We start from the raw sequence: 288,358 nt of genomic DNA, 5'->3' as shown, positions 1-288,358 counted from the left end.
AGAAAGGAGAAGAAATTTCATACGATGATAAGTGGATTATAAAGGAGCACACAGTGATCGCTTTACGTAATTCACAATTTAAGCAATCGAAATGTCGAGACAGCACCTCCATGTCCCATAAAAATCGTAACGTTACCGACTCTCCTTAAACTACGGGGAGCTCGATTCACAGTTCGAAATTCGGATTCATGAGCGAGAAGAAGCAAGCATGGAGGTACGGCGGCGAAGAACCGGCGAGAAGATAGCGCACGAGTGTTAGTCACGCCCATCGATACCAATAAATCGTCGAAGCGGCTACCGGTCGAGCAGCCAGCAGACTTCGCTCTCTGGACAGCAACGGTCGAAAGCAGCTGTAGAAGCGCACAAGCGTCGATCTCCGATTCCCAACCCGATTTTCTAGCCAGCGTCGGCCCGAGGCGTCTCATTTAAATTATACACCTGAATTATTCGTGAACGCTCTTCGACCAATCGAGACGCGTTTAATCCGTTCACCCCGGTGGAACCTAACACCGACGCGACGTTTCAATCTACGAGCCGCGCGAGGAGATCAGCGCAGCGACCAGAAAAAAGAACGAGCAAGAGGAACATGGAAGATAATAATTACTCGAAGAGTGGAGCCAGTTTCCTCGTCAAACAAAAAACTAGAACACCGACTCCGCCCGTTCCTCGAACCGCCTAAATTTCCCCTTCTTCCTGCGGATCCGATGAAGCCGTCGACGACCACACGGTCAGCTGATGTTCCCGGCCGCGCCGTGCAGAGGCGAGCCGCTCCTCGCACACACGCTCGCTCTAACAGCTTACTCCTCGCGATTCGACGTGTCGTCCAAGCGGCTCGAAAGGACAGCCTCGGCGGGAAGTCGGGTACTCCATCACCGAGTTACATAAATCTTTTCATTGAATGACCCCGATAATTGGTGGAGGGGACCGAGAGGCTAGGCACGACGCGGGTTCGGGGCTGGCCCCCGGGAAAAGGGCGTGCATGATCTCCCCGGGCTGTTCTTGTTCACCGAATCATCGTACCGGGGACGATACGTATTGGAATCGCAGAATGGGAGCAGCAGTCTTTCGTATTAATTCGTTGGTGCTCTCGAATAAATGTACGCGCATAAATGGACGCGGATTACCGTGCAAGATCGGGCCCGCGATTCATCATCGGCTTCATTTGCTCTCGAAAAAAGACCGGCGCAACCGGCGATTCGCAACGACAATTACGCGTCGCAATTATTAACCGACGTAAAATATCGCGGCCGTCTTCGTCTCCGTCCGCGGCGACGTCTTGTTTCCGCTCCGAAACTATTTACACGCGATCCTCCCCACTCTCCTCTCAACGTATCGGCGAGCTTCGATATTAACCGCAGTTCACTGTGCGCCCGATGCTCGGTCGCCATACGACGTCGTAAATGCCTTGTGTATATTTCCTGTTGCGGTCACGCCACTCGGCCGACCTGCAACCAACATGGCGACGCGACGCGTCGACCGATCCGGCTAATCGAACTCCGGACGGTTGCGATTCCAAGGAATTGCCCCCTTGACCAGAACATTCCGAGATACATTTCCCTACATGTAGGTTCGTGCTAGGTTCGCGGAATAGCGCGTATCTTCGTCACTGTTTTCGTTCCATAGGCCCTCTGTTGCACGAGAATCATGTAGACTCCATTTCCAGATGGCTGGAGACGATTTTGTGCGCTGTTTCTGCGGCTGGAGGTTTGCAATCAACCTGGGCGATCCTTACAGAACCGTACAACAGACCTCCATAAACAAAGGACTCACTATTGCCCCGTCTTCCTTTTTCCAAACCACAATGTGTCTCGACACTGAACCTTTCCCCTTTCCATAGCTCAATGGGATCTAGTTGCCAAAGGGGATCCTGCGAAACGTCTTCACGGCTGTGACTCCGTACCTCTCGACGCAGTAAGAACAGTGCCTCGAAATAATGTGTTTAATATTCCGGTCATTTTCTTGAATCTGTATCAACTCGACTGTACCAACAATTTTGGCAATGTTCCTAAATGGAGTCGTACAGAGGAAAAACAGAGGAATCGATGTACTAATTAAAGGAGCGCAACCATTGCTCATCGAGGTGCTAACAATTTTAGCAATTTTCCTAAACGATTTCCTAAAATTATGAAAAAAAAGAACGGGAAAAATTGGTGAGATATTTAAAGGAGGGTAATCGGTTTTCACCAAGGTCTAAAAAATTCGAGCAATTTTTTTGAACGGGTCATCTTAGTGTCACAAAGTCTTGTGCGGGGGAACGATAGCAGTTGTAACGATTGGAGGAGGAGGACAGCGCGTGGCCAGGCTGGTGACATGGCGGCGACAAGTAACCCTCATTCCTGCGCCCCTCGATCACGGCCTCGGCGTCGCATTCAAGCGGTAATCGTGTCGCTCGGGGCAGTCAAACAGTCGGGATGTCCCGCGAGCACAAAGGCCGACGACGCGGCTCCGCCAGTCAATTCCAGCTCCATTTAGGCTCCATTTAGCTCGAATCAGTTTCACTAACCACTTTTCGGGAGGGGCGTGGGGGACGAGGTATCGTTCCGTGTCCCATTGAACCGATCCGCCGCTCCGCGCCGGTTCTTGAGCGTAGATTTTCGTCGACTGCTCTCTCGAAGCTGGCACCTTTTGTGCCGGCCACTCCGTGACGTTCCATCAATTTTCCGTTCCGGCTCGCGCCTCACGCCGCCCCTTTCCCTCATTTGACGGGGCTTTGGTCGAGGGTCGTCGATCGTGGCGACACGACGCAACGGATCTCTTCTTCTTTTCTCCCCCCCCCCCCCCCCCTCTCTCTCTCTCTCTCACCGATTCTCTTGACACTCTCGGATGTTCGCGAGGCCAAACGACATCGACGGATTCGTCACAGTCGGTCGTGGGGAGCGCGCGCGATTCGTCCTCGTCCCGGCGGCCACTGAATAGTCCTTGATGACTTGATACTTCGCGGCCAAAGAACCAGGCGCCCCCTGTGTTACCCGGCTCCCAGACGTTTTGTTCACGGACCGGGCTTTTTCAGGCCGCGGGACAACGTTTTAATGTAGATTAGAGGCGCAGCGACATCGTCCCGTCGGATCAATTTCAATTTAGCAACGTCAGCCCCTGGAACAACGCCGGAACACCGGCGACTTCCGTCCCGACCGGGGCCCGATCACCGTGTGGGGCCCGAGCACCGGCCACACGGGGCGCGAGGAAAAGGTAGACGGCGCGGGCAACCGATTTCGGAACTGGTTCCCCCGGAACATGGAACTAATCATTCTTAACTCAAACCAGCCGCTGCAAACGGTACCAATCGTTCCTTCAAACAAAACTTTTCACAGAAATCACTTCATCCAGGACCTGCACACGCGAGAAGGCTTGCCACGCATCGGATCTTTGTCGATTAACACGTCAAGTGCTGAAATCAAAATCTGTAATTCCGATAAATTCGAAGTAACTTGACCAACGAAACTGAAACTAAAAAGATAAAATTTATCATGGTAAATAATATTTTGACTCCGTGCACACTAGAACAAGTCAGAATCGTGATGTAGAATTGGTTTACCAAATGAGGGTATTATTTATTGTTTTTAGATTGTTCAGGACAAGGATACGCTGATTGGAAATATATCGTAGTGCAAGAGTTTAACTCTTTTACATTCTTAACATCTTGGTAAAATTTAGCTTGTTCAAACATGTTACATAAAAACTGTTTTGAAAACTAGTAAAAAAATAAGTGTTACCCATATTTCAGAATAAAACTTCGGACTTTCTAAAAATAATCCTCTACTTTAATTGCAATTAGAATGGAACGTGTTTTTTTCTGCGCAAAGATCATAGACTAGAAACTATTTGGATTTGTAAATATTATTACCAATTTGGTGATCTAGATCGATGAACAGTCAGAAAACCGTTTCCGTAGTGCATAATTTTCGTTCGAGGAGATTGCGAGGCTGAAGTAGCCTCGCCAGCGTCTTCAAAGGGAAATACCTGTTGGAGCGAAGATTAGCGATCGTGTTTAGAGGCACGGCACAGGGAGGTTCGTGCTGGCTTCCGGATTTCCGTGGATCAATGATGGCCGCGGCGAGCAGCAAGCTCAAAAGGTATTACACTTTAGTGGCACAGAACTTAAAGTAAGTATATAAAAGCAATTCGTGTGTGGCCCGGAGATGGCCGGTTCTTCACCTCGCGAACGAGAAGTCGGTTCCCTTTGATGTTCTGCCTACCCGCGTCTGGTGGGAGTCACTTCTCCCGTCTCTTGCCCTCACCTCTCAACCCTTCGTTGAATCCCTTTACCAGCCACGCTAACCTTCTTGTCCTTCTCCTTCTTGCACGCTGTCCGCTCGTCGAATCCGCCTCTCTTTCTCTTCATCCTCTTCTCCCTCTTCTTCCTTCACCTTACTCTTTGCTTCTCTCCCTCCCTCTGTCTTTCTCTTTCTCCCTCTTTTTCTTTTCCTTCTTCTCTCGCTGAGCATTTTCTTCATCGACGTTTTTACACCTCGAACACACGCCTCGCGATGTACAGTGGGTGTAAAAAGTATTCGAACAGCAATCAATATCAACAGAAACATTATAGAACTTTGTTTATTACAAATAAATGTTAACAAAAAAGATGTGTACATATTCTTTGATATCTTCGGATCAAATGTCATGAAAAAGAAATTGTTTATTTATAGTGTTTATAAAACTATTAGCAAAAAGCTTAAATGTAGACTGAAATATACGCGTAATAAGTATTCGTACAGTTCCTGTTCTATGACGCTTTCCGTTACCGTATACATGACAAGTATCTGATAATCCATGAAATGTCAACATAAATATCATCAGTATGTCTAGAGACCTTGTCAGAACAAATAGTGCTCTATATTTAAGTTACGTAACGTTAGTAGTCCTAAAATAGGACGAAAAGGAAAGGAAACGACTGAAAGTGAAAGAAAAATTATTATAAATCTGCATAATAAGTGTAAAACATTATGAGAGATTTCGGAAATTATGAATAGACCGAAGTCTACAATTCAAGGCATCATTGACAGATATGAAAATCGAAAAACTTTAAAGAATAAAGCAAGGTGTGGACGTAAACGATTAATAAATGAATACACCGACCGATGGATAATGCGTAAAATAAAACAAAATCCAAAGATTAGTGCGGCAAAAATTGCAGCTGAACTTGAAAGTGTCCTTAGTATCAGTGTCTGCAGCAGTACAGTACGTACTTTTCTACGGGATAGAGGATATCATGGCAGAGTAACTCGTAAGAAATATTTTGTGAACGAAACTAATAGATAGAAGCGACTGCAATTCGCAAAAGAATATGTAAACGTTCCAATGGAGTATTGGAACCGTATAATATTTACTGATGAAAGTAAATTTTACATATTCGGATCAGATGGACGATGTACGGTATGGAGGAAAAAAAATACCGAGCATGAAAAAGAAAACTTGCAGGCGACTTTAAAGCATGGCGGAGGATCGGCCACAGTTTGGGGCTGTATGAGTGCGAATGGGGTTGGATCCCTACATTTTATCGATGGTATCATAGATCATAAATTATACATCGATATTTTAAAAACACATATTCAAGCTAGTGCAAATAAAATGCAACTACAAGACAACTATATCTTTTTACAAGACAATGATCCGAAGCATAATGCTTATAATACAAGGCAATGGATCCTGTATAACGTACCAAATCAGTTAAAAATCCCTCCACAGTCTCCAGACATAAACGTCATAGAGCACTTATGCAGTCATCTCGGAGAAAAAAATCGAAATCACCATATTTCTTCAAAAAAAGATTTAAAAAATGCACTACTGCAAGAATGGAACAACATTTCTAGTACTATTACCAGAAAGTTAGTACAGTCAATGTCACGAAGGCTTACAACGATTATACAATCTAAAGGGAAGCCAACTAAATACTAGAATAACAAATAAGTTGATTTTTGTTATGTTTATGTATAAAAATTAAGAGACGTTATTGTGAAGTTGGAAGTGTACGAATACTTATTCCGCGTATATTTCCGTCCACATTTAAGCTTTTTGCTAATAGTTTTATAAACACTATAAATAAACAATTTCTTTTTCATGACATTTGCTCCGAAGATATCAAAGAATATGTACACATCTTTTTTGTTAAAATTTATTTGTAATAAACGAAGTTCTATAATGTTTTTGTTGGAATTGATTGCTGTACGAATACTTTCTACACCCACTGTACTTTATACCTTCCTACCTGAAATCGCGCCGCGATACGCACCATCAGTAAAACAAATTCCGGATCGCCAGGAGGAGAGGACACTTCGACGATTCTAACGACGGCCGCAATTAGCAGATCGCCGGTGTTCACGACGTCTTTTCAACCGCCGAATCCGGTAGGGACAGCCTTTTACCCCGCTGAGATCTTGTTCATTAACCGGTTGACAAATTGAGTTACTCGGAGTGTCGCAATTCGAGGGCCCATTTTTGTGGCAAGTTTCGGGATCTACGAAGTTTCTTCGAGTTCGGGTGATTTTAATGGTTTGGCTCGGCGGAATGTTTGTTGACTGTTCCTCGATTGTCCCCTGAACCTGTTTGCTCGCTCGATATAGGAAACTCAAACAGCTGCGACCTCTGATCAGCTTAGATATGTATTCAGTCCCTTACGAGCTGTTTGTACAGGATAAACGTTAGCTCCGGCATAACGTGAAAATTGGTATTTAAATAGAGATATTTAACGAGCAGGATTCCGACCGAATATTCATCCTTTATCCAAACAGCTTAACAAACTAGAGAAGTAAGATTACAAAGTCCGCCGGGTAACGACGTGATCTCGCTGAACCATGAGCGTTCAGCCAATCGGAAATGAATTCCGACAGGCCATCGGGGTTAATTGATGTTAATATGATTTTGTAATTGGTCGCGCAACAAATCAGACCGGTGATAAAATTGTTCGCATCAGAATATCCGTTGAGAATTTGCAAAGGGTGAATTCATTAGCTCGTATTATTGTACGAACAACAATCGCGACCGCAATTATCAGTGGATTTCAGCGTTATTACCACCCGTTGGATCGTTACACGAGCGTTTCATTAGCACTGTGACATTTAATAATACGTCGCCGACCGAAGAAAACGGGACACGTGTGTAAGCATCGGCGAAGAAGTACCGTTGTCGACGGTCTAATCGGTGCTTTATATTTAGATACAAGCCCACGCCAAATCAGCCGTGATTAATAGAAGTTTATACGACAGTTCCAAGCGTACCACGGGCGATAATTGCTGGCCACGTTGATGGTCGACCTGCCTGTCCTTAGAAGTCTCTATCAATAATTAATTCTTCGCTAGATTGACCGGCAGATTGGACCGAGCATTATCAATAATATCGATATCTGTCACGCTGGGAAATTGCCGGACACGTAATTGATACGAATTATTCCTCGGGAGCAGAGTTGGGTATTATTCCAATTGTTCCCAATTAATATTTATCTATGATTATTATCCAAATGAATTCTTTTTAGTCCATTATATGTATGACTCGAACAATGATTATTCATTATCCGTAAGAAATTGTTCCATGTATTCATTAGGATAATAACGCCGATAGTTGTTAACTGTTTCCTTTTTGCGTAACCTTGTCAGAATATATTTATACGAATACGTTCGGGATCATTTCAAATTTAACTATTACCAGAATTGCAAAATTGACTATGCCTGACTCTTCAATCGTAGAGAAATGATTTAACTATACAACGATTTATCTATTTCATCATTTCTTTGGATCAGTTCCTGTACGAACAAATTCTTATTCGGATTTTGTATTCGGATAAATTTGTTCTCAATTGGATATTTATTCGACAGCGTCTCTTATCCGACGTCGGAATAAAATGCCCAGTTCTGCTTGGCAGTGCAACGTGCTAAGCCTTTATTACCTCGTGGCTTTTCAGGTAACTCAACGGCGCCGTTCCCCCATGAAAAATAATCGGATACGAACAGAATTTTGAAAACAACCGAGTATTAAAGCTGTCCGAAAGGGATAGTTCTGGCTCGTTACATAGTTCTCACGAAAGCACACCACGCCTGTATCGACTCCCGTTTGTACAATCGCATTGAAACACCACGCTGCGTCGCCCGCCTGTGAGAAATCCCCATGAACTTTGCGAGCAACCCCATAGTTTGCATTGAAACGAGTCGGCTTCCGGTATCTGCTCGCGGAACTATTGCAAGGCGAATGGAAAACAGATGTAAACGGGCAAGGATTCTGATCATGAATAGCCACGTGACGAAATTTCGAGGATCACTGAATATGAACGGACAAGCTGGCGTCCTGCCTACCGTGCAATTAGCATGAGGCCGAAGATTGAAGCGGCCCGGCCAGGCCCGACCGGCCCGACCCGCCGCAGCGGCGCAAACTACCGAGATGAGAGGCACTGTCAGCTAACAGAACCTAGCTTGTCAGTCACCGCGGCATCGACCAATCGAAACTTTAACCCTGCGACCTTCCTCGGCTCCCTTTGCAAACTTCTGTTTGTTCTTGAATTTAAAAGAAAAAGTTACGTAGAACGCGATAGGGAGAAAAATAATCGAAAAATTGAAATTTTCAATTCCCCCTAGGTCTCGGCCGCTACTATGGTCAGCGGCAACCGCGATAGTAAACTTTGTTCCATCGGATTCATATTTACCCGACGGACGCTTGTTTTCGCGAGAACTAACACTCGGTTGAAAGTTCGAAGCATTAATTTTAGAACAGTCCGTGTACAGGCTGTTACTTACCCTGAATAAATTTAAAATGCCCCGGGGATCGCAAAGTTTCGCGTGAAACTGCATTACGTCGATATCCACGCTGTTCGGTAAATTCATTTATGAGGCAGTTAGACCCCTCGAGCGGATGTTTATAGACAGAGGTCTCGCGAAGTTAACATTGACACAATGGAAACATGCTTTTAATAACGGTCGGTGGTACTTCTTGCGAAATATTTTCGAGACAGCTGTTTCGGAACATTCAATGCTGTTAGCGTCGTTATTCGTAACTCGTCAAAAAAAGGAACCTAGTGTTTGGCACATCCGACGGACAGCACGGAAACAAATTTGTAACCGAAAATAGTTAAAAATGCGCCGATTTCAGTCAGAAAAGTCTGCAATTTTTATGTTTTTTACCATAGGTTCGCTATTTCATAAATGTCAACCCTAATCGAGAGTGACGCAAACCGCTTACATTATGTCATTTAATCGTCCACTAAGTCCAAAAAACATCTAACTTGATTTTCATCAATGTTAACGTATGGTTATTATATTAAGATAGATTCGTGCGGAAGCCGTCTCCAAAATATGGACACAATGAAAAGAGCAGATAGAGTCGAGGAATATAATATATATGCAAGCAATATAATAAAGGCTCCGATTACGTAACAGTGTGAGCCAGGATTCCAGTTGATTGAATTGAATTTGTCTATTCCTTTTAGATCCACCTTAAGCCAACATTAGTAAAGACCCTTGCTCTCTTAGTTCGCCAGATCGCACAAGCGCGAGAGATCCTCGCGATAGATCTTAGCGGCCGCGAGCTGGTCAGATAAGATCTCCGTTCTGCCGCAGCGGGAGCAGAGAACAATGATCCACGCGAAAAGAATAGCGAGCAAGAACGCGGCGCAATGAAATCAATCGAGCCGTTTAGCCCGCGTGCGGTCGCTCTATAATTTCCGTCTATCTCGGCTCGCATCTGACAAAAGAGGTCATCCAATTACGCGGACGCCTGTAAATCAGCCGGTTGTCGACGCTATGAGAGCTCGCCGACTGGGCAGACAAGCAGAATTAAAAATTATCTACGAATTAATTAGCGCGCGAGCGAGAAAGCGAGCTGGAAAGCGGGCGAGCGCAGCGCCGCGGAGCCACGTTAACGAAGCGTGTCAGCGTTTGTCTATCGGCGCGGCTGCGTGAATCGCGCGTCCGTGCATCGTGCATGGCGCAGCGTGCACCGAACATCGTGGCTCTACACGCGCGTCGCGTCGCATCGCGCGAACCAACGTGCGTGCGAGCACGAGCCGGTCACCGAGATGGAAGATACAAGCTGCGCGGAAGAGGGGCGAACGACCAGAGGGGTCAAGGAGGGGAGGCAACGCTTTCGGAATTCCAGCGTAACGTGAAATTAAGAATTACACAAGCAATTACCCTGCTCGGTTAAAAGCCTAACGCGGTGTATCATCTTCCAATTACTGCTCGCACGATAGCCCTCGCGGTAGTGCTACGCAGCACGGTTAATACCGTTATAGTTTTCGCGACCAGACGCGATCTCGGGACATTGATTTTCCAGAAAACGAACCGGGCATTGATTACGTCTAGATCCATTTCTCTCGGGGCGCGGTGTTGGGCAGCGCGTTACAGCGAGTTCGTTATCGACGCGAGAAGAATAGTCCCATTTCAATCACGCTTTGATTATCAGGATAATTGGTGGCGAAGTCAAGTGAGTGGGCGTGACAAATCAGTTTTCACCCCCGGCTGGAAAGCATCCGAGCATTTCAACAATTCCGGGAGCCATTAGGTACCGAGATTAAGCCATCCGAATGGAATGATTCGAAAGGCAGGAAATAATTCTGCGAGGGATCGCAAGATTTTTGATGGGCCGAGCGTCGGTTGGCTGTCGTAGAATGATGCCAGAGCGACTTCCGGTACTGGGCCAGCCAGTCACGAGAGAATCCGCGAGAGACCGGTAATTAAAACGATCGAGAGTAGAGAAGAGATAAAGCGGAGAGTCCGCGGCAATTCCGGCGTTGATGCACAGACGATCCGAGGTAATCAACGAAATACCGTAACGTCTCGCGCCGCCTTTTCTCCGCTTCGGCTTGTTCCCTCGGCGCGTTCTCTCTCCATTAGCGTGTCCTCGGCAGCCCTCATGTAAATTGTCCGCAGCGCGCGGTGCGGCGCGGCGGGTATAATATCATTTTAATGACGAAAAAGCCAGCGTCGGTGGCAATTAATCCCCGGAAAAAATCGGATGCGCCGGGGCTGCTGCGTTGTGTGTGCTCGAGCCCCGTCGATTATTATCCCCGCTGCCTTTCGCCTCCTGCCCCCTGCCCCCTGCCCTCTGTCTTCGTCCCGCGATCCAATCCGCTCGTCCTCCGATTGCCGGAGCGTGGGTGGACGCGGGGATGCAATCGAGATTAGAAAATGTCATTAGGCTCGCGCAAGGTTTCCGGCGCGGCGGCGGCGCGGCGACGCGAAGCGGCTGCGAGCCATACGGTTTCGTCTCTCGTCCTAGAACCGGGCTAAATTGTTGGAAATGTTCCGTGTACGAGGGCAGTCGGGTCTGATGGACAAGAGACGAGCAACGCTGCGGCGAGAACACGGGACGGCAGACCGCGAGTTATTATCCCCTGGAAACTTTTCGTGCCGGAATAATTATCGCAGCCCGTGTTTCGTCGGACACGGACGGAGAAATTTCGCTCGGCAGGACCGCGACTGTTAGGCTTCCGAGGAATTGGTGTCCACGGAATGCCATGGAATTATATCCAGCTTTTTCAAAACTGTGAACGTTTTCTAAGCGTCGACGCATGATTTCTATGCAAGAGAATTATTGCTACTACAGCAAAGTGTAAACGTCTGATGCTTTTACTATTTCCTATTTTACTTATTCATAAAATCCGTGGTCTAATAATTCAATTATGTGCATGACAAAAGACCAAGATACATCGTGTAGTTTCTCCAATATTGAAGCTTTCGATACACGATATAGTTCTCGAGGAAAGAAGTTGCTGGTGCTTTCGTAAATTTTTGTCCGCGAAGGGTCAATTTATGGTAAAATAAGAAGGACGGTGAAGCCCACATCAACATCTTTGTCAGACCGTCCGAATGATGCTAATGGCCGTGTGCCTCGGAACGAATAAATGGGTCTATCAAACATTCTTGCCGCGCAGAAAGTTTACGGTACCGGCGGATAATGGTATTCGAAACGCGACTAAAACGGAGCAAGTAATAGTTTGAAAGCTGTAATAAAGCTGTCATCGAGCGGCCTATTCCACAGATCCACGTAGAAAGAACGCCGTCGGTTCCAGAATAAGAAACAAGATCCCCTTTTGAGATCGCGATGATTTACCATCCATCGAGCGCGGCGCGGTGCGGCGCGGCGTGGGTGTTCACGTTGCCTCGAGGAACTCACCAACTCTCGAAATAAAACGACCAAGCTGGCTCGCCCGCGCGCGATCATTGAATCGAGTTCGATCATTCTGTCTCGTATCTTTGCATTACCATAATTTCACTCGCAGCAATTGCTAAAACGATTTTATGCTCTACTCCCACTGCTAAATCACTCTTAACCGAGCTTTTGCCGCAAGTTTTTAGTGATTCCGCGACATTTGTTTCGGCGAACCAAAAATTCCGCGCTCGCTTGCGAAGCAAAAGGTAAATAAAATGAGAGATTCCGATCCAGTAACTCTCGCATGTCGTAACGCAAATTCTTTTTGTACCACTTTGAATTTTCTTGCGTCCTTAACTCCTTCATTCAGGCGTAACGTAATGAAACACTTTTAATGATACATTTTCCACATTACTTCCGTGGAATGATAAATAAAGAAATGAATGAATCCACCAGGAGAATGTGGAATTCGATAGCGAAACGCATTTGTAAAGAACGATTGATTTTTTTCGAAAGTTAATCCTGGAAACTAACAGAACGGACGATGATTCCTCGTCGATTCGAGCGAAGGGTGAAACGGAGGAAGCTCGGGTTCGTGTCAGAAGCGAATTCCGCCGATGCAGATGAGTTCCAGCAGCAATCAGCCGTCTAGCATAGACCTCTTTTCGATTCGTCTCGACAACGGTAATCTAGCCGCAACCAATCTCCACCACCTACGAGCCACTATTTGCGCTTCAGATTTTACTGGATCCCGTCACGAGACCGAACGCCTTCTCATTTCCATCATTTCCATCGTTTCCACGGTGTTCGTGGAAGAACGCCTAAAACCGTGGTTTTGGGGGAAATACGACGCTATAATGTTCAGAGTCTCGCGAGAGTGAGAAACACTTCGAGAACTTAAATTCTAAAATCTAGATTGTTAATCGTGGAAGTCGTCGACACTTGTACAAATGCGTTCGCGTGTTCGAGAATTTCTCTAGAGTCTAACGATTATTTATTTATACCGACGGGAATCGGACAGTTGCAAAGAGCTTTCGTCGCGTGATAAAAATCGACCATTCGCAGAGCTATAAATTTTTTCTGCGGGCGTTCTTGCTGCTGGAACGTTGGGCTATCGAAAGAGAAAGCGGGAAGAACCGATAGCTCGAGGATACTATCGACGACATGCACGGTGCACTTCCTACGAGCGACGAATCGGTATAGCTGTAATCTCGGCGCGAGCTGAAAACCGTAATCTCATCGTAACGTGGGTGTAGCCAGGTAAATACGTTCGGGAAGTCATCGGACGGTTCGCAGCCGTGCACAATCCGCTCGGAGTAACAGCTCGGCGTTTTGCATTACACGAGCCAGCTCGGTAGTGCAACGTTTGTCGCAGTCACGAAAAACGCAGGACGGTCGCGCGGTCGCACGTGCGCAACGCGACGTGCCAGCTGTGTAAGACTATAAGGCTGCACACAGATAAAGACGCTATCAACCCTTGTTGTTCAATGGTTTGCGACACGCGAATCGAGACGACTGTCGTCGCAGGCTCATCAAATATTCAAGCACCCCTTCCGCCGCCGTCCCGTGAACGAATCGTCAGCCATGGCCGCTGGCATCCTTCAACGTTTTTAATAAAATTGGTGGTGATGTCGATCAACGATGAAAACCGCATGCATTAACAATCAGCCGCACAACCGTGTCTCGCATAATTTTTTTTTTTCTTAGTCGTCCCACCACTCTATCGAATCGATGAGCAACTTATCCCCCGAGTTTCGTAACTCGCAAAATCGGAAGCCTCAGAAATCGTTACACCTGTCAATTCTTTCATTCAAAGCGATGGATTCTGCAATGGAAGAAGACTACCGTTGTTTTTAGTAACAAATGTACTCGAGCAAGTGTTTAGACGTTGGTTGCCGAAACAAAGATCATAATTTTTCACAGACTGTATTTGAATACCTTGCATAACCACCTGATACAAATACGTGCAGTATTTCCTGACAGATGTCACGATTAGAATGGTTCTGACATAAAGCGCTAAGAATAGCTTCCTCGGTGAACTAGATTACACATCATCAAAGACTTAAATAATAGGAAAAACGAACAGCGTACGCTCCAAGCTTTTATAAATTATACGCTTGTAACTTCTGTAATGGGGTGCACGGTTGACAATGCGTCGACGTTCGTTTTCAAACGGTAGATACAGAGGATAACGTTCGATTTCCGTCGGTTGAAAAACTGAAATGCACTCGTTACACAATCGTGCGCTAACGTGAAAGCGTGTTGTGGAAAAATTGGGAAGTTCCCGATCCGTTTGCCCGTAGTCCTTTCGCGCGGAGATAGAATTCCAGATGTTGGCTGTTCACTCGCTAGCTAACAGAGTCCGTTACGAAACCGGAAATTAAGCAGCGTTGGAAACAATAAGCACGCGGTCGGTGGGGGTGCAACGTCTGTCCGCCATCTTGGTGCCGCGCGGCGTCGCTCGCAATACTGTTATTTCCATCATAATTGGCTTCCTGTTTCGTTTGTGTTCGAATCGACACTTTGTCGCTGCGGCGATGGTTGACTGACAGGGCGAACTTCGTTCGTGTAAAAATGTAAACAAAACGAACGATCGCTAAATGGTGGGCCAGTACAGGGTGTCTTTGAAGTCATTGTGTCGTCGGGAAGGGTTCGCGAAACGATAATAAATAGTGTTCCGTTACAATGGCCGTTCTTCCGTGCAGCCGCGAACGCGATATCTACATTGTGCACAGTCTCGCATGTTTGCCGCGGATCAAATGACCGGTTGAACAAGCCTGTACGCGAAAATTGCGTGTTCCCGATCTTGATGCAAGCCCCCCTCCGCCGTCCTCGGGAGGAAGACGAGTTATGCTCGCGGAGAGCTTATCGATGGATCGTGATTTCAGTGAACGCCCCGTTTCCACGAAAAGAGAATTAAGATTCTCGCGACACCGGGAGGATTTTCCTTATCTTCGTCGCTCGGCGTAAATTTCGAATTTACAACGCCGGAGAATTCTAAGGTCGTCGCCGCCGAAAGCTGAAGTATAAGCTACGGCGACCGTAAACTACGGCAGTCGTAGAAAAGATCGGGAGTTTTAGCGGCGGGGCTGGCTTGAGACATCAGTCTCGCTGCGATTTTCTTGCGCAATCGGTGCACAAAGCCGCGTTTTTTCCTCGCGGCAGACCTCTCGTTAAAACCGTAGCTGCCGCGAAACACTTCGCCCGGTTCAACGTCGGTGAACGAGCGCGTAGAATGTTTATGAGCTTACGAGTATTTCGCGTGTGCCCGGGTAATCGCTTCTAGTATCATTAACACCGGACCGTATAAGTCACGTAGATTTCTAGGGCGTCGAACATGCGCCACTTTCTATATGCACAATGATCGTCGGTGTTGCGGGCGGGTACGCCGGGTTAACTGAGCAATTTTAGGTTAATCCGCTACTCGGACGAGCTTCGAGATAAATGGCCCGTCGAGTTTCTTTTTGGCAACCCGAAACTCCGCCAGAGAAAATCGACGGACGGGAAGCGGCGAACGATAACAGCACTAGATCGCCGGAACTATGCGCAAAGTGTGCAATATCTCGGAACCGACGCAAACAGTTGCAACAGCCTAGCCGGCGATAGCATGGTGGACTATAGATACATCGTGGAAAAATTAATAAGGGAACCCTGTCGTGTCGCATCGGTGCAATCACGCACCGGTACTCGCATACAGTTTCGACAAATCGATTTCATAGGAAATCTTCGACGGTCTCGACCGAGGGCGCACGTCGAACAATTGGAAACTCGTAGTTTCGCTAACGGCGGAAACTTTTCGAATTAACGGAGACATTATTGATCGGGGAAACTGCCCCCACGGTGATGGACATACTGTCGCACGAACTAAGCCTGAACCGATTTTATTATGCACGCTGCGCACAGCCACGGAACGTCGCGATTGACATTTAAAAAGCAGTTGCTGGTACATTGTACCGTGCAACGTTACCGTGATCCTCGATCAATCCTCGATACTGCTCGGCGAGGAGGAAGTTTCCGTGTGTGGCTTTTTAATAAGTAAACGGGGGACCGATTATCGGTCGCCGGTCTCCGCAAGGCCGAGAGAGTGCAGGGAGCCAGCGATCATTTGAGTGGAATGGAGGTTCCTAATGACGTTCCCGCGTCGATTCCACGGTCTAGAATTCATAAAACCACCCCCAGAGGATTTCCCGCCATCAGTCAACTGGTGGAACGCCGCGCCGCTCGCCGCTGCGTTAAAGATGGCGCCTAATGTCCCTAAAGAGCCGTACCCGCGAGCCCTTTTGTGCCTCCGGCCTCGGCTTCGGCCCCGACCCTGGCCCTCGGACGTCTTAATACGTCCAATTTGTCCGGCTGAAATGGCATCAGGACGCTCTCGGTTTCGTGACGAGCACGACATTCCTCCTCGCAGGCGTTCAAAGAGACGAAAACAGGCGACGGAAGACGAACGCGTCCGGCTACCGGAAAGCTCTCACGACTCGCAGGTTCGAGCTCCATTTTGCCACTGCTGCGTAATCACACATGCTGCAACATTGAACAGCTCAGCTCAGCTCAGCTCGCGTTTGTGAGCCACGCGTGCATTCACACGCACGCGAATATTTTTCTGTGTCAACGAGACCTCTCGCGACATCGGACCCTCTCCTTCTCCAACGAGCGCTCGTGCACACTCGTTATCTTCGAGGAAGTACGCTCGGTACCCTCCTCTGCAATTTTAATAACCACATCCTTCGGTTCCAAGCAAGATGGCGGACTCGGAGGCGTGTGTACTGGCCGTTCCAGCGAGCTCGATATTTGCGGACAGAGACGATCCGTCGCAGCGTCGAATAACTTTCGCTCGGATAGCTTTTTCAATACTGTGCAACGTGCTCGCGGCTAAAGTTACGATCTCTGGAACCACGTTGTACTACTTTCTATGGAAAAGTTCTTCGTTTAGGCCGTATTGTACGTACCTACAACACCGCGTGCGGTTTCGGTCTGACAGGTGACTTTCCATACGGGGTATACTTTCAAGACTCTGTGAGAAACTAAGGGAAACAAAAGTATCGTAACCTAATAAAAGTTTCTCCGCCGTTGGAATCATTAACTCGTAGATACCGTCGCCTTATCGCAAATCGCAGCGGTAGAGAACACATCGTTTGGTGCGTGCATATCGGTTCGTTGAAACGTCCTGTGTCCAGCACGTTTCTCTTAACCGAAGCCGAGTATAGCGACGTTATTGCGTCAGCGGGGTGCCACAGGGTGAATCGACGGAAGTTGTCGGCTGCGAGACGATCACGAACTGGCAAACCGGTCGTCGCACGAAATCGTCCTCGGTCGCATCGTCGATGAACACACACCTTCCAAATACATAATGAACTCGTCGGCACTCCATTTGCCACCGAACTGAAAATTACCTACCGGCCTTATGTCCGCTCGAATTTCGAACGAGGCAGCCTTCTTTATTATCGTTTTGATACTTTCGTTATCGTTCCGTACGTTCTGTTCACTTTCTATAGTATTTCCAAAACGATCTCGACTTGGCAATGTCTTTAGCATTTCTGGGAATAGCGTACATAAATTACTGCTGCCTTATTTGCACTTTCTTAACGTCTAAAGTTCACCGATTTCACTATAGTCTCTCATCTTTGCATAAACTCGAAGCGAGTTCGCAGATTCTGCAATAATCTTTTATTTTTCTACAGAACCAAAGCTACATGTTGGTAAGTGGATGATAACGCCATTCTTCCAGCAATAAGCAGGAGTAATGCAGGACTCGTTTTATGGGCAGAGGCCTCGAGATCGCGCGCCACGATCAGTCGTATGGCCCATGCTAGCAGTCATGTTGAGAGAACCCGACATTACATCGTCGGCTTTCGTAACTATTATAAAACAATTATTTGCTGGCTAAACGGAACTTGGCATCGAAGAAATGCGGAAAAACCTCGAATTGGCGGGAATGCTTTATTACACGTTCCCCCCGTCGATATTGTTCATTGCTAAGGTAATTGTCCAGCGACGCCAGAATCGATTACCGAGCGTGTTCCACGTTTCCCGAGCAAAGGGTCTGTATCGCGTGTCGACCATTACACACCGATACCACCGGTTTTTCGTGCTTTCCATTTCGCTCGATATTTGCCGCGCGAGTCTCGTCTCGCATTCACTATCGTTAGCACCTTATCCTTATACAGGACTAATTACGATGGTTAATGGTAGTTAACGAGTTTATTTAACGATTTCACGTCACGGTGGACAATTCTCCTAATTAATCGCTGCGAGAGTATTTCCAGATTGATTGACGCAATTATCTTCAAAGGTACGTTAGCACTCTTAGTAGACGACGGGAAAAACCGCGAACACTGGACGCTCTAGATTCGAGATCGAAGCGTTCGATTCGATCGTAATTGGCGTTTCGAATCGCTAGCGACAGATCAATTTATGTATCGGTGAATTAACAGACCCGTGTCCTGTTTTTCGAGAAAAAGAAGAACTCGCAGCGACTACCGTCTGTCAGCTTAATAAATGAACCTGCTCGGACGGCGCGGCGTCGCGTTTTCTGTTTCGCATCCCCTCCCCGGGGCAGCTTCCAATTAAGACATCATTTCTGGCCAGAGTAATTCGCCGCGAAAGCGGACGTCAATAACCGGTAGAAAGACAGCAACAATTGCGTGCCGTCCGAGACCCGCAGTTCTACAAAGCCGTTCGAGGCGAAACGAGGAAGAAAAAGAGGAGTGGGAGAGAATTAGTTCGGCAGTCCAGTCACCTTGTCTCACCTACGACACCGAGGCCGCGTTGATGGTAGTGGCCGAGTGCCAGCCCCAGCCTCAGCAAGCACCACCACCAACACTAGGCCCTCCAGCCCGGCTGAGACCAGCGTGATTCGTCAGAAATTTGAATAGCCCGCCAAGTGGCTCGGCTTTGCGTGGCTCAACCGTGAAATGGATTATTGGCTCCGGGTAACTTGTGTTTCAAACGGACCAGAGAATGAGTGCACGGTAGACAATTAGACCCAGCCGCCGATGCGATTAATCGATTACCTCGTCAGCCCTTAAAGTCCTGACCATCGATAACTCGTTGTCAACGACTGAATCGATTGGGACACCTCCGCCAGGTTCTGCAACGTTCCTTCCCAAGGAGTGTTCGGGAAAACGCGTCCCATTCTGGTGATTTCTGCCGCATCCCTAGCTAAGGAGAGATCTGAAGAGGCAGAATGAATGCCGATCAGTCAGAGTGTCTTCGACGAGCGGGTGATGAAAGGGTACATTGAAAAGGCAGGCTGACGTTCGCAAACACGTAGCGTTGGTCCAAAGTTGGCACCGGATGGATTGTTGTCCCGTTGAAAGCGCGACGATCGCACACGCGTGTGCGGAGGGAATCATGGTGACTAAAGTTGAACGAGTCGGATATCGACAGCGTATCGGGGCGAGGAGGTTTTGCGGAGGACGAGCGTGATGGGATAGGAAGTTCCTCGTTCATCAGCGGGGTTTGTCGGATGATCAATTGGATATTGCCGGTGACCGGGCGTCCCACTCTCCTCCTCGTTGGCTCTCGGTCTCTCCGGCTCGTCCCATTAGCCCCGAGACGCGGGGATCGGATAATTAGCGAAGCATTCGCCCGATTCTTGCCTCCTTCTCTCGTCTCTTAACTCTCTTCTCTCTGCTCTCTTCTCTTGGCTCTCGGTTCTGGGCTCTGGACTCAAGCCGGGGAAGAGTCCTTAATAATTGTAACTGGACACGAAGCCAGCAGCCTCACCTCCAGCGTAGCGTGCTCCTCTTTCTCTTTTTCTCGCCGTTTCTCGTCTCTATCTCCACCACGCGAGCTTCTTCCTCCCCGTTCTCCTCTCCTTTTCCACCTTTCCCTAGATCAACCTTTCTATCTTCCCCACTCTTTCGTCCCCCTTCTTCGTCTGCTGCTTCTCCTCATCCCGGAGCTCATCCTCCTCCTCCTCCTCCTCCTCCTCCTCCTCCTCCTCCTCCTCTTCTTCTTCTTCTTCTTCTTCTTCCTCTTCTTCCTTCTCTTCGCTGACTGTCTTCTCGGGCGCGCTGCCCACTTTACAATACACTTTGTCCATCTGCCTTTTAAGGAGTGAAAAAATGAAAAATGGGGGCGTGGCCAGGGAGATCAAAGGGTGCCGCCGCTGGTACCTCCGCCAACGATAGAGCGAGACCGTCGGCTGCGGGGGAGAGAGAGCAATGCGACCAGACGAGACATACAACCACGGTGGTATGCACGCCACACGCTACGCGTTACTAAACCGCACACTGCGCGCGCTCCTCTAAACTGCAATATCCTATTCTCTATATATCCTTGCTGCATCCTCTTTGACGTCTTCTTCTCTTTTTCCGGCGTGGCGGTCTGGCCAGCGAGCAACAATACCGGCGAGATGCGGTGAGCCCGTTTCTCGTGGAACCGCGATGAGCCGGCCGAGAAACCTCGAAACAACGCGTCCGGACGTTCGTCCGCGCGGTGGATGGATTCCGCTTCCTGTTTCAACCGTTTCCGAAGGATTCACATTGTTGTGCCATGAAAAGAACTATCGTTCGATCGATTGCGACTTGTAAGTAAGCTTGCGGTAAAAAGACCTTGAGTTCGATACGAGTTCATTAACTAATCGTAACGTACTGCTAAGCCGTTCCGGTACGACGAATCCCTAATCTAGACCTACAAATCATCGGGCCGTAATGAGAGCAACAATTAAGGCGCTGCAACGAAGGTCGAAGGTCCATTAGACCAGCAATAGGATTTCCATAGGCCTCGCTGTCCAAGGCTCGCGTCCGATTTGTATGTTACACGGTTTAAGTACCAAGAAGGAATGATTAAGTTGGCACCGGTGGCCCAATGATCCGCTAATGAATTCCCGTCGCTGTTTGCCGGCTATTTATTCGGAGCATCAAATACGCCGCGGCCCGGGTAATTGGTTAATAAAACCCCGGAAGGCAGCCTCTCTTTCCGGCGTGATTAATTGCACCCTCGAGCGGATCTGCTCTTATTTTCGAACTTGGACAACCGACCCACCTACTCCGGCTCCCTCTCCCTCTATCGTTCTCGCTGTATCTTTTCCTCTTTCCCACTCTCCCGCAATTAGTCCTTGTTTATCGGGTTGCGTCATTGGCCGCGGCCAAGGGAAAGATACGACCTGAAAACGCTTATCCTTTAATAGCGTCGCCCGGGGAAATTCATAAAAAATGGCATTGGACGGGAGGCGACCGCATTAAGTCGTGTATCGAACTCGCACCGCCATTATCGAATCCTGTTTGGCTCAAAAAACAATGTTTTTAGTATACTGACTGTAGGAAATAAACGTTAACACACGGAGAGAGTTTGATCTGATCAAATATGCCAGTGATACAGCTTTCAACTAAGAACAGCGAGTGGGGTTTTAATCGAGGCACCAACTAAATCGCCAACGTTTTAAGCAAATCTCAGATACCGGAACTGCTTCCCAGGTTATTCTAATTGCAGCCGGGGCAGAGCCGAAGAGGGAAAAAGCGACGGTCGCCGCGATGAAATCGTTCGATCGGAACGACTTCGTTAAACGTTTTTGTTTCCCAGATGCCGAAGACAGCGGGGGACTCGGAGCGAGACAGGATCGATGGTAAAAAGACAGCCCCCACGAACGCAGGAAATAATTGGCGCTGTGCTACCTACACGACACTGTGTCTAATAAATAATGATGCAGCAGTTCGGCAACAAGTTCGTGTGCAGTCTCGGTCTCGGTCGCCATCTTGGTGTCGTTTAAACGCTGCCCGGCGGGAATTATTGATGGAAACGAAAAGAGAAACGAAAGTTCTGCTCCCCTTTCTACCGATTGCCCGACGAGTTTCCTCCGGCGAATCTGATTGCGTCCACTTTATGGCTCTATGAGATTTTCTCGTGATACAAAGGACTTTCGAACTACCCTACCTTAACAATATGCTGCGCTTTATTAGAAAATATAATTTGGAAGTCTTGTATTATTGACAGCATTATCAAGCATTGAGATGTAACGATACGAAGTATAAAATCCTTTGGATCAAGCGTTACTTTGTTCGCTTTAAGCGTTATTCGCAGCTGACACAAAGCAATTGTTGTTTCAAATGATTAAATGGAGAGGAAATGTCAAACGATCCGCAACAAGTATTCGCGCCGATAAAGAAGCAATTTATACAATCCTCTTCGCCACGATTTGCTTGACGAATAAAACTTAAACAAAACTTGAACGGAACCAGTAATTCTGGAGAGACAATGGAGCCATTAAGTATCATGTGGGCAACAATAATATCAAGGAATTAAAGTCACGTCGCGATATCCAAAGAGTAATCATATATACATGTATTATTCTCCAGATGTTACTAAAATGTATGGAAAAGCGATTGGTGGCAGGAATGAGCAAGGACATTCAAATCCGCGAAATCGATTCTGTGCAAGCCGGCCGCGGCGCATCAGCGGGGCGATAAAGAAGAAAAGGAATAAAAAAAGGAATGCAAGGGAGTGTAGACGATGGTGAGTTCCGTTGGTACAGCACCTGAACACTCGGTGGGCGTACGCCAAGGGCGAGGGTTGAGGTGTTATAAGCGTTCAAATTGCAAAATTGCGGCGCCATTGTGCGGCGATCGTACGGCTCCGAACTGTCTCGAAGCATTTCGACGTTTATGACGTCGGCTTGATTTACGATTTATTTATGCCACTCGGACGCCTCTTTGTAATAATAATAATAATAATAATAACAATAATAATAGTAGCAGCTACCCTCCGACACGGCACAGAAAGAACGAGGGAAGCTGCGAGAGAGAGAGGCTGATGCTGCCTCTCTTACGGACAAACGACAGTCATTTTAAGAGGCCCTTAACTCTTTAGTGTTCCCGGGAACAACGGCAATCTCCATATAAAATTCGATTCCCGCCGTTTAGTGGCTCGACAAAGAGAGAGGGGAGGGAGGGAGAGAGAGAGAGAGAGAGAGAGAGAGAGAGAAAGAGGGGCGAAGGGAGGGAGGGAGAGAGGGACGAAGGGAGGGGAAGACTGGTGTGTGCCAATGTGTGCGCATCAGGAAGCGGAGGCGTGTCCCCCACTGCGCGCCGGATGCATAAAAGTTACACTAAGTAGAGTTTTAACAATGTGTTTAAACCCTTCGTCGAGGAGACTTTTTGTTCCCGCGTGTTCCACCGTTCGCCTAGAAAAACCGAATTCTAATCCGCTGTTTTTTTTCTACGTCGTAAACAGCGCGCGGCGTCACGGTACGCGTATCTCCTTCGAAGCATGATTTCGTAATGCAGTCCCAAGGTGAACAATTATTCCATTTCATTATCGGCGATGTAAACGCTCTATCGTTTCACGGTAGCTATTTTACTATTTTGTTTCTCTGCGATTATCAGACAACTGTTCGCCGAGCTCGGTATAAATAGGAGAGCGTGCGAGATAGCCCAAGTATCGCGCTATTAAACCGGATAATAAACTAGCGTTTCGTTTTCGACTCGATAAATATTATATGGACAATGTTTGTTCCACGATCGGCGTATAAACGAATTTTTCAAGGGGAACATTCTGAAGAAAGAGCGAAGGACAGAATAGTGTTTCACGAGGTATAGTTTGCTCGGCAACTTCCGAAAGAACGTCAGTGGCGCGACGCATCAATCTTTTTACTGGCCAATAAACATGCGCATACGAATGGACGAGAAAAATAATGGACGCGTCTCGGGCCGCGTTAAACCCGCACCGCAGGACGACTCAACAAACTATAAAATGAACTGCCGTTTGTATACGATTATTACTGTTCAGGTGTCACTACCGTTCGCAGGTAATGCGCCATTCACGTACCCGCCTCGCCTCTCCACGCCATTCCGCGCCGAAGAATGACGGTGCCAGCGTGTGTCGTAGGTTTCTACGAAACCGTGGATAAACGCTAAACAATTGCAAATGAACACGTCGCCGTTGAACGCACCGCGCCACGCCGTGTCGGTTCAATTGATTTTTACCGCAAGCAATTTCTCCCGGGACATCGGCTAATGGGAAAATTGAAATTTAGCAGACCAAACGACACACAGAGTTTCAACGTCATAAGTCACGGATAAACATTAGAGTCCCCCGTTTCGAATGTAAATACGATCACTAATATTGAACGTTTATACTTACGGTTCGTAACTCTTTGAGTCTAATTTTATTTCACGGTGGCTAAATCTAGACCTTAGAAGATCGAGAGATTCGTATCCACCAAATACGTGTTTCAAATTGTCCGGTTAATGGTACGAAGTATGTACTTACTTTCTAGCATAAAGAAATCAGTCGGTGGCCATAGCTATAATGGCGGCAGTCATGCAATCTCTTTGTGCAGGAGCATTCGAAAAGAAACACGAGAGCAACAAGTTAGAACCGATGTTTAGCAGAGTTTTGGGCTGGCCTCCATTAGTTACGACACCAGCGCAGCCAAACCAAATTGAAAACCTCCGGAATTATAAGGGCTGGGAGAAATTGTGCTATGGATTCATTGGAGGAAATAAGGGCCAGTAATTGATATCCGCTCCTTTGCCGGAACACCTGACAGACGCAGCTGATCACTCTCTAATAAGAAACCCCGAAAAAGGGAGGAGACGCGTGACCGCAACATTCTGAATTTTCCTCTCGCGATAATGGCGGCTGGCCAACACGCGAGCAACGGACTTGAAATCGACTTGAAAAAAGGCAAAATTCGTACGAAAACAAAGAGAAATTGAATCATGATTTTCCATTACACGATTATTTACCGAAGTATCCGAAGGAGGTCGAATAATTCCAAAACAGCAGAAATCCATCCAGTCGACATTGAAGATAGAACTTTCATGATTCTTCCATGATTATCTTCATTGTTCCGTTATTGATATTCTTAAAATTTTCTGCGAACATTATTCCCGACAATATTTTCGTCTTATTTCAAATCGTACTAGATGAACGTAACCAAGCAGGAAACAGTAGACAACTCATGCCGTGTTAGAAAAGTGAACTTGGTATGTTATTCTGGAATTCATAGCTTGAATTCGTGCAATAAATTTCGGCCAAATTTGGAAATTTCATTGAATTGCCCAATGTCGTCATCTTAGATCCATCGACGCCCCTCGATTCGAACTTGAACCGAGTGCAGCGGCCAATTAAACACGTTCGGAACTCGCGTTCTGGGATCTCGTTGCGAAACGCAAGCCGTCCGATGTCTGGGGTAGATATCGCGAACACGCTCGCGTTTCCCTCGAATGAAGCATTTCGCATAAATTAACGAGCCTCGGACAGTCGTCGTGTGCGGCCGGCAATTTCGATCCGTTTCAAGTTTTGCGGCGTGTTGCCGGTGAGACGATTAATCCCGTTCGGCCGACAATGGCGCGGACGAATCGCGTAATGGGACGAGGAGCCCTCGGAAAGGTTCCCATAATTTTCGCGCATTCAACGGAGCCCACAGAACGGCAATTACTGGTTCCTTTAAGAACTTATCGGGACACAAAGTGCGCCGGCCATTATGTCCCCGGCAAGAATGAACGCGCCACGAGTTCCTCAAGGAGCTACGCTTCGCTGAGCCCCTTAACAGTACGCTAAATACTCTCTGCGATGATACGTAATTCTTGTTTTTGTAACTCCATCATTCTTCCAACGATGGATTCGTGCTCAACTGTTCGGATAGAGACTGAGAAAATTCGTTGCTGAATTTCGTTTTAAACCGACTATTTGCTGTTTTGGAAAGTTTAAAGCATCCATTAATTGCAATATCGATCCGTTTCAACGTTGCCGCTAGGAGACCCGTACCATTACACCAATGTACACACTACATTACTATAAAATGAACACAGGTCTCTTTTATTCATGAAACCTGTCTCGCGCTTCGTTTCAACGAAAGAACTTGATGAAATGCAGCGCTCGATGGCCATTCCCCCTTATTTCTTTTCACCGTTGTTTCTCCGTTCAATAACACATATTATTACAAATATGGTGCTGCTGTCATCCAGAGAGCAAAACCATGAACTTATAAACATCTATGTACTAATTCTCTTTCGCGTTCCTCATCGATGGCTCTTGCTACCCCCTGTTACAATGTATCTTCCCTCCGTCAGGAAACGGCTTATAATAGTTAACGAGTCTCGTTTAAGCCCGGTGAAAATTTTGCGGTTCGTTCCGCGGTTCTGCGACAGCTTTCGTGGTAATTTGCTTGAAGAAGCGTAACGCGAGACAGTTGGCGCTGCGTCAAACGCTTATTATTAACACATTATACGGGGGTTATTTCTGATGAAAAATCCCTCGACTTTTCGCAACAGCTCTACGTCTCACCGCACAAAAGACACTGTTTTATTCAATTAAGGAAACCGACAATATGTGGGTATGCTCTAGCACGCGTTCAAGACGATAGCAGTTGGCTGCCAGTGTTTTTCCTTCGTAGGGTCGATGGAAAACGAGCGAGGGTATCTGCCTTGGATGTTATCGGGGCACCTGTCGCCTCTAAATCTTGCTACTTAAGACCGCTAAGTGTCACGGTCATTTCTCACCCTTTCGTCTTCAGCATCGCACTTAATTGGCTAGCGCGTGCTCGCGTGTTTCCACTTCGGATGCGCTGCGCGTGTCTACTTCAAATTATTCTTGGCTTAAATCCGCGTCCGCTCGCGCGAGCTCGCACTCCGATCTCGCCGAATTTAATTAAATTAAATAGGAGAAAGAGCGATTCTGCGGGCCAGAGGAATCGACTCGTCTGCGATATCCAAAGGTTAGCGACTAGGAAATAGGAACGTTCGAAGGAACGCGGCAAAAAATTCATGGCCGATAAGGACGCGGCTGTTGCGCGTTCGAATCGCGCCATTTAATGCCGCGATAGGTCGCCATCGCAACTGACGGATGCGGAGGCTCTCGTGATTTGTTCATCGGCACTTAATTGGTTGGCTTGCGCTGACAACCCGCTGTTTCTCGTTTGACGGCCATTACCTCCTGCCCAGTTGCCATAGTCACGTTGATATAAACTCCGATTTTTACCGGGATAAACTTTCTCGATACCGTGAGCATATTTCAGTCTGTCAAGCAAGCGCGAACAAACGACCGGAGAATCCATACGGCTAGGCTGTCCAAATAGATCTCTCGGAGCCCTCGACGTACTTCATGCTGTAATTATCCTGGCACGGCAGTACAACGGAGCCGTCGTTCACGTTTGATCATGTCCTGAACCGAATCCGAAACTCTCGCGAATCGCTGCCAGACACGATTCCAGAGATAAGATAACTCGGTTGGGCAAGGAAGAAGATGTACAATCAGTTGGCGGAGACTGTTGAATACAAAGTAGAAATGTCAGCGATCAAAGGTTGCATATATTCTCGCTCCAAGCAGACTGCTCCGTATGGGCGTGGTTCAGTTGTCGGCTGGTCAATGACCCAAAGGGTAATCCAAGCTATGCCTGGATTAAGGAATTTCAGTATCACAAGCGTATCTATATTTCACAATGCGAGAAGTAGTAACATCCATCTTGCCCCCTCTCTGTGTATACTGGTCCGAACGGGCGTGGTTTAGTTGCTCCAGCTCCCAATTGAGCAGTGCTCTATGCTCAATTCGTTCTTATGCTTAGTGCAGAAGTAGATTCTAGAAATAGCAATATTAGGTATTTTGGGAGAAGAGTTACACCTGCCTGACCAGGATAGATCATAGAGGATCGTTCAAAATTAGCAGGTCCGGCTATTCCGGGCTTGCCGACCGGTGGCCGAGGGCAAACGGTCAGGCCCAAGACTGGGGAGGGCAAGCAACGCTCGGGCAAGAGCGGACGTCCAAACGCACATAATTTAATAAGGAACGTAGTTTATGAGGCGGCGCGGGAGCCGCGCAACCGGCAACAGTTACAGCCGAGATTTAACAGCTCTACGACGCAGCTTCTCGCCGAGTCTCGTCTCGTGTACGTCCCAAGCGCGTCGCGTTTCGGTTACTCCTTCCACCGTCGCGCAGCTTCGTCGTCTTCTCTCTGGTGTTTCGCGGTTCGTCTGTCCGCTACACGCTCGATGAAGAGCGGCGTAAGCCGGTTGGCTTAATGTTGTTTTAATTAAGTAGGCGGTTAGCCGAAAAGAACTCTGCACTTTCGGTTCTCCCTCTATTTCGAGAGGTGCGGCAGAGGCTAGACCGCATGTGTTCCTCGTATGTTCAGACGTGATGGACGATTTCGCTTGACTAATCGCCGTCTTTTTAACCATCTTCCATTACTCCCCCGTCGCTGCACCGTCGCTGCGCCGCCGCTGCATCGTCGCTACGGTCTCGTCGGGGAGGATGTCGTGATCCCCTATCTTGGCGAGAATTAACGAAGACGCATCGCGATCTCGTCATCTTTGAATTTAGAAAGCGAGCGATCACCCAGGTGACACGACATCAAGATCCGGAGACGGTAAAACCCGTATCGTGTTTCAGGCGGTCTTCGCTATAGGCCAAGCTGATCGCATGCTATCCGAGTTGCATGTCCCGAGTGAATACAGCCGCCTTCGATCTCTCCGCGAATGATAATAGCGACGCCGCCGACACCGCGGAAAGCTAATTTCACGTGCCCGAGTGTATCGGAATTGCGACCGCTAACTTAGTCTGGAATCTCTTAATAAAATGCTACCCTTTCTTCGCATCGACTCGCAATATATTATGCGAACGAGATTGAAATTCTGTGCCACAAATAAAAGAGATCGCGGTTTCAATTGACTGTTAGCGATCGGTTTCATGCTGAAACGAGTCAATCAGCGACGGTCCCGAGCAATTCGAAGCGGAGAGAAATTCACGACTGGCATTTATCGGAGCCATCGAAGTTGTATGTGGCCCAGTCTGATCTGCCTCGGGTCTTCATTACTCCTGTTCGATGTTTCGATAACGATGCTACCTAATTTTACGGTTCGTCGGAGCGACTCCGTTTAATGCGCTGGCCGATATCTACGGTTCTCTTCTCGGACCCCGCGTTTCCGTGAATTTGTGAGAAACAAGAAGACGACGCACCGAGAATGACCGTGTCCCACGACCGGAACTACGCATTTTCTCTTTTCAGGGACGATGGGAAATCGACGAAGCGTCTGGGAAAGTCAGCGTTCACGATGATCTCGAGAAACGACCGAGGTCAGATGTAAATGGTTCGATGAGCGACGAATCGATGTTGAATTGAAACATAACGAAGGATAATGTTTCGTCCGCGTTGTACCGAATTACAGTGCCGAATGACGTTCAACTTCTTCGGTACGTGATTCGCCGTATGGACGAAGAGACACGCAATCATCAGAAATTACAAATTAGCGAGTAATGAAGCGAGAAATAACGCTGTTGCGAGTCTGTCGCGTCCGACACATTCTATTTACGTATCCACCGTAAAAACTTGCGTGATTAATGTTATAGGGAAAACTACAGTTAGGACGTTGCCGCTGTTCGCGAAGCGATAGCCAGCAAAAACGAGATTGCAGCTGGATACCGTGTTGAAATATTGGTATTTTCTGTAATTAGGATATTACGTGCGTTATATCGTCGTTATAACGAGCAGGGAAATTGTTTGCGAAGCCCGGATACGTTCGATTACTTGTCTAATTGAAAAATGGTGATGACGACGTTCGATCGAGCCGAACAACCATGCGATGGCGCCATCTGGCGATGGGGGCTAGTAGATTCGTTGCCTTCATGGAAATGTGCAATGAGAAAAAGAATTTACACAATTTTGTTCAACAATAACAGAGATTCACAACAATGCTATTGCTTTTAACATTAGTTTGTATGTAAATATTGGACATTTATTTAACATTTTTACCATTGAGAGATATCGAGATTCTGAATATTTATAGTGTTTCAGGAGTACAACGATCTAAGATTGAAATAGTAAAATCGTGTTTAAATGCAAATTGAGTTAAAAAAAATTAACGTAAACTTACAGTTACCTAAAAATTATTTTGTAGACTTCTTGTCTGTTTTATCTGTGGTAAATTATATTGTGATCTACATTATCGACAGTTGCACAGTTTGATCACTGTAAAACTACACTCTATGAACATATGAAATTATAAAAATGATTTCCGGATTTCATTTATTTCCGCAGTCATATGCTATACAAAATCTTATAATTAATCTAGTATTATGTAAGAAAAGAGTGTCTTCCAGATTATTTGACGTTTCAATTTTCTTTGCGCAAGTGAAGCAGATTTGCAGTATGTGGATACTTTACTAACTTCACGAATATTTTAAAATGTTGTAAACCGGGAAAGGTATCGTTTAAATTGTTCGCACACAACTTTCCTGTATATGTCCCTGCGCAACTTTCCCGTGCATAATTGTCCGATAATTCTATGCAATCAAACTGCAGTTTTTACCTTCAATAAGAAACGCCAAACAATACCTTAACAATAATCTCGTTACGATTCTAGTGGACTGATAATATGCTAGAAAATTAAGCAACAAAGACATTCGAAATAAGAGAATATTTCGTTCGAACACTGCTACATATCATTTCAGAACTGCCGCCATGTCTTAATTTTAAAACCCTTAATAATAATCGGTATTCAACAATCTTCGACTATTTTACATTACATTTATATAAATTCAAATGACAACCAGTTGATGGATTCAACACGGCACTTTATACACAACAGGAAATAATGGTTACTAAGTTTACTTTTTAATGTATACTCACCATTTCGAATTGGCACTGCAACAGTTGATCAATTTCGTCAACACCGGCTCATCATTTCAATTTCCCACGAATTCTTATTTCTATCGTCGCTGCTTCTCACATTAAAGACCTAGTAATTTACATGAAATCATAATTACACTGCCTGGGACTCGGAAGTAATTTATTCACAAATTCAAAGAAACTCGAAGCAGTCAAAGCTCCCCGCTTCCGACTTGGAACTGTTAATGGCGGGGACCAGGGCCGTCCTGTTGGTGACCTGCATCTAACGCCATCTTCGGCGGCCACAGCAATTAATCAACCCGAAAACCTCTTAAATTAAACAAAACAAGCTATGCAAATTCTCAGGAATACTCAGTGTAACTAAAGTAGACAATGTGTATCGATAAAAGTCACAAATATGTTCGTTGTCACGAAATTCTCCGGTAAATAAGATCAGGGTAATCCGAAGAGTTGTCGCGTCAGTGAGCGGGCAGTCGCGCATGCGCGTATGGGCACTCGCTCGCCACTACAATGTCGGACGTCGAGCGTTCGGTGGTGAGAAGGTCTCTTGCGTTCCCCGTGATTTCCTAAGTGAAACCCTGCGCGCGTGCCAATTTAACTCGTGGCCAGTGCTATAATATGATCGTGTAACTCATCGTCTGCGACGAACCGTGATCGGAAAACAGCGTAGCTGGCACACGGCCGTAAAGATGGGTGAGTAAAAGGCGGAAACCGAGTAGCGAATGCCGGCTAGGTTCCCTATCTCTCTCTTTCCATCGGTGGCTTCGTTCTCCGCCACTGAGAGCGTACCGACGTGTATATGTATGCGTGTGCCCGCGCGGAGTACGTGTCGCGTGAACGCGCGCGCGCGTGCCCCGTGTGCTCTCTCATTCTCATTCTCATCATCCTTTCGTCAAAGAATCGAAAAGTACGAGAGAGCGTGTCGGTGCGACCGCTGCTGATGTGTGGGTGTGCGTGGGGTACGCCCCTGTATCGTGCGCGGTTTCCGCCCGATTTTCACGGGATGCCGTTCTCTCTTCCCTCGTGCACGCCGAATGTTTTCCGCGAAGATCGTAACCCGCTAAACCGACTCCGGGGCCTCTATAAATAGATGGATCCATCGGTTTGACGTTTCCTAGCCCCGAGAGAGCCGGACACGTTTAGTACACCTCGGCGCCGGCTGTTTTTCCTCTCGATTTTGTTTTCCCCGCTGCTCGAGCCTGACCTGCATTCTACCGAACGTTCCGCATCAACTTCGATCTCCTCCTCGCCTAGGCTCGCCACCTTTGACAAACCAACGCCAAGGAAAAACCCCTCGTTGTGCTCTGTGTGTTCGTTCTTCTACTCTACAACCTGCCCCCCTCTTTCTTTCTCTCGCTTATACCTCTCGCGCTAGGTTACATCGATTCGAAACGCGAAAACGGAAGCAAGTGCATCCTCCTCTCGGCTTTCCAGCGTGTCATACCCGATTGCGTAACTCCTACCCGCATGGCTAGAATGCGAACGCCGATTACACCTTTTTAGAGACGTTCCACCGGTGTGGAATTGTCGCTTGGTCACGAGACCTCAGCCCCTCCTCCATGTCCTATGCATAGACCTCCTTGACTCACTTTTCATTTCTGTCAAATGGCCATTGTTTTTTTTCTATCCAGTTAGTGCGTTGAAACGCTTGGAATTCTCTACCTAACAGTTGGGTCACGGGACTTTGTTTCTTTAGGTCAGAAGGTGACGGATTTTTCTAAGCAGTAAGGTTGGCCAGCGTGATGCGACAACAGTCCTACTGGAATTTTCTTTACAGTAAATCTACACCCAGTTTACACATTTTTAACTTCCATTCCGTTAAATATCCTGCTATTAATCCTCCTTCGATCATATATTGACTTGCATGATTATCCTGATGCATTTTGATTTTTCTCCTCTGGGGCCACTAGGCCTAGTTTTGTAGCATGTATGACTAGCACACGACTAATCAGCAGGAAAATTTACTTCATGGACATTATGGATATGATATGTTCTATTATATTTACGTTGAAAAATAATGGAACAATCATGATCGATCGAAAGATTCAGAAAACATAATTTGTATGTACCATTTGCGGCTGCAAGTCCACCTAATGAAAATCCGCATAAATTATTGGTTCGCGATGATGCGACACAATATTCTAATCGCCTGAAATATCGGCAATGGCCGAATGCGTCTGCTGCGTGCACCAGTAGTTACAGGACAGTATCTGCGTACGGCACGCTCGTAAATTTGTCCGTGCAATTATGCGTTCTACCCACGCAACCACCGTGCCTTGCACGATGCGTCGAGTGCGCGCTTCAATACGCACGCAGCGTTGCGAGGAGCGGCGACGTAAGCGCTGCATCCTGCCACGAAGATTATCCTACCGAACCGCACAGGATTTTCTCTCTTCCATAGGGAGACAATTGCGTCCGATTGCACCCTGAGCCAGGAGACCCGTGCTTCGATAGCGGTAGATATACGCTCGATTCATCCTCAAATACGATTAACATCGTTCGGTGAAAGCGTGTGCAAATACGGTGACACGTTTAATGAACTGTCCTTAATTTCCCGTTGCCGCCAGATGCGTCCATTAACTCGAGATATTGACTTTGCTCAAGTACGATCGGTCCGTTATCTGTGCCGCGGGAAATTGTGTCGATCCACTCGAGTTTTTCGCCTAATCGTCCGATCGATCTCGCCGGATTTTCGTAAACTATTCGCCGGTAGAACGAGGCGCAGCTGTTGCCGCCTGCAGTCCAATATGAAAGTAGAACGCGAGTGGTTTAGCACGGTGCCACTGTGCTTCCTGGAATCGCAGCGTGTTATTTCAGCGGAGCGAGGGTGCATTTCGGCTGCGCTCTAAATAATTCACCGATCGACGAATGCTATTGATTTTCTGTTTCGCGTCCCTTGTATATTGACATACATTTGGCACAAGGGTCTCGCCCTCGGAGTGTCGTCTACTACATCGCCGCCTTTCAGCGAAACTGCAACCGCTGCAGATCGATATACCACCCTCCCCCGCTCGCGTTCGATTCACGCTGCGCTGCTAACCGGAAGGGAAAATCTCGTGCGGCGAAATGCACCAGGACTCTCCGTTGCGGCCTTTCTGCGATGCTCGTTAACGAGAAGACGAACCCCGGTAGGAAATCTCGCGGCAATTAGAACGCACGCGTTGCTCTCATAACCGATGGGGTGTTCGCATCCCGAAACCGAACAAAAGCTTTTACAAAAGCATCCGAAGATTCGTTCGTGGATATATATATATATATACTTTCGCATTGGAAAACATTCCTTACCGTTTTTAGAACACGATAAAACTTTCACAATTTCCCGTAGACGTCATGGAGAGGCTAGGACATTAAAATCATAACGATTGAAAGATCGCACGCTTTGGGAGAACTTTGAAAGGACAAAGCGTTATAAAAGGCCACCGTTTTCCAGGAACGGTGGACGCGAGACTAGTGTCCTTTCGCCAGACTATCCGCGAATCGATATTTCACCTACCTACCTACTGTATTCGGGTTACTGGTCGGCGAAGGTCCTGCTAGGAAGTCTTCGTACCAGACGTAATGTGACTCCTTGGTTACGTAACTCGCGAAATACTAGGGAAGCATTGCTCATTATCTGATAAGCAGATACAATTACCTTGGAATATTCATTTGTTTTGTCGTCATAGTGCTCTGCTGCTATGAGTCCGACGGAAAGCAGTTCAAAATTTAATAAAAAGCTAAGCACCGAGATCACTGTACCGAGCAGCGAAAGTGCGGGATCAAAGAAAAAGAGAAATCTCGGGCGAACACAAAAACCGGAAGAGACGAGGGTGCACCAATCCCGAGAAGCAGCCGACTACGTGTCCAATTAGCTCCCATCAATTACGCTCGCCGCGCGTGTAACAGAATCCGGAAAACGAGCCCACGCGAATTTTCTGTGAGCAGGCTAACAAACGTGCTTATCAGTGGGACAAGTTGAAAGCGACAAAATGAGAGCGCCGCGCCGGAAGGATTGCGGCCATCGGACACCGCAGCGGCTAAACGGATTGATGTCTTATGCAATCTTCGTGTCCTCTGCCCGACAAGACGTTAAACAAGATAGGGGGCAGGGAGACGAGGTTCGCGAAACTCTCGAATCAAGTGTGGTTTTTTTTGAGTTGGAGATAAGGTATCGCCTAATGACGAATTGGGATAACCATTCGATAAAGAATACGGACGGGTATTGCAAACATTCGAGCATCGCCACTCCGATCGATCAGCGATCGGTAAAACGAACATACGACGATGTTATAGATTATGAAGACTAGAGAGATTGGAAGACGTGTTCCGTTAAATAAAAAGCTGACGAATTAAGAGGGCCTTATGGCTGAGATTGTGCGTTGTAGGAACGTAGTAGAAACGCAAGCTGTTTCTAATCGGCTATATATATTTAGTTGCACGATATCCCTCCAGGCTGTTTTCGTGCGGTCGTAGATCTTGTATCGCGTTCACCCGATTCATTCTTCTCCCCTTCTCCTCGAAATACCCTTGATAATAGGTCGAACGTAAGACTAATTATCTCTTTAGCAACGGCGGCGTTACTTAAGATCCAAGAGAAAACGAGGCAATTGAATGAGATAACCGGGAACACGAAAACACTCTTCCCGATTCTCGAGACCTCCGCAGATCGACGCTGCAAGCCATTGCGGGAACATCCACTCCGTGCGGCTCGTTATCGGTTAATTAATGCATAACGAGAAGAGACCATGGATGGGCTCGTCCGCGACCGGTCACGTTTGCGAAAGCAGTCGAGATTCCGCGCAGCCGGGGCGATGTCATCGGGTCGAGAACCAACACAGCGTCTTGGACTCGGGAGGTCATATAAATTTTGTGTCACCGGCAGACGTTCGCCTTGAGATGCGGATGCTTGTGCCGGATAGGGCGGCGGATTGCAGTCCGTTAGCTCGTTATCATCAAAGGAATTCCGGAGCTGAATCGAAAAGTTCGACTTTGACCGTAACTTTCTCGGTGGCCGGTTACTTGCGCAATGCCCCTCGGATCAAGGCTCAACAAGCCCGCGTTTAACAATGGGAAGAACGATTTTTGTCGCAAAGTTGATTACAGAGTCGCTAATTACATTGTTCGAGAGAAAGGAATTGAAAAGTCGGGGGCAGGTGATCCGGGGATGGAAGTGAGGCTAACTTCTAAAGGGTAGTTTCATCCCGACAAACCAAAGGGAACTTACCTGTTAAACTTCTCGCCGCAAAACGTTGAATTTACCTCGATTCCTTCGTAGACCGAACCTCGATGTCGTATGATGTAAACATAATCACAGCATATGGCTATAGCCGCGCTCCGCTGCATGCAGTTACGAGATCTACGTGCATCGAGAAGGGAATCCAACACCGCGCAGGCCTTATCTTCTTTCAGATAGCGTTGGTATGCGTTACAGGAGCTTGTAGACGCCGCCGAGAAATACCTAGGAATCAAAGACTTTATTTACGCAACCGAAAAGTTCTCGCGTGCTGCCACTGCGCTGGCCCGAAGGTAATCCAGGCGAAACTTTATCTTACCGATTTTTTCAGTACCGATCTTCCACTACGGTGTTCGTACTCCGTAGCGTCGAGTTTCGTGACCCCCTTAGCGCCTCGTTTCTGCCCCCGCCAGGAAGGCAACGGCGAGTCGTCGGCCAATCGACGGGCACCCGAATAGCCTCCGTCGTTCGCAACGGACTCTGCTACTTCCAAACAGCGCGACCTTATCAGATAGAATTCTACGAGCGGTCATCAAATCTGTAATGGCTCGGCAAATTGCAAAACGCATTAACGATTTATTTCGAGATTTCTCGACGATTTAAAACGAAGATTAACCTGACCTATCATCGGTACAATAAAGTAGTAAATAATCGTTCTGAGATGTTTATGGGGTCGTTGCAAAGCGGAGGTTCCGATCTTTAAATGTACGTTAAGATCTAACAAATTTTGCAATGTGTTGTAAACATTTTAATACGTAGCTTTTTCAAAAAAAGTCATGTCGTTTCCAGCTATTTGCCTGCTATATTATATGAAATACTGCGACAAAATAAGAATCGTAGAATTGAAGAAGAATTATACCGCAACTTGTTTTTACAAAGTCATAGCAATTTGAATATTGACAAAGTCTAGAGATTTCTAGGAACAATCATAACGGACGGAAGCAGGTATTTTACCGATTTTTCCTCGGAGAGGAAAACAATTGGCCACCGATCCCGATCGACAGCAGCTGTCACGAAGCTGTCGCTCTCGCAGGATCTCGACCGCGCAATCACATCGACGACGGCCGTGAAAAGTAAACGTCAGAGAAGCCGCGCGGCTTGACAATCGAGACCCGTGCCGTGGCATGAATCCCCGCGCCGCACCGGTCCGGGCCACGCCGGTCTCGATTCTCCGGCGCTCCGTCAGTCTGTGATCGGCAGTCGAGCCGATGATATCGCGTGTGCTCGGTAAACGATAGAATCGCGACTAAGTGCGCCAAATCGAACCGAACGGGAATAGCACGACTATTGGATTTTAAACCACGACGTAGCTCCTTATCCCGATAATTTCTGTTTATCTTATCGGCGAAGAGAAAGGGAAGAGGTGTAGTCAATTTTACGACGCTGGAGTGTTACGCAACGACGCGACAGCGACCAGCAGGGACAATGAAGTCGAAGACGAGCGAGAGTTTTATAGCGAGTGAAAGTAACGGGGTCAAGAGGGACCAGGAACTCAAGCAGAAAGTGCTGAAGAAGGGTAAGAGTTCGGTCGAGACCTGACTTCCTCTTGATTGACACGCATCTAATCGGGATGCATTCGATGGCCCGAGACTTCTCGTGGTGTATCGCCGGTGGAATAAGAAGGCTGGCTCGAGTTTCACGCGGCTCGTTTGCTAATGGGCTCGTCAGGCGTGTCGTAACCGATCGTTGACTGTAATTAATGCAGGAATTAATTGTTGCATGTTAGTTTCGAGTAAGAGTTGTCCAGGCGGCATGAGTCATATGTAACCAAGCATCAAGGTCGGTTTACGGTGTTTCTAGTCAAAGTGTGCATTAAAAACGTCTTTCAGAAGACGGCACTTCAAACTTCTGAAGTTAAAATATGTCAGCCTGAATCGTTTTGTTTTATCGTACGAGCTCGGTAAATTCGTCACGAGGCTTGTTGTGTCTTCGATGAAGAGCCAACACTCGATTCGAATATCGAAACATAGGTTCGGTAGCATTCGGCGCTACGATCGTGAAATTTTTGCTTCGGGATCGCATATTACAGTTACGCGGAACTATCGCCGCGCGAAAGTGGAGCTAGAGTCCATCGTTCGCGAGAACGAGTTGTATCGATAACGTGAAAATGCATGTAACGCGGCGTGACATCATCCACTCGAAGATAGAATGCATGTTTTTCTTTTTAAAGCGAGAGATACTACATTGAGTTCGAAATCGACGATGCGATAGGTCGAATCAGATGACAGAGCAGATTAGATTGAGTTATTTCCAAAAGGAAGATAGTTCGATCGAGAAGAAGATTATGGCAACTCTAGATTAGAAGAAGGGAGGCGAATTTTATGTGGACAGAAAATTGTTGACGATCGACTCCGCTCGGATGCAGCCTCTCGATTCAGGCGGTCGACGAAGCGAGTCAATTAACGGGCCATTAGGGCGATAATGAACGCTTGTTCGCAGGTTTTTCTGCATCGCGGCCTTTGCAATCGTTGCGATATTGTTTCGCTAATCGGCGACGCCTTGGCGGGACACACGGGTACACCGTGTATAGAGTAGTTACTTTGTAATTCAATTCTTCGTTCATTTCCCGTGGGCTACCGTTCGCGACGCTCGATACATTATTAAATAGTTGTAACACTATTGTAACGCGGTTAATTACAGACAGAAGCCCCGCTGTATCCTGTCGCATACGCAACGCTCGATTATGCGGCGGTCGGGCTTGCGCAAAAATAAATTACACGGAATCCGATTCGTCCTCTGCGCCGCTATTCTTCAGGTTTCTCGTTTTTCTCGCGCGTAAACTCTTCCTGGACAAGCGATGTCGATCCTCGTGCCGTATAACGAGCGAGGCGGCGCGCGGAACGGTTCTTATCGCCACGTAATAGTCCATTTATTACACTTTTCTCATGGTATACCGTTGATACTCTCAGATAGAGTCTGCAAAATTGCTGATAAGCTTGGAATGAGCTATTAGCAAACCGGAGCGTAGATAACGCCGACCTGCCAGAAACGCGCACAATTCTTTCGTGAACTCCGTTCGACGCGGATTTCGTGACAATATTTTGTTCGATCCATCGCAAGACTTCTCGCCGTCGCGATAATTGAATTTCTTGCGGTCGAAAAGATTATCGGATTCGTGTTTAGAGGATCGCTTGCCGGACGATCTACGGACGCGCTATGTACCAGCGAAATCGTTTATTATCGCGGTGACATTAGCGGTGACAAGAAGTCAACGACGGAACGCGTGCCTTGCGTCCAGACATTTCGGTAAGCAACCAACGTTTTGCGATAGCTTATCGTCGTCCGGTTGATAAATAGATATATTTGCCCGACGTAATTCAGCCAGGGCTCGCCGAATATTTGCTCCGAGGCATTTCGCGGTGCTCGAAATTAACATAAAAGAAAAAACTGACTTACAATCGTCCGCATCGGACGCATTCAATCGGTCCTCGATATTCTATGACCCAGAGTGCATCGGGAGAAAGAGCCCGGCCGCTTGGGGGTCGCCGCGTTTGACCCCACTTTGCGACATCCTATTTAGACCACTTATGAATCATATTAACATACCGAGGCGGAGAGGAACGTTATGTGGAGCGAGCGGTTCGGTGATGGATCGCTGTTACGGAGACTCGCGCGACACCCTCTCAAACCGGTTCACTTTTACGGAACGGAGGAATGCGGACGGTTTTCAGCGGTTTTCCTCTTTAAGCTTCCGCCCTGAACCGCAGCCCAGGAATTACATCCCGTCGCCGCCTCGAAACTTATTTCTGCCCACGTATTCTCGATGCCCCGTAACGTAGAATGCACTTAATCGTCAACCACTGGTATCCCAAAACGTAAAAATTATGGATTCTAAATACAGCGGCCTCTAGACAATCTTCGTACATAGAATTTCCGAGTTTCCACAAATCGTCGACATTTGAACTGTTGTAATTTTGTATAAACGAGTCGCGTTACGGCAAGCCCGGACTCACCTTGTAGCATGAATCTGCTACTTTTCTTGTGCACAGTTAATTCTCTTGCGAGACAATGGTACATAATATAACAGTTGGTAAATCGATGTCGATTCTATCGAAACCTACGCATTCTGTCGAGACACTTGTAAAAGTAATATTACAGATATCGAATGAATTTTTCTTTACCGTTTTGCAAACATAACGTTGTTTCGAGCTTCAAAGACAGTTTCAGTCCTGAGAATTAGGTAAAGATTAGATTAGACCGCTCGAAACGAGTTCAACGAGGCAAACTGTTAATAAACGATGCAAATGCCGGATCGCGCGTTCGCTGAACCGGGGAATTAATAACGAGGAATTTCAGCGGGAATTTTAGGTAACCTGGAAACACGGTTTCGCGACATCCCATTTAGACGGACTTGCGAGTCGTGTTAACGCGACGCGAGGGTACACGTAGGATGTAGGACAAACTGCGTGTGGGTGAACAACCCAGTGACGCAACAATCACTTTTTTTCTTTGCGAACCCTCCGCACAATTTCCTGGCAAATAAATCGTTGGATAGTTTGGACGGTTGAATCACGTTAGCCGGTTCGCGCGGAGGTTGTCGGGAACAAATCAAGACTCGAGACATAAGTGGTTTCGTAGGTGTTGCGGGTTACCAGATTGTCAATGTCCCCGCCTTATCATCGGTCATTAAAAATTCTGAGCGCCTCCTACGATGCCTCGTACCGGTTTACACGCGATTACCGAGGTGAATTCTGGGCCAGGAATTTCATGGAGTTTGTTAACCTCGCCCGACCCCCATTTGCATCCATATCCGATCTTCGATCTTCGATGCATGATAAAAGAGACAACTAATTACAAAGTATTTAATTAATTTGTATTATCAATTAGTTTTTCATTTATAATTCTTACGTATGGGAGTTAGAATATGGAATTTGCGATCTCTCGGAAGCAATTGTGATCGTCTCCTTGTCAGAATTTGATGCTCGGACATCTGCACGCGGCCTCTTGTCACACTCTGACGTTAACTATTTGGTCAAAGACCGCAGGAAAGTAAGGAGTACGCACACTTGAAACGTTGGCTCGCAGACACGATAAAGACGTCTAGAAATTTAACAGACAGTGTCCGCGCGAAGAGATAACTAGTGCAAGTGTTGAAAAATAGAAGTTCCACTTCGCGTGGCGACCAAAGCACAAGCGCTGCTTTGTAAGAGGAGCGCAGTGGTAATTGAGAAAATGTGTGCACTAAACAACTGCACAGGAACTGTTCGCGCATGTTACTCGCTCTGAAAATCCGCGGGCCAGTTATGAGCATTGGAAGACTGCTTGCCACGTACGCCGCGATGCTCGGCCCGATTGTGTACGCGTGTAATGTATACAATAGCAAGCCATTCACGAGAACGCGTTCGCTATAAAACGCCAGAAGAATAACAAACATGGTACGCGAAATCTGCAACCTCCGATAGCAATGCGGATGCGTACTACAATCGTCATTCATCATAGCCATGTCAGAAACGACAGGCGGCGGTTGTACGGGAGCAAATCGCGATGCAAAGCAATATGGTTAACGACACCGGAGCTGGAAGTTAAAAGTAATCGCTACGATGTTCTATGAATCCTACAACCTTTACCAACACGATCAAAAACTATTGTAGCATCGCCGTGTACGAACGGCATTCGATGCGTTAAATAAAGACTTCTGGGTACGGTCTGCCAGAATTCGATGCTGTCATCGTTCCGATTAGGATTTTAATTCCACATGTAGTAAACAATTTGTTGACACTGTCCAGCTGTGGAGCGTCTTTTTCTCTTTGTCAAGATAAAATGTTATTCGTTGATCGATGGGTTCGGCATATCGGTTTAATTTCATGGCAGGCTTTAGTGACGCACATTCGATCGAAAGCTGCTATAAATCGAGGGTGTGACGGGCAGACGAGGGTGTGTCTCTTCCCGGTTCAATTCAAACAGAACTCGTTCGCCGATACCTCGTCCCTTCTCTACTTTACCTGAAAACGTCAAGAAAAATCTCGACAAGTTCGAACGTGTCTCATTCAATGCCCTTGTAAACCTGTTTTCCGACGATCGGAGAAGTTTCACTGATTTCCCATCGGTAATTCGATTGATCAAGAACGCTGGAAACAGTCCTTGCAGACGTGTTCAGGTCGCGTGACAGCAGAGATGACGTCAAAACACACGATCTGCTCTCGGCCGAGTGATGTCATCGTATATTTTTAAAGTCCCCCGACGAATCGCGAGACTCCGTTGCCCCTATTGAACCACCGCCGTTTCTTCGCATAATCGGCGAGGATTCGTCGCCCTCAAGTTCGCCGAGAATCGTCTCGAGGGTGTCGGCGATAATCATCGAGCCTCGGCCAACGGTTTAGATTTGGAGAAATCACTGGCCACAGTCTTCTCCTCGAGCGTGACGTTTAAACGAATTAACGAGGCGGCTCGTGAAAGCTTTCCGAGAAAGTAACTAACGCCTTTTCCGTCCAACTTCCTCCATTCTCAAGACCGCGATAATTTTGCAATAGAAATTAACGATCAGAAAAATTATCGATCTATACCAAAATCATTCCGAATTTCATTTCGAAATGACAAACGATGCAACCGATGCGAAACAATTACTGTGCAGTCCTATTCTCGGACAAAATTCGGATTAGGGCAGTGCCGTGTTTCTTTCCATAGAGTCGTTTGGATAACCTTCTCGAAAGGGGAGAGAGAGTTTAATCCGATGACTTTCCCGCGAGCATTTTTGAGTCACCGACCATATTTTCGTCTCGATGATGGCATCGCCCCGAGTGTCAGTGGCAGCGCTCCCGGGCGTGCCAAAACAGCTCTAATTACTCATCGTCCATTACAAAGCGGATAGCACGATACTAATCGTGTTTTCTTCAGTTGCGGACCATTTCGAAGATACGCCGGGAATATAACGTTGTTTGCGTAATGGGAGAATCGATCGGCTCGCTCGGGAGATAACCGGCTCTCTTTCTCTTGGCTTGTTCCAATAATGAATCGCCTCTCCCGACGGCAACTGGACATCCCCTTTCTTCCGCGGCTAACACCATTGTGACCGGGCAGACGGGCTAGAGCAATTTATAGACCGGGAGAGGGACCCCGCGTTCAAAACAACAGATAACTTCATGAAACAGATGCGCTTATCTTCGGCTACCCCATTGACTTCGGGCTGAATCATTAACTTCAGAGACATAGGTTGATCCAAGTTCCAACACTGATCGGAGACTTTACGTTGGATAGTCTTTTTTTCCCTGTAAAACTTGGTCCAATTATCTCTTGGTACTCAATTGATTTCAGACTGGATTCTCGAGCTTGTGCTCTAGAGGCTGACACCCTTCTTGTAAATTGCAAACGCTGTTTAACTCTGCCGAAATCTTCGCTTCGCCGTGTTTTCAAATGTTTATTTATAACGCTTGGAATGCTTCCAAGCGAAGGAACTACCGTTCGATCGCGGATCAATTGTTCACCTCGCCAGGAAAAATCGCATTCTTTCTCGTGGCGTGCAAGGAATGCCCATTTCGCAGCGAGGAGGCTGGGAATGACTGGGAAAAAGTTCTCAGCGTGAGTCAGCCGACTGGTCAAGCAGCGTTGACGGTCATTCCCCGTTTCCTTTAACACTTTGTCCGTCCCGCGGATTGAAGGAAAGACAAATGTTCCCAGCTAATCCCATTTGTCAGCGCGCTACCAAGAATCGGATGCTAAAAAGAGCGTTTCACGGAAAAGAATCAATAGTTGCGTAGACGAACACATTAACACGATAGTGTCTCTGGGACCAACCTTTCGAGCGAGACACGCGTTTATGCCTCCGTGCTTATCGATTGGAATTTATTCGGACCGGCTGTCGGGGATTCGCAATCCGTCCTTGCAAAAAGTCTTTTGTGCTGGTGATTTCCGCCGTCATTTTATAATACCGTAGATGCGAATCTCGTGTGGTAACACAGTCGCGAGTGTTGACGTAGAATTATTCTTTTTCCCCAAGGCAAAACCGGTTGCCAGCGTCGTAAAACAATCATGTTCCTCCTTTTCTAAGTTTGTATGATTTGCATGTGAAACGGATTTTACAATTTACTTCTTTCTCTGGACTCGCTCGTGTAAAAGCTACTTCGTGTTTCAGTGGAGCAAACAGATTAACGCATTCCCTGCTAGACTAAATCGTAGCGATAAATCTTCGTTACATGCATTAATCTTTGGACGGCGGGCCATTTTCGCAACTATCGTTCAATTGTCGCTGTTCACAACCATTTTCACCTTTATTTTCCACTTTTTCAAAACATTTTTTAATATACTTCCCATAGATCCGTTCGTCTTTCCGTTGAGCAATTATTATAATTATTACAGCAATTTATTTCGCTCGGTTACCAAAGACTGAGTAATCGAATGACGACTTATATTTACGTTGAATCTTTTCGAGACTTTTTAAAGAATTTTCTACATACGTTCCAAGTTAGCACCGACATCCTAAAAGGATCGATCCAGCCAGGCTTCCTAGCTGCACTGTGACGACCAGATCGAGTCAACGATCGCCACGATGTTAAGCATAATTGCGTTTGCGTAACTGGACGTGTGTCAACTCTCGGCCGCAGCTGTTACACGTGTCGTAAAGCTTGTCGTATCGTTTCGTTCCGATTTACGAGCCGGCCTCGTTTCGCAGGCCCGTCTGCAATCGATCGGGCCCGGTTCTCTCGCGATCCTTGGCTTTTCTCCGGAAACCTGCGTGTCTGCCCACGCACAAACATTTCTGAATCGCGACACGAAATGAGCATTCAATTAACGTAAAAACCAGCTCGCGTTTTTGCTCCGTGGCTTCTGCTGGCAATGGAAACGCGGAAGGTCCCGCCGAAAGGTCCATTAAAAAGCGAACAGCTAACTGTTAAGAATCGCTGTAAGAAGCCGCGCGGCGACAATTTAATCGCGACGATGATTTGTTCGCCTCGTGCCTCCCTTTTTCAAATTGCTCGATTATTTGGAATCGCGGCGCGGTGCGACAGGTGAAGCAATATGTCAGCCGTGAATTTTTTTTCCCAGTGCGACGACGTCTGCGTGTTGAAAACGGTCGACGGGCTGCGCGAGGCTGGTTCGACCGCTTCCAGTGCGGCTGAAAGAGAAGACCTTCACCCGGATTCGATACGCGGGCTGGCCCGACCCGGCCCGCGAGCGAAGTGCACTCCGACAAGTGCTCGTGCCACCTTTTTTCTCCGTCTCCCTGACACTTTTCTTATCCGACGGCTAACCAGGCCTTTGACTCACGCTTTAGAATTTCTACAACGATTGGTTTACGCGTGCAACAGTCCATATTCCCTTGGAGCATGAAGCGACTGCTGATCAAAGTCGAACCGTCGTGCCGACAATTCTACCGATACGCAAGACGAATGCTTGATTAAATTCGTCAGCCAATTTTCGTCCCATGCAACCTGTTGGCACAATTTAGAATGGAAAACAGACCCCTGTGGCCACGTTTGATTTCACAGATCACAGATCTCGACCCATAGTTGTTGCTGTATTTGAGGCGTTTAGCACAGAAGCGGTGGAAGGTAATTTTATGGCTCTTTGGCTTCACATGTTCACTGTCCCGTGCAGCAGATGCGATGCATGGTCGCAACCAGTATTGAGTAATGTTTAGTTAGGAATGTAGAATGTATATTACGTGGTAAACTTCGTTGGATATCCAGTAGTCGATTTTCGAAACTTGCTATGCTCTCGTCAGTTCCTTTCAGTGAAACAGCTTCTTGATTGGATTCGGATTAAGCCAGCTATAATTTTTAACTACGACGAGGATCGTTCAATTTCTGCTGGTAAGAACATGCACGTAGTATACACGAGATCTTGAAGAAGATCGGAATTTTCTTCTTCCACACCAAAGTATTTAGAACTCGCTTTAGTCGAACAGTCGATTTAGAATTTACCACGTTCTTTTCTCGCGAAAGCAGTAGAATCCTGATAATCGTCTCCGTCGTATCGTTGGGCTGGTAGAAAGGCAGAGAAATCGCGGCGGATAACTGAAATTCTAGGCTGTTCCGAAAATTCCAAGCGACATGCCGAAAGGTTCGATTTTCATCGTTCCAGGCTTGCCCCTGCTAATTCGCCATTATCGCTCGTCGCGGCTTGTCGATCAGGAAGCCGTAAGTGATCGACCGCTTTTTACAGCGTGGAAAATCTGGCTCGAACCGCGTTATCTTTTCCTGGAAACTGGCTGCCTCGCTCTATTTGCTATTAATTAGCGGGGCCCGGTGGTACGTCGATGTTTTGCGAAACAATTCTCGCAGCGTTCGGCAAAGGGAGCAAGGAAGTCCTTTCTAAGCGATCGCGCGGAGAGAGCACTGGTTCCGCGCGGAACTTTTACCTTCGGCGAGTGAAAGACTCGATGATCAAAGATAAAAGATTGCCGGGAGATTTCTTCCTTTCTCCATGCGAAAACTACGCGTCCCACAAATTGGCAGAATAACGAGAACGTGGCAATCCTTGATCGAGTTCGTTGGCCAATCGTCTAATACCTTCTACCGGGGTTGACTGATAAACCGAAAGCCCTCTTGGGAGCAGTCAACGACTCATTAGTCTGTTAAACAGGATCCATTGATCGGTTTACGCGATTGATCACGTATTTACCCAGGCACGCACATATAATGCGGTTCAGATTGTTCGAACAGAGGTGGTAGAGCAGGGAAACCGGGTTCGAAGGCCAGCGGTTTCAATATTCAGAGAATTAGGGTTGGAGAGACGAATCTAGAGCAGCCGATGGCGATACTTGTTGGCTGTTCGTGATCTCTGAGCAATCACATCGTCTCCACCATCGCGATTTCCTCTCCCGTACTCCTCTTCGTTATACAATTCGAATTTGAACAACTATTTGGTGTTTCAGGTAAAACGTTCTGCCAGTCTTGCAAGAAGAAGTGCAGCGGGGAGGTGCTACGAGTGCAGGACAAGTATTTCCACATAGGGTGTTTCAAGTGTGCTCAGTGCAACGCGAGCTTGGCGCAGGGCGGCTTTTTCGCACGCGAGGGCTCTTACTACTGCACCAAGGTACTGAAACGTATAAATAAAAGACCGTCGTGGCCGATAGAAAAAATGAAGAACGTGGGGAACGCTATTATTTGGAGCGCGTAATGCACTCGCCGCTTGTATAGTCGCGTTTCCCAGTCCAGCCCTTCGTTTTTACCTGTTCCATACTTCGTCCTACATCCTACGGCGAAGGTCTGTTGAACCTAGAGAACCTCTAGTTACAGCCTTTTAAACTTTGAGTTCAATTAACGACATTTCCTTGGGGGTTCTCTGGGATTTTAGTTCTGCTTCGCGTCGACTTGCTATAGTTTTTACTGGCAGCGAACGTTAAGTTAATTATTTATGTTTCCAGGACTACAGGGAACGCTGGGGCACCAAGTGCGCCGGTTGTGGCGAGTACGTGGAGGGCGACGTGGTCACCGCTGGCGAAAAACACGCCTTCCACCCGAACTGTTTCCACTGTCAGAGATGCAGGCAGCCTCTGCTGGGTCAGGGCACTAAGGTGTCGCTCGTGCAAGGTGAGTGTGACCCCTTGATATCGAGACGCGTTCCCTCCCTGGTTGATTCGGAAGCAACAGGCTTCCAGATTCTAGGTCAGGTTTGGCCCTGAGAGCCATTGCCCTAACCTACCGAGGGCGAGAGCACCGAAGCCGCGCCTCCCAAAGTCGGCGAACATGGTAATGTAGCAAGCGTCTGCTCTCACCGCTGTGACGCGAATCTGCAGCCGTTGCCCTCGAGGGCAATCCGGAACTCTCGGACCAAAGAGAGCTGTCCGTGACAAGTCCCGAATTTGGAAGCTTGTGTTCTGCCTTCGAGAGAACTCGAACTTTAAAAGCAAAGCGTTCCTAGCCGAGAGAATTCACTTTATTAGGATCGAGAGGCCCATTATGATTCGTCGAAAGGGTCGCAGAAGTTTGAAACGTTTCGTTTAAATAAGTCGCGTTTCGATGCGACCCACGAAATTGGTATACTGACGAACCTGTTAAAGCAAATTACCACTTAGGTGTATCGTAGCGGATTAACGAGGCCATGCTCGCGTGGCCTTGTACCGGTTACACCGTTGAAGCTCGGAGATACGTCTGCATCCGAGATACTTGGAGTATGACCCCATCCCGCGAGTTGAAACCCCCTTCGATCCGATCGTTATATTGTCCGCGAACAAATATTTATGCGCATCGGCACATGCAACCTCGGCCGCTTTATCGATCGTCCCGCGAGAGAGGACCGTGTATTTTTAGAGATCAAGCTCCAGAAATGCATAGCCGGCTCTCTACTGTTCTCGCCGCGATACAATTTCCTCGATATTCTGAAACCGGTTCATTCGCTGTGCAAATCGCCATTTTTGCCCCGTCAAGTCGAACACGGGCAGACACTGCTCTTTGGAGCACTACTCCGTCGGAGTCGAGAGCATCGGAACCACGCCTACTGGGAATTGGTCGTAGTTAGAACGACAGCGTTTCCCTTGGTAACGTCTCAATTTCATCTCGGACATTCCGCGAAGCTTTCAACAAGGTTCTCATTTGCCCCCGAAGAATAGATAATGTCAGAAATCGCTGTGCCAGACAGCAATCGTTGATTAATAGATGTTTTAGCCGCAAGGTAGAATCATTTGCTCCTAAGATCTGGTCTTGAAATTGGAAAAAAAGAAACAGATCGAAGGACCCTTCTCTCGGAAGGATTTTAGCACCAAGGATGTATGCCGAATATTCGGAATCTATTGTATCTTTTTCCAAAAAGACGTTTCAACCGCGAAAAATCATTGTTCCGAAGGAGCGATGCGTTTGCGCTGATCGGAAATGCATGTTTCCAGATGTGCGACACGAGAGTCGAGTCGCCTGGCTATTTATACGCTAGGATGATTTAATCAAGAGCAAGTAAACAATCGGCGAAAGCTGGCTGGCGGCGCCGAGCGCGTACAAACGATGAATCAGTCGGCGAAGATACGCTAGCCGGGATAAAAGACAATGGTCGCGGCGCGGCGTCGAGCTGTGCGTCAGCAGATCGTCGACCGGATCCGTCCAATCCTAACTAACCGAGCATTGTCTATAGGTCAAGCTCTATGCCATCGATGCGTCGGTATCCCGGTTCGAGAGGCCTCGACGCCGGTCGGCAATAACGCGACGACCAGAGGAGCCGGAGACGGGCCCTCCGACCCCGGTGCTTGCGCCGGTTGCGGAAACCAATTACGGGAAGGTCAGGCTTTGGTAGCGCTCGATCGACAGTGGCACGTCTGGTGCTTCAAGTGCCACAGCTGCGACACCGTGCTCCACGGCGAGTACATGGGAAAGTGAGTCGAGAAAATCGCCGGTTTTTCCTCCCCTAGCTCGTTCAATCTTGGAGACCCCTGCCGCCTGCAATTTTCATTAGACCGCCAGACGAGCGAGCTCTCCGCTTTGCTCGGCCTCTATGCCCCAACAATGAAACTCCATGGTTCCGCGATTTAACATTCTATCGATTTCAAGCGTGGATTCTACGCTTGGCGCAAGCTCTTTTCACTGTGTCGCTACAGACCGAGAGCTTTTCAATTCAATCCTTTCATTGGTTAACCCTTTTAGTACCGGCGAACAGAACGTGCCTAAGCGAAGAATACCGGGCCGAATTGGCGAATTTGCAGAGGTTTGCGAAAATGCTCGTAAAAACGAAAGTAGAAGTGATATTTACAAAATATAAAAAGCAGCATATTCGGAAATAAAGGGAGAATAAAACGATATGAATTGTGTTTCATTATTTGTTGAAAATCATAAGAATAACATAAACATAAGACATAACAGAAATCGTACAAAAGTGATTACTCTTTTTCAAATGGTAATTGCACATAAAAAATGTCATCATTTGGTCATAGCTCCATATACATCATTTAGTATAATGTATAGACATTGCATTTTGCAATCATTTGCAATACAATAGCAGAAGTCGGATAACAAAACGGAAGGATAACGCTATGATGCACGGCAAGCGTCAGACAGATCTACTACACAAGTGGATCGTGCAGCTGGTAATACGTCACTAAAAAAAATATAAGTGTTATTATAGATATTTATAGTTAGTTTTCTAGCCACTAAAAATATGTAATGTCACCCACATTGAAACAAATGTTGGTGATCAAGATCAGAATGATGCTTTAGGCATTGTCGTTGTGGCGACGACATGTAATATTTCCTTACTTTTACTTACACAAGCAATTTATTAGCATTGGTGCTTACTAATGCATATACCATGCAACCCTTTATTGCAATTGGAATACTCTGATAACTATCATAAACATCGTAAAAATTGCGATTACGGTCCAGAGAAACTATCCCGTGTCGACGAATATCCGAGGGATATCCCGGGTCCCGTTTCTATCTTATCGCTCTAACATATACAGACCTGCGGCACTAATCAACATAAAATATAACAAAAAGTTAAATCTAATAACCATTTTTTCACTTGTGTTGCATCGAATATGAACCATTTTAACATTTTATAAAGTTATTTTGAAACACAGACCTCTTGTGATGAGTACAATAAGGCTCCAACGGAGGCGCGACGATATATCGTCGTTTGGTATTTTTGGCAAGTGCACCGAACGACGATATATCGTCGTTCGGTACTAAAAGGGTTAACTTGTTCGAGGCCGATCGCACACATTGTGCGCGATGTCATTCTCAGGAGAAAAGTCTGTGCAATAAATTAGATTACGAGTCCTTGCGCAAAATAAAAGATTTCTCTGCCACAATTTCAAGACTCGGGAGCTAGACATTTTAACGAGATGAAAATTGCATATCAATGTTTTTCCGTCACTCAAATTATTCTCCTGCTTTAAATTATACTTGAACTCTTGAGACAACCTCGAAAGCGAAGAGGCTCCAAGATTAAACGTACCCAGGCGTCGATAGAATAAATTGCGAAAGTAAGGACTACTATGACCATGTTCGGCAGAGACGGGGTGCCTTACTGCGAGAAAGACTACCAGAAGCAGTTCGGCGTGAAGTGCGCGTACTGCAACCGCTACATCAGCGGCAAGGTGCTGCAAGCTGGCGATAATCATCATTTTCATCCAACCTGCGCGCGATGCACCAAATGCGGGGATCCCTTTGGTGACGGGGAGGAGATGTACTTGCAGGGTGCAGCGATATGGCACCCGCGCTGCGGTCCCGGACCCAGCGGGCCGAACGGTATCGTAAATGGCCACGGGGAAGCGCATACTCCCCAGCATCGGGAGTCAGAGCGAATTTCCAGCAGCGCGTCAGAAATGCAGGTAAGCCCGGGACAGGTACCGATTCGCTCGGCAGTTGCCGAATTTCGCAGCGAACGTCAGGGAGCATCACGGTCTCGGAGAACTAGTCGACTAGGACTCGACTGCCGTTTCTCAATCCTCGTTCCTCGAAGCTTCGCGCCTATCCTAAACTCGAATTTCGGAACTGGTGTACCGATCTCTGTAACATAATCAATTGCACCGTAGAGCGTGCGGCGATCGTTGTCCTTCGTGTTCCATTTCATCGTCACGGTGACTTACGATGGCGTCACTCTCGCAGTCGATCGTTCGTTCGATCGGTTTCGACCGCGTCTCATTTTTCACTCTGTTGTCGTTCGATCGCGAATCTCTCCTAATAACGTTCATTGTTCTCGACATAACATGGTTAGTATCCTCTGTCTTGACGATATCGTTCGAGAATATGTGCACGTCGCTCTCTCATCTCGCCGAATGCATTCTTTTGTTGTTGTTGTTGTTTTCTCTGAAATTTAAGTTGCATCGTACGTTGCCGTCGAACGACCATTGTTGAAATGTTGCGGAACATGTATATCGGTCGAGACGATATCTTGTCGAACGGTCCGAGACGATCACGGAAAAAGTCAGCTTGCATCGTGCTTATTCTGGACTTGTGTTGTTACCACGTGTCTCGTGTGAAACATACTACTTGTTGCTCGGTTGGCGTTCTTGTGTTTCAGTATTATACATACTACGTATTATTATACAGTTGTCTCGACACCAGACTCTAGAGTAGATCAATCTCGTTTAGATACCACCTACAGAACCACCTATTACTACTATAATTATATTTTCAGTAACAGCTTTGTGTATAGCTTAATTTTATCACCATTCTATTGAACGATAATTATTATTGGCTTTCGATTGTGCATTTACATTCTCCTTTAACGTGACGTTGTACACTTCTTCCGCACGCTTCGATGTACGGTTTTCGGTATTATATATATTATATTATATTATATTTTACGTACGCATATATATACATATACATATATATACATACTTGAACTGAGAACTCGTCATATATTTCGTTTTCTCTATGATTTTTCTCTTCTCAATATATCTTTTTCTTTTATTTTGATTATTGCTTTCTTAATCGTTGTTTACTTTTTTTTCGCACGGTCATTGTGTATAGTTTTCATTGCGGTCACGCACGCCAAGCCTGAACGGATCACTCTGCAGCCCTTACAGCAGCCTCAGTCGCAAGGTATGCCATGTATCTCCTAGCACATACGCTCTTTCGAGAAACCCCGCGTCACGCCGCGCCATAAGTTTGAATTCCACGCCGCCGGATGCGTCCTCCGCGTCGCCGAAATTCCTCCATCCCCCGATGTGGGTGGCGGGCGAATATTAGATCTCGAGTGGTCGGATGGATCAATTGGTAAAGCGGCCAATCAGCTGATTCCTGTCCTACTTGCGCGCAGTTTCACCTACACTCGGTTCAATTGAAGACCTCACTTGAACTTCGCTCTACGTTCCTTTGGTGCAGCGTTCTACTTCTAGTCGAAATTAGTCGAAAACGTTTCCGAGCAATTATCATCGTGATTGTCAGGTAACACCGAATCTACCGACGCATTGAGGATCGTGTAGAACTCTTCGCGAAAGGGACGTTGATCTTATCGGTATTCGATGCCGTAGATTAGCGGGAAAGGTGCTTTCTCGAAAGAGCGTAACACGCATCGAGTTGTTATCTTCCTTTGCTCAGTACGAAGCTAAAGTTAGCGGTATGACAAGACGCTTACGACACACCGCGAGCCCAGCACGAGCTCAACCGCGATAATATGCGTTAATTGCCTCAGTATTACCCCGCGCGAACCGGCAGTCCTGGACTGATGTTGAGAGAATACGGACGCGGTGCATCCGAGGATGTGTCTAGGATTTACACGTACTCATACTTGACCGAGACGCCCAGCCAAGGATACTTGAGACGTCCGATACAACCGTACGACAAACCACCGACGAGCCCACACTTTCACAGACCCAGCTGTAAGTCTGATCTCCGCCTCGGCGCTATTACTTTCGGATCGGTAGGTGTGCCAAAATTTCACGATGTCTCGATTCACCACGAGCTGGAAAGCATGCTTTAAATTTTATTCAGGAAACAAAGTTGTCGACGATTCTAGCATATCTCCGCATCGTATCAAAGTGGGATAAAAAAAATACACGGCCAATAATTCTCGACGGCGATACGATGCATTGATAGGTATTCTAACACAATAGTTTCATTGCGAGAAAAAGAGGCAGAGTTCATGATTTAACAATATAGGGGTCAGTGTCTCTTAGAGCCTATTCTTGTGCGGCATGGCTGATGGTTGCACCCTTTGGCCGATCCGAAATTTTTCGCGGTGTTCAGCAGCCAAAGGAAAGTGTGAATCGTGTTCCTGTTACGACAGCGTCCCGTTCGATAAGAAGCCTCGGCGGTCGCAGCAGCCGATCAGGAATGCGAGCCTTGGTCGACGCTCTCAGCGAGCCGAGACCGAAGTCGCCGGCCAGTCAAGTAGATAATGACGAGCCAATAGAGCTGGCACATTATCCGGACGCCATGAAGCCGCCTCCTGGAGCCAAGCCGCCGATCGAGAGGGACGATTTTCCCGCTCCTCCTTATCCTTACACGGATCCAGAGAGACGCAGACGATGGTCTGACACATACAAGGTGAGCCTAACCACGAGACCGATTAATTTGTTGTTGAACCCCGTAATAACACTTGTGCTCGGCTCGTAGGGAGTACCAATATCGGATGATGAGGATGAGGTCGACAACAAGACGCATATAAAGGAAGTAGAAGAGAAGTTGAAGAAAGAGCAGGACGAGCTGAGCAAAATCGACACTGGCATAGCGAAGGTGTTCCTGCAGGATCGGGAGAAGGATCGCGAGAACCTGAGACATAAAGCTGCCAACGTAGACCCCAGGAACGCGTCGAGAACGCCGTCCGCTGCCAGAGAACCAACGCACAGACTTCGATATGAGAGCCCTGTCGGTGCCTGTGAGTGTAGAATTATTATCGCTGATGTAGATACAAAGATCGTTCGCTAGATTTCCAAAGCGATCTATCACGTGCAGTATTTACTGTCGAAGCTTTCGGGCATAAGTCCTGTCTTACTGGATTTGTTTCTCCAATGTTTCTGATAATTGTGTTCCACTGTTTAACTAATCAATTAAAAAAAAGTTGTACAATTGATAAGCAATGAGCAGTCTCCAATATACAAAATGGAATACCACCACTTGATGAAGCTAGCCGCATTGCGTTAGTGAAACGTTGGAAAAATAATTTCACGAGGACACGATTTCGGACCGTGAGAATCTAAAATCTCTGATCCATGGCTTATTTTTTAGCTCCTTCGAGAAATATAGATCACGCCAGACCTTGGGAGGACGACGACGGTCTCAGTTACAGATCCAGCGGGCCGAGTTACAACGGTAAGTTCTCCCCACAGTATTCGAGCTGACTAGTTTTGTCATTATTATCATGATCGTCTCATTAACATTAAGTGATAATCATCTCATACATGTCCACACGTTCGCACATGACACTAACATACCACTCTACCGTTTGAAGTAACATCGGACATTTAGAGATACCGACGTGATAGCTGGGTGGGGAGAGAGAGAGGGAGCATCCCACGTTCGAAAAATATCATTTTGTGACGTGCGAATACGAATCGTACGATGGGGGAAGGGTGTCGCCCGTGCTCGATTGACGAACGATAACAAGTGCGTGACTCGAGCAGCGATTGTTTTAAGTTGTATGTGGCCGTGGCATAGCACCAAATACCGCACACTACGGGCGCCCATTAACGTAACCAGGTGATGTATTATCCGCTTCTGCATGTGATCGACATCTATCATCGATGTGCTTGCCTATTCTTACATCTATCATCTTTCCCGAGGACTATACGGCGGACCTCGCGAGTCAGTGAGTTTACTCCTTTCATATGATGAAAACACTTGCAGCTTGCTCGCGGAGTCCGCTGTACTGTGCGTCGAGTAAATCATCCTGCGAAGTAGCATAAGCGATACCGAGCTCCCAGTTCTTTTCACCGAGGCAAAACCCAACCGCGGTGTCCATCCCGACCGTTAAATTACCCTAGACTACATCTTGCTAAGCTCTTCTCGCATGGTACTCTGATATTTCACCATTCGCAACTATTTCATCATACACGAACATACATCGCTCAGAAGAAAAGTATCATTCTGTCATATCTATTGAATGTTTCGTCACACTGGAAGATAGTCGCGAAACTCCTACGAATTAAATTTTGGTCTAGTTCAAAGGAACATTTAAAAGCTAGAGCTATACCATTTATGGGGAAAGCCGAATTGAATTCGTGCTTTGATACTAAACCTACCCAGCAATACTGACTGGCGTTCATTACTTCGTCGAAATGTAAAGATTAAATTCATTTCGATTATGGAACGTTATCATTATGAAGTTTATAGCGTTCGCCTCGCTGTTGCGAAAGTGCAGGCAAGTTTAAAAATTTCGCCAAATCTGCGCAACTATCTTCCAACGTCGGCTCTCATTTATATATCGATATAGTATACTGCTGTCTATCGTTAGTCGACACGCCGCTACCTGTATCATCGTGTCTCTATTTGTGTTTTTGTGTTTGTGTTGTGTTTGCGTGGGCGGCAGTTGGGAGGTCATCGGCACGTTCCCCGGCTCCCAGAAACTATCCACCCCTTGGTACTCAACGCGCCTTCACTCTTCCAAACGCCGCTAGGCACTATCATTCGGTGAGTCCGTGAACTTTCCAATTGACCTACCGTTGATCTCAAGTCAAACGATTATAGACTCGTAATCACGGGCCCGGAAAGGCGAGCTTTGGCTCGATGCGAAGGAAAAGAAGCTCGCTTTTCCGAGAACAGGCACGCCAAAAAGTAGAAAAAAAGACTACCGAAGAGCAGACGTCGTGCGACCGAGGGAAACGTATGATGATTCCGATTTGTTGACTTGTCTTCACGGGAGGCATGCTTCTTTTTGTATCGTTCTTCTTTATTCTCTATCGACCTTCTTTATTCTCTCTTGTATCTTTAGCTTTATAGAAATATTTACTATTACTTACACACAGACACACACGTACACATACAGGTGCTGGCTTATTCGTTCCGAGTACAAGTACATATTGATTGCATATGAATATCTTTTCGTTTCTCGTACACGCGCCGATTATTCTTTGCACCCTGTTTCACGAGGCACACTACGCTTCTGCACCACGAAACGAACGTTTCGCCCTCTTGCCGTGGGGATGTTCGATTAATAGTAGTGTCTCGGAGGACCTACCAACACGTAGTACTCGAAAATTTGCATTCTCTTACCTTTTTTTCTTTCGTTCTTCCTTGGCAATCTTCTTTTTTCGCTCGCCGTGCTTGCTGGAGAGCTGCACCGACAAAAGTCAACGAAACTCTGGAGAAATATCTTTCTTCGGGGTTTTTGAGGAAGCATGGCAGCGAACACGTCACAGTATCCTCTCGTTCAGAAGCAAACGCTCAATTTCTCAAATTATCATCCGGCCAATATTTCTCATCTTAAAATTCGAGCAGTCGCATCGTAGCATCGATGGAAGAAAAACAGCCCTGTCGTCCGAAGGAAATATTTGAACTGATAGGGACGCTATTGATTATATCTGGTTTAGCGACGAATAAAGTAGAACTTGTGATCTATCATGAAGCAAACGCACGTGGATACTGTGAGAAGGAGAGGTTGCAAAGTTTTTGGAAAAAAGGTGAAGCCGATGACTGTAGTCTCTCGATGCAAAAGGTAGGGTACAAAACAGTCCCCCGATTCCAGTGACACAGAGCAAAGTCGATGTAACGAAAAACCACTCCACGCAATACAAAGAACGCAATGTTTTGTTGGCGAACGTTGGGCATTCGTATGGGAATGAAACGATTCCACTGTCCGGTTGGAACTAATGAGTAATACTGTCGATTGACCATTTGAAACCAGTTGTGAGCTCCCTTCGGCACATCCCGAAGCCAGGGTACGGTCTGGCACCGCGAAGTCACACCTTCTCCTCGACCGGCGGTTCTGTATCTGCTCTCCCTGTAAGTCTTGCACAATCGCGTCACAATCGACGACCAATCTCTTGCACCTGTTGCTGTATTTTAGTTAAGAAATGCTCTAGAGACACTTTATTCTTTACTTGTTTCGACTCTTACGATTTATTCTTGTGATTATTACCATTACTTATATTTTCTCTCTATCGATGGAAATATATATATACATATTTCTCTCTCTCTATATCTATACATATATATTATACACATATGATGATATTACACGGTTTAAGGAGAATGTACCACGTGCCACTGCTAAAATGTACGCTTTTCTGTCGTCTAGGGTGATTATTCGTTCAGTGGGATGGGAGACAAGACGCACAGCACTGATTTCTCCTCTGGCAAGTCAGATAGTGAGTAACAAAGCGGAAAGGACCTATACCAATCACGTTATCTTGCCACCTTTTCTCTCGCAGTACTCTCGAATCTTCGACCTTCTTGTACATGCTTCTTTATCATTATTATTTTGTTCACATATCGAGAGTGCTCGCGGAACCACGTGCGTTGACAATCTCTCTAACGGTTCCGCGAGCACGCTTTTATGCTCTTCCTTTTTTTCTTTTTCATTTCTCTTCGTTCTATTTTGATCATTACATATCGGCTTTAATACCTGAGCATGCTTGACTAATGCATCCTCGCTGAATCGTACAAACTATACAACACGTGCTACACTCATGCTCACCCCAATACGCACACTTACATATATACACGCATATACGTACATACATAGGTACACGGATTGTCATTGTCATCGTTTCATTGTACGATCGTTTCCCCGCTGTGGGACCCGGCGTACGGTGATCATTTTAGATCACGGATTGCATAAGAATCGCAGACTGTTATGATCATTAACCGTGCCGGATGGATTTCTAGCTGTTCGTGACGGTCATCCGTAGCGCGATGAACGTCACAGTATGATACGTGCCTTGAGGATGTTTGATCGTTGAGAGCTGCCACGTATCATGTAGCTTTTTTAGTGGATTCAGGTCATATCTTGTACAAATACGATCATCCGACATTCGCTTATAGTGATTTCATCGGGCCCGATCGTCTTCCCGGTCGACAAGACAGTTCGCCAACGTCGGTCAAATCAGAAATGATGTATCGATGCTGTGTCAGAGAGGAAGACGTTCGGCTGTTGTTGGTTGGATACGGAACACGATCGATCGCCGAGCGAAACGACTGTTTCTTAACATAACGAAATGGTTTGTGCAACATGGTTTGACATGGTTTTTTTCTTTCCCATTTTCTCCCGAACTTTAGTATCGACAGGCAGCATCACGGATGTGGATCGACGGGCACTGGTATGTACCACAGCCCCATACTACTCCCGGCGAATTAGCATGGTTTGTAGCTTGTTTTTGCATTTCTGATTTATATGATTAATTGCATTCTTGCAGTCGCGTTAGATTAATTCGGTATTGAGAGAGAAGGAGTGTGCGCGTGTGTGAAAGAGAGAAAGAGAGAGAGAGAGAGGGATGAAGAAAGAGATGAAATGAGAATCGCACGAACGCGAGAGACTAGATCACGAATTCACGGAATCGTTTTCACAAAGTACAGAAATATCTATGTACATATCGATATAGTTGGACCGTCGCTGTCGCAGTGTAATATATCTACATATATTTTGTACATAGAGCGTTGTATATTGTTTTGCGCATGCCTGCTGTACATTTGCTGCGATTACAGTTCTCCATTTTTTTTTCTACTTTGCATTTGCAATATATCTATTTTGTTTTCGATTCTTGTTTTGTTTGCCTTGCGACTTGGAGTTGTTGCATATTTGACTATCGACGAATCAGTTTACCAGAGATCGATTCGATTAGAGATTGTTTATGCGCTTCGATGATTTGCAACGTTTTAGACCGAAGGTGACCAGCTTTTTGCTGTTTGTTCGACAGTGCCAGACAATAACGCAATATCTTTTCGTTGACGCAACGATAACACGATGCGAGTTTCTCGTACCGATCCCGCCCAAAATCTTTAACAAGGATTAATATAGATCGTCGCCATTGCTGCCGTCTCTCACTTTTCGTTTTTTGTCGAGTTAACCGACGCGTACTAAAACACTTCCATTAACCGCATACGAAAGCATCTTTTGTGCACTACGGAACGAAAGAAACAGAACGGAACTATGGTCTACACTGAACAATTTCTGAACAATCTGTGCATGATGCGCACGTTCACGCGTGTGTCGTGACTGCTTCATTCTTTCCCTGCCGATCGAAAAGCGACCGATCCGTGGCGAGTGTAGAGTCCGGTATCATGTAAGTCTCACAGAACACACTGCACGAAAAACGGTTCACCGACTGCGCGGGGTTCAAGAATGAATCGCAAGATTCCAGTTACCATCGCATCGCCTCGTTTCAGTCTAGCTATAGTTCTGTCTCGCGAACGGCACACCGACCACGCCAATGGTGCACGCCGTTCGCACAAAAACGCGTCGTTCAGTCAATTCGCTGATTCTCTTTTTATTTTTGCTACAACGTTCAGTCATGCTGACGGTCGAGCGATCCGCTGCAACGTGAGAACAAACATCTCGCGTGGGACCATTTACATAGTTCTTCAAAAGCCTAACCGAGATATCCTCTCAATTTTGCGTATTGGAAGCATTACGCGTCCTGCGTTCAATTTATTTGAAATACTCCAAAATCCAGAGAATTGCGGAACTACTGTGCAAAATTGAGAGAAAATCGGCAAAAATAATCTGTTTCGAATAGATTTAAAGCCTCTTAAAAATGTTGATCATTGGATAATTGAAAGATCGAAAATCGAGCAGCGAGAATGCGTTCCGAAGGACGATCATAGCGTCCGAGGAAACCGTAAAGAATTCGTTCCCGCGCGAGAGGCTTCGTTCAATTAAATGCACCGCTATTAACTCCGATGGTACGTCTCAGATTACGGGTATTAATGTACGACTCGTGCTTCAGAATGATGGTGGAATGCTACCATCGTCCACCACGTATACAGGTGGCCTAGGTTCGGTGGTCGGGAGTCATGGGGGACATCATGTGAGAAGATCACTGCCGGACATGGGTACTGCGCCATCCGAACCACCGAAACTCTATCCATATCACTTACTTGTCATCACTAACTATAGGCTGCCCGCCGACGTGGATCGCTGCAACCTTGAGGTGAGCAACTACACCGCTAATTGATATTCACGGCATTAATCTCTGCAATTACCCGCACGAACCGCATTCCCGGCAAAAAATTCTTTACACTCGTACCTTGTAATCACACGCGAGTCCACTATCCCGCGTGATTTATCTAATTCTTTAACGTGATTTCAATCGGTAACCAATTGATATTCTCTCGAGATAAATAAACCATCAATGTTTTGGTGCTTCTCTTGGCGAAATTGCTAGATTCTGGGCAGAATTTTAAACGATATTGCTCTAGCGATATAATTCTCTTTTTTGTGCTTCGTCATGTAAGAAACATTAACGGTCGGAATTGAGAAATCTAAGAATGTGTTTTTTGACTTTTCCAGCGACATCTTTCAGATGCGGAATTCGAGGCAGTCCTGCAGTGCGGCCGCACGGAATTCTACAGAATGCCGCAGTGGCGCCGCAACGAGATGAAAAGACGCGCCCGACTGTTTTAACCAGCCTTACTCGCCGTAAGCGTTCGGCATATTATCTCCGCCGTGTCACAACTGTGTCACCTTGGTATCGAGTGTACATTCCTTGGGGTCGCGGCAGCCGAATCGGGACACCGCGGATCGCCCCGGGACGATCCATCGATCGCGGACCGCGCCGCGAACGCGGGAGAACGGTCCTCGAGGAATCGTGGGATCGCGGTTCCCACGCGAATACACGCCGGTACACGTGCACACACGCCCACGCGCAGACAGAAGAAGCACTGCCATTTGTCGTCAATTTCGTTCTCTCGGCAACGAGTCCGTAGGCAGCTCCGACCAATATGCGATGAGATCATTGCCTCGTCGCACCTGTGCGATTTCGGTGCTTCTCCCGGGGGAATCCTTCTTGTCGTTGTTTCCGTTTCTGTGATTTAGCGGGCCAGCGCCGTTGAAAGTAGCCGAAAACGAGAGAGAAGCCCTTGATTACCGATCGCTGTCGACGCGGAGAATGTGTGTGTGTGAGAGAGACAGAGAGAAACCCGAGGTTAATAGAATTTGAACGAGCGACAGTAATATGTTCACAGGTGTGTCCTCTAGGAGAACAACAGAGAGACGTATCTTTTCCTGCATCTAGCTTTTAATCCGACCTTCCGCGACCATGATTTTGTTGTCGCGCCGAGGAAACGGTAAATGGGTAGAATATTTTCGGGGAGTTCGGTGAACGCGAGCGTGTCTCTTCTTCTTTCCGTTCCAATGACTCCGGATCAACGTCGAGAATCGTCGTCGCGCGCGCGCGTACGATCTACTGGAAACCCTGCCAAGAAAGTAGTAGGGAATTAGAGAACGGGACGATGCAAATATTCGCGATGCACCGTGTGCGTTCTTGTACATAAATCACCGCATTGTGGACAGAGGCGAGGGGAGGCAACGGTGTACACCGTTTTCGGAATTCGCTTGAACCACAGACACACTTACTATTTGCAAAAAAAAGGTTATTACACAAAAGCGCTACTATTATATGAACTGTCATTATTATTATTATTATTATTATTAATTTTTAACTATTATTATTATTATTATATTTTACTATAAGTAACATGAGAACTTTATCGTATAAGTAGATAGGAAGCCCAGCTTGCCGGGTGACGTGAATCATATATCGACGATTTTGCATGCTGATTCTCTATTTTATCAAATGTTAATGGATCGCGCGCTGCGTTTTCTAATTCGTAATACAAGCTAGGAAGAAATCTGGAGAGTTTTCCAGGAAGTCAACTTCGAAAACCGTTCATCTCGTTCTTCAAAGTCGATTTTCCGTTTATCAAACATCGACGCGGAATTCGATCTCCGTTTCTCGCGTTTAACTTATTTTATCTGTTTGCCAGGGCATCGTAGGTTTTTTCGATAAATGTCTACGGAATAGGGAACGCGTCGCGTAACGATGATCCTTTTATCTGTCTCTATATACGCATATTGACTACACGGAATCGCTCTGCAGTGCGGGCGACGGTTGTTCAAGAGTAATCCTAAAAGTATATCCATTCGTGGATAGATAGAATTGAAAAGAAGATAGATATTTAACGAAAAGACGTTTTATACGTCAGGCGGCAAGCTGATACAGCGAGAAAAGGCGTACGTTGAAGTAGATCGGATTTTCAAGCGATTTCAAGAAGTCGCGTAGCAAACGCGAATGCATCGACACAATCTCTTCGGGAATCCTTGATGATATAAGAGAGGGGGTGGGAAAAAAAGCGTTCGCGATTCGCTGTCAAGCGAACCGGCCCGAGAATAAGCGTATCACTGTACTACACTTCGCCTGTTACCCTAAGTCATGTGCCTATACGCGAATGTCGGCGGACATTCGACACGCGAGGAAAGTCGTCGGTCTCCCAAAATAGCGTCCGTGGAGCTCTCGCGATCCCAGTCGATCTTTCTAACCAATCACAGCTGAAAAAACCGTTAAAGCATATTTGATTTATTTTATCTTATTTTATTTTATGGAGGCGCTGCGAAAGTTTTTTCTTGTGTACTAGGTATATTTGTAGGTGCTGAATGCGTCGAGAATTTTTTTAAGAAAAAAGACATCCTTGGAAAGGAATCTGGGCCCAGGGTCAAAAGATCAGAAAGCATTGCAATTTAAGTTAGAGGACACTGGGTCACAGAAAATTAAATCTTTCGATTGGTTTCTTTAATTTCGCGTGATTTCGACCGAATTGCGGAGGCGCGAGAGCTGCGACGTTGTGAGTTTGTGCAATTCCCGGCAAGTATATCTCGTCGCTTGGTTTCATAAGGAGATTCACCGTGCTCCATGATCTTGCGTATGCGACCCTCTGCGAGCAACAAAAAGAAAGATGAGGGAGAGAGAAGAGAGAGCAAGATGCACGTCGAGGAGATTGGAAAGGGCGGTTTTCTCATTCATGATGTCCTAGTTTCCTTCTCGTATGCTTTTTTACACGCCCACGGACACAAACACACGTACACTATCAGAACTAATAGACTGCAATATTTATTTTTAATTTGCAGAGATTCTGTAATAGCGAACTGCGCTAGCCCAGACATTTTTCTAACAGACCGTATTCTATTTGCTTCCTCGTCGTGTTCTTTTTGTACTCGTTCCGTTCTCCCTCACCGGGACACATTTGTTCTCGCCTCTATCCTTTTAAGTTTTGTTGCTTTCGGTACCCTTTTTTTTTTCTTTTTCTCCATTCTGTTTCCTTATCGAATGTAAGAGTTTTATTTACGACGACCGATCGCAAGCAGATTCCAACCGTGACACTGTTAGATCATGGTGCACCGTTGCGTTCACACCGTGCAATGCGAACCAATGTATGTTTCTGTTGTATAGAGCACATTGCTTCCGCTAGTCCCTGAAGTTCAATAAACGCAAACCTACACGAAACCCATGCGTTCACGCGTCCTTCACGTTTTTTTCACTCTTTGGTTTCTCATGCTCACGTCGCTCACTCAAAGTTCTATGCTACGAGTTCTAGGCGGCAAGTTAATTGCATTTTAAGCGCGCAGGATGGTCCACCGAAATGTTTCTAGCCGTAAGATTCATTCGACTTTTAATATACATTGCAAGCACAAACTAGTTTGACTCATGATCAAGACAATTTGATGGGCGGACCACCCTGTGCTCGACGCCGTCTTTACTTTGTACACCTCGAATCAGAGATCGATATTGCCATAATCTATAGATTATTCACAGTTTTGTTCCTAGGTTGCATAATACATTTTTGTCAGACGTGTTTCTTACCATAATCGTGAAATAAAACTACCTGCCGAGCATTACCTTCTGAAACCATGCGTCCCGTCTTTTTTACTTCACCGTGGCGTTCTAGATTTAAGAGTCAAGAGGAATTAGCCTTCTTCCGAAGAATCACGAATCCCTCCATCATGCTGGAAACCGCCTCGTATTCGTCGGAAGCTAGCTCCGCCCTTTCGTTTATGTAAAGCAACGCCGGAGTAGTGTGGACGTAACCACCTGCAATGGATTTCGGGTTCCCAGCCTTGCCCACTGTGTCCACTGCCTTTCCAACCCTCACTGGTACCGGTAAACTCTAATTATCGATAGAAAAAAAGCGAATCGCTAATAACTCTCGCAGAAAATGAAAAAGATAACTTGTCATAACGCGGATTGTAAAACACACTTGCAGATCCTCGTCCAATGTGACCAGCCATCTTGGTTCCATCGCGATGGCCAGACAGTACATCAGGTAATGCGATTTCGTCAAGATTAAATTGCGACAGTCGAGGAAGGACACGAGAACAACCATCAGACCAGCAAGTGCTGTGCGATCCAAAATTTTGGAGCCACAACGCAGAGGGGATATGGACAGGGTGCCCTACAAATTAATATTGTGTTACTATCGCGGAACCTAATAAAATTTTTGGTTTCTTCTAGGTGGTCAATACTTTGCCGAGATGAACCAGACCGAGTGCTATTCTAGCAAGGAACAAATGCGTCGGACTCTTTGCGTGATAGCAAATCAACTGTCTTAACAGATTAGCGGCATGTGCATGATTGGTCCCTGCACTGACCAGACCAAGCGCAAATATCGCATTGCTCGCGACATCCGGATCATTGTCGTGACTGTATTTGTAGAGAACGCTCATCAGCGAATAGTCAGGGTTCGACAGAGAGGACAGGCCCAAAGCTAACGGCATTGCTCTCCTCGTGGCTATGGGGCCGTATCTCCCTATCTAAAAATGAGTAACAATAGTTTCGCAGGATCAAAATGTCTGGGAAAGTATAGCAGACCTGTCCAAAAATCCTTGAGTTCTCGTTGCCGTCTCCTAAGCCAACCATGGCGACACCTAAAACAGCTATGGCTTGCGTGGGCCCAATTTCTCTGGGACATTTTTATAGTAGTTAATATAGGGGTTGGAAAGAAGCTGGTCTATTATAATAACGAAGAAAAATACTTGAGATCCTCTTTCTTCTCCGTTTTCTCTGTCGACTCCGGAGACGAAGTTTTCTGCGTTGAACAACAACTACTTGCAAAACTGGTTACCGGAGTAATCGGCGTACTATCGTTGTCGACAGGTTCCGAACAAATTCGTAATAACTCTTGCACTATAAGCACGTCGCCTGTGCCAGCATACGCGCATATCTAGAGACAATAACTTATAATTTGTTGCAAATTTACAATGCCTAGTTAATTATTTCTTGGCATTGGCAATTTCTTATGAATCAGCAAGTCATATTCGGTATTATAAATATTCCTATTAGGATTATTTAGAGAACAGATATGGTGACTGTCATTTAAAAACATTAAGTACAGTAAAAATCCGATTATGCGCAGAAAATACCATGATATCTATTAATTTATGCTTGAACGAACATTTAAAGAATTCAAAAATATTCAGGAGACTTTCGAATTTACATTATGTTAATAAAGTTAATTCATTATTGTAAATATTGAAGACGGATGATTCTAGCCGCTTTTTCCATAAGAGAAAATGTCAAAATAGCGCCATTATGTGTAGTGACAAAACGCTCAAACTGTTCAACGATTTAATTTGAATTTCTTTCGCTAAGTGGCAGCGCCTGACAATTCTGTTTAAAATGTCCAAACAGCGCCACTGCAGGTAGCGGCAAAATGCTGAAACTTGTAGACAATTTACCAACGATCGAGATTTTTAGAGGAAATTATGGCGATATCATTTATCGCCGACGTTAGAAAATATTGTGTCCTAATTTGGCTAGTAATTTAAGCATTTTTCCACTATGTCCAGTGACACTACTCGAATGTTTTAAGAGAAATTGGGAAATACTATTATCTAGCGAAAGAAACTGAAACCAAATCGTTAAACTGTTTGAGCGTTTTACCACTGCAACTAATGGCGCTGTTTCGACTATTTTAGGAGTAGAAAATGCGTGTAACTTTTAATACGGTTTATTATAGGGAAAACTGTAAGAATCCTGTTTCCGACATTTACAATAAAAAAATAAACTCTTGTTGCATGATATAAATGCAGGAGAGCCTCCTGAATATTTCTGTGCTGTCTAATTTCGTTTCAATTTCGTAATTGATATATTTCATGCTATTTCCGTTGATTAATAAATTATTTTTTGGTCATTAATATATCGCTGCAACAAATACCTGCAACATAGTCTGCGAGGCCAGTTTGTAAGGATCAGGAAGCACCTCCAGGGCCACGGAGGAAAACTCTATCACATCTCGACAGCCCATGTAGATTAATCCTAGTGCCAGTGGTAGAAATCTGCAAGTATAATTTCCTTTTAATAAATTTCCGATGGAAATCGAGAATTAACGTTCGCATTGTAACATATATTTTTTAGCTTTCTTCTGACAGCCAAATACATATAACTACTAAAAATTTTCATAAAACATATTAATTACACAAATACTTGTCAGGTTTTCAGTACATACAAAGTTTTAATAGAAATGCCCCGTTGCTATTATGCTAATAACCTGGAGTAGGTGTTGGACAGATCATGCGGCTCCAGCTCCAGTAACTTCTGGAGGATTACCGAGGATACTTCGGGATCAGCCGATCCTACATTGATCAATCCTATGGATATCGCACTCAACGCTGTCACCTCCATGTTATCTGTAAATCCACGAATTCTATAGAACTGATTCAGGAATCCGTAGGAACTGTACCCACTTTCCTTGTCAGCTAAGACTTCGATCAGCAGTTGAGTGACATCGGATCTGCCGGAGCCAGCATACGCCAATCCTAGGCCCAGAACAGACCCTATTCTTAGCGTCGCGCTGTTCGAGGACACGTAATCGCTTAGGAGAGCCAGAGCCGGATCGCACTCGTTGCGAACACCGCAATTAACGAGGCCTATAGCCAGTAGAGCTCCAGATTTGATATAATCCTCGCTCGTGTAAAGGTACCTAATCATAAACAGCATATAAAACCCCATTAAAGCATTCATCGATAGCATAGGGAAATCGAAATTCACTTGTCTATGGGCACCAGGCCACCGTCCACGTCCCACATGTGAATCAGACCCAAGGAGGCGGTAGCCGACAACATCCCGTGATCCTAGAAATAAATTTTTCGTGCGTCGATCCTTAATCCTAGTCATAAGCCAGTCTCTCGCACCTTGTTCTTGTAAACCCAGCAGTCCTCGGCGTTGGTCATCAGCTTATCCTCCCCGAAGCCAGCGTGAACAAAGCCGGAGACGAAGCTGGCTGTCAGATTGGCCCTAGCAGAGTCTGGCTCGTATTTTCCGAGAACTTTTCCCTCGTAAGTCTTGTAGATGTCTTCGGGAAGCTTAGGCTCGCAGATGTCTAGCTCGCTGGCCAGCGAGTGAAAGTGGGAGATCACGTGGCTATTGCTCAGGATCATCTCAATGTCCTTTGCGTCGTCTCCTTCGTACTCCTTTTTCAGAGGGTTGTCCTGGCGATTAAGAAACTGTAAGCGATTCGGCCGAGATTATTGGACAAGATAGTCGTTACCCGTTGTCTGGCAAGTATAAACGCTAATTGTTTCCGCGTGACGCTGTCGGGACAAGTGGCCAGGCATTTATAAATCAACTCGGTATCGAACACCTGCAAAGCCACCAGCATGGCCTTGCAGTACTCCTGGAATCTCAGATACTGATCGACGACCACTTTCAATATCTGCTTTCTTTCCGTGTCCTCGCTACAAATTCCAACATAATGACCTTTCAAGACGCTGACAATGCGCCGGCAGCCGCGGTTCACTCACCTGTAGGACGCGCAGCCTTCCAAATATCGGCAGACTCTTCCGAAGTTCCTGCTGTCCAAGTAGCTACCTAGAAAGCTCAGCTGATCGATCTCCAGACACAGGTCGCAGCCGGGTATCTCCGCGTTGTGCTTCATGTCGAATTTTACGATGTGCTTGATCAACGGCGCCAATTGTGTCCTATCGTTCGACAGAGGTCAATGTTCAGTTGAGATTTTGGGTCGCGGGGTACCTTATCTGTTGCTCCTCCCTCACAGGAGCGTTCGTGATCTCATCGACGATTTCGCACTCCAACTGTCTCACATACTCGTGGCCCCACTCGCCAGGGTTCGTCACATTGCCTTGGAGGCAGTATCGCAGACACTCTTTCGACCCTGGAGCTGCTCCTGCCAGCGACAACACGCTCAGGACTTCAGCAAACTGTTGCTTCACCGCTTTCTGCTTTACCCTGCAGTGCGAATCCTTCAGAGCACAGTAACTATTTCTAAGGTACTTCAGCGGCTTTGGAACCGCCGTCATCGAGGTCGTCGCTGTCTGCATCAGCAGCCTCAGTTGGCTTAAGGACACCAGCATCGCATTTTCGTCCTGACCCTTCAGTTTCGTCGAAAAATACCAATTGTGAAAATGTCGGCGGCTCGTAGGTGGTTTCGACATTCCGAGGGTGTGAAATCAGAAACGCGGTAAATGATAGGGATGGGCGGGTACCCGACATTTTGGTTTCAGTTTTGGTCGGGCATCTTTCTCGGTTTTAGGTTCGATACTCAAAAATTTCGACGTCGAGGTCGGTTTAGGCAGTGCTTAGGTTGAATCGGTACGTTACCAACACCTCGTGCACTACCTAACCCCTTGTGCTATCATATTTTCAGATCTGCATCAATTAGTATTTTTTCGTCCTTAATAATTTCCTTGATGGAACAAGAAGATTTTTGTTTCCTAATTGTCTTCATTTACTTCCATCCCAAATTTTAACGATAGAAGATTCAAATTTTATTTTAATTTAATAAAAACGACTGACAGTTATATCTATTACATTATCTAAGAAATGTTAGTCACGAATCTGACTCGTTATTATGGTGCAAGAGGTTAACCCGACTTCGATGACGTATACCCGAGTTTTCGGGTCGCGATCGGACTCGAATATCCGAAATTTTCAAATATCTCACCTCTAATAGGTAATACTTACCAATAGTACGTCGGCTAATTGAAGCAACTCCTCCTGCAACCTCGTGTCCTCTTCGTCCTAGGAAAGGTAGGATTATCTTCAGAAGGAAAATGGATACGTTCGATTCGATACATTTCAAAAGATTGGACACATTACCATCTCCGTCTGTATATTCTGCAAACGTGTATCCGTTGCTAACATTTTGTTCTCAGCAGCAAAATCGTAGCTATTTATTAAAATTCCTTGATGCTTCCGAAGAATAATAACTGAACAGGAGTGTTGACTTTTCCTTCGACGATCGTCGCTTAGGGCAACCTCGACGCGATGCTCAACTGTTCCTTTCGAAATCGAATTCACGGTTGTGAATTTCGCCGAGATTGGCTGTATTTGGCCAGGGAAGGAATTTTGAAAACTTATTAAAGTTGTTTTAATTAGAGCACGGTTCTTGAAATGGCTCTGGATTAGTGCGCCGTCGGGACAAGGCCAGGAATGAAATACGGCAAGTGATAAGCCAAAGGAAATGCACAACATGCGGTATTTAATACTTGAAAGATATAATTTATTTAGCCGTAACAAAAGTTATTATCGTAGTAATATACTCTGCAGTAAATGTGTAGTTTTATATACAGTCGCGTCGGGCGATGCTCCCGGAATTTTTCGCGGAACGCTTTCCACGCAAGTTGCTCCCGTTTTATACTCTGACAACTTCCACATCATTACGCCTGCCTCTGCCCGCTAAAACATTTCGTCAATCTTGTAAAAAAATAAAACCCGCGCTCTGTCGCGGCGTTTCGTTACCTTAACTAAATCATCACATACACGGAGCTAGTCTCGAAGGCCATGTTTTCGCTTCACGCTCGCCGACTCGCAGATCGGACGCGTTAAACAATCTAGGCAATACGTTCGATGAGCACACCGGGTGTTAATCTATGAAATAGCCACGAACTTTCGCCATTGTTCGCGGCAGTTCCGTCCTCGAACAAATCAAAAGTCTTATTGCTCGCGAAAAGGAACATGTTCTAGGAATGATTGCGCGACGTACGGCTCAAATCTGGACAAACTTTTCGTCTGAAAATGTCGAAAGGGAAGCTCGCGTCTGTCTGTAAGGGCCGATGGCTCGATTCGCGAGACGCTGCATCAACTTTGCCTGATCTCGATCCCCAGTTCTCGAATCGGGGCGAACGACGTCTGGAGGTTGTCGCATGCGAATGCTAACGTGAATCCGCGCATTCGTTCTAAACGGTGAAGTAAAGGGGATTCCAGTTCTGGATCCGTGAATATGCATGCGATCGACCTCGATAATCGTCAAACGATATACAAGACCGAGGCAGGTAATTGATCATCGTTCGCGCGCCTCTAGGCAAAATGATTTTTTCTTCTCACACGAATCGCTATCTAGATTGCATCGAATCACCTCTTCGCTTCGCGCGTCTCCCAATCCGAACAAAATTGTTGCGCTTCGAAGGATATGTTTCACGTACGAGTAAAACGACCAATAATTGATTGATATGTACCGCTCTGCCAACAATTTTTATAACATTAAAATACGTTTGGCACATTCACGCTAATGCACACACAACCACTCTCGCTTATGCACACACGCACTCGTTTGTTCACGTTTTCTCTCTGCCTTTCGCTCTCAAACTATATAAAATTATGTAAATGCAAAGAAAATACGAATGTTGCACCGCTTGATCAATAATCGTCGACGATTTAACCGTCGGTCTCACGAAACCGCTCAAAACTGTTCCATCCTCGAATCATTATGCAGTTAAAGCGTATCGCAGCTTCTGAGAATTTTTGAGTGTCGCGGCTCCACCGACTCTCGTTCCAGACGATGATCCAGAGAAATACGATCTTTGGTATGCGACTGAATGATAAGTACAGTCCTTGCTGGATCGGTCGCTTGAATAAAATGAATACGCCTGACAACTCGTCAATCCGTCCGGAGACCGCTAAAACAACTCCGATATGTGTCGCGCTGCCAGTTAACATTATGCTCGATGATACATTAAAATACGGATGAAACATATCGGCGTAACGCACGATCGGCCGAAAATGTTGTCGCTCGAATAATAATTGTCAAAATACGCGGTTACACGGACTCAGGAAACGTTGGACGGCCAACGATCCTCGGCGCTCCATAGATAATAAAATTCCGGACAATACTATAATCTCAGGAAATTACGTCGTTCGGTGAAAACGCGTATCCTCTGAATTCCCGGCCGCCATTTCGCTTTAAATTCCGCATTCCGCCCAGGGACAACTCCTCGGAGCGTTCGCGGAGGCAACGTCCCTTGGATAACCCGATTTCTTGCATCCGCCGACTTTCGCTCCGTTCCCCGTTCTTGTTGACAGCGGCTGGAAAACTTCCCGAGGACATACTGTTTTCCACGTGTTTTCGAACGGTTGCGTTAAAAATAGGAACGTGCGCTGTCCACCGTGTTTATCTAAAATTTCCGAGTCGATAGCGGCTCCTTCGACGCGTCGACCGCCGAGTCGAAACTATTTCCGAAAGCGACGTCATTCAACGTTGTCCGTTGTATTTGAATCGTTATCGCGCCAATTTGTAGATACATTTTGAATTTGTCTCGGATACGTATGCGCCGGTCGACGCGTCGAATCCGCGATTACATCCGACCACTATCACTGTCATACTCGATCACAGACACGTCACTGCACACGTACGATGGATCGCCGCGATTCAAAAACATTCCACCTTCTACGCTGTTAACCTCTTTCTCCCGTCCTTCGCGATATGGATCGATCGTATCCGCGGAATTTCCGTTGGCCGAGATCGTTCCGCGGAGAGCGATCCAGCGATCTCTGAAACCGGAAACGATCCCGCTCTCGCTATCCTCTCCGTGCAACGGATCCACCGCCTGCATCGTTGCCATTGCAATTCCCGCGATGCACGCCCGCCTAGTCTTTCGTCTATCGATTAAAAAATTTCAGGAGTCACGCGAATTAAAAATCGGCTCGCCGCGGTCGCGAATAACAAATATTAAATATTTCAGGCCCGAGCGACGAACCGCTTCGAACCGTACGTGTACGAACATATGCGCGTGTACGTTGAACGGCTAAGACTTAAATAGGTAATAATAAATACATGCAATTGGAAACTATTATTGCGCAGAGGGGAGGACCAACCGGGACCAACAGGATTGCGAACGAGTCGCTCTGCGATCTTGCGTCCTTTAAGATTCGCGATCGTAATACGTCAACGAATTCGATCGATCGAAATATCATGAGCCGAGACTGCGGACTTTTGTAGACGCGAAACGTATAGATTATCCGTAGCACGAGAAGAAAGCGTTCGATGTAATACCGTTCCGTGATTTTTCTGTGAAATTTGTCTGAAATAACAATGTCTAATTTCGAGTTTTCTCTCGGACAGGGGAAAATGAGGGATCCATTGAACTCTTACCATACGACTAAGTATAAATCGAATCGCCTCTGTCCCGATTGGTCCTCCGTGGTTCTTATCGCTAACGGTAATAATATTGCGTCTAAGATAGGCTCCTTAACATTCTAAGCAATCGTGAGTGTTTCCGACCCGATCGTAATCGTCGATTGTTCTCGGACTCTCCCCTAGTTGGCTACTGATGTAGAGTCCCGTGGAATCACGACCTCCGTGGTCTTTGGCAGTATGAAGATGTACTTAATCGAAAGGGAACTGAAAATAGCACGGCTGAGACGACGGGTGTCGCGTAGCCGTGTTTTTAATACTGCGTTCACATTTTGTCTCCGGACTCGAAGTCGCTGTTGGAGCTTCCACCGTCCAGCTCGTTCATGATCTGCTGCGAGCTCTTGCCCTTGGTCTCCGGCAGCACCAACACCGTGAATAACACGCTCACCACGCAGAACACCGCGAACACCCAGTACAACGTATAGGCGCCGCACGCAACCTGCAGGGCGCTCGAGAACTTGGTGATGAAGAACGCGAGCAGCCAACAGGTGAACACCGCGATACTAGAGGCCTTGGACTTCACGTTCGCAGGAAGCATCTCGCCCGACACGGTCCAGGGCAGCGGGCCCCAGCCAACGCAGTACGTCGCGATGAAGATTACCAGCGATATTACCGGCAGTATGGCGATGTCGTCCACGTTCTGCTTTAGCGCGTCCTTCAGGTAGAAATACGTGCCCAGAGCGATCTGCAACAATTTAACAGTTGATTAGCCATGGAGATTTTTACGAGTTTGTTCACCCTCCGCCACGAGAAAACGAGAGAACAGGATAAGATGGCCGGAAGGTATACCGACCCTTGCTGGGACGATGGCACAGAGGAAAGTGCACGACCACCAATCTACACATGGCAACGCCTTTGTAGAAGTAGGGTAAACGCGTTTCCCTTAATGGCAAAAATGTTCCCTTCTCAATAGTCCAACTTCCAGGAAACGAGGGACTCGAGCCTGGCCGATTGTAGACAAACAACGCCTCCTGACTCCCGTCACTGTCTCACTCCCCAATGGTCATTCTAGCCTTTTCCATTCTGTTTTAATTCTAGACTTTTGATAATTGTTGACTAAGTTACGCGCTGAATAAGACACGTGATTAGGTGGGGGGGGGGGGGGGGGTGACCGTTCCCCCTTGCTTCTCACATCGATGAGTTTATTGGTCTCCTTATGTGCCAATAGAGATAGGTTTCGAGAGGTTATAGAAAAGTGGGGACTACGGGCGTGCAAGTTGGGCGGAGCGTGCATTACACCCCCTTACCCCTCGACAGAAATAGTACCATCTTTCCAGCAAGTGACAGTAATATATTTGTTGTTGCAAAATTTTCAATAACCTCGGGTGTAAAACGTTAACGCTAAATTTATTGAAAACTACGACTGACCGACTTGTGTTTTTCCATAATAACGCATAGATTGAATTTATTAAGTAGAGTCATGCATAACTTACGACGCGTCTAAGCAGAATCCTATCGTTCCCATTTATCCACTATGAATTACCGAGGACAAACGAGCTTCTGCTTTCGTTAAATAGATAAGGGTTTAAAATACATCAAATAAAAATTTTAAAAAATAAATATTTAATACTAACACGGAAGTTATTCATAATTCGATCTAATGTAAGCTGACTTTTTGACCTTCCTAACAATATCGGAGACTCGAATCTAGAAACGTATTGAATCGTTCCCTGTGAAAGAGTCTCTATAATGTCAACAATTTTTAAACAAAAAGAAAAGGAAACCGGTCATTCTGACCGGCGCGGTATTTACAACGTGAACGACTGCAGCAGGCATGCACCGTGAACTACACCGCAGTCGACGATGAAATGAACTATTTGAACAGTTTATTTTCAAAGAGACCTAAGTCCATTTATATAGAAATTGAGAGATTTCAGGGTTTGCATTGCATAAAAGAAAAGAAATAAAAAAACAATACCAGCGTGTCACACTGCATCGAAGCACATTGCATCTAAGAGACGAAAGAGTGACCAACGGATTTGGATCACTTTAAAAAAAACGGCACATTTTTAACGTTGTAGATGGGTTTAATAGCTTTCGAGTTTCGTGAATTCAATCGAATTTCAAGTTCAAACGTTCGATTCGAGCACTCGACACGTGTGTGCGAGAATAATTGAACGGCGCTTGCGAAGAGAGACGTTGTCGCGATCGAACCGATCGTGAATTACGAAATTAGCGGATGCTAATTAACCGCATTCCAGGCGTTCCCGAAGACGACGTGACCCGCCAGACAGGCTGTCAGCGTTTTTCTCATTGTGATCGTTTTCTCATGAAAATTCAGACAGCGCGGGCGCGCAGCCACGGTCGAGATCCTTCGATAAAGAGTCGGCGCGATCCTTCGGATGCGCGTAACGAGGCATTGACATTGAACGCGACCGCCGATCGGTGCAACAATCTGCGACGGACAATTAAACGCGACCTCACAATTCCAGGTGCGTGAAGTCACTGTCGGAACCGCCGCCAGTTACAGGAGAGCACGCGCGCCTGTTTACGGAAATATTTTCCTTGATTGCGACACGACCGACGTAATAGGACACCGCACGCGTTTCGTTTTCGGACCGTCATCCTGGAAAACCGCGACGTTGCCCGCAATATTAGCTGCACGAATAAAAAGTCTAATTGTTACGGGGAACCTAATTCTGCGATTACATGAAAGAATTCCGCATATCACATGTTTCCGCTTTCCAGATATTGTCGTTTCATCTTCGTATCACAGCGTCATTTTGGTCTACAACCTGGGGGACAGTTTGGGAGAATTTACACTGTAGTAAGGTATATATCCTAATTGTTGTGTCCCCGTATTAGAAACGTATAGAAAGAGAAAAATTGATAGATAAACATACCCAAAATATGTATATTATCAATTTGTATACAACACTATCTTTCTTTCATACGTTTTTAATTCTGGGACACGGAAAATGGGACGATAACTGGAACATCTACTCTAGTGTTTCTTTGAGCCTATCCTACCCTATAAAATAGTTCGTTGATCCAATATGTCAAGAATTCTCCGATCCTGACGGTAGAAGCATTGTTCGGCAGAGCCGGGGAAAAGAGACGCAGGAACAGCGCGAAAATCTACGAAGATTACGAACGAGAGGCCTCGACGTATCCGCGTGCGCACCGCGTCGGTGGAATGCGGCCGCCTTCGTTGGTGCATCAGGAGTGCATCCGCGCGCGGACGAGCACATACGAGAGGTTACATAAATCGATTTGAATAGCCGCTGCAAGGCCGCGATCGATTTGTTCCCGAGTACATATTTCGCAACACCCGCGAAACTCGCTCGACGACCAGTGGCTCGAGGTCGCGCAGACCGCGTCCGCCGGCGATTCCCAAGCAAAAACGACGAGTCCTCGAGATCGTAGGATCGTTTCGGATATCCCGCGAAATCCGTTGTAGTCGAGCGCACACGATATCTCAGGATTCCGACGTGCTCTTCGGGAGCCAATTGAAACAATTTGCGAACTACTCGGAAGCCACGATTGCGCACCAGTATGCAGAGCCGAGGAATACGGTGCCGCCTAGCAGTAGTATTCAGCGACAATCGACTAGGATCAGGACGCCGCGCTGTAACCCACTTCATCAGCTAGGAGATTGTACGTAGGATACCTATTTGCTTGCGATAAGGAACGTCAGAGAATTTGCATACGGGTATACTGTTAATTTTCCGACTGATCCAGTGTACTCTGCACCGCAGAACGGCGGTTCGATTAACTGCTAGCCGAATCCCGTAGCTGTATCGTTGATGGACGACCTCTGCACCACTGCAGTGACTTTGCGAGCCTCTATTCTCGAAACAAAATCGTTCGAAATTGCAATAGCTCGACGATCTAGCTGAGATTGCGGTGTCATTACTCGGCGCCTCGGACCGTAAAAAGTGTCTTCGCGAAGTTAGAGTTATTGCGACATTCTTGGACCGTCTAAGGAAACGTAACCGCCACGTGTTTATGCGGTTTTGTATCAACGATTCGATCCGATCTGCTTATTACCGCGAACGTGTTATAAAAGTCTTCGTCGACTTTTATCGCCGATCTCGGCTACGATTTTAGATACGATTTTCGGCTATGATCTCGAGACTTTCTAGATTTTGATCGACCGATACGAGCCCAACGAATTTAGCTGGGCAAGGGTTGGTTAGTCGGAATTCGTACTTACCAAAGTGACGATCTCTCCGATGCCGGAGAATACCAGCAGAATCTTCCTGCCCAGTCTGTCGACCACGAGAGGAGTGACAGCAGACGCGAGTACCTGAACGACACCGACGATGATAGTTGCAACATCGGTCTGGATGGGCGTTTTGGCGTCGATGAAGATCGACTCCATATAGAACAACACCAAGTTGATACCAGTGAGCTGCTGGAACCCGGCTAGAAGACTGGTGTACAGAGTGGCTCTGAAGTTCACCTTCACCTTGTACAGATCAGAAAGGCTGGCTTTGTTCCTCAGGGTCTCGTCCACTTCCGCCTAGATCGGACAAAGTCCACCATTAGTAGCTGCGGCAACTATTTCGAAAAATACGACGCTCAATGGAATTTGAACACGTTTCCGCTCCATTATCGACACGGATGAGACTTCCCGGTGGAGGAAGCAAAGTTTCGCGTTGCCGCGAATGCATAAATTTCCTTGGACATCGACAGTCCGGTCACGGGACGACGAGCGTCGGATCGGTATCGGGTTTCTCGGTATTATGTAGATTTTTGAGATTGCATTAAAGTCTTGACACAGTATCTGTCGCAGTCGCCGACCGACTGGAACTCGAAGGACGCGTCTCCGAGTGAACCGTGTCAAAGAATTCTAGTACGAGACGGAGATTTTATGCATTCATTTATTTATTATTTACACGTGAATCATGAGCGTAAAATTATATAGGAGAGAAAGAAGATTGAACTTAGCTCCTGCGTTTTACAATTGATGGGGATGATTTTTATTTTGCATATCCGAGTTATCAAATATCGACTAGTCGTTCGGAACGCGTCGGTTGTGAAGAGCGGAAGACCAAGGGACGCGTGTCGACGCGTGTCGATTGATGCCGGGGACGAGGACGGTGACACGTGACCGGCTGACTGGTCGTTTCTCGTCACTCGCACGATTCATCGCCGACTTCGAAGGCACGCTGCTGTATCGCCGCTGCCATTGGCGGATCAAGGAACGACCTTACCCCCGGCCTCGTTCGGCGAACGTGACCCGAACGCAGATAAGATCGTTGCAAAGCCAAACACAGAAAGCGGAACGGTGCGTTATCGCGACGGTCGGCGCCCCGCGTCGTTTTCGGTAAAATTCCGTCGTAGGATATTTATACGGGGAGGTCGAGGCTTATCGCACGACTCTATCACCTTTTTTCTCTCAATTGCGGAGTGTTTCAGAATGGGAAGGATATCTTCATCCCGCCCGAACCGATTCAAACCGATCTGCGTTTCCACTATCGACGCTCGCGTTAAACTTGACACGATGTTGACACCTGTAATCGTTTCTTTAGTCTCAAAATAATAATAATTATTACGAGTGAATATCGAAACCAAGATTAGAACCAGAACATTGAATTTGGACCTAAATTGAAATTCACGTTAAAAATTTTTCAAACGATATGGAAAATAAATAGTTATGACATCTCAAATTCGCGTTGCGGTCGCTCGGTTAAGTTAATGTAGAAATTTTCTTGCGGTGACCATGGTAAAGCCAAGTATGGTAAAGTTAATGCAAATTATCTAGTTTTGCTCCTATCCGACGAGACTCGTCTGGCAGCTATTCTCATTTCGAATGGATCGCGAGTTTGTTATTTTCCTTCCACAATTTCCAGTTTCCCGGATGATCGCGGCGGCGGATTCTTCGTTCCATGATCTCGTTTCGACGACGAGACGCTATACTCGACGGCGGACAGACGTCGCCGACCCGGCGACGCACGATGCCAAGGATCGCGGTGACACGTGTTGTCGAGGAGCGGTGACCTATTCCCTCGAGTGGACATTTGTATTGCAGTGTTGTACCGCGATTGTACCGAAATTACGTAGCGGTTGCGTCGTCGGAGTAGTCGCGTGAATAACGACTTGATCGGTATTAAAATATTGAAAGACCCTGCGCGATAACGAGACCGTTTTCACTTGCAAATTCGCCGGCATGCTCTACGTTCCGGTCTAACCCAGACCTAGGCCTGCCGCATTCTAGTGAGGTCAATAACGAGAATGCTTATTTCCATTGCAAATAATCATATTATATATGTATATGTACCTGTATTTCGTCAGCCTCCTTCTGCACGCTAGAAATGGACTTTCCGCGCAGCCTAGCCAACGCGGCAAGAGCAGCGTCCCTCTTGCCGGCCTTCAGGAGATAAAACGGAGACTCCGGCATTGTCACGAAAGCGGCGAAGAAGAGGATCGGCTGGAGGGCGCACAAGATCCAAAACACCGTGTAACTCACGTATGGGCCAATCGCGTACGAGTAGAGAAGGCCGATGGTGATGAACAGCTGCAGTAACGATCCCAAAGTACCTCTGACGGAGACCTAGCGCACGATAACAACGATTAATGCGACTCTATTCCCAATCGTATCGATCGGCTTCTTTGAGACACAACAACGATCTTTACCTCCGCGATTTCTCCGCAGTACATGGGAACGACCGTGAAAGTGAAAGCCATGGCGAAACCGAGGATAAACCGAGCCGCATACAACATCTCCACCACCGAGGCCGAGGCGATCAGGGCCCATCCAATCAGGAATATCACCGCGGAGGAAAGGAGCGATAGTTTTCTACCGATTCTAGATTGAAAAATCATCTGGTTAGCATACAAGTTAAGATTGGAAAAGCAACTTTCATTCGTTTTACATTTAATCTTGATTCCCTCGTGACAGAAAGCATGAACGCCTTGTCGAGGTTCACTCAGATTTTAATTGAACGCGCGGCTTTTATGGAACTGTTGGCTTTTAAAGAATTTTAAACGTTTCAAATTCTTTAATTTACGATTATTAATTTGATGATGTTAGAGATTCCTGAGGAATTTGCTCCAGACGGTTACTTCATTGAACATATATTACGATAAAAATCATTAAAAATCTGATTAGATTCATGGTTGTCATTTTTATGGCGTGATACGAAGCATCTGCTGTTAGCGCTTCGTAAACGTAACATTAAGGAGGTTCCCTTACTTGTCTGCTAAGTATCCAGCCACGAAGCAGCCAAATAACGCACCAACGGCCAACAGCGATCCAACCCACGAGCTCTGGTCTTCGCTGATTCTCGTTCCTAGAGGATTATTCTCGAGTCCTTTGGATAGCCTCGGGAGGATAGGACTCGTCCATCCCATCATTGCGCCCGCCGCTAAGCTGCACATATTTGCTGAAATCATAATGAAACGTTCGTCTGTGACATCGACCAACAACAATGCCTTCGTCTAGTCGATTGAGCGCGGAATAATTTTGCGGCACGCAATAACGAGCGCGAGAAGACGTCGCGACGGGATAAGCCGAAGCGCAGATAAACCTAATCGTCAATTTTTCCACTACGACCGAATTGCTTATCGGCCGAGACGGGTAAGACCGCACCGACCGCTTCATTGGTGCATTACATAATTAGAGACCGATAATAGCGGCAGATTCTCCACGGGCTGTCAGTCATCTTCCCGAGACAACCGAGAGGATGGTATAGTATTCTGTCCCCCGGAAAGACGAGCCGCAAACACCGGACCCGCCTGTATCGCCGCTCCTCATCTTCCGTGATTCTGCTATTATTTTTCCTCTCGCCGAGCGTGCCGACGCGACGGAACGCGACGCTCGGACGTGGTAATTGGATTGCTTAAATGTTAAATAAAGACCCCCCAGCCACGCGGTTGCGCAACAGATCGTTTGCCAGATGCGCCGATAAGGATAACGCCGGGCGCAATTTGCTGTTGATTTTACCGGGGGAGATCCGCTCGGAAAAATGACAACTGCCGGCAATTGCACGGAAAATAACGTCGCGGAATGGAAAGAGATTGCAAGGCGCGCCGCGGCTCCCTCCTCGTATCTGTCATGGACCAGCCGCAGCACGGTTTTCCAACGAGGACACCAACAGCCGCTGGGGAGCTTTAAAATCTCTTCTTCCGGCTGTCCGCCTTGATTCCAGTTATTTCATTTCCGAATTACACGCGTAAAGACAAAGCTGCCTGGGATTCTTGGCAAAACGATGGAAATTGACGATGACAAGCTGGCGAAGCCGTGGAAATGCGGAGGGAGGAGATCCCGGCAATAGTTGCGATAGATTCGGTCGCGATCTCTTTACGGGCCAACAACCAGGAAGAGATAAGAGGCGGCCGGCTCTGTCCGCGGAAGTTTAAATTGGTCCTTACTCGAGCCGTGGTCGTAAAGCGGCGGTCGTTCGTTTCGAGCGCTCAAGGATCCCGGCCGAAGGCGGCCCGCGAGATTGCCAATTGCAGAGACAAGGCTCAAGGAGGATCTCTCGTCACATCCTGAACCGATACAAAGCAGCGCGATAAAAAATCATTTAAACGGTCACTGATTTACGCGCTTCGCGAGGGTGCCCCGTTCGCGTCGACGCACGCCGATTTTCAGCAAGGTAGCTTTCAGCAGGTTTAATTATCTTATTAATACTATTAAGTATTAATTATTATCATTATTAATTTATTTATATTAATCATTAGATTATTATAATGTATAATTATACCTGTCTGTGATTCGTACTACTTTGCTTTCATAATCTCGAAAATCAAAACGAATCAACTTATGGTGCATTAAGCATTTTTTTATCAGTATGGTCACCCGAGGACCGGCGTCCTCTGGAACATTGTTCTGCCTGAAGCGACACGTGACTGAACGTGCTCGAACGTCCGTACGATGTATACTTAGTTCAGGCAAACGCCATAAACGAGACGGCTGCATGTAACGCGACGATCTCGAACAATATGGCGAAAAACTAAACTTGTTCGTCGTCCAATAACAGTGCTATGTGCCACAGATCTTTTAAAAATAAATGTGATATGTTTTCAATCGACGGGTACTCTACGAATGAATTCTTAAGACCCACGATTGCCGAACGTGGTCCGACGATACCAGTGAGTACTTTGGCTTCAAGAAGACGTGTGGATTCCTCATTTTTTATTGATATTCAGAATTGTTTTTCTTGCGAGTTTTGTAGCCCGGGACTTTCAGCAAACCTTGAGTCATAAAATCTATTCAAGGAGCTCTGCTTTTAGTGAACGACGGTCGTGAACCCACAGATGCGATTCGGGGTCGGTTCGGTCACGTTCGAAAGGGTAAAGAACCGTGATGGATGCACTTGGAATCTCGAGGTCAACATAGGATCGTCGGACGGAGAGGCGTGTTGGCCGCGTCACGTTGCATTTAACGAGTAATGCCGGGTTTACGTAATCTCGGCGAGATTGCTCTTATATCATCCGATCGCGTGCGGCACCGGAAAAAAAAAAATAAAAATAATCTGGTACGCTGAACGCGGCGAATCGAAGTGCACTACCAGGAAAATCTCGGCTAAGTCGCGTCGTTTCCGATTGGATCGACAAACAATGCATAGCGTTGCCGTGCGTCCGACCTGCATCGTCGTTCCACTCGCAGATACGGCACGCAAACCGGGAAACGTCGAGCCCCGTCGTTTGTAATTCGGTCCGAAGAAAACCAACGAGAACCGAGAAATTGGCAAGAAAAATCTGAAGCATTGCTCTTTAAATTCAAGGTAGCGTAGAGAATACTTTGGAATCGAAAGCGTAAAAATACTTTGGAATTAAAAGTGTAAAGAATATTTTTAGATTGAAAGTACAAAGAATACTTCTGAGTAGAATTTGTAAAGAATATTTTTGAGAAGAAAATACTATCGTTCATAGAAATGAAGATAATCGAATCTATTAAAAGAATAGGCTCACTGAGGGTCAAGAAATATCCAAAAAGATTTTTTTCAATCAGGATTTAAACATATATTTGGCCTTATTCGCATGAGATAAGTAACGGAATCTATGTTTTAATAACGTTTCTAGAAAGAATATAACAATAAAATACACATATTGAACGTGTACAAGTGCCAAATCAATTAACAACTCATGGACGACTAATTTAAAAATAATGTACAACAAATTGTCAATAACTGACGAACAAATTAAGAACAACTTGACATAAAATTAATGTTTCAATGTTTCACCTTGCAAATAATACTGTAATTAATAATGTCATAGTTCAGTCATTTTAAGGTATGCCTACGAGACTGAGAAAAAATTATTCGAAATACCGTGACCAAATATTCAATTAACTGTCTGTATAAACTTTTTTTTATTTCAATTTTGAGGGCACTTATAAAACGGGACATTTTACGGCTTTTGGGTGGCTCTTGACCCGCAGGGCGGATGCCGGGGAACTATTTGATGGGATCCGCAGCAAGGTGGAATTGTCTGGTCGAGGCTGAAATTTCATTTAAATTTAAAGTTTGCCTCAAAAGGGACAGAAGGGAGGTATTACCGAGAGGGGACGAGTTCTCTGCGGAAGAGTATAAACTGCATAATCGAGTTGAAATTATGCGCTGTCTATTCCAGCCTCCTCGAAAAAGAACCTCCAAACAATTTCAGACGAATTTGGACGAGTTTCGCTCGGAGAGTATTTGTTCGCCGGATACGAGCTCGCTGCGTCAAAGCAAAGGGGAATTGTTTAAACGCGAATAAAGGCAAACCATTTTAAATGAACTGCGCACATAGAAAAAAGGAAAAGATAAGCTCGCAAATATTGTGCAGAGAGAGGACGCGATATATATACAGAGAGAGTATAAAGAGAGAGAGAGAAGACAGAGAGAAGAGAGAACAAGAGAAAGAAAGAGAGAGAAACGCAGCACACGCCGCGTCGGCGCTACCGTCATTTGTTTCCTCCGACCTCGTTTTTTATTTTCGAAAACGCGCTGCGATTTACGCCAATGATTTCTGCGTTGACGCACGACCTGCTCGCAAATCATTTTCGCGGCGCGCAATAAATCTGACGCGACAGGGGCAATATCGATCCAGATTGACGGTCTCCGAGCAAACGGATCACGCCTCCGTAAACATTTAGTTTACAAACGTACTCCAGATTACGGTAAACCATGCGAGCGTCACTTGAAATGCTTATCGACGGCTACCGATAGTATTGGCAAATCGACTGGTAGCGTGACGTAAAAATGGGTCGACGTATCACGCGAGTGAAAACAACGTCTTGATCCCCCTTAACTTTTGGAGCCGGTTTGCGTCAAGAAATTCGCGAAAACAGCTTCGCTTTGTTAGCAAAATGATCGAGACACGATGGTGTAGTTGTTTCTCTTACGAGAAGTTCAGAGATTTCAAGAATTTTATGCTACGGTGATGTGAATGGACAAAAGACTCTAGTGAGCAAATATTGCATTATTAATTCTTTGTATATTAACCCTTTGCACTCGAGTGGTGAGCCCGAGGCGATGCCAAAAATGGCTAAGTCTGTATTCGATAAATCGTCAAGTAGTAGAAGTCTTTTTTAACCCTTTGCACTACGATTTATTTCACAGATACGATGACTACCCTTTATTTGTTATTAATTAATTCCTTTGTCAGACAGGAAATTCATATTTATTATATGGCAACCCTTAGTACAATATTTAAATATTAATGACGGATAGATAGAGTTTAACTTAGATTTGGAAGATGCGAACAAGGTACATACGTAGTATATCATGTTCCAAATCTTCATAACGAGTTTAATTGTAGGGCAAAGTTAAACTTTATATCGTATCATATCAAGTTAAATATACACGTTGAATTTCAAATTAAAACATCATACCTAATGGAAATACTGTAAGTTGAAACAAATGACTTCATTAATTAAATTACTGGAATTAAAATACTCTCGAGTGCAAATGGTTAATGGGTAATTACCGTAGAAAAATCAATAAACCGCTATTCGGATCAAATTACAGGTAAATCGTTTTAGCGCACGAGCTGTCCCGGATTCAGATGATTGCGCGTGAAACGTATTTGGACCAAAGAGAATTCTGTGATCTCTCCATGAAATCTCTGTTGATTTTCTCTCCGTGCTTATCGCGTTTTATTTTCTTTCCTAGGCCGAGTTTGAATTGGCTTATATGAGTTTGCGCGTCGTATCTAGTAAACAGAATAATATTTGACAGTCAAACACAACAATATTTGCCGGAATTATTAGCCGTCTTCTGAGGGAAGCGGAACGCTGTCCAAAGTGCAGGAGAGGTCTATGGAAGTCTATGAAAAGTGTGCACGCTGCGCCGTACGGGTCGGCGTTATCTGCGGCGAATGAAAAGTTTTCGCGACGACAAATCGACGAGCGCCGATACGAGATCGAAGACGAGTAGTGGGAAGTTCGGCGAACGGTTGTATGGAATCCAAGAAAAAGAAAAAATGAACTCGGGTGAAGGGAGGTGTCGATGACGAAGATGGAAAATTCCCGTACCGATAAGAATTAAAATAATGATTGTTGTGAACCAGCGACACGAGTTGCGTTCTGCGAAATTCTTTACAAATGACCATTAGCAATCGCCGATAACGATAAACGTAAAAATTAAACTATGCTTCTCTGTTTCCGCTGCAAATATATGATCTCGGCGGATATTTTTTCTGACCTCGTCACGATATTAGTTGCACAGCGACGAACGTTTTTCCATAATAATCGATTATTCTGATTATTTTCTCCGCATATCGTCAAGGATGGTCGCATTTATAGCAGGCGAATAATAACGAAAGATTAGACGGACGTGTTTGATTGGATCTAAGAGCTCTGCTGCTAGGATCCGCCTATCAACGAGCTCGAAATCCACGCATCTTCTACATCCGACAATCGCAATATACTACTGTTTACAAAATATTATAGTCGTCTGATCGAAATGTATACATGATGCGGGCAATTAGAAGATACCACGTTTCACGATTAAGAAATATTTTTCATTGCATCGAGTGAATGAGCGACTTCATGACCTCTGATGTGCGAAGCGTTTGAACGCAGCCTCGATCGACACTGAACTTGACATTTTTCTCCGCGATCGGCATCAATGTATTTCATATAAATCGAGGGTAGATAATTCAAAGAACGCGAACGTTCGGTAAAGATCAGCCTGTACCGTGGGTCCGTTATCTCAGGGGTGAGCACAGCATCGTTCCCGACGCGATTAAATCAGTGGGTGTCCGTGAACGTGTCCGAGACCGGTGATGGCCGATTGAGCCAATAAGCCGAGGGAATTCGGTTTCATTGCACCCATCGTCCTTATTACACGACAGGAAACAAAAAATAATGCGAATCCTTTCGGGCGCAACGACCGCACTTGTCGGACGCGTTGTCAGCGATTCATTCTGACCGATAGCTTCCTCCAGAGCTGCCAACGAAACTTCCCACTCGTTATAGTGTATTCTCTTCAATTATTCTTCGGCTTGTAAACAAAAGTGGATAATTTGGGAAGAGGATATACGATCGTTCGAGCTTTGCGCCACGTTCGTAAAACGAGCCGCGAGTCTCGAATAGTCCTGTCTTCTCTTCCCAAATTGTTAATTTTTGTTTAAAAACTGAAATTGAAATGGAGAGAATTTATTGTATATCCAATTCAAATAGTTTTTGGCAAACGCAATGCCGTCGCGAGGATCTATACTCGGAATGAATTCGCCGTGGCCGTAAAACATTGTCCGCGAATTCATCGCAGCGATAAGATCGCGAGATGTCGAAGAAAGTTTTATCATCACAATCGCTCTTTAATCGAGCTAATCGCTGATTGCAAAATCACATTAGCGCAGTTTATCTTATCCGAGCGTCGGGTCGCTTCGTACCGCGGCGACGCGATTTTTCAGCGCCGCGGGGTTTTTTTTTTTATGTAACGACGCCAGCTCGTTTCGTAATCGATGATCGAACGAATTTCGAGGTACGTGGCACACCGGTAAACAAAGGGTAACACGGCGACTTGAATTCCGCGGAAGGAAGAGTGTCATCGGTGTGCACTCGGTTTTGTTCGAGCACCGTTCCAGTTGGATCGATGGCACAACTAGGATGAGTCAGTTGCCAGTCTCTGGAATCGATGAATTGCCTCGAATTACAATCTGGTTGATAACGGGCACTGACAACTGTGCAGATCGGTTTCATGCGACCGCAGAGAGGTCTCCAACGGGCGGCGAAATAAATGCAGAAATCGCGAACCGCGCGACGCGAATTCCTCTTGGCCGGCAAACCTAATGTACCGTTTCCGAAGTGACGCGAAACGCCGAAGGTGGTTCCGCAACACCGACCCAGTCATCTTTTGTCACAACAATGCCGCCGTTCGACGACAAATATTTGTCGGCCATGTCGTAATGATGATTTCGAAATTTCGACCGTTGCGCGAACAGTGTTTCCATACTTGATTCGTTATTTACGTAATGCATGCAACTGCGACGAAAACTATCCACGAGTCGCGTCCACAAACTCGTGCTTTCGTATAGTTCGTTTGTTTGCGGGATATTAAAGGGACCGCGGAATCGATGGAAATCTTTGGAAACAATTCCAGCGAGAAGCAACGTCAGCGGAAATCTTTTAAACCACCATTACGTTGTAATCTATTCCCTTATCGGCAGGAATTTATCGATAAACGCGATAAATCCCTTCGTTGTCCGATCACTTTTCCATTTCTTGGATCTCCGATGTATCGGCGCAACTATCACTACGGATAACTTCGATAGGGACGATTTGTAATCGCAGTCAAGGTGTTTCTTATCGACCACGCGCTGATCCAATGTTTCGTCGATCGAGCGAATTAATTCGCGATACTCTCTTGACCGACACAATTATGTAAAACCAAAAATACAGAGTCTCTTCTAAATTCTGCGATTTGCATAGAACGTTAACCGGTTAACCGTAGAAATCTCTTTGCAAAGCGCCCACCAGCGTGTGTCGTTATAATCCAGCGACGACGAAGGAAGTTATGAAATCCAGCTCAAATTATTTATAATTTTCATTTGTTTGTTTCATTTCGTCTTGACCTCGAAACATTTTAAACATATCAAAATTTACGAACATATTGTAGCTGTCGCCAGAATTGCAATTTTAATATCAAATTGTAACAAAATTTTCCGCATGACGGATATAATCGTCATGACACAAAATTCTGCCACATCTCCATGACAGATATACATAGTCGTCAAACACACTTAGCTGGTTAAGAATCGAAAAGAAGAGTTTAGGTAAATATAAGCGCGATACCCGACACAGTGCCGGCTCTAGAACGATGCGGTCGAAGTTCAATCGAGCCGAGCACGGTTGCGTTAATTTATCATTGATTCTATACCCGGTGCTTTTTTCCAATTTTCAGTGTTCGCCGAGCGCAAATGGTTGAACGAAGTTACACAAACGACTGATTGCCGGGTCGCAAATTAATTTGCACACCTAATATTGTTCGGCGTTTCCGCCCGGGATCGATGCCGTCGTTCGGCCGATGATGCCTCGCGTATTCCAATTAACTGTCAGTCCTATCGAATCATCGTGGAAAACAAATAGTGCCATTCTACGTGCAATGTTTATAAACATCGCAGGCGGAAAGAGCCATCGACGATCCCGCACGTATACGCGGTGCGCGCGCAATCCGCGAATTCTCTGCTCGCGACGAACTCGTCTAAACCCGGAAAATAGAGGAAGAAGAATTCAGGAAATAAAATCGAGGAAGGAAAATATGGGAGGGGAACTCGGTCGAGAGGCGAGGGGCCGTCAAATCCGCCGACATAAATCCAGCTGTTGTTTACGTTTTAATCGAGCTCTCGATAAAAGAGCCTGTAACCGCCCATCGAACCAAACCTGCTTATCAGGGATCCCGATTGTCGCGACGTATTGATTATCGTCACGTTCCTGCCGAAGACGCCCCAAAAGATTATCCGGCAGCCTTGTTAGTTAATTGCTCTCGTAGATCGATTGGATCTACATGTACAAACGCGGCACGGTTCTACACCCGAAACAGTAAAACTTTTTACTTGATCAATGGACACGATTACGTTGATAGTGGATCTTCTCATCGTGTTAGTTTCGGATAGCGGTTCTTCTTTACGTTAATGTAATTGGGGAGTCGTTACATCTCACCTGGTATCGCTATACCGCGCGAAATAATAGCGTTACGAGACACGAGGCGGTAAAGCCGCTTTAACGAGCACTTCGTCTTCGTTCCATTGACGAAATTTAATGACTTCGCCGAGGTCAAGCTCCCGCGTTTTCAAGCCGATGGAGAGATAATCGGTCGATTGTTCACCAAAGTGAAACTGCCGTTCCGCGGCGAGAAAACCTCGAAAAGCCTTGATTTTTAACCTAGAGAGAACGACCTCGCGCCGCGGCCGAAAAACCTGTGCGAAAAAGAGACTCTTTTCGCGGGAGATTGCAGTGTCGCGTTTAGATTACTCCTGGAACAAATTATCCGGTGAGAATATCAGAGTTCGGATAGCTCTTTGAACTATTCGTCGTCGAGGATACGTGGAAAACCCGATGAAAATTCTGTGTAAATCTACGAGCATTGGTACAGCTGCCCCCCCAGAAGCATATTTTCGATCAGTACACGCTGGATCATTTCGAGAGAAATTTTTCTCGGACGCGTTCGGACCTTCTTACATTTTTCTATGCTAAAACTGATACGCTGGAGTCCACCGAATTCATGGATACACTTTTATGAGCGACCTATAACCGATGCGCCCGGCAAAATGTTACACCTACTTCGGAGAGTTGAAACCGCCCTAACATCTCGTTTATCACCCCGTCTACTACCACTTCTACACGCGCTCGCGAACCTTGAATCTCGAAGAAGGATAAATTCGACGATTCGAAGGATTTACACCGTGTTTTCCATTCCGAGACCGAACACGAATATTACAGCTGCGTGAAAAAATATTTGATCGATAAACTTGGCTTTTCAAAAGAAGGATCAACTTACGTTTCAAGGTCCACGAATCTATTTCTCTAATGCATTGATTAGAACCGACAAACGGAATGAATCGCGGCGAAATAAATTCTACGATCGAGAAATAGTAACGCGACAGTGATCGAGCAGTTCGCGTTATTTTATCGTTACTTTGAACGAGTATAGAAACCGATCACGTTTAATGCCCACGAAGGATCGACGGCGACCAGATCGTCCGTGATCGTCGAACGCGGCGAAACGTGCGGAGGACGTATAGATCTACGTGCGAGCAATAATCACGACGAGCTCGTAGATCCGTGTCCTCGAATACGGCGAATATTAAACGCTTCGCATCCGGCGTTCGTCCGAATTGAATCTTGGCCGACGAAGATCGCAATCGTGCTCAAACCACATCCTTATTAGCCTCGTCGTAATTATGAGAAAGAGCCGCGGAGAGAGAATATTGTTTCACTCGCGAGCTAGATGCGTCGGAAAATCTTTGCTTCTGCCTCGACTTCTGATTCGAGTTCTGATTCGAGTTCTGCCTCGAGTTCTCCCTCAAGTTCTGCCTTGAGTTTCCTGCCAAATCTTTTTTCATGCTAATCGAGAGAATGAAACAAAGACCGAAGCAAACTGGTCCACGAGCGAACCTTCCAAGACCTCCGCAAATTAGCGCCATCCGCGAATTCTCAGTAGTTTCGAGTGTCGCACAGGAAACACCCGGAATCAACCGAGGCTTGTCTAATCCTCCGTGGTTTGCAGGGCCGCGAAGATTGGGTCGCTCCGCGGGATTTGCATCTATAAAGGAGCTTCGAAATTTAATCAAAGATAACGTTCTTTCCGCCCGACGAAGATCGGACCGGCGCGGTTTCTCTCTTATCCCGAAATTGCACAGCAGCAAGTCGAACGTCTGGGATTTCGTACTACAAATTTCCATTCTAGGCGACGGCATGCTAAGGGTATCCTGCGCTGTCGGAGAACACGAGGCGCGAAGTTTACGCCACACACCCTCGAACCCATTACAGCGGCCACGAACTTCTATTTTATCCTAGACTACGGTTAATACGATTTCGCAGTTGCTAACTACGGTTTCGCGGGCGTAATTAAGCCGGAACTTCACCAGAACGTTTCGTGAATGTTTCGGCCGGATTTATCCCCGGTTGACCCGTTATCCGTGTTTTCTAATTTCGCCGGTTATCGCTGTTAAGCGGCCGGTAATCCGCTGGCAAGATAATAAACGGAATTAAGTCATCATCCGTTTACTCGAAGAAGCTAGGTGGCAACGAACGGTGGTTCAAACAGCGACGTTGTTTATTCGAATTCTGTTTGCCGGTTTAATCGAGCCACTTTCACCAGTCAGCCCGTAATCGTGCCGCACGGAATTAGAGATAAAAATATGGTGGTCCAAAACAAACTCGATGATTCTGATTATAAAAATGGAGCAGTTTCAACGGCGCTACTCCTTTCCCCCGTTCGCGTAATTTTTGCCAAACAAAGATACGAAAGCGAGCCATACGCAAACGAAGCTGCAGTTTTATTAATCCCAGGATAAATCCCGTGTTTGCACTCTCGTTACGCGATCTCGCGCGAAACCCGAGCCGGTTTCTCGAACGAAAATATAAATGTGCATTTCCTATTCCACGTCTATAATTAGAACGAAAAGGTGCGCGTCGCCTTTCAGTCAGCGGTAATAAATTTCGAATGTCGCGGCCGCCCCGATAAAAGTGCGTTCAGAGCGCGCCGCGATCAAATATTTAGCGACGGGGCAGGTGAAATTAAACATTCAACAGAATCCTCGCGTGCACGGATATTCCTCTGATTGACAGTCGATTCGATATCGCCCCTCTTTTTCGTTTTCACTCTGTTCAGTCCCGCGATTTTCACGGTTCGACGAGCATCCCAAATACCTACAACCCTTTCACATCCCGAATTATTTCACTTTACGCAGCCAAGCAACAAAAAGCTCGATTTTTCCTAAAGAGAAATCATATATTGGACGTGTCACGATCAGTATGAATCAGCAGACAACGGATTTTATAAATTTCCAAAGAAAAGAATTTAGGTATACTATTTATATTATTATTTATGTTATGTCGATACTATTCAACGAAGATATAGATTTTCTATCTACCTGATGCTTCTTCTAGTCGACACAGAAACACTTAATTTTGCATAAAAATCCGCAGCTTGCCAATTAGTTTGCCATCTCCTCCGCAACGTTTGTTCTAACAAAGATATTTGATTCCCACCAGTTAACAATACCAGTGCAACACGGTTCTTTGCGTGCAGGAAGTTTCGCATCGCTTCGAACAGTCGCTCGTGTTCTACGTTGCCATACTAATTGCGAGGCGGTGTTCGTCACAGAAGACCGTTTGTAAACCATGAAACTTCGTGGAAATGAAAATATAATTAGGGAAACTCGATGAAACCGCTGGGCTACAAAGGGTTGTTTAGAGTGCGCCAGATGCGTCAGAGTCAATCGCGAGGAAAAATACGACGGACGAAGATAGATCGCGTTATTTTCGGCGGCGCTGCGTCGAGCACGCGAAACGATTTTTGGACTTAGATCTTGTCGAGTCGATGAATCGCTTCAAACTTTTTGCAATCGCGCGTGCCGATTGCGCACCGTGCAGGTTGCAAACTAATATTTTTTGTAGATATACAAATGCCGGAAAGATGTAAGCTATCGTCCGTGATGAATGTAACGAGCGAAGGATGAGGCGGCGATAAGCCGACACGTGCGCACGTGGACTGCGCACGAAAATAGCAATCGTTTCGCAAAAACTCGAGGTATATGAATATGTTTTATAAATGCTGGTAATATGTTTATCCGCATATCAGCGAGTCGTTTTGGCAGTCCAATGGCAAGTTCACTAAGTTCATTAGACGTAGCGAGCAGCGCCGGTGCACCTCTCTGTTTCTATATATAAATGTAACCTCGGAATAGACTCGCTTGCAACGGGACGAAAGTTGATTAGTCGGGAATGTCGACGAAATCGCGGCGGTTAATCGGCGCCGTTTCCCAAAGGTGCCGAGCGCTTTTGTATTCCACGAGGAATTACGATTGAAAATCTCGATAATTTTCCGAACACATTATTCCGTAACTCGGGGAGCGGTAGTCGGATTATCGGAGAAAATGTCTGCCGCTTTCGAACAAGTTCTGGACGCAATTAAACGTACTTCGTCGACAAGTTTCAGCACGACGGTATGCCAAGTGCTGTACAATAATCAGTCATGCAAACGCAGGGCGACTCGTTGGCTTCTATTAAAATCCCGCCACCTCTACGACCCTTTTCCACCCCTCGTTACTTCGACAACTAGTTTTCGCGAACGCGGAATTCGGAGAAATAGAAAACTCGTGAAATCGCCTGCCGAACACGTAAGAGGACTAAAAGATCAATGTTCGTTTACTATCTCGGATTAGAGGTGAATGTTCTTCAATGGAAATTTGTGTCATCGGACTTAATTGAAATTTTTGCGGAGCCGCGTGCAATATCTGGAGTTGCAGGCGACGATTGCAAGTTCCGGACAGGCAAAGTGCGGGAGATATTGAAATAAGCGAGTGACTCAACTCCAAACGGGACAAAGAAGCGACCTTTTCGAGAAGAACGCGGCAGAGATTCTGTTTCAACGATGCAACTTAATCCACTCTCTAAAAAGACGAAAATTGAATCGATACCTGCAAGTCAGTCTAAGAATACATTATTAAAGCGGATAGCCTCGTTCCACAAAGGTTTTAATAAATCATCGAAGCTGTCCAGGGTAATTGAAAAATTAACGCCGAACAAAACTCAACGCCTCCAGGATAATTAACGCGTTCTTAATTGCAACTAATAGACACTACCACGTACACAATATTATAAGAACAGAATCCTATGAGCATTCAATGTATACATATATAGATTGGTTCACGCAACTTTTTCACCTCCTACAACTTCCAAAATATGCGTTGAACAACAAATTTTTCAATACAAAAGTTGTGTGATTTAAAAAGGCATAGCATGTAGTGCATTTATTTTTGTATAGGTGAAGCCATTCGGAATATCTGAAGGTCAACTTTTTTCTTCTAAACAAAACACTATATTTTTTATATAAAAATATGGAAAAATATTGAATTCTAAGTTAAAAATGATTGATCTTTATTAGCCTTAAATATAAGTTTACAAACATTTTCTTCGCGTAATATCAAGTTGGAAAATCATTCTTATCACGGATTTCTGCAGGTCAGCGAAAAGCGATGAAAATGTTTAAAAAATAATACAAAATTATTCGTTAACTTTAGGGCTAATAAAAGTTAATACTTTTTTACTTGGAATTCGATATTGTTCCATATTGTGGTGCGGAACGGCTTTATCTACAAAAAGTAAATGTATTACATACTATGCTCCTTTAAACCACACAACTTTTATATTGGAAAATTAGTTGCCCAATAAATATTTAGAAAGTTGCAGAAAGTACACAAGTTGCACAGACCGCCACATATATCCAAGCTGTAAATTTGATTAAATCCCCGACGTTGATCGGAAGTCGGGGTTCCGATCCAAACGAGTTACAGGTCAGTCGAATTACTAAACCAGCGGGGAACAAGCAAATTACCAAGTCCAACTACGGTCATTGAATACGCTTGAATCGGAAGGATGGGGTACGACGATCTGACCGCCGCCAAGGGAAGATCCGCGCGGATTAATTAGTCGAGTCTGGTTTTTGCCAAGTCGTTACGCGACCGAGTCGTGGGTCAAGTTTATTTCCTCAGACCGGCGTCCGAGCGACGTCTGTCGAGGAAAATGGATTTTCCAGCTGGAGGAAGTTCGAACGTTCTTGTTCCTCCTTGTCAATCGGTGATTTGATACTACAAATTGCTATATTTATGAAACACTTGATCGGCGTAAGTACCGCAGAAGTTCGAGCAACCTTCACCTGTGACAGAAGCTTTCGGGCCTCGAGCCAAACCCGTTTAAGAAGCGGTAGTTCGGAAAACAATGGCACAGTTCGATACGTTGCACGTTTCGCAGTATTGTTTGCGCGCGCGAACGACGAAATGTCAACAATCGTTGGTTTCTGTTTACCCGCGTTTGTTAACATTCCGAAAACTCTTTTCGTTCGATTTTGCTTACGCTGTTTGCGAAGACACAGCGAGTCGTGTGCGGTATTGGTAAGACAATACGCGACAATACGCGAACGCTTTTTAATTACATTAATCGAAGAACAACGTTGAAATTGCTCGAAACTGATCTATACGTTAAGTACGTGCAGCCGTCGCGTTGTGCGATAGGTTGCGTTTCAGTGATGCGATTCTATTATTTAACGTTTATGGGTAAGTATTTAGCGGTATTCCGAACGATTACGGTATTAGCGATAAGAGCAACCGAGCTCTTATCAGAATTTTCTCAATCTAAATATAAGCGTCCCCAAAGCTTAAACATCTGCGGTAATCGCTAGTACTACTAGTTATGAATCGCATTTGCTCAATGTTGCTGTAGAAGTGCTTATCAGCGCGACGCTCAGTTCCAAATCACCGACCAACTAATCGTACGCTGCCTACCTTGCAGCACGAACGACTAGTTTCGATCGATGCAGACATTGCAACGACGTTTTACAGTCCTTGAAGATTTAGTCTTCATTAGTCTTGTCGTGACATTATTAATTTGCACAAATCTCGAAATAATAATTTGAAAAAGACGTCGCTTGTAATTAACAACTGCTTGCAATTGACACTTGTTCAAACATAGATCGCACTTTCCACAGATACACTCGATAGATATAGCGATTAACCAACCTCCTATCAATAAAAAAAATCCAGCGTTGTTATTTCTGATGGAATCTACGAGAAACTATTTCGCTAAGAAACAACTCTAATATCTTACAAAAATTAGCAAATCTTATCTATGCGCCGCTCATTTAAAGGCAGACCAACCAGCAAAAAACTTCTAAACAAATCTGTGGATTTTTCACGGAATGGAATGTGAATATTCCGCTAATGAACATTCTCCATTATTATTACCTTTTTGCAGTTGTACAAAAACTGTTAGAAAGCGTTTCAATTTCGTTCCCCTTTTTTTTTCGGGCCCATGGAATAATTAATTTTCCCTCACTGACAGCCAGCACTGTTATCCACTCTAACCGCAATTTTATAATTCACGTTATCTAGACCTCGAATGGTCGAAGAAGACATAAATACTTTTAAAATACGATTCGTAATGAATATTCTGTTGACAATATTTTACTATGACTGGCTTCTGATAACTATTATTAACTATGACAATCATTTCCTGTATACTAAAATGTTCTAAATAAATTAAGAATTTATGGATTATGATTAGCTCTCGAGTAATCCCTTCGCAAAATTATTACCCCACTCCAATCGCTCCGAAGAATATAAAATATTTATTTTGCTGTCACTATTTTCTCCATTCTCCATATTCCAAAACGTCCCAAATAAATAAACAACTCGTGGACTTGGCTTTCAAATAATCACAAAATCATTATCATTTCTACTAATTCATTTCCAACTAGCTTGCAACCCTAATTACCCATCACAATGGCATACAGTCTGTTCCACCCCACAACTTCCAGAAAAGCAAACCCTTAAACCACGTCTCCCTTCAAATATCTTCACGCGGTGCTAGTCACCCTTTTCACGATCATTCGAGCCGATGAAATTGAATCCGTGACCGAGGGACGAGCACAACATTGTCATAGGTCTCTGCGGAGGCTGGCGTAGCCCGTCAAAGTTCGCGCCACCGATTACCGGCGCGATGGAACGCGGTGCTGCGGTCGCTGGTGTAAACCAACCCCGGCAGAGAGTGCTCGACAGTGCTGGGGGTCGGTTCGCCGAGACGTACCTGCAGCGGCAGCGATGTACTGAAGCCTCGTCGATCCTTTCTCCGTCATCTTGGCGACGATGCTGTAGCTCACAGGACACTTGTCGTGGACACCTTTTGAACGAAATAATTTGGCTTGCCCGGCACCGTTCTCGTTTATCTCTCCGTTCTGCGTCCAAAGGGTAGTTGAATCGCACACTGACGAAGAGCCGCCACTCGCTGGTACAGGGCTGTAGGCATACGCGCGCTCTTTATACGCTTTACGCTCTTTATAGCGCCCCTCTATTTCCTCGTTGCCGTCGTGGGTGGGGGCCATTTCTCCCTCTTGTTCTCTGTCGTTCGCTCGATAAAACAGCCGTCTCTGTCTCTCTTTCTATCTCTCTCTATCTCCCTTCCTCGTTCCGTTACGTTCCTCGGCCAACCGATTCACGGCTTCACGGCTGCTCCGTCGCGTCGCGAGCTAGGCTCCGCTGCCGTCGTCGCCGCCGCCGCCGCCGCCGCCGCTCCTGCTGCTGCTGCTGCTGTTCACCAGCGAAATCCAAACATCGAGCCGAATCGAATCCGTATCCTCGACCCTGCAACCAATCCGCGGGTCAAGGTCAACTGAGATACTCCGGGGCGAGAGTAGCGCGAGCGCATACCCAACGAGTCCACTGATCCCCGCAGTCAAAGGTGTTACGCGCGCCTCTGATAACAGCCACGACGGTAACACGGTCTCTGACACGGTTTTGTATTTTAGTACCCTATTAGTGGATCTTTAACACGTCCGTGCCGCTCGGATCTGGGTGACACGATTCCCCTATTCCTAGGGGCTAACAGGGCTGCAGAAGCAATCAGCGGGATTCAGCTGTGTCGCGTCGCGCGTTGCCTCGGATAGATTATTTGGACCACTCTGTATTCGATTTTCAGCGCGTTAAGGAAACTCGGCACGATGTCGAGCGATTCAAGTTCGTTTCCTGAGAATTTTAATAGGAAAATGAATTTACTATTTGCCTATTCTGTTGCGTATTTTGATGCCGCAATTGCGCGAAACCGCAGCCCAACCGTTGGTCACGGAAATTGTAGAATTGCGTATGTAGGAACGTTGTCGGTTTTCCACTGAAATCCCGATTACTAAATAATGTCGTATAGGTTCCCTGTCTATTTTGGAGAGCGAGAATCCTGACCTATGCTATCGAGCGGAATCACTGCCCACCCTGAAGGAGGGTGTCATTCCAGAATAGATTGATGGCGTTTAGGGTGCCGTCATGTAAACACACGCTTACAGACATTCGACCGAGTAGATTGTTACTCTCTCTCTCTCTCTCTCTCTCACTTTTTTTACGTCCGACCACAATGCTGTTCGTTGTGAAAAAACTGCCCAACATTTAAACTTTGACACCAGCATTCAACGACGTTTCTAAAAACGTTCGCTCTCACTTTATCTCCGCGTCACTAGCCTTTGAAAAACGAATTAGAAAATAGATAAAACAACAACGGGCAATGCTATCATCGAGCACAGATCCGGTTTTTTCAAACAAGCGATTGAAAACCGCCGTGAACACGGCTGGAAAATATAAATCAAAGATAAAAGCAAAACAAGGGTATGCCGTTGCATATTGCTCGGTGGCCCTAGGGCCGAAATCGGTTAGCCTGTAGTGGTTTAGACGAAAGTTCTGCATTCTCTGCGAGCCAACAGCGGTAAAACGGATTCCTCGATCACTGCTCGTCGAGTGATCTCGATTCCCCTCAATCGAACGTGTTTCTCATTGCTTTCTGCTGATTCGATCGTTCCCCTTGAATTTTTCAGCTGTTTCGTCGTAATTTGTTAGGAGGAAATGTTCTACAATTATTGGGTAAGGTCATCGTGGCAGTAGGGAAGTCGAATTTCGCTTTTCTTCGTAGGAGCGAACGCCATTCGATTTTATAATCCTATAAATTCACGGTCAGCTGAAACCTTTCTGTTCCTAGGGCAGAAAAATGCTTGGAACAAAGATCCAATGCCCCGGTGAAATAAATCGAAGCTGGAACCATTTTATACGGATCCGTTCGTCACGGTGCGATGCTAATCGGGATTTTCTGGATCGGATCGCTCTCATCGTATCGTTTCCAAATGGAAAACCCAGCGCTGCTTGCCACGAAACATTCGATCTAGGGTAATTCGTTTCGATGGACACTCTGCGACGTCGACCCGAATTTCGGCGGAAACGTTCGAATCATTTAAATAGGAAGATCGATCAATTCGGAGGAAGGTAGAACGAAAGTAGGCAGCCGTTGCCCTTAGACATTTTTATCGCGGAGAACGATGTCGAGGCGGGCCGAAGAGCATTTCCGATTGTTTCAAGGCTCCCTGTTCCCTTTCCTGGCGCGTTCTTACTCCCTCCACCGTAAAGCGACATCATTGTAACGTTGATAAGTTCGAGAGACCAATTTATCTCGCGATTCCGAACGATAATTTTAAATGCGAACGAAGCTTGTCGAGTAATGGAACACAGACATACAAGATGCTTTCAGCAATTTTTATCCTATTCCATCGATAATACTCGGCAACCAGATAGTTCACAAATGGCGCTTAATTAGTGGAAACGTTCCTAGAAGTTCCTAGAATTCCAACGGATTCTTCAAATCTTTATCGACGAAAAGTTATCAAATACCCACTCAGTTCACTAGTGCCCGAAACAATTTAGTAAGTGTTATTCTCAGATTTTTGGTTTTGTAAATTTTTACGTTTCATCGAGATTACTAAAATTGATTCGCACGTTTCAGCCCTTCATTTAAGTAAAATTTCTTTTATTCAGATCGAATAGCGAGAATCACTACATCGTCGAATGACTACTGTATCGTGACTGACCTTTTTTGTTGTCTACCATTAGATGTCTAAAACGAATGAAAAATCCCTTATAATCAACACACTAGTACCCGTTATTATGTTCCCTAATGGGTTTCCCTGTTTACACACAAATGGAAATAATAAATAATAATGTCATTTCGTATTCAACCACGTTTCTATGTGTCGAGGTAATAAAGCTCCGTTGTCAATGGTACGATCAAATAATAGACTACGAATGATGCTGATGATTTTAGATTTCAGCCATCGATTTTCAACCGCTTATTTCCGTCTGTTAAACTAATAGAATGACATCCGCGCATAGAAAAGGTGTGGTCGATCGATAAGTTAATCAATTAATGGACAGAGAAATATCAACATCGGCGGTATTCAATCGCGAGAAAATTTTATCCTTCGTTCGCCTTTTGATTTCGATTCCAAGCGATTTCCATCTGTTGAATTAACAGAAGTTGTCTCGCCCACGGAAATGAGGTAATCGATCGACGTGGTAATTTATTCGGACAATTAGTAGACAGAGAGGTTCGCAGACATTGCAAATACTCGACCGTCAGAAGATCCGATGCTTCCATTTGTTAAACTAATAGAAATATCGTTCGACGTAGGAAAAGAATGGCCGAGTCGATAAATCGATCAATTAAGTTGCTGCTAATGGATGTAGAAACTCGACAAGAAAACCGGCGGCGGTGCAGTTTTCCGTCCATTCCATTGCACTCCATTCCATTCCAGAAATCCCATGCCGTCCAATAACGTGACCGGGTATTTCCAACGCGCGCAATCTACTTTCTTTTCTTCCTCTATCATATCTATATCGAGAGCGCACTTTTTCGTCAACGTCCACGGCTTTTATTGTGATTGAAAGTGCGTTGCGCTGCGCGGTGTAGATTAAATCGAGCGGCCGGCGCGACGGCAACCGGTTGCGCGACCCTATTCACCCTTAGCCACCCTTATTCCGCCTTATTCTCTCGCCCCTACGCTGGCCAGAAAAATCAATACGATGGGCCACGTGCGTGACCGTTATTAGAATCGCCGGCACCGTTGGCGGAAGGGTTATGCAAAACGGGAACCGGGACCGAGACTGCAGAAGTTTCGCGAACGCCAAATTGCCGGCTCCGTTCCTCGGGAACCGCTATCTCGAATTTTACGGGACAGTCTATGGGCCAATTTCAAACTGAACTTCCACGTAACGATAATTCGTGTCGTGCAAGTTGAACTTAAACGCACAGGTATTCTGATACATAAGACCGTTGTAAATCTGATCTTTGTAGATAAATTTTGAGGCAGGATACACCCTTGGCAAAGGAGACCAGTTTCGAAATCGTTAAATTTCATACGGTTAAATTCAGATTTATGGAACTTCTACGGTTGTTTGAGTACAGCTATTGAAAACAACTTCAAACGTGTTCAGCTTGAAAAATTAATTTCCCGGGAAGACACCAGAATTGCTGCGAGCGTTCTGGTTTTTGAAATTTCTGTAGTATTCCACCGCCGAAAGAGTTTTCGCGCCTAAACAATTAAATGTAGATTTGTGAACAAATTCGCAGCTTGAATCTCTGTTGCAAGTCGACTGAAAGTCTTGTAAACGATGATCATAACTGAAGAATGCTAATAAAGAGTTTGCATCTGGAAGATATATTGTTCGCAGTTAAGTGGTTGGGAAAAAAGTGCGGCGTACGATGGGAGATCGAAATCTCAGCTTAGATTTCAACGATCGGAACGGAAGGAGCCAATTGTCGGCGAGGTATGGAATCCGGGGATTACCGACGGCAGCGTCGAAGAGCTCTCCCGCGAGAGCTAATTTCCAAAACGGAAGCCTCTTTCTAGGAAACTCGTGGCGCGTGGGTCTCGAGTACTATGGAAATCCCCGGGTCAGCTACGTGATCGATTACCTACCTAGAACTTTGGTTGGCCCGCCGAAAGCAGAACCGTCAGAAATCCTGTCGCGAGGCCACCTTTCTAAAGCAGTTCGGCAGTGAACGTGACGCGCAAAGGACTAGCGAATCGTTCTCGGCAGTTGTTATAGCTGCGGACGAGATCTGCTCGAAATTTTAATTTACGCAATCAACGAAAGAAAGGTAGAATTCATTTACCTGACGGAAAAAATTTGTCCGTTTCAAGTATAATTATAGATATGATTTATGTAGAAGGAGATTCTTGCGGTGGCGGTAATGCAGTGACACAAAAAGATGACAAATTGGAGTAAAGAAAAGTAGGTAATATAAGGTAATGGAAAACATATTTCCGGAAAAATAGGAAGAAGAATACCAAAGCAGTGATTTCGAATATTCTGAAAAATAAAGTTCAGATTTTGAATTACCCTTAACCCTTTCGCGCCGAGCTCCGCATATATGCGGCATTCGAATTATGTGTACACAAGTGGCATCCGTAGGCAAAATACAAAAATAATTTTGTACTTTTATAATTTTGTAGGTCCTTTCATATTAAAAATGTAAACATACGTGTTACATGAAAGCAATGATAGTTTTATTCAGCACAGTTATTTAAAACTAAGAAAAACGTGTATACAGAAATCACACGCAATGTGCATATTTCTGGCGCGAGCTTTCGTTCAATGACAGTACTTCGGCGGACGACACTGCCGTAGTGAAAGGATTAATAGCCAGAAAGGCGGAACGTTCGAAGGCGATTATGGAAGTAGAGAAAAAGCGTGGATAGTACAATACAGAATTCGCAAGACTGTAAATTCGAGTAATAGGGTGATATTGTGCAAGGTTTGTTCTAGGTTTTGCATTGAAATGAGCGTATGGAAGAATTGGAGAAATTTTGACCGTCGGATAGGCTAGTCTAGTTATAAAAACGTTGTAGAACAAGCATTTCTAAGTGTCACAATTATACTTGTGACCGTTATCACTATCTTGTAATAAAAGTTTCCTACTCTGAGAATGAATAGGTAGTCCGGACAATCGATAAGTTGTTTCTAACGGTGTTTTTTCTTTGAATTGTACGGTTGAGCTTGACAGCTCACGAGCAGCGCGCATTATTGCAGTAGCACTTGTAGATAATGCTCGTCTCGAATTAAAGAGAATCAGAACAAAAGAAAATCTAGCAGATAACGAATGTAGGATAACACCGTGTATCTTGCAACGAAGAATTGCATAAGGTACATTTTCCTTCGGAATTTTACATTCAGCTGCGCGCCCGTTATCGGTTTATCAGTAAATATCGTTAGAATTGTGCTACCATTGTTCACGGGATCACGTCATGGCCATTTTCTGTGCAGTGTACGAATCCTCCGTTTAGTTCATAAAAACGATTGATAAACATCGCGTAGTTCGCACTCGGCGAGGGAGATACGTTCGATTAGGATACGCGTGGCTGGAAATAATATCATACGTAATTGTGGACTGCTACGATTACATAGTCGATGTCGAGCGGTCTAACGTATATTCAAATAGACCCCAAATGAAAATCACATTCGAATTCAAATTCGGACGACCGAAGATGCAAATTTTAATTTAAATTCGAACACTGGATGATTTGAATTTAAATACGAACACAGAAAGATTCAAATTTAAATTCAAATTCGATCAACGGAGGATTCGAACGTCGAGGGAAGTTCCCCCTCTCCCCCCACCCCTCCCAAACAACGTAAAGAATAGCCGAGATAGCGATCAAAGCCCGAATCGCAATCGGTCAAACACGGGCGATCAATTCCGGAGATTTAAACGAACGTCGAACGAAGGAATTTTACCGAACGATTACTCTCGATTAAGTCGCAGCCGACAATTGAATGTCTGTCACCTGTCTCCGTGGATTAGATAATCGGTGCGAAATCATAGGAATATGTCACGGGTCTATTTGCTTTATGTAGTTCTAGACCGGCGAAACGATTTTATCGGCGAATACCACGAAAACAATGTCGCTCGCAAAGGGGAGTTAGAGAGAAGATTCGTGGGCGAAGTATTTGGTCAACCATGATGAAATTCGTTCTGTCGTTGCTCGATAAGGTTAGGGAGGATAAGGTAGCAAGGATCGATCGGCGCGACGCAGGTCGTCGACGATCTCGACGGATTTTAGACGTAATTCCAGAGGTTCCGGTCGTTGACCGGCAGGCCGACTGACCACGCGATAACAGCAACAAAAATAACAATAACACAACGGCCGTATCGTGAACTTGTCCATCCCGGGGCGAGGCTTTCAACAAAACAATCGCTGTCTGTATTTTTCGAAAGATATCGTCAATTCGCGTTGAAAAAATTCCACTGTGATGCACGAAATGTCGGTGTAGCAGTATGGGAACGCTAGTGTAGCATAGATCGGCATAGATCTCGATGAAAGATATTTGAACGGACTGCAGGTAGTCGTCTCCAAGGCGACTGTTGAAGAGGTGCTGCTTAACGACGTTACAGCGTTAACTTTGTTATCGATGGATAATTTCGAATCGCAGCGATTCATCGAGCAATTATCTTGCTCGTTAAATAAAACTGCGACAACGTAAGCTGCTGCTTCAATAACTACAGTTTCAATTAAGGTGAGAAGATAGATCGAAGAATAGGAGGATGACGCGACAGATGAAGAACGTCGATCCTGCATCCTATTCCTTTGGAGATCGTCACGCTACCGGGAACTACCTGCACAGGCGACAATTAGTTGCAGATTGTAAGAAGGAAAATTTTCCGGCAATTATCTGTTATTTTGAAACCGCCGGGAAATTTGCTGTCGTTTATTATCGAATATCGTGGACTCAAACTATTCTTAGATCAGCGAACGTCGTGTGCGAAGTTGAGGCGAGAAATAATAACGATCCTTCCGAGGCTGTCGCGGCGACGACTGACTCGAAAACTTTGTATCAAAGAGAGCCGAGAAGCAGCTGTTCGATCGTGGAACAATCACCATTGGAATTCTCGAAATTTCGTCGTGCTATTCAACGAATATTTTCCTTGCGGCCGCATCTGCGCTCTTACGAACTCGAGACGCCCGGAGACGAACAATCGAGCACTCAGGTCCGCGTGTCTTTTGTCACTCCAACCGTGCATTCACACAATGGAAATCATTTCGAAGTAATTACGCGTTCATTAATTTCTTCATTTGCGGCGTTGCTAACGGCTCCTAGCCTCGCAGCTGCGAATTCCAAGTTCACGGGCCACGCGACTTCTGTTTCAAATATCAAAAATTCTCGCGACCACTCTGCTTGCGGAGTTATCGGTTATTGTCAATTTTCCGGTGACTGCCGAGGTCTCTTCGAGTTCTACAGGAATCAATAAAAATATTCCTATCTATCGCGCAACCTTCGATCGGAGGAATTCAATGCTCCGCTGATTGTCACGATCGTAATTGTCGATAGCAGCACCGTGATCCGCTTGATAATCGATTCACTTGTCGCGTAAGGGAGCGAGGGGGCCGCGGCCGAAGACAATAGGGTAGCGAAATGCGCCCGGGACGAACACCAGGGAGACGTTCCGGAGACGCAGAAAATGAAGATAGAACGATGCACTTACCGTCGAGGAGCGCGCACTTTGTCAAAATGGTTTTTTTCTCGAAGGAGCATCCGTATTATAGGTCCCTGGATAATTCGTTACGCAATGGAAAGAGGAATAGTCTCAGATTGGGTATTGGAGCGTGTGGGTGCAGGTTCCCCCTTCTACGGCAGAATTGTTCTGCGAAATATCTTCGTCTCACCAATGCGGTCCTTGATAACGCGACGATCGATCGGCTCCGATTCGACCAACAGTCGGAAATTGTATCGCGACTTCAAACACGATCTACTGGCCTCGTTCGACGGTGAAACGATTTGCTCGGCAAAAAACGCACGGATTTTAGCACGATTTCTCTGCCAACAGTTTGTATCGCCCTATTCCAAAATAATTGCAATTATGCAGCTTTTTAACGGTGTGAGAGCATTTGCCTGCAAGCTGTATGCTCGAGAGAATTCCACTAAATTTGAATAGAAATTATCGCCCGTCCCACACATTACAGAGATAAAAGTCAGGATGGTGAGAAGAGAGAAAGAGAGAGAGAGAGAGAGAATCTGATATCTGGCATTCGCAAAATAATACTGCTCGAATGCAGTTTATTCCTTCTATGAAAAATGTTAATACAGACCTAACAATTGGAATCAGTCCCTCAATTTTTAATCATTTTTCCAACGTTTTAAAATCACTTCCTTCGACTAGAATAAAAATGTTAACCAGATTCTTCAGAGCATAATGCAAACTTCATCGTGAATGGCTGCCATTAGAGAGCAGCTCACTTCTAGGACTTCGATGAAGGAAGCTAAACGAGATGGAGTTGGAAAGTTCTTCGGCGCTGTACATAATTTCAGGATCCACGATGGTTTCTTGAAATCAAGTCGTAAAAATAATTCCGGAGAAGACGAGAAGGGATGATCGATAGAAATCGACGCCGATACAAATATTGGTGGAATCATTCGGGCGGGTGCAAACAAAAAATCATCACTCAAAAAGCCCGAACGATCAATCATGGTATCGTGTGTACTCAAGTAAGTCTTACTCGAACCGCGCACTCGAGTGCTCGGCTTAATTCGTATTTAATCGAGGCTCTGAGTGAAATACGGTCGGAACCGGCATTGTTTGTCCATTTTCGAAACTTCCGCGGCTCGATCGCTGGTAGAACAATCTGTGAGCACCACTCGTCGCGATTCCGCCGTTTGCGCAAGGTGAACAAACGAAAAGTTTATCTGATGAGAAAAATAGCCGCGGGAAAACAGGTCAGATATCGAGGACCGCATTACGAGTGTTATCGTACCCGTATTGTGACGGTTTGTTAACGGTAAACGTCGTCTCTACGTAAAAGTCCATTTTATTTATGACCCGGTCGATCCACGGTAACCATTTCTGCAGGGTGCATCGATCAGGGCGAGATCGCGAAAGAATTTACTGCCGTTTCGGAGCACTTGAGGAAACATCTTACCAAGCAACTTATGTATGTAGATGCTGAGCGGTTACTTCTTGTGGCCTCCGAAGGTAGACGTTCAGTTCGAAAGACCTGGGGACATTCGAATTACAAAATTAGTTCATTTGTTTTATTGCATCACGATTCAGACATTCTATTCTTAAGTAAGATCTTGAGAATATTTTGTGATGGGTAACTCGATAGAATCGAATCTCATTCCCGTTATCCAGCCGGTATAGCAAACACGCGTCATCCGCAAATTACATTTCTGATAATCAAATAAAGAGCGCCAATAAATTTCATTCAGTTCTCTCGTTGATCACCGTATAGACTCAGGTGTTTCGTTTCGTCGAGGAACAACAGATATGTAACGTCAACCGATTGCGACATTTTTGACAGTTCGCGACGTTCTTGCAATCACTGATCTACATTAACAGTTCCTGCCATGGTCAGACGGTGGTAATCTCAACAACCCTATTCTGTTTGATTGGTCACATCTCATCCGGAGGAACGCGATAACACTGATTAACTTATTTGTCCATTAAAACGGTATTTGCAAGTGTTTGAGACGAGGTCAGAATTAAATAGGTTATTCCGATTAAATTAGATTCGAGCAGATGTACAGCTCGTAATTCGTTGTTAATCTGATCGGCGATGACGTACGTACAATGAAAACGGTATTAAAACGACAGTATTTGCCGCTTTTAAATCATTTCGAATACATCGATCAGCTGATGCGGACAAAATTATGATTTCGGCTGGCACAACGTTTTCACAGTGTTTAAGAATTGTTCGTTATCTAGAGATGCTGGCAACAAACAAAGATAAAAGTGTTCGTGTCGCGCATTCGTTTTTGAAGGAGGGCTCGAGAGCCACCGCTGAGATTCGCCAAGCACACGCGAGGAAACGATCGCGGTGCAAAAACAGGTGACAAAGTCGAATCGCGGAAAACCGATGAATCGAACACCGGAAATTTCAACGGTAATTCCTGGGAACACCAGACGATTAGGTTTGCTTTCCACGACAATTGCGACGGGCCGTATTTGATTATGGCGGCACCTACGGTGGAAATTTCTTGCGCGATGTTCTTGGGTCGAGGTCGGAGAACAGACTAGCCCTCAAAAATCGTCGGAACGCGGAAGAACAAAGGGAGGACAAAGGTGTTTTCGGGCTATTGTCCCAATCGGCGGACTAATTAGCCGCTGGTGGCCGAGACGGACTAGAGTTTGTTGGCTTACTGTCGGTGTGTCTCCAAGTAAACACGAGCGAACCTGTGTGCAAGGGCAAACGAAGGTGTGAGGCTTACAGCACGATCAAAATGTTGCACAACACCATAGCCGTAATCGTCTCTTGACCAATTATTTCCTGTAATCGTACCGCGGGTGACTCTTTCGTTATCGTATTTTTATTTTAACGCTAAACCTACTGATCTCTAAAAGTGACTAACGTTGATTGCTTTACGTTTTAACGATTCTTATTATTTGATTCGTGTCTTACTGTCATTATGTGTTATTATGTACTTGCTATTACTGCACTTTCTGTTTACATAACAAATAAATTAGAATAAAAATTTTTATTCTTAAAACTTGAGTTAAATAAACTTGAGTCCAAAAGTTCATTCGATCGTTTCCTACGAAAGAGACTATAATTGCAGTCATTCTCAAATAAAAAATATGGAACCAGACATTTCGGCCGACACGGTAGGTTCCACGTTAAATCCTTCGTTTCCGGACAATTTCATTGTGAAAGTACATTTGGGCATAATTGATCGTTGAGCCATAAAATCACTGGCATGCTTCTCTTATTTAAACAGGGGTGGCGGTAATGCTCCGATTGTATGCACGCTCATGTACCTAAGGAGTTTCCCGGATAATCTTCGCGAACTCGTCGAACTTCCAGTTTTTAAACCTCCGTAACTGTTTACCGAGATAACGAGAGCAACGCCGGGTTCAGTGCTTTCGGATTTGCATAAGCATCTCCGTCGCAACAGAACTGGTTCGCTGACGACATTTTCTTCTTTGTGACGGGCGGAAATCGGATTTCTCGCAACCGTTCCATTTAATATTTAGTATACTTTACGCACGAGCGAGAAAGCAATTTCTTTTTCCAATTTTCATGGATCTTGAGGGAGCCCTCTGCGACAGTAAGATATCAACGTCGGCGTACACGAGTCTATTTTGTAGGTTTTTGATCAGCTGTTTTTGCAGCGACAAGTTCGAGGACACGGTTGCCGGCAACAACTATTTACTACCTGCAGCCTATTTTCGTGATTTGTAGCTGTACGTATAACACGATGTATGACAACTCGCATTACTGTATGAATATTCGTCGGGCACGGACATGCGATAAGTGGAAGGAAACGTTGCATCAGCGATCAACTCGAACAAACGATAACCCAGAATCAATTGATTCTTATTACGCACCCGTTGCTCGGTTTTTTCAGCCGCAATTATCCTTCTCGACGGCAATTACTCCATTAAGACGCGCCACGCAGGAGCAGACGAGAACGCCGATGCGATTCGCACGAGGTAAAGGATACCGCGGACAAATCGATTCAGACATCAATTTGCCAACAATTTCTGCTGATCGAGCACCTTGTTTGTGCAACGATCAATGAGGCATTTCATGCATTTATTGGGTGTTTTGATTTTGTAATGCCGGATATTTTGACTCGTGCAGCGCGATCCGGATCGCCTCCAAATGATTGTAAACCTTGAAGCGCATTGCATCTTTTTTCTGCTGGGGAACGATGCAATCGTTCCAGACACTTTAACTCTCTGCACTGCAATATCGTTTCCACGAATTCCTTTTAAACCGAAATAACAATCTATTTCTAGGTGATCGATATCAGATGTACGATGAATATATTCTTTTCCTGCTAGGAAGGCTGGTTGTTTAAACGTGTAGAAAAAACACTGATGTCACAGATTTCACCGATGGATTGTAAGCAGGGTTTACGGTTACAGTCAGCAGGGAATTCCGGGAATCGTAGAGAGCGAATGCGAAGGCGCGTGCGAGGTGACCGAAACCGAAACTCGCGGGCCGGTGATTCCCCTGGACTTCAACACGTGGACACGTAATGCGTCACGACACCGACGCCGACGCCGGCGTCCAACATTCTCGTCACGAAATTTGCAGGTGGCCCGAGGCAGTGAGATTCGATTGTACCCGTCGACTCACGGCCACGGACGACATAGAACCTGTCAGGAGTGACCGGGGTCACGCGATTGGATGCGATTTGAATGAGAAGATCGCCGTTCAATTGGATGACCTTGTTTACATTGTCGGCGTCGTGACAATGGTCGAACAGCATCTCGATCCCGGAACCGATATTCCTATACCCAGCTACACATTGAACAATATTAGGCGATGGTTCGGAGCGTTGAACTTTACGCATCAGTCGATCTCGTCAGTTGCGCTTACTTTTCAGCTGACTCTTGATATAGAAACATACTGATACAAGTTATACTTCTTTCATATTACAAATTTTTACAATAGCTGCATTATACACTTACCTATGAATGTCCTGCGGATACTATTTTGTATTTAATTATAATTTATTTTACAAACTATTTGTTTAATTCCGAGGTAAGTACTACTATTTGAAAGCTATAATCTGTATTTTAAACAGTGTACAATGAAAGTGTGATGTACAGTATCGTTCTCTGTTATATTTGCTGTTAATTCATTAGAAATTGTTGTTTATTCTTTGATCGTTTCTGATATATTTTCACAAAATCTTACTACACTTTTAAAAATGCTATAACTATAAAAAATAATAAAATTTTGTTTAGGAGAGTATGAACTTTGCAGAATGAAAGCTCTCTGCCAAAAATATCATCCAGCAGGTTAAATAGCGATTTCTGAATAATTATTTTAATGCACACACACGCGCTGGGCGTTCATTTCCTGTGCAGGTCACCCTGTCAGCTATGTCTTTGGGAAATTTTTCTGAATTTCATAACCGAATTCCTTGTTACGTCTATGACCGTATTAGGCAATGGTTTAAAACATTGACGTTTATCTACCATGTCTCTTCTGCGTCCGTCTCCGCCGCTACTTGACATGCAAACTCGAAACATGTCGTCACATACTCTTCGGGGATTTTTCGTCGAAGCTCTTAGCCAAATTCGTCGACCGACGAGTTAATGGAGCCATCATCGTCGGCTAGACGTCGAGGCTGAATAAATGGATGCAGCGTCGCGCAGCAATTCCGTACCCGGACGAGGCAGAAAGCTAAGAGTACCGGAACTTTGCGTTCCAATTACCGGTTCGATCGAAACCCCTCCCCGCCCCACGATAATAATTTCGACCGAAGTTATCTTTCAATAATGCTCCGGCGGCAGGGGATACGCCGGCGTATGATCCAGGAAGCGTATCGTCTTCGGCGTTGCGTAACTCGCCACAAGACGGCAATTTGACGAATAGCATCGCGTAACTTTCACATCGCCGGATGCAAAATTATCGCGATGATAAAGAGATTCTCCAAGTGGCCGGCATAGTTCGCGGTACATCGAGCGGAAAGTTTCATGGTTTTGCGGCGACTTTCAGATGGATCTTCCGCTTTATCCTCGACGGAGCTCGTAAAACACCGCCAATCGCTCTTCGAGTAACCCCGGCGCCCCCGATAATACACGGTTGCGAGAGATTTAGTCGACTTCGATTATAGTAGTCGGAGCATGGTTCCCCAACCTCTTATCGTACCAATAAAAAATTTAATTTTATTGCACGCCTATATTTACTAGAACGCTGAAATATTGACAATACAGAAACGGAACTCGGACTTAAAAAGTTTCCACAACATCGAAGTCATTTTATTAATGAAACTGTAAATAAAAAGTTGAAGTTTACCATAGAAATCATTAGTTTAAGTCTTTTATATTCTAAAAACCTAGTAACGTTCATTATAAAAATATAATGTATGTATTATATTTATATATATACGTTTATTATAAAAATATAATATGTATGTATAATATATTTTAAATATATTATAAATATAGTACACAATGAAAATGTATTTCAGAATCTAAAATATTTTATTGTCATAACTTTGGTGTTTTCTACGTCACGCATAGCTTACCTAAATAATGACAGAAGAACAAGAATTTTGCACATAGAGCTACGGTAGTAAAATGGCTGCGAAACTGCATGAGGGATGATGGGCGTGTCTGATCAACGACCGCCGTTTCCACTTACAGACCTACGCGATAGAAAGAGCGTTCGAAGTCGATTATCGTCGAATAGAAAGTACGTATGACTAATTTTTTCACGCCGAATCGCTATAGATGTCCGCAAGCTCGGCGTAATGTCGAGAAACAAGAGATACCTCAGCGAAAGTGATTTCATGGTCCGTCTCGGAGTAGGGAAAGTTTTGTCTAAGATTAGTACTCTTAATATCGACGTATACCCTACTGCTGCGACTTTGTTTTTCTAGGTTTCCGTGAAATGTACGTGCTAGTCACGATGAGTTGGTGATTAGGATCGACAAAATCTGTAATGTTATCGCGAGACGTCAGCAAAGATTAAGGAAATACGAACGATTCTACCGAATCGGTTGCACCAACGTTGTAACGTAGGTAGAGTAGAGAGTGACGTAATTGATTATCAGGCACTTGTAATTCATTATTTTCGAATCGTTGTGATGTGAAGGAACGATATTGGATGCGCAAACAGAAACACCAATATAAAAATCAGTCGTTTTCTCATAAAAATATAGATAAAAATTGTACTGTGAAAAAATAAAGTCTTCCGAGGCAACGTCGCGTTGAAAATGACCTTAAGTAGGAGTTCTTTTATTTGCTAAAGAAACTAGCTATCGCTCTTTTTTTTTAATTATTTTATCCGAAGGGAATGTGCGGCGCTCCGAACGCGACAAAATGGCGTCGCCGCATCAGCGCGTTGACAGGGTAGATGTTGGAAAATTCACCGCGATAACCTGATTGGTTATCTTTGCTCTCGTTGCGTTAGTAATCGGAGCAAAGAGAAACGGGGAAAATCGTTGGTGCGATAATGCAGTCGCGATCGGAACACGGTGATAGGCCAATCACTCGTTGATGCATCGTAAATCTTTCCATCGCGATACCGCTCCACTTACCACAATATCGCGAGAACGAAATTGTCGTAGAATCGTGATTCTGAGATGGAAAGTCCTTGAGATAATGCTGCGGGTCACGTACGCCAACGTAATTAATAGCCTGTTGTAGAATCATCGACCAACCACCGTCACCGCAAACATACGATTCGACGAACTTCTTTTCTTTTATTTCGTGATAGGATTTTTAAATAACTTTAGACAGTACATAGTCGGACGTTCCACGGACGTCTTGAAATGGTTTTGGTATAAATTGCTTATGGTCCGTAGGACGAATCTTTTGATTTACATTAACTTAGAATTACCGATGAGAGAATGACTTACAATTTGAAGCGCGTGCGGTGGAAATTACGATTCGGTATGGTAGATAGAAAATTTGCACTGATTTCAGCAATCTAATAAATAATGGATGTAAAAGGGGGAAGGAAGAAACGCATTTCCAAGTTCAGAAAACAACAGAGCCATTTGTCAGTGCCACCGTAATCGGCACGATGGCCAATCGGATCCTCGATGTCACGATACGTTGAATGTTCTCTGAATTACACGTGGCGCGACGATTTCATTTCCTGATTTTCAGGAAAGCCGATTAACCGACTAGATCCTGACTTCGTTCCCCACGATTTCTGGCCTCTTCTAAAGTTAACGGGTGCACTGACAATAATTTATTTACCACCGAGACTGACATGCAGTAGAGACCTAACGAGAGCGAACCGATCATTAATCGCGATAGCTCCTCGTACCCTCAAACATGGGTGTCTTTGTGTCGCGAGGCAGATCGATTGTTAGACTAATTAAATAAATTGAATTCGTTGGATGGACAAGAGTTTAGCGAGGTTCTTCGATGAACTAATAGGATGAGTTGCGAGTCAAGAGCCCTCTCAAATCGTCGGATGATCGATTAATTTAGGAGTAGGATTGAGAGCGCGAGGATTAAGTCAAAACCGAATGGACGATATTCGATGATGAGGTGGTTTAGGGAAGGGTTTTAATCGGCTTGCTCTGGCCCTGCAATATAACCAGAATCTCGTTGTAGGTTTTCCCCTTGGTCTCCGGGACCAGGAACTGCGTGAACGCTGTCGCACCAGCCATAATCCCGGCGAAGATCCAAAACGTTACGCCTATGCCCAGATGATCGTTCATGGTGGGGAACATCTTTGTCACTACGAATACCATGAACCAGTTCAAGGTCACGGCCACGCTCGATGCCACAGCTTTAGTCTCCGCCGAGAAAAGCTCGCCCATCAACATCCATGGTACCGGTCCAAGTCTGAAATAATAATCATTCTCAGATCCAGCTAGCTGGTCGATTCTCGGCGCTCGTAAATGTATTGTTGCTACAAGAATCTTCAAGTGAAAAATCTGAAACTATTCACTGATGCGTGCTCGGTTCCTTGTACGCTGCCAGACTTATTTCAGAATTATCAAACGCGATTCAACCGAGAAAAAGGACTTGCTATACGAACCCTACTGAGAAGGCGACCATGAAGACGATCAAGGACGTTAGCGGCAGCCATCCTAACGAGCTGACATCACTTCCGCTGTCTTTCTGCCTGAAGTAGTAACCCAGAGCGATCAGGCTGACTGACATAACACTTGTGGAAATCATGAGCAGCGGCTTCCTTCCGGCTCGATCCACAATCAACGCCGCGACACCTGACATTACCAACTGCGACACAGAAACAAGCGTAAACATCGTTTGCAGCTTGCGACCGTCCTGTTAATTTTCCCCTGGTCGACGACGTGATTAAAATCGAACAATGGCAAGCATTTTCGTTGACGAAATCACGTCATTTTGTCGGTTAAATTATCATTTTCCTTCGCGCGCGCGCAATACGACGAACTGCAATTTTATGTCTTTAAAACGAATCTACTCGCGAACGCTGATTGGTTGCGAAAAAGAATGCAAATATTTGCATTGCCAGTAACGCTGACACGCTTCCTTCCTGTTAAACCGAATAACTACTTCGTTAGAAAACAAAGCATTTTCTTGAAGCTAAAACACATTTCATTCGCGTCTCCAGTATTACCTCAGCGAATGTGACGAAGTTGCAAAAATACTAAACAGCAAACAAGCTGTCATCTCTCGGCTAAATCATTGTCTAGTAGATTTTACTTCCTTGACAGTTTCTATTAAGTAGAAGAGCCTACCGGCCGCGTATTCTTCGATTAAAACTTTGATGGAGCACCTCGGAGTTATCTATCTGCGAATCAGTTCTGAATGCATTATCCAACAGGAAGTCCGTTAATAGACTTTTTAATACTTTCTAGGTCTTAAAGATTGTTAGAGATTCCGTCCATTCTGATAATTCTAATCCGTGAAAGCAGCTAACGATCTCATTATTACAGTACTACTATTTTTCCGTTGCCTATCCTTGTTGTCGAAGTGTTACTCTGTGAAATATTAGTGCCATTTAACAGTCTACCGCTATGCAATGTATGACACGTTAACGTGCGTAAAGTTAATGTGACTATTATCACGTGTAAGAGGTCGTAAATTTCACGTTACGCACGACGCTGGTAGCAAAGGTGTTAATAATGCGTCGTTTACCAAGCAGATTGGAATCTTAATTGTTTTGCTCGCCAAGCTTTCCGTCAAATTGTCGACAGGGGATGAATCAAGTTGGGGAAACAAGAGAGAGAGAGAGAGAGAGAGAGAGCAGTGAATTCGCAATTCAAATCGAGGAGAGAACGGAAACGAACCTGGACCAGGGCCACGAGAATGGAGGAGAGTTCCGACGGCATGGAGCTGCCGGCCGCCTGGAAGATCATCACCGTGTAGAAGATGACAGCGTTCACGCCGGACGCCTGTTGGAAGAACATCATCCCGAAGGAAGCTAGCATCGCCTTCCTGTCGACTGGGGACTTCAACATGTCGAGGAACGACGTGTCCCTGCCGATGCTGTCGTCGACAGCCTTCTGCATCTCATTCAACTCGTCTCCGCAATTGTAGTCGTCGCCTCTGAGCACGTTCATCGCCATGATGGCCTCCTGTTTCCTCATCTTGCCCTGGGAACAACATTAATCAAATCGGCTCAGTAGCTCGGTCGTTGTCTGAAATTAATTCCCAGCAATTAATTCCAAGACTGTCCGATGGGAGACTGTGCTTGCTACAGAACGGAGGATTCTATCGACCGTCTCCAGCTAGACCGGACTCCGTTTTTAGACGCGTAACTGCTGCAATTAATCCTGGTAACCCACTTCGTACTTTAATATTACTCTATAAATATCTGAGCGAGATGGAAACTTCTGAAAATCATCTCAACATGTTTAAGCGTTTCCAGTGTTGTTGGAAAGTATATCACCGTTCACGGGAGAGGAAATTTTTACTTTGAAATTAAGTCCTCCGAGTACCGAGATTGTCCTAATGGAAATTAACTGGAGAATGTTGAACGGTTTAGCTACAAGGGGACACTCACCATCAGCCACACTGGAGATTCAGGCATGAAGTAGAAGGTGGCACCAAAGGCGACAATTACGAGGGCGCAGATGACGGCGAACCAGGTATAGCTGAGGTAGCTACCGAGGACAAAGGCGAGGAATATCCCAACGGTAAGGAATAACTGGAACATGGCGCCGAGGATTCCTCTGATCGAGACCTCAGAGATTTCGGAGATGTAGGTTGGCCCGAGGACGCAGCCAGCGCCCACGCCGAGGCCAACTATGAATCTGGCGATGTAAAGCAGCCAAACCGAGCTGCTCACCAGGATTAGGAACCAAGACAAGAGAAATGGCGCGGCCAGCAGGAGCAGGGACTTCTTCCGGCCCAATCTGTCCGCCATCGATCCCGAAGGCAGGGCTCCGGCGATAGCACCCAGGGCTAGTAAGGAACTGACCCACGAACCTTCATCCTTGCTCACCACCATGAACGAGGTCTCTTTCTCGAGCTGAGGGAGCACCGGGGACGTCCATGCCAAGGCTGTGCCGATTCCAACGACAAGAAGACAAGCTGAAAAAGATCAAAAAGTTACTACTCTTCGAGTTCTTATAATATTAAATCGAATCGTAAATAACTTTCGATGTAGCTAGGTAGAATCTATTTGTTCGCATCTATCCGCTATGTGTCGACCGGACGAACGACTTTTTACTTTCCGTAAATAAATGAAATTGAAAACGTATATAAAAAAAGAAGAGATGTTAATAAAGAAAGATAAAGAACGGAAGTTAGTTTTATGATACGACCTAATAGAAATAGTGGAGGTATAGCGGTGTCTACGAGAAACCAGCTACTATAAATTAAGATTGGTTAGCTTAGAGTAGATTAGGACAAACTTTGCGGAAGGATGAGTGATTACGAAGGAAGGAGTAGTATTAGGACAGATTTCGAAATATAAGTTGAACCCATTTCTGAGTCAGCAGGCCAAAATTAAATAAATAGAGTAATATCTAGGAACTTTTTAACTATTTCTGTTAAGAAGCAACGTTCGGGCACTTCTTTCTATGCGGACCGATAGAAATTTGATCTGCAGCAAGTGCAAGTGGAAGATTATTGAATGCCATCTTTTCGATAAAGTTACGATTTCGTTATTCTCTAACCCGAACAAGCGTGGTTTATTATTGGAACTGAAACGATATTGTATCTGCTTCGTAGAAAAGTGTATGGAGTGAGTGTCACGGCGTCTATTATCGCCTTGAATATCTCTGATACAGCGGTAGTGAAAGAAAGATTTGTTTAACCAGAGCCGGTAAAAAAAATGCTCAACGAGGTGAGATAATGATTGCCGCACAGGTGGAGCCGTTTCCGAGATACGAACGCCCTCCTACTTCTTTTTTTAAACATTTACCGTCCCATTAACGCATAGTCACGGATCTGATTAATGACGCGATTGGCCGTGTACGTAAAAATGTCTGATTTTCAAGTTGAAACGAAATGTTAAAGCTATATCTTGCAGTCGTTCGATTCCCTCTCCTTTTCAGTTCTCTTTCGATCGAAAAATACTCGTGGGAACTCAGAACATTTCTGTCTTACGTAACAAATCGATTATCTACCGATAACGTAGCTCTTTACCAGCGAGCGTATCTGTTACACATTCACTTAATTTATAAATTAACTGATTTTCTGCCGGGCATATGCGCAACCGCGATAGCATAACACGAGTTTGCCAGAATATATATTTCTTTTCTTCGAGGAATCCTTTTTCTTCGATTCTTCTTATAGACAATTCGTCGATAGAATTTGAATAATTCCAATCTTCCTGAAACCTTGAAAACATTAGTATCGATCGAAGAAAGTCCTTAAAATACTTCGGAACCTCCGGTGTGGAACCGTTATTATAAAAATTCCTGTCACTGACATGAAATTAATAGCCCTTCAAAGCTAGCGACGTGCACGGTTATTGGAAATTTCAAATCCGAATTTCACGCTATTCACGCGTTCCCGGGGAGAATTAAGGTACATATCAAATGCATAGAAATTTACAATTTAACGCGTTTTCCACGTTAAATTGCTGATGGAACGCCACGCTCTCTTATTCTATACATGAATAAAAATCCTGTTCCACCTGAACATTTATTAACTACCAGCGCGTTCGTGCCCTTTAATGATCCGGCTGAGCGTTAAAGTAACAATGTCGCGTCGCCGAAATGAGGTAGAAATACTTGTAGGTAATCTAAACGAAACACTGTCCTGAACCGCGCGACCTAAGCGACTCGAAAAGCACCAGATGTCACGAGGGTCATCACTTCGGTGGATCAATGGAGGATCCTGGGAGAGAATCTAGAGGACGAGGTTAGTTGGTGACGCGGTTAAATACCGGAAATCGAAGAGAGGTACTGCCACAGCTTCCTGCTCTCCTGGCGGACGGGTGTCCCATTAATCATCCCTGTGTCTTCCATTTCCTCGAGACGATCCTTGAGCGGTTCGGCTGGTCGTTGAGCGGGACCGTCGGCGTGGGTTCTCAGCGAGCAATCGATGGCCCTCCGATACGTTTAACAAGATCGATAACGAAAATTTCGATCTGGGATTTACGGACACCTTGACCAGTTCCTTTTACACTTTCTGATAGCACTCTGCCGGATCAAGTGCACGGCATCTCGGATTAGGCAAAGCCAATCGAAGGAAACCGAATGATCGCCGATACTTGGAGGGTCATCATATATCACGCTCGCCACTATCTACTCATCATTATCACTCTCCACCACTATCGCTTAAGATCGAGGCGAAAAACTTCGAGCGATGGCGCTTCCGCGTCCCCCGATCCATCGAGGTCCGGAATCATCGGCGTTATATCTATAGGCCAAGGTGTCGATAATTGAACAGTGCTGGAAACGCCTATCGACGACCTGTCCCGAATTCTAGTTAATCGGCCGTGAGTCATTCTCAAGAGGTGGATAAGTCTCGGTATTTCAACGTGCAGGTCCAGTCTAGTAACGTTACTTTCGAATAGTCGGACCATTCTTTTACTCATGCCTTTTCGGTGATGTAACCACCACTTTCGCCAAATGATTGCACTAGCGACTGGGCTACCCGGGGAATCCCGGAATACGAGTTAATTTCGTGCACTTCTTTCCCTTTTTGATATTAATTTTTGCTATTCTTAAAAACAGCAAAAAGATTCGTTGTTACAGCGAATACTTCTCTTTATACTAAGCAACTTCTCTTCGAAACATATTTGGAAAACTTATAGATCAAACGAGAACATTAACGCAAAGAAGTTAAGTGAATACCCGTATATCTCGCGCCACGCCTTTTTAAAGGTCCAACCCTGCGACACTCCGTTTTCGATAAAAAATTAACTCCCCATTAAAAATCGAAGCCTTCGCGAAACTCTGACTCATTTCGAGACTCCTCGTACCTGTTGGATCGAATATTTCCGAACAAAAGTATCCGTCCATCTTTCTCGGCGAAGATGGATTATTACGTCCCCCATTGAATTGGAACAGAGTTCCCCCACAAGACAATTTCATCCCTATCCCGTCGAGTCCCCGCAGTTTCCGATGGCAGCGGAGCACGTCAAAGCTTTCCGAGACTTCTGCGACCAGGCCAATAGCGAGGGAAAAAACAACAAAAAGTTGCCGGTGAATTTTTAATTAAACGGAACCGTCGTCTTTCGGAAGTAGGGTGGGGGTAGACTTGGGTTGAAACTGGGATTGAAACTCGGTGGAAAAAATAGACCGAGCGAAAAGCGAGCATCATTCGAAAATAGTAGAACGTTGAAGGAAAAGATATTGATACGCCGAGCGTGACGTGTTGCATTTTATTTTTTACGATAGCGCCGGCGATATGTTGATGATCGATTTCCATTGGTCATCGTGTTTTCGATCCCGCAGCCTTCGGTATTCGCACTTCCGTCAAGTGCCATTTCCATTGAAAACAAAAACACATTCTTTTTCCTCATTTTTATCTTCAAGGCTGGGTCCGAATTTCTCTTACGTAAATAGCCTCGCTTGTCTTGATCTCGAAATTACCGGTATTACAGTATCGTTCGATTTTAAAATTCCCCTCGTTTATATAATTGTTTTGAGTGGGGCCGATCATTCACGTCCGAGTGGCCCTCTTCAAGCAGTTAATTCCACCTCCCCAAAACGGCGTTATCCCACCATCGAATCTCTGAAGAAGTTGTAAACAACGATTGACATGTCGACGACATTTATATGTCTTTAGATACTGTTATCTGATGTCCGAAAACCGGCGTGGAAACCGGCGCGATTGATCTCTCGGAATTATCGCCTGACATCTCGCCGAACAGTCTGGTGTTATAGTTTAGTTCTTCGCAGCGTTAGAAACGGCAAGTGTCAATAGAAGCAACGCAAATTGTACGCTCGCTATTTTCAGTTAGCACGTGAAATGGGACAAACGACACGTGGGCCATCGTTTTGATACGTTATCAGCGATAATCGGGCAAATCGGTGAGCAGAATCTGCCGCGACGCCGCAGAAATCTAATTATTTCAGGGTACGCTCGCCGTTCCTCGCTAAAACGTTAATCCTCCGCAATTTAAGGGAAAATTCAATTACTCCGTAGAGAATATTCACAAATTAAGGCCGAAAGGTGCGCCTATTATCACGCGCCAGCCGTTTCGTACACAAGACTTCGAGTTTCAGCATGAATTCGAATTTCTAGAAGGAAAATTGAATTGAAAGAAGCGAATTAGAGATTCCCCGTGGGACAGATTTTTACAAGGAAACAAAATTAGTTGAAAGGCGGGAAAACGGCAGGGTCGGCCGCGGGACGGGCAGTCACTTCGCCGGCTGTCAAAGTGAAACGAAAATTCAATTAAATTTCGCGCGGACGGCTGCTGCAAATTAGTCGTTTGTACGCGTCGATCCAGCGAAAATCCGGTCAACAATGGGTGCCGCCATACAGAGATCTCGTTTTAATTTAACTAAATTTATCAGGCAATTGAGACAATTCATGGCGTTCAATCAACAAAATTGGATAAGTAAACTCCCTCTTATCTCAGAAATTATAAATGACGACCTACTGACAACGATCAAATTTTGAAATTCCATACATAAAAGAATGATTGCTGGTATCGTGTAGATCGAAAAAATGAAACTGTCTGTAAGCTAATGAGAGAAGCTTTTTATGCAAACAATTATCGGAACGTGAACGCTCGGTTCCGAATTTAGCTGAAGTTTAAATCGCGAAAAATCCAGGAGTCGGTTCGTTAATATCCTTGTTTGAGAAGCCTACACACAGTTTATGGCCGGATTATGATCACATCGACGAAAGGATTTTCTCGAGTGTTTGATGCGCGAATGCACACATTGCCTGCCGATAAATCAGTTGGCAACGGAACTTATCTTAATCGCCGCAATGTTTGGCGAGTAATGGCAATGAAACGGTGTCAGTAAATCAATGGCGACCACCTTTAATTCTCGGCGATACCGAGACAGTGCAATCCTTATCTAGCCTAGGATCCTTATCGAGCTCGTAGGAACTGTTGCTCGGCCGAGGAAAATGTTGCTCGACATTGACGTGCATTAATCGTGGAAAATTTGAAGCTCTAACTGTACCAGGCGATTCTGTTCAAACAAATATAATGTTTGCTAAAACTTTCGAACAGAGATAGCAGTCTTGAATGAATATTAAAATATGGACTGTTGATATGTAAAAGGAACGTAGGTAAAACTTCTCAAAAGTTCCTAACGGCAGACAGGAATGAGCGGAGTTTGAAGAAGTTTAATACAGGCACGTGCTTTAAATAAAAACAAACACAGATAGAACTGAATTTAAATTGCAATTTCAGTGCAAAAATGTGCAGTGTGATTTTTATCGTGTACTCATCGCGTTCGGTAACTTTATAACGACAGTGTGTTGGCGAAGTTACGTCCTAGGAAGCCACGGAGCGTTATCAGAGATTGATTTCTTCGGCAGATTAGATCCCGAGCCACGATCTTACCTAATCCCGCAGAAATTACATCAGAGTACGAACGCTACACGGCGAGGAAAGTTTGAACACCGGTTTATTGCTTTCAATATCGCTAGAAATTCTGAGTTTGAGAAGTTGGAGAAAATGGCAGCAGGGTAACACCGTATCTAGTCGCTCCGACGGCAATTTGGGCCATTTATGTCGTTCGTTCTATCGAGCGCAGTGTGCTGATTGAAAATGCGGGCTTTCATTTCTAAATCAGTTGTTTGGACCACGCTCAACGATTAGAAATATCCATGAAAGAAATGCGAGCTGGTTCCGCAACAAATAAGCTACAAAATATCCGCGACGCGGCGAGGTCATTTTCCATTACCGAAAGCAATTTTCCGGAGAATTTTGAGCCGGAATGTACAATATATATGCTTGCTGTACTTTTACATAATCTATCGATGTAACGAGTATCTATTTCAACTGAATGATACGATGTTAATTTATCGTCGAGATAAATTCAACAGTAATTCTATGGCTTGTAAAATTGTGGGTTAAAATATTTTACAAATGTATATATTCGATTTTAGTTAGAGAAAACGTTTCCACGGTCATTTTCATATATGCAGCACAATGTGCTCGATACTATATTTGCGATATTTATCGTCGCTGTTTCAGATTAATTCTACAGTCGACCGGCAAATAAGGATAACATTGTTTACAAAACCAGAACGGGAGACTACTGATAATGCGATGTATTTAGACGATAGATATCAATTTTTCTAAGACCGATGAATCACGGATCGAACGATTCCAAGTGCGCAATAGTTTCTAGGACATCCTTGTTAATCGCGTTCTCTTTTGGGTCACCTGTTCCGAAACCGAGAAAGAAGAATCGATTGGGAAGAGATTCGTATATAACGTGCGCGAAATTCATCGGGAACAAATAGCCGACAGCACGCTTTCACGAAAAATTGGCATTATTTGTAGATCGACCCAATTCTCGGCGATTGATCGGTATCGCGAGTAGATAGGAACCGCGAGGATTCGTCGCTGATCCCTTTGTCAAGTCAATTAATTTTTCGAATCGGGAATGAGGGCCGCACTGGACGTCGGAATCAACGAAACTCAATTTCCGGCGGATGAGAGAATTTTTTGTCGGATTACGCGACTCTCACTCACCCTCAAACGCACACGCTCTTTCCGGCGGCTACTCTTTAATAGGTCTCACCATTTTATAAAACAGCGACGGCTTTTCATCTTCTCGCTAGAATTACCGAGAAACATCCTTCTCTTTGAAGACCACACCGTCGCGAATTCCGAATCGAATAAACTAATTAAACGCATTGTCCCTCAGAGCGAACATTACGTCCTCCATCCCCATAAAGAGCATCAAGGGTTGGTCTCGTTTTAATCGCGTCGCGAGAAAACAGCAACCCGGTTTCTAAATTAATTTGACGCTGCTCGTTTCACTTACATGCGAAAGCTAGGGAAATTGTACAACTTTGAGATATGTGCAACATGCACGGGCTGTATCGAATTATCTATCACTGCTCGTTCACTGTATCTGTTGACGTCAAGTATACATTTACTGTGCATAAAAATTCTACACTTACTACAATGATATTATTGAAGGAGAAATTTTAACGAATGCTTTTACCATTTTCTTCTTGCGTGGTTTTATCGCAATGTCTCTGTACGAATTGTTTTACAATTATCTACTGACATAACTTTGCGTCCATTGTCTGTCACTTTCAGACTTTTTTTCAACCGGAATGCGCTCTCCGCATAATATCGGCGAACGCGCCTTTAATAAGAGAAAATACTGTTTCTGTACCGGTTTCCAGTTGCGGGAATTTTGTACTTTCAGAAAATATTGCAACGGCGGCTATGTTTCGTGTTTGCATGTTTCTGCAAATCGCGAGGGTGAATCTGTGAAGCCCGTGGAACCGTGAATGAAAATGGCGCTTGTCCCACCAACAACAATTTCCAGAACACTTTATTGGGGGATCGGAATTCTGGCCAACGTGACCTTTGAGTGTCGGAACGCTTCTGATTATAACATTTTTTTCTGCTGCGGCTTTTTCTCCAGCGCGTCGAATCGTGATTTCTAAAAAAAATGCTACGAACAGTGAAAAACTGTTATCGGCAAACGTTCTCCTCTCCCTCTCTACTTTACCCTTTTTGCTCCGGTTTCTAGGATCTTTTCGCCGCCGGTATCCCTCGCAAAAATGAAAAATTCCAGCTCGTAAAAGCGCGCAACATCCGAGCGTGAAAGTCTGTTTCGAAAGTGCAGGTTCGCGTGATACGCTAATAATTCTTCGTCCGCTGGAAAAATGTGCAACACCGGGGGATTCCGGAAGAGGGCTAATATATTTTATCCATGATTCATGACGTGGTTTTAATTTATGTCCGAATCTAGTCCCGGCATGGAAGACTCGATGCATCAGAGGCTGACGGAGACGCCATGGGAGAAGGTAGAAGAACAAGAAAAATAAAGGGTAAAACAAAGACGTAAGGGATCGCCGGTAAGTTGGGGCGTCATTCTTGAGGAAAGATAACCGAGAAAAACACCGTGAAAAAGTGGAAACATCAGCATGGCGGACAGGCAACAAAGAGAACACAATGACGGGTTCTAAGAAATAGCACAGAATCTTTCAAAGTTTGTTTCTTTATTGTTTTCTTAACACGCAACTGCAACAATTTCTGCTAAGAGGGGTTAAATAGCCTAACTTTTGGGAAGAATTCGAACAATCAGTTACAAGAAAGATGCTGTGAAAGACTTCCTTTGAGGAAACTTTAATACTCTATTGTTCTCCAAGAGAATTACCTCATCTTGCTCTGTATTATCAAAGTCAATTATACGAGAAACCAATCAACCGACCAGACTTTCGGCTTCCCGGAACTTTGACTAAAAAGGGCAAGTTTAAAGAAATTAATGTTGCCTTTAATTAAGAGGTAATGCGAGCTCTCTTTCCTTTAACCGTGCTACTTTCGTCATTATTTTCTCTAGTATAGCATGAATATTGGAATAATGAAATTGTAGAGATACGTACCTGTGAGTAATGTTCAATAATCCAGGTTCTTCTCACAATGTGGCAGAAACAGAAAATCAATGGAAAGATGTTGAAATAATGTTATACTTCGATGATGAGGCGTAAGTCTTCCAAAATATCTACCTTTTATTATTCTCCAAAAGAATCAGTTCTTTCGGAATGAATCGTACAAACGTCACAAGGCGAATAGAAAGGAAAAACATCACGCGCAATCGAAGAGGATGTACAATGATCCTCCGTTATATCAACGGCCCTAAAGAAGAATGACACAAGTCACGTTCAAATGAAAATGCCAGTTTTATCGTGGAAAAAAATACGACTTTTGTCTATATAAATTCTGCTTTAAGACTGTGAGTTAGTTTCGTGACTCTTGCCGTAGGAGATAGTGAATCATGTCATAAGGAGTATTATAAATCATATTCGACGGCCGTTTATCTATCTGACTCCCGTGTGCGATAGAGCTCTGTCGAAATAGAATCGAACGTTTTATCTCTCCGTACATACAATTCTCAGTCCGATTGACGAAATACTAAAGACCGCTAATAAACTCTTTGAACTTCATCCCCGGGAGAGCATCATTAATAGACCGCGGATCTTCGAGCAAAATAAAAATGTTCCCTGTCGTTTCCAGGAATCCTAATCTCTCAATAATTCGTATAAATCGAAACTGAAAGAACGGCGTTTTACTTCATTCCCGTCATGAACGAACGGAACCCGCAGTCTAATCATTAAGTATCGCGCTGGAACGTGATTCGTGAACCGAGTAGGGGTTACTTTGTCAATACAAACTATCTTCGATCCACATCGAGACGTTTTGGGATCGTGGCAGGGAAAGGATGTCCTCTCAAGCGGATGGACACAATAGAATAGAACTTAAATCATTTGTCATAACGCAGATTAGGGAATGTGTCGACTTTGGCAACCAAGTGAAATGAATCGATGATCTTTGAACTGAACTGAGCGACTCTGTGCAGCTACTACTACTACTACTATTGAACGAAAAATCAAAAGGAAATTAACAAGAGGATTGTCATGTGATGAAAAACAGTAAAACCAGATAAATTAACGATTGCTTCGAATTGGACAACTGAACGTAAAACGACTTTGTGATCTTGGGATCAAGAAATCTGTAGGAAATCAACAGGATTATCGTCATTTGTAAGATCGACTAAAATAAATAAAAGACGCAGAAACGACGCAATACTCGATCATCGTCGTAAAAGCAAGCTTGTGGCTGCACCACGAACTCGATGGAGCAAAGTAACCCCTGTTAAGCCGCGTTCCCACTTGGACAACTCCCGGAGCGTGTCTCTTGGAAGTTCTGAATCTGTTCTTTAAGTTATCCAAGTGGAGATGCGACTCAACCCTCTCAAGTATAGTAGCTGCACCTAAGACTGATTCAATTTATCATTTCCTTCAGGTTAAAGAAGGCAGACGATGCGGTGAAGCCACCTGAACCTGAAGAGATCCGGTCGGTTCACATTGTTCTACACATTAGCTTAGCTAAGTATCGACTTACGTGCTAATAAGGCCCGTGGTGTAGGTAATCAGAGTAATCGGTTATCACTGCGACAGCCCATTCGCTAGAATGTCTCGGTGGATGCTGTTCGGGCTGTCGCCGACGAAACGTTTGGAATAAAAATCTAAGTCCGTAAAAATATTCCGGTGTCTAGACTGGCTGAACATCAGATTAAAAACGAACCTACTCTAAAATACGAGCACGAAAACGCCTCTCTCTCTCTTTCTCATGATTTGGTGTAAGGCAACGTACACGCGCGTTCGAGGGGCAGAGGAATTCGATATGTCGGTTTCTGTCGTTGAAACCGAAGGAAACCTCGCCCTATCTACGAAAGAATCTACCCGTTCTACGATCCGCGAAAGAAACACGTTTTTACGTCGGGAAACGGAAGATTCGTTCGACATGAACAAACCAACGGTCAAAACGTGATTAACCTAATCGCGTTTGATTAATGGACGAGCTTAGACGATCGAACGATCTTCGATCACCCGGTAGAACTGTTTCCTTGATCGCGAGGAACGTAGAAGCGGCCCAGCCAGAGTCGTCAGTGTTCAAATCTTAAGCAACGCGTTGTACATGAAGATCAGCTTCCCATTGTCGGTAGTGTACATCAGTTTGTACCTCCGGCTAGTCATCTTGTCAATCAGAGTCTTTGTCTCCATTTCGCTGTGCTGCGAGCTCCACCGGATCGAGAGAACCGATATCCTCGTCGTCTCCCAAGGGATCGTGTCGAGCACCTGCGCAGAAACAATAGGGGATCGTACATTGTTTGGGAACCGTCTGGCGGAGATTTTAGACAATCACCTGGCCGTCCTGCGCGTCGGGGCTGTCTAGGCTCAGGTAGTCCAAGGTAGTTGCGCTGTACGCCAACAGAACGCTGTACAGAGGGAAGCACTTCAACCTCGTCGTCGGTAGACCTTCGTCCGAGGACACCAGACTGTTCGGGCCCTCCCCTAGTTTGGTAACTTGCACCTCAGACTCCTGGTGGTAAGTAATCTGTAATCAAGATGCAACTATGAATGTCAGAATAAGACATGTTTAAAAGTTTAAGGGATTTAATTCCAATAATTTGCGGCTCTTGCCTCTTTGGTATCCTTGTCGGTGCTAAGGCAAGCGTGCAAGACCCTAGTCTTGGGGTTCCTGGTACTCCTGTGAGCCTCGAAAAAACTTCTGGGATCCGTGAGCACGAGGACGCCCCTCCAGCTGAGGTTTCTCTCGAGCCAGCCCGTCCCGGAGACAGCTCCTATCTGCGGAACGCGAGAATCCTAATAAAAAAACGAACGCCGCCTAAATAGCCGAGAAATTTCGCGGAGGAAAGCTATTTCCTAGGAGGGGCGGGAAGCAATCTCCCGTGGAGAATATTACGGCGTTGGAAGGAATCAGTCGGAGGTCTCGGTTAATTTTCTAGCAATTAGACGGATTAAAAGGTCGCCGCTCACCCTGCTAATGTACTCGACGTAGACGCCCTCACGTTTTCCTTCTGTTAAGCCCGACACATACTTCTCCTCCGTGGTCTGCGTGGCGTTCAGAGGGTCCTGTTGGGTGGTCGGCTTCAATTGAACCTCCCTGATGTACGCCACCAGCTCCGGATTGTCCATCGAGACGCTGTTCAACACGTAGTCCCTGGTCATGTTCGCGTCGAACGCCTGCCTCCTGCAACCGGCATGTCGGCTTCAATGCACACGCGATGCACGGGAACACACAAGCGGACGCGCATGATGCACACGCATAACCACGAACACAGGCTCACGCACATGCATATCCGCACCCTCATTAAGTCCGACGCGTAATCACGTAACGCATCTGCCGATAAGCTGCTCGTTCCGAGTTGGCCGCTGAATTTCGCGATGCATTCGGAACTGTGTGGAGCACCGAAAACCGTCAAAGTCTGTATCCGAGCAGACGTTGGCGGTTTCACCGCAACCGTTACCAACCACCCACACTTTTCCAACTGTTTCATCCAAAACAAAGCGCAACGGTTTTCCGAAAACTTGCGGATTAATTGGGTCAAGACTGAGCATAGCTTCGGAGACGTTAATTAACAAGCTCGGTAGCATCATCGCGCAGGTCATAATCATCCTGCAGTTAATATAAAGCCAGCAAATTTTATAATATATGTGCAAATTTTTCCGTTTCATTGTTTTAATGATCCATCAAGGAGATACGTTGTGTTTATCCCTATAATTTTGATTATACGAATATAATAATTTCTTAGAAAAGGATATGAAATATAAATATTTTATATTTATCGTGTGCCTATATTTACATTTATAGAATCTTAGTCGGACTTCAAGGAACGAAATAAAATCCATACTTATTAGATTATTACTGGAAATATGAAGTTAATAACAAAGGACTATGAAGATCAGCAGCAGCGTAGCTAATGCTGGTGTTAAGTATTTTTCTAATTTCGATAAACTCGTTAAACGTTTTCTTTCGAATAAGCATCGCTACTGCAGGCCGCAATGGAAATGGTAGACAGACCGTTTCAAGAAGATTAATATTTTAAACAGCAGTGTCGTTGGTTTCGTAATGTTGGAGGCACGGTGTTAACAGTAATCGTCTTAGACGCTAACAAGCATCGTTGAACGGAGTTTTTCTCGTAAGCGCATTGTCGAGCAACGTTAATAGTCTTCGGCGCAACCGCCGCGAAGGGAAAGGATGATAATCATCGAGTGACCTAGTAATTAGCTCCGTCTAACAATCGCGTTCTCCCGGCTAACGTCTCCGCGGACCGGCGTCGATCTCTCGAGGGGAGAAAGACAATGGCGCCGCTTCTTGCTTGGCAAACGCGATTTTGCGGACAGCAATTTGTTCCGGTAAATTGACTGAGATTGTAAATTGTCCGCCGACCGATGCTGTTAATCTAAGCTCGATCTTCCTAGATGAGAATGATGTACAACGTTGGTTCTTAACGATCCCTATTCTGTCACCTTTTTTTCGAGGAACCGAGGCTCGGACAAAAGTTCGTGGAATTTCATTTTTTATTCTGTCGGTTCGGACAGATTCCTATACAGCGAAAATGCATAAAATTGGCAGCCCACTCGGAAATGTTTTATTCATGGACTGGAACTTTGTCGAGTGACAGCGAATAGCGCGACTTTGCATCTTTTTGATCAGATGCAGAGATGCGTCGCCGAACAATCGATCCGCAGTCTTCTATTGTACTTCGGACAAAACCAATTAAATATTCGGTGCAATTCGTCTGCGACGCATTTGTTACCGAGTAGGGACCGTGCGGTCACTCGTGCACAGAACAAACAGCTTCGAGCGGAGTTTCGCTCCAACAATACCAAAATATAATGAAATACAGAAGTATGCGGGAATTGAGATTTCTCTGATTAATACCGTGATAGAGGAGGGAATAAAAGTTTTTCTCACTGCAGCACCTTAATTGGATCACATTCCACTTTCAGTCGGAAACGCGGGAAATCCTTAACGATAGTTAATCCTATAATTCTCTACGAAAACGAAAGAGAGAATGAACGTGGAGATAAAAGTAACCTGAACCAATAGAAACAATCTACGCTGCTCGGCATTCTCGCCAATTAGCTAACACTGCATACTCTATCGAGCACACGAGATGCCTGGATTATGCTAGATTGCGTTTGTCAACACTCTCTTGCGAAATAACTTCGGAATCTCGTGTTTCCATTATCTAAAGTTACACACGTCCCTTGCACGCTAGACCGCGAAAACAATTAATTCGAAAGTGTCTAAGTTAATTTCTGTTTTATTTTCCGCGTTAAATTGTCTATTACTTGTAATCGAGTAGAAAAGAATATAATGTTTGTTTTAAAAAATGATTCAATTAGGTATGCACAAAATGTTGGTAGGTTTTTGCAATAATCGCAGGATAAAGCCAACGAACAGCAAGAACAAGAAGATGCTGCGAATACCATTTACTCTCCGAGTTATCCTAATCGTAAGATGAAGACCGGGTTATTTAAAATCTAATGGACCGTCCGTCGGTTGGGCTCTAATCAGATTCTAATATAACTCAATCTCGAGGAGTTCTCCGGGATTACATGAATCTCGAGCAAAGTAACTGTCCCACGGTTCTATTATTCCGGCGATTAAGGTTTACGATGGCTCAAACCTTCCTTGAGCGAGTCTTTTTTCTTTTCTCTCCCTCTCTCCCTCTCTCTCTCTCTCTCTCTCTCTCTCTCTCTCTCTCTCTCTCTCTCTCTCTCTCTCTCTCTTTGAAAGAAAGGCTCTTCTGCCAGTTTTACGGGTACCCGTTCTGTCAGGGAATCCCACGGTTTCGTAATTTCTTAACGCACCAGAGAACGTAAAGATTTTTGTTGCCCCGTAAACTGGACTTCCCGAGTGCACCGATATTATTGCACTCTCTTTCTCGCTGCTCCCGGCCTGTTCCCCATCGAACGAGCGAAAACGCACCGAATTAAGTCTGCTGCTCAATTAACGTCCCCGTCATTCCCGGTTTTTTCTACCGTCGATTGGTCTCGCGAAAACCCGCTGATGAACGAGCTTCGACCGAGCAGATTAACGTCGACTTCGTGCGGGCTCCGTTTAATTTGACGTCGCTAATAAACCTTTTTTTCAGTAAGCCGGTTTACCGACGTGAAAAAGTCGATCGTTTTTTGCCGTAATCCTCGCAGCGTGCACGCAGATTATGATAGTAATACAATTAAAACTTTGAAGAGTTACGGCAGAATTTAGGTGTGAACGTTTGGATACTTGAACAGCTGCTTTGTTAAAGTACCGGACGTGAATGTCGTCGATTTATACAGCAAATCGTTTCGGATATGTGTATGATACTTGTCTCATTATATGTGAAATGCATTCGGATAGTACAACAGAATTATGGCGACCAATCAAAATTTAGAAAATTGACAAGACTCGGATCATGTTCACAACCGTAAAATCGACGATGTTTACGATTATCGTCAGTTTTATTGAATAATTTTTCAAAACACATTTTTTAACAGACTTCCTGTACGCAGCCATTTGTACCATTTAATTGCCGACAATTAAGCAATTAGATTAAAATATACTGAGTCGAAATGAGCTGACAACCGCAACTCCGTTGGTTATATAGACATTGCAAACATGGCTGTCACGACAAAGGAAGAGAAATTTGTCGTTGCGGGGGTTAATGGAGGGAAAATGGAAGAACTCACCTCAAAGCCGCTGCCTCGCTCCAAACGAGCAGCAAGGCCATGGCAGTGGAAAAAGCGGCGAGAAACGCCAGGCAAGGTGCTACTTTCCTCCACCAGCTTTTCTTATGGCTGGACATGGTGGAGCCGGCCAGCGTGGAGCCCGCCGGAGGCTGCAGGACACCGGTGACCGGCGGCATCCCTGCGGGCGCCATCCTGCAAAACGGAAAAACGCCTCTCGTTGTAGAAACGTGCTTAGACCTGATAAAAAGATAGCGTGGCGACGAGAGGCGACGCGACGAAGGGAAAGTCGAGAGGAAAACAAAGAAAACAGACCGTTACGAGAGAGAATGGTTCGGCTGAACCCCTCGGATCGTTTTATTCCGGCCGTTCCACACGACCGTCTGCGTGTGTATGTCGCGCACGCATACAGTACACCACGTTTATAGCAGCAAAGTAGGAAAAATAATGGTGTCGGAGATGGAAGAGGCGCGGGCACATTGTGTGGGATGCTGACCCAACCTTCGCAACTCCGTTGCTCTGCAAACTCATGGATGCTACACTGAAAGCTACCTTAAACAGTATTTGCTGCCTTGAGAGCTTCGGCTCACGGCTCCCGATTCCCGGAGCCACGCAATGCTCTTTGTTAAAAATGAATAGGTTCAACTTTATGACGCGAATATTCTCTCAACATACCCTCCGCGGGATTATTCTACAATTATTTCTTCAATCAACATGGTCCCGACTTTATGCAACAAACGCGTTACCACGCAAAGCCTCTTTCGCGAATGCTATGCAACTTTGTCAAATGAATATTCTAGCACGAGGCAAGAGGCTCCTGGCAAGAGACGCTGTAATGGTTTCTTCCATCTCCATATTCGCGATTTTGCGTAACAACGACGCTGTACAGAGCTTTGGGCAACAGTGTTCACACGAAATGAGCAGCGAAATGGAACGATATGCAACAGGGAATCTCTTACAGCGGATAGTAAACAGAATGAAGGAAGGAGAAAGATGCCGGAAGGTCCAACAAGATCCAATGCCTTTAATGCAGGTTTAATGTCGGACGCAAAGTGGTGGCGCCCGTACGCGCAGAAGAGGCACTTAACATATTAAAACCGTGAGGGACGATAAGCAGTCTAAATGGAACAATAAAGCTCGTACGGACTTGGTCCGCGCGATACTCTTTACCACTCTTTAACCTTTCGCTGGCTAAAAAAAGCCTCTGCTCCCGGTCGCGTTCAGAGGTTGATTATCGCCGAGCAATTTCGTCTTAGTCCTGCACGATACGATCGTCGCGTGTGCAGGTCCTTCAAGGCGATTCGAGAGTTAATGCCGCGTTTAAATTCAGCGGGACGGCTCTCGAGCCTAGATGCATATTGCATCGGCGCATACGACGAAGGAATAACACGAGACCTCTCATGATTCGGAAGGGAATTTCGCTCGATAGTCGGATAAGGTGGTGGGAAATTCAACTTCTTCAAGTCGCGATATATATGCCGTTAATCATAATATTCTCCGCCTTTATATCTCTTATGTATTCACGTTTGGGTCAAAAGACTCCTTGTTCATGAATAAAATAATATAAAATAAAATATGTACACTCCGCAATCTGGCAACTTCTGGAGCAAGTTTCCTTCCACTTTTCTTCCTTTAGCCGTTTGGACGGTATCGTTTCATCATTTTCGGATAAATTAAGCGGTGAATAAAGTTACCACAACCGAGTTAATACACTATCTTCGGGCTGGGATCACCAAATTTACGAGCCGTCCACACTCGCCCCACAATTTTACATAGGCTGACAAGCACTTTTTCCACTATAAATCTCCTGAAAAAATGGTCCGGGCAGGAAATTGCTTCCACTGCAGCACGAGCCTCCTCCACAATAGCGCAACTTTGTCCCCAAAAAGCTTTTCCGCGCGGCTATAAACAACCGGAAGATGTTTTCACTTTCTTTGACGGCCGACTACCGCGAGTTTTCCTACGACGAAAAGTGAAAATATCACCGTTGTTTACGGTCGTACAACTTCCCGAGATGAAGTTGCGACGACGGTGCAAGCAATTTTCTCCCGAGGTCACTTCTTCGCGGGACTTCAAGGCCGTCGATGTACTTTCGCAACTGGTACGTCGAAGCAAATAGGGAGATGCATTCAGCCGTGTGTAGCAAGCGATTCCAGAAGGGACAATGCAGGGCCGTTTCCACTTTTCGGGGGTACTATTTGGACACCCTGTGCAACGACTGTTTGCACTCGGATGACAGAGATACCTCCAGGCACCGTGAGGTGGTTTATTTAAACAAGAGCAAACCGGAATTCGAAGTCGAATATTTGCAGGAAGTGACAGAGGGCTGGGCAGACTTAACTTTCGCGCGATGCTGCAACGTAATGGCATCCGAAACATTCTGCTGCCGCTGCTGCTGCTACTGCGAGATTCAGGTTGCAACACGGACCTCTCGTCCGCGATCGACTCCGCGTAATATTCGCTCGGTAACGACGTTTAATGCTCCGCCGCGGCAAAATGCGGGGAAAAATGGTAAGCAGCGTTTTCCGAGCGCCAGCGGCTTGCGAAAAGTCATTGACTGTAGTAACAACGGAAAATCGGAACAATGGGAACGACGTCTGCAACCGCAAACCGCAAGTTTACGATACTCCTCCGCGAGCGCTTTTTCCTCGGACTTCTCGTGAAAATATTTTGAAGCAGGGAGAGAGAATGCGCCGGTTTCTTACAGCCACGAGCAATTAGATGGGAAAGAGAGGAACGGAGACCGAGGGTGACGTTAATGAAAAGACGACTATAGTACGCAGGACGTGAAACATAATTGAACTCGTTTCGTTTGGATTTTTCAACGTTCACGGCTTTTTGTTCCGACATTAAGGAAATCGCGCAGATTCTCCAGGCAAATTGTTGTTATACTTGCAAGTACACGTGAGAAATCTCGCAAAAATTCCATGAATGCGATTACGATGGCGTGCCAGCCGCAATTTCTGAGCAAACTTGCTCCAGAGATCTGCGGTCTTCTGAAACATTTCGTTGTCGAGACGTTCAGAGAAAACATAATTTGGACTATTACTATTCATTTGTAACGTACGTAGAGTCCCTCGAATCTAACAAAGATGATGCTGACATTACTTTTCTTTTCCAAGTTTTAAATGACCTAATACAACGACTACATTGTTATTATTGATATTTTCAACGTGTCTATAGTTAAATGTCCTAATCAAAAGAAAAATCTTTTATAATTGCCGCATCGGCACCTCTATTACGTATTCGAATACGTTCTGCCGGTTATAATAAACAAATAAATAAATAAAATGAAAACAACGAAGGAACAACGTTTTCTTCGAGTATTTGCGATACAGCCGAGCGTTCTGCATGCTCGTAAAGCAGAAAGGTGTGCACGCGAGCCGGCGCGGCGCGCACTTTCTAAGCGGTTTTTTCGATCGCGCCCACACAGTGAGAAACGAGAAGGCGGAATCTAGACACCGATGCCGCCCGCTTGGATTTCCGCGTCCTCGTCCAAAGCGAATCGTAAGCTGCGAGGCGAACAAACTGGATGCTTTCTGCCAAAGCAAGAAGCAATTGTTTCCGGGAGAGGAGCGAGACAATGGAAGCCAGGTACGCGCCCGTGAGCATGGCTCGTTGTGTTGCGAAATACATAATAAAGAAATCCTTTTGTATCCTGCATACGCGAAATCGCGTTTCGAGGCAACCGAGTCAACAAGACTAGAATTATCAAAACATCTATTTCGATGTTCTGTTATTATTATTCTATTATTCGCACGATAGTATACAGTCTTCAACTATGTTTCTTCGATTTTCTAAATCCATCGTTAATTACGTCGTTTAAGGGAACGATATGAAAAGAATTTTCGGCGAGAGAAACAGGACCAGTTTGAAATGACGGATTTCATCATAAGCAAAACGAGAGATGCCAGGAATTCCTTTTTCCCCCGCCCGATTCCGTCAGTCGGCTTCCAATTGAGTTTGTCATACGCGCGACATAACCGAGCAAATACTATTTTTCGAGCGAGTTCCAGGCATCGGTGGAATTTTTAGGGATCAATCGGCATGGTAAATGTAAACCGTTGCGATGGGCATGCGCATTCTCCGCGGAAATGTTTACGAATCCTGGTATGTCGAACGCGACCGTAAAGGCGACGACGGCACTTCTTGCTGAATTGTTGCCGTTCAGCCGAAACTATTGGTAAACCGGGCTCCATTCATCGCGTTTCACGGTCCCGCGGCTACGAAACGGTAACATTGTAGGTATCTAAGTGTCGGTAAAAACTGCTCCAAGAATCGGTGACTTATTTCTGAAAACCCGCCACGATCGAAAGAAAAACCTTCGGCCGAGATTATAAATCACGAGTTTTCGTTTCAAGGATGGTTCGAGTCGCCAAAATGGGCGTTCTCTTGAATAATTAACGATGAGTTATGGCGCCGCAGAACCGGTCGAAGCTGTCGGAAAAAATATGAAAAATCGCTGGGTTTTTTTTACCTGGGAACTTCGTTGAATCGACGGGGAAGAAAGTAATTGGAGGGGAGGAACGAAGTCGCGGATGGTGGAGAATTAAATATAAAACCCACAGAAACACTCGCGTCCGCGAAGCTGCTGTCCGTTTCTTCTTGAAATAGCGTTCCTCGAAGGACAGGTAGACCGCACGAAGTTGTTCTTTTAATCGTGTGTTCTCGAGAAACTTTTTCGATTGCTTTGAACGCGACGCGGACGCGTTTCAAACGTAACGTTCGGAATACACGAGGGAAGTCTATGACGAACGAATTTCCCTCGAACAAATTCTTCACGGGTTTCTGCAAAAGTATTTCCTGCGTCCGTTGACACGTTACTTCGGGAACCGTGTAAGACGAATCGCGAGGAAACACACGGGTCATGAGAAAAGCTCGTGTGCAGCTAGACCTGAACAAAGGTGACACAAATTCGTTTTCTGCTAGCCTTCGAACGTTCGACTGACGTGGAATACTTTCGAGCAATGTGCAAACAATCAAGGTCTTGCGTTAAAGGCGTAGCTCTAAAATAAAAGGATCAATGTTGGTCTGGTTGTTTCAAAGTTTTCTTAGCTTACTTGAGACTACTGACACACATTGTGTGTCACGTTCTAAGTGGAAAGACCAGTGACACACAGTGCGTAACGATGAAACTACGGATTTCACGCAGTTGTAGCAAAAATGTGCGAATAAAACACAAAACCGTGAAGAAATCAGTATAATTTAAATTTTATTATAAGAAAAAAGACACGAAACCTAATGAGCCGTTCAAAATGATCGATTTTGAACTTTCTCTGTTAAAGTTACTGGAGCTGAAACTATAAAGACTCTTTCGAAGGAAATGATTGAATTTTTTGTCGTTAAAAAGCAATACACGTTAGTTACTTTTAAAACTCAGTAGGTTTAATGTTAAATCCTATTTGATAGAATCGTCCCAGAAAGAAATTGTAGAAAAACGCACAGTTTGGTCACGATAACAAAGGAAAAAAAAATATCGGCACCTGACGACAGACTTTGGAGAAGTCACCAGGTTGAGTCAGCAAAGGAAATGAAACGAGTATTTTGATCGTCGAAAGGGAAAACTTAGGGAAATGAGAACCAGAGTAGACAAGAGTTCGGCTGTTCGAAGGGGGCAAAGATGATCGAATGAGGGTACGTACTTGGCTTTGACGGGCTCCATTCCGGTCCAGAACAATTCGCCCGGTGGGAAGGTAGGTTCCGTTGAGTGCGGCATTCACGTGGCTCCGTTTCGCAGCCGGTCGTAACGACACCGTCGCCCGGAAGACATCGGCCAGGCCGCTTCACCAGGCCAAACACATCCTCTATCTCGCCGAGCACGGCGCGGCACAGCGGCCACTGCACTTTGGCTTTACTTTATTCCTTCCGCAGACGCAGACGTCGACCCGGTTAATTCTCTGGTCGGCCGAGAGACAAGAGAGAGCCTCGGGTCTTCTCCGACTTGTAATCCGGCCGAGAGAACAGACGAGGTCTTCCCGCGCGAACCGATCCTAGAAACACTTTATCACCGGCACGCTGACTCCGCTGGCACGCTACACCTCGCCAGGGTTGCGTACCCTTCTCCACCTATCCACCGACTAACAAGAACCCGGCAAGCCAATCGCCGGTCCTTGGGTCTCTTTTGTTTCCCCCCCGATGAAAGAGAACCTCAAACCTTTCACCGATAGAATTGCTGCAGAACTGTTTCTCCGCTCACCGATCTGTCGTTAGACCTCTTCGAATCGGGGGATGATTCACTCTGTATTCAAGGCTCAAGGACTTCCACTAATTTGCTATTCCTTATAAGTATTTCTAGAATTCTTTTACCCACGCGTTCGTAGAACTGTCGAGACAGTATCAGAGACGAAGGATTCTCTCGATTTCTTGTTCCTTCTACCAGTAAGTATCCCACACAGACTCTTCTGCCAGGAGGAAAATCACTGTCAAAACAAAAACTTTATCCGTAGTTGAACAAGGATAATTCTTCTGTTCCTTGTAAATCTTGATTCTCCTGTCGAAAAATGATCACTGTCAAGGCACAACCGTTCCTCTATTTGCAGGTGAACCTCGTGGCTTTCGATGGAGTCGCTTCTTCGAATCTTGTGATCGTAGTAGGCGTTGTTTCTAGCCACCCTTGCAGCAGCCTGCGTAGAATAGAAAACACTTTGTCAAGACAAAGCTGTCCACGGATTCGTAACCACCGATGGAATCAGTTTTCCAGTGGTCGTGGGTGGTTTCGCGGTAACATCCGCAGCTGAGATAAAAGAACACTGTCGCGCACGTGAACTCGAATGGGATCCTGTATCCTGTGTCGCGGTGGACAATCGACGCGCGACAAGCGTGTACAGCGGTAGCTCGCTCGCGTGAAACGATCGACGAGCGTTCTCGCCGATCGACTGGCCTGGCGAGCGGTTCTGTGTTTGCGACTCGGCCGAGGTCGAAGGAATCGAGGGAACAAAGAGAGCGCCGCGTCGCGACGTCCGACCGCGTGTACCGTCGCTGCCGTCGTTGTCGTTGTCGTGGTCGTGATCGTGGTCGTGGTCGGAGAGACCGTACGAAAGTTTATTAGCAGTGCACGTCGGATAGGGACGGGAGGAAGTCGTGCGAGCGTGTGTTGTCGTCGTCGAATGTCGCACTGCAGACCGACACCACGGTATACAGGCCCGGTCTGCTTCCCTGTGTCGCTTCTTCTCGCTTTCTCTCGCACGGTCTCACACATACACACACAGATGCATACACATTCTCTCTCTTTCTCCCTTCCCGTCTCTCCTTCGCTCTCTCGTCTCGTTCTTTCTCGCACGAATCGGCTCTCTCCCACTTGGCCGCGTACCGCCGGCTGTCTCGATGCAGACGTCCACCACGACACGACGGCCAACGATCGGGCTAGAAATGCCAGAAGGCGCCGCTGATGTTCAACCGTTCGACCGAACGTCGCGTTGGCCGCCAACTATACCTCCCATACACGAGCCTATCTCGTCGAGCGGGCCGGCTGTCCCGGCGCAGATGTCTCACCACCACGTCCAAATGCCGAAGAACAGCGAATTCAACCGCTCCCGGTACTTAACGAACAGCGAGGTTGGTATTTGGCTTGGTATTTACTAGCCAAGAATTACTTTGTTCATCAAAAAACGGGATTATCTCGGGACTGTGCCGATGTAAATGTTCGCCGAAACCGTGTGCAACGAGCTACAGACCCTGGAATCGATTCTTCCTCGAATGACTTGCTACCAACTGAAACGATCAAAGACTCACGAAAGTGTCCATGGAGACTCAAAAGTTTGAGGGCGACGAGGCACCTAGAGGAAACGGAGACTTCCGGTTGTTTCTAAACTATTCAAGGACTCTAGAAACTGTCGACGTTCGCAAGTTCGAAAGAACTTTACATCGGTGCGAAAATCCTCGCTTTCTACAAACTGTCTGTTCATGTTCTCAATTGTAACTTTACTTTGGACTAGAAAGAAAGAAGAAGAGCCTCTTGAAGCGGGGGTCAAGGACTATGAGAAACGTTCATAGATGTTCACAGGACGGAACATTGGAGAAGCAAATGGAGGACATTGAACAAAGAAAAAGAGTCGAGGAGCCATCAATCGTTCCTAAGCTATCTGCAACCTCCAAAAAAAACGCAGGTGTTTTCTGGAGCCGAGTGCGCCGGAGGCACTAATAAATGTCCCTTTCATCGAAGCAGAAGAATCCAAGAACAATCGGAGTCGATTCGACGTCTTAATACCTACATTTCTCAATGCAAATCTAAAGAAACAGTTTATCGAAGTCGAGAAGCATTGCATCGCCTAGACAAGCGTGCTATGACGTTAGAAGGATTATCAGGAACAATTGTCCCAAGCAATTTCAACAAAGCTTAGAGATTCGAAAAAATGTCGAAGTACGCGTCTACAAAGGAGCCTTGGATCAAACAAGAATTCCGTACCAGTGTCTACAGCGTTAAAGGGCTAACAAGAACTTGCTAAGTCTACAGGCTATCGAGGAGACTGATACTAAAGTTGGCAAAGTTCATCGGTCAAACAAGAACGCTATAGCTGTGTCTAGCATGTCGGAGGATTACCAAGAGTTGGCGAGTTCACGATCGTCTAGAGCTGGTCGATGGCCATTCCCCGAGGACTCCGTGCGTGGATTACAGCAGGTGTCGAGATTCGGATGTCCAGCGGGAGGACCGGGGGTCACGGCACCGGAGACATTTGGCGGCCGTGCGTATTTCGGCGTTCACGCGAACGTAAAGCCGCCGAGTTTGCGGAGAAGGAAATGCAGCCAGTATATGCTCGTCCCGAGGCGAGAGCCGACTGCCCTCCAGCACCTGGAACGGCACACGGTAGAACTGGGTACAATGCCTCCTGTATCGAGTGTCCTTCTTTAAACATCGGCCTCCATCAGCGTGCTCCTGCTCTATCCCCTTCAATCTAGCCGTCCCTCTCGCTCTCGCTTTTACGAGGACATTCCACGCTCTCCGCTCTCCTATTAAACAGCCAGGTAGAGGACAGCGGTTCTCAACCGGCCAGGTGTGCGCCGCGATCCCCTTCTCTTTCTCACCTGGATCGTCGGTCTCCCTTTCGCTTCCTCGCCTCTCGCGCTCCTCTCTCCCTCACTCTCTCTCTCTCTCTCTCTCCCTCTCTTTCTGTCAGGCTCCCTTCCTACTACTTCAGCGTTTCCCGCCGAGGGACACGCTCTTTGGTCATCGAGCCAGCACACGCTTCTATACCGTGATACACGTCCGGTAGCGTGGCGAAGGCGTTATCGATCCTGCGACTCGTGGCCGCCTTTGTGTTTCACGTTTACAACCGGGAACACAACCACCGTTCGCTTTTCTTGATTGATCGGACCAGCGCCGAGCCGAGCAGAGCCGAGCCGCCGAGTATACCATCGCGATCTTCGAATCGGGGCACCCGGTAGATCAACTCCTGTCGCGCCCTGCCACCCCTATTTTCTGATCCCGATCCTCCGAACTTCCCTTTCTGTCCATCGCGAAAACCATTCACGCCCTTTTGTGCCTTTGATTGTGGATGGTAATCCTAATTTGCAAATATAGAGTGTCTCTCGAAAGTCCAACATGATTTTAGTCCTTTTGAACATAGCCAAACACTCCTTCGAAACTTCTCCTCTTCAAAGATTATACTCAGGCCGAGATGCAACATTATAGTGCAAGCAAAGAGTTTCTGAATTTAAAACTTTGGAGCACGGTCGAACAGTCTCACAAATCCTTCTCCTAAAGGCGGCTAATTATTTATAAAGAACACTCGGATTAACATGCAATGATTTAATATAAGAGTTTTACGTCGCGACGAAAGGATCGAGAAAATGGTGGTCTTCCGGTCCCCAAGAAACCCCAGTGGCCCAATTGGAATCGCGAATATCCATTTCGGTTTACAGCGAAGCGAATGAAAAAACCATGTCTTTCATTAGCCGTGAAAAGAGCGGTTTAATACGTACGGTCGACAAAGTATTGAAATCGAGGTAGACACCGTGCGAAGTGGCCCTTTGAAGGGCGAAACGAGGAACGTTCGTTTTGGAACGTATAATCGCGAGTCTTCAGCAACATGGAAAAGTAAAGAGGTCCACGGCGCGGCGAGGCGAGAGCGAGCAGCGTACTCGCCAGAGGGAAGCAAATATTTTCATGTCGTAATCGGAGAGTGTTAATTACGAGTCAAAGGATGGCCGGAGCAGCAAGGTCCCGGGTTGCGAGGCAACTTCTCGGAACGAAATTCGCTTTTTCCTGGGAAAATGCGGGGCATCGTCTCTTTTAGAACGCTTGCCGCGCGAGGCGGAAAGATGAATTTCGTTTCAACGCGTCGTCGCACTTAGCTACACGTTCGTCGACTAGATTAGGCTGTGAAAGGAGACGAACGAGCGAGCATGTATCGCACGGTGAGCTCTTTATATGCTCAAAAGAACATTCTTCACCGAAATTGAAACTCGGAGGGCGAGTCCGACAACGAGGAGCGCCGTGTCCTTTCGAAGGAGAGATAGACAAACTTGTAAAACACACTTTCCGCTATTCCCGCGTGGAAGTTTCAGGTCTGGCAGTAGTTACACGGTGCCAATAGCGAGTTGCATTTTTACAGGAGTTCGTGGAATCCCGCTGCATTCACGTTTTATAAGTGGATTCGCTGCAGCGGAATACAAAAATCAGCGGGATGGAAGTTTTGACGAGCATTTAAACACTGAACTTTTAAAAGCCGCGGTGAGATTCAAATAAAACCTGTCGAACTTCAAAGCCGACGTTCGACTTGTTAGCAAAGTAATGTAATTCTTACGACGCAATCGTACATTTTCTCAGAGCGTGATTTTATTGTGAAGATGTATCGCAGTCTGTCGATCGCAGATTAGATCGGAATTATTATTATTAGACATTTATTAACGGGCATGTTGCTCTCGTACATTATCAGTAATAGGACTGCGATATGCATATAAGAATCGACACGATCGGCAAGGCGGTTAGATAATACGGTCGATAGAACTGTGCAAGTCATTCGACTGGATGAAAGCAAGATCTTGGCCTGATAGTGTCTGTAAAAATTGCTGCAGGTTTGAGCAAGTGGAAGATCATCGAAATGGGTAAGCTGTTGGCAATGCGAATGCATTTCATGGAGCAGAACAACTACACCTGGGAAATGGAAAGTCAAGGAAACGCATCCATTTTCGTGCTCGTATTACCGAAACGTTTCTTCGGAAAACTGCTACTTCTCGGCCATAAAAGGCTGGCGAAAAGCCGGAGACGTGCTGCAACATGGACGGCCGTGCCACGGAATACGTTAACGATCGTACGTCTCGTGGTATTTCGATGAAATCCATTTTTCACAAGGCCGACGATGCTAAATTGACCGATCGGAACAGTGGGAACACCGTCGATGATCCACTCGACGCGAAACTGCAAAAATAAATGGAACGCGCCGTAAATAATTTCTCGCTGGCGGACTTCTTTAAAATAGAATCCTCCGTGGGATCCTTGCAAACAGCGACGTCTGGGCGCGGCGATACAATCCAAGTCTGTACTGAAAGAACGCGATAAATCAAACATACAATATTCAGCATTCTATTTGCTCAATAAATGTCAGACAAGCGAAATTCATATTTAATGTAATTAACAGTGGCACGCCATCGAGACGACAGATTTGTCGTATACAAATTTCAAGCGACGACGTTTAATTGAAAATGTAAACAATTTGTCGAATAAATTGTTCTCCTGATTAAAAGTATACACGAGCGGGCTAATTGTTCAAACGCAACCGTTTTCAAAAGCTTTCAACGACCGTGCGGATGGCGCTATTTAGATTCACTGAGACAATAGTACGATAATTTTTGCAAACCGATTTAAACAGCCACCGAGGATTATACTACTCTAGCTTAAGTCGCTTTATGTATTCTCGAGGTTCCTGAATTAATAGCACTAAATCACTTAAGGTATTATTCAGACTAACGCCGTAACAACAGTGTCTCGAGGGAGAGTTTATTTTCACTAGTTAATTGATGTAAATTTTATTAATATACGGTGCCAACGCAGCAGAGTTTGCCGAAGGCGGGGACGGTCTTTAGACGCTCAATTAAAATTCTTGATAAAGCGATGCGCCAGCTCCCTTCCGGCGTTCAATCACCAGCCTAACCTGCTTATACCTTGAAATGCGAAAACCAAAACCTGCGACCTAAACGAATACATAAACGGCTATAACAAAATTATTGGAAATTCTGTCGATAGAAAATCGGAAATTTAGTGTACCGAGACTTTCTAGGGTCACTGTAAATATTGGGTCGGCTCATAAGTTCGTGCAGTTTTAATTTCGATTTCAATTTCTCGCGTAACAATTGGCTAACAGTTACACATCTCTCGTGCGCTATTCGATAGCTGTGGCCGACTGTGTGTTAACCTATTATATCGAACCGGCAAGTTCCGCGAGATAACTAAGCAAACAGACCACAGCTAAACAAAAGAATGATTCAATATCGCAGCGGATCCTGGGAGGTTCGAGGCTCTGTAAAAGAGAGCAACGAGAGGTATCTGATCTCGTCAGGGGTGGTCGAACCGCCGCGCCACGTTGCTCCGTGCCGCGCTGGTAAAAGCAAAGTCAATTAGCAGCGATAATTCGGTCCCGAAGGGAAGAGGGTAGAGGGTAGAGGAAAGAGGGAAGAGGCATCGCAACCGAAGCGTGCTGATCGGGCTCGACGAGGCGTGACCCGGGGTTCAGGCTCGGTCAGCGGATGCCGTCAACGTCGAAGAGGAGAAGTCGCGATGGGAAAACAACGCCGGATCTCGGCTGAAAGCCGGGGCAGGACAGAGGTGTAGGCGAGCGTGGGCGGATGAAAAAACAGCGATTGGTCTGTTGTTCGGATACGAAACTGCTCGCTTGCGCGCGCGCGCGCAAGCGCGGAAGGGAGACGGGACAGCGGCAGCTGGGGCTGCCAAACAAAAGGGAACTTTGTCGAGCGGCAGCTTTGTTTGTTTATCGCGTCTGTCATAACTTCGCTTAATGAAAGCTGCGGAGTTGTTTCGCCGATCTGCAATCGCGGCAGCCATTTTGCTCACAATTTCGTTGCCCCGTGCAACCCGATTCGCAATCGCATTCGTTCGAATCCAGGAAATCCACGGCAAATTCAAGCACTGGCGATAATTTCGAAGCATCCCGGAGTACAGTTGCTTCCTGCAGAAAAAAGTCGCATTTCAAATGGCGTTCTTATTGACGAGTGGATAGGAAAATACGCCTGCGAACCCTCCATGGAATTGGGTTATTCGAGAACGCCGTCTGCGGCTGCGACGCGACGGGTCTAATTGTTTCAGTCTCGTGATCGTTCCACTCGCAGCATAGGGTGCACTACATGGTCTCCGGAGATCCGAGACCTTCTGCCACTTTGTCTCCATTAGCTTCCATACTTTGTCTTTGGAATGGGCTGATGATCGGCATAGTGGTTGGACTGAAGAAAATACGTCGCTACAAGAAGCCAAGAATGCCTCGAACGACTTCTACATAAAGATCCACGATCCAATTACTGTACATACGAGTATTAGATTTTTACCAGACATCGAAGAATGTAGATCGTTTAGAGCACAACGAACCGCGGTTCAAAAATATTCAAGGTTCCTGGAGCATTTCATTGACCTTAACAAGATTGGAATAATAAGGATGAAAAATGTCTGTGATTAAAGATTCATGAAACAGGATTGATATTTTCAATTTTAGTAAAAATATTCTTCGATATTTCATCTAGGTAAGGATGGAACGCTCATGCTAATCATCCGAAGTGAGACGATGTAAATTCGGCTTACGGAAAGGCGATAATTGAACCCACGGAAGATTGATGTATGTTCGAGCTTAACTATCGGGAGGTGTGTGCAGGTTGGATCAGGGCCTAGAGAAAATAGGTGGGAACCAGCGAACGATGATCGATGAGAGGGATCCGGTTCTTCGCGGGGAAGACCACGGTTCTTGGAAGGCAGGTGGTAGATTCCGCGAATCGATCGTGTCACCTGTCGTTAGACGACCGTTCGCAGGACAGTGAACCTCGCGTGCGTCTTCGTTCGAGCTGTCTAGACTGCGTAGAAGACTGCGGTGAATCGATAATCTTCAAGCCGAAGATTTCGGATCGTGCATCAATTTTCCCAGTTCGTTATAAGGCACGCGATATTTTTCTCCGCGAAACCTTGAACTCGATACTCCGTTGAGAAGTGCGGAGGCGTTCCATCACGAGCAAGATACAGCGGGACATTAATTTGATGCGTTTACGACGCCGAGAAAAGTGCAACGGCTAATTATTTACACCCCCGCGCCGTTGTTCAAATGAAATACGAAAGAAATGCAGGTGTCCCTGCGGATCCAGGAATCCGGCAGCGGTGGTGCTCAAATGAATTCGATTGTCGATCGCGACTCGATTACCTTCCGTTCGATCTCACAATCGGATTCGAAACGTGCCTGGGAAGAAGAAAGTCTCTTTAAAGCTCTTTAGCACAGAAGGCAATCGAGAATCCAGTCCAAGAATTTCGAAATAAATGTTTCAGTTCCCGAGCGTTTCCATCGCCGAGGGCTCTCGAGCTGCGCGTTCGTTAAGCCGAAAATCGAAGAACGTTTCAATTTATTTTTGTAGCGCGGCCGATTTGAATCGTATGGTGATTTCCTGGAACGACCATTCAATTGAGCTTAATCGATGGCACGTCCTTCGATTAGATTCCCCCCGGAGTAACTCGCACACTGATTTCAACACCCCCCCGCATACATACATATCCGATTTGAATAAACATCACCGTCTTGAATTAACAGAGCCGCCGTGAACGAGCCGTCATGAAGGGAGGCCGATCAAATTATCAAATACGGAATAACCTTTTCTGTTAATATCCTCCGTCGACCTTGCGCCCCTAGGCCCTTGGGCCCTCAGACCACCCATTTGTCATATCTGCCAGAGGAAAAAAATCCTATCGGGCGATTTAAAATAAGGATAAAGGAAAAGGTCGTGGGCGATCGTCCCTATAAAGCCCCGTATAATCTCCTCTACACGGAGGCGCTGTCCTAGCAAACCGTATCTTCTCACGATCCAGAGAGGAAAAACCCAGGACCCTAAACCGAAGATGAGAAAAGTTTCGTTCGCAGAAGCCGAGCAATAGGTTCACGATGGCATGCCGATGATCCGAATACCGATTATGCGAACTCGAACGACGTTCGAGCTACTACTCAAGAGTTACGTCGTCTGCCTTCGCTTAGTATATAATAGACTACGAATGTGTTTAAGAATGAAGTGTATTCAATGTAATTTCATTGCGACTTCCAGAATGATGGCTTCTACATGTACTTTCTAACGAAGCACGATGTATCCTCCCACGCAAACTATCCGCATGGAACTAACGAACTTAGAGATAACGCAATTTCCAAACCGCAATCACGATGCTACCCGAGAAGAATTACAAACGGATGAAGACCAAAGACACCCCAAGCCTTTTGAAGTTTTCCCAATCTGTATCGAAGTATTGGATCAATCAATAAGTCCGTGCGATTTTAATTACGATTTTCTCATAATAATTGCCTGACGATTATATTTTGTACGTCATTCGATCGCTTTGGCAATCGTCCTTTAGCAGTGTTGTTCAATCAGAAGGAATTGTAATTGACTGACAGCTACTAAGCTCTAATAATACTCTGTTTGGAATCAGCGATCGCAATTAGGCGCGTTCGAGATCCAGAGGACACGAGGATCCAGACAGAGGCGGCACGCGTCGAAAGCGAGCACTGGGCACCGACGCCCGACGTCCCGGCGTCACGGCGAGGCGCAGACGCCGAGCGGAATATCGCATACTCGAGAGCACGAGCGTTGTCGTTCCGTTGAACCGAGGAACGAGAACGACGCCAACACTCGTGCGGCGTCCGCGACCGCTGCAACACGCGAACATCCGTGCGCGATCGGAACATCCAGCGAACATCCGCTGTCATCCGTCCGCGTCGCGACGCGCCACGCCGGCTCGTGTCATGCTCGATCGCGCCAGGATCCACGGGGCCACGAGCGATCCAACGAAACGTTGAATGGATCGTGCAGATCCTGATCATTGCGCCGCCGTCTCGTCGATCTCGTCCCTTTGCTTGGAGAACGATCGACCGGTGAAAGTGGGCTCATGGTAGGTGCATCGTGTAACATTTATCGATCACGATCGGTCGTCGAATCAGCCTAACAAGCTCGTTGAATTTGCATAAATTCGATTAGCGAAAAGTAGATGTATAGTGTTGTGGGAAATTTGCTTCGCGAGAATTTTCTCGATGCACGTTTCTTGACAATATTAACCAATTGCCATACAATCTTTTTCATAATTAACAAGTAAAAGCTTCTCGATTGTAACCATATTTTTAAGATAAAGAATTGTGTATTTATTGTGTACCTACATTAACTGGAATATCGATCTGAATTCCGCTTTAAAAGAACAGAATAACATCCGTATCTAACAGGTTATTAGTAAAAAATCTTCTTCACGCATCAGACTCGACGAAATATGGCAACGAGTTAAATCTGTGTTGCAAGTGTCAAACAATATAACGGATTGAAATATGTAATCAAATAGATACGTTAAAACTACAATTAACTCGCATTGCAATATTTTACCAAGCAAATTCTCGCGGGCTTTTACGGCTTTACGGGCTGCGAAACCACAAGTCTGAAATGGGTCAGTTGTAGCTGCCGGCAGTTTCGGTTTTAATACTATAAACAATCATAATCGCGGGTACTCATTTCATACATGTGGAATCCATGAAAAATTCTGTACAAATTTACCAAAGTACTGTCGAGTGAAAAACTCGTAGTTACAGCATTTTAATTCTACTACGAGCGATATTACTAAAGTTTGATAACTGCGATTACATGTGCCGGGATGCGTCAACGTGGAGGTTTCAGTGAATACATGTGTTTGTTGCGATTGTTTGATCCGAATTGCCAAGAACAGGAATAACCACTGCTCTCTTCGCGTTAGTTGGGTATGGAGTCGCTGTGTCAACGAACTCGCTGGTTTATTGGAATCGCCGTCGATCCAGAAAAAGCTATCTTGATATTTGTCCGATAACGTACACTGCAAAAAGAATTTTCATTTTGATGTTAGCCTCGATTACTCTATCATTTCAAGCAGAATTTCAAACTTCGCTCCGTAGGTCCCACGAAGCGAACTATATCGCTTACACCGACTATAAAGTTGACTTTGGGCGAACTTTCCGATCTTAAAGTTGTTACTTGAGGAAAGAGCATATTCGCCGTTTAGAACCGTTGAAAATTGACGTGTTTGGAACATGGTGAACTCCTCGATTTTCTTATCGATTATTAAATGAACAATATTACATTCACATACTCGACAGACAATCGATCTTTCGTAAATCGTTAAATTAGAGATCCTCTGAAAAGAGTGTGGAGATCATTCGAACTCGATGATATAAATCAAAGTTAAAGTGATCCGTTTCCGTTCTATAAATTCAATCAACTTCGCCAAATAATAAAACTTCCGGCTCGACGAGCTCAATACAAGACCTACGCGTTGGAAATTATGTATAACGCTGTAAAGCCCGTCGCTGGGCTTTGAGCATAACTCGATTCACACTGTGCGCGCAATTCGCGCGTAGTTCGTTTCTTGATCGATGTAAACTCTCTTTGGAAATGCCTTCGTTGCACAATGGACGTCTATTTTCGCGCTGGCGTGCTAAAATTCTCTAGCGTTAGATATTTCGCGATCGAAAACGATTCTTCTATTAACTCGAGGTGATATAGATCCTTTTGTTTCTTGAGTCGACGAATAACGAGGTGTAAACCAGAAACAACAAGCCATTACTCATACTTCTGCGAACCGATGGTGTTCAAAGAGTAGCACTGATTTAATCCAGAATATGATTACTGCGCGTAGCAAAGAAAATCCGGGGAGCAAACTATATGAATCGGAAATCATAAATCACAGCGTTAAAGAAGCGGTAAAATGTGCAGTTCCTTCGGTTCGACGTATTACGTTTCTTTCTTATCCCGCAGAAACTTTGGGTATAAAAAATTTTATTTCTTCGATATTTAATAAGACTGTCGAATCGTTTAAATTCGGAACAGCTCTCTCTCTCTCTCTCTCTCTCTCTTTCTCTCTCTCTCTTCCTCTGGCTTCTTTTAATTTCAAGTTTCATACTGCAAACAAACAGAGAGCCTTATTGGAACACTCCCGGCTATTTCCACCTGCCTGAGTTTACAGAAAGCTCTCGAAGAATTTCTGCAGCGACTACAAGTCATAAAATACGTAACAACGTTTCTCGATCTTTTCGTTATTGTTACTTATTATATACGACAGATGAAATCCATTAGTACCAACGAAGGTACAAATAAAATGGAATAAAGATAGTATGAGGAAAACACAAAGCAGACCCTCTCAACAGCAGATCTATTGTTTATGTTATAATCTCATTAATCAACTGATCACGTCTTCCGAGGTTCTACGATTGCTAATGCTTTTTTTGTTCCGCCAATTCGTAGGACAATAATAGTAATAATAGTAATAACGAAGAAAGGAAAATGAAATGTTGCATCGTTGTAAAATCGCAAATAATTCGCCATATTTTGGACAAGTTTCGCCAATCGAATAGCGAGACGGATAACAAATGATGTATTGGGAAGATAAATCGAGTAGCTTCGGTCGCTTTAAAAATTAATATGAAAGTAACGGACTAATTTATGGCTCGGCTTAATATTGCAGTACACAACGCGGCGAATAAAATTCACGGAACAAGTAATGGCCGACCATTTGTCGCCCGCAGAGCTAATAATATATTTTATTCCGTCGCGTCGGGTTCTGGCGTGCTCGCACGAACACCGCAGTCGCGCCAGTTTACTGACGGTGTGTGTTCGTCGTACTGTTCATGGTTCATTTCACGTCAAGCTAGTTGGACCGCGACAGTATACCATCGATTTTCCCTACTTTTTTTTCCTTCTGCCCGCGGACCGCGATATCACGCTAAAGAAAAATGTCTATACGTATTCGAATCCGCCCGTAGCGTCGGATCTTCCTTATCTGTCTCTCTTTGTCCCGCTGGCCGTCATCTTCCTTTCCGCCTCGGCATCGTCGTTAAATACTGTTCAACATTTTACGGCCGCGGCTGTAATGCACCGCGACGCAAAGATATTGCACTTATAACATCTCTCTTATATTACTCTTATAACATAACACCCGCGCTTTTCCGCGCGAAGATATAGACCGAAATGGGATTTCCACCACGAATAGGACGTATTATACATTTATCGGCGTCAAACAGCCGTCGCGTTACATCTCGCAGGAGCCGCGATGTAAACCCCCTGTAAATACCGGCTTCACTACCGTGCTACCAACCAGAGAAACTTTCGACCTACCAAAATTACCGTGAGAAAATCATCGAGCTTCCTCAGTGTAAACACTAAAAGACCGTGACTGCACGATCGTTTCGTATTCTCCTATTTGGAGGTCTACGCTGTTAAATCGACGTAACCACCAACGACGATTCCGTGTTCTTTTCTTTAATAATACCCATAGAGCAGAAATTCACGCCCTGTCGGTATAGGGTCCATTTTTATACTGAAATGCTTCCTGAACGCAGCTTACAAAACGCTGGTGAAACGTTGCTATTCATGTAACAACGAATACAACGCGGTGTACAAAACGCGGTTGTATAGAACGCCTGTAAACGTATTTGTATAGAACGCCTGCAAACGAGTGCAATTTACCGAGCGTTTTGTATACGGCGTACCAAACGTGGCGTGCGAAAAGCTGTAAGAATTGACCGTATTGTCGGCTTAAACCGACCGAGCTTGAAAAGTAACTAACGTTAATTGCGACATTGGAATGGCGATACTGTTTCATCATTTCGGAGCAATTTGTAAAAACACTTCACAGAAAAAAAATTTGAAAACAAAAATAGGGGAGATCGGTCGTCCTGTCCCGCGCTATGGATTTAGTGTTAAGTAGCCTCTGTATAGTCTTTTCAATGTTCTAGTAAGTTTGGTACCAGCGAAGAACATGAAGTGAAGGTCGACGTAAACCAGTGGCTTGTTATTGGCATTCCTTTGTAACCAAGGAGTTTGTTTATAGCGATCCGAGGCTCCTGTTCTCCGCAACAGAGCACTGTTTCATGTTGGCTTTTCGCGGGAGAAAGGAGGCACAAACTGATCCGACCACGATGAAAGACATGAAACGAAGGAAAAGCGGAAACGAGCCGAATCTTGATAGAGAATCCACCCCTGTCTTTATCGATCATCGATACATCGACCGCGAACCCCGTGTAAATGTAACATTGTGCACATCCAGTCCACGAATTTGAATTTTATTCGCGAGAATTTCGCGATATTCCCAGGTATACCGGTTTCCAATAACAAAGTGATCTATTATTATCGTTAAATAAAATGGAAACGTAGCTTTGTTTAAAATCTCGTTCGGCATCCACGGTCGCGGAAATGAATAACGAAAATATTAACGGTTTCAATATAGATCTATTTTAACCGGTCAGCTATTGCGACCTCTTTGAAAAGTGTGTACTTAAAAACGTTTCACAAAGGAAGGAACAACTATTTGATCAAACTGCATACAGCTTTTTCATAATAATTATTTATATCTTTTTAATCGTTCGTTATATTTCGCCTTGACCTAAAAATATTCGAAAATTTTTCAAATTTACGTACACACGTTGGTTTCCACTAAAATTGTAATTTTAACAATAAATTGTAAATATTTTTTACGTATAACGAGAATATTCGACGCAACGAAAGCCATTACCATTTCTTTGTGTCAAATAGACTCGTCGGAAACAACTAACTGGTTAAAGGTTAAACATGTTATGTTTTCACCGTGTGTATTTTACCTGGATGCAGAATTTCCAAAAACGAATTTAGGATATTGGATTTCTTGCTAGAGAGATAACAAGCTTGCAACAAGGTAATCAAAATACGTTCCGACGCTAACGCGTGTTCAACGCGTTTACCAAAAATTCCTAAAAAATCCGGCAGCGAGCCGAAATTTATTATCGTGCGTGAAATACAAATATCGTTCGTTGCTGCGAAAACGACGTAGGATATTCGAAACCCGGGACGACTAACAAAAGAGAACCGCAAAAATTGGTTTTAAGTAACACGTTCTACGTGGAGTGATAAACGGCCGGGTCCCTTTAAACTAGTCCACTGGAAATTGAACTTCGTCGCTCGCGGGACGGTGAATTAATATCGCTGTGATTAAATGTTTAATTAGGAATTAATGGACCATGAATTTGCCGGCGGTCCCGGTGAGGAAATTTATAATGATATTGACCGACAATAAGAGCGCATGCAGCGTCGAAAAACACCATGAAGCTGGACGACAGCGATAACCGCGGGGTAGCCGAAGAATAATGGTCGCAATTAATAACTGGCCGGAATGAAGACAGGCTCATAATAACGATAAATATTAATGCGGAAAAACAATGATTCGCCAGAACGCAACAACGCGGTCGGGTCGAAGCCGGAAGTGTAACAGCGACGAATGATTATTACGCCGGTTTGTAACGACGTTAACGACGAATACTAATTCCGCGCCGCAACCAACACGGCATAGAGGAAAGAACGGTGTCGAGAAACGACAATGAGCTCTCACGAGCGAATATCGATTCCAAGAAAACCGGAAGTGCGCGCTGCGGTGTGCACTGGGCACCTTCTCGCGATGAAACAACTTGTGATGCCACTTGACTCTGTTTTTGTTAGAGCTTTGTCTTTCACCGAGTGTTGCCTTACTTTTGAAGGTGCCCCATTCACCCTCCTTCGAAGATTTATTGTTCTTCAATTACGCCAATCGGATTACTTTTCATTCTTAATTACTCTAAGAAATCGTTCGACTCATTAGCAACCTTTTTTGTTTATTTATTACTAGGCTGTTGAACTAGCTACGGAGGTATTAGCAATGTAAATCACCAACAACTTACGAATAAGATACGGAGAGAAAGAAGGAGAAAGAAGAAAATATGAGTGAAGAAGAAATAAAATCAAGAAAAAGAACGTGATAAAATCTACAGTTACATTGGTCAATCTCTGAAGTTTAAACATTAAAGAAGTACAAAAGATACTAGGATTACTATACCGATGGTTTAGGGGTGTCAAACCGATCACCGCGACCCAGTCACGACATTTCCCGAAGGGTGAAGCGTTCCAGAATCGAGGAGTGGAAACAATTTTCTGGTAGAACCGACGCGATAAACGAAGTTCAATAGTAGTTTTTATTGGACCATCTACGCGCATGTATCGAAGCATCTCGATCAAAGGCCACTGGAAATTTAGTGGAGCACCCTCTCCGTCCCGGAAGCAGCCTCTCGCACTTGACCCGTCAGCTGCAGTCACAATTCCGCTGTCATAACATTCCCGAATCGACGCAGTTTCTTTTGAACCACCGCTCCCCCACGCTAATATTTAATCGAACTGCCTACGTGTCACGTACGTCCGCGTTCATTGTACCGATAAACAAGAATTTATCGACTGACTTGTACCATAACTACCGTCGGCCACCTCTATCGCGCCCGACGCTTTTGTTTTTCCCCAGGGGCGAAATGTTTCGGCTGCAGTGAGCTACTGTTTCGCCCGGCCGTGACAGATGGGACAAGCAACGAGACCTGACGGATTATGATTTCTTCTCAGGAATCCCCCTGTCGGCAGGTGTCCCGCCTTGTCACCTGGCGCGATATCCGAGAAACGCGATTACTACCTTTATTTCTGTCTATCTTCTCTCGGGATTAGAGAAATGGGCCACTCCTCTAGAAACCATCGCTCATGTCAGAGATCAAAGTTTCCAGCGGCGATCATTGATTTTGTATCGAGGAGAAAAATTCTATTGAGCAAAACTCGCGTTGAGTAATTCTGAATGTAAGTTACTTGTTTCGCTATTATTTATTGTTTCTATAGAGAAACAGGTTCTAAATTGTATTTTACCACTAAGAAAATTATTAGTGATAAAGACGTTTAACACTTTAATTGTCCGCGACAAATAATTGTCACAAATTTAAAATATGAAGTAGGTTGAATCAGATTAAAATTAAAATTCCCACACATGGCGACGGAACAGTCAAAGCGTGGAAATAATATGGGAGTTATTAGTAAATGCTAGACATAAAATCCAAAGTACATCAATAGAAAGAACTGCACGACACTTTTTTCTCGTTATCCGCAATTATTTGTGGAAAGCGCTGGAAAGTTACTGCGTGGAAAAGTTTATGATTGAAACGGATTAACGTTGAACAGAGGAAAAGAACAAAATCAGCTCGGAAAGCAGAAGACCAGATACTTACTCTTCGCTGTCGGAACTTCTGCTCGCAGCAAGTCGTTGAATCAAAGGGAAGGAGACAGAGCACCAGCCTGTTCAGGTGAAATTCTCGCAGACGGTGATAATGACATCCAACGTGGCCAAAGTTCTGCCGTCGCGTTTACGTCGATGCCACTGACTCGTGCCGAACGGGTTCGCGGTACCGCGAAGCGAACAAAGGAAGCATCTTGCACAGAAAAACTGAAAGGGCCGAGGCGTTTCCTAATTTTCCGAATGATCTGGGGCTCGGTTCCAATTACCTGGAGTGCCGGAGGCGCTGAGAAAGTAATGGAAAGAGGGGGAAAGGAATCGAGACAAGGTACTAGAAGGGAATCACGCGAGCGGACCAGCGATTAGCCGGAAGATTTATGAATCCGACGGCTTTACGGCTCCTCGCCGAAGTTAACGAGGGGGGGGGGGGTAAAGTTTGCTGCTCGCGGTCGAGGAGAATTCGAGGAGGATTCAAGGTGGATTCCAGGTGGATCCGAGGTGGATTCAAGGAGTATTCGCAGAGGATCGCGTGCACCCGGCACGAAAAAGGAAGCCCCTTACAGTACCTTTTTCAGTGTTGCACCCTCGGCTTCGTCGGAAAAGCCGGTTATCCGAAGCGAGTGCAGAACGCGGAAGCAGTCTTTCAAGCGGATACAAAAGTTTCCAGCGAATGCGTTTCTCGCGATGCAAATACACCCGGACTACTAGCGTAGTTTTACGGGGACTTCTCGTCTGCGACCGAACGAGCATAAACATAAGCTCCATTTACGGTAGAACGTCGGTTATCCGAATGTTGGTTTCAGTAGTTGAGAAATTGGAGACTGTGAAACGAGGCGTCGGAATAGAAACAGACATTGCCATGCAAGGTTCACGCCGTTGCGTAGCTAAAATTTTCTTTCAGCCTGTATTTTACAAAATAAATTGAAGTGTCCAGGCGAAGCGGTGCGGTAACTGGTATCACGCTAGAACGTTGTTTGGACACGTTCACGTGTGTATAACGTTGTAACAGGATATTGTGTTTACGAAGGCGGTGTTTACGTAGCGTCTCCCGTTAGGCTAGTGAAAGTTTTTGCGATTTTTCTATCTGGATCGAATTTCTCGTGAAATTCAAGGTGTTGGAGGAGAAATTGTGACGAAACTATAACAATCGTTATATCGGTGAATAATATCATGCATCCCAAAACACTGCGGTATGAATAATTCACAACTAACGTCTGTTTACAGATCGTAGCCGCTGTCCCCGCCTGAGAACATCGCGTCGAACAATTTCAATTGGTTGGACCGATCGCTTGAATGTTCCCAATCAGCCGATTAATTAACAGCAGACGATCCGCGCGACAGCCACGTTGCTGCTCGGCCAACAGGCCGGTGAACGGATCGGCGATAGCGTTGCGACACTTACGACGTCAACGAGGAACGACCGGGCGGTTCGGTTTGCCGTCATCCCGCGAATTAGCGCCACGCACTGGGATTAATTAATTCGAGAATCGGCGTGACGATAATTAACGCGACAGCTGGAACCGGCCGGGATCGATTGGGGACCGAATCAATGCTGTTTCTCAACTATTACTCAGCCGTCGGAAACATCGGTGACGTGGGCGAGGTAAAAACGGATCTTCAAACTTGCTGAAAAAGGGGGAAACACCCATTTGTAAGGGTTTCTAAAGGGAACGGTATCCGTAGTATAACAAACTTGGGCGGAGAAGTCAGCACAGATCGTGTTGAAGAAAAAGCGGTATGAGGATGTTCCCTGGCAGGTGAAATATTAACGAGAGCAGAGGTCCAGCGGCGGATGGAAAAGGTCGAGGGTTTGCTAGGCCCTGTGGCGAGATCTCGCGAACTGTCTGAAAGTTTCTCGCGAGAGAAGTCGGCCTAATACAGAAGCGAAGGGCTCCGGGAGCGCAGTGATCGATCCGAGGACAAGGGGGAAAGGTAAACAGCCGGAAGGGCCGAGAAGGAGGGAAGTCTTCGCGAGGAAAAATCCGGTAGCCTTCGGATAGAGATCTCTTAACGGTGGTGGCGGCACAGGCGGGAAGAGCATGGTCAGATAGATAAAGATTAAGTAGCCGGGGCACGGAACGGTACAAACAAGGGCAAGCCTCGAAGCCTCGCTCGGATGAGAGAGGCACTCGCTCACGCTCTCTTCGATGAGTATCCGCGCCGCGAAGTGGTGGAAGCATGAGATTTCCGAGTGGCTGTCTATCCCCGGCTCGACAAAAGTACTGCTCGGCTACGCGTTACATCGGCCACCACCGGCTCTCTCGTCACGTATCCGGATCCATTGAGTGGCAAAAATGGGTGCCATCCAGTCAACTCGGAACCTGCCTACCCCTGGTGAAGAAGGTGAGTAGCTTAGTTTCTGCCAACGACGACGAAAAATTCTGGGTGAATGGGATTGTTCTCGATCTCCACGGTTCTCCTTGAAAAGAAGACACTCCCTAACCTTTAGAGGCCAGCGGCCGTGAAGTTAGATTCGTTCCGGGACTTCGTTCCTAGATAATCTAAATTGACCCGACTTCGTCGCTCACGGTTTACACGTTCGTTCGGCATTGTCTGCTAAAAGTTGAATTCTGGAGGCGCTGAGTCCCTTGAGAGTGTCGCAATCTTTGCGCAGACCCCTCAGATGCGTGTGGTATCTTTGCTCGCGATTTCCACGCTATAAGAGAAGAGCCTAATTTCTGTTTTCCCGGATCATAGTAGCTCTTTACTCCTTTTTTTCTAAGTCTTGCAATGGAATTCTAACCTGTGGTGAAAAGTACCTAATCAGTATCCAACGATTCGATACCAAAGAGATAAAAAGACGAAGACATCTCTTTGTGCGAATTATTTATTAGACGTAGTATCGTGGCTTGAACTATCATGTTCGAGCAATGTACGTGCTCGTTATCGAATTTCGGGAAACGATCGTAGATGCTTTTGTGCCTCGTACACGTGGTTACAGTCGCAGAAATTGTTGCTCACCGCATGTAGCGCGCTAATTATGTCCTCCGCGCGTCAAGTGTTTGCGATCGGTACGAGCGATCGTTCGTGAACACATGTCTCCGATGCTTGGAAGTGCTCCAAGTTCTCGGCGTCTCGGCGACGTCGGCCAAAGATTAGTCTTTGAATATCGGTTGACAGACTACGTAGAACCGATTTTACGGGCAGGCACATTGCATCCGCGTCGACCCGACTGCGACGGCGATAAACTTCCGCGGTCCTGGTTCCGTCACGAGTTTACCGATCCGACGAGTTTACGGGAGCTCGCGTAAACGCGCGCGTCGCTACCGCGTTTCATCTGCCAGCTTCCCATTAATTGATCCTTTGTGAGAGACAATCGAGAGACCGCGCGCCATCCGTCATCCCCTTTCAAATCATTCCATTGTTTCTACCGCGGGAAATTGAATACTGTCTGGTCGATCGTTTAATTGATTCCATCGAAGCTCGCTAGTTATTAGTTTCGCATGAATATTTTACGCAAAGGCCCGTCCCAGTTTTGGAATCTCTAGTTCGTTCACAACATGAGGTAACCCTCCGCTGGCAAATTATACTTTTACTAATGAGACCGGTAACCTATATCTTCCAAGACTTTTGTTTTATGTATTTCTCTAGGTTTTCAAAAAATTTGACAAAATTCTAGAGTACTCTTTAGGTGGAGGAACAGATGGTTCGGATACTTCGCTTAGATACTTGAACCTTCATGTGATGGCACAAGTCAATTAGACGTCTTGTCAGTCTGCAAAAAAAGTATAAAAATTTTGGTGACCGCTTGAAGACCGAGATTGCTGGTGGAGGATTAATCTCCGCGTACAATAAAAGCCATTCTTTATTGCTGCTGTTGGTGGTAAACATAAATGAATGTAACAGATGTAACGACGATATTTTATGTTGCAGTGAACTTCGATCACTTTCAAATCCTGCGTGCTATCGGAAAGGGAAGCTTCGGCAAGGTACGAGAGATAAACTGTTAATTATACTCCCTTTAATCAAGCACGCCGCATTCTTTTGGGACTATAATATCATTGTACTCATCCGGTTTAATTACTGGCTTGCGATATACCCATTTAACGTTAATGGAACCGATCCTCCTTAAAATCGGTAAATAAGAGATTGACTAATTTGTTTTACTATTGCTTTACTATCACCTCGAAATTAGGTTACCCCGAACACCAGTGCCGAGCACGGTGCGCGAATAATGACCCGGGAAACTGTTCTCGACGCTGTGTTAAGTAATAATATTAATTTAATTAATTGGTAACACGTTGGTCGTCGACGACGATCGGCGGTGTGGCCGTAATGTTATCAGGAAAGTTGATTACCATCCAGTCGCATTTATTAAATGTACGAATGTCCAGCTGTGCCCACGAAATTTCACGTAATTAATTTCATATGCATAACGATGTCCCGCATTTGTATTTAAATATGCATATTGTAGAATTTAAATTTTTCCAAATTATGCATCAGTTTTTCGACGTTTAATTACCGTTATTTACAAAGTTTAATTAAATCCTGGGTGCGCGAAGCCCCTTTCCCCAACGAGAAAGCTAATTACTCTCGTGGAACAATTTCGTAATTAACCCACGATCAACTGCGCCAAAAAATTTGAACTAGTTTTACAACACTGCAAAATGTAATGGAATGTTCGTTCGCATTGGTTAAGTTGCGTCGGATATAAATAAATTCGTCAAAATACGAAACGAGTTCAGGAGTTCCCGTTGCCTACGAAACGTATATTGTTCAGCTTCGATCCACGGATAGCGGGTTGCTTCTACCTTGGAAAGCAACCCTCCCGGCGAACTTTCTGCCATAACTCGTTCCCCGGCCATTAACTGAGTGTGCATCTAAAAACTACTATCTTTCATTATCTCCAAGTTACACCGCGTTCTTTTCAAGCGTGCGCGGAAAGTATATCTCGCTGCTGAAAAATAGTCCGCCACCCACTTGCCTGCAGCCTTCCCCATTATTCACCCTCCACCCATTAACGTCCCACACGCGAGTCAGAAAATCTCCAGCTTTTGTTTCCAAGTTGCGCCTCGGTCTACTCTTAAACCATGCAAACATGTCCGACACTTGAGGGATGGCCAATTTGACTCTTGGAATCTCTATTTCCTTGCTCAGACGCGCAGAATACAAATCAGAAAAATTCTACCTTTCGTTCCGCCATTTCAAACTGCGAACGAGCGTACCGCATTTCGCGGGAAACAGTCAACTACATTTCCGTCTGCTACTTGTCTCCTAACTCAGCCCCCATCTGTCCGCGTCCCAAATACGAATCTGAAAATTCGCAGCTCTTATCTTCGACCGGCGCCGTATTTCAACCCGTGTGTCGCGGAATTTGACGTTCGAAAAATATTCGTGCCCTCCCGGCTTTCCCATAACTCACCCCCGATCGTTAATGACCCGAATGCTGGGGAAAAAAGCCTTTCCCCGTCGCACCCTAGTTGCATTGAACCGCGGTCCCGTTCATAATTCACCGACGAGGCGCGGCGAGGCGTTCGTTACCGGCCGGAATTCGACCGTCCCGGGACTCGCATCTTGCAACATTCGCGTGCACTTCGTTTCCGAACCGAACAACGGCTAATTACCCCTGGTGCGCCGCGGTGGCCACTCATCATTCATCTCCCATTCGCCGGCTAACGAGCTATTCATTATTTCTTAATAGGTGTGCATAGTGCAGAAGCGAGATCGCGCCGGGAACATGTACGCGATGAAGTACGTCCACAAGGGCGAGTGCGCGGAGAGGGGCGCTTTGAAGAACGTCGCTAGGGAAGTCGAGATCCTCTCGCAGCTCGAACACCCCTGTCTCGTTAACCTGTGGTTCAGCTTCCAAGGTGAGACTTTTTCATTCGGCTTGTTATGAAATTCGCGCAGGGCCGGCATCCATCTCGCTGAATGCATGATTATTCGAAGCTGAATTTTTAACAGACTTTGACAATCTCCAGCCTGTGACGTTGACCGAAATGTAACAGAGCCGGGAAGATTAATCAAATGTTAACGAGTTCGGCTGATTGCTGGAACAGCCACAGCTGAATTAATTCCGTGGATTTGGATCTAATATGCATGATATCGCGGTTTACTTGATTTGGTAGCCGTTTAATAATCGAAAACTATTTCGCAGCACGTTACCCCACAGCTTTCATCCCCACTATCAGCTGCGAATTTCAGCGAGTCGAAGAATTCCAACTCGAAATATTCTCCGCGATTACAATGGAACAATTGCGAATACCGAGTCATTTGAACTTCCGCCGTGAAAATTGTGCTTTTCAGCTTCGGAGTGGATACACTCGAGAGAGAGAGAGAGAGAGAGAGAGAGAGAGTGTTTTAGGAATTGTTCGCAGAATTTGTGGACGACTCCCAGGATGCCGGCACGCGGAATAGAGCACTTTCCTGAGATTACAGAAAAATGGCTGGAGTATCTGTCTCGCTGTTAATTGGACGAGTTCCCTGTTGCTATTTGGTCGAGGAAGAATCCTTCGCCGAACCCTGCGAAGGGGGATGAAATTAATGGCGGCATTATCGATCTTTCACCTCGGCGAGAACATAAGACGACTGAGATCCTCGCGGCGCGCTGATTTTCGGCTCGTTTCGCCGACTTGATTAACCGCGAAATCTCTGTCCATTAAAAGCACGGATGCCCCTTTCATTCAACTGTGAATATTTAAACGTTCACCTTCTAATGAGGCTCGCAGTTCCTCGGCGGTAGTCTGTCCGGAGTTTCTTCGCTTTCCGAAGACAGGCGAAAATTGATGCCCGGTAGCCTTCTCTTTCGGCTCTCAACTGGCAAGAAGTGTACGAAGCTCGATCCCCCGTTAAAGCCGGCTAGACGCGACGCTTGAATAACGATCGAGCGAGAATTTGCGCGATCGTGAACGCACGTTCACCTCATCCCCTTTCCTCTTTAACCGCTCTTTTCAACGCTTTACAATTCATTTCACAGCACGTTGCTCCATCCCGCATATTAACCACACGAGATTACACTGTGAAAATTAACTATCGGTGGTAACATTAATTGCCCCCGTACGCTCTGATCGAATGCCTTTATTTTCTTGGTTTTGCAACTATGAATCTGTTGGATGTACAAATCAATTTTAATCGTTCAATTTCTATTTTTTGAAACGCACAAATGGCTTTAATCATTCGATGATCATCAAGGATACATCAAGGATACATCAAGGATATTCGTAGTGAAAATAACATTTATGATAGATTAAAGCTAGAGGACTAAAACTTGTTTGTACACCTAATGCATTATCACATTCTCTAGGTAATGACTGCATAGAAAACGTTTTGAATGGATTCTCTCTACCGGCGCCGCCACAGTGTCCGGAGGAATAATTAATCTGCATAGGATGTGTGAAAGTTATTTTTGATGTTGGGTTGTTCTAGACGAGGAGGACTTGTTTATGGTGTCGGACCTACTGCTCGGCGGCGACCTGCGCTACCACATCCAGCAGGAAGTGGTTTTCACGGAGGAAAGCGTGGTGCTGTACGTGGCGGAAATCGCGTTGGCCCTCGACTACCTGCAGACCAACAAAATCGTCCATCGCGACATCAAGCCAGACAATATACTTCTGGACGAGGAAGGTCAGTTAAAAATTTCTAGACTGCGAATTTCATGCATTTACGACAAAAATGTATCGATGAAACATGAAATAGTAAAAAAGTTGAAAGGACAACTTGTTAAAATGATTGAAAAGAGAAATAAGATTACACTTGGCTTCTATGCATTGCAATTGACGCAAATAATGTGTATCTTGTATAAAAATCCGCAGTCGAAATCATTTTATTCGCTACTACTTTTAAATTTCTGTCTACCCTCCATGATATGATTTCTCCAACCATTTCGGGCGCGAGGGTAGGACAAGGTTCAAAAATCGGCAGTCTAACGTATTTACGAGCACCACAATTTCCGCTCGAAAAGCCGCAAAGAAAAACTTGTAACGAGACTCTTCGGCTTTCTCTTCTTGCCTGGTAATCGTAAGCCGTACGTGCTTCCCGGAAACGCCGGTAAAACTCGCGGAAAATTCGCGGGAGATTCGTTCACCCGGAATAAAACGATTGATTTATCCGATCGCGGGGATATAATGCATCCGTCGAGAACCATTGTTGTCCTTACCGAGGAAAATTTCGGAGGTTCGAATCGACGTAGCTTCCGGTCACCGAACCGTGTAATCCGCGCCATTCGTTCCCGCGAATTCTTCGGTCGGAAGACTGGCCGATGAATCACGATTCGTGACTCGTTCGAAGACAATTCCGTCGACGGCATACATCACGTTCGTTTCAAGAGTCATCCCTTTTTCACGAATTTCACCGATAAATTCGGATCCCAGGAGACTTCGAAATGAACCCTCTGAATATGCTATTTGCTTCATTTAAATAAGAATTGAAATTTTCACGTTTCAAGAGAATTTGAAAAATATACGACGAGGTTTTGAAACGATTAAAATTTCTCTACTTCGATAACAAGAAATCGGAACCAGAGAAGAATATTCTTTACTTCCTCTAATCATATTGAACATGTTACAAATTTTTCAATAGTAATAATTTCTCTCGTTGAATGTGTGTGGTCGATAGAGAAAGTGCAGTGGAACGAAAACACGTTTGTCGTTACACCGCGAAACGATGTGGGCAGAACAAACGTTCCAGTTTTTCGAATCTCGTTTTCAGGGATCGGTTCGTCCGTGCGGATCATAACGACCGTCGATCGGTGCACGAAAATACCCGGGATTGAACATCGATGCATGGCAACGAACAAGACCTCGAAAGTTGACGGTCGTTAACAGTTTAACGAGCTCGAAACGGTAGACGATCGTGCATCGGGCTTCTGTCCGGCCAATAATCGGGCCGAGTCGTTGGAAATTTTGCGAGATACCGTAACTATTGCGATACTCCGGCACGATGTTTGCTGGTATATCGTTAAAACACGGCCGCAAAGGCAGCTGAAGTAAGGGGTAGATTCTGTAAATTACACAAATTACGACCGCACCAATTTTGGGTCGCCCAAATACGTTACGTCGCCCGTAAAATCTCGGTTTTATATAGAAATCGTCGGATAATCCTTCTGGGCAATTTCCGGGCTGCCGCACGCCATTAAACGCGGAGTAATCGCGTCGAAGTCCGATCGAAAATAAAAAGAATCGCTTCGAATTCCGTGCACGAATTCCTGCTCTTCCAGGGACACCCCGAACCACCACCATTTTCGAAAACCTTCGTCTTTGATTAATCCCTTAGCATTATCTTCACATTTGCAATGATTCGAATTTTTTAAATTATAATCATTTAATAGGAGAAAAAGTTTGACTAAATTTTTGGCCATGATTCAGTACCTGTAGTGAAATAAGGATTTTCTCCAATTGTCCCTCAGATTATATATAAAAATTAACAATTTGGGAAGAGGTGATATGATTATTCGAGCCCTGCAGCTGGTTTTATCAGTTGTTGAAGTTTGGTTACTATTAAAACGAACCGAAATTGTTCATTTTTTTAACAAGTTGGTGGAAAATTGGAGAAAATTTAGTTTGATTCAATATTTTTGCGGATGACATAAAACCGCGATAGGGAAATAAAACGACGAGACGCGATGAATTCCGCTGCGACAACGTTCACTGGAATGCCAGTGTCTGCAATGCTTGGAAATCAATAATATTTACCTGTAGCACAGACTGGAGTAATATTCGCACTTCGCCCCAGTTGAACTACTTTATCGCTCGTCGTTTCTCTCTGTATAATTCAACGAGCGATCGTTCGCGATCCTGGTGAAAACAGGTTGATGTTTCGAATCGTCGATGTGTAAAGTTGTTCCAGAAAATTTATAGTCGGCGATCTTCCCACGAATTAAGTGAAATGTTAATAAACACGCGCGTCGCTGGCCGATTCGAATAAAAATAGCGTTTTTATGGGTTTGCGACGAGCGACAGTAAAATTCAGCGCTGGAGATGAGAAGCAGTTGTCGCGTACCCCGGAAGCGATGCCGATTGTTTCGCAGAAACGAAACGGCGGATCAAATAAGCTTTTTCTGGATCGCAATAAAATGAGAGCGATCGCGTGCCGTTTGCACTACAGTGCAGAGACACGAGTATGAGTTTACGGTCGACCAGCGCGATCAAACGGAATTTATTTCGTAAAAAAATAATCGGAATCCGCAATTGTACTTCGTCATCGATGGTTTTGCTTCGCGACACGAGTACCATCTCGACGCAACGTGGAAATATGTGAAGTACTTGCAGATATTGATTAAAATAAAATATTAATGCTTCGCGACAGGAACCCCCATGTTTTGAAAGAATATCAAGAAGCTGGCTGATTTTTGACAATAGGTTGCTTTCTCTGAGCACGAAGGGGTTGACAACAAGATTCTTTCACGCGGCAGCCTGAAATTCCGGCGATACACTGTTGTGAAAGGTTCCGACGGCGAACACACGCTACTAACTTTCAGTCCCGGTGTGTTGACGTCTTGACACTCTCCACCCTTTCTCTCGCCTTTCATTCTGTCGTTGTCGACGCGGGCCCCTTGAAACTTTCATAATGCTTCGTTGTTCAGGGATGAAACGCAAACAGCCCTGCTTCGACTCGAGCCGAGGGAACGAGGCAGGACGAGGAATGATAAGGGGAGTAAGACAGTTTAATGAGATGGACGGAGCACGAAAATTGGAATCTGCGAGTGGCACGACAAGGCACGGTACAATCCTCATAAAACCTCGAAAATCTCTACGGCGCCGTTATTCGGAAGCGGGGCGGTGTTCTTGACACGTATAGCAATAAGAGTTCGAGATTGTCGGCTTAAAATTCTATTCGATTAACGATACTCCGCTGCATCGCGTCGGCGCCCATCCTTACCGCGGAGTTCCGGAAGCAATTAAAATTATTCGAATACGAATTCTTTGCGGATATTTGCACAAATTTCCAATCTACTCGCAGGAATTTTTGCGAGATCCAATTACCAAGATCAGCGGCTTCGTTTTCGGAATCGCGCGGTCGGATAAACTCCTCCGATTCCTATCCCGTCGGTTAATTAATTTGTTTGTTTGCTTTGCGAAAGGATACTTGCAGTTCGAATAAATTCTCGTTTCTCGTTTTCACTTCATGTTCCATCGACGGAAATTACGCGCGACCGATTAGGATTAATGCACACAAACGGCCACAGGGGGTGCAGCACTTTGAAAATGTTAATGGTATTTTATATGGGTCTCGCGAGAAGGAGAAACATTTCGTTTGCTACTGCAGATGATGTTTAAGCAGTGACTGCATGTTATTTGCGATCTATCTTCCCTGCATTTGCGCTCGTAAATTCTCTCTGAATATATGTTACGGTAGAACTCCATTTATGCGAATGAAATTTTCGTTAATGCCCAGTTTTATAAATCCTATATAAGCTCCTATTATCTGAATTAGCGATGTACGTCGCTCCAATTATACGAAAGCCAATTACATGATAGGCTCTGAGCTACTGCTGTGATCCGTGGAGTAACAAGCAAGTTCACTTATTTAATCGCTAAGTTGCGAGTGGTGGAGACAGTTGGTCGACTACCGCTACAGTAAATTCTCCCTAATTGTCCTTCAATTTTTAAACTGAAACAAATAACTTGAAAAGAGGGGATATGATTATTCAAACCTCATAGCTCGTTTTTATAGCTGTTGATAATCGGCAACTATAAAAACCAGCTGCTAGGCTCGAATAATTGTATCTACTCTTCCGAAGTTGTTCATTTTTGTTTAAAAACTGAAGAACAATTGAGGAGAATTCAACTACCTAGTCATGCGAACTGTTTGTTTCCCGACGAGTTCACATAAATGGAGTTTTACTGCAGTTGCATTAATTCCCCTTTACCTTCGTTTCCCGTAATCGGTGCAAACGATCTCTGTCCAGCCTCAAAATCCGCAAGGCAATTATCACTGGCGGTTGTAAACGCAAATATGGTTTACATTTACACCGACACGCGTTGCAGATTGCGTGATAAACGGGGTAATGTAATGAGCGAGATTCTACAGGGTTGCTCTTATCAAAGCTAATCCTATTAGCGTGATAGCGTAGGCATTCGGAAAATTGCATCCACTATTAGCAGCACTGGTGTTAATTAAATTTCACTGGCTCCGTTTAGTGGCGGTACCGCCGTAGAACGGCATGGCGGGAAAGGATTCGTCGAGTGGACGTGTCGTGGACGGAGAACCGCTTTCATGGGTTCTTCAAAGGTCGAAGAACGGCTACAATGCGGTGGGCCGCATTATATTCCGGTGACGTAGCAGGCCGCAGATCCGGTCATTTTCCTCTCTCTTTCCACGTGATGAATACGCCGGACTACTGACTCAGCCTATCAATAATTCGACGGTTTTCAGTTCGCGTTTCTGAATTCTACCTCGCATTTCCGACGTTGAACAAAGCCTGATTCGATCTTGCCCCGAGTTATTCGGAATTTTTCTTGGACCGTTTGCCCGCGAGCTTCTTAGGGCTCAGGTATCCTTGGGAATATGGTACGATCCACGTTTCAAAGGTCGTCTCAACGCGACGCGCGCTATTTTCTTCAGCTCCGATGGGACACAGGCGCTCATAAAGCGACTCCGCGATTCGATCGAGTTCTGCGCGAACAGAAACTTCGCGAGCTCCCCTTTGCTTTGAATTTCTGAAAAATTGATTCGTCGAGGAGCTTCTTGAAAAGCCCCACCGAAACCTTTGAGCGAGCCGTCGCGTCGGCAAGATCCATTTTTGAAGCTGCAAAAGAAATCTTTCGCATGAAAGGTTCAGCGATGTTTCCCTTTGAGTCTCGTCTCCTGAACTCCCTTTCAGCTTGCGATTTATTTGTCGCGTACTGTTGTGTCACCTTTCGCGATGCTTCCGAAATCCTCGCTTCGAGATCACAGAATACGTCAAACGAACTGATAATCGACTGCCGATTGAGGCGATACAGCAAGCTCTTGTTTCACTCTCTTGATTATTGAAATCGCGATCGATACGAACGTTCATGAAAAATTCCAGAGTGAGCGTCGCGTCGCGTCGCGTCTCGTCTCGTCTCGTCGCATCGAATCGAAGCGGAGTCAGAAAGCGAAAGGGGTTGAGAGCACGGCGCAGAGGACCCTCGAGAACCGAGCAACCCCTAATTTCTCGGCGTGCTTAACGGACAGTTGTTTCAACCACGAGATTGCTTCTGCATCATTTAAAATTACGGGGCCGGTGTCAATGTGCATGTTTCGCCTCAAGAATTCCCCATCGCGATCCGCGAAAACCTCCATTTCCCGACCCTTTCAGCGCGTGATCCAGCCTGTTAAAAGTTTCATGGAAAGTGCAGTGCAGCTCCCATATTAATACCGTCTGGAAACCACGCTGCGTTCTTATTATCTTTTCTCGATATTGGAAAATACTAATGACGGCGTATACGTACTGCAGAATTTGTAACAAGCAGTCTCCGATACATAATTTCTTAATGGTGTGTCAAGATGAAATAACATTCCCTTCCGAGGAAGCGAACATTTTCTTCATTTCGAGCGAATGATATCAAAATGATGCCGCTGGTTACTGTCTCGTTAGAGGAAACGTCGTAGATCATAGGGTATCAGGACGCAATCCTTACTGGGAGTTACCAGCAATTGCTGGTGTATTCAGAGAGCCAACCCCTGCTTCTACTGCCTGCAACGTTATACCGTTGCACAGTAGAAATAGAACACCAGTGTCGTATTAAAATTCTGTTCGGAGGTCGGGGCTGAGAAGGATAATGGGATATCCGATATCCTCGCGGCTGATCGTAGCTCCGCAGATGACATCTTGACGGCGCCCGTTAACGTCAGTTGACAGATGTTGCGACCGGCAACGATAGCCAGCTGACAATTGATCGATTCCTCGTTGTTCGACGAGAAATCTCGTGAACGTAGGACGAGAGTCCTGCGTATCGTTCTTGGAAGAATACGCGCGACTTATGTAACACGAGGATATTATGTTCTGTGCAGGACACGCGCACGTGACGGACTTTAATATTGCGACGGTGCTGGAGTACGGCGAATTGGCGACATCGATGTCAGGAACAAAACCATACATAGGTAATGAACTAATTAGATGCTACGAGTCGCCGTCGCGTCGGGGCATTAACGGCTTCCCGACCGTAAAATCTGATTGTCGTGATGCATTCCTATCCATCCTGGCGCTAGGTCGATTATTGCATTCCGTGAATGTTGGAGTGGATCCGAAGGTGTTCCCATCTTGTATTAAATTCGTATTATAATTTACCAAGCATGTACGATTATCCAACTTTACAAGAATTATTTTCTAGAAGTCGTTCACTTCTTTTAGAACAAGCAAAACGAATTTCCTATAAAATCTTCGAACTCGTCGAATGTTTTCTTAGACTTTTACCCCGAATTTTGATTTCCTGCTGCTCCGTTATTCCTTGCCCGGCGATGGCCCTACCTCCCTGATCCCTTGAAGCATCCTTTGACCTCTGAACCTCCTTGATCCTTCTGCTATTCCTTTGATCTCTAAATCCTCTTGATCCTTTTAATAATCCTTTGGCACTCGAGCAGGCCCCTTGACCCTTTTTCGGTACCGTTTCGCCCGTCGATCTCTGGCGGTCTCTACGACCGCCTTATTCTTTTGGTAGGCGAAAGTAAATGTTGTGGAAAAGATCTGCATAAACGCATCACCGTGGATAGAGACAAAGCCTTCGAAGCGAGCTCTAATGTCGGTGGTTTCTCTAACGTCCGTTTAATCCGTAGCTCCAGAAATTTACATGTGTTCTTGCGAGGAATTTGGTGTCCTCGGTTACGGTTTCGCAGTGGACTGGTGGAGCTTGGGGATTTTAGCCTGGGAGACGCTCGCTGGTGAACGTCCTTATCCTTTGCACTCCACCACGTCGCATAGAGAAGCTTTGCGAATCTTGCAGGTAAGAGTTGACGGTAGGTCGAAAACTATAGTAGCTCTTAAATCAGCCTTTGCTTAGACAGAGAGACGCTACTCGACATTATCGGAAGCGTAGTACTCTAAAATTCGAAGGGATGATTTCGCAGGAGGAAAGACCGACGCCTACCGCTTGGAGTTCCTCGATACGCGATCTTCTTGATCGGTTGCTAACCGTGGCGCCGGGCGCGCGAGTGTCAACGCTGAAAGAGCTGAAGCAAGTGAGCGTAATGAGAGACCTGGACTTCGAGAAGGTGTTGAACAAGCAAATCAAGCCGGCGTTCACACCGCCGAAGGATCATCTTAATTGCGATCCGACGTTCGAGCTCGAGGAGATGATCATCGAGACGAAGCCGTTGCATAAGAAGAAAAAACGCCTGGCGAAACAGAGGTGACAGGGGAGCCCGACTCCATTCATTAGAAGTCTTCCCTCGCGTTCCCGACTTAATTTGTCCCCGCGCTAATTGAAGCAACAGCGAAAAATCAATCCAGTAGTCGGCGAAAGACCGAACGCGAGATAGGGCGGGAGTTCCAAAACTCGAATAGCATGCTACTGGCCTACTTAATTTCCAAGTTGGAACTAAACAGCAATCGTTCCGCGATTATAAATTTACCGAAACAGTTGTTCGCTGAACTGCACCGAAATCCTCTCTTTATCGCGAAGCAGAGGGTCGCGTAACCAGAGGCTCCCGCGATATCTCACGATATATTTTCTTAAGATAAGAACAAGGGTGCAGAAAGCCGTCGAGATTGGGGTTTAAATTAATAGAGGATCGTAAGGTGTAGTACAAAGGGCTGGCTCCTCGTTAGCTCGGCGTGTTTGAGTTTCCGATTCGAGGGGATGGAGCTACCGCTATTTTCTGTTGTTCACCCAGATCCCTGAAAGTCGAGCACCCCCCGGAGGACTCCCTCGCGTTAGCGGAGGGCGCCGGACCAAGCGTGGATCTAAGGAGATTAGCATTCATCCCGGAGTATCGCGCGTACAACAGAGAACGCGAAATGGAGAGGCAGGAGAGGGAGCAGGAGAGGGAGAGAAAGGAGAAACAGTGGGAGGAAGAGTTGAACACTGCCATGCTAGGTGCGGAGGAGAGACTCAGGTCAGTCAGAATGTTATAAACTTTCCCGGGACAGCAAATCTATCTCTGAATGTCTGTCTAGATTCTATTTTTCCGACAATCTCGACTTAAATAGAGCCCTGATTAAAGCCTCGAATCCTCTAAGAATTTTACTTCATTTACTCGGAGCGTTTCGTCGGGGCATTGCTTCACTTAGACCAATCCTTACTGCTTTAAACTCAATGATTACTTGAGATCTCCTTTCAGGACGAAACGACAGCCGGCGCAGCGGTCCGGAAACCGACTATCCGTCTCGACAGCGAACGTCAAGACTCGGATAAGTTCGTCCCCTCGGCAGGGTAGACGTGCAAGCACCGCGACCTCCTCGGACATCGACTACATCGACGCCAGTCCAGAGCCCTCGACATCCTAAATCCCCAGGAAATAAATCGCATGTGGAAATACACGCCTTTCTTTGATAAGAATGCTCCTAAAGCATGCTGGGATCGCATTGTCCTCGGAATCTGGGCCCATTCAAACCATTCCAATGCAAACAACCACGTGAACGGGCTTCTCACCGGCAACCCGACTTATCCAAGTCAATTTTGACGATTCCAGAACCAAAAATTGTCCGGAAACGAAGTTACAGCAAGAACCTTAGCTACCTGGGTGCTTGGACCTGTCTGTCGTACACCAATCAACGGTATCTTCGATTCCGTGACTGTTACGGACCAATGTGATACTTGTGCTTTCACTAGGACTAGAATAGAGGAGTAGAAAATCATATTTTTTTTTTCTGTTTCAATTCGTCTCCGCTACGTCGGCGAACGACTGTCTCCGATATTTTCATTTCGTATCCACCATGTATCGTGTAATCTGCATTTTATTCTAGGTAGAATGCCACCTGATAGATACTTCGAAACTCTTGACAACTCTTATTACCCGGTTAAAACGACGCTAATTGATACAGTTACAACGAAAAGAACGAGGATGGGTTCCGAGCAGGTACGCGCGAATGCTCGGTTCGCTCGAACACAATCAAGAGTTAGCGGCATAGCCGCAATAACATGATACGGCGCACAGATAACATGATAAAAATATGAGACACCGTTGTTGCATTTTGCTAAGGTTATGATGTGCAAGGACGAAAACTATTCTTTCCGTTTCTCACGATTTTATAGCCGAGTTCCTGTCAGATCTAACACCTTCTCACTATACTAGATAGACGACAAGCTATATCTCTATTTTACCTCCTACCCTGTGTATGTGTATATCTCAAGGAAAAGTCTATTGTTTATTTTTATATATGGAATAGAAAAACTCAAACCCGACCAAATAGAGAGCCCTTCTAGGGAGCACTTCAACGGATGCGAATGCAGTCGGAAGGCAGGGCCGATACGCGCGATTTCCCTTCGAATCTTTCCATTTCCGGAAAGATCCGGGGGAACGCGTGGTACAAATGAAAATTCTCAACTTTCCGCGCTGCTTGCTCGTCGCTGATCTAGAAATGCAAATGCGCGTAATAGAAAAATTTCTCGATAGAGCAGCGCCCATAAACTGGTATAACTCAAATAAGGAATCGTCAGCAGTTCGGCGACGAGCAGAGTCGCGAATATTTACGCAATTGTAACACACCCCGTTATCTCGAATTCGGTACAATAAAAAGTTTAATAAAGTTCGACGAGATTTTTATGCTTCTTCCTGTTTAATCTCGCTCCAGTTCCTGAGAAATACTGCCCGGGAAATGTATGCTCGCGCAGACACTCGCAGTTTACTCGTGACTCGACGAAACGCCTGGCTGATCCTCGAAACGAGTTATTTTCGAAATTGCAGGAACGGATCTTAGTAATGTTAAGAGCCGCTGCGACGTTATTATCTCGCGTCCGAAGCATAGTTGCGATCGATTCTAGGATGATATTCTCGATGAGTCAGACTGTTCAATCCCGCTGACACACTTGTCGTTGGTTTTCGACCACTAGAGTAACCTTGCCCTATATTTCCAGCGGGATTTCCATTATCGGAATCGATGCCGGTAGTGGGACACCCGATTCTTCACCATTAGGAAAGCCATAACTGAACTACGCATCTTTATACGAGCGGAACAGAAATATTAAGCAGTTTAGATCTTGACAAGAAACAATAAAACTGTCTTATAAAGACAGTAAAGCTATTTGGCAGCTGTAACACCGATAAATTCTTCTTCTTCGTTTCCACTGCAATAAGCAATCCAGTAAAATGAAGCGTTCTCATACGCTAATGATGCAAACGGCATAAGACTATAAATTCTTTAATTATTACTTTCCATTTTTAATTACGTATTAAACTTGAAAAAAAAAGTCTGAACTAAAATTGTTATCTCTTGTTAAATGTCTAACTTGTTATCTCTTCGTTAAATGTAGTGCTCATTTCAAAATTCCATAATTCGCGCCCTGTCGTGGACCGACGTAAACTTGAAATTTCGCCTCAGAGAAGAAAGACATATTTCTTTGATAATTATTAAACAAACATCAGTAAAGGATTAAATTTCGCGTGCGACCACTGTAGTGGGCGAAACCAGCCACCCGAGGCTACGTCCGCTCCTACACTCTCCGAAATGGATTTAGAAATTGTGACTGACACAAATAGATAAGCAAATCTGATAGAAATCGTCGAGATCAAAGGGCATTCCGTTTTGCAGAATAAGCCGATGGAGGACATGTCTGTGTCGCGGGCTCTCCGCATGTAATTGATATTTACGATATCCAGAGAGTTCGTTAACGAGTATTGGACATAAAGCCGCACACTTGGCGGTGAAGCAGTAAATAATCGATACCACCGGCGCCATTTCGCAAAAAGGAAACTAAGAATCAGACTAGCAATAGCAATGCTTACGAATTGTATATATGCATGTGCAGAGAACGTTTACAAACAAGTTCATCCTGACCGGACACTTAGAAATCATTCGAAGCGTTTCTTGTAAAATCGCAAACTGTTGCTTGAATTGGCATATAATAGATTTTTACCGAGCTTATAGACACAAGAAGCAACCGCGAATAAGAGTAGGTAATTCAAGCTGAAAAATGCTAGATACGGTATACGAAAAATCGATGAAACATTTTTCTTCGACGTTTGCTCGAACTACTGCTGATTAATCGTAATTCCGAGCAGCGGAAGAGTCCCGCGATGAAATATTGACGAAGGGTGGAATAAGCATGGAAAAAAGAAAAAAACGAAAAAAAAGTCGGGAATCGATACGTCGTTGTGCGACACACTCGATAGAAAGCGTAAAAGCAATTGAAACAGATCCGCGAGCAGAATCGAACGTAGGCTTCGTGAATAATAGAGTCTTTGTCGACTCGCAAACGGTTTTTCTTCCTCTTTTATATTATTTACCGGTCCGCGACTCCGAATCGAACAAAACTCGATAATAACAAGAACGAGAAGTATGTTCGTTCATTTCATTTCATGTGTCGAGCATGCCTACTTTCGAGAAAGCTAACTCAATGTACTCAAGAGTCTCGCGAGACTATTTCTATTGGAAAAGGAATTTTCATTTCCTTCCTGTTTCCCAGAGATCCGCGTCCATGAAATTCGATCAAGATTAATGCAGTTTGCCGTTCAGAAGCAATGGGAACCGTTTCTTGCGATCGATTATGTAAAACACTGAACATTCTTGATCCGAGGTAAACTCATTACCGCTCCGATTACGAAGGTTATCTAACATTTGCGAATGCTCCAATAAGAGAAACGTTTAATCGCGAAAATAAGTTATAGCCTGGATGAAAAGGAGGGAAAATTGTCAAAGAGAAATTTTTCAAAAGGCGCTTTAAAAGGACTAAGTGCAATTTGTTAATCGATACACGAAATACAAACGGGAAGGGATGATGAAGCAGAGCTAATCGAGGGGCTGCTAGTCAGGAAAAACAGGTTCCAAGGTTTTTCTTAGGAGCGGAAGAAACGTCGATCAATTCGCCGAGGTGAGTAATTACCCCTCTAACAGCACGAGAAATTAAATCACAAAGGACGAGGAAGGAAGCGTCCAGGTCTTTATGTCGTGGAAGAAGTACACCATTCTCTCAGCCTTGAAAATATCCATTTATTCTTAGTTTGAAAATGAGTTGACAAAATATACGGATTTCCTGTATCAAAGATTCGACCAGCGGATACAGAATATAGTTTCTGCTTAATATCGATTGTAACTGCGGTGATAACAAAAACCAACAACGTAGTAATTATCTATGAACGATAGATTGTGTCTGTTAATATCACAAAAATATTGCTTCTTATACTAGCACACAGATTACAATTACGTATAGTGTCCCAGCACAATGTTGCCGTAGGTTACACTATACCAGCATGAAAATAGATTGAATTTTATATCCCTATTTACCTTCTGCAAAAATATTCTTTCAGAAAAATAACGTACTCGATGTTTGTTTATTTCATGCCCCGAATATTACCCCCTGCGAAAAGTATTCGAAAAATGGAATTAACTGGCATGAAAATTATTCATGGTAGTGTCAAATCGTTCCACGGATTGTTAAGACAACACTGTACTGAATAAAAATCATATTTATAACTACCCTTAACGATTAGTATTTCATTATTCAAAGTAAGAAAAGAAGATTTCCTGTAGAACGATTTGATATATTTTTCATAATATTTTTTACTTGTTTGTTTCGCTGTATACTTTTCTCGGGAGGTAGTTTTCTTTAACGATTAATTAAACTATCATCATCAGTCTGTAGGGTCAAATAAGCGTTATCGAATGCCACACAGATATGCATCCCGGTCCTTTGGCTTCTGACAACCGGTCGCGCGAAAAATCATTCAAATCCACTACCCCTTACCGTTAAATATTTTTTACGTAATCACAGTAGTTGTTATCGAAGCTATCCAAAGACTATAATATTGTCATGGACTTGTTAACCAACCATACATACGAAGAAAAGACAAGATTTTGATTAAATAACTTAGCAATTTAAGGTTTGTATGGAAACGTAAAGCTTGGTAGTCTTTCCCGGATAAACTATCGATCTATTACAAATTAAATGCCTTAACAAATTAATTATGTACAAGTTAGAAACAATTATTTTGCGCTTCGTATCTATATACACCTGACGCTTCACCTGTAAAGCTTTACACGTATTATAAAAGTTATAAACGACTACTGATCCGTGAAAATTCGTCCCGATTGAGAGCACTGTAAAAAATACTTAATTTTTGCAATTACCTAAATGATGCGCAGAGTGTCTTTGCTATTATATTTTCAAACACCCTGTACATCGTTAAAGATAATTACTTGTGTCAAGGAAGTGCTACGACCTACTTAAACAGCAGTCACATCGGTGACCTCGATTCTCGAGATCGGTTTTGTAGGTTCCACTACTATAAAATCGGTCTCATTGGAAGACTCACCAATTCGCAGGTCTCGTAGATTCGCCATTATCGAGTCGACCTGTATAGGCTGCTCCGGCAAATCAGTTTTCTTCTTGAGCTTATTAAAGTGCAGATAACAAATCCCGCGACAACCCTGCCATATGATCTTGTTTGGTTTGACTCCACGCACCGATAGTTCGTTCTTCAGGTCGCGAATTCTTGCGTAGGAAGAGATGTTCGACAGCTTCAAAGAGAAGTCAATCTGTAATCTAGATTTTGATCTTGATTTTTTGGAACGCTGCTTGACCCCATTCGGAAGCTTCTCCTGAAATCAGATTTGATATGAATGTCGTATTGTTAGACACAGGGAATGATCTGATATAACCAACCTGCACCTCACTAGAGGATACATTGGTATCGCCGTCGGCCTTGGCTTTGCGGAATGAAGATCCTCTTGGGAAACCCTTTTTCGTTGGCTTCTCCCGTTCTCCTTCACAGCCGTCTGCTAGAACACCTCTCTTTGGTCTATGAGATCTCTTGTTTCGCACATAGTCAGGATCATTCTGACCTAGGGTCACTATTATGCCGTCTCTGTAAAATAATAATTTGCTATATTTATCGGTACAAATTGATGCAGTTAGTAAAAATTTAAGCATACTTCTCATCCATCTCTTTCAACTGTTGCAATACTGGCATGGCATCCAGTCTCTTTTCACTCAGCATGTTCCATATTATACTAGTTGGTTTTTTTAATCTTGGGTTGACTATTATTGTTTCAGTTGGTGTAACAATTATATCCACAGGTACATCGTACTCTTTGAACAGTTCTGGTGGTAAGCTATCAACCACCTGGCAATCATGCACTGTTGTAATAACTGTAGTGTCCTGTGTAACTGCACCCATTCTCATCATCATAGCAAACTCAAGGTCTGCAAACCCTTTACCTTTACCTAATCTGTATCCATCGCGACTGACACATACAGACCCCAATATCACAAGGTCTATCTGAAATATAACACAAAAGTTATAAGAAATAATAGAGATAATATAAAGTATAAAATATTTCATCCATAATAGGCATGTACCTTTATCTTGGAGTCTATTCCAAGTGGTTTACCAGCTTCAGTTAAACCATGAATTTTAGAAAGAGTTTTCAGCTCATTCTTACTGATGCCAGCTACTGGTGTAACGTGAAAAAACAGACCTGATCTCAATCTTGGAATTGGAACCAGTATTTCTTTATTAGCTTCCAATGCCAAAAACCTTACAGGTTCCTGTGGTTTATCTGGATTTATTTTTATAATATGTGCTTTTTTGAACTCTTCTAGTTCTGCTAACCGTGAAGCTGCTTCAGCTGCACCTTTGAAGTTTGGTATGCGATCGTATACACTTAAAGGAAACTGGACTAACTCATTTTTCATCAAGTAATCCCATATTTTTAGACGAAAACTATGTTTGGTCACCTCTGGCGCTGTTAAACAAATATACATAACCTTACTTAGTCATTAATTGAAAGTTTGACAAATTAGTGCAATGAGGTTTTTATAATTTACTGATCAGGTATCTTTCGCAATGTATATTAAAGAAGGCTTTTTGCTACTGAAAATATAATAATTAATGCTTACATACTTGTAACAAATAACAAAAGTTTTTAAAAGTATAAATCGCGATTGATCAGTTACGCACATAAATATTTTTTATCTGAAATAAGCATGCAACACATAAATGTTTATTTTATGTTAAAGTCAAATAATTACTCACGTAATTCTTCTGTCATTTTTAAATAATATAGTTAAAGTAACTTCAGCAAGAGTATGTCGGTCACAATTTATAATTAACTTGGGAAGGGTTGTTTATGACAACCCTATTTTACAAAAATAGATTATATGATTTATCTCTACTCCCTTTTACGCTTATTTCTATTTCTATGCGAAACCACGCCAGTAAACATGACATAATGAAATCCACTAGAATTTTCAACGTTTACATACTAATTACGATTAACGAACTATTTAAAAAAGTGTCATAAACCAGAAATATAACTACTGCGCAGCCATTTAAATCCTCCGTCGTTATTTAAAGTATAGATTAAATCACTTCACAGCTGTCCAGCACGAGATTGAAACACAGCTGATGTACGCGTAGACACGCGCGCGGGAAATATTTGAAAAGCAAACTTGTTTAAATATATTTAGAACCATTGAAACATTTGTGTTTTAGATGTTACTTTGGAATAAACATTTAGGACGTACGTAATTGCAAATATCTAGTACGAATGTACGATTCTAGTACAATTCTTGCTGCTTTATTCGTAAGACGAATCATTTGTTCCAGAAAATACACTATTGGGTCCTGCGTCTGCACACTTTTCGTGCTTCCTTTAGACAGGTAATAGAATTTGTACAAGTACATTTGTAAAAGTAAAACTTGTAAGAAAAGGGCCATAATAAAATCTGGTTTCGTTCCGATTCCCTTTCGAGTCTCCAATCTATTAACCTCCACGTGGTGTGACTCGGGCAATCGATGTAACTTTCGATTTCCAATCAGTTGCAGATCGGAAAAAACTTCGATCGTTCTATAATAAATTCGAAATCGATAATTACATAGAGCTAATAATTATGAAGTAGTGTTGATGTAAAATGGATTTTGTAAGTAGCAAATAGACGCAAAACTTGACTCCGCAGCAAATACGTTTTCGTGAATCCTATGAAGTAACAAATTTTATTATTTGAAGCTACTTAAAAAATTGAATTTCGCGGCGCGTGTTTCTGATGGCACGCAATCGAATAGATGCGTGAAAACAGTAAGACTGTAAGCACGATGGAGTGAGACAAGCTACATCGTTCGTCAATGTAACTTGCTCTACATGTAGCTGTGCTAATTTCATGTTCTCTTGCTTGCTCGCTGTTTTCTCTTTTTATCTTTGATTGTGAGGGCAGCACTGTCTTACCAGTAAATTGCCAATCAATCAGAGCAAAGAAAATTTCTATATTAACCCTCGCTAACGAATCGAACTTCGGCCTGGAAGTGTGAAAGAGTAGGACTTATTACTGTATAAAAATAGCGACATTAGATATAGTGGTAAAATGCTGAAACTGCTAGCCGAATTACCGATGGATGATATTTTTCCTTAAGAAATTATCGATAGTCGACAAATTATTTATTAGTTTCGATATTTTGTCACTACATACGATAACGGTTTTATCCAAAATATTCTTGCACATCCACCTTCTGAGAACCTATATGTAAGGATAAAACATAGCAATGCACATGTTTTCACTTCCAAAGTATTATCATTTAAACTTGTTAATACCAATTTTTATCTCAAATCAATATTAAATGTGGGCTGTGATGTTTAGGATTTCTAAATTGATAAAACGATCTAGACATGAATACCTATAAAGCATTCGATCTATTTGGAGAGTTAGTTTATGGCGACATTGAATAGTCGGTAGAAAAGGAAATGATTGTGTCACAATCGACTAAATCTGGGAGGAGGTTGCTAATAGGGCATCGTGCAAGGGGGCGCCACATTTGTAGTGAGACCTCTTGTTGTTCTCATTCTAAGGTGGAATACCAGTCGTCACTGTTTTCTGTTGTGTTTTTAGGCTGGAATCGGGCGAAAAACATGCCGTTTCGATAATCGAATGAGAAACAAAAGACTTTTGGGGCAAGTTAACGTACAGAAGGTTGGGAAAGGTGCTCCGTTACGAGTGTGTGTGAATGGTGCATGTGTAATTTAATAAGAGCAGGGGAGGCTGGCGATTTAATAAGATATTGATTTGTCCGCGACTGCCTTGCTGGCTCCATCGCACACACAAACCAGGTAGCCATGAACGTCGATATTTTTGGGGCACTGGCTGGTGCAACGTGTCGGCTGTGCATATGCCGTGCTCAAGCGTGCTTGCAAGCCTGATAGGGCCCGAAATGCAAATAGCCGTTGGCGATATGCATTAACGATACGGGGCAAATTCCGACGAGTACGACCAGTACGATTATAACATTCATCACGACGGCGACCACCACGGTAACGATAGCCACGACGGCGGCGACAACGACGCCGACTACGATTACGAAAACGGCAACGATAACGACGAGGACGGCGTCGAGAACGACGACGACCCTCACGACAAGTATACTGACGGTGACGACGGAAACGCCGAGAACGACAGTGACGGCGAAGACGTGTCAATTAGAAAAAAAAGTTAGTGATATTATCGCTGCACCGTCAACATTTTACAGAGTATTTTAACACGTTTGCAGTGTTCAATGTAGTAGTTTGGAAATTGCTATTGTAAAGAAAATATCCGAGACAGAATGGATCTTACCAACAATGGAACATCAGGGGGTGCAGTGGCTTGTCCTGTTTGTACCCTCTATTTACGCGAGGGTATCAGCTTGCAAAGACATTTGGACACACATCCAAAAGAACAAGTCATCGAAGCTCTTATCAAAGCCAGTTCTAATTCCTCACTGTCACCACAAACTCAGCTATCACCATCTGCGCCTCCAACTTCTCCATCTGTACAATCACCGCAGAGTACACCACCAGTTTCACAGAATACTCATTTGTCAACTCAATCACCATATCCTATAGGACCAATCTTCGAATGTCCACCGATCGGTACTGTGATGCCACCTCAATTTGCTTCGTTCAGTTATCAACAGTTTGTGAACAATGGCACTATGATGATACCACAGTATGCAATGGCTCCTCAAGCTAATCAAATGATGCAGATGCTGTATAATCCATATGGTATGTATCAGCAACAACAAATACCAACTGTTCAGATGATCTCACCAGTCACAACTATACCTAATGCAACTAGAGGCAGGTCAATAGTAACTATGGCAGGCGAAACAAGTGGCAGGACTGCCATTGCTATACCTGTAAATAATTCCGAGCCAAAACAAATCTTACCTGAGATTTTGCCCGAATCAGAACAAGAATCTGAACAAGTGTTATCAGATATTAATCTTCCAGTTTCACCTCCATCGTTAAACGAAGAAAATTCTATTCATCAAAATGAAAGTGAGACCGGCACAATTCAAATAGAAACTGAACAACAAGAGCCCACTAATTCGAGTAATGAAAATCGACATATTATTCAGGATGAATATGATAACATTCCAAGAACATTGGCGATCACTTGTAATGTTGAGGATGATAAAGTTGAAAGTGTGTTGCCTGATATTGATGAGGGTGAAAATTCATGTGTTGTTACTATAGATGTTCAATGTAAACCTATGCAATATGAATCCTTGGATGCACAAGAAGAATATATGCAGACATATAAAGATGAGGAAGATAATAATAAAGATAACATGCCTGAAGTACCATTAGTGACATCAGCGAAGGAATTTGAAGAGACAACTACAGAAAAAGTTCCTTGCACAGAAGTAAATGAAACTGAAGGTACCTTATCTCAAATACCCATAGAAAGTGCAACTAAAGATCCAGCTCAACCTGAAGTAGAACAGTTAGAACGTCTTTTAATTACTATTATGGAAAATGAATTTGATACTGAATCACATAAAAAATCTACTGGCACAGATGACAAGAAAAAAGAGGACAATCCAAAAGAAGATCCACCCTCTTCTCCTCCAAAAAGAGCAGAAACTGTGATTCATGAAACAACAGCTAACAGTTCCAGTGAATTTGAAAACAGTTGTAAATCCACTATAGAAATAAAAATTAGTGAAAGTTCAGAAATTGATGTAGATAGTAAAGAAGATAAAAATTTAAGTCTTTCATATCGTTATAAGAACAGCTTGTCTGCACCTGTGTCACCAATGCCAGCAGACAGTCGTCCTGCAACCTATTCTGTTCGTTCAGTATTTGGTTCACATGAAAACCTTAATTCTTATCCAGTTGGTTTTGATGCAAACACATTACAAGATGACGATAATGAAGATGAGAAAAATGAAACACAGGATAATTTTGATGAAGCAGATATGGAAATAGAAGAAATTCAAAGTCCTCATACACCTTTCATTAAATATGGAGAAAATTCAGATAATGTGAGATCACATACCCCATTATCTGTGAGCAGTGGTATCTCTGTATTAAGGGTGAGAAAGGATCTCAGTAAACCATGTTCACCTGCTTCAGTGCATTCATTTTGTCATATAGATAATGGTATAAGCCATGATGAAGAAAGTAATATAGCAATGGATGCAACACCAGAGAAAGATCCTATTGATTGTTCTTCTATGGAGCAAGATGTGAAAGCAGATCAATCAGAAATCTTTTTGAATGAAACTGTTGAGAAGAAAATGGAAGGGAATTCAGCATATCAATCTGTAATAACTGAACATGTGAGCTCATTTCCCACAATTTCACAACAATCAACATCATCATCGCACGAACAATATACTAGTACACCAAATAAAAGTAATCTTGTAAATCTGTCAGAATCTATAGCTGTTGCAAGTAGTTCTGATTCAAAGAGTTTCCATTCTTCTAAATCAATTATACAAAAACCATCAATGGAACTACTTAGTTTAAATGAAGATGCCCATGCAGGTCCAATGAATGCTTTTGAATTTGATGGGCTTCACATCTTAGTTCCTAGTACATTTATAAGTGATTCTTCACAAAAAGCTGTTAGTGCAACCAGTCAGCAATCTATGGCGAGCAGTGAAGGTGGAGTAGGTATAGATGAAGAAGTAAAGAGTGTTAACATGAGAGCTGATGAAACTATGCCACCTAGAGGTGAATTATCAGAACAGGAAAGCAATGGGTGCACTGAACCGTCTGCTTGGCAGGTGTGTATACAATCTGTTTTTTTATTTAACAAATAATTTTAATCGTTTATTGCTGAATCTTTTGTATTTTTAAGTATAATTGCTATGTTTTTAAATAATTGTGATATCTTTTAAATTGCTTTAATTATATGTATATTATTTTATTGTGTATATAGCTGTATGCTGGTCAGGAGTCATCACGTATGTCTACTTCTTATGACTTAATGGCCCGTGAAAGTTGGGAGGAATCTGAAGGATCAGACAATGAAATTAGTGGACCGTTATTAGATAGTAGATCTTTAGCAACACATTTCACATCAAGTCTGTTCCTAGATCGAGACAGAAAAACTCCAACAAAAAGAACATTTAAGTGTTACCATTGTCCTGAGGTTTTTGATTGTCCAAAAGAACGCAGAGTACATAGTACTACTACGCACAAAGAAGCTGGACCTAGTGGTAGCAGAGATTCTACAGATCCACCTGAGGTGAAAGATATCAAATTGCTGGATGGCCGCATGAACGCATTTGAGGAGATTTTTGTACCAGGTTTACATGTTCAACAAGTTTATCATCAACAACCATTATTACATCAGCTCCAACCACCACAATCATTGGATGTAACTGCAAAAGTAGAACCTGATCAAAAGATTGAAACTTCTTTAGTGTTACCATCAAACATTGAGGTAGTTTGTACCCTGTGCAATCAACGATTTAGTAGTGAAAAATCATTACAGCTACATCATAAACGAGTACATCTCACAGAAACATCAAAACGAGTTCGTGATAGTACCAAGTGCCAGATATGCCAAGAAGAGTTTCCTTCAGTTTTGTTGTTCAATGCACATCTTAAAATACATCCATTAGAGTGTGGTCAATGCGGAAAGTATTTTTATAGGAAACAAAACTTCAAGTTACACATGAAACGACATTTAGGGATAAAACCGTTCCCATGCACTGTTTGCGACAAAGCATTTTTAACGAAACAGAAGTTGGACGAGCATACTAACGGACATACTGGAAATGCGCCCGTCAAATGTAATCTTTGCAATGAAACATTTCGTAGATATTCAAATTTGACTCAACACAAAAATAGACATCATCTAAACATAAAAAGGAAATTGAAGGATTATATATGTCACTGTGGCGAGGTGTTTCATACGAAAAAAAAATTGGCTTGGCATAAAGAGACACACGACGACAAGCCCAAAGCGTGTACGTATTGCAATGAAAGATTCATTCATATGGCTAGCCTGACCAGACACATGCGTCGTGCTCACAACAGAAGATTCGTTCCGGATGCTCAAAGGGAGAGCGAAAACGTTGAATGTCCTATATGTAAGTGTATTTATTTGCGATCTTCCTTAGCAGTACATATGCGAGTACATAACGGGGAGAGACCATATGAATGTCAAGTTTGCTCCAAGGCGTTTAGTACTAAGTGGAACTTACAATTGCACAAATGGACACACGCTGCCCGTAGCACCAAACCTTTCAAGTGTAATCAGTGTAGTGCCGCATTTTACCGGCACAGCGATTATACCGCTCACATGAATTCACATAGGAACGTGCGTCCTTATACCTGCAACTATTGCGGAGCGCAGTTTATACGAAAGTATAATTGTCTAAGGCATGTCAAAGAGCACGAAGAAAATAAAGCATACACGTGCGATGTTTGCAACAAAACATTTCATAGATCGTACTATCTGAAGGAGCACTTGCGAGTACACTCGGGCGCCAGACCATATACATGTCATATTTGCGGGAAGTCGAGCGGTACGAAGTCGAACCACAACAAGCATGTTAGGATCCATCATGCCCGAGAGCCTGTAAATACCGAAAACTAAACGAAACGAACGAGAGTTTTTATTCATTTAGTCAATATCAATTTTTTAAAAAGTACTACGTTGCGGTACTTTGTCTAATTCTTTTATTCTTCAGTTCTTTTTTTCTCATTTCATTAGTTTCCCTTACTTCATTAAAGGGAATATTAATTTAGCACAAAAGCAAGAATAACGAAATGGAAAAAAATTGATTGCATAATGTAGGCATGCTGTATAGTTCTTGTTTTTAAAGGTCTCGTTCGTTTTTCTCTTATGCATTAAGTATTTTAATATAGACACTTTAAACTTGAGTTTAAGCATAACTTGTGTCATGCTAATTGTATCAACAATCGTATAACAAAAGGTTTAATTTATCTTCATAATGAAGAAAACGGTTTTTGCGTTACGTATCTTGCGTGGTACATGATACGTTCTAATTCAATGAAATTTTCGTCGTATAGTCTGCTAAAATACAATGACTCGAGACTGTAACTACTTAAGATAATAAGAAAATTTGTAATTAATATTAACTGATACATATTGTCTGGAGATCTGAGCAACTTCCGTAAAAGGAAGTCTATACGATGAGATGCTTTTGCCAACTTACACTAATTAACTATTAGATAATAATGAACTAACTGATCGATGTAATGGAGTCATTAAGCACTTTTTATGTGTTGATCGTTATACGAAACAAAAAAATAAGATTTTTTTACGATAACTATTTTACACACGGCATGCATATTGTGGTTTAATGCGTTGGCATTAAACGTGAAAACACGAGGTAGTGGCGAGAGACAGAGAGGCCCGTATTTATTTGCGTTGATTTCTACAACGCTAAAGGCCCTATACGATAATTAGCGTCATTAATTATTACAAAGGTAGTTACGGATCTTAGTTATTATTCTTCTATATTTATATATTTTGCAAAATATAATGATTTTTATTGCTAATTGTAATTCCAAGACTGATCGATGTTGGTTCCTCATATTGCTCTCCCAGGTAAACGTAGTATATAGCGACGTGTATGCTTGTAAGAAGATTTTAGTAATCTTAAGTGGGATCGTGTACGCGAAAATTTTCACGAAAATAAAATCGTGTTTAACCAAAATAATCAAGTATACTATGTCAAGTATCTTAACGTTTGACTCTTATATTATGTGAAGTGTTTGTGACTGTTCGTTGTCACAGAATTTCAAGAGAGCAATATGAATGAAAAGAAGCGCTGGGATTATTATCACGTATTGGAATTTTGTTAAACTTTGTTTAAGACGTGTTGTTGTTATGAAAACGGTGTTTTTACTGTGAAAAACGTTACGAATTTGAACGAAATTTTGCATGGATTTTTTTAACTAATTATTCTATTTATATCCAACGCATTGAGTTTTTATTTGTTAATGGTTATTTCGTAAATGATTTTCTAAGATTCTTAATATACAATCACACGTTTCTATTTCTTCTAACGCAGGAGGAGACCGTGCGTTTTGTTCTAGTTAAATATAACAATTTTCGATACTCCCAGGTATCGAGAGTAGCGTATTTACACACATGACCAACATCGACGTCCAAATGTGCAATCGTTTAGTTAAAAAATAAAAAAAAATGTGCATTCCCTACTGAATGCAATTGTAGATAATGTAAATATGTATATCATTTTATTTTATAACAGAGCCAGCGAATTCTTGTTGGCAATTAATAATTGTCTAAAAAGCAACTCGTACTCTTATGAGGATAAATAGGATAATTATTACCATAAAAAGAAACTATAAATCAGCAACATGTGTATACCTTAATAAAAATTATGTATTGAGGTACTTTTTTAAATAAGTTCTTCTTTGCATTTTTATTTGCTAGTACACTGTTACCGTTGTTTTAACCCTTTGTTGTTTCCGAGTTTAAAATGTGACAAAATACTTGGTATGCAATGCAAATGATAACGTTAGTGAGAGGGGCATGAAAGTATGTATGTACAAATGAGCTAAAGTTTCTACAAAGTTTTGAAGTGCATTCCGAGTTGCTCCGATATGAAAGGAGTTGTATTCACAATGAAGTCGTTAAAGAATTTCAATATATGTATTTATAAGGTAAACGTGCTGCTAATTTCAAATATGACTAAAAAATCTGTCTTGCATTATACAAAGTAGATAGGTAAAAATATGTTTTTCTTTGTAAGTAAAAGAAATTTATTCAAGTTCAAGTACACATTTATATACTCTATCTATCTCTCTCTTTCTCTCTCTCTCTCTCTAGTGGCAATTTATACTTTCACTCGTTATCGTGTCAGTTTTATATTAAATACAGTCCACTTGAAAAGAGTGTTAATCTTTTTACCTATAACTAACTCACACTATCAGTTTGACGCGTGAGTGTGCTACGCTCCCCGTTTATCACATTGATTGGACAGCGTGCACGTACATAATTTGACTCTTTCCGTTTCACAAAGTGTACGTCTTAAGTTATTAATAAATAAATCCTCTTATAATCTAGGATATACATATAGATATATAGGGTTCTAACAAAAGAATTGTGTCGATAAACAAAGCACGAAAGGTTCTGAAACTTATTAAGCCAACTTTCCATAGAGTACACAATGTCCCTCATGCTCGATATTTTTTACATTGCGTTCGTTAGGTTAATTAATCAATATATTGAACAAAACCTAAGAAACTATTAGATGCGACATTTAACAGTGTTCATATCAAAGTTTTTCACCTGTTACAGTTCATGAAACTTTTATGCAGAAAGTAAGAGAAGAGATCAAGCATCTATGTTCATTTTTATATGGCTAGTTAGAGGACCTAACACGTATTTTTTTTTCTGAAATAGCAATTTTATGGAAAATAATAAGTACAATACCATGCTCAATTTATTTATTTTTGTAGGACAGAAAAAGGAAATAATTAAAAAATTAATTTTTCATATACGTATACCTATACACTAGACATTAATTTATATTTAAAATATGTATCATTTCATATATCCTTTTTATTCTCAAACCTGAATCTTAAAGAATTGTCGTCGCAATACTTTCATGAAATAAATGATCACTTTAAATTATTCACTTCGAAAAGTTCCATTATAAACTATAAATTTTGGTTTTATTTTACTAGTTTTGTTTCTCCTCTATACCACTAGTTATTAGAATTAATAAGTTAACTTTTAAGTTTTACGCCGCATATATTTTAACTATAATACAATTTAAATCATAAAAGAGACGAATCGATGACTCCTATACGCGACTTAAAATTTAATTACTATATATAATGCCAAAGAATAACATCAACGTTTTTTGCGAGACTTAGAAGACCGAGTATTCTTTTTAACGGTACCAGATGTTTCTGGTATCATTATGCGGCCTGTTGCTATTTCTTCCCTCAATTCCGAATTTTCTACTTTCCTTTGGGCATCGATGTAAAACATTAAATCCTGAACTTGTTCTTTTAGATCTGTGACCTCTCCCGTTTTAGTGTTTTTATATTCAGTCATTTCATTTTGCAGTGTTTGATATTTATCTTTCCACGACACCTGATTCAATTCTAATGCTTTTCTTAGCTCTTTCTCCTCAGTTAATTCCAATTGTACTTGTCCTAACTTATTGCTGACTTGTTGCAATCGCTTCTCTACATTCTGTTTCTCACGATTGAGGATTGCCAACTCCTCCTAAAATAAACATTAAAGGGATATAAATGTCTAGTTTATTGTTCTTTTTACATAAAAATTACCTTAACTTTGGAGCTTTCTTCTGTTATTTGACTTAATTTTTCTCGAAGTTCTGTAGTTTGTACAAGAGAATGTTGCTCTAATCGGGAAAGTCTATCTTCGAAATATTGTCTCTGAGTTTCTAATTGCGAAGTTAAAAGGTAAGTAAATTCCAACTGCACAGAATCTACTTTTTCCTCCATTGCAGCGCCTTCAGCTTTAGTTGCCGTTGGGCCGCCTTCAACCATTTTTCCGTCTTTGTTTTGTAACAACCGATGAACAAAATTATCTCCCACATAATCCCACACTCTGTTATTCCCCAATTGCATGGCGTAACAATGCTGTGTTTCACAATAATGTTGGAACGCGTGTCCCTGATGATATCGCGAGCAACCTATGTGTCCGCATATTAGACAGATCCACAAAGCATCGTTACTTTCACTGCTATCTGAAAAATTTATTTATTACTTTTACTATCTTTACTTGCTCCCCATTTAGAAAAAAAAAGAGAAGTATATTTTACATACTACATTCCATGCAGTAGCTGTCTGCAAGTGACTCAGGGGTTTGAGCATATCTACAAACTGGACAAGTAGTATCTCCCCATTTGGCTAAACAACTTGCATGAAATGTGTGATTACATAGTATGGTTAAAATGCCATCTACGCTTTCATCCATTCTCTCCAAACACACTGGACAAAGTGGTAGTTCTGTGTGTCCAGACAGAGGCATTGCATTGTATGTTACTTCTACACTATACACAAACACCATGTGGCAGATAACATCTGTTTCAAAGGAATTATATGGAGTACCATTAAATGATCCATAAAATTCTGTTGCAGCATTCTGAAATGTTATTTGAATATTGATATCGTGATATAATATATATATATATATCATACAGGATGTATAAGCTGTGCATAAACACAAGATGATATCCCCTTTGTTTTGAATATACATCTGCTTGATATCTCATATGACAGAAATTGAAAGAAAACATAGTGATTATAATTACTGCTGTTTTGAAGGTAATTAAAGCCATATATTGATTAGGACTACCATCTCTAAGTATCCTAAAATGTCGTATGTCTTGATGGCAAGGTGCTGTAAATCTTAAAAGATCATGACAGGTCATTGTGGCTGGGACTGCTAAAATACAGATAGTCTGAGTGCGTTCTGCTGCTTGACGTATATCTGTTAATTTACTATAAAATGATAATCACAGTTAGTCTCTATAATCAATCACGACAAAGTAAGAACAAGGTATACAGACTTCTCCTTATACAAGTGTATAATGCCTTTAGTCACTTCAACAAATGGATTTCCAGAAATAAAATTGATTTGATCATAAGCGCAAGCACTTGCGCCAGCCATATCTGAATTATCATAAGTAGCCTCCTCAGAATTAGCTCTAGAAGTAGAGCCAGACGTGCTAGTTCCTTGAGAAGGAAGTGATAAGTCTGGTTTTTCCGTAAGATTTGTGCAGTTTTCCATATTTATTTTTGTTGGTTCTCTACGACCTCTCATCTTGACAGCTCTAGCTCCTAGATTATAAAATCCATAATAAATAAATCCATACCAGATGTTATTTATAATTACTTTGATAATAATTTTTGAACTAATGCTGATAACAGAGTATCAAAAAATAATATTTCTCAATGCTATAAGCTATAATATTAATAATATTATTGTTTATATTAACAATATATTGAAAATATAAATTATAATATAATCACAAATATACCTATAAACAATCTTATGAGCGTTTGACATAAATCGGTCGACACATGTTTACAAGATAAAATTTTACGGTCAAATTTCTTATGGACCATATTTATCCATGTTCTAACACAGAAAACCAGGCATGAAAAAATAATAATACTGATATGACAAGGCACATAACCTCAAAGAAGATTGTAAACAAACAGACTTATTGGAATAATCTTGTACAAAAGCAATGGATTTCTAAAAAGAAAAGTGAATGTTGTTATTCCAAGAGACAGATTAGAAAAATGTTTACCATTCGTTTCTTCGGAATCTTCGTCAACTATCTCGACGCGAATAACGCAGAGAGATACCGAAATAGGAGAAGAACTCATTCCATGTAATAATACTTTTTACGCATTATTACAAACTGTCGTGGTTTAATTTGTTTAATTCCGTTAAGGTTTTTATTTGATTGTATAGAAGTCGATTCGTAGATCGATGGCGCTTCGATCAACATTTAAGGGAGCTAACCACCTTCCTAAAAAGCCTTTTACTTTTTTTCTTCTGTGTTAGATTAGTTGTGCAAGTCAGACTGTCTAAGAACGCTTCGTGGTATGAACTGATTAATCACTTTAATTATCATGACTACAGAGTAGAACACCTTTTATTCGTATATGTCAATGAATATGAAACTTACGATGATCAAACACAATCATAAGAAGAGCTTGCTAATTATCCTCTTTACCTGTACTTGTCACTTTTGATAAATTCATACAATTGGAACCAATCCTGATCTTCTCTAAATAAATGGAGTATAAAAGAAAAGAGTTATACTGCAGTCATCTATGTAACTAATATTCAACGCATACAAAATGTGGTATTCAAGAATTCTGGTTGAATTTACTATTAAAATTTTGATTATTCCGACGGGCATTTGTTTATGATTTCATAAATGTATATACACACACATATATGCATTTATATGTATACTTCAGATTATTTAAATACTTTAATTACCAAAAAAATACTGTTTAAATGTTTTTCTCTTATAATGTGTTATCATAGATGGGGTATAGGTTTAAAATCCCAGAATCATTTCCGAGCAGCACTCGTCGTTACCGATGTAGCACAAATTTTTAAGCGTGTGTTATTTATACCCAGTTAAGAGTTCAGAGGTCGCTATGGTAGAGTTTTAATACAAATTTATTGTTTTATTTTTTCGAAAAAATTATAATATGAATCTTTATCACCTTTTCATCTGAAGAGAATTATTATTAATGGAATCCCCATATTAATTAATTTTGTTTAGTAATTTTTCATTAATGCATTTTCAACTATGTTAATCTACTACTAAGAAAATAAAAATGTAAACATAAATCTGTCGAAAAACTCAATCACGATTAAGTAACAGTAATAGTAAAAGTACTTACATTTAGTTACAATTATTGAATTCGACATATGTAACATAAAATTAAATAAATTCTCTTATTGAACGAAGACTTCCATAATATTTCGATGATGATTATTAAATTAAACTGTAGGTTTATTTTTAAATATCTAATGTAAGATTCAGACACTGAAATATAAAATTCTTCACACGTCCACACAGATACTATAATCACGTTGCGCGAAAATGGCAGCCATCAAGTTCGCTGTATTTAAATGAATTTCCACATTAATTTCCGTATTACCCATTGTATGCTTATGGATTGACGTTTATGGACAAGCTATCATTGTAGGCACTGCATTTGTCTATCGCATGCATGCAGCCAACGTGCATTTTTCATTCGCAGAGATCACCTTTGGTGATCGATGCATTTCAAAAATAGCACCTAATGGCTTGAGAATGCAATTTAGGGTATTTTCATCAATACCCTCGGCGACACAATAAACCAAATTACGGGAAATTCTCATTGTGACGCAGCAGGATTCCCACAACCACAATTATTTTATCAATTGGTTCGACGAGATCCGGTAAACTACTAAAAAAACTATCGATGCGCGCCGACATGAAATTAGTTAAATTACAAATTGCCGCTCTTGTTATTTCTTGCTCTATTTTTTATGATACTCGTTTCGCTGCATCAACGACGTAATAATATTTAACTTGCTCGAGATTGATTCGAAACGTAGGAATTTCATACGGAGATTCATTTTATTTTGCACGCACATGTGGTTTTTCGAACCGCTATCTATTTGTATTGGCAGGCGCCGAGTTATGTCCTCGAGACAAATGAAACTGCATGTCGCTCGTAAGTTTGGAAACCAGTTCATAATATTATCGATGGTACAAATAACGCATGCATTAACTACGAATCCCGGTTTTATAAATGTAAAAGAAAATATACACGGGATGTGGATATTTTGTGAAAATAAATAAACTGTACGTATTCGTGCACAAAAATATTTTATATTTCCAATTTTGGACTTCCTGTTAAACAATATAAGAATAAATGTACGTTTTTGCTAGGAGTGTATTATTCTCATGTAGATATATTAAAAGATGATATTTACTATAATATATTTAGTGAAAAAAAATATTTTGATATAAATTTTCTGACGACATTTAAAAAAGATTTTTGGTAGAATGAAATAATGTATACTGAAGAAACAACGTTTTCATACTGAATAATTTTAATAGAAACATCAGATTAAATGGAAACATTAAAATGAATTACTTCAATTTTATTATATTTTTTAGGAGCTTTTTAACATTTTTTATTGTACATTAATTAGGCTAATATACACATGTGATAAGACTGTATGCATTAATACAAGAAATGATTTTGCATTCAGCTGTTTATCAAATAGAAATGTATTATTTTGAGTAACATTAATAAGATTTCACTTGGAATTTAAGTCAACTTCAAACAGCTTGCGCCTTTAACGAGTTAACGTGCTCCATTTAATAGCCGTAATTGCTTTGCATAACACTCGAGCTAGTTTCTAAGAGGCCGCGATTGCAGTTTTCGACTGCCGGCTGTCTTAGTCCTCGTTGATGCAGCGAGAAAGAAACTTCTCGTTAATGATTATAACACTACTGCCTCTGTTCATCATTTCATTAACGCTGTCCTGATAGTGGGAAGCCAGGGCATCTGGTATCAACATTTGAAATCTGCGAAATCCTTTTCGTAGAAATTAATGAAATGCCTATTGTTTTAATCGTATAAACAACAATCAAGGTAAGTAATAAATTTTGAATAATTGTTAATAACAAATTTTTAGGTAAGTGTAAGTAACCAAATTTTTTACAATTGTATTTAAACTTTATATTAAGATAATTTGTCTTTAAACTTTAAATAATACGTGGTGTGATGGGGAACCAATATTTTGGTATGGGTTGTGGATCGTAATATATATCTTAGTTTAAGTATAGCGTGTGGTACCCGTGTAATAAATTGGATAAAAAAGACATCAATTATCGGTCGTCTCGCAGGCACATAAAAGTTCATTCACCCCGAGACAATTCAATGAACACGTGGTGACCTCTATCCGCCGACACAAATTGCATATAACCCGCTTTCGCCCGAAATTTTTTCTTCCGATCAGCCTTTTGTTTACATTCAGTAGTAGCAGTAGATCAAATTAGAATAATAAATTCGATTTTGTGATATTTAATTATTTTTAAATTTAATTAATTCTATCTTATACGACGAATCTCTTAATCGTTCTAAGCATATAGTGATTTGAACGTGAGTGTAGCTCTTTACTAACGATAATGAGAGTAAAATTTCTTTTCTGTTAATTGTAAAGGTGATAATATAAAAGAAAAAAGTAACTGAGGAGATTAACCAACCGAAAATAAAATCAGTAGTAACTATTGGTAATCTTGACACTGCTTTCTCTGGAACGATTCCAAATCTTGACTAATCTCTACAAAGATCGCCGCCATTCGTAAGCAGAGTCTCTTCCTTCGTGTGTTCTGCATCCTTGAGGAGGATAGTGTTTACTCAGTACAAGCAACGAACCTTTATCGCATCGTGCGTGAAATTATTTATCAACGTGAATGGTGAATGTGCCGCGTTGTATACGAAAAAAGTATATGTACGATGCATTATTTATTACTATCTGCATACCGACGAAATGCTGTTGCGTTTAACGTTAGACTTGCAATCACGCAGTTGCCAATTATTTTTTATGTGCCACCCTTATTCGACAACTCTGTAACGTATGTTTATCACATAACAATTTTGTATATTTGCATATAAATTGCATATTAGATTTATTGCTGCGGCCTTGGTAGCAACTACATCCATGCAGGTGCTTTATTGCATACAAGTATCATCATTTTAGTAATAAAATGAAATATAAATAATACATATTATTTGTTAATTGAGGTACAGGAATATCTTTTTTATGAATGAATCTACTGATATCTTTACATATTCATTATATTAATGTTAGAATCTACGAAGTTGAAAGATTGCTCAATGTCAAATATGTTAATATTGTTGAATAAATTACTTTAATTCAAGGAAATTTATGCAGTTGTTGAAACGGCACAGTGTTAATGTAACGTGCATTAATAACGGAAGAAAAATTTTGCAAGGGTGTTACGGAAATGTGGCGCCAAAGCGACGCGGCGCCGCCTTCAAAATCGGGCGCAGGCGCACAGATGGGGGAGCGTTGGATTGTAAACAAAACCGGAGGCGACCGCGTGGTTCAGATCAGTGAGCCGACGACTCTCACAGTCGAAGGAGTCAGTGAAACTATTTTACCATCCTTTCTCTCGTCATTGAGTACGATCGGACGTATCGCAGGTTCGCATCGTTAATTCTCCGCTAATCAATCACTCGTGCGACGAGAAGAACGTGTCGAGCTATCGACAAGAACGGCGATTCCGATCGGGGGACAGTGATCGAGGTCCTAGAAGAATCTCAAATTAAAATTCTATCGACAGTCGATCGAGAGAGGAAGGATGAAAATCATCATGTTCCATAATTAAAATCAAATAGAAATCTCTAAAGAAGTGCTGGAAGATCTCCAAAGTGCTATTCGAGTATTACGACCGATTAGAGGGACATACTACCGCGTTTATAATTGAAAAAAGTCTTTAAGAAGAGAACTAGTTTTTTAGTCAGTGATTTCACAAATCGTCGTTTCGGGTCTGTCCTCGGATCGATAAAGAAGCAACTGGATTCATATCCCCGGCTGTGTGTTGCTGCTTGTGCCAGCAGGCTTGAAAAGGGCCCTAGGGCTGCAGGTAGCCTTAGAGAAGGGTCTAAGCCCAACGTTGTCAAGTTTCCTGGGAAAGTCGACACTACAGACTCAAGCTTGTGGAGAGCAACAGCGCATGAGAGATAGAACAGAGAGAAAACGATACGATAATAAAGTACCAAAGTTACATTGATAACTGAAAACCGTCGAGTGTCACTACGGCGGCCGATTTGATTTTGAAGAGATAACTATGCTCTTCAGTAGGAAAATCGGTAATCAGATCTGTTTGTCGGTTTTCACGTAGGAGAGACAAAACGCTGTCGGAGACAAATTTACAATCGAGTGTCGGAGCAACGGTGACTGACCTTTATAAATATTGAGATTTCTGAATCACCGCATCGACAATCGACCCTATCTGAATGTGTTGTCTGACCGACGACCTGTAGTATTGATCGATTATCGTTGATCTTCTGGTTATTGCGAGACTCGTCAAAAATGTTGCTCACCTCGATGGAGCAGATGAACGAGACCTTGTCGATGTTGGGATTGTACTCGACCACTACGGTGCCGAGCATCATTTTGAACCCGCCAAAACGGCACGTGACTGTCGTCGCCCAAGTTGTGCTCACCCTTGTGTACATAACCGGAGTGATCGGTAACGTGTCGGCCCTCATCATTCTTTTCCATCGTGATAAGGTAATTGCGTCGACCGGGAGGCTAATTGCTACCAGTTATATTAATTGATTTTCCGGCTATTCTGAACGTTACCATTTTCGGGAAAAGGGTGCGGTATAATTCGATCTTCGATATTTGTAGTATAGCACTCTCGTAGTTCTTCTATGTTTAGACATATTTGTATTATATTTATTGCAAATTGTGAAGTCTTGGAAGACACTAGAAACTTTTCGTGAGCATTTAATCTATCAGATTTATGGATGGAATATTCTCCTTTATGGCAACCCTTTAAAAGTTGACAGAAAAGATTTGTTGGCTTTTCATCGAGCTTCGAATGAAAGATATTGTACTGAAGATATAGCAATGGTATAAGTAAATTGCGGATTGTCATGTAAATTTTCATTTCCATGCTCAGTATTATAATACGTAAAACGAGGGAATGATTTGTATATGTCATTTTGTGCAGGTTCGCAGTCTAAATATACGGTACATCATAAGAGATTTACGACATTCAGTGTATTCTTCTTTTTTTATTCCATTATCTTTATTCCATAGAACAGTAAAACAAGTTTTACCTTATGGTATAGGGATCTGTCGTGTACGGGAGTTTTCAATCGTAAAATCCATCATGCATAGAATGTTACCCCTGAGATATTCAAATGCCAAGAGAAAATGATAAAATATTGTATTTTTCAGAGGAGAAACCCCAAGCACCTGTTGATGCTGCGCTGTCTGGCAACGAACGACCTCGTTGCGCTGTTGGGGATGCTGGTGCAGATGTACATCACAATCTACGTTGGCAGCGTGATATCTACCAGAGGGTTTTGTTCCCTTCGGGTTGTATGGAGGCTATTCGGTTTATTCAGCGGTTGCGTAGCGATCGTGATGGCTGCGGAAAGGTGGCTGGCCTTGACGAGGCCCTTCGTTTATCAAAAGGTAAGTCAAGATTATCGATAACTTCGTTTCGAGGGTACGTAGGGTGAAATTTTGTATACCTGCGAGAAAGTTACCGGTGGCCGCTTTCTCCCAGCTATTTTCAGACGATTCGTAAAAATGGTTAACACAAATCAGGGGAACAGTTTGATATATACAATGCTATAATATATATTTCTCAAAACGTGCGCAGATTAATTTTTAATTTGTTTTATTTTTAGTTCTAGAACTAATCTTAATACAAACTAAGAATGTTCTGCATTGATTACAAGAAACAGAAACTAAGTAACAATAATCTTGTGAATCTTCTTAATCAATTCACTGTATTAAATTTCACTCGCTTGTTTGTGTTGCTAAAAGTAAACGTTGTCCTGAAAGTGTTATCAGCAATCATCGAAAAAATGTCTCGTCATTTTATCGCATTTAAATGACGTCAATTTACGAAAAATTATCAATTTTAAGAACGATCGTAGAAACCAGAAGATTTTTACACGGGTTCTTGGTAAAAATAAGCTTCTCCAGATAAACGAGAGAGCAAGAGCAAGTTTCTCGGTCCAACAATCTTCGTAGGTTTTATCTCTACGTGATAAGGCTCGTATTACGTTTGCTACGCTTTACGTATGAACCCGACCCATTTTTCAACCGATTCAAGCGGCTTTGATTGGTCTGGACACCAATGACAGTGACAGCACCACTTAAACGTCTTCTAGACGTTGTTACGCTTCCTTGGTTAGCTCGTTTAGTCGGTTAATTCTAATGCAGGATTCAGGCAGGATTTTGGCTGTCTTTCATTTTCTAAACATTAACAAAGTTCTTTTTATCCGATGTCTCACTAATCAAATTAAAATGAATGAAATGATTGAACGTTCTGTACACGAAACTCAGGATCTTAATAAAATTTTAATTGGCATCTGCAAGCTATGATGCGTCCTTTTCTTAGACCTATGACTAAGGATTAATTAAAAGGTTCATTTATCATTCTTTTACTGAATGCGACCGTTTTATTTCGTTTATGTAATCAAATATATGTAACAGAAGTTGCAATCATTAAGATACAGTTGCAGTAAATATCATCGCGAGAAACGTCTTACTAACTTCCTCATTAAGTGAATCGATTTTTTCTTGCCTAGTTAAAAAGTTTCGAGAATGGTTCAATGGTATCAATTCTTTCAAGGTTAATGGCATCATTAGCTTGCGTTGCGTACGCGTTGATCGTTTACGCTACCCGCCGTTTCGCTGACGGAATCTGTGATGGAGTCTTTGCATTGTCATTCTCCGGATTCCGCAGGTGTTATACCTATAGTATCGGACGGACAACGCGGGAATATTAACTCCGTGTCCGACCGGTAATGCGTTTGTATCAATTTGCGTCCTTTTAAAGACGCGGCGGAAACAATTATTTAAACCGACTCCGAAGCAGCGCGCGCAGTGATAGAATTTGACCGCCGAAACTGTTCACTTCCGGCCCGTCTTCTATCTTGTTACGGTACTTGCGGAATTGGAGGCGAGGAGTACGATGTCGAGGATCGTGCGATACATTTCCAGATTAACGATCAACATTTTCGTTTGTACACTGTTCAAGTCAAACGAAACAGGGCAAATTGTTAGACTGTTTGGGATCGTTACATTATTTGTATAGATTTTGGGCACACTCGTTTTATTAACTGATTCAGGGTGCAACGATTAGGGAGGGTCATGGGTCACCGAAACGCGCGCGTGTACCTCGTCATTCTCGCGATAATGATAACCGCCTTTAACTATTTCCGAGAAGAAGCGGGAAGCTACGTGACTGCGAACATCGCGCCTAATTATTTCGGCTACTGGAACGTGATTAAGCGAACCACGTCTGTAGACTTTTATTAGTTTTTGTTCGATACAAGGACGTGGTGTATGATTGTGACTAACACTGATACTGGTTATACCGAAACTTGTCAGAGGGAAGAACTTCTTGCTCGTACGGTGACCCAAATACGGTAGGGCTTACACCTACACTCTGTTCATTGCTTACCGATACTACTTTTGGTTGTTCTCAACAACAACGAAAGTAGTTTGATTTCTTTTTCATCGTCGAATTTAGATACTCCTTTTTACGATAACTGAAGCTAACATTTATGTTCCTCATTGAATTTCAATATTTTTATATATAATAACTAAATCTAACAACTAAATTTGAATCAACAAGAGTTGAAGTTTTGTAATCTTTTGGATTGGTGACGATAAAATTAGATAAGACATTGATTAAAAATTGGTGTTTTACTGTTGTACACACTTTCGAACGTAGTCATTCTTAAAAATGAGATTACGTATCATAGACATCATTGAATTCTTAGCGTAGTTGTATAATTTCTCGTGTAGCAAACTGAACCGTTCCGTTGGAGTCTCGGGGTATCGAATACGTAGTCCCGACTTTTGACAGACATCTGGCCAAGGTCAGTGAAATTAATGGTAAACCTTGCTGAACGGATCCGGCAACAGAACGAAGCCATGGAGGATCTTACTTTTTCTTACGGTACGTGTATCCCCGCACGTACATGCGTTTTGTTAAACCCACATTCGTCGACACAATAACACTCTCCGTTAGCTTATCGTTTCAATCGATTATCTGCTTCATAAAATGTCACGTTGTGAAAAGAAGTAAATAGAGTGAATTACATCTCGTTAGGACATAAACGTATTATCGTATAATTATAGAAGCTAATATAGGTACTATAAAACAACTGTAAAGTGATTAAATAATTTTTACCACTATCATCTCCACGAGTCGCTACAAATATCTAGTTTTATAAAAATAATAGCTTTCTTTTAGTAAAAGCATTGTGCTTAAAAAATGCGTCATACTTAAGTGCAACTGTCTCGACGACGAACTATTATCCGTGACAGGACGGATTTCTACTGCCCAGGCGAATGTATTTTACGTTTCACGCGTATTGCGTTTCCGCCACGGGGCACAGTATCTTTGAAAATGGGTCACTGATTCGTACCAAACTGGAAAGCGAAAGATATATGAAAATTCGAGCTCGCCGGTGGTATTACCCTAGGGAGGCCTCAGATTGTGGCGGACACCATAAAGTAACACGATGCAATTTACTTTCAACGCAACGCATGACTCAAGACTCGAACTAACTAGAGGCGGCGAAGAATTTCAATTTCATTGCTTATCGAAAACAGGAGCACGTGATCAAAGTAAACTAGATCGTCGACTTGGCAACGTGTGAGATTTGCGTTCGCGTATCGTTCGCGTAGATTTATTTAAATGAAAAACGGATCATGATGATACTAGGTCCTGCATGCCGCTGGATGCAATTGTTGGTGTATGCGGTGAAACGAATATTTGATACGCCGTTGGTCGTTGTAGGCAAATATACGCGCGTATGAAGTCTGAATGTAGCAACATCGTCGCTGGTGCGTATCCTCAAAGCAATGGAAATACTGGGAGACTTCTGGTCCCGACGAAAGCATAAAAGAGTGTATTCAAATTAGCGATGAGTGATTCATGAGGTGAAAACGCAGATCCGCGAGTAACCAAAAGTGATATTTTGTCTCATGTTGATTTTATCGACATTTCTACACCAGTTATTCAAATCTTTCGTTGCTTGAACAATTTGAATTCCGGTGACGTTAAATCGTAACTGTAATCATAGTTACACAATGAAAATTGCAATTATGAAAATAAATAAGATACTTTTCTCTGTACAGTTTTGCATGAATATCGCGACTATGAAAATGAAGGTTGCATCAGTGTGTCTTGACAGGCTTGCTCGTAAATCTGAACCTAATTCAACTTTGTTTACGAACCAGATACTCCTCGTCTCTCAAAGCCATTTCTGATTATAGATCATGGAATTTTCACTCAAGTCAGCCAATGTTACTACCTTCTCAAGTAGAGAAGTTCAAAAATACGGTTACATGAATCATGCTATTCTATCAGCCGTATGTAATCAACCTCGCTCCGATGCTTTCCCTTTTAAAGTGGCGTCTAGAGCAAAAAGTGTTATCTAACCGTTCCACGTGTTTCGAATATTCGTCTATTCAAATGCGTGCAATATGGATTCGTTTCGTCAGAAACAATGCTTTCTTTGACGGGACCGAGCAGAAGAGTCACAACACCGTTTACCGTAGCATTCAACGACGTTTTGTCAAAAAACGAGGCGCGTCGTGCCAGTGTAAATTCACAACGTACATAAATTCGAGATGTTTTTAAAGCTTAGCTTGACTTGTTTTTTTTAGTGCCACTGATTTGAGCCCGCTGACTCATTAAAACGAGGCACGATAAAGCTTTGGCTAAAATACTTGTTTTCCAAACAAAATTCTCAGGGAACTGCGAAGATCTTTCATTTACCCAATGTCAGATAAAAAGAAGATAGATGTGAAAATATTTTAGCTACAAAACGTGCTGGAGAATATTGGAAGTTTAGAAATCGTATTAATTTTTTTACCGATTATATATTAATAATTATTTTAAAATGGTACTTTAAATGGATGATAGATTTGTGTCAACTGTTTCGTACATTCAGGATTATTTAGTTGGTTCTAATGTTTCCTATCAGCACAATGACGGTTTGGAAACAGATTTGTCAGGCTTGACAGTTTCCTGTGCTGTTTCGCGTGTGATAGAGTTCAAAGATCAAAAAGCACACATTGTTCGTGGCGGCGTCGTCGTTTCCTCTAATTTCTGTTTGTTCCCATACTTTATCTACTCCCCGTGGAATAATCTTCCATTTTCTATTCTCGAAGCTGGCACGTGTATACCCATGGGGCTGACAGTAGCACGATTTCGCTATATCTTCCGTTTGCAAGGAAACGTGATTTCAAGACATCAGAAGGTCTTATCCTTCGTATATCCGTGAACGTAGAAAGAATTGGGCTTATTATCTTCCTTTGAATTTTACGACAACGCCGAACAATTCATTGCTAGCAAATTTCAATATAAAGCATTAATTATTCCATGCGATTATTACTTTAATGAAAGTAATTTAAATTGCTCCGAATTTTTCTAGTTATATATTTATCAATGTTGAGTGATGCTTGCAGAAATGTTGCAATTCGATGAAAATTCTCTATCACGTGACGGAACACTGTTTGACAGAGTAACGTCATGGAAATCAGTTTCCCTATAACACGTTTCCCTTCATTCTTAAGATATCTAAAACAAGACACAAGGTCGATAGTAGCATCATCAAGTCCAATGACCCTAGAGGTGATCCTACGATGCTCGGACAACAAACCCACCTATTTTAGTGTCGAGCACCCGAGTGACGTAGCCATCACAAGATACTAATCGTCAAATTGATGGTTCTAGTTTGAAAACCGTTTTTTTCCTCGCACGATACATAAAACTGACCTATCAGAATGATTAAAATTCATGGACTTTCCTCGTGGGCCTTTCGGAAGGACATCCATCGATCCTGTCGTATAATGTTTAATTAATAAGACCTAGTATGGTCTTTGAATAAGTTATTTACATTTAACTGTCGCGTTTACCCGTATATCGAGCGAGACATTATATAATTAAATAATAGTTATAAAGGAACAATTAAAAATGGGACTGGGTAAAAAAATATGTTGTCGAATTGTTTGGCGATTTAAGATAAAGCGTTGCTGTTAGCGACTAGCACTTGCTTACACCTGTTACTAATGGGGTTTATTCAAGACATTGACGAGGGTTTCAGTTTAGGTGAAGCAGTCTGGTAAATAAAAGAACCGGCTTCGAATCCACGTTCAGAAATGCAATTAATCGACGCTTCCGGTTCTGATTCTACCTACCGTTTCGTTGTTTATTTTCCCAAGATTTTCTGCGTTTTGAGAAGCGGTAGACAAATTCGAAAGACACTTGTAATGTACAAATAATTAATTCAATTTGAGAAAGAGAGTGAAACGTTTAACTCCAAGAAATTTGTCTCATCTATTGTAAAAGCACAGCGAACAATTTGTATAGCATTAAAATTAATTATCGAATGAATCTATTGGTTCTCGAATGCAGAATCGACGTAAGACGGCGTCATCGATCATAAAGTGAATAGCTGCGAAAGCTGTTGCAGGCTAAACCGTGACACCTATATATTTTCCAGCAGGTGACGTATCCAATGATCGTACGTTGTATGCTGGCGCTTTGGTTGATTGCCCTAGCCTTGACTAGCATGCCGGTTTTGGGTTTCGGTTTGTACTATAAGGGCGAGCGATGCGTTCGATACAGAGAAGCCACCGAACCGACGGATATCGCGTATGCTTATGTTTGGTTCGTTTTCGGTGAGTATACCGATACTATTGTGTTCCATAAGTTCATTGACGTACCTTTTCTACGACGGTTTCCGACGCGACAGATGTTTTGATCGTGACAATGGTATTAACGTGGCATTTACGAAAGAGTACATCGAACTGAAACTTTTTCGACCGAGTCTTGTCAAAAGAATGATTCAACGTTTAATAGATGATCCTCTAGAGGCACTGAGAGTAAATTGTATGATGATGTATAAATTGATGAGCGGGTATTGTTCTGCGAAAAATAATATTGCACCTTGGTAAGAATTGTTTTATAAGGAGAGAAAAATTACAAAAAGATCGCAGTATTTTTTATTATTCTACTTTCTTAATTAAAATGACTGTAAGTACTCTTCCTCGATGGTCAATATTAACTCTCATAGAATAACATCTTCTGACCAATTTTTCCTCCAATTTGCCTCTAAGGTGTTGTCAATATTCTTCCTTGCTACTATCATATTTCTCACAAAATGTTGTAGATGCTCATAAAAAATAACAAGTCCGAACGCTGAACATTGACTTTCAATTGCAGGTACGGGTCTCTGTTTGTCCATAGTCTGGTGTAATTTGGCCGTTTCCAGAGCACTTAGCAGGTTGAGTCGGAAGGCCGGTGCTTTACGACGCGTAACAAGATCCTCTTCAAGAGCGAAACCTTTATTGACAATAGCAGGTCCACCGTCGGAAGTCGTCGCTACCGCTGAGGAAAGAGCATTTGCGAGGCTGATGGCAGTGTTGTCGATATCGTTCGTTATTTGCTGGATGCCGCAAATGGTATGTAATTAATGATCCATTCGATACTTTATTCTATCACTCTCGGTTGATTAATGTTGCCAGTTAATCCTCGGTCTGACACAATTGAAACAAAGATTACGGATCAATTTGTATCTCTGCTAAATTGAAAAATGAAAACCCTTTAATTTGAATGAAAAGACAATCAATTTAAACCAGCCTTGTCTTCAGAATATCACGCAACAGAATAATTGTGGCCGGTCGAAGGCTAAATAAATTTTAATGATTATATTTCAATTTTTACATTTAAATAATAACTCTTATATAAATTTTGATAGCTGTTGGTAGATTGTTATGATAACAAATTTATCACATTCTGTTCAACACTAGCTTTCCCAATTGTCGCAAAACTAAATTATGCTGTGCTAAATATGTGCCACCGATGCCGTGGGTGGTATAATCCTGAAAATATTGACCCTTGCTTGATCGGCTTTCTCTCCGCGGAACCACTTACTCTGATTGCTTCCGGAAACTGCCGTAGGAACATTAATTGCCATCAAAGCCACTCATAATTCAGAACATGAATTATGTGCGTCGAAGTTTTACGAGTGTATAAAACTCTTGGATATTGTTCTACTAGTTTATCGATGTTTCATTCGCACGCGAGATACTTTCATTTAACATTATCTCGGTACGATCTTGATCGTTGTCATAGACGATATATTTTGACAATGAACCGTAAGCTGTCTAAAAGAAAAAGAAACTTCCGGCTAGACTCTAGATACTCTTATGGGAAGGAATGACGATTACGTGGACTGCTTGCGAACTATCACTCGAGAATATTTACCCTCGGCAGTCGAAACGTCGATAAAATTTGCGATCGTGCTGATCGTGACAAGACTTTGAACGTCAAATGACACTTTACTATTCCTCGCCGTATGGTGTCCTTAAATTATGAGCAGTTAAGCACGTGTCGGAGCAGTAATGGGCAACTTACTATTTCTGAAATGAAAATCAATAGAAGGTGATGATGAATGTTACATAGATACATCGTCTGAAAAGAAACTTTCCATTACAATCTTCAATATTTTATGATATATTTTTGATACACATGAATCAGTTTATGAACATTGAATTATAGATTTCATGCAATTATTTTAGAAAAGAAGAATCAAAGTACTATTAACAATGCTTCAGATTTTATGCGTTTATAACAAAATTAACTAGATCGAATGCAGGATATTGAAAATATTTAATTAATTTAAACATTCCGAGAAAGTATCGAAGGTCGATTTTTGCAAGAAAGGGGCATTGTTTTTAGCCAATTGTATCATCGGCCTGCAAAAGGCCTGCAACACATCTGATTAGCAAACGTGATTTCATCAAGGAAGAGAAATTATGTCAATTGGTTGGAGTTGGAGGAATGTTCGTCATTCTCACAGCCGCATTCTTCGAATTCCCAATGCAACATAATTGCTATTCATTCTGCCCCGAAGAATACAATCGCACCGAACAATGCACCCAGTGCTGCTTCAATCGCATACAACTTCCTGCGCTGCCATCTTCTTATTCGATCGTTTTCTCCTCGTGCACGCCGGAAGTTTTCTCTCGGCTCGAAATTAAACGACGAAACGTACAATCGAACGACGTTTACAAAATTAAACAAAAATGCCTACCATCGCTTCGCGAACAAAAACACGGAACTGTTTGTTTGGACTGTTAGGCGCGCGTACCACAGAATTAATGTAATGATTCGGCCGTGTAAAGATGCAAAATGTGACGTACATCCGCCAGCCAGCATGAACCTTGGAAACATCGATTTAGTTTAGAATATCTTCACGTACGATCGATCGCAACATCCGCCAACTATCGATGCTGGTTAAATCGTTGGTGTCGAGTGCGAACGGTATCGGATGTTGAGCGATTTCCAGGTAGACAAATGTCAGCGTACTTACCGCAAAATGCTAATAAAATACCGTGGCTGGTATATAATATTATACATAATATTATATACATATAATATACTATACATACTTTACTACACTATATTAGATTATATTATATTGTATCATATGCTTTGCATCATTAGCGTTCTTTGTCAACAGATCTCCATACCATTGGCACAGTTCGCACTGCAGCTGCCTCAGAAGGCGATATTAGCACGGAAAGCAATTCACATGTTCCACGTGGCCGCGGACGTGCTCCTTTGTATTCACTTCACTCTGGATCCATATATCTACGTGTTATTGAGGATGCCGAGGCCAAGATTCCGTCTCTTGAAACCACTCTGCAAGATCTGTTGGCCAGATAGAAGCCGGTCGAGTTCGTTCACAGGTGAATGCATTTCTATCGGGTGCAATTCGTTAATTGTGGGAAACAATGTCGTGTGAATTAAAATACATTTTATCTTTATGAGTAAGTTATTAAAGTTTATAGGTATTTCGTTTTTTAATTTGTCTCGTTTATATCGTAGTTGGGGGAAAGAATTTATGCGTTAGATCGTTCTTAATTCGTTCTGAATCACTTGTTCGATAATTGGTCAGTTGGGATGGTTCTTTTTTTAAGTTGAACAGAATTGTACATTCGATTTTGAAGATAATTATTGGTTTGTTAAAGGAGATCCCACCTTAATCGAATCTGTTGGCTCGACAGGAACTACAGATCACCACGGCAGCAGCGGCGATGTTTCGACGCCGATCACCGAGGCGCCTTCCACGCCCGTCAGCGAAATGCATGATCCACCCTTAGTGGCAGTGTCCGTTTGAGGTAGGTCTCTGCGAACGATCTTCCGGAAACGAGTCGAGGGTCACAACGTTACCTACGTTTGACTCGCTCGTCGAAAACCTCGGAGGATCTTCGCGTAACTGATGGATCACGCAATGAAATTGACTCGATTCGCACGATTGTCAAGATGACTTAAAAATCTTTCGTGAATTCGATGATCCCACTCGAAAACGACGAAGAGCACTTCATGGTTTGGAGTTTGGACTGTAGACAAAGGTGCTCCGTGTCTAACTGGAATCTCTCTTTGGTAGAAGTTTGAGATACCACGACGAGTCGTTGAGGAATAAATGAGTATGTTGAGAACGATACCTCGCTGATATTTCGTGTACAATTTACATCAGGCTTTCATACTGCTTAGAATTTCTGCGTTGCGATATTCTGTGTGTTTTGCGGATGACAGCGATCCTTTGCCAACCGTGCGAGTGACGATCGATGGAACATAATGACGCGATGGGATTTAACACTGAGGATTACTCTACGTCATTTTTATAAACGTTGACTTAGGGAGTTATGATTACGAACCTCAGACATTTTAACATTAACGTTAATCTAATACATAGATTCAATGACTACTATTAATTTTAGTAACTGTTATTCGATTCAAATATTTGTATCGTTATCGTTATTTAACAATTACTTATTATATATTTTTTTAATGTTTGATCTTTTTTACTTTATTTTATACTGCTACCTTTTGGCATAATGCTGTGTTCGCTTGTTCGGTTGGCAACATGATAACCTTTTAATTGAGACTTTAATCGAACAATTGAAAATATTCGATAAATTAAGGTACTCTACAGTCTACGATTACTTCAGCGAAGAAAAGCGGTCGGTGCCATTCCAGTGTTAATTCGAGAATAAGAAAAGCTCTACTCATTTGCAATACGCAAGTGAGAACGAGTGTCGTCCAATTCCGCGAAATTGCACGAGTGTTAACGATAAACTGCTGATGTTTATAAAAATTGATACTTCTACAGTCTTAATAATCTTGTTAGATATAGAAGAAGATAGCAACACATTGAAGCTGGTTGGAGCTTTCAATTCACCTGTTTCCATTCAGCTTTATCCATTGTAAATGCATACTTAAAATGCGCAGTTTAATCGTCAAAATGAATTTAAGGATGTATAAAATCGACTCACCTAATTATTATATTTCAATCTTAAACAAGACGAAAAGCAAACGCCGCTTCACAAGATTCGATACATTGTACTTCTGTAACATTCGTCTAAATATAAATGTACTGTCTAGTCAATAAAATAATGCAAGTGAGCAAACGAACAGAAACGTGAGCACAAAGCGGATATTTACCAAAGTATTGAATGTTGAATCGTATTTAATCGTACAATGTACTTTCTCAAGTAGATTTTAAGGGGGATACACGTACACAATATCTTGCGTATACAACATCAGAATTACTTATGCTTGTACATATACACATATCTTCCGGTGAAATTCATAGTCATGTATATTTCACAATCTTTTATTCTGTTTTTAAGAAAATATTAATAAAGCGGAAATACGTTCATTTTGTAATTAGTATTAATGTACGTAATTAATTTTAATAGTCAGACTGCTTTTAAACTAAAACTTGATAATTCTATATCCTACAATAATAATCCTTTTCAGTCTTAATAAATGTCTTTTCCAAGCAAATATGCTTCTCTTTTCAGAATCGCTTGTATTTGTATGGCATAATAGAAATATATCAGTTTTCAATGACTTCATCCTGTATAAAAAATAAACATGATCAGCATTCGCACAGTATTACAACTAGGTAACTAGGATCCGACGATCTCCGATGACCACGTGCTGAATGCACGCGTAACAACTCCCACGGTGCGCCATGCCATAGTGTGTAATTGCGACCCTTGTCTGTGGAATCGATAAATTTCGTGAATAATAATTACTGTTGTACCATGCTCCGCGTACTGCGAGTCGATCTTGAGAGTTGTTCATAACGAGAACGGAAGAAACGTTGTTTAAACTTGAAGGTCTTATTTAATTGAAGTAAGAATGTGTATTCTGTAGTTACACATCTCAGGTAATTTTAATTGTAAAGCATATCCGGGATTAACAGAATGTTTTCATATTAATCAAATATACAGGAGAATATCCTGCATTTATGCAATGCAACAAAAGTTTTATTTATAATTGTAAACGTCGAGGATGGGCGCTGCTTTTTCCATAAGGGACCCTGTCGAATACGGCATATCCCCAGGGCGTTGAACAGACCACAACAGCTTCGTGTGTATGTAGGATTAATTTTTATTCGACTAATACTCAATGAAATAAGAGCTGTCTTATGATAATTGACTCGTCGCGCAAATGACCAGGATAATGAAATAACGACACCAATAGGAAGGAACGAATACATATAATACAAATATATTTCTGCGCAGTTGCGTGTTTCGCCTCCAGTTATCATTAATAACATTAATAATAACTTACGAGCGCGATCGTTGCTGTACACATGACACCGTTCTTATTGCACACTAGAAATACCACAGATGCATTCATACAGTATCAATCGCGATACAGCTGGCGTGTACTTTCGCATACCTTACGTTGCTATAATAAATAATATTATTTCTTGTTATCTGCTTTCCACTCCTGACCACGTTCGTCGGCGAAGCAACGTTCCCGTAACAAGTGTTTCGACCAATTCCTGGACGAACAGAGGCAACCGAAGGGAAATTACGCAAGATTCACGCAAGCTCTGCTTCGGACTATTGTCGATCGTGTATCTTCGCACTTCACACTACGATACTCTTTTTAGTTATACACACGCGTACACAGAACCACGCATCGACAACAGGGTTACACGTGCCGGTAGAGTAATCTAACATTCATTTGAAAGACAAGCATCGAAGGCAGAGTTCGTCATCGGATCTTCGTTCTCAATGGTTCTTGCTTCTCTACGTGAATCTCATTAACGTCTTGCGAGATAGTGGGAATTACACCGATAAATATATTACACGACCCTGTACACGGCTGGGTAATTTTGCTCAGAAATTGTACGCTCTGCTCGAATGATTCGTATGACTTGTTACCCGTTTGATCGTAGTACCAAGTGGCGCGAATTGCAAAGATGATTGGAGCTACGCGACCGACTCGTGCAAACAGGCTCGTGGAAAGCGATCATCACACATACAGGTGCAAGGAAAAATACATCGAAAAGGTCTTAAACTATTTGAGGAGCGATTTAAGCGGCGATCGTTTTTCAGTTTGAGCCAGTCGATAATGGGAATTGTAATTCCTATCTAGAGTCAGAATATCGTGTACCAAAACTATCGAGTTTTATTTATGTCGCGCGCGCGCGACATTGTTTTCCGTGTCGCTTTCCGAGATCTCGTTCAGTCTTGAGATATACGAGAATGACCCGGCTCTGTCAGTAAAACGATGCAACCCTTAGTTTAGTGTATTTGGACTGCCTTTTTATCACTGTTTCCGTGTATGTGTTTATAATTAGGTAACGGGTTTGTACAATGTTTCAAAAAACTTCGCGACGAGCATCAATGTTCTCCGTTTTCTGAAATAACAAGCGCTGATTAACATACGAAAGTTGTAAAGTAACAAGGTACGTTGTATTCTACTTGAGGAGAAGTTATAATATTGGGGTCAATAATTGTGGTCACTTCTTTTTAGAGAGAAGTTCATTCTACTGCAAATCATGCAAACTGTTTAGAAACTTCGTGTCGAGGGAACATTCGGTTTGTTTGTAAGACGAAAGGATGAGGCTCCATATTAGCGAAAGGTCGAGAGGTATAATGACAGGGAAAGCTGATCGAGAGAAATAATTGTATCTAATTCGCTATCATCGAAATATACACAATGAAACAAGGAAGACTCGAGAAAAGATTTGACGTTTCTTTATATTCTGTTTCTTTGAAGTTGGCGTCTTCCGTTACCAATGAGTGGAAGACTTTTTATCACATAAAATATTCCATAGATAGAGCATACAATTGCTAACGAAAGTAACATTGTCTAGGAGTAGACAATCACACTGTCTAGAATTTTTCAATGTTAAGTAACATTTAAGTACATTGACAGCTGATATTGATGTTTTAGGGAATTACATTCAAAATGGGGTTTCACGTAATTACAAATATACAATATGATACATCAAGTCACATTTCACTTGTAGCCATAGCAAGCTCAATATGAAGCTCAATTTGAAGATCACTAACAAGCACTTGTTCCCATTCAGTATATTATATGCTCTCAGCATATCATGTCATTTGCTCTCTTTATCTTGCAGATGTAAATCATCTCTTTTTGCATACACGACAAAGAATTTCATTTTGACCAATTTTTCTCGTATATTCAATTATCTCATTTTTGTTGTTCATTCATGGTACAATTACAAGTACATGTATTGTAAAAAATCCTGGGATCACAATTGTTACACTCGATATGAAATGTTTTTCAGAATTACGTTTTCTGTGTAACATGCGAAGACTAAAATTCAATTCAACTGTGTTTTTTTTTTTTTAACAATTTAGTTGGTCTTGTTCTTAACAATTTGTTTAGCCTTGTGGTTCGAATCAGTGATCCCAATATTACAACTGCAACGAAGTTAAGACCTTTCTTCAGCGAAAGGTGGTACCTTGGAAAAGAGGACAATTAAATCCTTTGCAACAACAATCTTTAGGACGAAGTGTTCCAAGCTGAAGAACGCCCGTATCCCGCGACTCTAAGCGACAATCTTTAGCGTGACAATACGCGAAAACCAAAATTCATCGGCTTTGGTTGACGTCGTCGATATATTTGTCTCGCGTAAGATCACTCGAACAATCGATATCAATTAATTATTGTCAAATACGCTGTATGTTAATAACATAGTTGATATTTTCCGTGGATCGTTGGAACTTTGTAGAAAAGTATACGAGTCGCCTATACGTTTAAGCGAATAAACCGCGCGGAAGGTGTAAAGAGCTTAAAGACTTAAAGAAAAGTACACCTTGATCGGGGGAAACTATACAAAGTGGCCTCTCGAATTTCGCAGCCCTCGATGCAGTCCACAATCGATTCAACCTGATTTTCTCCGAGGTAATTATCGCAGCGAAGCTTCAAGGAATATTCTTCGTCCGAATAAAAATATCTCACGACTCTGAAATTACTTTTTCCATCAGATCTGCGTTTCGTTCTCGCCTGCGACGAAATTTTTTTGCGTAAGAAGGCGGACAAAAAATTTCACTAAACACGTAATCACGGTTATTTTCATTCGACAAACTCGGTTTGCTCGATCGGTTCCCTCTCGTCGCGTTCGCACGAGGGAACAGAATAATTTGAACTCCCGACCAACAACCAAGTAACAGTTGTCTCGAGAGATATTTGAATTTCAAAAGATTACTCGCATCCAGTGTCCGAAGTCTGGACCAGTTCCATCACGTTCAACACGAACACATTCAGTTTGATGTCGGTTAAGAAAACGAATAATGAAGTACGTCAGTTCTTGCTTAGCGTCGATCGATGGACAATGATAAATTCGTTTTGGCACAATTCATTGGATTAGTCTCTGTTTTAGTGTCTACGTAAAGTTAGGCCTGTGTCGGTTGTATAATAAGCTCGATTCAACGCTCTCCCAGGTACCGTACCTCATTACGCCACCCCATTTACTGTTCTCCAAACAGATTCACGCGTAGTCCGTCTATCCCGCATTCCTCTTTAACGAACAGTAAAATACATCGATAGTAAACGCGATTGCGTGACAAATCCGCAAAAATTATTTCTGGATCCAGTGCAAAAATACAAATCTTCTGCTAAACGATTTCCTGAAGCCCCGCGTTAGTTAAATGATTGTGCTGAACGATCTACATAGTCAATTTCAGAGTCTCTACGCTGATTTCAGCAAATCGTTTACACAGTACTGTCGTGTCTCTGTCTAAAACGTTTCAACAGCTGTCAAACAGATCCACCCGGTCTCGAAGTCTGATCGTGTATTACGTCAGCGTCGAAGGTAACTGGTGAAAAATCGCCTACTCGGGTCCCATCACGCTGCGGAACCCGTTCCTCTTGGCACCCTGCAAACAACGAACCTCCCACATTCTGCTCTTGATCGACTCGGCCAAAACGAGCCAGAGAACTTTGCCGCGTTCTCTGAAAAACCGTCGAGCAAATACGTCCTGAACAGCCACGATCGGACGATCCCGGACCCGACCACGTGCCGAGCGCACGCGTGACAACGATTCCCACGGCGTGTCATGCCGACGTGTGTGAACTGCGACCCTTGCCTGTGGAATCCATAAATTTCTCGAATATTAATTACTGTTGCATCATGCTCCGCCTGCTGCGAGTCGATCCCGAGATTTTTCTCGTTTCATTGAAGTAAGAATGTGTGTTCTATAATTGTGTGTTTCGTGGAATTGTAATTTTAAAAGATGTCCAGAGTTAGGAGAGTATAGAATTCTGAGAGCACAGAAATATTCAGAAGAATCTCCTGCATCTATACCAAGCAACAAAAGTTTGTTTATTAATGTAAATATTGGAAAAGATGATTCTTGCCGTTTTCGTCATAAGAAACCAGTTTAAAAATGGTACGAATCATCTGTTGCTTAAAATGTTAATATAGCACCATCAGGTGCAGTGGCAAAACATTCAAACTGTTCAACGATTTAGTTTCACTTTTCTTCGCTAGACGGTGTTACTTGTCACTTCCGCTTAAAGTGTCCAAACAGCGCCACAAGACGTTGCAGCAAAACGCTGAAACTTGTAGGCAATTTATCAACGATCGAGGTCTTTTGAGGGAAAGTTATGGTGGCGACATTCATCACTGACGTGAAAAAAATTGCGTCCGTAATTTGGCTAGCAGTTTAAGCATTTTGTCACTTCGTCTAATGGCGCTGTTCGGACATTTTCAGGAACAGGTGATTCGTACCGTTTTTAACACGGCCTCTTATAGATAAAACAGCAAGAAATATTTATTCTCGATATTTACAATCATAAATAAACTTTTGTTGCATGATATAGATGCAGGAGACTCTCCCGAATATTTATATACCATAAAAATACTGTTTTGCTTTCGTGATTTCATCAAAGATTTCAGAACAAAGATTTTCATCTTTGTTCTTAAAAATATTGAATTGTTTGTTCAAACTGTGTGTAGTGTACACACAAAAATTCACTCTTAAAGAAACTCTTAGTCTCTTGTCAATAATTAAATAATAAAGTCTTGAATAGTATATTGACGTTCAATTTAGTAAGGGATTTTAGAATTATTTTGAACTCACCGAGGGTCGTTCTAGATCACATCACACTTTCCAAAGCAGCAGATGATTGGTCGAGTCTTCACGACCAGCCTGCGGCTCAGCGGAAGCTTGAGGTCCTCTGAAATCCTCGTAGCCATCGCCGCCTGATATCACCAGGAGTTTCCCGCGATTGATATTATTCTGTTGATTCTTATTTGATTTCAGGGAGTATCTGTTCACTTTCGGACGTGGATCTGGTTTCGATGGTGACAATGTTTCCACGCACGTGAGGAAACGCACGTGCCCGGTGTGTCCATGGGGAATGCCTGGAAAAGAAAGTATCATATTGAAATTATGTTACGTTTTTAAAGAACAATGCATTAATTAGTGTTCCTTGGTAACGATCGTTTTCAGAGATCTATATACAAATATCAAGTTTGGAACTTCAAAATTGGAATTCGGAGGAAGATAAATTTTCTTAGGAACGCAGATCTCTTCGCGTTCAATATAAACGGATGCGAACATCGATAGCTAAGGTACTACTACCTCCTATGATTTATATGATTTCTGTGAGAGAGGGTTTTATAAATACTCGTTATCGCATCAGAAATGCGCGGACGGATCCAAAAATTTCACGAATGATTGATCGTATCTGTAGCTTTGTGGTGTCGGAACTGACACTTCGCGAAAACCGGTCAACTCTAGCCAGCTTCTAATTATAACGAAAGCAATAACGATGCTTGTTTATAGACGATTTAATCTGACGTCAATACGCACCGGTTACAATTGGCGGCTGTGACATCCTCTGAGTGGATGGCTTTATATGGGGAATTGGCACGGTCAGGAGAACACCGGCGCTTGTACCGATCCAAAGCAACTCGTTGCAAGCCAAAAGTGCGGTAACTCGAAGACAAGCAGCCTTGTGCTGTCGTATTATGTCATCGCAACCTGCAGCAAGTTTAAAGCTTCCGTTAAAATAAATACCATAGACAGCGCATATAGATTCGTCTTAGTTCATGTGTTAAAGACAACGGTAACGTTTATTAAGCAATGACAACGTTCACTTTGTATAGGAATGTGTGCACTATTATTCCTCACATTACTTGTTAAACGAATGTTTAAATAGAAGTGTATATTGAGATGTTCGTCTTCGAATTCGTATAACTTAGGACTTGTGAATAAATCTAACAATTCCAATGGCAAATGAATAAGTTGCCCCTATAACGCGCATCTCTTTCAGAATTACTTTTTAAAAGCTTCCGTATCCAGGTAGAGACTTACTGGTAAGCATTTTGGTAACAGCCGGTGCTATGTTGATGTCCGTCAAGCATTCATAGCTGGTAGAATGGAACAGTCGCAACACGGCGCTATTGTGCAAAGAAATCCAAACTCCGAGACCACCGGAACTCGCCATGCAGGAAACTGACGTGGACGAGTCGTTGCTGACGGCGAAACTGTGTTCGACCTCGTACGTGTGGGTGTTCAGAATTTTCACGGTGTTGCGACAGCCGCACCAAAGTTTCCCGGATACCGAAAGCATTCTTGTGATCGGAGTTGCCGGCGTTCCTACCATTATGGTTGTTGGCTCTGGTGTGTTCCAACCACCCACTAGAAATTTACAGTCTTACTAATTGGATTCTTTCTTCAATAACATTTAATTAAACAGTTCGATTAAAATGATGTTTATGTAAATAATTCACCACCTACATCGGAATTAATTCCTTGAAAGAATATGATTATCAGTCAGTGAAATAAGGCTTTATAAATTATTAAAAATTATTAAGCACTTACAATGATCTCGAATGTAGACGGTGATGTCTCCATTAGCCAGCGATACGAACACTTTATTGTCCAAGTATCTAAAAGATTTTTCATGTAAGAAACATTGTGCCAACAATAATCAAACAGACGATTTCTAAAGAATCTTACATGATGCTATGCACGCTGCTATTGTGCTGGAGTTTCACTTTGTTCTTCTTGATTCTGATGTTGTCGTTGCAATTGTAAACGTGTATGCATCCGTCTTCCATTCCCAGCCACATTGTGGGTTGGTTGGTCTCTTCTTCTGTCGTCGAACTGTCAATACTTGGAACATCGCCACCCAAGGTCAGGCTACCCGTATCTGCACATGGAATGTCGTCCGAGTCCGAGTCCTCGGAGCTCGAGCTGTTGTAAAACGATTTCCTCAGATTATCAATCAATCGCACTCGATAATTAATTCTAGATGCAAATAAAACTACGATATTGTACAGGGTGATTCACCTAACTCAATTTGTTCTACTTCAAATAATCGTTAACTTATACTTCCAAAATCAACAGTATCTACGTTTGGAAACTGGCGATAAATATATAGATCAACATCATATTCATGGAGTTTGGAACCATCTATACCGTAACGAGTAAAAAGATCTCTGTTCACTACTACTCCGCGGATTATTCTTTTTGATTTCTTACAGATCATCGAATCTCTGTTTAATGTTGTATGACATTTAATTGGTAAAACGAAAGGTGCAACGATCGACAGATTTCACCGATCGCACGCTGCTGTTTCTATTTCTGATCCAGCAATACAAGGGCGCTAAGTTAGGCGAGTCACCATATGAAACAAGGAATCGATGAGTAACTATTATCGTTCGAAAGTTTGGAATAATTTTCATTCGATTGCTACTGTTACGACAGATTGCGTTTCTGTTGCACGGTATTGTACACTCAATCACGGAATTCGATTTAATGTCAAAAATATTACCTATCTAAGTGTATGTTCCCGCCACTGGCATCGACATCCTGGACCGATATGCTTATGCTGCTCTTACTGTTCGCGTACGAAGAGTTGTTAGTCACGCATGAATTCGATCTAAAATACAATACAAGTAAAGTAGAGATTCTTTCTACCCGCCTATACGGCATACGAGCAAAGCGTTACATCTAGATGACTTCTAAAAGCGGACTATTTCAAAAATGCTGCTAGGAGACTCCATCTCCAGTGACCTTGATCTTTAGATAAGATCAAACGACCTTTGAATTTCAGCCGTTGCACATGTTCAAACTAATACTGTCCTAAATTGCGTCTATTCGTTTTTATCACAAATGCCTACGCATCGAAATAGTTGCAACGGTGTTAGATGAAAAATGAAGAATGCGTTTTATATGCGACCAATATAAAAGAAAGTTTGCAGCAGCGCATGCCAGAAAATATATTAAACGATATCCTACGATGAAACATGATCAGTTACAAATCGCAATATCAATACACATTTTAGCAGATTAATATATAAGTATACGAGTACACACATTTTCTTGTTAGATCTAGAATGATTCAAATACAATGACGCTGTCCCAACAGCGGTGGTTGTTAACGCTGCAAAGATCGTGCTTAAGATCGTGGTCATTGAAGATGTTTCCCCTGACTGCGGGTGTACTCAATTACTAACGGTGAGTATGCAGGCCACGAGAACCTCGATCCACTGTAAATACTTCATTAAAAAGGGGATAAAGTACCTCTGTGTACACGCCGGGATTCCTGCTACGCACAGGATCCTGGAGTTGCAAACACCGTTGCAAGAAGTGACATGCGGCGGTTCCGGCATCAAGCTCAACACGCACACCTGGCCGACGAAACCGTCGCTGTTGCACACCCAGACATCCCTGGAAACCTGGCCGTTGGTCAAGGTGGGTGCAGCACAAGTGAACTGCAGGCCGGCCCTAGTCTTCCTGATTGGCAGAGGACCCACAAACTCGGGGCAAGGCCTCCTATCGGCGGACAACGCTGCAAATGAGGATATCGAAAGAGGTCAGACTGTTGATCATTCGCAAATGATGGCTGACAATAGTTACCTAATTTTTGTTTGGCCTCGTTGAAGCTCTCCTCCCAACTGGCCCTCTTGTCCGGTTTCGTGAACATGACGGAGATATTCTCGATCCCGGACCTGAAATTAACGATGCCAGGAACAATGACTTTTAGTGATTTTCGCAAATGCTTGGGGTATTAAATGCATGATTTTGTGACGGTGACAGAATTGGCTGGAGCAAAACGTCAGAAATTATAAGATGCAGCTTAAGAAAATCTTTATACTAAATGATTACTCACTGGGTATTAAGCGTTAATTCTAAACAGGCCAATTGCGAATGCGCCGCATTTCTCTCAGCTAATTGACGTTGCGCTTGCACGAGCATGTCCTTGATGAGGTCCTCGAGCTGTTGCTTCGCACCGTGCAAAGTTGAGGCGAGTTCTTGAAGTTGTACCAACGTAGTGCAGTCTTCTCGAAGATGGTCTACCTCCCTTGCCATTCGCCTCAAATTTTCATCTTTGGCTGTTGAAGGAAGCCAATTTATTGCAATGTTTACGATAGAGTATAGCATGGAACCAAGGGAGCGTTAAATGAGCTTCAAGTAATACCTTTCATAACTTCTAGGTCGTCCAATGGTATTCTCATTAACATTTTGTACTTATTTGCTTCCAGTAGGCCGACCAAACTGTTCGGACAGGAACTCCTACGGAACAGGATTGACGAATATAGGAAAATATTATGTTGTATCGTGTCGTATTATAATAAAATATGCGTAAATTCTATTGCATAATTTTTGCACAGCCACGAAATTTATTAGGAACTCACGTCGACGGTTTTTTGATGGTGCCGCTTCTCCTTTTGATGCTGGTGATGAGAAGTAGATCGGAGAACAAGAACAAAGCGCGTTCTTTTCTCGTTCCCTGGTTCGAGGCAATGGTGACCAGATCGTGGCGGACGAAAGCTCTGCGGTAAAAATAGATATGTCAATGCAAACGAATCTTTATTTTGCATTCAGGGCAGTTTTAACCGCGACACGCACCTGTATTGGGAATCGATACGATATGCATACTTAAAGATTGAATAGCTCGTGAATTGAAAAACCGGGTACAACGGTTTCGCATGGATACGACGGGGACATATGTATTTGAAGGAGTCATTGTACATTCGTTTCCGTTCGAAGTGGGAAACCAGCCGCGTTCAATTTCAAAAGGCAGAAACCATAGGCACCAGACTCGGGGGACAAAGACCGAACCTCTATGTTCAAATAAATATGTTCAATCGGCTTTGTTTCATTTATCTTTTGTTTCGTCTTACAATATTACTCGGACACGTTGAATTTAATTTTTTGTAGACCCGGATAATGACAACAGCTGTCTTAAACAATGTTCAAACAATTTTAAATCACGTTTTACTTAAAAATCAGAAAATAATGTAGAGATTTGAAAAAGTAAGTCGGATGTTAAAATTATTTAAAGACTATTACTATGGTGAGATAAAATTGAAAGCCTACAGTGTCATATCAAAATTTATAACAATATTGTCTTCATATTATTTGTATTATTATTATGATATCAATAAAATTTTGTAATATTTTTCATTAGAAATCAGGTGTCCATTACTTAACATCATCATACAATATTATTTGCCATTTTGCTCAAAAATGAAATGTTGAACTACAACATTCGATCCTATATTCTCGACTCAATTTTCAAACCTGATGCAGCCCCTTTCCGACCGTACCACCCTGTATATTACGTAAACGCATAATAACTTGAAGAAGTTTACCTGTCGTTAGTAACGATGCCAACGAGACCTTCGACGAGGGCTTGAACTTCCCGCAAAGTAGTTTGCTGTTGCTGCCACTCGAGGGACTGTCTTTCCGTGCAATTGATCTTCACGACTAACTCGTGCACCTCCTTTTGAGCGGCTTGCAGTAATTCGAAATCGGGATGCGACGCATCGGTGTGCTTCAACAATCTTTGGATGAGCAGCTCGTAACGGGGTATCTTCTGCACCGGCATGATCAGCAACTGATCTAGTCCGAGTTTTCCCTTGTGCTCTCGTTCCATTGTCTACGATGCAACAATCGAGGATATCAACTTTCTAGACGCGATTTGATGGGTCCTCCCATCGTTTAACTGAACCGGCACAAATCGTACGCATATGTATCCTGAACAAATATTTATGCAACTAATTATGCACCGTCACGAGCTACAAGAACAACGAAATTGTTTATAGAATTTTCTTTGTGTTCTTAAACGAAATTCGACGAACATTAAAGAGTCTGTAATAAACCGGCACGCCGTCGTGCGAATGCTCTGAGGACAAGAATTTATTATTTTTATTTATTTATAGAACGTTCCTCTTACTTTTATTAATTATATATACTCTAGGAATCTATTGATTTGCTATGCCGTTATAGTGCGCAAACACGAGAACGTTCCACACACATATTCATATACATATGTACGTACAATGAGTAACCCGATTCTTTTTCAACCTGCTAGATCTTTTTTTATAGAAGCTAGAGTAGACTGGAGAAAAACGTAAATGTAATTTCTCGTTTTTATAGAATTTGCCAAGGTAATTCTTGATCAAATTAGCGCCGGTGTACAGAGAAACAAAACTGCTAATTGAAATATTGAAAATGAAAGGGAATAGATTCTGCGTACCTCGAGGAATCGTGCGAAAGCCGGTTTCGCCTGACAAGCCGTCTTTATCGCCTTCCTCGCGGACTTCCAATTATCAAGGAAAAGGGTGTATGTGTCCAGGACGACTGGCTTCGTGAACTGTAAAGAAAATGTCACGATCTATTACGTCTGTCAACGTGCACGCATACAACTACAACGGTTCCAAGTAATTTCAACAATTATAATTTCGAAAATTGTATTAAATTTATTACCGTTTCCAATTATCATAACTAATAATATATAATTAATATATTAAATTCCTTTGCGTTGATTGAATGTAAATCAATGATTAAATTGTTGGCGTGATGCAACATTTAACACTCTGTTTATGTTATTTTAAATTTTGCGAACACATTTACGTAACTCGAATTTGTAAAAAATTGGCGTATGAAAACGCTAAATTCGTTTTACTCGGTTTCATTCGATAAAGAACAGCCGTCGTCGACTGTGGTAAAAATAGGAAAAAACATACCGCATCGAGGAAGACATCGCCAATTGTCTGTTTAAGTTCCCAAGTATCGAGCCTTTTGCGCAGTTCCTCCAGAAATACTTCGTGATGATTGAGGATAGAGGGAACCTAAAACTCGTGAATACGATCGTTCAACAATGCCATACTTTTCTTTGATAAGGAACTATTGTGCATAAAATAATAGATCGGTTAAACAACGTTTCGCGTTAAACGAGTCGGTGCTTTCTTCTCGATATTCGAGTTTAATTTCTTCGAAATGCTAGTTCTCTAGCAAATATCTCGACCACAAACGAATAATTCTCCGTATCCCAAATAGAATTCAATGATTTTTCCCTAGATAAATAAGAAAAAGAGAATGTTTGCTCAATAATATTTGTTTCATTTTTACCATATCCTGTGCTATGTTTAACCAAATAAAATTGGAACTCTTACACCGAATTTTGAATGTATTTCCATTCGCATCATAGGATAGTATTTTGGACGAATACAAATATAATTAAAGATATTTAATAGTATTTAATAATTTCATATTCAAATTGCTTTTATCTTCGTAACGCAATTGCAAGTTGAACATTAGGTTGAGGAAGTATTCGTCAGAAATTAATATGAATGTAGTAAATTGAGCTCGAGGAATCTATCGTCTGAGATTGGGCTTTCATAATGCTTTCAATCAGTGCACGCGAAAATTCCAGCACACTGCATTGAATGGAATTTCAGACAAGTAGAGAAATCCGATCGTGATCAGCCCTGAGAATACGGCGCATGGTAATCTTTATAAAAAAATAGTTTTACCTGTAGTTCGCGTTTCGTTATTAAACATTTCAAATTTTTGTTCAAGTTCATCCGATATTCTAGCGAATGATTTAAGCTCTATTTTTGCATCGATAAGTATGATTTTAGTATAAGAAAAAAAAATCGAAACTATTTGGAAACATTAATTTTCACAATAATAAATAGATCTCGGAAAGTAGCAGTAAATTATCTATTACAGCGAAACGATGTAAAATTAAACTGTGTAATTATAGTGGATGCCTTATATAGATTTTATGCGGTAAATTAATAAGAAGTTCGCTCACCTGGTAAAATATTTCGTCCACTGTCGCTGCATCCACCAAACCGGCATTCTCGGAACTCTTCAGTGGTTGCAGGTATTTCTGAAATGCCATATATTTGTACATCCTCTTTCAAAACAGTATCTTAGGTCTTGTATTTTGAAAATTAATTTCTTATGACAATTAGTCAATATCATTTTCTTATTGTTTTATAGACAAAATCAATTATCATTAAATTTTACATGTATTTCAAAATAGACACATTTCTAGGTGTTCGAACCATGATAGTTTACATGAACTATCATTTTAGCATATTTAAAGAAGTCCACAGAATACTATTATGCAATTGGCCCACTACGACTGTCAAAAGCACAAAGTATCTTCACAAATGAAAATCTGCGTCTTTCTTTCAAAATTAATTCCTTTGAAAACTATACATGAGAATTTCAAAGAATCCAGATTCGAAAAGAACTACAAATTTCGACTCCCACGAAGATCTATAAAATCTACCAGGTCGCCGAAAATTACAAATCCCACTTGCTGTCGAACAACGTTACCAGCTACGTTACATTCGCCTCCTGTTGCTCTGAACTCCAATCTCCTGCAATTATTCTTCGAGGCAGGGTTTCATAAAAGCCAAGCAAATCGGTTAAAGGATTCCAATCAACCCCATTGAAAACGCAGACACGCGGTCGCAAAATCGTTTACGAGAGCCGCGACCGATATATCGATAGCCGTCGCGGGACGCAGCCATTAAATTCAGAACACGCGCCGCGCGCGAAGGTTGCGACCTATTTACCCGCGTCGATTTCCAACGGTGTTTATGAAGAATCGTCCTTCCTCGATCATATCGAATCGCAGAGGCGGCACGGTAATTACGAAGAACTAATTGCAGGTATTATTTATCGATCGGCCGCGAGAGGGTTGGGGGTGCTCGCCGTCTCTCTTGACACAAGCAGAGCGCGTTGAAAGCAGAGACGCGTTCGAGATCAGCTTCTTGAAATGTCAAACGGCGAGGAAAAGTGTTTTCTCCTTCGGCAGGAGGGTTTCGTTGCTATCGTGTTCCGCATAATACCCTTACGTTTAGCGGCCGGCACTCGCGAGACCCAATTGGTTGTAACTATTTCTAATGAGTCACCATCCTGCATCGATTGTTTAACCCTTTGCACGCTAGCATCTTTTTACATTCTCTATCGCTGATTTATCAACTGATAAAAATGCTATTCAAATACAGCGGTTCATCCTATAGCAGGATTGATCTGTTACCTGTTGCATAGGAACGGTGTTGAATGTAGGAATAACGCAAACTGTTTCTTGATATAATTTAAGATTGTTAACTCTTGCTATTTGGAAACTATTAACCTTTTGCACTCGAGTGACGACTATGCAGCGCCATTGGAAATAAGGTACGTCACCTTTCAAAAGACATTTTATGCTGCTAAATTCTGTTATATTGAAAACATCTCTAAAAATGCAAATGCTCTATAAACTAATAAGGACAATGTCACTTGCTTAACAAGGAATAAATCATGTAAAATTGAAATAGTGTAGATCGATAGAAATATCTTGGTGCTGGAGATAAAATAGCTTCGAGTGCAAAGCGTTAAGTTCGATGAACCCTGTTAAACTGTAATATTACAAGATGGCCGTGTATTTTACAGCGTGTTGTGTCAAACCATGATTTTAGGTTGCTGTGATGTAGGAGAGCGGATTGTGGTGTACTCCATTTATGTATAGATTTTAGTGTCACAGTTTTAGGCACAAACAAGAACAAAGGGTTACGTTAAATTGATTGAAGAGCAATTTTTATAGAAGGGGAAGCATCGGAAGAGAAGGAGCTAATTTCGTAACATGAAGTAATGTTATCTTATTATGATTGGTCGAACCTATTGCCGGAAGAGTTTCGAGAATTTACCACGCTACGCTTGTAATACGCGCGGCATATTTAATTAAAACAACAACCGGGAGAGATACGAGGCTGCATAACTTAGCTAGAAATTGCCCGACAAGTAGATCATTGAAGTGGAATCCTCCGAAGTAAATAAACGGGAAACGAGCTTGTTTACGAGGACCAAGGTCGGGGGCTTCACTGTTCTAAGAACTTTCGTGAAACACGTTTTAGTCGATACCCAATCGGAAGGGAAAATCAGTGAAAAGGTAGCACAGAAATCGCTTCAGTTTCGACAATTCTAATTAGAGCAATCTTCGGATTTTACGAGATCATTTCGGTGGGGCAATTCAAAAAGGGTTGTATCGACACAGGCCCATCGACCATCACCTTCCTGTTCTACTCGTTGTAAATATTAATAACTATTTAGTTTTACATTCACCACGTGAACATTTTTAGTCAATTGAACTATACGTTTTGCGAAATAATTGTTGAAGATACGAATCTGCATAAAATTTTATTCTGCCTACTTCACGTGATTTCTACTAAAATCGAATCCCTTTCTAATGATTGGAAACACATTGTGCTATTATAAAACGATTTCCAATGTTTTCTGTACATGTAATATCGATTTAAGCCTTGGGGAAACTTTTTCCAATTTTTATCCAATTGTCATGGGTAAAAACAAGTATGAACGATAACTGTTACTGCAACTTTTTAAGTAAAAGTTTCCCCGGTACGTTTTACTTGCTGTTGCATACTACGTAATGACCAACTATTTTTAGCTACAGTATTTGTAAATAAGTGCCGTACTTTTCGTGTTAAACAGTGAAGAACTAAATGCTTTTTCCATTAAGGTAATTGTATCGAACACACCAACGTTGCATAGAAACTGGTAAAGTTTTAATATCAATTTCCGATCCCTAAACTTCTCTTGTTAGCGAACGCATTTGATAATTTTGTGCAACGAAACTCACAATTAAAGTGTTATTAAAATGTACTCACATTGACTAGTATTTGCAGTGCCTCCACGTACGATCGCTCGGTATCATATAGTTCCACGACAACGTGAGTTCTGGTATCCTGAAACATAAACACAATACATTCGTGTAAAATGCATAGTTTGCAAATAATTTTGCGTTATTCTTGTTTTTTCAATCACAATAATAAAAGCTTGAATAAAAGTCAAGAGGTATTAAAAGTAATAACGAGCAATTACATAAACGTAAGATTCTATTTTCGTTTCCTACGAAAAGAAGATCTTTACCTGTACTTATTAAATTCTATTTCATTACCGTCCCTGCAGCTTGACTTCCAAAAAAAAAAAATGCTAATGTGTATAAACATGCGTGAACAGTCAATGACACACTAATTTTCAGTAGCTAAATCTCTGCGTCCCGAGAGTAGTTCGAGGAACGATGAGTTGGCTTACGATGAACGTCGCATGTAACCCGCGTAGCGTGCGAGCACGTGTACTCGGTCACGTGTCATTGTCATAACACTAACTAGAGTAGTGTTATGCGTGGTATTATGTAGTCGAGAAAAACTGTTTCTATTACGCAACGTGTAAGACACAACGGATAATCTTACGTCCGATGCCCGACTGCATCATCGCAATCGGGGATTATGACATAATTGTTGTTGCATCCCCGTGCATACGCACATATATTCTTGCAATCAATGCGTCGATGAATGTATGCGGCGGTGTATTAATCGAAAGTGCGTGTGCGAATTACTTCACTGTTTCTGGTGACAAATAACTCATTGAATAATCTGGTGACAAATAATTCATTGAATAATCTTGTGACAAATAATTCATGAAATAAACTTGTTGTTACTTCAAATTATTCCTAACATGATTTTGATAGATATTAGAGAAAATAAGTCAAGCTATGTAAAGGGTCTTCATAATTGACTTTTTAATATAATATAGCTAAAATCGGCAATTTGATGCTTATATTACAAAAGCCTTGAACCTCTTGGTAGAATTATTGAGACGTGTTGCAAGCTGGTAATAATGTATCAGCGTGTTTTATTCCGGATAAATTTTTTAAAAGTACACCGATTACAATCTAAAATGTCAACGTGCGTTAACCGTGAAATCAATTGGTACAATTCCCTGGAAAAATGTGGTATCTCGTTAACGGATTAGATTTGTCGTTACGAACATTTATAAGAGCACAGTTAAAGGCAAACGGAATTGACCCGAGGGAGTTTCTGCTGAAACAAGCATGGATGTAGCGTGCAGTTCGCGTTAGATGAAACAATATGGTACATTAAATGTAGGAATTATTGAGTGAACATGTTCGTGAAACATGAATTGCTATTGAAAGGTACAGTTAAATACGAATGATCGGTCGACTATAGCAATATTAAAATTAGTGACAATAAATTTGGATTTCTTGTTAACCCTGGAACAGTCACAGCTATTGTTATCTAACGGTTGCCGATCTAGTTAAGAACTTTAGAGCTGATTGCGATATAACTAATTCCGAGGTCACCGTCATTTCAATTTTAAGTATAAAGCGTATTCTACAAATGTTACCACGTCGCTTACCATTTCACGTTTCCATAATTTGTCTACTTAATCGGGGAACCCGACATTTACGTGGAAACCATGTTGGCAGTAATGAAACCGCACGAAAGGATTCTACGTTCTGGTCGATTGCGGCACTTCTAATAGAGAGTGACACAAACGTTTTCAGCGTTCAACCGTAACAATCTTGTAAACTGGTAAACGTGGAAAATAGCAAACGGGGTCGGACACAACCGCTCCAGGGTTAAGAGCTCGCGAAAGCTTTTGTGCAGAGTTTCGTTCCGCCGCATGCATAAAAGAAATTTCGTTACAGCTAAAAACCGCCGGATCGTTCGACACGTGGGCAACCGTACCGATTGCTGTTCGATAGTTTAAAAAAAAAAAACCGTGATTGATTTTACGGTCCAACCCGTTCTACCAGAAAGACCGAGCCCGATCCAGCGCGAATGCGTTGCGATGCAGCGGTGCAATTCGTTCGGCAACAACCTTCACCTTCCGACTAAATCTCCCGTATATTTTCCGGGAAACAACTGATAAAACGAAATTTCGCGAACGTAGAAAGTGTGGTGGGTGGAAGCGTAAACATAGATTTCGAGTCGCATATTAACTAGTCGGTGGCCTGGGTGGGAGGCCACGGTTCGGAAAGCGTAGAATGCTCCGACCGGCCGTCGTATTCTGCATTCGGTGGAATAACTAATAAAACGGGGTACGTGCGAGGAGGGAAAAACTGTGGCGGCAGTGTAACAACAAACACTGTGCACACGGTGCACGTTCGGACGGTTCGGATTCGTGTAAGCATGAAAAGGAAAACTACCCACGCGGTCTGTGCTGACACGCTCGTTACTTTCGCTGTCCACCGACGTCTGGCTGATGAGTTTCCGACCAGCGTTCATCGTCATCCTCTTCGACCACCTTTGCTAATCCTTCGCAATAACGTGAACTTTTCACTCGCATATCAATCGCGCCGACTCCTATCCGGATCGTTCCGCGTTTCCAACCGATGCTGCACCAAAAAAGCGACAACTATCAATCCCTGCCTATCGAACGAACCTTTCTCACTATTAAACGATTGTTGGTGCTTGGTTAAAACCGACGAGACTTGGTTCTTTGTGATTTATTTGTTATTTTTAATTATTATTCGCAGTCGTTTTTCTCCAGTTTCTTAACCGTATTTAATCAACTTAACTTTCATTTTCTGTATTGCGCGTTTCGAGTTTACATTATTCGATACTAATAATACTGAGCGGTAAATAAATTGTAAATGGAAATAATAATAAATTAATAACGTAATATACATCAAAAGAATTTCTGCTACTAAATCGTTTGAATAACGCTAGAAATATTCCTCGTGTTATCACAGCTAAAGGAAATAATTAGGCGGCTGGATGGAAATGTGAACTTTTGGTCCACATAAATTTTATGTCAGGTCGTAGAAATTGAAAAGGTTGCAGGTAAATATTCTACAAAGCATAATGAGATATTCTGTGCGGTTTCGCTTCAGGCGTGGTGACATTTCAATCGTTGCTTTTGTAGATTTTTGGACCACTTTAAACGGCATTCCTTGACATTTCATTCGTCGCAACTTATATGGGTTACCTGCATCTTTCAGAATTACTTTTTCCTTAAGAAATCGGTTCGAGCTGTTCTATAAGAAACAGATTTTTCCGTCGCTATAAAGGTGAAACGTGCACGTCTTTCACCTGTATATCAGTTCTGACGTAGGAAACTGTTACAATAGATAGCAAGGCAATAAGTTCGCGTCACACGATGTGCCTGTATCATTCGCACAGATTCATTTCAATGAAACAGAAACTATACTTGGCAACCTAACCTTGCTTTAATTATGGATAATTATCGTTTGTGTATTTAACACTTTTATTTGTCGATATTAGTTTCTGGAAGCGACTGTGTAAGCATAATGTAATATAACATAACATAATTAGCATAATATAATATAATTTGTATAATAAAATTTAATTTGCATAATATGATTGTAAATATTAGACCAACGCGAAATATGAAGTGCCTTGTAAATTGATATAGAAATATGATTGAGGTAAGGTTCGATGATTAACAATGCAACGATAATATCTTGAAAATATAGGTCATGGATAGCACGACAGGAACTATACTATCTTGTTCTATTTGTATTTTATCATGCGTGCATAGAGTATACGTGTAATGGAAGAATCGAGATGTTAATAACGTTTTTAAAACGTTACTCGCGTACTCTGCGTGCGTGCGTGGACGAGGGAAAATCAATAGTGTGTAAGAAATTTCGAGAAGATCGGCGAAGTTATACATATATCAACAGGCTTTTCGATGCAGCGCAGTCATTCATGTATTTACGTTCCAACGCGGCATACGTTTATAACAAAGTCCCTCGTGCTCCACTTGTTTTTCATATAATTTCTACAGAGGACACGAATATTTATCAACTTCATTAACCTTTCGCTATTTGTCGATTCTCCTATTATACGCAAAGGCTGACCTATCTTTCTCTACAAGCGCAATTCTAACAAACGTCACGAGGAAATAATCGGCAGGATCGATTAAAACGGATCACCTTGTGCATTATTTATTCCGTCACGAGTTTGCAATAAATCGTTTATGAACTCGCGTTCAGGCGACATTCGCATTTTATTTTTAAAGAAGTACTACGGAACACCTTGCATTCAACTTTCATGGTCCCATTTTAAAATAGACCGTGTATCGATACTTTACGTCAGTTTAATCATGTTTACGTTTATTTTTGTAGGATTAAAGGAGTAAAATGGAACCGAGGAAAAATAATACAAAACTCCCTATAAAACGCGAGTTTCGATTGAACGGAGATCGGAGACCGGCTCGAACATTGCGTGTTTAAGGCAGATATTTTCTGTTCGCTCTTCGTAAATTTATCAGACAGCTCGATGTAATTTCTTCTATCTATTAGACACACAGTGAAATAGCGATGTATATCAACGCGAGCATGTAATTGCCCTCGCGTTAAATTTCACTTTTGTTTGTTGAAATGAACTGGCGATTATTCACAGAATACGTTCACTAACATCGCCTGTATCCCAGTAAAAATATCCTGAATTCTGCAAAAGTTGTACTGGTTTACAGAAGCGAGAGAGTTATAATATCGGAAAAGCTAACGATGTGAGGAAAGGAGGTTTCCTTCGATCAAGGTTCCCCTTATCAACTACAAGGGTCATTAATTTTACACCGCTACTTTATTGGTAACATTTCCTTGACACCGTGGCAAAAGGATTATTAATAACGAAGAAAGATAATTAGAGGAGAGCCACGTTGCTCTTAGCGAATTCCGCTAGGCGAGCAGATTTCTTTTCGCGAGGCAAGAGAAGATCAATCGAATCGGTACACCATAGAAATATTGAGAATTTAATTCGAGAGTAAGTTTCATTGCCGTTCAAGTAACAAGAATTTTCTATTTCTTCTGACTTTCTTTTCAAGTGGAAATAATGGAAGCCTTGATTTTAATTATAACGAAACAATGATCGGAAATAATAGAAACAGTTGAAATAATAGAATACGAGAATCGAGAGAGGACAATACGGAAGATGATTTGATGCGTGAAAGTGAGTGGACTGTGTGGAATGAAACGTTTTCATACGAGGTTTTATTTATGCACCAAGTTAATTGAACGCGTAACAGGCGAGCTGCAGCCGTTGGCCATGACTAAGATCAATTAAAATAGAAAATAGATTGTAATAAAGCAAGCCGATTGGCACTAACTCTGGCAGAAAATATTACGTCAAAATCGTCAACAAGATTGTTAAAATTTCTGTGATCATTTGATAGAAACGAAAAATGGTAGTGCGTTTAGACGGATGCGGTAAATTCGACGATATTAATTAAATCGCAACAGATTGAATCTGGAGCCATTTTTTAGCAGGAGTTAGATCACCGATTATGGGGCGGTCTGTAGATGTTAAAAACATTGAAGGTTCGTGGGGAAAACCCGATGGGCGACGGCTCGTGTATATTGATTTAATGATCGTCAGCCAGCAGACCGTCGATCGCAGAAATTCTGATCGCGGAACCACGGACAAAAGCTGTCTCGTGTCTGCTGGAGCCTCTCGCCTCTCGCTTCTCGTCTCGGAGTGATTCAGCAGCGTCACTTTAAAAGCTCGGTCCACTCCGGACTCGTCCGGCAAGTTTTGGCGTTTCCACGCGGAGCTTTCACACTTCGAGTTGGATGATCATACGTCGAACACGTCGTACGTGTGCCGTACCACGGTGTGTTATATTTAGCGAGCTGACTCAGGGCCCCCTCGCGAGCTTACAAGCTCCCTTTTCTGTCTTTTTCGCTACCGAGGCTTTCCTTCCTTCATCGAGGAGGCTCGCTATTCCATCCGATTACCGAACTGATTAGACCGCGGATGTTTATGCAATTCCCAGGTTTTTGAGAACCGAGGGCCGAGGCTCGTCGCCCGAGTGGAACTCGTTTCAACCGAACGGTGTTACGAATCGGTGCAACATCGATCGACACCGAGATTGCGTTTTGATAACCAATAGACGATTCTTGTAGATTTTTATGCAACAGATTCTTTCTGCGCCATTCTCGGTTTATTTGAGAAATTCAATTTTAAAGTAATATTTTAAGAAATATCTTCTGAGCTAGCTGTGATAGATGCGTGACCGAATCTTACATCGAGTGAATCTGCAAATTCTAACTGTAATGGTATTTTTAAAAATAGTCGAACGTTTTAATATGAGTTAATAATTTTTTAGATTTAAAGATATTTATTTATGTAAGGAAAATACCGCAGTAATTCTGGACGATGGATTAAGACAACGTTGGCGTACTGTACGCGAGGAAATGTTTTCCATGGATCTGTCACAATTTCCGCGATAATGTTTCTTATTGGACAGATCGTTTTTATTTATTGTGTGGATTTGCGTCCCATGTGGCATTAAACAACGATAGCTGAACGAGAAAAGATCTGAGAACTAAGGAGCTTTCCTAAGAGGCAGGCAAGCGGAGAGCGTACTCTTTGACCTTTTTATTATTGCAACGCAGAAGGTACATGACGGTCGACTTTATTCGTAACTATTATCGACAACCTTTCGCGTTAAAATGGAAACATAATCGTGCAACATAAACCTATTATCAGCAATCCATATTATTGGGCGGATGGCAAATAATTGATCGATAACCGCTCAATGACATACTCGGTGTACGTAGAAATTGTTTCGATCGAATGCTTGCAAATTCCATAGAATCCATGATTCTACTTCTGTATATTTTTTAACTACCTAATACTTAAAGAAGCACACGGAAAAAGGTAATTTGTATAGTGCCATTATTTTATGTTATAGAATAAAGTACTTTTTCTGAATTAAATAGTCAATCTAACGAGATAATTCACCAACGAATAATTGAATAATTTTTTTTTATTATTTATACTAAATTAGATCTAAAACTAGCTTCTTTATTGAATAATTAATACGTTAGTTTATTCCACGGATCTGTACAAATTAAAAAAAATATATTCCATAGCTGTATGAAAATATCATGAGGCAATATGTGTTAATTATTATACAGCAGTATTTATGCATTTAACCCTCAATGGTGGTCGCGGCGGTCCCACGCAACTAGACAAGTAATTAATATATGTTAATGTAATTGTTTAAAAATTCATGCAATCCTTTATTATCGTATCCAGTTTAGAATGTTTCAACGTAAATTCCCTTGCATTTACTAATTTGGAAATATGCCATTTTTTTACAGTAACAATAACTGACAGTAATTAGCAGTTCACTTAAGGGTTTATAGATGGTTAGATGAAAAAGCAGTGCCTTTGGTAAGAAAGAAAATAAATGTCCTCTACCAATCATAGACAAACGTAAGTAATAAATGCAATATCTATTACATTCGCGTCTCTTGTTTTTCATCGACGATGACACGCGATGGCATAACGATACGGGAAAAGATAAACGATGTCCGTTCGATGTCACGCAATACCCTCGAGTTCAGTGTGATTTCGAGTAATGCACCGATTATGACATGATAGAACGAGCAAGCATAGCATCGTAACATGTAAAATTACTGGGTTGCGATGTCGGATTACGCGAGACGAGCGAACTCGCTTTCGTTACCGAACAAATCGGGAAGTACATGAATCGCAATTTCGGCGTTACAAAGCCGCCCATGATAATCGAGTGTTAAATACCACCGCGTGGAAATTAGTTACCAATCTGCATAACTTGAGGCAACATAGCGTGCAGCTTACTCACAGGATTCAAAGGATCCCGCTACGAAACTATACACCGTGAGTTTTAATGTTTCAAAGGAGCTGCGCGCGTAATCCTGCCTAACTAGCGGTGAAACTGAAGGTTAACCTTTGACTTTTGCCAAGTATCGGTATTGCTCGTCCAGTACTTATGTTATTTCTGTTATCCTCCAATTAGGTGGATCAAACAAAGGTTCCTTCGATAGTCCCGCCGCATGCTGCGCCGATTCCCGTGATCATTTTCCATATTCATTGCACAATAATAGAATGAACACGAACGGTCCGCGGAACGCGGAAGCGCCCGGCGAATGCAGTTATCGCGTTTCCATAAAGTATTAAAAATTATAATCGACTGTTTTCTCACAATTATGCTCGAAAATGTTAATTACCGAACGGGCCGAGGGGGGAATGACGTGTGTGATCGTTATTGGCCACGAATTGAATATCGTACGATACTTTAACTGCCTGCACTCTGCTGCATTAAAGTGGACGCTTCGTTACGATAACCAGCCCGTAAAACACGAACTTCTAATCGAATAAAGAACTTCCATCTCTAACGGGACGGCGACGAATTTTACTTAATTTGTTCCTTGATGTGAACGTAACGTAATGGTAAATTCCTTTCTCGGGAATGATAATTTGAGACGGGACGAGGTAAGTTTGAGACGAGACGGTTCAGGTGGTTTACAACTACCGAAACTATGCAGAGAGCATATTATTTATTTAGACGCTGTGCTAGATTTAATTCTCCCAGATTTTCGCAATAAATAATGTCGCATATGTTGAGCAATATACACGTGAAATACGTTTAGCTAACAACGAGTTCTGAGATTCTGCCATCCATGAAAACTGTATCGAATATAATAGAAATCGCCTCTGTATCTTAAACGATAAAAATGTAATCAAATTAACGAAAGAAGACAAAGGAAATAGTTTTGAAAGTCCAAGCGGTATAAACAAACAGTTTGAAATCGGCATTGAGGATTCAAATTTCCGTGGGCACCTTTGTCTCGAAAGAGCACGGGAGAGCGTCGGTCATCAGAAAGATTTCTGTGGAGTGCGATTCGAGGCGCGAGCGTGTGAAATAATTACGACGAGCAGCGCTACTCGACTTCCAAGAGCAGAAGGTCTACAGATTCACATTTAGCAACCGGCCGTGCTACTTGTTGCAGCCGCGATTATTTCCACGATTTCTTAGATTATGAGCAGCAAGTGGTACACCGTTGATCCGAATAGAATCGAGAATAAATAGAAGGTGGCTGAGCTTACGTGATGCACTAGCAAATATGCCGTTACTCTAGTCGGGTAATATTAGTTCTAGCCGCGGCTAACAGTACCATGCAGTCTTTGGAATCTTCCAAACAACTTTACAGCCGATACTCGTTTTCTTCGGCGGTGTGCGGGATATTTCAATGATTTTAATGAGCACCGTTGCAGCCGGGGGTAGGTAGCGTCGGCACTCGCCTAATCTCGTAATTCCCCTGGATCACGGTCACCGGTCACCGATGATGCCCCACTACCGCGTAGGCGCGCGTACCGATCGCGAACTATCACATCGTTGCCGATCGCTGCCGATCGGACCAGCACATCGATATCAACGGAACTAGTCTACAAAGCGTACAATACTCTCGTCGATTACCGTTACCATCCTCGGGATACGTTTTTCAAAGGACTCACACGTGACGGTCGTACCGAGAGCTGTGGACCTCGGGGGATAGAGAGACCTCGGAAACGATCAAGCAAGCAAGCAAGGGTGTCTGTGTCCCTTCGGCTCGGAGCTACGCGGCCTCGAGTGCACGCGAGTCAAGGTGTTCGCCTCGTGAGCATACTAACGATTCTCGCGTCGAGAGGTTCACACGTGTCGCGGTCGCGGCGATCGCGAGATTCGCGGGATCGCGATCGGCTGGAGCTTTTGCGGAGCGACAGCGAGACACGGCGCTACGCCTGAAACTGGCGACCCGTCGCACAACCACGGCTAGTCTGATCGATGCCCAAGAGAATAGCGGCCGCTAAGGAGGAAGAGAGGCAGATGTTTCGGTTCCAGAACGCCGGCGCGCACTCTCATGTGGATTACACGCGCGCCACGACGTATCCTCGCCTGGCTGGCTGCGTCTGCCTCTGCTCATGCTTCCTCGGCCTCTGATCATGCATCTACCTCTGCCTCTGCTTGTCCATCCTGCCCGAGGAGCTTTCCCGCCACGACCTTGTCCCAGGGAGCCTCGCCGACCTTGTACCTTTACCACCAAAAGAACACCCCTATCGACAATCGCTCCTCTCGAACGCGCCGCTTCTATCGACAGTTGCCGCGAGAAAGCATCGCGAAAGCTCCTGTGCTTGTCTGTTGACCGATTATTTTTCCACGATCCTTCGCGATCCACTTGCTGAGCTTTTATTAACGCTGCCGGCGAATTCGAATTTTATCTGCTCCGAATAGATATTGAATTCACTGTGAAACGTCTAAATTAAAAGCGTTGCCAAAAGCTGCTTTGGTGGCTGTAGGGAAGGAACAAATTTGTTTCACTAGCGCGAACAAGGCACATAAAAATCGATGGCCATATCTGCGAGACAAAAAAAGAGGGGATGGACGTTTATTGCGCGTGTTTAAGTATTATTTTATGTTTTCTTCTAACGTCTCCATTCGACGATTGTTTAACCTGCGTCGATGCAGCGACGTCTGATTTTGCAATTTTCAAGCATCTTTTTACTTATTTATCGAACACCTCCAATCTTTCATGAGGTCCATTCGAGTGCATTTCTGTTATATATAAACATAAGCTGTTCTCTATATTAAATTTGACACATCTAATTATATAGCTTCAAATGTATTTAATAATAGTTTTAAATGATTTCTTAAATAATTCAATTACGGCGATTCACGTAAAAATTTGACATATAAAATTTGGTAACGAAATATATGACATTCTTTTGAAGCCCTTCATTATTTCTACATTATTTCGGTTCAATGCGGAGTTATGTATTAATAAACAGTCAAAGAGATTATTCAGCGAAACCGACCTTTATTTTTCCATTTAACTGGCACGATCTCGCTGTAACATTTGCGAAAAAGAAGAGAAATTCAAGCGGAACGCAGCGTTTATCAAAATGATGAAGTAGGCGGGAGGGTTCCTATAACTTACCCGACTACGTACGTACGATCGAACGTCACGTTTGCCGTCGACGTCACCGCGCCCGAATGTCGTAAATCCCCGGCATCGCGATCCATTCATGAAGATCTCGAAATCTACGTGATATCTCGCGAACCAATGACATCAGAAGATAGATAAAGAGCTCAACTGAAAATATCTTTGTTTATCCGAATAGTGATCCGTTATTTTTGCACGCGTTAGTTTATATGCTTTAGAAATTCTATGCGTCTGCACGTTATTATAGTCGATTGTATTTCATAAACTCCTGAACGGTACTTCTGCAGCGAAGTGTCGACTCTTTTCTTTTTTCCCTGATCGAAAGGTTTTTCTATGGAACCATTGTGACGCGTATCGACACTGACAGCCATTCACGCCGCTGAACAACTTTTATTCATTACTTGATTCCATTTTTGCTAGTGTAATTCTGAGAACGAAAAATGTTTCTCAATAATGCTTCAACAAGAAAACAGAGTCTTTTCACACGACTCCATGAGACGATCTCCAACGTTTCGTGCACGGTATTACAAACGATTCTGCTTTCTCTCAATCAGAGGAAATCCATTTTCCACTTATATGACTAATATCCCGTTCACGCGCGGGCACACACGTTTCCCACCATAAACACTAATCAGGATTAATACGCCTGATGCTGTTTTCTAAGTGAGACAAACCTGCTTTCATATTTCGTGCTGACTTTGTTGTAACCATTTCACACATCATTGATCAATTTGATCAACTATTTTTATTTTGCCTGCTCGAGTTTTCGCAGGCAGGTTTCGCAAGACGAGTTGCGAAATGATTACCGGCTTTACATTATTTTGTACAATATTGTTTGCTGTTCGAATACTCACAGTGGAGGGAAATAATTCTTAAGAGAAGACTTAAAAAAATTACTTAAACGATATCTCAGTTAAAATCTGCAAACTGGAATGAGCTATACTTCATTCAGATGTACGTCCACCGTCGATGAATTTAATTGCGAAAGACTCGCAACGAATTGATATTACGTATTCCAGGAGCAACCGTAACTCGAAAACGAATCCCCATGCTGCTGCTACCATTCCTGAAGTTACGATCGGATCTCACGCTACATTTTAGACACATCTTGGAGCGGTATTTCCCTCAGACTCGAAGCTTGTCGGGCGACTAGATTCATAGACGCGAGAACTTCAATTAACGAAAAAGCTCCGTTGCTGGTTCCTTCGGGATCCTAAATTCGGTGGTGCACGAAAACCCGATCGGACTTACGGCTCCACGAGCATGCGCTCAGAGAGGAATAGCGCCGATGCGATGTATCGAGCAAGGTCGGATTGCATAAAAATGTCAGTCGGCAAATTCCGTGCGCATCGGTAGAGACCGATCAGTCCCCGGGTACACCTAAGGCCAGGAATATCCTCGTAGCCGCCCCCGCTGTGCCAGAATCAAGGGGACACTATGCTAATCTCGAGTGCACTGGCCAAACCACCAACTCATCCCAGAAATATGGCCGAACATTATTATTAGATTACATTTTCCCCGCCAGTCTGGAGTCTTGTATTACAAATGACGACTGTTTGAATAGTTTGTTCCTTCATTTCTGAAATTCCCTGTCCGAGCAGGATGGGAACATTATGTTGATGGGGAACGGGTGACTGATCCACTTTGGCGCGCACAGTGCCGTAACTAGGCTACCGATCTTTTTGCAAATTCTCGCTTATGTAAACCGTGTTCCACGGAGCCGATAGACGAAAAATGAAAGCAAAATATTGCGTCGAAGTGGTGACTATAATTGCTCGGAGAATTGGTTGTGTATCGAAAAGAAAACAAAGCATTGCGTACAGCACGGTTCATTTTAGTTGGACGTCTACATGAAAGATCTTTAATGAATTTGAAGCGGAAAATATATATTAGCTCGTTGAAGATTCAGTTATTGTTTCAAAATAATCATCCGGATTTGTAGCATCTGTTCATCGAATGCTTTTACTTAACAGTTACAACAGTTATTTCTGGATCGGGCTGAGCCCCTCTGTTTGCGAACTAATAAAAAATGACCACCTTGATTATTTTCGCAACTAGAAAAGTTCCAGAAAAATTTGTCGTGTAAGGCTTCCCTGGAAAAAAGGGTGGCTACGGTGTAGTGATAACAATTTTTTTACAAGAGTCGCCTCGGAAATTGAAGGTCATCTTTGTTTTTTTAAACAGAATGCTGTATTTTTATAATCGTAGTTTCCTGGCGACTTTGGGGCAAAATATGATGACCTATGGTGCAGAATCATACAAGGTCACGTCTAAAAAAGATTCCTTTGTAAATATTTACTTAACCGCTGTCGGCATAAAGCCAAAGGCGCGCTGATTAGCACAAAAATTAAATTTTAAATCTGAACAGGCAATTGCATCATTCGTTAAATCGCTTCGTTTCTGATACAATGACCGTAAAAAAGCAATTAATAATCTTTCTGCTTTGACCTGGCTATTTTTATTGACTTTACAGCTTTATCAACAGAGAATACTGCTGAAGATATAATAAAAATATGTAAATAAGAAGAAATAGCATGCATATGTAGATTATGTCGACTACGTTGTAAAACGGACCAATAAAAGTTGTTATTATTTATCAGTTCCACAATTGCTGCTTAGATGCCTACGATAATTGTTAAACAGCAGCGAAGCATACACTAGCGTAACAGTATTCTTTTGATAATGAATTTATAAGAGATCCAACTTCGTAGCATTATATGACGATTCGCAATTTCGCTAGTTTCACGCCGTGACACCATTCGCAAATTGAATGGAGGCCACTCCATTGGTTCTCTTTGCTCGATAAACAGCACAATCTATTAATCCGTTGCTTTAAATTCGATGCCAGATGCTACGAGAGGAGGAAATCGCCGAAGAGACCGCCAGAGAGATACGACGGCACGATAAGATCAATCGCGGTGCTCTTGACTCGGCTCGAGATCATTGGCTTCCTCCCTTTTGTTTTTGCTGCCCCCGGTTCGTTAATCGATCCACTGACTAGCTCCTCCTCGTTACATCGCGTCTCGTGAATGCGTGATTATGATTCAACAGCGAGTGAAACGCTTAAAAATCCCGCACAATTAATTGAAACGAAAAGAGATTTATGAATTCAAATTGTACTTGTGCTCGCGATCTTGAACATTGATGGACGATCATTTCAGGCTCTGTGATTTATTTGCCATTGGTCATTAGTCACTATCCGAGGATAGATTTTTGAATGGCAGCACAAGTTCTATCACAGGGAAATACAGCGCGTCAATTTAAATGCTAAAAGATTCGTGAAACGAAGACTGCGATTAGAAAATGATCTGTATCGATTGAAAAGCACCGAAGCAAATTATTCTTTTAAATTATTTTCATTAACGAGATCGTCGAAATTCGTTGAGGTAGATGATCTTGTAGGATGTTCAAGACGATATTTTATTTCTTCTATATGTCTATTTAATGCCTTAAACCCTTGCGTCACAATAACGAGTCAGACCCGTGGTGAAGATTTTATTCAAGCTCTACTAAATATGAATATTATTAATTTCTTTCACATCGAAGTGAAAATATATTCTTCTACTATCAAAGTATGGAAATGAAGGTAAATAAAGAGAATACAGGAAACAAAAATTGTCTGGTCCTATTAGGAAAATTATTAAGTACGAATAAAAAAAAAAAGAGCGGTAGTGCAAGGGGTTAATAGATTACCTTGAATTATTCTTTGAAAAGACATAGAAAGAATCAAGTGTTATCATCATAAATGTCCTCCAAAATTGTACCATGCGTATAGAAAAACGACGATCGATCAGTTAATATCGAGGATGACCGAGAATTACTAAATGAATTCTCCTACTCCTACGCCATCTTATTCCGTCCATCGAGTCTCCTTGGTCGACGTTCCTCCCTCTCGATCTCGACGTTTCTGTATCGAACTAATGTAATATTCAGCTTAATGGTACTCACGTTTCGATGCGCCGGCGCTCGGGCTACCCTCTCCGAAGAACCTCGAAGTAGTTCTGCCAATAGTTCAGGACTTGGTCCCGGAAGTCCTTCGAGTTTGCTCGGGCTGGAGGTCGTTCTGTGATGGCAGGGTGTTGGCGGCTCGGAGCTGCTGTTATTCGAGCTGGTGTTGTACGAAAGATTCGCGGAAACTTTTCTCCGTGGACGAAGACCTTCCTCGAGAGCGATATCGGTGGCTCGCGGCTTCGCCATTTCGGCCTCGAGCATTTGTCCGTAGGGACCGCGCAGAGGCCTCTTACTGTACCTGAGTAAACAACCATAATGTCCGAGATTTACTTGTACCGTTCCATCCACTTCTATTTTATGCTAATTTTACCGAAATTCCTACTTTATTAATCCTTCGAGCACAAATATTGACATACCGACCATTTTACGAGTATACATTTTATTGCAAAAGTTACAGGTATGTAATTCGTTGACATTGATAAAAAAAAAGATAAAAATGTATTGCTCATTTTTCTGATTACTCAGGTTTTTGACACATAGACCAGATGTCTTAAAAGGTTTAACGCTGTTGCAGCGTTAACCGAATAGTAACACCAATGTGATGAAGCTGATAAGTAAGCAATCTAAACGTTGCAAAATTAAACTATCTGACAAATATCAAATTTCCGTTTTATTTATCTTTTTATGCCATTTCATTTTGACATTTATAAAGCACACGTACAAACGCCTACATTCTAGCTGCGCACAATCGTCACTACTTTGAAAACAGTATCTACGCATCCCACTTTCCATACGATGACGAAGTTCACTGGAATAAATGAAGAGAGGCGATCAATGACAAATGAAACACCACAATCGTTTTCTTGTTTCCAGAAAGGAATCTTGAAACGATCCATAAGATCCACTAACAATCCACAAGAAACGTCTTATAAATTTGCAGAAGCTTATGGACCAACTACATAGACACAATACTAATGCACCGATTCAAGGAGATTGCTTTGAAGGTTGGGCAAATGGCGTAAACGTGAAAGGGGTTGAAACAAATAAAATACCGATCTTGAAACGTCTGCCCGGCATTTGATTTGCCGGTATTCGAATAGGTGTGATGGAAGTGGCAGCTCGGGAAGGGGACGGAGACGAAAAGGGCAATGTTAGGCAAACAGCCGGCCGCTTCTGCCGCGTGCTCTCCTCTTAAATCGTATCCGTAGGCAGACACTTCGGGTCCATTTGCATTCTATTCCGATATATTAGCGGTGGTTCTCGTGTTACCTTCTAGGCGTGTGGCCCTCGCAGTCGGAGAGGTCACTGGGCGTCGCAGGTGGCTCGTCTCGTTCTTCGCTGCTCTGAGCTGACAGCTTGTTCCTGTCGGTGTCCAAGGGCTCCGGCCATTGGGTTATGTACACGCCCTTTCTCCTTTTGCTGGTGTCCCCCCGGTACCTTCTCGTTTTACCCGACGGCGAGGACGTCTCCGAGGGTGCCTCGCTAGCCGCCTCGCTACCCTCGCTCGCTTGACTCAACCGTGGCTCCTCCGGTGGCGGCGTTATTATCACTTCGTGCGGCTCTATCCTATTTTCTGGGAGAAGCCACTTCGATTTAATCCTCGGATAATCTACGCTTTCCTCCGCTTACGAATTAGTAGATTGCGGATTTTATGCGTTCCGGCACAAATAACTGAATATCGATTAAAACAGTGAATCGATTCAAAGAGACTGAAAAGTTGATCTACTGATCTAACGTTGTTGGAATTGTTATAGAAAAGAAAAAATATGGTATTTGGCTCTTATGTCTTGAAATTGATGCAGACAACTTTTACCTTGCATAAAGATCCACTGTCTAGTATTTAATTAGCATAATACGGTGAAACCTCGGTCGAACAAATTAATTAGTAGAATATAAATGTTCGGCCAGGAAAAAGCACGCTGACGAAGAGTATTCGTCATAGTTAAACAGATCCCAGTGAGCAAGGGGATTTATTGTGATTAGCGAACTCCAGCCACGAGTAAACGGACGTGAAGTCATCAATGAGGATTGCTATAACCCGATGACGCTGAAATTTCTATTTCGTTTGCTGGTAGCTACCGTTCTGAAAATAGAGCCTCGCGAAATAAAATGGAATCTCGATTGCACCTTTCTAACCGTATTTCTGTCGAAGTACCAAAAATAGTGCTTCATGCTCTACCGTTCGTCATGGTGGACAACCGGAAATATTTGACTGCTCATCTGATTTTACAATGATACATCATTTTGAGTACGTGGTCGATCAGTGATATCTGATCCCCGATATCGGCGATTCGATAAACGTGTCAATTTTCTGTGGAATGTAAAACCGCTCAATTATTGATGATGTATCGAGCAGACAGTTTTTTTCGGTTCAACCAGGAAACTAAAACTAATATTCTATATAGGATTATTCTATTAAAGATGTTAACAACTTTTATTGGCATGCCGAGGTTTAAAGAACCGTGTGCACGTGTATGACTTCAATATCGTTAGGAATAAATCCAAAGCTAACGACAATAACAGAGAAAAATATAGTCTCGTGTAATCATCTTGAAGATTCGAGAGTGTGCAATTTATAACTAAAATCGTAATGCTGCAGTCGATTGAGGTTCAAGGTATAGACGACAAGAGTATCAAAACGAGCGAACACACGCGGAACAAGGTGCGAATCTGGCACGAATAACGTCATTAAATTAACATTACAAGCCCTGAGGATGTCAAAATTAATAATACTATGTTGCCAATTTCTACTGACGAAATCGGTCGAATAATAAGCTGTCAGGTTACACCGAAAGCAATTTACAAGTTCAGCCGTATACCAAGTGTTGAAAGTCTCGTCGCATCAACGCTGTACAGTGTAATACATTTCGTACCTCCCGAGTCACGAAATGGCATTTACAAATAAAGCAACAGCGTGAATCATGAAATCTCATTCCCACAACTGTCTATAGAGAAATACGGCAGAGAAAAGTTTATGATATTTTACATTAATTGCTTTTTTGACAGTATAATCTGGTGGCTTTATCGAAGTTCTCGCGATGCATACAGTAGAGCTTCCGAGTGTTGAATGTCAACGATTAAGAAAGAGATTTCGAGTAATCCTTCTTAATCCTCAACGATCGGATCTAGCCGTCTCAAACTGGCAAGTGACACGAGCAGCAGACACTTTGAGTATTTAAAACCAGAGATGCCTACCAGAAACCCACTAATCACGGCTCTACAGGCGAGAGACATTTCATCGGGGGACAAAAATCACGGCTTGTCCTTGTCAAAGATCCCGTTCACCGTGCAAAATTATACTAAATTGTTGTAATCTCGTATTCAATGCTAACTTTCTTCCTCGAGTATGGTTAACAAGCAATACCAGTTTTTTCTGTTGTTTTGAACGGAAGAAGCCAATCGTAACGCATAAAACGCGTACGGAGTTTAAAATTGAAGGTACCTCGACGAGATGATTTCCGTAAAATTATGCTATTTTCGTTTTTACAGATATAAAAATGTCGCGTGATCTGTAGAAATGATTGATAACGTGTCCGAGAATGATGAGGTGGGTCGAAGATTGGCGAGGCTCACCTTTTTGCACGGTTTCTTCGATCGCCGAGTTCTCGACGAGTGGGAAGACGGGCTCTGACGTGACGATCTCGATCGGAAGACCATCCGGTTGCACCAGGTCGACTCTGGGCTCGTGGATTTCGGGCACTGGTGGTTCCGGGCTGGTGAGGGCACTGGAGGTGGCCAAACTGTCGGATCCATCGCTCCTCGGTCGGATCTCTTCGTGATTTCCGGTATGCGGTACACCCAAGCCTTCCGCGGAACCGACGGCGCTGTCGACGCTGGGCGTCGATGTTCGTGGACTTTGACGGTTCGGGCTGTTCTGCGGCGTCGAGACGACTGGACTGACATCCCCTCGACGTCGTGGTAGCGTGCTCGCACGGACATCCTTGTTTTCGGTGCGGTTCGACGTGGCTATCGGCTGAGCCTTCGTTCGGTTCACTGGAAAATTCAACAAACACTCATTTCTGGAACTGCACAGGAAGTTTGACTATAAATTAAACTTACTCAGACTTTGGTAAAAATTTACCAAATTCTTGTCAAATATATAATTGAATACTACGAGTTATTTTCAGTTGTAATTATTGTCTCTTAAAATTTAAGGTTATAAAGTCCAAATATACCGAAAAATGTCTCTTATTTGTTATTATCATTGCGTAGTACCGGAAACGGTATATAAAATATTCTATTGGGATAATAAAAGACTCGAGGTTGTCATTAAAAGGGTGAAGACTTCCCTTGGCGGAATGTATTCGATGAAAGTCACGAATATGATTGTTGAACAAATACTTTGTGTCTAGATCTTTTGTTTTATTACTACGCGAAACGATGCTAATTAATCATTGCCTATGGCTGGTCACGGTTACCCTCAATGAGAATACATAAAGAGATTCCTGGATTTAAAAAATAAACACTAGGAACGCCTAGACTTTATGTCCACGTTTCTGAGAAGTAGTCACGCCAACGTGTGTTAATTCCAGTTTCGAGGAAACGTAATGTTTCGCTTTCATTAAAAGGTACATTTACAAGCAATAAAGAAAGTGAAACTTCCTCTATACGTAACATTAAACGCTGATTATTTTCGTTAGCTAAGCCAACCGTTAACTTTTTGTTGCATCCCGCAGTACTATCGAAATGTAAGGAAAGCAATTAAATGCACCGTCTAATAAACGTGAATTCGCTAGTAAGTAATTGACCTTTTCGCAGCGGGATCGAAATCTCACTTGCTTCCGCGTTGAACAAGGAGAGAAAGAGCAGACGAACGAGATATAAAATAAACTTCGATGGAATCTATTTGTTCCCGACACCTTTTCCATCGGTGAATCATCAATTTTTAATCGAACTGTCTATCACGGAATACCGCGAACACACAAAAAGAAAATACACATCGTCGGGATCCTGTGTTCGTCGTATTTTTAACAGTATTCTCGGCTGTTTTTGTGCCGGCTGCCGCAAGGCCATCGGAAGCGGGACCACGGGAGAAAGAGAGAGGAAGTTCTAATTACCTCGTCGAGTGTTAGGTAAGTTTGGCAGCCCTCTCAACACGAGGAGGTGGACCATTCCAATAATAACAAGCGGAGTGTGAGAGTGGGAACGGGAACGAAAATCTCGGTGACGCTCCAAATCGACAGCACATCTTCTTGGCCGAATTCCGGCAAAGATAGCGCCCGATCAACAGACGGACTTTACTATTCTCGATGCTTGTCCTGATCCTTTATCGACATTATATCATTCGTCGGTCGAACGTGAGTTGAAATTCGAGGGAGGCAACCATTGCCATATTTTCGCAAGTCCGTTAACCCTTCCATGTTTTCGCTCCTGATGATTCACGGTTGTATAATTATACGCGTATAGTTGCGACGAATCAGAGTTAAACCGGTCCATCGAGGTTCCAATTTTTCCGGATCATTGTTCGAAAAAATTTGTACGAGACGATTGCGATAACTGTTGGACCTTTTCTTGTGTTTATACAATCCACTGCGCTTTGAACCGTTCGCCGTTTCGATTCAACGCAACAGCGCATTTTCGAAATTTTATCCTAGTTTTGCGGTAAACATGTCGCATTCGTCTTTCGCTCGTATATCGTTGCATCGTTGCAAAACCGTTTGGCGATCTGCGCAAAATATCTATTTAAAAGGATACTCGTTCCAGGAAATACATTTACAATGTACACACGTCTGCGACAATCGAATCGAAATGATTTCTCACAATTTAATCATTGGAATCACTGCCAATTGCTTAAAAATATTGAATTTCGTGCGTCGTATTAGTTTCTTTGTTAGAAAGTTACATTTTTTGAAATCCTTGCATCGCTTCTCTAAGGTTATTAAACATTTTACAAAGTGTTCTTGTATTTTGATACTTTGCGCAGTTAATATCAACTTTTATACTTATATTTATATACATCGGAGTAATAAATCAGGTAAGAACATACTTAAATAATACTTGAATACTATTATGAAAAGTGTAAAACGTGCTCAGTACTTTGCAGCAGTGACGCAATTACAATGCCGCAGATTTCTATATTGAAACAGGCAATACGCGTCAATGGATTCCACAATAAAGGTTAAGCTAATATCGCTATGAGAGCACAAAGACAAATATTATTCAGCTCAGTACAATATTACCTCGAACAAATGAAATTTTCCCAATCAATAGGTAAATAAATAGATAAATCAGTAAATAATTTAACAAAAAAAGGAATTTTGCCTAACATTCAAGCCAAATACTTTCTTAATTCTTGCTCTCCTCTTCTTTAATTTACAATCTGTAGGTTTATTTTGAAATTATATCATTCGCTTATATCTTTTTACACTCATAAACATACTATTTTCACTTGCATAATCTTTTTTTTCATAAATTGTTTCCAGAGAATTTAACTTTCGTTTTGGATTTTTATTTAAATAATAATTTTCAACATCTTGTGTTTTGTTCTGTTTACCATTCTTTTCCATTTCCGCAGAACTTCTTTTTCTTAAATTGCATCTCCCATTGAGACTTCCATTGTGATCAATACTTCGTTTTTGCGGGGGACGCGATCCTTCGGGTAGATCGCCGGAGGGCAAATCACGATAGCTTTAAGATTGGCAAATCCAAGATTAACGGGAACGCGAAATTGAATCGTTGCAATAATAGAAGTATTAGCCAGTAAAATCGACAGGACTAGAAGTTTCCGAACGAGAACAACTCATTCTTTCGTTTTTGCTAGTTGCGAGCGACAAATTTTCCACGGCTCGTCTCTTACAGAACTGATCACCGTCGTCGCAAACATTTATTTCCAGCCTGCTCGGATAAAGGAAATCTATTATCTCCTCTGCTTTCTCTCGGTCTCTTTTTTCCCTGATCAAGCTGCGTTCTACCGTGGTTAATAGTCGAAGATCGTAGCGGCCGTATTTCAGAAGATACCTAGTTACCCGTCCTCGTAAACCGTCTTCCGAGCATAAAAGGTGTCCCGCGAGAGATTTGTTGGAGCGTTAGCGCGAAGCGTTTCCGGCTTGCGCCGCGCACGCGATTCGACGTGTTTCACGCCTTCGGCCTTGTTACACATTGATAAATCAACCAACTCTTTTTTTCAGCGCCCGCTGTCTTTCTTCTTCCCTCGATTTTCGATTCTTACTTTCCGTGAGAAACAAAGCCTCCAAAGAAGATCTTCCTGTAACGCCCTAGTTTGACCACCACGTCTGAGACATGGTAGTGTCAATTGATCACCGCATTGGCTAGCCCACCACTCATCCATTCGGCGAGTTCAACAATAATGGTAAGTGATAATTCATATGCAATATTGCTTTAAAAAAATTGTGCAAGATTGCAAAAATTGTTGTTATAAATTTTGCAAGAAGGCATCGTACATAAACCTGGACTAATTTTAAAACTTTAAGTCCTTGCAAGACTTAGATGCAAGAAGATAGAAATATGATCATCCTTCTTGTACTATGGAATCATCGGGGACGAATAAGTTCTAATCACTGCAACCATGAGAAACGAAAAAAGAACGGATCCATGCAATGCGTAGAAACGATAGTAATTATCTATCGTTAATCGTATAAACAGAAATGGATATTATTACCAAGCTGTACTAGCAATTTAGCCATTCGACCAGCCTTCCTGATTTTCCTCATCTCCATAAAATTCCGAATCGACGCAACAAATGCTTGTACGTCGCGTCTCTGTTAGCGGGGGCATGCCCGGGCAAACCGATTACGATGAGGTATTTACTTAATAATTATCTAAGCGCGGAACGGGTTGATTCAGGTCAGGGACGCGAATGCATTCCGTTAAACGCCGCAGACAACGGTCTCTAGTGTCTCTGGTACTTCAAGTTCTTTGCTATGAAACCGAATCTGCCTGAGTCAGTATGTAGTTCAGGGTTAGAGCTATCCGGCTAGACGAAAGTCAATGTTACGTTGCCGAAAACGCGGAACGACCGGGTCCTCAGGGACGAAAACGTTATTTTCGGCCCCGTGTAAACTTTCGAGGCAACTTTTTCCGTTGCGATAAAACGGTCGCGAAACGGCACCGAAACGGCACCGAAACGGCTCCGAAGCGGCACCGAAACGGCACCGCGTGTAATTGTATCGGGGACTTTAGCGCTGCCGAGAATTCGTGGTGTCTCCGTGGCCGAAGATTAAGTGCGACAACGGGCTTACCGTTGATCGACGGGGGAAGTTTCGCTTTCGGGCGACCACGGTGTTCGGTGCCCTCCGAAATTATTGAACTGGAATTCACGAATAAAATATGCCCCGGTCGCGTCGACGAATTTAGGACGCGGACGTCTCTTTGAACGAGCCAGAAACGCGAAAACCAGGCTTGCGTACCAACGAGAACCGAACGGCAGAAAAATTCCGAACAACAAGAACTTCGCGAACAGACTGCGCTCCCACCGATTTAGATTTGTCCCTATCTTAGTTATACGAACCGACACCTACATGAATGTAATAATAGACATAATGGGTAGTGTTTATTTGGCGATACGCCATACCGACGGAGTCTGCATTCTCGCGGGAGCCCGACGGTGGCCAATATTTACAAGCTGCTGTATACAACTCGTATAATTAATTGACAATGTTTTCCCTTCCAAATTTCCGCGTTTTGCGGCACATACGAATTATTTATCGCGTCTCGAACGCTCGAACTAGGCAGTTCGGAAGCTACGCGACGATTACCTAAAGCTGATTGCGGGTCGTCCATTTTCTTCTTATAATTTTATAACTCTACCTCAGAGCAGAGCACGTATTATCATGGCACATTTTGATTTAAGAAAAAATCGTCTTCCGTTGCATTTTCTGAAGCGTTTGTAATTCATAAATACAACGAAGCTACAACTTGTAAATGAGAAGAAAGTAATCGATCTACCAATTTATTCATGAATAATTAGTTTCCAATTTTTCAGGCTTTTGCACTCGAATACATACCCCAAGGCACCGCTAAAAATCGTCATATCGAAATGTACACATTCGTAAATTTGTTCTAATGCGATGAGCTGTTTACTATAAAATTTAAGCCTTCTATAAACAAATCTGGTCAGTTTCACTGTTACTTGCGTGCAGAATATTCTGGGTCAATGAAAAATTTGGGGTTCCGGAGTTGAAATGACTTCGAGTGCAAAAGGTTAACATACGATTCACCCTATTGTTTGGTCGAACAGGTAGCAGGTAGGGTCAACTTCTCCCTTCTCACCGTTCCGTTCGCAGTCTATGTATACTTGATCTCTGGAGAGGGTTCTGTGTTGCAATCGCAATACTTTCAGAAGCCCGCCAGTGGGCACCCCAGGTAGGTTGCCTGAAGGGTTTTAACGACTAAAACTATTTTGTCTCTTTTTCCACCCTGGAAGGGGCAGGAGTCTCTGAACTCTCGGAATCTATGTAGAAACCCTTGTAAAATAACAGTCCAACATTCGTTACAAGTGTAACAGTGACTACGATTTACCACAACTTGGTTGGAACATTAGCATTTAGAAAGCAATTTAGTAAAAACTAGACTAGAAAACTTCAAAAGATATCCAATTTATGAATGATTGTAATTTTGTTTGAACATTCATTTACACGTGGAAATTTCAAAGCTATGACGTGTTTACAACGTAAGTTGTAAGAGCGTGACGAGCATAAAGTGTAGAAGACGCCGTCTTTAAACAAAATGTGACTTTCCCCACGTTCATTTTCACAGAGGTTAGCAACACCAACCGCGTTAATTATTTTGCGCCGATCAGTTCCAAGATTTTTTGGACGAATATATGCATACAGGGCTTCCTGGAATCTCCGATAATAATAACATTTTCCGAGGAAGTAAAGCAGAACCTTCTACGGACAGCGACTAGCAGAACCAGTTCCAAGCAGGTGAAGACCCGAAAAGATAAACACGGAAACAAAGCACAATGAATGCTTCGGAGTAACTGTTCTTAGGATCGCTTCAGCTCCCACCATCCCATCCATTTAAATAACTCCCGGCGTTTTATTTCTGATCGTTTGAACGTGAAATTTGATAATCCTTAATGAACTTCCCAGAAACGTCGTAAAAGCCTCTTCTACGTACGATTAAATTCGAGTATAGGAACCGAACGTATCTCGTATACGTCGTTCGATAAATAGAGAAAGAGAGAGAGAGTATTAATGCGACAGAACATTGAAAATTGCACCGGTTTCCGGCTGTGGATAGCGTACACGTGAAAAATGACATACAGTTGCTCTGCCAGCATTTCAGTTGGCTGCATCGATGCATCGAAGATACAACGATACAGCAACCAGTAACCTTAGCTAAGAGGATCCGAGCCGCGAACGTGTTGAAGATCTCGTATAGCATTTAGAAGACCTATTCCTCGCTGAATTTGATACATCGATTGCGGAAAATACCGATGCGCGAAAGATCTCATCCAACATTAAATACCTAACGCTAACTTTAGAAGCGCTTAGGTAAATGTCACAAATCAATTTCAGTCTATTAAATAAATTGGACGCAAGATAAGCAAATATCATTTTCGATATCCGCTTCCTTGACCTTTAAGGAGCTGCGCTTGCTTCGCAATGTTATCAAAACGCGGATTTTCTCCTTTAAGTATTAAGTATACAGTGTGAAAAATATTTCCCGGAAGTCTCGAATGTTCTTTTTCTGGTATCGCTGAAAATAATAGAATAGATACAAATATGTTTTGTTTTCTACGAGATTATGAACGACAACGAGGTTCTAATCAGCCAAGCAATCAATTACAACATAGTGTAAGATTCTGTAGCTTGAAACTCGGCGATTCGACGCCAGGATTATTTCTGCGCCGACCTAATCGATTGTGCAGTGAATTAGAAGATTGAATTACCTTGATTGAAGTCTACCTGCCCAAAGGAGGCGCTTCTAAAGGGTGCACCAGCCCTGTGGAAGGTGAGAAGAGGTCCTCTTGGTTCTAGCCTGGTGACGGCGTCTCTGGCCTCGCCTTCGTTGACAGCCGAGGCAGCGTTCAGGTTGTCGCACAAATCGTCCACACACGTTGCACTGTCCACCACCGAATCACTATACTGTCTCAAATGTTTCGCCGCGTTCGCACTGGAGTTCAGCTCGTTTTTTATGTCACTTACATCACCACTGCTCCTGTCGTGTTGCCTGCCCGATCGTAAGGATCTCCTTGAATCCGGGCAGGTCTTCCTGCACGTATCCCTACCCGACTCACTCAAACACTCGTCACCGACACTGTCACTTCGGCCGATCGTCTTCAGGTGATGTTGCTGAGGATGCTGGTTGTTCGACCCGTGGCCGCTTCCCTCGCTGTACGTGTAGCTTCGACAAGATAGGCGGCCATCGCACCGACCACATCCTTGACTGATTGCCTGCGCAACAATTTCATTTTTCGTACACATTTGTCAGAGATAGTTTAGTGCTTCGATGTACAAGCTGAAATCAATAGTTAAGCATAAGCTTCCTGAATCCAATAAGTACAAGGCATGCGAATCAAATATGTATTTTAGGTACTCTTAAACTAATTAGCGATCAGCATATTGACTACCTTTTTACAACGTTTTCTTATAATATAAAAATCAAATATCTCTTTGATATAATAATTATAGTAAATTATATTTTATTATAGTAAATAAATTTTACCAAGATTTATAGCACACAGCAGGATTCAAAAACAAATGACTTTAGCTTAAGGTTCGTGCTTTGCTTTGATTTGTTCGATTACCATGACTCGTAAAACTATTGCGAATCGTGATACAGTCGATGTGTCAGTCACAATATTTTATCGTGGTTATTTAAATTGTGCTGCACAATTTGCATTTAATTCAACGAATAAAATATTCATATATACGTATTATACATATTTTTATGTACGTATGAAGACGTAGAATAAAGTGACTCGTAAAGAGGACATGGATTTTATCAATCTTTGTATTATATGCTTATATACTACACTCTTTTAATGCCAACAAACAAATGGGTAGGAAAGATTTTAGCATCTCAAATCGTGCATTTGTTTATGGAGAAACAGAACGCATTTCTCTTACGATGAATTGTTCAACATAGTTTTGGTAGCATTGTTCTAAAGTATAGACAAGAAAATTTCCAGACTTCCAGATTGAATATGGCGGTGCAATTAAGGAAAGGATAGATTGACTTTGAATTACGGTGTATATCTCTTACTTGCGGATAATTTGGTGGGGTTGGCAAATATCCAGTGGGTGGTGGAGAGGGCGCCTGGACCCTCGAAGGTCGTCTCGGCGGTGGCACCGGTGCTGGGCCCTTCAGTTTTTCGGTGAGCTCTCGAAGGCGTTCGGCCTTGTCGCTCCGGGGGGCGGAAGAGGACTTCTTGCCGCTTCCTCCTCCGCCCCCGCTCCATCGGAACCTGTGCAATCGGTCCACCGCTATCACTGCTGGTTCCTAAAGAAAAACGATTCGATTTCTTTCATCGACTCTCCACCAAAAAGCTGCACATCGTTTTACAGGGTCCTCGATTACAGTTCGAACGCCGCCAATTAATTACACCGATCTCCTGAATTTCTGTGAACCCCGAGCAGATTTTAAGATCATACACTCGTAGCCAGACCGATTTTTGAATCGACTGCGGCGCGCAACGTGCGCTGCCTCGTGCCTGCCGCAAGGGAAAAGACAGATGACGACCGAAATAGAATATCGCTCTTCGACTAGACACCTACGTATCGTACGTACGAGTTTCCGATTCTCTAGTCCACTTTTTCACGATCAAGCCTTTTCTCTCGGCTGTCGAAATTCCTCGGACACAAATACGCGGGCCACTAAATTCAACTTTTTAGCGACTTTGTAATACGTAAATCATATTCGTAAAGACACCTAGGAGTACTTCGAGGATTTATACCTCGGAGTGTCGGGACTGCGTTTTCGTCGTCTGAAAATCTGGCACGATCGCGTACCGAAGAAGAAGCGAGTATTCAAGAAACTGATATGTCCGAAGGTATCGACGGGAAGAAGCGTCTTGGCTCTCACCGAATGTTCTCGGAACGTGTCTTACCGAGTCCGTGCCCGCAGCCATTAAAAGCGAGCGCTACAACATCCACACGAGCGCGGTGTAACCCACCTCTCAAGTTTTGACACAAAGCGTCCCAGGTCGAAGACACACCGTCCCAAATTCCTACCATCCAACTCACTCTTACGAAATCACAACAGTTTTTCCACGGGCTCCGAACGGTTCCTCCATCGACGTCTCACCAAAAATATCCTCCATCGAGAATGAACTCGATCGCGCGATCATCCGCGAGGTTGATCGCAGAACTACCGGCCGAATTCGAGGATCGACGACGATTGTAACGAGAAAAGAGGTCAGAGGTCGGATCGGAATAGGCTGGAACCGATCGGACTCCTGGATAGCCGACGACGAGGGGTCGTGGAAGTTCTCATGGGTATACCTGGAGCTTCAGGGTCTGATGCTTGGTCCACTGCGCGAGCTGCCTTGGCACCGAGACGGACTGCAGCGTCGGGACGGCGGTCGACGCGTTGAACGACGTCGAGGAGGATGACGACGAGGACGACGGTACCGCTGCCGTTACAGTTGCGGACGATTGTGGTGGATGGTGCTGGCCAGTGCTGTTCCCCACCGACGTTTGCAGCATCCCTTGGTTATTATTAGAGTTCACCAACGGTTGCGCCGACATCGTTGGCGTCGTCAGCGTCGCCGGCTGTTCCATGCCGGCAGCACGGCTGCTCGAAGACGTGGGAGGCCCAGGAAACGGAGCCTGTCCACCACTTACTCCTCCACCGCCACCTCCAGCTCCACCTACACCTACACTTCCTCCTCCGACGGCACCACACGTCGACGACGAGTACGGCGACGCCGTCGTCTGCGGTGTCGACGTCGACGTTGACGTCGGGATCCTCGGCAACGGCAGACGGGAGCGCGGCCCGATGCAACAACAATCGGCGATGCTCGAGCTCAAGTCCACCACCGGATTCTCCAGCGACTTCTCCGTCAAACGCTCCCGCAAGTCGTTCTCCCGCGAGTTCCGCTTCTGTCGCCTCTCCTGAGACTCCTCCCTCGAGTTTGATGGCGGCAGGCTTTCCTGCAACCAAACAGTCTGTCGGTTCCACGTGCAAACAATCCGTTTCGATTCGGATCCGCTGCTCTCCCGGGTCTAGTTAGCTACCCCAATTTTCACCTTGCGTCGCTCAGACCAAAGCGACTCGCAAAATGCTATTTCCGAGGTGGCACTATTTCTAACTACGTTGCTCTATCGAATTTATTTTTCACTGTTCCGTATTTCCCACTAACCTGTCTTATTATTAATTATTCCTCGACACATACTCTCAATAATACGTGCATTATTTTAAGCAACATTTTCTTCGTTCGTTTAAGAAGGTTTATCGGTGAATTTCGTTTGCTCAACCACAGTTCCTAGCTAATTCGTGCTTTTGCCCATTGCACACCGCACCCTTGGGATTTAAGTTACACAACTCGAGGAACGCAATTTCCGAAGTAGCATTACGAACAAGTTGAGAAGGCGCTCTCCGAACAATTATGGAGGACTCATTCATTTATCTTCTGTCGCTCTACCTAATTCATTTTCCACTGTTCTGTATCCTACGAATACGTCTTATTATTAGCTGTGTCCTCTCATTGCGAATAAGTGTATAGGTACGTAGTGGAACGTGTATTATGATTAATATTCTTCCTGCTCGTTTCGAGAAACTTCCTGGTTGCATCTGCTTAGAATTCTATATTACGCTAGAAAAGTTCAATCGCAATGAAGAAAAGCTGCAGGAATTAGACCAGTTATGTAATATGTAATCAGTTGATATCTACACGTAGAATAAGATGTTCCTCTGTGGATTCTCTACTTTTCGATTACGATCTATAGACTGAATATATTGTTATCGTGCGAAAACTCGAAAACGGATTCCCAGTAACTGCTGAATCTTGAAATTATCAAATTGCAATTTCTCTGGTCAGCGATAAATTAGCTGGACAAGTGTATACATGGTATCGGAATTTCGTCGAAGAATGCAGCATCGTATTACGTTACTCGTTTCTATTCGAAGAATTGTCAAAACGTGTGTCTCATTGAAATGTTTCGATCGAAACACATTTATTCAGCAAAGACCGAGCGAATGTGCGCACGGTTTTGCTAAGGGCATTTAAGTAACACAAGCAAGAAAGATCTACTTATCCAGCGATGATGTCCCCGTTTGATCAAACAAAGTACTTTACTCTTAATTTACGGGTTACGGCGAGGAAAACGAGGACAATTTATGTGTGCAGATCAATTTAAACTTTTACTTCCTCGTTCGATACCCCGCGAAAGAAGCGGAACAAATGAGACCGTAAAGCCTGTGAACTGGCTTCGCGTAGAAAGAGAATCGAAGACTGCTTTTTGCGGCAGCGCATAAAACGAAACGTAGGAAGTAGAACTCGCTTCTACAAGGTAATTTCACCTTGCCCTCGTTCTATTCCGAAAGAAATTTCCCAATTCGGATCGTTACCGAACTTATTATTCGAGCTGCGTCTGCATGCATTTCTGCATCGATTGCGCGAGCTCTTCGAACGAATTTTAGGTGACTTTGAATATCATGCAATTCAAATGAAACATTCGCAGGTCTATGTTTCCCTTGAACGTGTTCCGATGGTGACTTTTTCTGCGAGGTCTCCGCGATTTGGTACGTTTGAAATCCGCCGGGATTTTGAAACGACCGTGTAAATCATTATTCAAGTTGATACAAACGACTAAAGCCGTCCGTGTGTAGTGGAACGATTGCGGTAAAGAGGATCCGAGAGGAGACAATGGCGTTGAGGTAAGGTGACGCTGTTTCTTCCCACGAACGGGCTGGAGATAAACTCCTCTGAAATAGATCTCTGACTCTTATGTATGCAACACGGTGTACGGAGGATATGCTGGAAAGTAGAACCATCTAATCTCCTTTCTCGAAATCCCCCGGGAGATAACGAGATACCTACTGAAATGTCTGTTTCGATCTTCGTTCTGACACCGCATTTTACGTTCCGCGGCCGAGGAACACGATACTACGCAGAAATGCATAAAATAGGAAGATAACAAAATGCCGGGGCCCCGTATCGCAATATTTTCGCGGGAAATCTATATTTACGTTGGCCGAAGAACTTAAAGGATTGACTACCTAACGCCGCTGAGGTCATCGATAACGCACTGCGTTTAAAGGATAATCTGCATACGAATCGCGCGGCTCTTTAATATTTTTCGACGCGCGGTCTTGCTCTAGCGCAATATTTATGCACTTCTATTAGAATTCAAGGTAACAAGTGTGCTTGTACGGAATGCACCGATGGCAGGAGGAGCCGAATAAAACTGGTACGACTGTAGCAGATATTATATTTAGAATATAGAGGAAACCTTCCAAATGCGTACGGTCACCTAAATCGTACCCCCCTCGATTAATTCGTTATCATTTATTAATACAACGATTGCGCGCAATCGACGTTCTCTCAGCAACAAGCTATTTCGTGCTTCCTAAAATTCGACTAAAAAAAATCATGTCGGATTGAAGCACATTTTTATCGATCTTACATATAGTAAGTACGTAACATCATTTTTAGAAATATTTCAATACATTTTTTGGTCTCGTGATCGATTTTCTTAAATTGTTATCCACCACTTTCAACTACGTTTTGCTTACTCCTTAATATTCGGGTGATGGCGGAGTCTACTTAGTCCCAGAAATATAGACAATCCGTCGAAAATTTAATTTTATCCAGCTCGAATCACAAACTATTTCCGTGAGATCAATTCATATCTCGAAAAAGCAGATTTCGACATTTATAAAAAAACCGACGATGCTCGAGGATTCGAACGGATCCAACCGTGGCTGCCATGAAATCGTCGATAGGATTCTTTTCCGAAAAGTCAAAGTAACCCGACACCCGGGGGATACCCTGAAATATGTACAATGTGGAAACGGGGAAGAATGCAAAGGGTTGAAATTGAAAGGCATTCCAGGAGTGGCTATAATCGGCTCGCGACCGCCGGATGATCAGCTCCCGATCAGCCGGCGTATTCGCGGTGATTTGTCGCGATCGAAAGACTTGGCAGAGGTTCACGGGTTCGTCCGTGTGTGGAGCAAGAGGCTCGGGTGCCCGCTCTACGTGTGCGTATGATGTCAACGTGGATATTATTCCGGTTGGGCGAGGACGGCCAGCCAGAAAAATAGGAAGAGGAAGAAAGAAGGAAAACGGGAGATGGCTCAAAATCGGACCGAGTCACTGACTGGTGGTATTCTATTTGCGCGATCGGCTCTATATTTAGGCTTCCCGACGTCTTCATTTTGCTCATACAAAACTTTGCTGTCGCGGATCCGTCGAAGGTCGTCGCGACAGCCAACAGGACTTCGGATTCTTAACCGAGTGGACGTCGCCCCGTTATGCCGTGGTTTTTCAATATGGTCAGATTTTACTCGTGTTCGAGTTACTCGTCTATTCGCTTAGAACGCAATTTTCTGTCTTCCTTTACAATGAAGCACTGGATGGTTCAGATTATATCAGAATGTGTTGTTTTCTTTACATACGTCAAACTCCGCTAACTCGCAAACGCAATGAATACGACTCAAGATAAATTCTGACATTATGTACGAACCCTTTATATTCGTCACTAAACTATGGATTTTCATCGTTTGCGTTGATCGTACCAAACAACAATCAAACAAATTAAAGCAAAATGCATGACTTCTTTTAATAGTCTTAATAGTTTTAAGTTTTACTTCGGTAACTCCTGACCTACTACTAGATAGAGTATAGACTAATAGACCGGCTATAACGGTGAATGCATTTCCAAGTACTCTGCGTCCCTAATTTCTCGCAGGAGATGGGACTGCTTAAACACTTGTGGACAGTAGTATAAAGGAGCTCGTAAACAGCCAGATTTTGGTACTAAATTACAGGAGAGAGATAAAGTTCTTACCTGAGAAAGTCGGAGACCGTATCTGGTGCCCCCCAAAACGACGTATCCGCCACCAACAGTAGCCCCAGTCATGGCTCTCGCTGCACCCCCGAGCCATCCTCCGAATCCGCTCCCCCCTGCCTTCTCCGACCCGCCACCCCCGTCTCCACCGACGCGGGGCATTCTTCATCCTCCCTTCACCCTGTGCACAAACACCATCAGACAATTAATTGCAAAATACACCGTCGAACAGAGCCATAAATCTGGCGGCAATTATTCATGCGAGAACAAGAGTCTATCGTTCCAACTAGACTGCAGAAATAAAAGTTTATTCTGTCGAGTATTCTCTGCCCAAAGGATGTACCATACCATCCAAAGATAACAAAATTCAAGTGTTCCACCGTTGAAACGGAGAGCGGCTTCGCTTTAATAGGAAATTGCTTTCCGCAATAATTTCACTACAGTATATCATATTACGGTGCTTTCCTGTCTGCGTTTTATAGAATTACGACGAGCCTTACGGCGCAAGATAAATCGAAATTGTATTTAGAGTAAATACGCCGTCGAGGCACCGGTCCCGATTTGTTAGCAGAGACAAATATAAATTACGCCAGAACGTTTAAGTATAAATAACCGATGGATATATTTTTTTGTCATCCGTTGATATAAAGAACGCGATGGGTGATTTGTTAGTGTCCTGTCCTCTCGCTCGTTAACGCAACATCAAAGTTCTACGAAACCCATCGTCTTTGGATTCGTAAGCTCACCTGCTGTGCCACGTTCACGTTGTCCCGCTGTAACTTTGAGATTCGATTCAATATCGGGACGACACGAAAGTTTGTTAAGTTGTTCGAATCTAACACAGATTCTTGAAATTGTACATCTCGCGTGAACCATTGTTTTCCGACCAATCAAGATACATATTTCGTGCATGACTGCATGGCACTTTAATACATTCGTTTGGAATAATTAGGATACGAAGTATTATTAATAGCTTGAATTATTTAGAAAGGATCGGTGATAAACCACTGCTTAGTTTAATACACTTTTGACTTCTAATATATATGTGTATATAGCAATCGTCGAAATCGAATGAAACGCAACTGCAAATATTTTTGATGCACTGCTCGACGACTGTCCCTATCTCTATAAATTATTAAGAGAATCAAGAAACTTCAACAACTGAATTCAGATTCCGTCACAACTTAAGATTCACTTCGGTCGCAAATCAACTATCACAATTGCCTCGCTGCTTATGGACTGCGTCGGTCCATAAAACGTCGGTAAAGCATTCAGTAACGGCGCGACGTATATCCGCAATAAGTTTCCGATGAACTTTAATGGAACTCGCTCAGAAATTCCCGGGAACTTCATTCAGTGGCGTCGGCGCACCGTAAATAAATAAAATCGTTCTCAACAGTTATCAGAGAATGCGCAAACGTTTGCAGGTAGCCGGGAGAATTGAGCAATCGTTATGCGTGCGTAAGTGCGTACGACTTCGCATAAGCGAATCGGCTTGATTGGATTTATTGATATCATTTTATTCTCCTGATTTCACTGTACAGTTGCGGACAAAGAATTCGAGCAAAATATATCCCATGGGTAAGCGAACACGCGAAAAAGTTGACAACGACATTTTTAACGCTATTATCGCATTAGTATCGTGTATGATATATGATGCTTGAAAATTGATATTTGAAAATAATATAATTATGTAATTGAAATGAAAATTACGCTATTTAAATGAGACTCGCATTCGTTTGATAACTGTTCTTTGAGAAGAAAATAATTATGAAGTTTAGATATGTAGATCTCGGCCATGGTATGTACATATATGTATGTTACAAGTTAATCGGAAATCGACGTCATCAAACCGTTACATCCGACTCAAGTGTCACTGACTGAATGCGAACAAGAAAGGAAGGCTCCTAACGTTAAATAAAGCAAGGAGGAAGCAAACACGTTGCGATGCAATTTACTTCTTTTCGTGAAAGGAACGAGAAAACATTAAATATGGATTAGAGAAATAAACGGAACCCGTACAAACTGGTTCGAAAAGAAATCAATGTTATAAATAATACTTTCTACGTATGCTCAAACAGTTTATGTTTCCTGCAAATATTTACATCGACGATCGATTTTATCATCATGGAATATTTTTCATTATTTTACTGGGCAACTGGATGAAAAATCATAACACATTAGTAGTCTGTTTGAAATCATTGAGGTATAATAAAAATGCCTAGTACGACATAACTTCATCGAAACCTTCAAAAATCAAAAATCTATATCATCCATCATAATATTATCGCGATAGCGACTTTATAGTTGCAAATATTGAGAGGTTATAAATATCCCCGTATGTCTTTTCTATTTCCAAGTACCGAAGGTTAACTATATCGGAAGTTAAAGTGGTCCGCGCGTTTTCGTAGCAATGGAGCATTATCGCGAACAGCTTATCGTAAATTTAGGAACACGTGGTAATGAAGATTGTGAACCTTCCGTCAATAAACGATCAGCTTGGCCATAGAGGCTAACGGAACAATATTTCACTTGAAATTTAGATCACTCTATTCCACGCTATCCAAAAATATGTAGCAGATCATGACAATGTCTGATAACTAAAACTCCACAATTTAAACAATTTCAGTTGTACAGTGAACTTAACATGAAATTATAACGAAAGTCGTAAATAGTGGGAGGTATAACAGGTGAAATTTAAGACAGCCATAAATGATGGAAAAAGCATATTTATACATTGTTTTATTCTATACGAAAAATGTAAAGAGAATATAAAATATTTTTACTAAAAAATTTAGTAAAAGCAATTGTTTGCATATTACTGTATCGATTTCTGAATATAGTGATATCAATGTGATATGGTGAACTGTAGAAATGAGGGCCGGATGATGGTTAAATAATCGAGCAAGATGCATTACTGGAAAGTGGAACCAATTTATACTGCGAATCTATTGGAGTTCATCCCGTAGGAAATTCTCTATAAATTCGCACGGACCGATACATTCCATTCGAGAAAACGGTCGATCGGTGTGGCGCGGCGCGGCGCGCGGGAAACGGTGTCTTTTTCAGAGTGCCGAGTCCAATTGGCCGAAACGAATTGAACTTGTGCCAGGGTCGCGATGCGAATAAAAAGAAGAGGCAGAAGACGAAGAAGACGAGGAGGAAGACGGAGACGAAGAAAACGAGGCAGGATACTCCGAGGGTGTTTTTCTTTCGCTTTCTTTTCGTTCCGCGAACCGACACCCGCGATATTCTCGAATTCCGGCGGCGCGGCCGTTCGCGCGTGGATCGTGGATCGCGATCACGCACGCGCGCACACGCCCGGATTCTGGATTTTCATCTTGGTTTATGTCGGCACGTGCCATCGGAATCGCGCGACAGCTAAATTAATTAAATTCAGAACGCGACGCCGCGGCGCGGAATTTCGAACATCTTGTACACAGCTGGGGGTGACTTTCCACCTCTTTCGCAACGAAAACCCGTTCCTCCCACGCGAGTCGAACGAACGTTACGGAAACACGATCAATAAAGTTTTACAGTGGATATAAAAAAGAAAGGCGAGGGAACACAGAAATCTTACGCTCATTTTCTTAGGCGAGCGTGAATAGAAATTCGAATCGGTGGATCCGCGGGCCAATTATTTCGAGCTCATTCATACGCGAGAATTAGGAACCGGAGTTCAGAGAAATTTCGGCTGTTTAATTACTTTTACGTATTCAATAAGAATTATGTTCTTTACAAGATCTCTCACACACTTTTGATTTTTACATGTAGAATCCTTTGTATACCTTGCATTCTATATATTTGCCCAAAAGGAAAAAAATTGTGGACAAAAGTGGGGAATCTTTTGTGCAACTATATAGAATAAATTCGAAATAAATAATGTCGAGCAGGTTCAATTAGCTTTTTTAATTTATCGTCTTTTCCGTTAATGTATTTATGTATAAAATGCAATAGGTATCTACCACTCCATTAAATCAAAATATAGACAATGGAATGAATCAATAATCGATTCAAACGAGCTACCTTCGTTTTAGCAAAGAACCCTCGCAGTAGATATGGGCGAGCGTTTCTTCGAATAGATCTCATAAGGCTGTTCAAGTTCGCAATAAAAAAATCTCTGAACGAAATGACTAAGAACGTCTTATATGCAAATGGCACGCAGTCGGAATCACTTATTGGCACTCTGCCTGCCATGATTTTCGTTTGGAACTGCAACGCCGGATTTGGATGATTCAACGATCGAAAAGAGGTTCCAGATAGGCTAAAGCGGTTTGGCACGCGGGATATATACGAAGAATTTGAGGGACAACGCGTATAACATAAATACCGAGGAAAGTGGCCTAATATTTTGTCCCGGAACGATTTAAAGAATTCTACTGAAAGATGCGCAGAAGTCGGACAGAAACAAAAAGAATACCATCGGCGAACCAATTCGAGTTCACTGTGACTTTAATAGTTTGATAGGTATTTTTCAGGCATTCCAAAATTAATAAATATTTTTTAAAGGTTCTCCAGAATCATACGAATTTGTGGAAGGTACTCCAAAATAATAAATATTTGAAATTACATTGGAAGTTATTTCAATGAATTAATCTGTTAGAACATACACGTTTATGCGAGTACTTGTGAGAAAACTTTGATCTTTATTATTGATTATTCTCGATCTTATTGTCGAGACATTCAGGTATAAGTCTACCAGATAGAAAAGTTTCTGTAATGTTGCCTATGCGGTATTAGCAACACAATTCGATCAGAAGGTAGAGAACTTAGAAATTGTTCTGTTTCTTTCTCGCGCTCCCTTATTGCTTCGCATAGAATTGGCTCCACGGTGCGTAATTATCGCGGTAAATAGAAAGATGTTTGCGAGATTCATTTTCGTTGCTCATTATTTGGAGGATCGCCTTTGTTGGCAAATTAGGACAGGATGCGAATAAGGAAAGCGTCGAAGAACAAGAGGCAACCGCATTCCGTTCGGGCGACGTTATTTGCACAAGAGACGCAACGCGTCTCGGTGCAAACAACCGATAAACATGCGCGTTGCTTTGTCATCGCAATCTGGCAGAAGGCGTCGTTGGGTTTATTTGCGAAACGATAAGCTGCCGCGACACGCTCAGATGCGTCCACGAGACTCTTTTACCAAATTCTTTTTTTCGGTCAAGATTACTTCAAGAAAGTTTCACCTTCGCGCGTATTTGGATGATAAATAACGCGAGACTGAAAAAAAGTGTCAACGGCTTTTGCTAAATGTTTCAAACAACATTATATATTCGGTAAAACAACAGAAAATACTTGCGAAAATATTACCAATCCCTATGTATGTTATACAGTCCCTTTTTACGTTTTTCGTTCTAGTCTCTTTAATTAGAAATAGGAAGCGTTACTCAACTAATATTCGTTTTAAAGAACTAATTATGAAATCTTCAGAAGAACATACTTTAAAAAAATTCATATAGTCCGAATAATTAAATACTAAAATTATAGTGGTTATCATTTTTTATGGATTAAACAATTATCAACATTTTCTTTCCGAATGTTGCACGATTACAAAGTTCATTTGCACGAGAGGTTTTTGTCCCTTCTATATTAAACGTTCCTTTAACTTTATCTAATTTCGTACATCGAAGTTCCAGCGAGCAGTCCGCCATTTTGTGCACGACAAACTAATAGTTACCTCTGAAGGCATCGGACTTGCAACGAAGCCGCTCACACAATGCAACCTCTGCACTCTGCCATTTAAAAATGCGAACACTTTTGCATTCTCGGGGCTTTCTTTTCGGGGAAACGTTTCTAAAGATAGAGGACATGCTGTAACCTTTTAACACCAGCACGGTTGTCGTTCGCCCTCCGCTCGCTCTATACGGCCCTAATTTGTCGCGATGATTCGAGAATCGGGCAGATTCGCGTCAATCACTTTTAATTGTCCCGAACATCTGCCTGATGGCGCGGCTACACACGTAGCCAGGCAATTGCAGTCAATGATAAACAATGAACACAACCGAGATAAAAGGCTCGCGTGCCTCGACTTTATCCGTCGATCGTTATCGTTGCTCTTTGAAGAATCCGTTCCGTGTTGATACTGTAAATGTAACGCGCATTCAATGTAAATGATGAATGCTTGTTAGGCAATATTGGAAATGTATGGTAACAACAATTGTTCCGCCATCGTAACCACAGATAGATTCTCGTGATAGAATATTGTAGTTTTATAAAATCAGACCGATCGTTGCGGTAACACGGAACCACGAGGACCGTATCGAATCAAGCAAAAATTCGAGCATTAAATTACAGGTATTAAAATTCTTAAATAATGTACGAACGAATCGACAATGTTTTTCCACGATTGAATCTGACCAGCCTAGACGTCCAATTCTTGAATGCACGGGAACGCTGAATGAGCTTAAAAAGCAATATGAACGAGGTAAACTAACAGAGCCCAACACGTTGCCTCGACCGACGAGATATCTAAACAGTACACGCAGAAGCAACAACAAACGCTACGAAGTTTCAATTTCATTTGCCAAAAGGCAGACACGCGCAGCCTATGTTGCTCTTTCATCATGTGTCTCTATATTTAACGCGACCGTGTCATTACATCAAGAATTCCGTTAAACCCGACGTCTCCCGCAAGACGATGCGTCAGAACCCTCCGATCGTAGAAGACCTATCGGACAGGCGCGGTAACACCATCGGATCGGCTAAATTACGGGACCAGGTTTCGACATGGTCGAAAGCAGTTCGGGCTTACCGGTGAATCAAGAGGGCCGCATGTCGTGGCGACGGCGAGGACGCGGCGGTTCACGTGAACGACGGTTCGCAGAGGAAGGAGGCTGGTTCCTGCTCGGCGGCGTCCATCGTAGATCTTGATGTCGCACGGGCACCGATACCGGCGATGTCCTCGAGAGGTCTCCGGCTCAAGGTCACGCGGTCGGGCGAGTTACGAGTCGCGAAAGCCGAGATTCGGCCGACCACGGGCGTGGCGTTCGCCAAAAAATTCGATCGTGCACTGGCACCGGGCACCGGGCACCGGGCACCCAGCCGTCGACCGAGGAAACGCGGTCGTCGGTTCGCCGATCAGGAATATGATGCCACCTTGGTGAAAGCCTTCGCGAAGAAGAGGCTCCCTTGCCGCGCCGAGTGCCGCTCCCGCTAAGCGGAAGATTATCTAAATAGACTCTGTGCTACCAGAGAGCAGAGAGCAGAGAGCAGAGAGGAGAGCGGAGAGAGCCGAGAGCCGAGAGCCGAGAGCAGAGGGCCGAGAGCTGTAGGAGAGGGAGGACGAGACACCGCGGGGGGGAGGGAGGACCCGAAACGAGGTGGTATTTATACGCCGTGTCTTTTGGAAAGCCAGTGGATGCCGAGACCAGGAACATCCCTCTCCGCGGCCTAGGGGAAGGGGCCGGATACCTTCTTTACTGTTTACTGTCTCGGGAATTGGTCCCGGCGCGCGGCGTGGCGCGGCGCGCCGATTCCGATCGAGATGCCTTGGAAACTGAGAAATTGTGCTGAGACACTTTCATGAAACAATTTTCTTCACATTTATAATTATGAAAGCTTGAAGTCGACTTTTGAAGCTGCTGCACGGGGAACTTGCTCGTTTTAAAACACGGTAGCATAAACCTACACAGTTTTACAGAATTTAGTAGGAAAGTATTGTGACACTCAATTATAATTCCTGTTTGTTAACCCCGCAAGCAAGTAATCTGTCAAGAACGCAAAGATCGGGGAATAGCAACAATTAAAACGAACTTTACAGAACCCTATAGCGCTGTTACCGGAGATACTCTGTTGCCAGGTTCTTAGTCATCCGTGAAAATGGCCGCAGAAATATTCCAGCTGCAGGAAGAAAATTAGTATTATCGTCGAATAAATAACTATATTTCTATGAGGCGATCTCCGTACGCGGAATTCCTAGACCATTCAGGATTGCGTCTAAAAAGAAATGATAAAGTCAGCGACACGGGTCTTCGATAAATTGATTCTTCACGCACGGCTAAACAGCATACCTCGCTAATGATTACCACCAAAATAATTCACCGCGCCAAGAGATTTATAATACAATTTCCATTACTGTGAAAAAGTTTTTCATATCCACAAATAGGAACCGATTTGTATTCAGTATCGCAATGAAGAATCTGAAGACCAATGATCAGATTCCGTTGAATGACGTTGATATCGGGAATTGAATATGTATATATTTGAATAGCTTCACACTTGTCTCAATACAGCTGCCAAAAACTCACTACTTCGCCGACCGTGCGCAATCCCACGGCTAAGAGCGTTGTAATGCAATTAAGTACGAAAAAATACGAACACGCGTACGAACCATCAATTAAAATATATTGGAAAAAATTGTAGGAAGAGTATTGAAAATAACACGGATTCGCGAACGCCGACCGGCAAAAATTCGCGAGACAGATCGGATCCGCGTGCCAGCCACTTTCTCGTCCCTCGTTCCACGCGTTCTTTTATCATCGCGGGGATCAAGATTCGTCCTCGATTTTCACGCGATTTATATCCCCCATGGTGGAGAGCTTCTATGAAACGGGAATCAAAAAAGCATCGGCACCCGTTACGGTTCGTCGTTTCGGTGCGGTGTAGCCGTAATGGACCACGATTTCGCGCGAGTGGACGCGGATTCTTAGCACGATGCCGATTTCTTTGGTCCCCTGGCTCGGTACGGAGCCGACGATGCCGACGGTGCCGACGACGACCGGCGAGGAGCAGCTGGGCTTCCGGCATTGCCGAGATTACCGGCGAACTTCGACTTTCACCGATCGTGAAAAAATCAGCATCTTTTCCGTTCAAACAACGGCCCCGAGCTACATAGGACGATCGAACATTATATTCATAAATAGCGGACCAACATGCTCCATTGTACTTTCTCATACGGTTATCGAAGCTGCACCAGATGGATACGGATCGTGATTATGGTACACTTTACCCTACACATCTTAGCAGGTGCAGTACGTTTTCCTTTCGTTTTTTTTCGTTCCGGAGAATATTCTCGGTGATAGCAAACCGTCTGGAATGAACACAATCTCAAGCTACCTCTTTAAAGAAAGAAAAAAGAAGATACAGTGTTGGATCCTAACGTTGCACTGATTATTCTGATCACCGGCTGTTCGAGCTTGTGTCTCTCTGTTTCAAATCAGGTTTGTCTTGTAATCATTAGATTGCGTCGAGTTTTTAGATATTCCCACAAAGGAATAGTATTTCATCATGAAATCGTTTTAGATAAACGGAGAAAATTGTTTTCTACTTTTAATTTTTATATCCTACTTTTACCCATTTAGTATATATTCTACTTTTAATATTTTATATATATTTAATTTTTATTTACACCAGCGTGATATTAGATAAAAATAATTTTAGACTTGCTCACACCGAACCAACTGTTTCTTACAAACCGATGCAAACAACAGTTCCCTTCCACGAAAACCCGCAGTTGAACGTTTCGTACAAAAGTTACGATATTCTTATTGCAAGTTACGCAAACGATAAGTACTTACTCCTGCGAGGGTTTGAAAATGCTTCCATTGATGCCGTCCGCATAATCCCAGAGAAGAAGATATTCCCGTTTTGCAGCCGCGCGGATATCCATAACCAGAACTTTGTTAAATCAATGACGCTTCGTTCACAGAGAATAATCACCGACACCTCGAGGAAACACGATCCGCGGGGCACAGCGCCGACACGTTGCACTTCGAAACAGAAATCTGTCTGAATGCCGAGCTGGTCGCGTCGCGTGTCGTTCCGAAACGATCGTTGACTCGACGTCGTCGTTCAATCGCGTACATTACTCGGCAACGAGGCTGAACGTTTAACGATAATGAACGTTCTTCAAATCTATAGACGCTCCTCTTGCTTGCTCTCTTCTTATGCCGAGTCGATCCTCTTCGAAACCACCTCCGAATTCGTTTGCAGACGCAAACACAACTGCTGCGCGATCCGCCTCGACAGCGGCGAAAGATTTATCGAAAATCCTTGCTTGCCAAGATTAGAGAATTCGCTTACCGTCAGCCTTATCAGACAACGAGAGATAATATTATCGTAATATTATATTTCTCACGGCTGTGCCCGCCGATTACAATCGGAGAACCTGTCCTAGCTTTGGACCGATCGAAAGTCAATGTGACTAGATTGGTAAATAACGGATCTGTTTCTGCATCGGGAGTCACGTATCGGCCGAGCTGCTCCTCAGGATCGTTCGGCGGTGCCAGGCCGCATTTCTCTCCGATCTTAATTAATCACGAATGCATTCGAGATGGAATAGCATTAGGAACGGCAACGGCATTGGCAACGTTAACGGCTACAGCGACAACAACGGCAATAACAACGGCACCGGCGACGAAAGGAAAGCACTTTCACTGGAAAACTTTTCTCGCGGCACGATCGACTTGCGATCGTTAATTGATCGGGAATCGTTTTGGTGTGTCGATAGTCGGCGAGGCGAGCAGCGGCGACCGCGACGACGAGGTTTCGCCGAGGAATATAAATATTTTTCTTTCCAAGAAGCCCGTGGTTTTATCTTAATCGGCCGCGAGAGTGCACGTATCGCTTTATCAGTTCACGAGAAACGACACCGTGAACGTTTTGATTTGCTCGGCGTGCCCGGGCCCCGGCTGCAACGGGGACAATTAATCTCCGCGCAGTTATATGCGGAATTGTGTTCGGCGACGGTAGCGCATCGAGGATGGCTCGAACCAGTCCGAGAAAATCGCTCGTTCCCCGGAACGATTAATTGATTAATCGCGCAGCACCGCGAAATCTTGGCTTTCTCCTCGACCGGAGAGATTCCCTGCTCGTCGACGCACTCGTGCCGCGGTGTCCATCGGCGGTCGGTCCACGGTTCCTCCCGTAACCTCTCCGATCCTGTTCCTCCGTTGACAAACGAACTTTTGACAGATGGCCCGGTCGGTCCACACGAAAATTAGCACAAGGTTGGCAGAGCACTGAGTCACGGGAGCTCCAAGGTACGTGTCGGTACACCGCGAAACCCCGGCGAAACTCGCTGCGTACGATCCACGCTCGTAAATCCCGTTCTCGGTAGATCATCCGCGGGGCCCGCGTATTTCCAGTGGCGCGTCCACGGGTTCGGGCCCTCGATGGAAGTCGTCGTCGGTCAGACCCCGGCCGGACGATCGCGGCTTGTCGGTGTGCCACCAGGTCCACCAGGTCCAGTATCGGGTCCAGCACCAGGTCTAACAGAAACCAGCAGGTTGAATCAGCAGCGCGGGATCGCCGGATGAATCGTGGCCATGCGCGCGCGACGAAATGCAGGCTGCATCGGCGACCAACAAGTGCGCTCTACGGATCCAGACGTTGGGACCGCTCGGCGACGCTCAACCGTTCTGGTCTAATCGAGGCGATCCACACGGCCGATGCGGTTTCACGACAGAGGAACAGGGACAGAGGAAGACAGAGGGAGACAGGGAGAGAGAGATAGAGAAAGAGAGAGAGAGGGAGAGAGAGAGGGAGAGAGAAGGGGGTTACATCAGATCACCGAGACACGCTGCTGCTGGTTTCCACGGTGAGATGACACACCGATCGAGAACGGATATATCTGCTGTTCGGTCCGGTTGGGTCCGGTTGGGTCCGACGACGAGCTGCTCGAGACCGACAAATGGGTGTCCGGATCCAGCTGGGCACCACGAAGCTGGCCCGATTCGACACGAGAGACCATGGCGTATGTGCACGAGCCGAGCCGGACCCGACGGCACGAACCGGTGCGAAGGGAACCTTCGACGTCGCGAGAGAGTGTGCAAGAGAGACCCGAACGGGCCCCAATCTCACTAGAGGGGACCCCTATAGCGCCTTTCTCTTAACTCCGGGCCCCTCGGCCTGCGTGCGTCGAGCGGCCGAGAATTCCTCACGGGAAGCGTTTCGAACATTTTTCCTGACCGACGCGAGACGCTTTCTGCAACTTATTCGGACTTACCGATTGTTAAGTCCAGCCAGCACACGAACCTTGTTAAGTATTTATACGTTCGGTTACGATGTTATACGGATATCGAAGTAGATAAAAGAACTGAGGATTTAATATGCTAAATTGTAATATTTGTCCATGGTTGTTTCATTCGCTGAAATTATCGCTTAATGATTTCGTTCCGGCGGGAAGCAACTGCGATTTGAATTTTGTTCGTGCTCTACGCAATTCTGTAGATGTATCGGATAATTTATAGGCTTTATTCGAGCTCGGTTTCCTTGCACGGATTAATTGTGTTCAGATGAGTTTGCATTGAGTCGAGAATTGGAGGGAATGAAAGCGGATGGTTTTCGAGTCGTCGGCACAAAAGACGTCTCTGCTATATCATGTTTCTGATAACTGTGATAGCTTGGCGCACGAGCAGAGTCAGAGGAACAAGCAAATCAGTTTCTAATGCTGTAGACAAAATGTGCAATTGGTGGACTATGAATTTTTTATGTAAATCACTATTTTTCATTATTTTTAAATAGTTGGTAGAAATACAGTTGACTAATCAGATCTACCAGACATAATGACATTTTAATGACGTTTGGCTGCCTTTTACTTATGACAAGTTTAAATCCTAACTTGCTTCAAGCTTATTTTTCTTTCGTATAAGTTACTAACAATTTAAATCGTGTTCCCAACATACAAAAGAACGCGTAGTTATATGAGTTAGAATTCTTAAAACTTTTCAGACTTATATCGATTATGACAAGTTAGTTAACAATTTTCTATTTCCTACAGTCATAGATATAGTCGGGTGTCGTTTGCTCATTGAAAACCTATCGAATTTGCTGTTACTACCTAACTACGTAACAAAAATGGCACGAATCTGACCATTCACGAGTCAGAGACATAATTTCAAGAATGAAAACTGATGCTTTCAAGCGAGACCTAAATCGAGATCCAGTTTAAGGCTAATTCACAGTTACAACGTATGAAATTTCGTAGTGGTACCTCCAATCTCAGTACTATTCTTACATTTCGCCGACATAAAACTAAAGTTTCGAATCTTAAAATACTTTGACGGTTCACATATCTTTATCTCACAGTTCACACAACTACACCGGCAATAATTCGAATCCACAATATACTTTTATCCGTTGCTCATTTTAACAGAAACCATAATCATGCTTTATCTTCGCGTAAAGAAGTATACGTCATAAATTCCATATGATGTTTAAAATCATATATCGTTTAATTTAGGCTTAGAATGTCCAAGTGTGAACCTTACTTTACGATCGTTCTCTAAAACTGTCAACATGGTGGCAGACTATCTTAGAGAAGGATGGTGGGCAGTGTGACGAAGCGGGACAGACGATTTGATGGTCCGAGGTATTGAGAGGAGTTCCACGCATTCATACTCACATATTTATAGCTTTTGGACTAGCCGGGTTGGGACTACGAAACGCATCTGCTGCTCTAAGATTGGCGCCTTAACTACGGAGGCTATTCCTGCTTTCTTATTGTATTCCATGCGGTAGACTAACATTTTTTCTTCTTTAGAGGGAATAGCAGTGCCCCTAGAGAACCAAAAAGTATTTGTATGGCTACTTTTTTCATTATAATTTCCCGTACAGAAGTAACAAATTAACGTAAGTAATGCATACGTTTTAATATTCTATTGTATGCAGATCTATATCTCTTTGATTAGGGGCAGTATTGAGTTAGAAAGGATAATTTTTATCGTTTATTTTCTGAAGTATTACTTAAGTTATTTAAATGAAATAAAAGTATAAAGGAAGCTGTGAGTTAGAAATACTACTTCGTTTACGACTATCTAGCACAATTATTGCTTTAAACCTTAAAATGTGCACAATACTTGAGAAGAAATCTCGGAATTCACTGCGATTTTTAGTACTCATTTCGATTAGAAAACAAAATAAATTAATTGTACATCGATTAGATCGCTTCTAGCTGTTTCCTTCACTGAATTACTGCACAAATGAATTCTACTGTGCCCGTGATACGAAGTCCAAACATTCCCACGACGAAAACGGTAAGCATATTACGTTGATACCCTACAATTTTATTGTCCCGGAGAATGGTCCATCCATTACGAAGTGCGCTATTGTGTTCGATGACTATGGGAATTTAAAACCATCGAATGGATTACACCGCGTTCCACTGAATTGTATAGTACAGAATCCTGGCATTCCAATAGCAAGTTTCTATCGGAAGATTCACCGAGCGTCTATCGTTTAGTTTAGAACAAATGCGTTGCTTCCAATTAGATTGCACGGAGAGGCATTTTTTTTCTCCGCTCCTCCGCTCGAGATTACGGTAAGCCTCTGTGTGGGTTTAGAAAGCTAACGGATTCTTCCGTGGACTTAGTTATCACGCTTATAACTTCATTGTTTCGCAAGTTCCGGAACCATAAGTACCGGCGTACGTGCAATTAGATCGGAGATCCCTATCCTCGCGCAGTACAGGTAATTTTAAGTGACCGAACATTCAATGGATCCAACAGGGCTCGTTTTTCATTATGACTGCATTATCAGTCGCAGATCTTATCTGGTTTCAGGCGGTTTATTTTCTTTTGCGGCACCAAAATGGCTGCTCGCCGCGGAAACCGCAACCAGGTAATTCGAAACCATTGGACTACATTTTCTACGGGTTAATCACCGACAATGCTTGCCTCCTGCTAATACGCGTATGTTAACTGCAATATTTTTAGCCATGCGTTGTCACGGTGCGTTTTATTAAATTACAGTGATCCTTGGTCATTCATTATTAACGTCAACATCATTGCGTAATACAAAATGTATATAATATTATCTAGAAATTCTTCTAGCAACGTTTTTGGTATTTAGTAGATATTTTAGTATCTAAGCTCACGTTTTTAGTATTATTTCCAATTTATTCAAATGGTTAAATAAAGAAATTTCCATTTGGTCCCTCTCTTTTGTAATTGATGCAAGAGTTATTTATTTTATGTGAAGACTGTTGTCTAAGCATGAACCTGAACTTGATCAATTAATTTACAAGAACAATTTGCTGGAATGTGTACATTTTAATATTCAACTAATTCCTTTAGTTATCTTTTCCTTATTTAATTTCCAAATAATTCGAAATAAATCTAGAATTTTGTCAGAAGGCTCATTGTTGGCAGTAGCGTGCAAAATGTTCAAAATTAAAAGCATATGTAATCATTTTTACGGCTTGAGAACAGTAATGTTTTCGAAAGTGTTATGAATATCCACCAATCATAGTTAGAAATATGAATAATTCAAAATTCAACCCACTATTGAACTATTTTATATTTAGTTTGTTATTAGTCATGGTATGTATGTATAACTTCATACTTGCCTCCTACTCCTTTCTGGTTAGTCAGTTTCTGGACAAGTTTCCTCTTCGATTGTAGTTTGCATCTTAATTAATTTTGAAACACTCAATATTGAACAAATGATAGCGTGGAAACACGAATAAAACTCAGTATACATATTTAAAATTAAATTAATTTACAATTTACACATCGCACATAATTTAGTCGCGCACAAACTTTCGGATCCCAGTTCTAACCATTAGTAGTTAGTACCATAGTTCACCGCCCTCAGAGTTGGCAGACCTGTTGCGCGTCGACGCGTCGACGCCCAAGCATTTAATACACTAACAACAAGTGGGTGTTTAATATTAGTTTAGTAATTCGTATTTTGTAGTGACTAAAAAATATATGACAGTTTTTCTGCAGAATAAAAATGGCAGTTTTGGAATCGTGTTGGTCACCATTTGTTTGGACTAATAGTGTCAAGACAGGATGCAAAGCAATTGCATTTTACACAATTGTATGTCACCTGTAAAATAAATTTTCTATAGCTGCAATGTTTTATTTACAATGTTTCAATGATGTACAATTAATTGTTCATTTTCAGGCAATCTGTATAATCCTTATTACACTAGTCTCCTATCAGTTGCAAGGAGGAGATTCGTCACAACTGTATAATCCTTTATTCGAGGCTGATGTCAGAGGATGTAAGTTGTAATGTATATATAAAAATATCTATAATATTAATATGTGTTATATGTATTTTCTTTCAGCAATGCAAGTTGTTGGAGGCTTTTTCATCGCTTACTTTGTTCTTCTCATCATATCATCAATATTAATGGTACATGGAGTAAGGGAGAGAATACGAGGCTGGTTGTTGCCTTGGCTTATCTTATGGTTCATCGCGTGTACCTTTGAATTAGTTTTTGGGCTTTGGCTCGTGGGAGGATACTATATCTATGTAAGTGTTTAAATGCATCAGAAGTAGACTTCAGGATTTTCTAAACTAATGTGTTGGTATTTATCTCTTCCAGCTTGAAGCAGCATTTGCAGCAATGTGTTTATGGCTTTGGATGTCGTATAATGTAAGTATAATTAAGATTAATACATGTAACATCCGCTAAAAGCTGAGACCATATCTATAGTGGTATATTTCTACTTTCTCTCAATGTTATTTGTAGGTATATTGTTGGTTCGTTGTTTTGTCTATGTACAAAATATTTGAAAAGCTGCAGTCTCCAAATATAGAGCTGTTGTGGCCCTAAGTACTTGTGTAAGTACTTTCGAGACATAAAGTACATTGATTGGCACCAAAGTAAGATACAATGTTGTTAGAGATGAGTTTATCAGATTTTATTTTATATATTTTTTATGAAGGCTAGCCAAACCGACACCATTATTTACAGTAGTATAAATTAAGCATAACCATGAACATCTGCCATGCTAACTTGCTTATTATAATTTATTTCAGTATATATAATATTATTGATATTATTAACACATAAGTACCATACTTAAGTGTCATTAATGTACAATTGGTCCTAGATTTTGAAGATCTAGGATTTTCGTTTCATAACGGAAGACTGATATTGGTCTAAGAAAACATCCGTCCAAATTTCGAAGATCTTTATACTTCTGTTAACAAATCTATATAATAGGGAATTTTTGTAGTTGGTTGCTTTACACAACCAATAGTGCATGCACATTTAATACATTTTTATATGAAACATAGATACTCCAGTATTCTAGTATGTCTAGAAAATCTTCGATAGAGTCAAGTAACAAATGTTACTGTCATTTATACTTAAGGATTCGACAAATCTAGCTGTATTTCGCACAACTATCCGAAACCCGAATGTGATTATTCGCTGTATGTCGTGTGACGAAAAATAACTTCATATTATTTTTCTAAATGAAAACGAATAAATTACCAAATAAATTTAAATGACACAATTAAGAATTCAGTAATCCCTCAGGTAATTGAGAATGTCGATTACCTCCCTCACTAACTTCGATGAACGATGATTTGCGTGATCGACGAAGATCGATACTTTTTATTATTTTCAATTATTTAATATTTGTAACAATTTACTTGACAAGGAAACTAACCAGTGCACCAATTTAATTGTACAAATCGATAGATTAAATGTTGAAACGTGTTGTATGAATCTGTAGCTTCCGATTCTAAAACATGCCATAATACAAATGAGGTATACGTAATACTCGATTCTCACAAGGTATACCTCGTTTATGCTGATATCGTTTATGCAGTATCAAATCTACTCATATACCACGTCGGTGCTACTTTTGCCTTCGCTGCGTTAATATCATCAGAGTTTATATTATAATTTGGCACGGACTACCATAGATGGCGCGAAGATGCATTTACTGGTATCTCTCATAGTATTTAATTCTATAACATTCTGTAAGAATAATTACAAAAAAATATTTAATGAATCGGAGTCTATAACTTCAAAAGATCAATTCTGGTTATAAAATGTCCGTTCAAGTATTACGAGTGGTACAATATCCAACACTAATTACAAGAAAAACAAAACAATTTGTTAGCATTCGTAATGAATTTTTAAATATTTTATACAATGAAAAAATAAAAGTAGTTACTATTGTTATTTCTAATTAGAAATTCGGAGACATATTTTACAATGTAATTTTAGTAAACGTAAAGAGTATTGAACGCAGTGTACTTATGTTACTTTCGTTTCAAGCGGATAAAATACGAATAATCATTCAATTAGCGCAGTTGAAATGATTTATAGTTTCCACTGCATGTTATCCAACGATAAGGTCAAGAACAAAATTTTTCTTAATCGGACTTTGCGATCGTAGGCGCGGTGTTGGTAGAAGAAACTTGGTACTTTCTAAGTCTCTCAAGTTGTACTGTTCCTGATACGGAGATTAATGACGGCTCGAGAAATCCTCCCTCGTGGACCACCGTGTTCGTGTCTGTCGAAGTCAATATTAATGGACCGGTACCAGTGAAATGTTTCGTATCTTGCATGTAATTAGCAACTCCAGCTGTCCTCGGGAGAGAGTGCGTGCGCTTGACAAATTTTCAAGAAGCGATGCTCCCGCTCATAAAAGTGAAGATCACAATCGCTGACGATGACGTAAAACTTTTTGTGAAAGTTTTATTTATTGTCATCGGTTCATAATGAAATTAGATCCTCTTATTGGCTTTAGATATAAATCATTACACGTGATCATTCCTTTCATTCGAATAGCCATTCGTACATCCATTTTAACGTTAGTATGTCTAATGAAGGGTAAAAAATATACACAGAATTTTTAACAATGGTCTTTTATAAATTTTTTTCTATATAACATAAAATGTATTAAAATGCATAAATTTTATCATATAGTTGAATTTGAATTTGGACTAGCGTTTATGTTGATCCACCACGAGAAGAAACATTTTTTTAATATTCGCAATAATATTAATTGTCCACAATTGTAGACCTAATTTACCTTTTCACCTTGGAGATTAGAAATATTCTCAGCCTTAATTAACTGTCAGTCGTAAACTACGCGTACAGTGGTCAAATTGTATGCAAACGAAGTAAAGAAAGTTTTGCTTTACTGCCGTTTGAGATCAAAATGGCGAACGTCAACGAAATATAGTACGAATGAAATTTACAACCACGGCCTTTTTTTCAACGCGACTTTCGTCTGTCGACAATGGTTTCGTAAAAGATGGTAGGCATAATAACGTGCAGTCTTTATTGTCACGACGATACTTTCACTTCCCGAGCGACCACACCCCGACCAATCGATCCCCGATGATCGTATAAGCGTCTATAAACATTTGTACAATATCGATTTGAATTTATAACGGCGCCGTGTCCAGTTTATTAAAGAATATAACGTGTTGCCGCTTTCACGAACATCTTCTCTATATTTGGCTCGATGCAGAAATTCTCGCCGAAACTGAATTATTTCTGTTACATCTGGCTCGTGAAAAAGGCAATTTAATATGGAGATTTAATCGGTCTAAATCTTATCGATAGTTGTTCGAATAATTCCGATCGTACTACCGGTCCGTTGCATCGATCAGTGTCCGCGTTTCGATGATAGAAAAGTGAAAGGACTCGAGGGCGTTCATCGGAAAGGATCTCCGAAATGTAGGAGAGCGTAAGCAGATAGGTGCCCGAAGGATCTAACCCTTGTCTCGTGCAATTATAATCGGTACGACCGATCGATGATCGGATGCGGCGCGTCGCGCGCGTTTGCCCGTGCCTCGGGATTCGCCTTGGCCGTTTCACGACTCGTCCACCGCTCGTTAAGCCGGTTTCGCGATTTACGATTCCGCCGTGCGAACCGCGAATAATCAAGGGAAAAGGACGGAGAGGGAAAGGCCCACGGTGGCGGGACGGCGGGACACAGAGCCGAGGTAAAAGGAACGGAATCGCTCGTAATGACTGTGAAGTATCCCGAGGTGGATCCGCTGCATTATGCTTTCATAAAAGATCACGAGCGAGTCGCGCGCAGATGGAAGAAGCCGAGTCAGATTGAGTTTATGTCGCGCGCACGTAAAGCGAGAAACGCGTCGTTGCGTGCGCGCCGCGTATCGCAATCAGCGTTGCGTTAACTAGCTACATGCCTCGGCCACGGCCTCGCGCCGGCTCAACCCTGCCGGGGGAAAAATTCCGTCGTCCGTTCCGCGCAACTAAAATATCCCGGTTATTAACAAATGCACCGTAAAAACGGTTTATCTTGCGACGCGGCCGGCCGGCCGACCGGCCGGCTTCCAGCGGCGATTTCATTCTTGTTTTCGCGCGAATGTAGACGCATTAAGTGATTTATCGTACGCGTGTTCCGCAGTTTTAGAACACGCCGGGACAAGTCCGAGCGCGTCCGCCGTTCCAGCAATAACTGAAACAATAATTAACTCTGTCGCGTCTCGTTACGCGTGCCGTGACCAGTGGACAGCGAAAGTTTCAGTCTTGAAAGCTTATCTGACACCTCGGATCTGCGGACAGCGAAGTTACGAAACGAGCGAGTGTCATCGTTAGAATTCGCGGCGCGGCTCGGCGCGGCGTTTCCTTCGCGCGCCTCTAGACTGGTTCAAAGTTTCATGCTTGAACGATCTTATATAACGACTTTTACAACGATACGAGTACCCGTTGCCGCCGCTTCTTTATTTCATATCGATTCCGTCTCAACGACACCAGCGGACGTCTACTGCTGCTTAACGCGCGCGTTACATCTCTTGCCTCGCTAATTGAACGATCTATCTGGAAGCATCGCTTCGACCACACTTACTCGAAATTGAAGCGGTTGAACGTGATCTACGCGGGGCGATCAACTTTTTCTGCATTTCTGCTTCGTTTGCCGGGGATATTTGATGGCGACAAAAATGTCCGAAGTCGTTAATGTGACGCGATTCACATTCTGCGTGTAATGCATTTAACATATTGTACACTTTCTTTAATCGTGAAAAACGTTAATCATGGTTCCCGATGATTGGTAACGATATTTTTATACAAGGTATTGATACGAAATCAACTCCACCCCTTATATGTATTAGTTTCTTTAATGTACAGTTTTAGAGAAGACATTTTCGTCGAATAAAAAGTACTGAACGGTGATTTCGCATAGAAAGAGTACTAAACATTAAACATTCTGTGGCCACACAGTGAGCGGTAATTTTTATGAGAATTACAGAAAACAATTCCTAAAAGAGGAAAAATGCTCGACTTCTAAATCACGAACGTGAGTAACGATTGCAAAATGAAATGGAGTTAATATCGATTAAGATTGGTAACTACAGTGAACTGTAATCCAATAGAATGGAGCATTACACGAAGAAAGTAGCTCGTAATGGCGCTCATTGAAATGTAATTTCGCTGGCAAAACTGACTTCTTGGCGAGTTTAATCGGAATCGAATCTCGGCTCGTAACGCCTTCGAAATCGTGGTTATGCGATTCCAAACGAGACTATAAAGGAGCCACGGAACATTTTCTCGTTGTTTTATCGGTGGAAGAAGAATGTTCCATTCATACTTTTACACGCCATTTATGGACGCCTCATGCGCGATATCAGTCTTATCAGCACTTCCGTGCCGCCTACAATTTAATGCGACTGTATGCGTATGTAGAGCTATCGGGAAAGAAACGGCGCGGCGCGCCACCACCGAGGACCGAGGCCCGAAGAAGCGCTACCTGTGCGACGTACAACCGTGAAAGCCCTTCTCTCGACGTGTATTCAATGCTGATCTCAACGATTCCGCTGTCGTTCCAGTTTATTGTTCTTTTTTCCCCCTTTTTATCTGACAAAGGTATTTACGATGATATTGTGAAATTGTTGGGTATTAGCATTCGAATCGTTCGGAAACGGGACAACGCGATAATATTGTGATGTTAATCTTGTGCACTACTCAATTCCATTGAATCACGTTCACGAAACGATTTATGAAAGTGTTCGAGCGCTTGCTACTGGAAAGAATAAAACTGCGATTTTTGAGACAATATTTTCTCTTATACATGTATCGACAACACGTACTTCGTGTTACATATGGAAATATTTTGTCGGTTCTACTGATTTTGACTTATACAATGTGTAGCGGAATGTATAGAACTGATGTAGAATTTATACATTATATAATTATATATTTTATATGTAGTTTATATGTAGTTTATACGTAGTTTATAAAATTGCTTGTCACTTCAGTTTGTGAGAGATTGTTCAGTGATCAAGGTACATTCCAATAGTTTCCTTAATTTAGATAGTGTTCGATCGTAAAAATGGGTAGACCGAAGAAACGTAACAAAATAAATCTTAACAAACAAAAGGAAACGATGTTAATATTGTCCGGAGAAACACCGCTACTAGGTAAAATTTATTCGTTGACAGCGAGTTGGCTACCTATTCGCCTGCCACACTGTGGCCCTCGCCGCGCCGCTGCCTTCTCTTGACACTGACGATTGCTTCCACTGTTGACTAGTGCTACTTGCAACTATCAACGTCTGCCGTCTAGACGTCTGCTACCTGTACACGATCGCGTCTTGCAACGTAAACGACTGTCAATTACATTCACTGAAATCCCGTTACCTGTACCACTGCTACATGCATTCGCCAGGATCGCAGAGTTTGCGCGAGTGCTATCCGCACTTGCCAGTATTCTCTGACGTTATAGCTACGCGTTATTTTGTATACCGAACAGAACAAACAATTGCCAACCGCGTTAAAGTCCCACGCTGTGTTCGTACACTCGCCGACGTTCTTCAACATTCTGGGCGAGCACATCTGCCGCGTTTGCCGTTGTCACCAACTCCCACGATGTAGAATCTAGTGCCATTGTTGTCGCTCGGAGGAATCTACACCGTTCCGTAAATAAACACTCTCTTGACCACGCGTTCTGCTACCTTCGACTCCGTAAATCCGCGATGACGTCAATACAGTCACGCATTAAATGCTAGCAGACGCGGCACGTTTTTTTCCTGGGAAAATGACCTCGGCTCGAGTGTTCTTCCTTTATTGCAATTGCGACATGCACGGGCACCTCGCCGATGCCAACGGTGCAGCAAGATGGACACCGTATGTGGACAGTGCCGCTCTTCTGCCAGTCGATCGTCTCGTTCGTTGCGAGAGATTAAAAAGACGTTAAAAAGACTTACTGTAAACAGACTCCTGGATCCGCTGACGGTACCCTCTTATGTGCGAGAACGTACTTTCATTCATGATGAGAAAAATAAAGAAACAGGTTTCATAAGAATCTTATGTAAGACACATTCTAGAACGTGAGACGCATAAGACCGTATAGTAATTCTGAAAATAATATCTCGAATCTTTTCTTACGTCCACTACCAATTACGTCTGCCTGGCGCAGTAATGTCTTACGAGAGGAGGGCGATACTTTGTTACCGACGAACTGCTGAACGTCGAGTCTCGAGAATTTTGTCGATCTAACGTTCATTCTCCAATTAATTGTAAGAATTTTCTGTTATTTTCATGTTTCGCTGATAACTGTCCAAGTTGTCAACACTCGCGACGAAATACCAACAAACCATCTCCGTTCGAATAGAGGGAACGCGACGTTCGCGGTACTCCCTACTTTCTAGCGCGACAGAGAGCATAGAGGAACACGCGAAGCGAGCGTCTCCTTCGATGCAGCTATGATTTACGACGTGTCACAGGAGAGGTCGTCAGTCAAATTGTTTCACATTGATTTTGAGGTCGAGAGACTCGTACCGTAGCACGAGCTCTGCCCACACGCAACGTCTCTCCGCAAATGCATTGTGGTTTCCGAGAGCTTATTTATGCGCGGCCCGCCGTTTCCGCCCCTTTCCGCTGTTTCGGGCCGTTGACTCGGTTCACTTCGTCGCACGACAGTTCTGTCGCCGTCGTCGTTGCCGCCGCCGCCGTCGCCGTAGCCCCGGCTCACATATTGTCAGCCTCCTTTTGTCTTCCAGTTTTGCCCAGCGCCGCGAGGGAGGGAGGCAAGGCAATCGGGCCGCTCCATACGCAGATTTACAAGCGGGAACTCCTATTTTTGGGGACGATCTTTTCACGGTCCGAGCCGGATTTTCCTCTTTGAAGCTCGTCATCCGTCCACCGCGAGGGTTAAATTTGGTTTTCGGCGCGCAATGTTGCTGGGCGAGCCACTTATTTCTTCCAGGGACACCGCTTTGTCGAGGACTATGATATTTCTGTTGGTTACCAGGCGCCAAGGCTTTGAAGATGCGCGGCGCACGTCTGCGAGACGATGAAGAAAAGCCGCGGTAAATGCGTCGTCGCCTGTGTTAACAAATATGCTGCCTATTAAATGGGCGGCCACTTTGTGGCGAACGTTTTTGTCGAGAGATAGGCGTAACTGGGTCATATAAGCACTTTGGGCGATGCTCGACTTGTTCCAGTTTTCCGATGCGCTCGACGAGCTATGAAAACCATTCCGAATCGAACACGAATACCTGATTGGAAGTTACAGGAGTTAAGTTTATGAGACGATGGACGCTTACAGACTTTGATACGCAGACAGAATATAAAAACTTTGTTTACCAAGTATTCCTCCTAGAATAATTAGAAATGATACTCGATCGATGTGGACGCAACTGCTGCTTCGAACGAGAACAATGAAAGTCACAGCGCTTAGAAGAAGTGTCATCGATATCGAATGAATGATTGTAACCTGTAAAAGGTCATGCACTCAAATATGCGAATCGAATAATTTTTAAGATATTTGATTTAATTTATTAATACAAATGTTAAAAGTACATGTCCGAAGCAGATTTCGAAAGGGGAATACCCTTCTAACGATGTGTTTCAATATTCTGATCTAATCTCGAGATGCAAGAGAACAATAACACGGTGCCTGGCTGGTAGTACAGATTACTCGATCCTAAAATGACCACCGTGATTGCTCGTTCTCCGATATTTTTTGTAGATTGAATTTTAAATCGTGACTCGCCGGTTGAAAGCTGCACAGCCCGAAGTTCAGTATTTATCGTTCGATCTCCTTTGGAAAAAAATAACACTTCACGAAATGTCGGACCGATTTCATCTTCTGTAAGCTATAGCTTCGGGAAAAGGTCAGGTAACTTTTTTAAGAAAACACTCCAGCAATAATCTGCTGTGCACACATTTTTTCTCGACCGTCGAGAACGTTGACAATGGCCGCTCGAAGGCACAATGTTGAACAAACATTTTTCAAAGGGCCGTTCTTTTTGACACGTTCGTCTATTTTTTAGAACGATGAAGATATACCGCGTACAATAACGATGTTAGCAGCCGAGAGTCTGAGATACAATGGTACTTTTGATCCGAGAGCATTTGATGAAAATATCTGAAAATTTATTGTTCAATATTTCATATTCTCTTATTAAAAAATACTGCTTGTGCGATATAAAGGAAAAATCTTAACTTTAGAACTGTAGATGTACGGATAGAATAATAAATATAAGAAACGTCTTTTTTTCTATTTATTTAATCTTATTTTGAAATAAATCTAAAATGATAATACGTATAATGTAATATAAAATAAAATCAAAATCTTTTGATTAATACTTTTTGTATTCATATTAAAAAAGATATTCGAACGATATATGTTACATTCGTGAATTGGAGCGAAATTTGAAATGTCTCTGTTTCTAAAAAGGAAAACGCACGACTGGAGTGAAAAGCATGGAAATGCGGTGAGAAATCGAATCAGAGATGCATCCAGCGTGCAGGATTTCGTTCGCCGTGTATGATTTGCGTGAAAATTACGGTAAAATAGCTGAAATGGGAGTAAGAAACGGGGACCGAGACAACGGAGGCGGATCGACGAAACACGGAAAGAGGTTTCTTGAGGAATCAACGGTGATTTTTGCCGGAGCCGCACACGAGGCGCGTATGCAAAGAGGCCGAGACGGGCTCATAACGTATGTATCTCGCTTTCTATCGGAGCCCCTGGAACCATATTAGTGCATCCTGTATTGCGCAAACTGCAACCGCCGCCTGCAGTCCGGCTCCATATTAGTCGACATGCCGCATCCGTGTCTGTTCATTAATTGGAACATTTCTGTAATATTATATTATTATATCGACCTGTTCATCGTAATGTTCGCTCTATATACTGGGTGACTCATCTTAGACAGTTTCTGGGAGAGGAGGAAATATTTAAACCAACGATTACATATAATTCAAACGGGCACACGAATGTTTAACAAACTTTCATTCTCTGATCAATTGAGAGACACAATGTCCTTGGTTTTAATACCATTGCAACACAACGTCCACGGTGCACACAGACGATGAGTTTTAATTCCCCTCTTTACATAACAAGGTAGACTGACAATGAGTTTAGTGCTCTTTACATAATCCGGCTTTGAAAACAATTGTTCGTTATCCTTGAAAAATGACACACGCCAGGAAGTGCAGAATGCACTTCAAGTTTAATTGTCAGCAGGAAATTGGATTTGCCAAACACGAAATTGGAGAATGACAACGTAGGACACTCGTTATCGTCGGTTTAATTAAAACATTGCGTAAACAGATATTGATTCAAGTTTCGCTAACTCAATTTTTTAAGTCAATTAAACAATGAACCCATACAAAAATTTTAACGCGATTAGAATCTGAGTGTACGGAAGAGTCGTCGCGATTAGATTGTAATTAGTAGAGAAAATTGTCGACAAAATGTCAAAGTACGAGGTCACCCGGCGTACGTGTTATTATACAACGAGATCGAAAGCAAACACTATGTAAAATACGAGGTTGCTTCGCAAAGACTATTATTAGATCTGATCTTAGGTTTTACTCCTCCATTGTGTTCAAGAGCAAGAAACAATGGCATATAAAATTCGCATCCTCTGCTATATTTTTCTTTCGAAAAACTTTCAGCAACCCCACCGGATGTATTGCGGCAAACGACCATCGGTAGTCTTATTGTGTTGTATACCGACACCACCATGAACGCAACTACTTTTTTGACCGTTCAATGGAGCCAACAAGTACGGAGGCCACCGCGTTAACATTGATGGCGGCCGCAAGTTGACGCAGATGGACGAACAAAAAAAGGCGCGCAGCTGTGAAAGGAAAGCAACGGAAAACGGGCGAATTCGGAGCAATTGTGGCGGCGAGTTAGATGCAATTATCGCGACCGGTGCGCGACTCCCTCGCGTTACTTGATAGCGTAATTAGCGTCGTCTAGCCAGTCGGCGTGTGAAACACGCGCCTCGCCGCGCCGCGCCGCGCCGGTAAATACGAGCGATCGTATTAATCGTTAACTATCTTGTACGAGCAGCTCGGTTCACGGCTCTTTCAGTCGACGTAAGGGCGTATAATAGTGACAGTAGTAAAGTTAAAACCACGTCCAATTAATTCCCGGCTCGGTCCAGCGTCGGGAAACGATCCTGTTCCTCGGCGTAGGATATCGCCTCGTCTCCGTGGAAATTAATTTCAAGGTGTGTCGACGATCCGGCACCGCCATACGAAAGTTTAACAGACGATGTACATCCGTTTGCAAATTTCTTTGATTCATCTACTCACTCTCCGAACAATCTATATTAATTTAATATGCTCGCAGGATTTTTGAGAATTTAAAAATCTATCGAAGATAGCAAGAACACTCATATTATTGTATACAATGTATAAAAATATATACAATGTGGATCGTTGTGCGAGATAGATATTTTTCGAATCAATTGTTGAAAGAAAATATGAGTTAAAAATAAATTAATATTTCGAATCATTTTAATAAATTAACAGTGTTGTGGAACTTCGTTCGTTTATTTTACTGCGTTGTTAAATCTCAATTGAAATTCGAAATGGGAAAGTGAAAGATGCGCAGATGTTCCCACAACATTCCGGATGCTGAAGATAAAGAACGCGAGGGGATGGTTCGCTATTAATCACCGTATCCCTAAAATGCCTATTATTATGAAAATCATAGCATGTCAGGGGTTGTCACGCCGCGTTAGTGCTACTATGTTTGCGGATGGTGTGTCATTATACGGGGGGTGCACGTGCGTTGAAAATTGTTGCTGTGCGTGTGTGGTCCGAGCGCATCGCGAGGGTTTTAGAATACGATCGAGATGAATACGTATTTCTTTAAAACCATTTGTATCGGTTCGTTAATGTTATTCAATATGCTAATTGGAAGATGTATAAACCGCATATTCGTCTGCAAAATGAAATTTATCTGCATTAATTGCAAGATAGGGGAGAGCTTTGCAGACATTAATTCCTTAACAATGTCAACCGAGTTCATTTATCAATTTCAATGCTACCAGATAAATGCGAATGTTTGACCAGTCGTCATAGTTGAACAGCTATTCGCGGACAAGCCACTGCCCGCATCTACATCCAGCTATACCGGGAAAATTACGCTGTGAAATACAAAACATCTTTCAAATTCTAATTTAACCCTGCGCTAGACGCGCTAATTTTACGCACGGTGGTTAGACGCACGGATGACACGCGTTCTCCAATTAAAATAGCACCGCCCTATGGCCGATAATTGCGACCACGTCGTTAACTCGGTTAGAAAGTTCTAAAACATGAGAATACATTAATAAAATTGATATATTAGACACGTATGCTTCCGAGAATTTCATAATCGCATTCCAGGGTGCCATATCGAATTGTTCCAAACATTCCTCTTACGCGAGCGAATAAATTGTAAAAAAAAGTTCTTCTAATTGATTAGCAATTCAATTGGGGCGTCTGGGTGCTCGAACCGGGTCGCAGGCATTCCCATAAAAATTCCAGATCCCTGACACGGTTAGATCCATCGGGAGAGCCGTATTGCACGCATGCAAACGATACCGCCATTGGTAAACCAGATTATAGAGTTCACGTGTCGTATTATCATAGACAGTGCAATGTCACGAGCTCCTCGTCTCGTGTTTGCACGTTAAAGGCGACTGTAACGGCACGGTATAATAGGCTGATCTATACATTGCGGAATCGATGCATACACCGCTGCAGGCACACGTATTCCCAGTACACGTTCAGGTAAACGAAATGTGGATGCCGCACCGTGAACCTTGCCTCGTTCGCAATCCTGATCGTTGCTTTCCGATCTACGCCGTTGGTTCTTCCTTCTATCCCACAATTAGGTTGCGAATTTCATGCATTTCTGGCAATAATTTGTTCTGACATCGTTATCTCGAATTTTATAAAATTGTTATTATAAATTCCTGTTCACTGTATTCAAGCTCTTTATTAAATTATGCATGCCTTGCAATTTAGCACAGTTTATGCTCTCGTAATAATGACAAACGCGAAATAAAGTAAAAGTTAGTTGTTTCAATTATTTTGTGAAAATCCTGGGAATGTACATAGTCTACAATTCAATATCATTTTGGTATTTAATCGAAAAATGGAAAATTATTCGAAAGCTAAGTGATTTTCGCAGTAGCAAAGCAGCTTGCAATTTGCTTTCGAACGAAATAATTATTATCATGTTTGAACTATTTTTATTGAGAACGGTCGTTAATGAATCAGTTTTGTATGAACGTTTGAGATCCCGTCGGTTTTGATCTTTCTGCAACGGTCAACGCATTTCTTAGGTAACCCAATTTCCAAGTTTCCAGTAGCAAATTCCCGCAAGCAATGACCGGGCACGGCGTCTCGGCGGCACCGCATCGCGTTGCCCGCGAATCGTTTGCATAATTCAGTGTCGGCGAAGTATTTAGCATTGGTTACCGGGTCGCGTTTCATGCGTCTTCCTCCAAACGCGTCCGCTCATTTTTCAAGCGGACCGGCACCGCTCGGTATCCGGTAGACTTTGACAAATGCAGAGGGTAGGCCGATCGCGACAGTCCCCTTATCCGCCGAAACACAGCCGTCCGTAAGATTAACCCAATTCTATCTTCCCACGGAGTCGGCCGCGTTGCTTCGTTCGTGTGTTACGACGTCGGAACTGCCCCGGGGGCAAGCAGGAGCAGAAGCAACGAGTATGTTGCGCGTGATACTCGCGTTACCTCTCGTCCCTGTTTTGTCTTTCACCGGGAATAACAATCGGATATCTCTGCCCGTTACGCGGAATCGTACGGTGGCGTTCATTAGACCGGTTCTCCGCGCGAGTGCTGATGTTTATGTGCGAAATAAAGCAATTTAGGTGCTCGCTGACCCGTACTTTTCCTCCGTCTTTTTCTTTTCCTGCATTCTCCTTCGTCTACTCCGATGTATGTCGATGTAAAATATCAGCATTATCTCAAGCTACTTATAGCTTATTGTTCGAAATAAATCAGTTGCTGCAGCTAACTTTTTGCGATGAACAAATGCCAGATATCTTCAAAAATCATTGCAAAGTAATCGTCTTCTTTATATTTTGAAATTCCTTCACTAATATACCAATACTTCATTTTCACGAAATAATTAAATTATCTTCTAAGATTCTTTAATACTCCCTGCAATGTAACGTTGACTAAGAAATTGCGAACATTTTAGCAGTCATAATGTAGCAAGAGAGCAAAAGTCATAGTAATAAGCCTGGATTTTGTACGAGACAATTGCTGTCTTCGTGGCTTCCTCAATTGATTCGGGTACAAATGTTCGTCAGTTGCTAATATTTCGTTTTAAACGAGACTTTGCGAAACCGACGCGTGTGCTGAAAATATGAAATTCTTTTTCCGGTGACGGTCGATGTGTAATGCAAGAGTCACTCTCGATTTCATTTGTAAGCCTCGTCGCATGTCCGACTCGTCGAGAAGAATTTTCAAAGAGGTATCGCGAGCAGAATGGCGACGGTTCTTTGTTCACACGGACACGTTGTTCGTTCTCACTTGCAAATAGATTCATGGGAGTTTACCACACCTGAGCATCACGCCGCTAAGCAAAGAGAAAGATGCCGATGGATTCGGGCCGTGTTCCGTCGCGTCGAGACCGTACGGCGCGACCGGGCCCGTTCGAACTGTCGGAGCCGATCAAGATCGAGATCCCTGGCAATCGCTCGAGCCTTATACATTTCGCTTAGCATACATGTAGATCGGTTCTAGTTAACATATTCGATCTTATTCGGCACTTATCGATCCGCGGGGCGTTGACGCTTCCAGTAAGAATTTCAGATTCGACGACTTTTAGATTCGTTAACAAGCTGCTTGACGTATGCGAATCTGATACATTGGTTAACGGCTGAGTTCGTCAACGTGTTGCCTAGCATATGCTTGTTAACCATGCTGGCTTTAAAGGATTTTACACTGTAGAGAACCGGTAAGTTTCCACGTGTAAACGACAGTTCTATTATAAAAGTTATTATACGCGATATCTCGTATCTTTTAAAATGTTATATAACAGGAAGTAGATAAATGCTTTGTCGAGTGTTTGTGACACGAATAGGAAATTTAAAAGATATCAGAAGGCTATCGTGGAAGAGATAAATTCATTATAAAAATTAACATCGACTGCCTAGAGATTCGAAAAATCGCAACTAATTGAAATCAACAAGAAATTCAATAACTCGTCAGCAGAGGTGAGCGTTACTTGGCAATGGAGATATCTTTTACTAGTTGCGGTAGGGGGTTACCTGATAAGAGAGGAAATATAGATACAAAGGTATCTTCTTGTCACGTGAGGACTATAGGTATATTTAACAGCGTTCAAATCATATTTTGTATTTTTGTTAAAAATAGTTAACGAAGTATTTATAGAGTTTTCGTCATATTACATTTTAATTTCTTTTTCTGTAGGACACAATGCCAAAATATGTATAGAAAAATGCAAAATATTTTGTATGTGTGTGAGCTATTTCTTCAAAAATTTATTCGAGCCATTACATTGGCTTTTCGGTCTTCTAATGCTTAAATGTCTTG

General features: G+C 43.2%; 12 protein-coding genes across 43 annotated transcripts in view; 5 read left to right on the top strand and 7 right to left on the bottom strand.

Moving 5' to 3' along the window:
- The first annotated feature begins 31,131 nt into the window (after nucleotides 1-31,131).
- Unc-115a (actin binding LIM protein Uncoordinated 115a) lies at nucleotides 31,132-63,284 on the top strand. Of its 13 annotated transcripts, none has more exons than XM_078193290.1 (15): nucleotides 31,132-31,333; nucleotides 46,663-46,823; nucleotides 47,155-47,320; nucleotides 48,852-49,089; nucleotides 50,724-51,042; nucleotides 52,190-52,261; nucleotides 52,854-53,040; nucleotides 53,448-53,707; nucleotides 53,777-54,038; nucleotides 54,389-54,472; nucleotides 55,689-55,789; nucleotides 57,396-57,465; nucleotides 58,376-58,458; nucleotides 60,043-60,246; nucleotides 60,606-63,284. In XM_078193290.1, the coding sequence occupies exons 1-15, from the start codon at nucleotides 31,330-31,332 to the stop codon at nucleotides 60,717-60,719; spliced, it is 2,325 nt and encodes a 774-aa protein (XP_078049416.1). In that variant the 5' UTR covers nucleotides 31,132-31,329; the 3' UTR covers nucleotides 60,720-63,284. The 13 variants fall into 13 exon arrangements, with proteins under 13 accessions (XP_078049416.1, XP_078049414.1, XP_078049413.1 ...); XM_078193288.1 differs by lacking the exons at nucleotides 31,132-31,333; nucleotides 55,689-55,789 and adding exons at nucleotides 37,029-37,368; nucleotides 57,003-57,100 and having other exon boundaries at nucleotides 58,376-58,416; XM_078193287.1 differs by lacking the exon at nucleotides 31,132-31,333 and adding an exon at nucleotides 37,029-37,368 and having other exon boundaries at nucleotides 58,376-58,416.
- A 699-nt stretch (nucleotides 63,285-63,983) lies between these two features.
- Nucleotides 63,984-68,456, bottom strand: LOC144476400 (26S proteasome non-ATPase regulatory subunit 2). The gene is made up of 13 exons (XM_078193300.1): nucleotides 68,116-68,456; nucleotides 67,887-68,063; nucleotides 67,634-67,820; nucleotides 67,278-67,574; nucleotides 67,135-67,217; nucleotides 66,831-67,066; nucleotides 66,635-66,773; nucleotides 66,302-66,422; nucleotides 65,121-65,308; nucleotides 64,957-65,047; nucleotides 64,611-64,898; nucleotides 64,346-64,540; nucleotides 63,984-64,255 (listed from the first exon to the last, which is right to left on the bottom strand). Exons 1-13 carry the CDS (start codon nucleotides 68,454-68,456, stop codon nucleotides 64,046-64,048), a joined length of 2,553 nt encoding a protein of 850 aa, XP_078049426.1. The 3' UTR covers nucleotides 63,984-64,045.
- Nucleotides 68,457-69,582: 1,126 nt separating this feature from the next.
- On the bottom strand, nucleotides 69,583-96,495 carry LOC144475573 (facilitated trehalose transporter Tret1-2 homolog). Its single transcript, XM_078191596.1, has 6 exons — nucleotides 96,201-96,495; nucleotides 79,656-79,845; nucleotides 79,097-79,268; nucleotides 78,741-79,013; nucleotides 76,671-76,979; nucleotides 69,583-73,199 (listed from the first exon to the last, which is right to left on the bottom strand). Exons 1-6 carry the CDS (start codon nucleotides 96,493-96,495, stop codon nucleotides 72,780-72,782), a joined length of 1,659 nt encoding a protein of 552 aa, XP_078047722.1. The 3' UTR covers nucleotides 69,583-72,779.
- Nucleotides 96,496-112,414: 15,919 nt separating this feature from the next.
- LOC144475574 (facilitated trehalose transporter Tret1) lies at nucleotides 112,415-118,066 on the bottom strand. The gene is made up of 5 exons (XM_078191597.1): nucleotides 117,721-118,066; nucleotides 115,387-115,916; nucleotides 114,671-114,976; nucleotides 113,434-113,636; nucleotides 112,415-113,237 (listed from the first exon to the last, which is right to left on the bottom strand). Exons 1-5 carry the CDS (start codon nucleotides 117,800-117,802, stop codon nucleotides 112,943-112,945), a joined length of 1,416 nt encoding a protein of 471 aa, XP_078047723.1. The 5' UTR covers nucleotides 117,803-118,066; the 3' UTR covers nucleotides 112,415-112,942.
- Nucleotides 118,067-124,431: 6,365 nt separating this feature from the next.
- LOC144476265 (protein Star) lies at nucleotides 124,432-139,941 on the bottom strand. Of its 3 annotated transcripts, XM_078192971.1 has the most exons (7): nucleotides 139,525-139,941; nucleotides 136,628-137,608; nucleotides 130,989-131,180; nucleotides 127,284-127,497; nucleotides 126,927-127,109; nucleotides 126,649-126,840; nucleotides 124,432-126,581 (listed from the first exon to the last, which is right to left on the bottom strand). In XM_078192971.1, the coding sequence occupies exons 2-7, from the start codon at nucleotides 136,699-136,701 to the stop codon at nucleotides 126,396-126,398; spliced, it is 1,041 nt and encodes a 346-aa protein (XP_078049097.1). In that variant the 5' UTR covers nucleotides 136,702-137,608; nucleotides 139,525-139,941; the 3' UTR covers nucleotides 124,432-126,395. The 3 variants fall into 3 exon arrangements, with proteins under 3 accessions (XP_078049097.1, XP_078049099.1, XP_078049098.1); XM_078192973.1 differs by lacking the exon at nucleotides 136,628-137,608; XM_078192972.1 differs by lacking the exon at nucleotides 139,525-139,941 and having other exon boundaries at nucleotides 126,927-127,091; nucleotides 136,628-138,675.
- A 6,842-nt stretch (nucleotides 139,942-146,783) lies between these two features.
- LOC144475921 (serine/threonine-protein kinase 32A) lies at nucleotides 146,784-171,803 on the top strand. 3 transcript variants are annotated; one of them, XR_013494938.1, is made up of 11 exons: nucleotides 146,784-147,060; nucleotides 155,446-156,564; nucleotides 158,095-158,150; nucleotides 159,863-160,031; nucleotides 161,587-161,784; nucleotides 168,136-168,225; nucleotides 168,898-169,064; nucleotides 169,189-169,469; nucleotides 169,954-170,175; nucleotides 170,401-170,836; nucleotides 171,026-171,803. XR_013494938.1 is itself a non-coding variant. In XM_078192342.1 (11 exons), exons 3-11 carry the CDS (start codon nucleotides 156,516-156,518, stop codon nucleotides 170,564-170,566), a joined length of 1,398 nt encoding a protein of 465 aa, XP_078048468.1. In that variant the 5' UTR covers nucleotides 146,784-147,060; nucleotides 155,446-155,824; nucleotides 155,905-156,515; the 3' UTR covers nucleotides 170,567-171,803. The 3 variants fall into 3 exon arrangements, 2 of the variants coding, with proteins under 2 accessions (XP_078048468.1, XP_078048467.1); XM_078192342.1 differs by having other exon boundaries at nucleotides 155,446-155,824; nucleotides 155,905-156,564; nucleotides 170,401-171,803; XM_078192341.1 differs by having other exon boundaries at nucleotides 170,401-171,803.
- A 2,391-nt stretch (nucleotides 171,804-174,194) lies between these two features.
- On the bottom strand, nucleotides 174,195-177,590 carry Lost (methenyltetrahydrofolate synthase domain-containing protein lost). 3 transcript variants are annotated; one of them, XM_078191633.1, is made up of 5 exons: nucleotides 177,253-177,590; nucleotides 176,577-176,962; nucleotides 176,150-176,496; nucleotides 175,887-176,082; nucleotides 174,195-175,816 (listed from the first exon to the last, which is right to left on the bottom strand). In XM_078191633.1, exons 1-5 carry the CDS (start codon nucleotides 177,266-177,268, stop codon nucleotides 175,442-175,444), a joined length of 1,320 nt encoding a protein of 439 aa, XP_078047759.1. In that variant the 5' UTR covers nucleotides 177,269-177,590; the 3' UTR covers nucleotides 174,195-175,441. The 3 variants fall into 3 exon arrangements, with proteins under 3 accessions (XP_078047759.1, XP_078047758.1, XP_078047760.1); XM_078191632.1 differs by having other exon boundaries at nucleotides 175,881-176,082; nucleotides 177,253-177,584; XM_078191634.1 differs by lacking the exon at nucleotides 177,253-177,590 and adding an exon at nucleotides 177,121-177,161 and having other exon boundaries at nucleotides 175,881-176,082.
- A 1,474-nt stretch (nucleotides 177,591-179,064) lies between these two features.
- On the top strand, nucleotides 179,065-186,384 carry LOC144475589 (uncharacterized). The gene is made up of 2 exons (XM_078191629.1): nucleotides 179,065-182,259; nucleotides 182,415-186,384. The coding sequence occupies exons 1-2, from the start codon at nucleotides 179,809-179,811 to the stop codon at nucleotides 184,080-184,082; spliced, it is 4,119 nt and encodes a 1,372-aa protein (XP_078047755.1). The 5' UTR covers nucleotides 179,065-179,808; the 3' UTR covers nucleotides 184,083-186,384.
- Nucleotides 186,237-190,198, bottom strand: LOC144475590 (BRCA1-associated protein). Of its 2 annotated transcripts, XM_078191630.1 has the most exons (7): nucleotides 189,778-190,198; nucleotides 189,502-189,602; nucleotides 189,031-189,301; nucleotides 188,773-188,962; nucleotides 188,285-188,603; nucleotides 187,781-188,205; nucleotides 186,237-187,718 (listed from the first exon to the last, which is right to left on the bottom strand). In XM_078191630.1, exons 2-7 carry the CDS (start codon nucleotides 189,587-189,589, stop codon nucleotides 187,338-187,340), a joined length of 1,674 nt encoding a protein of 557 aa, XP_078047756.1. In that variant the 5' UTR covers nucleotides 189,590-189,602; nucleotides 189,778-190,198; the 3' UTR covers nucleotides 186,237-187,337. The 2 variants fall into 2 exon arrangements, with proteins under 2 accessions (XP_078047756.1, XP_078047757.1); XM_078191631.1 differs by lacking the exon at nucleotides 189,502-189,602 and having other exon boundaries at nucleotides 189,778-190,197.
- Nucleotides 190,199-194,978: 4,780 nt separating this feature from the next.
- On the top strand, nucleotides 194,979-207,515 carry LOC144475847 (prostaglandin E2 receptor EP3 subtype). 2 transcript variants are annotated; one of them, XM_078192169.1, is made up of 6 exons: nucleotides 194,979-195,317; nucleotides 195,993-196,232; nucleotides 202,298-202,475; nucleotides 203,020-203,258; nucleotides 205,322-205,550; nucleotides 205,869-207,515. In XM_078192169.1, exons 1-6 carry the CDS (start codon nucleotides 195,117-195,119, stop codon nucleotides 205,979-205,981), a joined length of 1,200 nt encoding a protein of 399 aa, XP_078048295.1. In that variant the 5' UTR covers nucleotides 194,979-195,116; the 3' UTR covers nucleotides 205,982-207,515. The 2 variants fall into 2 exon arrangements, with proteins under 2 accessions (XP_078048295.1, XP_078048293.1); XM_078192167.1 differs by having other exon boundaries at nucleotides 205,833-207,515.
- Nucleotides 207,516-208,370: 855 nt separating this feature from the next.
- On the bottom strand, nucleotides 208,371-257,030 carry LOC144475967 (rho guanine nucleotide exchange factor 17). 2 transcript variants are annotated; one of them, XM_078192438.1, is made up of 24 exons: nucleotides 256,869-257,030; nucleotides 252,357-253,007; nucleotides 251,119-251,355; nucleotides 249,803-250,307; nucleotides 242,521-242,940; nucleotides 240,217-240,520; nucleotides 238,945-239,245; nucleotides 224,081-224,158; nucleotides 221,212-221,289; nucleotides 220,139-220,243; nucleotides 219,649-219,765; nucleotides 218,762-219,048; nucleotides 217,802-217,939; nucleotides 217,585-217,679; nucleotides 217,276-217,498; nucleotides 217,023-217,114; nucleotides 216,687-216,954; nucleotides 215,935-216,042; nucleotides 215,118-215,354; nucleotides 214,980-215,047; nucleotides 214,470-214,796; nucleotides 213,966-214,136; nucleotides 213,231-213,514; nucleotides 208,371-212,234 (listed from the first exon to the last, which is right to left on the bottom strand). In XM_078192438.1, the coding sequence occupies exons 1-23, from the start codon at nucleotides 257,028-257,030 to the stop codon at nucleotides 213,252-213,254; spliced, it is 5,235 nt and encodes a 1,744-aa protein (XP_078048564.1). In that variant the 3' UTR covers nucleotides 208,371-212,234; nucleotides 213,231-213,251. The 2 variants fall into 2 exon arrangements, with proteins under 2 accessions (XP_078048564.1, XP_078048565.1); XM_078192439.1 differs by lacking the exon at nucleotides 215,935-216,042.
- Nucleotides 257,031-272,394: 15,364 nt separating this feature from the next.
- The window catches only part of Pasi1 (septate junction component pasiflora 1), an 84,944-nt gene continuing 68,980 nt past the window's right edge, over nucleotides 272,395-288,358 (top strand). For 3 of the 11 annotated variants that reach the window (XR_013494911.1, XR_013494910.1, XM_078191891.1), the window contains exons 1-5: nucleotides 272,420-272,624; nucleotides 272,712-272,811; nucleotides 272,878-273,065; nucleotides 273,139-273,189; nucleotides 273,286-273,377. Coding sequence is in view for 9 of the 11 variants with exons in the window: in XM_078191891.1 (XP_078048017.1) it covers nucleotides 272,538-272,624; nucleotides 272,712-272,811; nucleotides 272,878-273,065; nucleotides 273,139-273,189; nucleotides 273,286-273,369 (510 nt within the window). In the remaining 2 variants the exon portion in view is untranslated. Of the gene's footprint in view, nucleotides 272,625-272,711; nucleotides 272,812-272,877; nucleotides 273,066-273,138; nucleotides 273,190-273,285; nucleotides 274,027-280,534; nucleotides 281,590-283,442; nucleotides 284,051-288,358 lie in introns of those variants that run through there. The other 8 variants (XM_078191887.1, XM_078191883.1, XM_078191889.1 and 5 more) reach the window with 7 other exon arrangements.

This window comes from Augochlora pura, chromosome 10 (assembly GCF_028453695.1).
Source record: "Augochlora pura isolate Apur16 chromosome 10, APUR_v2.2.1, whole genome shotgun sequence".
NCBI lineage: Eukaryota > Metazoa > Arthropoda > Insecta > Hymenoptera > Halictidae > Augochlora > Augochlora pura.
Note: the sequence above shows the minus strand (reverse complement) of the source record. Positions and strands in the feature narration are given on the sequence as shown.

Excerpts from the sequence above, each read along its gene's own strand:
- LOC144475967 (XM_078192438.1), bottom strand. The coding sequence starts at position 257,030 with ATGCCCCGCGTCGGTGGAGACGGGGGTGGCGGGTCGGAGAAGGCAGGG. Across the intron at positions 221,290-224,080 it reads CACTGCAAATACTAGTCAAT|AAATACCTGCAACCACTGAA; the intron begins GTGAGTACATTT and ends ATGGCATTTCAG. Across the intron at positions 220,244-221,211 it reads TGGACGAAATATTTTACCAG|GTTCCCTCTATCCTCAATCA; the intron begins GTGAGCGAACTT and ends CACGAGTTTTAG.
- Lost (XM_078191632.1), bottom strand. Across the intron at positions 176,083-176,149 it reads TTGAAAGAGATGGATGAGAA|AGACGGCATAATAGTGACCC; the intron begins GTATGCTTAAAT and ends ATTATTTTACAG. Across the intron at positions 175,817-175,880 it reads TATCCTCTAGTGAGGTGCAG|GAGAAGCTTCCGAATGGGGT; the intron begins GTTGGTTATATC and ends ATCTGATTTCAG.
- Unc-115a (XM_078193285.1), top strand. The coding sequence starts at position 37,278 with ATGAAGTCGAAGACGAGCGAGAGTTTTATAGCGAGTGAAAGTAACGGG. Across the intron at positions 51,043-52,189 it reads GCAGCGCGTCAGAAATGCAG|TTTTCATTGCGGTCACGCAC; the intron begins GTAAGCCCGGGA and ends CATTGTGTATAG. Across the intron at positions 58,459-60,042 it reads ACTCCCGGCGAATTAGCATG|AATGATGGTGGAATGCTACC; the intron begins GTTTGTAGCTTG and ends CTCGTGCTTCAG.
- LOC144475590 (XM_078191630.1), bottom strand. The coding sequence starts at position 189,589 with ATGGTCCATAAGAAATTTGACCGTAAAATTTTATCTTGTAAACATGTG. Across the intron at positions 189,302-189,501 it reads GCTCATAAGATTGTTTATAG|GAGCTAGAGCTGTCAAGATG; the intron begins GTATATTTGTGA and ends TTTATAATCTAG. Across the intron at positions 188,604-188,772 it reads TAATTACCTTCAAAACAGCA|AATGCTGCAACAGAATTTTA; the intron begins GTAATTATAATC and ends ATAACATTTCAG.
- LOC144475589 (XM_078191629.1), top strand. The coding sequence starts at position 179,809 with ATGGATCTTACCAACAATGGAACATCAGGGGGTGCAGTGGCTTGTCCT. Across the intron at positions 182,260-182,414 it reads CTGAACCGTCTGCTTGGCAG|CTGTATGCTGGTCAGGAGTC; the intron begins GTGTGTATACAA and ends TTGTGTATATAG.
- LOC144475574 (XM_078191597.1), bottom strand. The coding sequence starts at position 117,802 with ATGGAAGACACAGGGATGATTAATGGGACACCCGTCCGCCAGGAGAGC. Across the intron at positions 115,917-117,720 it reads GTACCTCTCTTCGATTTCCG|CTTGTCTTCTTGTCGTTGGA; the intron begins GTATTTAACCGC and ends GATCTTTTTCAG. Across the intron at positions 113,637-114,670 it reads TTCTCGTGGCCCTGGTCCAG|TTGGTAATGTCAGGTGTCGC; the intron begins GTTCGTTTCCGT and ends TCTGTGTCGCAG.
- LOC144476400 (XM_078193300.1), bottom strand. The coding sequence starts at position 68,456 with ATGCTGGTGTCCTTAAGCCAACTGAGGCTGCTGATGCAGACAGCGACG. Across the intron at positions 66,423-66,634 it reads CTGTCCAACACCTACTCCAG|ATTTCTACCACTGGCACTAG; the intron begins GTTATTAGCATA and ends TTATACTTGCAG. Across the intron at positions 64,256-64,345 it reads CATTGGACGAGGATCTGCAA|AGTTTACCGGTACCAGTGAG; the intron begins GTGTGTTTTACA and ends ATCGATAATTAG.
- LOC144475847 (XM_078192167.1), top strand. The coding sequence starts at position 195,117 with ATGTTGCTCACCTCGATGGAGCAGATGAACGAGACCTTGTCGATGTTG. Across the intron at positions 195,318-195,992 it reads TTCTTTTCCATCGTGATAAG|AGGAGAAACCCCAAGCACCT; the intron begins GTAATTGCGTCG and ends TGTATTTTTCAG. Across the intron at positions 203,259-205,321 it reads TTTGCTGGATGCCGCAAATG|ATCTCCATACCATTGGCACA; the intron begins GTATGTAATTAA and ends CTTTGTCAACAG.
- LOC144475573 (XM_078191596.1), bottom strand. The coding sequence starts at position 96,495 with ATGGCCCCCACCCACGACGGCAACGAGGAAATAGAGGGGCGCTATAAA. Across the intron at positions 79,014-79,096 it reads ACTGCGGAGAAATCGCGGAG|GTCTCCGTCAGAGGTACTTT; the intron begins GTAAAGATCGTT and ends ATCGTGCGCTAG. Across the intron at positions 76,980-78,740 it reads AGGAGGCTGACGAAATACAG|GCGGAAGTGGACGAGACCCT; the intron begins GTACATATACAT and ends TGTCCGATCTAG.
- LOC144475921 (XM_078192342.1), top strand. The coding sequence starts at position 156,516 with ATGGGTGCCATCCAGTCAACTCGGAACCTGCCTACCCCTGGTGAAGAA. Across the intron at positions 160,032-161,586 it reads CCTGTGGTTCAGCTTCCAAG|ACGAGGAGGACTTGTTTATG; the intron begins GTGAGACTTTTT and ends GGGTTGTTCTAG. Across the intron at positions 169,470-169,953 it reads AAACGCCTGGCGAAACAGAG|ATCCCTGAAAGTCGAGCACC; the intron begins GTGACAGGGGAG and ends TTGTTCACCCAG.
- LOC144476265 (XM_078192971.1), bottom strand. The coding sequence starts at position 136,701 with ATGCCGCACTCAACGGAACCTACCTTCCCACCGGGCGAATTGTTCTGG. Across the intron at positions 131,181-136,627 it reads ATGGAGCCCGTCAAAGCCAA|GATGGCGCCCGCAGGGATGC; the intron begins GTACGTACCCTC and ends TCCGTTTTGCAG. Across the intron at positions 127,110-127,283 it reads ACGTCGAGTACATTAGCAGG|GATTCTCGCGTTCCGCAGAT; the intron begins GTGAGCGGCGAC and ends TTTTTTTATTAG.